Source organism: Python bivittatus, unplaced genomic scaffold, assembly GCF_059951505.1.
Source record: "Python bivittatus isolate LINGU-HERP-01145 unplaced genomic scaffold, Pbiv_v1 ctg000060_np1212, whole genome shotgun sequence".
Classification (NCBI taxonomy): Eukaryota; Metazoa; Chordata; class Lepidosauria; order Squamata; family Pythonidae; genus Python; species Python bivittatus.
The window spans coordinates 7,403,776-7,692,133 of NW_028277044.1; the positions used below are offsets into that span (position 1 = coordinate 7,403,776).

Consider the following 288,358-nt stretch of genomic DNA (forward strand, 5'->3'; position numbering starts at 1 on the left):
AAAATATCGTTTGTTAAGTGACCTTTTTTGGGTTTGTTTTATGGATTAATACAGAATAAATTAATCATCAATTTTATAGCTTATATTTTTTGGACTGCTGAGAAAAGTACCATTCTTAAAGAAATAATATTTAACTGCAATTAAAATCATTCACATACAATGCTAGTGTCAATGGTAATTATCCTATTAAAAACTAGCATTTTCTTAAACTGAATGGAGCATTGGGGCAAATTTGGTTTAAAATTTATTTAATGATTTTAAACAGACATAAAATAAGCCCAAGCTATACTTAATTATAGATATTTAAAAGATTTTCTCTAACAAAAAGACAGCTGATTTCAGTCACAGGAAAATGCAAACACAGAGAAGATCATTTGCATGAAGTATGGAATTGCACTTTCAATTATTACAAGAACTGAGTTGTAAATTTAAAAAAAAAGAATAAATAAAAAACCTATAAATTTGTAATGTATAGTTTTAATGTCCATATCCTTTAATGGCAAAGGATATGTTACTAGTAGCTCTAATCCTCACTTTCATCTGAATAGTTAAGATAACAGTTAGTGCATTTAAGGGATTATTCACAATAACCCAACTCAGCCAGGGAGTATGAATCCATGTTGAAACCTGCAGAAAAAAGATAGTGGCCTAAGTTAATGGATGATTACTGTGCTCACCTCAACTAAACCCCTGTCTGGGTAAAATTTACCGAGACAGAGGATTAAGCTGACACCACCCAGATCACTGATCTTTTGCATAACTAGATTACCAAGAAAAAGAATCACTAAATCCTTTATGAAGAAAATAGGTGGGGACTCTGTATTATCAAAATGGCAAATTTTGATCAAATTAATGGGATTGTGCACTACCGGGCACACTAGTAATAAGAAGTATGGCTATGTGACTAACAGGGCTAACCGTATTGTTGGAACCACATCAGACCATGGCAAAATGTGTTAAGAGGGTTACCTATTGCTTTATGTCTATAACTGCCACATAAGTCATCAGTTTGAATATAGATTCCCCTGAAATTGTGTAGCGTTACTGTTATGAATGTGTCCAAGACTGAAGTGGGACTCCTAGGATAGTGACCCATACAAACACACCTTTATTTGTTCAATAGTTTCATCCTTTACATTTACAACTGCCTGATAAATTGTAGTTACATAACAAAATTGAAGACTAAGTAATTATTAATCTTTAGGATTTTTAATTCTTTCCATTGATGACAATTTAAAAGTTAAAGTCTCCCCTGAGTCCAGGTTGATACCTGGTACCTTCATGAACATGGCCATGTTGTTTTCTTGACAACAGTATTGAAGTGGTTTGTCATTGCCTTTTTCCAGGACAGCTACACTGTAGGATGCTAAGCAGGTCTACCATACCTTCAATCAACCAAGGTTGGCTAGGTATAGACATATGTGTGGGTGCCTTCGAGTCAGTGTTGACTCCTGGTGACTTCCTAGACTAATCCCTGAAGTTTTCTTGCCAAAATTTTGGAAGTAGTTTGCCATTGCCTTCTTCCTAAGTGTAATGGTATGTGAGAAAGACCTTGAGAAACAGGGCAAAGAGATGCTGCCTAGGGAACATTTAGGTAAGAGAGGGTATAGCCTGCAGCTGCATAATGGGTAGAGAAAGAGGCTCAGAAGGGATCCTTCCTAATTTCTCAGGCTGTAAAGGAGACAAAGGGAGATTTGTACTTTCAGACTTGCAAGATTTTGTTAATGTAGCCTTGCAATAAAGTAGAATTAATTATCTGGTCATGTTTCCTGCCTGGTCTACCAGAGAAGGCTGACACTAGGACTGAGAGAGAGTGACTGGCCCAAGGTCACCCAGTTGTGCCAAAGGTGGGACTAGAATTCACAGTCTTCTGGTTTCTATCCTGATGGCTTAACCACCAAACTCACTCTGATAGACATATACTATGACAATAAAAATCAATTGCATCTAAATACATGAAAATATGAGTTTAAATATTGGTTTTTACTTCAAAATGGTATTTGTGCTGTATCTGTATGGCCATGCTTTAGTGCTAATATGCGTGTCTGTGAGACTGATAGAGTGAGAAAGAGAACTGTGAAACTAAAGAAAATGTATAAATACTGTAAATTAGCAGAAGCATAAAAAGAAGTTAGAATCTGAATAGCCTTTTTCTTTTTCTCCCTTTTTCTTTTCCTTTTTTTTATTATTGTTAATTTGCTGTATCTTGTGTCTTATCATACTTTTTGCTTTTGCTTTTAAAACAGTTGTAAAAACTCAGATCTCAATGGTTAAGTAAAACGGTATTCAGCACATAGAAAAATGCCTTCTGTGCCAAGGCATACATCTAAAAACTAAGTAGGTTTTCAGCAATCTTTGCAAAGTAACATGAAGGAGAAAAAAATCAAGGTGAAATAACATTGCCACACTAATAGATTGTAGCAACTCAAGAAAATCATACACTCAAGTACATCAATCTTCAGTATGTCAAGAATGTCAAACCTGTAGCAGCAATATGACATGTTGGCCCAGCAACAGCAAATGATATTGTGAGGTGAGTGACACATTCACATTTGACAGAATACTAGGTAATGAAAGCTGTGTTCACCCTGCCCAAATGAAAAGTAAAGTTTTGAGAAAGATTTTTTTCCCCTTTTGTTACTGATGCACCTCCATGGACATGAACACTGGAAATTGGTTACAGATTCTCAAAAATCAGTAGCAGAAAATGAGTCATTGAAAGAAGAAGCTGCAAGCAATTGAACCATATGAATGAATGAATGAATGAATGAATGAATGAATGAATGAATGAATGAATGTCACAGTATTTCTCAGTGTTCCCTGTCTGATCCTCTAGCCATCCACTTTGCTACCTTTCCAGCATTCACATGAATGAAAATGAAATATATTATAGAGAACCAGTTTGGTGTAGTGGTTTAGACACCAGGCTAGAAACCAGGAGAACATGAGTTCTAATCCTACCTTAGGCACAAAGCCAACTGGGTGACCTTTGGCCAGTCACTCTCCCTCAGCCCTAAGAAGAAGGCAATGACAACCCACTTCTGAAATCTTGTCAGGCAGTAATCACTAGGGATCAACACTGACTGGAAGGTACTCTGTGTGTGTGTGTGTGTGAGTGTGTGTGTACCAACATTGTAACAATGGCAGTGGGTGTGACACATTCTCTCCCTGCCCTGCATGTACATAGAGTATCATATGGGTAGTCTGCCTTTAGAAAACCTGAATCAAATATGAGAAGTTGCCTAGCCTAGCCTTGCTTATTTATTTAATTTGGTTTATTTAATTCTATCACATTTCTTCCTTCCTAGTTTTCAATCTCACTCCACTCCCATGGTTGATGTATGCATTCTTCCTCAATGAAATTCAATAACCCAAACTGTTTGATGAAGTCTGTCTGTGGGAGAGAAAGTAGGATGAATTAGCTGGAACATCTAGTTTTTTAAGCCACTCTTCATCCTTAAGATTGTCACTTGACTTTTCTGCCTCTTCCACCTCAGTGCAGGAAGACTCCACAGATACATGAAATAGACTATAACCATCATGGGTAGAAACTTTGATTCCATGGTCTATAGATTTAAAACTGAGATAAGCTCTGTGAATATTGACTGGAAAAACTAAAATCAACATAATATACAGAGGAATATTAGAAAAAATATGTGCTTCATTTACACTTGGTGTGTAATTTAAAGGACCCCCCCCCCCCCAAATCACAATCCATGAAAATTCAGCTAAAGGTCACCTGGGATGTGCTGTTGTCAGTAAGATTCAGTAAAAGCTCAGCGCATCTCTGCTATGGGGCTTCTATTGTTAGGTCCTGTCAGCTAAAGATTCCAAGAGATTAGCAATGGGTTTATCTCCCAGATATGTATCCAGGTAGGTCTAGATACATCGTTGATTTATCCTTGGTTTTAACCTTCATCTCAAACATGTTCATAAGAGCATATACTTCATTTTTTGATAGGATTTTTTTTTTGGGGGGGGGGACTCTGGGTAATGGACTAGTGTGCCTTTATAAACTTTTGAGGATGTTTTTAGTCCCCTTAATGATTTTTATCCAGTAAACATAAGCATTTCTTACCCAGCCTCCTGGGACACTCTCTCTCTAAAAATCTTTCAGACAGAAGTTTTTATTAATACCATTTGTTTGCTTCAAATAAATATCTTCCTAATGGACAGGTTGAAGGAAAGGACCTTCATCTCTAGGGAAGACCACTATTCAGATTTCCCAGCACACTAAGGAGAATCAGGCTAGAAAATGTCAAATTGGAACAGATCTGATGTTTCAGGCTCAGTGATATAGAAAGAAGCAAAAGAGGCGATACCTAAAATGGAAAAAAAAAAAAAAGCTTCATTTTCTAAATGTTTTCTAAATTGTAAAAAGAATGATAAAACAATCTGGATTAGGACTACTACCTGAAGATTACAATAAACATAATAACTCCACTTAGTTCCCTTGTATACCACACCCCTTGGTGCCCACTCTTTCCCTCTCCCCACAAAAAAACTCCAGTCTTTCTGAGTTTTTAAAAACCATTTACATAATCTTATGAATTGATTATCTAAAATAACAAAGGTAATTACTAGGTTTCTCCCATCCTCTGTGATGATCTTAGTCCAGATCAGGCCATTGTTCTGTTACAATTGTTCTCTTACAATGTAAAAAATAAATGCAGGAAGCAGATCAGCGCAATATACTTTTTACATATCAGCTACTTGCATGTGGGCCACGAGAAGAGCTGGATCATCAGAATGCTATTCCAGGTAGAGCAGAATTATATGATCAGTAAAAAAACACCCACTTATTTTACCCCAATCCGTACTAGCAAATGGCCTTTCAGATACATATACATTAAACAACAACAAAATTCCCACTCCTTAACAACTGTTGCAGTGCAAAATTCTATTCCTGGCTTTGCTAGTGAAAAGTTGTTAAAGGGCAGAGCTATCCTCCTTTCCTTGAGAATTGACATTCTGCACTGGAACATTATCTTCTTCATCCAAAGGCTTGGGGATATGGGGAATTCAGCCCTATGTCAGCAATAAGAAAGTGCCGTTGACATATTCAGATGTAAATTATGAAGCAGTGAATAATACATTGACACATCTTGGACCTTTAAGTCAAATTTATTAAAAAATAATGTTTGTATGAAAAAGTAACCAAATTGCACAACAACTACCCTGAGTCTTGATGTACAAAAGGAAAAAAAAAAAAAGGGGGGGGAGATGTCAAAGAAGGTGAACCTTCCTAACAGAGTTGTAATATAAACATTGAAAGAAACATTATAAAACCTTTTAATGATTCTCAGCCTAAGCTCAGGTATATTGCTCTGTCAGGCTCACACTGTGCTTTCATCCATCTACAGTACTTGTTGAAGTATTACAACAAGCATTTGCTCCCTGAGTAGATGCCCAATCTGTGGTTAGTTTTGAGTCCATATCTCTTTCCAAAATTTCTAATTTTCCTACCCAAACCATCCACTTACATGAAATCTAAAATTATATAAACTAAAGAAAATGTGTTTCAAAATAATGAGAATAATGTAACCATGTATAACATTTATTAGTCATTTGTCCATCAAACCTATGAGAAATCAAATAGAAGATAAACAAAAGGACTTGCTAAAGCCCTTTTATCTCACAAGGTCCTCAACTGGCATGTACCACGTTTTGATTTATTATTGTAATGTACAAATAATAACAGATGAAGAAAACAGAAAGTATCACTCATTGAAATTTGATACAACTTCCTGAAAAATTCACACATTTCCTTTAAGCTCACATTGTTATTTATGATTTTGAATGCAGTTATTTTCTTTATCTACAGATTGAGGGGACATATTTTATTGAACTAAGGGCTACCCATAGCATGCTGAGGGCTGAACCCCAAAAAGTAGGTGTTGCCTAGAAAAATAAGGCCCCAGGGAAAATTATGATTTAATTTACAATGTAATGCAATTAAATTCAATTAATTAAACATAGTGAGAACCAGTTTGGTAGAGTGGCTAAGGCACCAGACTAGAAATTGAGAGACTCTGAGTTCTAGTTGTGCCTTAGGGACAAAGCCAGCTGGGTGACTTTGGGCCAGTCACTCTCTCTCAGCTCTAGGAAGAAAGCAATAGCAAGCCACTTCTGAAAATTTTGCCAATAAAACTGCAGGGACTAGTTCATGTAGTCCCCAGGAGTCAACACTGATCTGAAAATACCATAAACTATATTATAACCTTCCATGTATTTAATAGTTGTCCATATCTGATATATTAATAACTATAATTTGGTAATACCTTTTGAAATCATTCTGGGACTGACTGCTGAGATTATGAGGATGAGATTATGTTTTCTTTCTACAGATTCTGCTCTGAGTTTTGTTTTCTTAGAGAGATTCTGGATGGTTTAATTTATCTTCTTAGGGAAGCTCAAAAGGCAGATTATGTATACTTCTTCCCTTCTAGAGCTAAATAGGCTAGACTGGGAAGTCAAGCAAACCATTTTCTCATTCTTGTCAAGAAAACTATATGGATGTCACCATGTAGTCACCAGGAGTTAAGCTCAATGCAAGGAAGATGTTGCTTTACATTGCTTAATCAATTTCATAAGAAATACTTTTCTTTTTTTCAGACTCTAATCCAAGGAATTCTGACATGTATCTGATGAATAATCCTGCCTTAAATTGGAGGACTAAGTCCTGATTTTTGCCTACTGAGAATATCCTCTTTTGTTACCATACATGGCAGGAAGTAGCTAGGAACAATTTAATTTCAAACTGTTACTCTTATATTGGATAAAAAGTTGGCAATAACTCCCATGGTTTATCTCTAAGGACTTGGGTTTTAATCTAACAGAACACTAGGTTTTTATAGATGGCCTCTCACAAGCAGCAAAGTGGCCTTTTTGCTGAAAGCAAGGACTGAATCAAAAAAGAAATGGGGCAATTTTAGTAACAATTGATATTTTTCGGTATGCAATAATGTTAAGTGATAAAGTTCAACTGGTAAACATTGGTATCCATTATTTAAAACATTTCAATTTGCTTCACTCTGTCTTTTAAACTCTTTTTTTTCAGCAGTAGGAAATCTGTTTGTTTGTAATTGATGCCACCTGCCTCCAAACTGGGCCACTCAAAATATACCAGACAATATAAAAACAATATATAAGAATCAACAAACAACAAAATCAAACTAGAACAGAAGAAAAAGAAAGAACAGAGATCTGAAACATTCTAACATCTAGTGGACAGGGCTTCAGACACCCTAGCTCATAGGGTGGGACTGGCAAGTCTTTATAGCTTGGGTGCTGGGGAAGACAGCTGAATAGCACAGGTGAGGTGATGAGGTCTTCTAGTAGGCTGTTTGTTCTGGTCTGCTTTTATATTCTTTGGCATGCATCTTCTTAGTTTCATGCATCTATGCATGAGCTTAGCCTGCACCCAGCTGCTGACCGTAGTCTTCCATTCCTACATAATGATAAAGTCATTTTACTTTCACATTCCACTTGCTTAGTCTCCCACAGCCATCCTGTAATTTATCTGTCATTGGATCAGGATGTTCACACGAACCCTAGGTTCAAGTACAGGTTATCTGCTCATAATCTTTGGGTTATTTATTTATTTATTAAATTTATATGCCCTTTTGTAAGCTTAAAAAACTCAGAATCCCCCCAAAATTGTTTTTCATTTCATGTCAACTTATTCGAGTCGGTATCATCAAGAAAAGGTGAAGAGTAAGAAAACACATTTTTTCCACTCCTCCCTCCCTCCCTCCCTCCCTCCCTCCCTCTCTCTCTCTCTCTCTCTATATATATATATATATACACATACACACATACATACATACATAGAGTATATATATATTAATTTTAACAATCCTATGGCAGAACAGATGCAAGATGGAAATCTCTCTGGTGGGATTACTATACATAAAAAGAAAGCAATAAAAATATGTAACAAGTATTTGTCTTTTTTTTTTTTTTTTTAGTTGTTGCTACAGTAAATAGCAGAGACAGAGAATTATATTTCCTAAAGATTTTTCCCATCTTTCCAGTGCCATTTTGGTTGATATTATAACACTCCACTCAAAAAGAAGATTCAAGTTTCTTAAATATTCAGATAATCAGATTCAGAATGGAGCAGGCAAAGCTGACATATTCTAAACTCAGAATGCTAAAGTTTATTTCTTGATAACAAGGGAGACTATAAAGAAGGGTATAACCATTATCAGAGTGGTGAGAATCGTGGATTGGAAACTTTGATTTGAAGGTGATTCAACTGAATCATCCCTTCATAACAAAACTTTAAACCAAATAATCTAATTGATTTGATGTATCATATCAAGTTAGGTGCATCCAAAATCATTTGATCATTTTCTGGACTGATTATTCAAATTGGCTTTTGAACAATTTCAATGCCCCAAAGTATTAATAATCATAATATTTATATATTTATGAAAATGTGTACCCATGTATTTTTGGTAGGGGTACTTTTCTAAAGTAGTCTTTGGAAAAAATAGATTTTTTCCAATAGCCCCCTAGAGCAAAAAATAAATAGAGTTGTTCAATTATTGGATCTGAAGGGTAAAAATATGGTTCAGAGTGCATGTAAGCACACTAGTAACACCTACTGGGAATACCTGAAACAACGTTTGTCTTTGTCCAAGGTTACTTGGCAATTGCAGAAGGCATTCATGGAAAAAGGGAAAACTATCTGAAGATGTTCCTTGCAGGTTCTACTTGCACATCTATCCATGCGTTCCCCTTTGACTCAGGTACAGCCGTAATAAACAAACCATTCTTGTTTCCTCCCTCAGCATCTCGAATTAAGTAGTCCAACTGCATACTTGCTTTGAAGCATTATGATGTGTTGCTTATTTTCTGATAGGGTAATGGCTGATGACCATCATCTAGCCCAAGTAAGATTGAATTTTAGATAAGAAATTCCACAGTGTGTCTTATCATAAGTGTTGCTGATGCAACCATTTTTATCAAGGTGTTACGAATATCTGGCAGATTGTAAAATGCATGACAGGAGATAAATCATTTTTTTCCCCCTTGATTCATAAATATCCTACTTTTATGTTGCAGTCAGCTGTATGAAACATCTTCATTCTAGGTGCCGAGCTTCTGACATTTTTTGTATATCAATATAAAACTTAAGGGAACTATCAACGCTTAGAAGTTGTTATAGAGAAATTCATGGAATTTTAACTTTTGAGGCCAACAACAAGTGAGTTGAAAACTGCAGGTCTGGGCAATATTCCATGTTGCTGTTAGTAGAAAAATGATCTCTTTCATTTTTGTCTATGACAGATCTATGCATTGTGCTGCCCTATGAAATAATTATACCATAGGAGCAATCAATAGGTTGGCATCCATCTTTTTTGATTAATGCATAATAGTTAAAAGTACTTTCAGGATGCATATTATTTCTGGCTTTGTATCACACCATTATCTTTTAGAGAAGAAACAAACCAGTGATAGGAAATAGCAGTGTGGGGTTTTTGATTTTGCTTTCTGCAAGTGTTGTTTGATCTGTTTTTACATCCAGGCCACTAGTGACCAGCCTGTGTCTAAAAGATGGAGGACAGGATCACAACAGATAGATAATGATTGGGCTTGGGAGGATGAGAGGGGCAATGGTGTCTGAAGTGACATATTTTTGTGCCAGAAGAAAAATGCTATTGGGCCTCTTAATTCCCCATATAACTACATTGCTCTTCCAATTAGATATTCCAATCTGTGAATTGCTATGTAGAGACCTATAGGTTAGTGTGAGAAATGTGGATGATATATCCTAATCTATATGATTAACTTCATGTTTATTTTCCCTATTGTTGAGTGATCTGATTTAAATGATAATAATGTAATTGGTTGACATGACATGAATATGCAGGGTGCACCATAAATCAAGCCCCAAAATGTAATGGAAAATCTAAAAGAGGCCACGCCATTAGAATTCGCAAACATCATAGAAAATGTTACTCTACTTAGGAATGTTCAAAGGTCATGTGTCCAATGAGGAAGAGAGTGTCTAGTAGAAAATGTCAACCAATTTGAGCATTTAATGTAATTTATATAATAAATTATCTATGGGGCCTGACTTTTGGAATACCCTATATATGCAGGAGTTCAACACACAAAGACATGGAAACAGCCTTTGGAAGCTAGAAATAACCTATTGCAGGCAACAAAGCTCACTGTGAGGTGAGGATTATTAAATCCACACATACGTTTGTCACTGTCCACTATCTAGGTTTCCTCTTGAAAATGAAAGTCATTTCCAGAAGCATCATACCTCGGGGCAAACTGTAGCAGGTTCGCAATCTCAGACTCAGCACACATGCAGGTACTGGCTATGAATACTTTGAAACTGATTCAGAAGTGCTTTGGACTTCAAATAGTCTACGTGCAGCCCCTTTCTGTTATTCCTTAATTCACCCTATCTTTTTCAGGCATTTGCAACAGCTTGGAAAAGAAAAAAAAGTCCCTCATTAACTTTAATGAGTGGGTTGTAGACTCATGAGGAAGCTCTCCCCACCCTCCACCAAAAAATGGACTAACAGAAAGATGCTGTGCTCATCCAAAGCGCTTCTCTCAAATCATTGTCAAAACATGGACACCTAGCTTATATTATGCACATTGTTGTAAACACGCAAGCCACGTGTGCATTTTTGCAGCAGCCTTTCAACTCTGGGATATTAAAAGGGAAAAAAGAAAAAACAGCCACTGCTGCTGAAGAAATTACCTGCTCTGGCTTTGTGGAAAAGTCAAGGTTTATGGTCTCTCTTTTTATTTCCCTTCAGCTTCTGTAGCAATGCACGCACGACTGAGATAGTAAATGCTAAGCCTATCTGTCATATCAGTAAAGTACTGCATGCTTTTTGCCCTTCCTCCTTTCATCCACTCATTTTGGAACTGTCTTCCACTGTAATCTCTTCTCTTCTCTTCTCTTCTCTTCTCTTCTCTTCTCTTCTCTTCTCTTCTCTTCTCTTCTCTTCTCTTCTCTTCTCTCTTCCCTTCCCTTCCCTTCCATTCCCCTCCCTCCTGCTTCCCTGCCTCTTTCTTTCTTTCTTTCTTTCTTTCTTTCTTTCTTTCTTTCTTTCTTTCTTTCTTTCTTTCTTTCTCTTTCTCTTTCTCTTTCTTTTCCTTTTCCTTTTCCTTTTCCTTTTCCTAAGGTTTTTTTGTTTAGAAAAATAACATTTGCCCCATCTTCAGTCTACAGACAGGATGCTGTTTCAACCATCTCCAACACTCTCTTTTCAGCTGTTGTCTGCCCAGTGTCTATGGCAGACATTTTATTACAAGCTTGATGGTTTTCTAATTAAACTCTGCAGGGTGACTATTCAGCAGAATGTGCAGGGCACCAGCCATGCAGTCTTCCACTAATGTTAATAGAATCTATATGGTTAATTGAATCACTGAACTTTCCTGAATACTACCACTATAGGTCCTTGCAGCAAACACTGTATAATCAAAACCATCCATCTTATACTTTATGGAAAATATTTCAGTGTTTTATTTAAATAATTTAAGATCATAAACACCTGCTGTGTAACTACAATTTATGAACCTGACCTCTGATGACTTGGAGCTCTGAGGAATCATTTTAATTCAACTGGTTAATTTTCTATAATGAGTCAACCCCTTCATCTGCTGTTTTCTAATAAGCAATGCTGTATCTGAAATGATTGCTTCAACTGACGGGCATGGGCAGAATCCTAACCAATTGAAATCATCATTACATTACCATATATTTCCATCTATAAACTCTGGGATAGAAGTTCTCCATTTTTTAAGAACAGGAAATATATATATATATTTAGTTAGGTCTCTCTGTTTATTAAAAAGGAATGTAAGAACTATGTGTATACATATACCTGTACCTGTATCCATATCTATATATACAGATACAGATAGATACAGACACAGATACATCAATACAAACAGACTGGAGAACAAGACGATATAATGAACTTAGTTCATTTGTAAATGAACGATAAGTGCAGTTAGAACAAGTCAATTGTTCATTTATTTTTCTTTCCAAACTTTTCTTGACCAATCAGTACCACATTATTAAATTTATTAAATCACCTAGCCATCCCAATCAGCTGAATCAACCCTGGCAATCAATGGATTGGGATGACAGATGTCGCAGCTAGATTGCCCTCATATCCATCATCAGTGATGGCTGTAAATCATTAGTTTCATTGTTGCTGCTGGATGTGCATCCTACTTGTTTAGAGTGTCAGAGAGCTAATGAATGCATTATGAAATGGGATATCTGCATTTTTTTTTTTGAAAAAAAATTAGTACAGCAACAACCTCCTCCTCCTGCTCCTCCTCCTGCTCCTCCTCCTGTATGACTTAGGAAAAAAAGAGAATAATTAATTAAAAAGAGAGAATTAACTTCCAATCTATTTTGAAAAGGTAGGCAACAGCATATATACACTTGCCAGTTGAAACAAACCATTATCATTCTATGTCAGCATATGTGTATACGTGTGTGTGTGTGTGTGTGTGTGACTTGCAATAGTTCTTTAGTTTCCAAATAGGAACCATCTCAACACTATCTAAAAATCTTCATATTTGAACCTATGACTTTTTCTTATGTGGATTGTTTGTTCTTCCACTGAGCTACAATCCTTTAATCTACACTATCTGACAAATTCTTACTCTGATCACTATTCAAACCTGAAAATCCTAGACAATTCCTGTACTTTTCTCATTGTCCTGGTTCACTCAAAAAACTTAGAAACTGGTTATGAAATTGGTGACATCAAGAAATACTTCAAAATATTCAGTACTGGAAATCCATAAATGATGTATATTTAAAATATACACATAAAGAAGATTAATTTAATGTAAGTAATAATGGTTAGAATTGTCCCTTCTATAATGACCAGTTGCAAGCAGCAGAATTGAAATATGTTCCTTGGGTATCTTTTATTGTAAATAGAATGATTAAAGTGAGTGACCTGGGCATTTTATTGAACATCTAAGTTGAAAAACTCATTGTAAGGTATTTTTTACAGAAAAAAAAAAAATCATACCACAAGCTTAATATATCAAGCTTGGTTACACACGAATTGTACTTGAAGTACCTCAGTCAGCTGTTAGAAGTTCAAGACCATTGTTTAATAAAGTGATTTATAACCTAGTCAACCCCCTCCTTTATTCAGCAAATAGTAATAATAAAGTCTCAAATAATCTGTAAAACTATTTATCTGAAAACTCAGGCTGAGTTCTCCATCTTAAAATCTATTTCTGTCTTAGATATTCAATCTACTAGCTTGGTTTTACTCCAAAATTAAAATTAGCTGACTTTCCTATTTCTTTGAATTTCTTATATAAGAAAATCCATGAAGAAGCCTCTTAAATTGAAAACACATATGACAAAATAATATTTCTGCAATTTTACACATATGTGAATTAACCTTGAGTGAAGAAACACAAAATCTAGTAGAAGCCACAACCGTTTCCAATATACGTACTAAATTTCCTAAAACCATATAGTGGACACATTTTGCACAATTTGTCATAACCACAAAGAAAGCCCCATGTTGTCCCAACCATGCAAATTCTATTTTATGCAAGGTTTAATCTCTAACCTAGAGACTTCTTTGAAAGACAACATATGGTTGTCTGCATCCTACCAAATCAGAAGTACATGCAGTGTGCAAACACACACACAGAGCTGTTGTTTGATAGATACGTTTTAAAAACTTAGAGCTTTTCTTTTGAATAATTCACTTAATATATTATAATCAGAACTCATTTAGCATATCAGACAAATTCAAAGGCGACAAATACAGGTGGACTTTAAAATTAACCTTCAATTTAAATATTCATTAATGGCTACTTTCCTCTGAAATATTCATATTCATATCATTATCATTATCATTATCATTATCATTATCATTATCATTATCATTATCATTATCATTATCATTATCATTATCATTATCATTATTTAAGAAGCCTATGCACTTTGTCACAAAATTACAGTCCTCCTTGGCTCCTAGTAACTTCATGATCACATCTACATAGTTTTCATGGCAAAAGTACAAATCTCATTTTTCCCCCCCTTGTCCTAGCCTCACCCTGTTGCTAAATGCTTAGCACTACCTGAACTCAAACATGTGTTTTCTTGGGAGAACACAGCTACTGTGTGAGGCTAACAAAAGTTTCTTTCAGGTACTACTGATAGGTACAGCAAGTGACCATATGAAACTCAGAGCTCTTCTCTTGCCTTATATCTCAAGCCCTTCATATTGTTGATCTGAACTATTGTTAATTTCTTTGATCCCATCTTTCAGCTGGACCTTCCCATCAATAACCAAGTCATAAATGTATATACTCCATGTATAGCCCCCACCCTTTTACACAAAGCAAACGTTATCTGTTTCCCTGGCCAGATTGTTCCTCTTAACTAAATCCTCAGAAACTTTTCTGTTAATAATAGGAAACAGAATTTTAAAAAAACTAAAGTTCCAATAAAGCAAATTATAAACTTACTATCACTTAATATATACTAACTGTCAGCCATAGGAAAGCTGACAGTTAATGCCAGCTTCCAAATTTGTAACTAGATAGTTTAAAATCAAATCACATTTCTCTTAGCTCTTCCTCTTTTTAAAAGTAAACCTTTTCCTCTGTAACAGAGTATTATATGACAACAGACCGATATGCTAGAAGGAAAAAAAAAAAACATTGCAGCAATTAAAAACAAAATGTTATTAACCAAAGATAGTTTAAATTCTTCTTTGGCATGATTTCTAATTCTTAGTTTTATTCTTAATATAGCCTGTGTTCCTCAGTGGTCAGATGGGGTGCTGGAAATTTCATATTTTTAATTGGGCAAAACTGCAGTTATAAAATCCAAGTGTTTCATGTCTTCACTCTCATGACTTGTGCTGCTTCAGAGTTCAAAGCAGAATCTCACTGTCTAGAACAGTTCTGTTGTTTATTGTCTATCAAAGCTCTTCAGGAAATAATGTTTCAGCCTTTTTTTTTTTTTTTACCCAACTTGGTACTTTTCAGCTGGATAGAAACATGGATTATTAGCTTCTTGCAGCCATAATACAGTCTTGATTAAGGCTTCATTTACTTCAGACTCTAATAAGCCTTGGTAGCTAATATATGTTGTTCCTTGCTGACAGTGTCTGGGATCAAAGTCCATTTTTTTCCAGATGTCAATAGGTTTTCTGGCTATGCTTCTTATTCACGACATCAAAAAAGAAGCAAACAGGTAGGTAGGTAGGTAGGTAGGTAGGTAGGTAGGTAGGTAGGTAGGTAGGTAGGTAGGTAAGCTGCATGGGCATATTTAAAGCCCATCCCTGTGCAAAACAAGACAAAACAAGCAAAACAAAAACTACTGTCATGAGATTTATCCCCTAAAACTATGTGTGAGGTTTCAGAAGCCTACTCTGTATCATTCCTATTTTTAATAGGGTTGTAAGAAAGAAAGAAAGAAAGAAAGAGAGAAAGAAAGAAAGAAAGAAAGAAAGAAAGAAAGAAAGAAAGAAAGAAAGAAAGAAAGAAAGAAAGAAAGTTATCCCTAATAAAATTAACTGTTGTTTGTTAGATTAAGGGAACATTTCACAGTATTATTATTGTTGTTGTTGTTACAATGTCCTCACAGGTTGGAGCAACAAAATTCTCTCTCTCTCCCTCTCTCCCTTTCTCCCTCTCTCCCTCTCTCTCTCTCTCTGGTATGCTTTTGCTTTGTTTTTGCTTTGCTTCTCCTGCATCAGCCAAACGAAGTACTATTTAAACTCCCTTAAGTAAAATTAAGTAAGGGAAACATTAACTTTAAAACTGTGCTTCCACATTCTGATTAATAATGTCATTGATTTCCAATGTCACATGACTTAGGTACTTTCAGAGCCAGGCACATTGGCTTGTTTGTGTTATTTGAGGTCCCTGGCACAAACATATTGATTTGTTCTATCTCCCTAGAAGCTTATGATAAGCATGTTAACGAAGGGAATGCAAGAGTGGCCAGCTCTGTTTGAAAGATGAACTGCATACCTTATAATCAGAGGAAACAGATGGATGTCTATTTTTTCCAGAGTATATAGTCACAGAATAAAGGTAGGGCTGCCAAGGAATTAGAAGCCAGCCAGACTGCAACACCAGATTTGGAATCTGTCAGGAATCACATTCTAATATACCAACATCTGTATACTAAATCATCCTTCTCAACTAGATTTATCCAAATGTGTTGGTATAACGTTTCATAGAACTCCCAGCTAGTACAGCCATTAACTGCCGGCTGAGAATTATTGTGTTTGTTGGCCTAACACATTTGAAAGGTGTAAGGCTGGGAATTCTGTCCCAAATGTTCCCATATCTCAGGGGAGCCCATCCTGAAATTCCACAGCTGCATGAAGACTCTGAAAATCTTGGAGACCTCCCAAAAGTTTCCAATGAATTGTACATTTTAATGTGATGAGAGTGAAAGTGGAGCAATTATATGGAGAGTGTTAATTAAATCAATTTTAGTTGCTGTCCCAGCCACAGCACTTTCCTTATCCTATCTCTCCCTAGCTTTTGGAGAGTAGACCACAGCATATCACTCTAAGGATAAATGTGCCACCACTATTAAGATACAGAATAAGGTATCAAGTTTTACTCTCTCTAACTTGATCACTGATGACATATTGATATTTGGCACTTATGAATCGCTCATCAATGATATAACAAATGGGTGTTTCTAGCTTTCCACACCAGACCTCCCTAATCACATATTTCAGGTGAACCAGAACATAAGTGATTAATAATATTTAATAAATCACAACCTAAATACATAAGAACCAAACTCTGTGGGTAGAATCTGTGGAGGAAAATAGGCCAGTTTTTCATAAATTTATTTTAATTTCCTTGTGGCTTAGGCACATGTTTGGCCTTCAGTCTGGCAGATGAATAAATCTAAGTACCAAGCTTAGCCAAAGAACTAAGTCAACTTTTTTTCCAGCTTTGCTCATCTAGTAAGGCATGAAGCCAAAATGGTCAGTTATTTTCCAGTTTTATTTTTGATAACAGGCTTAGTTAACTAACTCTGTCATCAACCAGCATATTTAAATGCTTTGCTAAGTCCTTGAGAAGTGATTCCATAGAATAATCAGAAATTTAGTATTCACAATTTTCAGTGCTAGATGGCACTGAGTTATGTACTGTGTTTATAAAGTTTGTTCTGATTAGAAGCAATCCAAATTTTTAAACCCTGTAACCTGGGTTCCTTATTCTACCCTTAATTCTCTTATCTGGCTGGAATTACACTGCATCTCCTTAGGGGGCCCATCTGAGGTTCTATTGCCTCAGTTACTGGTTGAAGCAAATTCTTTGGGGAACATCTTTGGTCCACTTCACCTTGTTTAAAGGTTTGAATCATCCCTAAGAAATCAATCTTGATCTGGCTTAATGTTGCTTTTCTTTTCCAGCATTAGCTGGTTTCACCCGATAAAGCCACAATTACCCTTCAGTGGAGAATCTAGGACCTAGATTTCCAAACAGATAGAACTAGGATTTCCCTCCTTCTTTGCAGCTCAGTTACCACACTCCCCGGCTCCATTTTCAGATAATTTTACAACGTTTCATATATTTCACAGAGAAGACTCTTCACCTTTGTTCACATTGGTGAATTACCTATAAAGGTGTCAACTGGTAGATACATCAGTATCCTCTATGAAATAGAGATATATCAATATCCTCTATGATCCAATATAAAAGTTGAGGTCATCATTTTTCTCCTATGCAATCAAACTTCAGCTGTTTCCAGTGAGGTTGCTAAATTTTTAAGAATAGATATTGCTTGCCATAATTATCTGGTGTCTCCTTTATACTGTTACTTGCTTCAGGCTTTTTTTGTATAAGATAAGAAAAGCCTGTTAATAGTATAAAGGAGACACATACATACATATATACATACATACATACATACATACATAATTTATTTATTTACAAGACCAACATTTAAAAGAAGAAAATATTACAACACATCAAATATTATGTGTTTTAATATTGTCTTCATTTAAATATTGGTCTTGGACCATAAATAAATAAATTACGATAATCGTATTCCCAAGCTGTTTGAAGACAAAAGCAAGATTGACTAAATATAGGTGTTTCTAGAGTGTTAATGGAGTCTCCCAAGGCTGGAAATTCTGGCCGGCCATTTGGTATCTCAGAAAGCATCATTAGTACTTCCACAGGTAAAGTCATTAGCCTCCCTTTATTGTATACCTGATTCACAGAACAAATAAACCCAGCATGTGTATCAATGTTGATTTCGTCTGGTAAAGTTCTTAGTTCAAAGATATATTCAAAGACATGGTTTAGCAAGTTTGGGAGAAATGTTGGATTTATGACAGCAAAAGTTTCATTTGTATCACTTCCCATAATGCAATGTTTCAAACATAATGTTACAAAGCGAGTGGTTGTGGAATATATTAAACTGGTCTAACAGGGGAAAAATCACAATGGAGATAATGAGAGGAGCAGTAAATTACAGATGAAATATTTATATCTATACTAGTCCATTCACACAAAGGTTCAGACATTTCTATGAAGTAGGCTTTGGAATGGACAAGTTTGTCCCTCTTGTGGTTGGGGTGGGCTTTTTTTGCATATTTTCTGCCATCCTTAGCTATCATCATTTTCCAAAAAGCCACATGTGTTTTGATTAGAATGCCATTTTCTTTGTGGATTGTGTAACCTCCATAAAAAGGAAAAGAGTAGCCACATTTTCAATATGCTTTAATTTTCTTTTGTGAAGACATTATGATACTTAAGAATTCATGGGAATTCTTGGATGAAAATGACTAAAATTGTTTCAGATGTCTCTTTCTGGATGGATTCTAAATAAGGAAGAGAATAAATTATAATCTAGTTGCATTCTGAATAGGAATACAATCTATATTTATTTCATTTTCAGTGATTGTCAGAAAAGATAGAGTGGAGCTTTTCCTGGATATGATGTACAACCTTAATGTTTATTGTTCAACTATATCAGCCCACTGGAATTTTTTTTTTTTAACCCTGTGTAAAAGGGTAGAGTTACGGAAACATATTTATTAATTCTTAAATAATAATATTAGTGCTGAGACTGTTACAGTTTAAAATGTAAACAGAGTTCAATTAATGTAGGTCTGGTCTATGCTGAAAGCAGGGTAAACATTGGATAATTATTTAAATCTCTAGAATATTTTATTTTCTAAGGAAATGTAGAAAATTAGATTTTGTTTATGGGATAACAACGATCCAATTAAAGTTGTAGTGTCTTGAAAATGATCAGAATCATTTAATCCTGATTTAGAGATTCATATACAAAATATTATTTAAATGAAAATAATCCTTTTTACTTTTCAGATATCATTATAGCAAGCCATATCCGTCTCCCCTGTTCACCTATCTTTCTCCTTCTTACCTTATCCATCTCGAACTTTCACTCCTTACCACATCCAGTTCTGGAGAGTTCTGTCTCTTCAACCTGCCCATCGCTGCAACTGCCCACTCTTAAATTTCTCTTATACAGCATCCGTTTTAAAGGAGACCTGAGTCACATATGATTCCACTGTGTAGATGTTTTTCTTTGATTAGTCCATTTTCAAATCCTGATGTTAATGATAACTGCATATTATATTGGATGCAATGGAACATGGGAGATGGGCTATATGGAGCCAGCGAGTTCCTGCTCTGAAGCTCTATGACCCAACAAACTCAACAAATTCAGCAATAGACTTTTGATAGTTGTTCAACCAAGAGATCCCAATTCTGGGTGGTATTTTTATTTCAATTGTTAAATCACAAAATGGTTTATTTCTAGGTTAGTATACACAGCTGGAAAACAATTTAAAACATCTTTTCTGTAGGAAGATTAATTTCCTTATGCATGTTACTTACACTGATTTACATCCCATCCAGTTGCTATGATTATTTCAAATTCATTCTATGGAAGATTATTTTCTTTAACAAATTCTTGGGGGTTCCGTTAAATTGAATTTATGTGTATTATCTTAACTCATGTTTACTATAGGAACTGTATTTACATATAATTCTTATCTAGGAAATATGCACATTTATAATGTATATTTGAATTAACAGTGTTTCATAAATAAAAAGTCTTCTAAGAATCATTGACTTTCCTATTTTAATTATATTCCTGGTATATTATCTGTTGGTTATTCTAAAATGATGTTAGTGGTGCATGAAAATACTTTTAAAAATTAAGTAATAATCTTTAACTATTTCAGATAAAGCTTAAGGAAAGTCGAGAATTCATTTTCTTGGTATTTAGGAGAATCCACCTGCAAGTTGGAAGGTAAATATTTAGGTGTGTAGTTTCAGTCTCTCTCTCTCTCTCTCTCTCTCTCTCTCTCTCTCTCTCTCACTCTCTCTCTTTCTCTCTTACTCTGTCTCATTCATTCTCTCTCTCTCCCCCCTCTTCTTCTGAAAATTATTTTGTTTGGTTTTTGTTTGCCTATTTATTTATTTATTACATATGTTACCTATGCAATTAAATTACCCTTGGTAACATACAATGCACACAATATATTAAAATGTCCACAGTGATATTAGTCACATAAAAATAATGCCTAAAAATAATAATACAAAAATCAAAACCACAAACCTGAAGAAAGGAGCCACTCTTTTCATAATATCACTTAGCTAATGAGTGGTGTGCTTAAAGCAGCAATATCTCTCTGCCCGCCCTCCCCCCCCCCACCACCACCACCAGGCCAAATTACTTCTTCTTCAGCATTCTCTGTTTTCTCTATAACTGGAAGGTCCTCATGTTCATTAAAAACTATTCCATCCCACACTGCTTGCTTGGAAAATGGGTTCTTATAGTAAAGCTTTGAGACTGCACCAATTCCCAGCATAAAACTCCATTGACCAGTTCCTGTAAGTTTTCTCTCAAAACCAAGAACTAAAGGAATGGTGCAAGACACATATATGATACCAATAAAGGTGAATATATGTAGCTCAGGGTTGAACTGTGGAGTCCTTGGGGTTCTCTGAGCTTGGTTCTTTTCTTGCAAATGTTTCATTACCCGGCTAGGTAACATCTTCAGTGCTAAAATGGGATGGGGTTTGCACTCTATTTATGTGTAAATATGACAGCAAACCTTATCCCATTTTAGCCCTGAAGATGTTACCTAGCTGGGTAATGAAACATTTGCAAGAAAAGAACCAAGCTCAAAGAACCCCAAGGACTCCACACATATGTGAATCTGCCGTTAGGGCCAGTCATTATGGTTAAAATGGAAGAGCCCATATTTAAGATGCCTGTTATTGCATTTGCAGCTGAGAAATATGTACATGTATAGTTATCCATGGTCTATATGCTAATTGTCCCCAAATAACAACAGGCAGAATGATAGAACATACAAAATAGTGATAAATAAATAAATAGTACCCTAGAATTAATTAGGCTTATATACCTTTGGCTCACTACATTGCAAGGGCAAGCCCAAAAAAAAGCAGACACAGTGGAAATTACAACATAACGTCAGAATATTTTAGATAATCCCATCCGTGTGACCTTATTATCATTATTTACCCCTTCCTACTCAGTAAGCATGCTAACCATACTGTCTTTGAGATGTGGTCAGGGAATAGAAACAATTTGGTTGACTGGGCCACAGCTCCTGACTGAGTCTTCTCCCTGTCGCCATTCAAGGAGCCCATTCAGCTTGCCGTGCATGTTTTCTTACAAGGGCACTTTAAGTAATTCATATATTTGAGGGGGGGATACAGTTTACATGTGTATGGGGGGTACTTTTATCACCACACTAGTTTGTCAATTAGTTAATTTGTTTGATTTCTGCCAGAAAGTGTTTTAGCTACACTGAGCTGGTACAGTTCAAAGTCTTATGATGGGAATAGCCATTCTTTTGAAAGCTGACAAGAAATGTATTGTTAGACCACTGTGGAATGGAAGTAGGCAAAATCATGTGCAGGTTGAAGGAGGTTGCAAATGGCAAACCATTTTACTTGTCATGGGCCAAAGAATTTATAATGACATAAGATAAAGATCCAAAGACCCAACAGGGAACCCATCTGGTTATGATATGACCCCTACAGCCCTATGTTGGGATAAAGTTGAAGGTATCTTAGAGGGTTTTAGGACTCACCAAAATGTAGGCTTAGGTTGTAGAGCCTCCATCAGCTTAAGAATTGCATTGGATTTTGCATGACATGTTAATGGACACACTGAAGAATGGACTTAGCAAAACCTAAGGGCCTGACATTTTGTGAACAGGGGTTGAAGAGTTCAGATAATATATTAATGCTTTCCTTAAAGCATCTATTCTTCTTAACTCCATTTCCAGCTGGTGGGGAGAGGAAATCCTGCAATGCTATGGACAAGATCTCCCAGGAGCCCATCCTTGGGAAAATGTTCTCACTGGATATGTCCTCAGGCCTTGTTTGTGGAAACCACCTAGCTGTGTTGATTGGCTTGTGCTCAGGGTAACCAGGTTAAGAAATTGGCAGTAGACTCCTAGGTCATTCATTGGAAAGTTGAGTTCCTTTTTCCTGTCCCATTCCCAAGTAAGGATATGGGCTTGAACTACTGAACTTTTGCTCAGGGTTGTAAATAGCGCATTACCTGCAGAATTATTAATTCATAAAATAACTTTTATGCAGCCCAGTCTTCTGCACAGCTACACATACCTAAGGTCATTCATGTTAATGAGCAAAAGCATGGCTGATTTGTTTGGGGCTGGACTGTGAGCATGTTTCCCCCTGTAAAGTGTCCTGCTGGTTAAAATTAATCAGACACAAATAAATGGAACCCTGGAGAGTCTCATTAAATCTAATTAGCCCTTAGTTAATAGTGTGACCTGAACAATTCAATCATGTTATAAGCTAGTGCACTTTAACTATAGAAATAAATTAATTTAATAAATGAAGATGCATTAATTAGCTCATCTAAATATAATCTTTAAACAAATTACTGTGCATGTAGATAAGCATACACTGCTGATCAAGTTAAATCCCTTCTGTACTGCAAGGAATTTACTAGGCCTTTAGGTCAAATCCTATCGAGTTCATTCTCCTCCTTAAAAGAAAAAAAAAGAAAAAAGATTAAATAAATAAAATATCCATAGGTTTCTTCAGAGAAGAAAGTTAAAAGGAAATTAAGTTTAAAGGAAACTTAAAAGCCAGTATATACTACTGCTATTTATTTAAAGAAAGAATTGATTAAACCAAATAACCTCCCTATCACCCCCATAAAACCCCCAAAGATATCCAAGTATGTTGTTGTTCTTGCTTTCATCATCATCATCATCATCATCATCTTACTGGTGTTATTCAGAAAGGCATATAAAACTATACATCCTTATAATATTTTCCTGTATTTATGAAATGGGGAAAAAAAGAAAGATTAGTTATGGAATATAATGATTTATTTCTAATGTTTGTACTTGTGCATTTTCTACATATTTTGGGGAATATACATATATATATATATATATGAAAAAACAGAATTATATTTTTATTGTTTGGCTCAAAATGCAGAGTTAACTAAATTTCCCTAGATCTCTATACAATTAACAATCTGTGTTATGTACTGAATGTTAGTGTCCATGTGGTTGGTATGTGAATTATACGATATAAATTAGTGAATGTACAAATAAAAAGTCAGAATGATATCCAAGGGAAATTCATCACACAAAAAGTGATATGCCAAAAAGAAAAGAGCAATAACAAGAAGATATAACAGGGATTGTCAATGGTAGAAAATATTCTTTACAAACCAATGACATTTCAAAAACAAAAGAATTTTAACAGACTACCAACATTCTGCAGGATGAGATGATGGTCCAAAATCCATCCTTTTCCATTAGGCTGTAAGAGCGCAGTCTGAATTTTTTGTCTGTAGGTTGTACACATTACTTTTTCTGAATGCCAAAGCTTTTGCATGCTGCCTTAATTCTCCTCTTGACTGTAAAGCCTGGCTCTGATACAGCTTAGATGAAGCAAAATGAATGACCTTTTAAATAAGGAGAGACATTTACTTTTGATAGGCAACTTCAGCCCACCACAACAGAGACAATAGGCTGAACTGGAAGACATTAAATAAACAAAGTTACTGGTCTATAGATCTCTGAAATCTATTCCTCCATTCAGTCCAAAAAAGACCAACTTGCACAATTCTGTGTGTAAATTTGTATTCCTGTACATTTTTGCCATTTGGTTATTTGTACTTTGCTTTAATTCATGTCTGTGACTGTTATTTGGGTTGCTTGCTAGCAAAATGCAATCGTTACATCTGAATGGTCACTTACAGGAGTGGAAATAACAGATTTAGACTGTTGTTCTAAAGCATGTAAATTAAGAATTTAATAATATTCAATTAGTAAATCTCTATTAAAACTTTCAGAAGTTTTGAAATGACAGTTTCAGTTCAGCTTTGCTTGAGTGTATGAATGATATGTGGATTTGAGAGAGAGAGAGAGAGAGAGAGAGAGAGAGAGAGAGAGAGAGAGAGAGAGAGAGGATCATCAGGACATGGAGAAAGATGCACATGACAGATGGCTTAGCATAATAGCTAAATGAACTGTGAAGCTTTCCAGATGACTAATTCATCTGTTCTCCCAACCTTTACAAGAAAAGGTTAAATATAATCAGATTACTTTGGGGATGTCTCTTCTTTCAGTGCTTCTACACTTACTTTCACAATATTAGACTCACAAACCAATGTGTTTGTCCTTATGGGCTCTAAGCTGGCCAATTGATTACTATACACACGTATATCCTCCTTTGCATCTATATGCCCCTCCCTGTTGTATCTGGGCATATTCATGTCTCGAATTGGCAAAAATCTACTGCCTTCCCAAGAGAGAGAAAGAAAGTGAGAGAGTTTGCTAGCAGTTTATTTCCCCTTCCCTGGATTCATATATTTGTCTGCTAGGTGCCCAATGCTACTGTGTGGCCAAATCTGTGAAAGACCACCTAAGTGTCTGAACACTGCCTCCATGAAAACAGAACCAAACACTATTTGGGATTTTACTATTTAGCAGTCAATAAAAATCCCTTCACACCCTAATCCACACATAAAAAATGATTTGAACACAAGATTTGGAAGCTAGCTATCTGTATGGATAAAATACCACCTACAGTAGCTGGGTGAACTGTGGTGGAAACTGTGGAAATAATGTGGTAAGGATTCATACAGAAACTTGGGGCATGGAATTATAAGCACCTCTATCTTAAAACATATCACAAAAAAGCCACCCCCACTCCAAAAAAGAAGAGCAGCTACTGTAAGAAATATCTTGATGTTTAGATGATAGTAGGGATGTAACAACCTCCCAATGAAGAAAACAGACCTTCTCGGAGAGAGGGAGAGAGAGAACTGAGACGCAAATATGAATGATTTATATCCTGATTATGCCTTTTTTTATAACAATGGGAACATGGATTACACAACCGTAGGAAAATAAAAGGTTCATATTAAAATCCTTTCTGGCTCAAGAAAGCTGGACTGATATCTCAGCTATTAGTTTAAAAGGACTAATAGGACAGTCATTCCCAGCCTCAATCTGGTAACTATTTTCCCATGCCATTGTGGATCTAACTTCAGCTTAATCTTCTGTGTAAGTTGTATTTATTGGACATTTATATTGCCTAATAATAGGAACTCCTAATCTTACTCCAACTACTGATTCTATGAAGTGAATCCTTAACTCCAAAGCTTCTTTCCATTGTGCATCTATTTATTGTATAATTGATAAATAGAACATTTTTTTTTCTGTCTGCATTTCCTTGATCATGGGTCCAGCACTGAGAAGATAATATTTCCCTCTTTGCTTTGCTTTAAGGAAAGTCAGCCAGCTGAGCTGGCACCAGAGGGGTTGACAGTTTTGACTGATCTAGCCAAGATTCAAAAGAAAATAAAGAAAATCAAAGAGAGTTTCTCACCATTTTAAAAGCTATTTCTCGTGATATACCAACTTCCAGAATAACTCAATATAGGCATAAAACAGAGTTAGTGAATAAGCTGAATCAGAAATTTGAGGATAGGAATCAGTATTGACACTTTGGATCAAAACATGGAGGAGCTAAAAAGTTTCATGACTGGTACACATGAAGCAAATTTCCTCACCTTGAAAACTCTGATGTAACTTGCCAATTATGTGGCAAACACTTTGAAAGTCAACTGAGATCTTTAGGATGAAGTGACCCATATATATGATGTCTATTGTAGAAATTATTTGGTTTTCTAAACGTTCCTGACATTGCTAAGCAATGTATGACAGTTTTCGGAGGGTGGGGGAAATGACTGGATTTGATCAGTATTACAAGCAGTGTTTAAACTTGACATTGAAGCTGATTATCATGGCTTTCCATTTCCATTTGGAAACCTAGTCCTGTTGTTGTGGGATTCCTGAGATAGTGCAGTCAAGGAACCCTTGAATGGAAAGCAAAGAAGATCTTTCTCACAGAGCCAGTTAATCACATCTAGCAGCTAAGTAGAAAAGAGTTCAAACCTTTCTTCTTTTTCTAGTGATATTTTGTTCATCCTTGCATAAAAAAAAAGTTTTAAAACATTTAAAAAGCTTTATAGTCCAGCTGCTAGATTTTTTTAAATTTTATTTTTAATCTATACTTTTTAATCTATCCTTTTTTTTCCTTGGGTTTTTGTGTGTGTTTATGTGATCAGAACAGGGTCTTTGTTGCAGTCAATGATCAGTACATAAAACACTTTGATACATTAAATTAATGTTGATTAGTTAGTTAGGTGGACAGATTTGTCAATCATTGTGAGTTTATATGTACAGTATGTACATTTTAAAAAAACTTTTCTTATTTCTTTTTCCTTGACTTATGGAAATATTGGCTTTGCACGTATCCAGTTTTGTGGAAAGCATCTTGTCAAAGAAAGACAAGTACATTCCAAATTAAGAAAATTCAAACCTAAAGTTGTTGTTCTTGTTGTTTTAAAGAAACATCTTTTTGTCCAGAAGGCAAGGATGCCTTAACTAGAGAATGGTTGCTCAAATATACATAAGTCGAAACTGAAAATATGCTAGTGATATATTAATTTTGATTAACCATTGCACAGAATTTGTAGGGGAGTGAGAAATAAATGAGTCAGGATTTTTTTAAATGATATCTAAGTGCATTAATAAATGTACTGCATTTATTATTTTTTATGGTCCTACCAAGAAATGTCTATATATTTTATGCAGATGTTTTAAACATGTTTTTATTTTTGCTGTGGGTCAATTAGTTATGTCTAGACATATTAATCAAGATTTAGATCCTGTATATGACCAGAATATTGTCACACTCATCCCCTAAATCTAATTCTTATATTGGAAAGTTTTGCAATGTCAGAATTTAAGTTTGTGGACTTTTAAAAATCTGTCACATCAAGAATATGGTTGGTTCCCCCCCTCCCCTCCAATTCTACATTAGAATTATTTTTCACTAGATTATTTTAGGGCATCTTGAGCCTTATTTGAATTAGCAAATGTAATATAACACTATCAGTTATAGCAAAAAAAAAAAAATCACATTTTTCCCTAGATGGCATACAAATATATCATTATTAAAGGGTCCACTTCTTATAAATCAGAGGGCATTTTTAATGTTATAAACAGACATTTTGAAAACATATTGATTGTTTGGCATATATACATGACTGCGGTATTACTTATGTTTCTTGAGGAAAGAAATATGAAGAAGTAAAACAAGAAAAGATAGTGGGCTCAGTTAGGGACTTTTAAATACACATGCTAGACAGCTCACATCAGAATTATGCAATCTTTTTTCTGACTGCTAAGCAGACACCTAATTCACTTTTTTCTCCCTCCTTTATATGTTTGAAAGAAAATATTTATTGGCTGGCATTTCAAAATGGGGGGCAAAATTAATGGACTGGAAAATCATATTTAGTAAATGTTAATTATTAATAAATAAAACTCCATTTTAATTTGAATTCTAAATGTAAGTGATTAATATTAATATTAATAAAAACAATATGTTCTTTTATTAAATTATATAATCAGGAAACGATTATAAGTTAATAAATCAACTTAAAAATACTCTTGGTTGCATAACTAAGGAAGAAATTAATTTTCACTACTATAGTAAATGACTGATATGTAATAAAACAGGCCGCTGTGAAATCCAGCCTATATCAAAATTGCTCCAGGAATCAGGGGAAGATCCAGGGAAATAAAGCAGAGGACTTTTGCTCTGGGATTCAAGTTTTTTTCCCATACACACACCCCCACACCCCCACACACACACACAATTATTAATTGTTCATTTATTCATTCACTCATTTTGCTGTGTGTGTGTATGTGCGTGTATTGTGTGTTAGAACCAGTATTATTTCTTATTTTTATTTATATGCCTTAATGGGACATTCTATATAATGTTAGTCTGAGTTCAAAATTAACTTTTCTTTCCTTATTAATTTCTTGGGGGTGCCTCTTTCAAGGTCACTAATTAAGTTCGTGTGGTTTTCTAAGAATATTATACACATTTTGATTAAACCAGTCTCCCGATCACATATTTTAAAACAACAACAACAACAACGATGATGATGATGATGATGGTGATGATGATGATGATGATTGATTGATTGATTGATTGATTGATTGATTGATTGATTTTATTTCTTGTGAGATTTGATTTACAACCCAATCCCCAATGCAAGGAAAAAGTGCTGGAACCTCTGGTCATATGTCTTTATAATATAAGGCCAGGAGATTGTATTATATCCTTCCTTCCTTCCTTCCTTCCTTCCTTCCTTCCTTCCTTCCTTCCTTCCTTCCTTCCTTCCTTCCTTCCTTCCTTCCTTCCTTCCTTCCTGTCAACTTTTATATTAGATGCTCCAGAAGGCCAAGGCAGGTAGTAGTAAACTCTCTTATAGATCAGTTTATGGGAAGGACACCATTCCAGGGAGGATAAATGGTGACAGCTATAACTATCAAGTAGCTATATCAAATCATTCAGGCAGGGTTGATACATGTAGATCCAGAGGGGAGAGAGGAGATTTGATACCTTTAGGCTTTCATCCTTTAGTTTGCTTGTTTTTGGTGCCTTTGAGTCAGTGTTGACTGCCTGGACAAGTTTTCTTGGCAAGATTTCAGAAGTGTTTGCCATTGCCTCCTTCCTAAGATTGGGAGAGAAAGACTGGCCCAAGGTCACCCAGCTGGCTTTGTGCTGAAGGTAGAACTCATGGTCTCTTGATTTCTAGTCTGGTACCTTAACCAAACTGGCATTCATCCTATACACCCAATCATATCACAACATGTCTTTTGAACTCTGAGTCATTAGAGTGAAAGGACTTACCACTATTAGCATGACATATGTAACCTATTTATGGGAATAACATAAATACCACAACTGATAGGGACTTACAGTCATTTTACCCAATTCTTATCCTGCCACATATTAGTTCCAAGTCAGCTGTCACCAACAGAGTGGAACATCTGGTCTATATGGAAACAGTTCACCCATTATTTTATTTCTAGAGGATTTGAGGAGGCGGTTTAATAGTTTAGTGGACAGAAACATAGTTCTGTAACTTAAATAGAGGTACATTGGGATAAAGTTTATTCTTTTCAGAGATCAGAGCAGTACCACTCATTTTGTTCAACTTCTATTGTTGACTGTGCTACTTTTTTTCCCTTCCACAGTTCTGCGAGGATAATGCTATGAATATGAATAACATGCAGAGCAAAAAAAAAAAAAAATCCTTCAACAAAGACTGGGGGAAGGTTTCCAAGATGGTAAACAAGCCGTTCGAAACAATGTCTTTATTAAAGATGCTTACTTAAAGTATTACAGGATATCTTCATATCATAAAAAAGGCACAGTTCATGTTGGCTGCCAAGATGGATAAATCCAGAATGATTTGATTATACTTAATTAAGTTATAGTTCATCTTTGCTTTCAGTTATTTACATAATCAGGTCTTAATCTTCAGTGCTGAATGAAACGGCAAGCCCCTGCCAACTTTAGAAGATTCCTCTCCTTCTGCTCTTTTGTTTCCTTGGTCTTTCTCTGTCTACATTTAAATCTGCTTCTTTTCTGCTTCTGTAACTACATTTTATTTATTTATTTATTTATTTATTTATTTATTTATTTATTTATTTATGCTACCCAATAACCAAAATTCTCCAAACAGTTTACAATGAAACACATTAAAAATGCAATCTGAATAAAAACACATAGGATTAAATCAAAATAATAGTGCCATATAAACTAGGCAGCAACACTGCTTATACAAAAACTAAGAATTTTAAGCCAATTAAAAGACAATTTAAAAGTGTGGGAAAATATGAAGGTCTTCCCTTGGCCTTGAGGTTATGCTACTGCAGGTGCCAGTCAAGCCTCTCTAGGGAGGGAATTCCATAAATGGGACACCAGCACAGAAAAAGCTCTCCCCCTTGTAAAGGCCCATTAGGAGGACCTTATTAAATGATCTTAAGGTCTGGGTAGGTACATACAGTAGAAAGTGCTCTTTAAGTAAATGCTGTGCATAGCAATGGCTTTCCTGTATAATACATGGATGAATCCAGAGCTGATACTATGAAGATCTGTGTTTTAGCTGACTGAATGAACAAGATGTAATTTGAAATAAGGTGTAATTGGTTGCCAATTTCATTTCCTTGGCCTCTAATAGCACTCTCTACAGTGTTTTGAGCTCTTAAAATGTATAAGAGCAGCAGTGGGAAACAGACTGAGAAAGAAAATTTAGCAGATGAAGAAATACATAGTAGGGAGAACAAAGATAGTTTGCTTATTAGGTTCGCTAACCATCTCCTTTGAAAGATCAGGACAAATGGCCTGGCATTCTTCAAGAGTGCTTCCAAATGGTAGAATGAATATTCAAACTACAAGAGACCTGGGGAAGGCAGTGCATACATTAATTTCTGATTTATGGGTTTTCACCACTTCCATCTAACCATGACACAAACATGTGCTCACAACATGTTTTTTTCAGCTGTATCCCTATGAGACTGCCTTCATCTCATCCACAACTCCTGAGAGCTGGGTTTAAGTGAGATATACTATTTTCCTCTTTTACATCACTATTCAAGATGCCCTCAAGATGATAGAGAATCAGAAGTCTGGTGGCACATTTTCTAACTAACAAATTTTAGTTGGAAATGGTGCTACCAGACTCCTGATTTTTGGTAAACTAATATGGCTCTCCTCCTACAATGTCCTCAAGATGATAAAATCCAACTGACTTTCAATTTCAGTTATTTTATTTATTTGTGGTCCCAGACCAATAAAACACAAATACAGAATTTAAAATACAGAAACACCAGCAAAACAAATATAACATTTAAAATACAGGTAAAACAAAAGCAAAACTAAAACAATTAATAGCTCCTATAAGCCATAGCTATTGTAAGAAACTTGGCAATCTTTGTAGTGGTTGTCCAAGTTAGGAAGAAAGATTGATTTTTTTTTTTTAAATCAGAAACATAACAAAACTTTCTGATAATCAGGTTGAGTGCCAAATGCCACTGGGTGGTACAATGGCCATTGTAGCAATACATGGATTACCGGCTCTACCTCAGTACCTGAGCAGAAATAACATACGATTGTTGTGTGGGAGAATAGTATATTTGCCTATAGTCTCCATAACAGATATTGCACCAATGTGAGCCAAGTTAAAAGTGTCCTAGGTGAGATATTCGGAATGTTATAGAAGTAGCTAGGAACTGACTATGGAGAACCTGCAATTTCACCATAGTGGGGGTGGATGATTTTGGTTTTGTCATTTTGTAAATGTAAATTCTCTGTTTCATGACTTCCTATTGGGGATGCCATGGTGAGTGCACATCTCCTCTCCTGATTAAAAGACTTTCAAACTTCTGTATTATCAGACTGTGTGGATAAGGACATTCATCATTCAGTAAATAAAACTCTTCATTACACATTATTTTGCTTTTAACAAACTATTGGAATGGTAACTAGACCCAAGAATTCAACAGCTGGATCAATTTCAACTATGTCACTATCTGCTAAGCCAGGCAAGATGGTGGAGGAGGGTTCTTCTGCTATTTTACTCAAGGAGATCCTGGTTCAGGTTCAACTCTTGAAGATGATCCAGGATCTCTTAAATGTGATTTAAAATTGATGCAAAAAAAAAAAAAAAAAAGGCTCACTATGAGGATCTTTTAAATTTGGATAAATCAATTACTTATCTGGAGTCATAATTGTGTAGGAAAAACCTATGTGTGATTTGTGTTGAAACCCTCTAAGTCAATCAAACCTGGCCGAATTTATGTATATATATTTTGCCAGGAATCAGTAAAGTCTCCTTTGAAGTGGGGCTCTAGATAAAGCAAGGTATCAATTTATCCTGATTTTATTAATGAGGTTTCAGAAACGAGAAATATGTTTACAAAAGCTCAAAATCTTCACAAATCAATATAACTTCAATATTTCATGTGTTTTCCAGCTATTGTTCATAATTAAGAATTATCAAACAGAGTTTATAAAAACTAGGCAAGCAGACAACATTAGGCTAGTTGTAGATTTAATAGATTTGAATAAAAACAAGGATCAATTTGTAATTTTATCATTAGATGCTGAAAAAGCCTTTGACAAAATACATAAACAGTATATGTTTGTGACACTACACAGACTTGGATTTCCTCTGGAATTTATAAAATGGATTAAGATATTATATGAGTCACCCACATCTAAAGTAAAAGTTAATGTTATGTTTTCTCCTACTTTTGCACTATTTAGAGGAACTAGAGAAGGATATCCATTTTCACCCTTGCTTTTTAACATTTGCATGGAACCCTTGGCTTGTGCTATTAGACAACACAGGGAGATCCACAGAATAGTATTCAGTTGAACACAAATTGATTTAATTTGCAGACAACATTCTTTTGTTTATTTCTAAACCTCACACTACTATTCCAGTGTTGATGCCAATGATCGATGCCTTTAGTAAAATAGCAGGATACTCTATTAATTGGTCCAAACTGGAACTGATGCCAATAGGTGAAGATTTGATTACCCATTCATTTAAGGAATATAAATTCTGTATTTGTACCAAATTTATTAAATATTTAGGTATGTGTATATCAAAAGATATAACTCATTTAGCAACATGTAATATAAATAAAATAAAGAGAGAGATTTCTTCAGGTATCAATAGATAGGAGTCATCAAACTTCACCCTTTGAGGAAAGATGAATCCTCTCAAAATGAACATTATTCCCAGATTGATTGATTGATTGATTGATGTTGATATATATATATCAATATGAGAGGAATTACAGTTTTTATATCTGGAGAACATTTTCAGAAAATAACTTTTTGTTTAGAAAATTTGTATCGGGTTCTTCAATTATAGAAAATGTAATTATCAATTAATGAGGGGGGATTCAGTCTTCTGAATCTGGAGCTATATCATCATGTTTACTTAATGTCAAGTATTAAACACTGGAAGCCAACAAGTGGTCTTAATTTTCCAATTTGGGCAACTTTGGAGTATACATATATAGCACCTTTGGTCAGATGGACAGTATTAGGTTCTAAATATACTAAAACTCTAATATCTCTGGAAACAATTTTGTCAGTTAGAAAGCTATGGAATGGAATGTCTAATAAAAAAAGATTTGACCCTTTTTCCCATGCCAAATTGACTTTATGGGGAAACACAACTTTAAACATTGTCAGTTTGAATTATCAGTTTGAAAAGGCAAAGATCAATGGATGTGGTGGCTAATTTCTTCCATAGTCTTCAAAGGAATTGAACTGAAGGATGCCCTTAAATCAATGAAAGTACCATACAGAGTGCCTTTGATAAGGCTATGGCATTTAAATTTCCTTTAATGAGAAGCAAGACTGGAACTAGTTCCAATATTATTATTGTGCAATTCCTCTGGGTTACCACAAGAGATGAGACTGTATATGTATTTATACTTTGGAACAGGTGCAATGAAGGCAGAATAAAGACTCAAATTTCATACTAATATTCAGTTTTCTGCCAATTCAAGGTTATTGCATAATGTTTCAGGCCAACAATGGGGAATGCCTAGGAAATATTTATCTATAATGAAATAATCTTCCCTATGGAGTTGATCAACTATTGAGATAGAATATAAGATATACAAATAGAATATTTAAACCAAAAGAAGTAATATGATTGTTCAGATTGTGTATTGAACTTGGATAATTGTTTCAAGAAATAAAAAAAGGAATGTGTATTTAATGATGGTTTGGGGATTCACTGTTTCAGCATGCTGTTGAAAATACATTCATATTTGTTTGAACAAACTAGTGTGGTTTTTTTAAAAAAATAAAGACATTGCAATATGTGAAAATGTTAGAAACAGGGATTAGAAAATGAAACATAATATCTCAACTTCGCCCATTATCACAATTCTTCTTAGGAAAAACAGAGGCTTTAAATCCCAGTGCAGATAATGTCCTACCATATATTATTGTGAGGCATACAATCAGCTATACAATTTTTGTATACAATTTTTTACCTCCAGTCCCTGGTAAGGAACAGTTGCTTAAAAAGCAGAGTTTGGTAGAGCTTACTTAAAAGTGTTACAAATGTGTTGGGAAAAACTTTCCAATCTTCTCATATGTTATAATTTTCCCAGTAGACTTTCTCCTAAAGATAAAGCTAGGAAGTTTACACATTAGATAAAGAAAGTGAATGAGCTAAAAATTGCTAAGACATAAATTGTGTATATCCTACATGATGTCTAAGAATTTCAGAAATATTCAGCCAAACTGTAAATGTAGAAATTAAAACCTAAAGCCATTTTTAATTAGACCATGCTCCAGTATTAATCCTGAATATTTGTAAGGGACTGAACAGGAAAAAAAAAAAAGTTGTGTCATAAATGAACAAGGGAATTTCCTAGAAAGAAGTAAGAGAGGAAATTACAGCAAACAGATTTGTTATACCTAAAGCCATTTCAATCCTCATTCAATCAAATTTTCAGTTTGGACATAGATCAGTACAATTACAACTACAGTCAGGTAAAATTAAACCCATTTCAGTAATAACACTGACAATTTTGATTTTGTCAATGTTTTAACTGCATTTTTTTTCCTGATTTATATTATATATCCCAACCTCATACTTGATACCCATCAATGTGTTTTTCAATTATAAAAAGAATTTATTGTTTAATAATGCTCACTTTTCTATTTTCTGTGAGTACAGTTCCATTTTCCTTTTGTTTTTAAACAAAGTATGGACCAGGAGTAAGCGACTTGGTGTTGTTTATATATGATCCCTCTCTCTTGTCCTTGCCCAGAGTGGCTACATTTGATAAGAGCTGAAGGAGAAGTATCTCAAGAACACTGAATTTCCTACCCTTGCTACACAGGATGCTAAGATAAGTATACAAACACTTTTCTAAAAGGGACCTGCTACTAGTTAAAATTTAAGAATCAAGATGGCTCATCTGAAAAAGGTGATCTTATGTATTTACAGGCCTACAAGACTATAAAATGTTGCGCAATCAATAGTCTATTGTAATTCCTCTATTATACATGGATCAAAGCTGACAACATATCCCCTTCCAGCTGCCTTTTCTGAGCCAACGGAAGGTTTCAAAGGCATTGTGTATCTATTGCCAAATACAGATTTGTTTCCACAACTCTCTTCCAGTAATCCCATAAGGCATGGATGACAACATGACTTAGATAGCCAAAGGGAGAGAACAGGCTGTCCAAAATAGAGTCACTAAAATATATTATTTTCTTCCTCTACTAAACCTTTGCAAAACCTTCCCACTAATACTATTAAGTGAGGAGGAAATGTGATTAGGGAAATACTGTAGAGTCAACCTTCAATGTAGCGTGGAGAAAAATAATTATGAAATGTTTTATTTTCAGGTATTTCACTGCTGTGAATTAGGTCTTTCCAACATCTTGGTTGGGGGTGGGGGTGGGGGGGTAATGGTAACAGCTAATTTCTTCCTGAGTATTTGGCATGAAATATTTACTAGAGGAAGCATTCACCACACAAAGTCTCTTTTGACCTCCCAGTTCTGCTTGGAAAATTTCCCCAGTCAAGATAAAGTTGAATATAACATATATTTAAAAGGCAAAATTGATAAGAAACAAAGGGAAGGATTATTAAACCTTACTCTTTGATTCTTATTAAGTGTGCATTATACTGAAAAATCTTGGAATTCTTTGAAAATTGATGAAATTCTAGGGATTAGCTCCCTCGCCTAAACCCTCTGATTGAGATAGCAAATAAAAAGCTAGTATACAGAAAGCCTAGCCTCTTTTCAGACCCTCTAGTGAACAAGAGCTTATCAATCTCTCTAGGTAATATTGTCAAACTGCACTTACAGGAAATTTCCCCCTTCTGTAATACATGCCTTGAATCCATGCATGGGCTGTCTGAGGCTACAGACTATAACTCTGAAATGTTCTCATCCATAAATAGACTACTACTCAGAATTGTTCAACCTTTTCTCATAATACTTGTTTTCCATCTGATTGACTATCACCATTGCTCTCCTCTTAACATGCTCCAGGTTGTCTATATTGTTCTTAAAGTGTGGTGCTTAAAAATCAAAAACAAAAGTGTGGGTGGAGAATTTCTGTGTTGGATATAACTGGGGAAAAGATGCAGTGACAGCCAAAGAAAATTTGACAAAGCCAACATGTCAAGATAATACAGTATAGTGGCTTTTCAGCAAGTGATTATTCCCATTCTTTTCTTTCAAATGGAAGATACAGGAAAAAGAAACTTTATGTGAGCAGATGGAAGTAGAAATTCCCATTTAAACATTAACAAATCAATAAAGCTTTTAGATCCTTTTTTAATAATAATTTTTAATTAAAATGTATAGATACAAAGATAAAAACTAATACAAACTAAGAAAAATATAAAAAGAAAAAAGTGCAGAAAAAGAAAAGAAGAAGAAAAAATAGTAAAGAAAAAAGAAAAGTGATATATAAAGGGGCTTACCCCTTCATCAAGGCAAGTATAAACAATTTCAGAAACTTATCACCTTCTCTGATACTACAATATAAAATCTCTTATTCTCATATTTCATCTCTTATCTGTAAACAATTTTTAAAGCCTTGTCATTCAGTCCTAAGCAGCAAAAGTCCATTAAAAGTTACCAGAAATAACTATATATATATATATATATATATATATATATATATATATGTGTGTGTGTGTGTGTGTGTGTGTGGTGCTGGAGAAGACTCTTGAGAGTCCCCTGGACTGCTAGGAGGTCAAACCAGTCAATCTTAAAGGAAATCAACCCTGATTCCTCATTGGAAGGATCGATAATGAAGCTCAAGCTCAGATACTTTGGTCACCTAATGCGAAGAGAGATCTCTTTGGAGAAGACCCTGATGCTGGGAAAGATTGAAGGCAAAAGGAGAAGAGGACGGCAGAGGATGAGATGGTTAGATAGCATCACTGAAGCAATGAGCATGAAATTGAGCAAACTCAGGGAGGCAGTGAAGGACAGGAAGGCCTGGCGCAATATGGTTCATGGGGTCACAAAGAGTCGGACACGACTTAACGACTAAACAAATCAAATAAACCAACTTTATATTCCTTTCCAAAATACCTTTTAAACTATATTGTTTATTTCTTTTTCAATAATCCCTTACCCAACTCAGTACTCTTCAAACACACCCACATGTCAGGTTCGGCCAGCACGGGGCTTCAGGGAAGCTCGCAGCCAGACCACGCGGAATCCACCGGCGGTAGCTAGCGGGGAAAAGAGGAACTGAAAGCGCCGCTAATTAACGGGCCACCTGCGCCCAGCCAAACAGGAAAACCGCAGCGGAAGCTTTTAACTATAAACTGATAACGGCGCGAGCCAGCAATGAACGGGGCCGCAGGCAGCGAAACAAGATCGCAACGCAGCACAGAACCCGCGGGCTTGCACGTAACGGGGAGGAACCAACCCAGCCGGAGGGGGACTGGCAATCAAGGACAATGGACCCTGACCGATCCTGCCATCATGAACAATCAAGGGGGATTATTGGGGGCCAATAATCTGCAGCTGCAACGTGATCGCGGGGCGGGAAAAAAGCGCGGGAAGGGGGGAATATAACAAGTGATGCAATTGTACCAAGCCAGTCCTGGCTTTGCTTGTGACTACTACGTTACGCATGAGTAAACCTTCTTTGTGAACCACACATGTCACGAGAGTTTCTCTGTCGAACGGGGCAAACCTTACATAAAGCCAGGACTCACCGTTAGCGCTACCCGGTACCACCGAGGAGCGTTTCCTTTTCCAATACAGGCATGACCAGCGACGAGGAATCCGTGGGTCAGCTGCAGCACGAGGAACCCAGGCTCGAGGAGGGACGGTCAGAGCCACCCGGGAGTGACGGGACAGCGGCCAGGACCGGGCGCCCTCCAGCCGAGCGGTGGTCGATGGGCGTGAACCAAGGACCAGACGGTTCAGGTGTCACGATGACCCGAGGTTCAGGGTCCCGGAACCGCGAGTGGGACGAGAAGTTTGCCCGACTAGAGGAGAGAGTCGAGCGGCGCCTAGACGCCATGGAGGCGATGCTCCAGACCCTGCTACAGAGAGTGGGACCACCGGCGGTGAGCGAGGGGGCGAGCAACAGGGGTGGCGATCCGGCACCTCAGCCGGCACCGCCCACGACGCCCCGGTCGGTGGACCGACGGGCGGCAGACGCCCTGAGACTTCGAGGTATCACTGGGAAGTTCTCAGGGGACCCTGAACAGCTGCCGCACTTTTTGACGCACGTTAGGGGGTTCATGCAGAGGGGTGGTCACCTATTCGCTAGGGACGAGGATAGAGTATCCTACGTGGCCGAGCTGCTAGATGGTCAAGCAGCTAGCTGGGTGATCGGACTATACGATGCCAACGCAGCGGAACTACGGAGTTTCCCGGACTTCATGCAGGCGCTCTGGGACAGATTCGAGGACACATTGAGCGCCAAGCGGGCGGAGGACGACATCCTGCAGTTCAGACAGCGGGGCAAGTCGGTATCAGAGTACGCCCTGGAGTTCCGGAGGTTGGCAGAGAAGCTCACGGACTGGCCGGAGTCCCTGAGGGTGAAGTATTTTAAGAGGGGGCTCAATCCAGAGATCCTGGAGCGGGCACTGGGGCGGGACGACCCGTCCACAGTGAAAGATTGGATCTGGCTGGCCGGAACGGCGGAATCGGCATGGCGGCAGATCCAACAGAGCGCAAGGCGACGGGACCAGACGAGGGACCAGCCGAGGGAGAGAACCCCCGAGGAAAGGCGGAGCAGTCAGCGGCAGTCCACCGGGGTGCGAGAGGCGACCAGAGCCCCGAACCTGTGCTTCCGGTGTGGAGGCAGAGGCCACCAAGCGGCGCAGTGCCCGATGGAGCGGGAAGGAGCCTCACCACGGCCTGAAGTCAAGCCCCTGCGTGCGACCGGGAAAAGGGCCGGCGACCGACCGCGGAAGGGGGCAGTGGCGGCAGTGACCGAGAAAGGACGCAGGGGATGGTCGACCCCGGAGACGGCGTCCTCCGGAGAGGACTCGGAGCCGGCGGGAAACGAGGCGCGCTCGCACTGAACGGCGTCCCAGTGCGAGCAGGGGAGTCGAGGCGCGCGGACCCAATAGGAGATGAGGACTGCCCTCCGTTCCGGGTGAGAATACACATCTGGGGGGTGAGATCCGGAGGGGAGGCACAGCTGCGGGCGCTACTGGATTCAGGCTGCACCCACTGCTTGATGCACCCAGCTGTGGTCTCGGGGCTCGGACTACAGCTGAGGCACCTCCGGGAGCCCATTGAATTCAGCCAGCTAGACGGCACGCTGGCAGGGGGGGGGCAGCTCAGTATTACACCGAGCCGGTCCAGATGACGATCGGGAGTCACCGGGAAGAACTGAGATTTGTGGTGGTCCCGGTGGCCGACTATGCGGTGGTACTCGGCTTGGCGTGGCTGCGGCGACGGAACCCACGGGTCGACTGGACGGCGGAGGCAGTGCGGTTCGGGGTCGACAGACCGGCGAAGTGCGAGAGCAGAGGGGACCGAGCCGTGAAGACGGGTGCGGCCGCAACCACAGACGGGCAAGTGGAGGGTCCGGGACACCGGGAGACGGGGCGAGAGCAGACGGAGCCTGAGACCCGGCTGGCAACAGCAGCAGCAGCAGCGCCGGGACCCCGGAGACCCGCAACGATCCCGAGGCGTGGGGAGGCAGCGGCGACTGGCGAGACAACCGCAAAGAGAGAGGCTGGGCCCGGGGAACCCACGACGGGCGGCGGAATCCCGAGGCAGTATCGAAACCTGGCGGCAGCGTTCGGGGAGAAGGAGTCCGACCAGCTCCCACCACACCGGCCCAGTGATTGCGCCATCGAGTTAGAGCCAGGGGCGACCCTGCCTAAGCCGAAAATGTACTCCCTGTCAAGGAGAGAAATGGGGGCTCTGCGGGAGTTCATAGACAAGAACCTAGCGCGGGGATTCATCCAACCCGCGAAGTCACCATTAGCGGCCCCGGTACTATTCCGGGAGAAGAAGGATGGCTCGCTCCGAATGTGCGTGGACTACCGGGGGCTGAACGCAATCAGCACGGAGTACAAATACCCCCTCCCCCTGATGAAGGACTTGATGTCACATCTGTCTAAGGGGAGGGTGTTCACAAAACTGGACTTGCGCGAAGCTTACTTCAGAGTCAGGATCCGCGCAAAAGATGAGTGGAAGACGGCGTTCAACACGCCGCTTGGAAACTACCAGTTTTCCGTGATGCCGTTCGGATTAAAAGGGGCCCCGGGGGTATTTATGCAGCTAATAAATGAGGTGCTGCACGACCTACTCTACCGGGGCGTCCTGGTCTACCTGGACGACATCCTCATCTACACCGAAACCCTGGCGGAGCACATGAGCCTGGTGCGCACGGTGCTCCAGAGACTGCTGAAGGCACAGCTGTACGCGAAGCTATCGAAATGCAAGTTCCATCGAGAGCAACTAGACTACCTCGGCTATCGAATATCCAGCCGGGGAATTGAGATGGACCGGGCGAAAGTAAAGGATGTCCTGGGCTGGGAAGCGCCGCGAACCCGGAGGCAACTCCAAAGCTTCCTAGGGTTTGCGAACTTCTATAGACAGTTTATCCCGAACTTCGCCCAAATCGCCCTTCCCCTAACCGACCTGCTAAAGACCAAGGGCACTGGGAAACCCCCCAAGCCCAGCATGGCACTTGCGTGGACTGCAGAATGCCAGGGGGCGTTTGAGGAGCTAAAACGGCGGTTCACAGCGGAGCCGATCCTGCGCCATCCCGACCCAGATCGGCGGTTTATAATCCAAGTAGATGCGTCAGACGTGGCAACGGGGGCAGTCCTGCTCCAGCCCAGCCCAGAGGGGGCCATCCACCCATGCGCCTACGCCTCCCGCAAATTCACCGAGACAGAGAGGAGGTGGATGGTGTGGGAGAAAGAGGCGTACGCAGTCAAGTGGGCACTGGCCACGTGGAGGCATCTACTGGAGGGGGCAGCTGAACCGTTCGAGGTGTGGACGGACCATAAGAACCTCGAGGCCCTGAAGACCCCGCGTAAGCTATCCCCCAAACAGGCGCGGTGGTCCCAATACTTCGGGAGGTTCAGGTTCATACTAAAACACATCCCCGGGAAGCGCAACTTCCTAGCAGATGGACTGTCTCGCATGCCCCAGCACGCCAGCCTACGGGAGGAGATCGTGGACTCCATCATCCCTGCCAGCAGACTGGCTGCAAAGGCGGTGACCCGAAGCCAGACCAAGGGGGAGCGACGGGACGCGGCGCCTGAAGTAAGGCAAGGGTTCACGGAGGCGGCGGAGTGGGACGCTTGGCTCAAGCAGAACCGAGAGGCGCTAACCAGCCAAGAGGGGTTGTGGTGGCACGAAGGAAAGCTGTACATGCCCGAGGGTTGCCGACGGGAGGTCATGGAAAGAGCCCACGACAGCCGGAGCGCGGGGCATTACGGCTTCGTAAAGACGTTCCACTTAATCCGGCGGCAGTTTTGGTGGCCCACGCTCCGTAAGGACGTGGAGGCGTACTCGGGGGGTTGCCCGGTGTGCGCGACGGCGAAAGGGGCCAAAGGCAAACCTAGAGGGCTACTCCAGTCGGTAGCGGAACCCGACGGCCCATGGCAAGAGGTCGCCATGGACTTCATAGTAGAGCTCCCGGAGAGTAAGGGGAAGACCGCCATTTGGGTGGTTACGGACTTATTCTCTAAACAAGCGCACTTTGTAGCGTGCCGGCGAGTCCCCACGGCAGAGGGGTTGGCGAGACTGTTCGTGCAACATGTTTACCGGCTCCACGGTGCGCCCCGACGGGTCGTCAGCGATCGGGGCGGCAACTTCATCGCGCGGTTCTGGAGGGAGCTCCTGAAGCGGGTGGGGACGAAACAAGCCCTTTCTTCCGCGGTGCATCCGCAGACGGACGGAGCCACGGAACGCCTGAACGGGGGGCTCGAACAGTACCTGCGCTGCTACGTGGGGCACCAACAGGACGATTGGGCGGAGCTACTACCATTCGTGGAAGTGGCATACAACAACGCCGTCCACAAGAGTACTGGGTTCTCTCCGTTCAAAGTAGCCACTGGGAGAGACTTCGTCCCCATGCCGGAGTTGCCTCAGCCGGAATCCCAGATCAACTCCCTGGACGCCTGGTTCGCCCAAATCGACGCGACCCGGCGAGCGGCGCACGCGGCATTGCAAAGAGCCAAAGCCGACTACAAGAAACACGCGGACCGCAAGAGGCTCCCCGAGGAGCAGTGGAAAGTGGGGGACCAGGTGTATCTGTCAACCAAAAACCTAAAGACGCACCAGGCATCGAAAAAACTCAGCCCGAGGTTTGTGGGGCCGTTCCCCATTGCAGAGGTCATCAATCCAGTAACCGTCAGGCTGACGCTTCCGAAAAGCCTCGGGAAGATCCACCCGGTGTTCCATTGCAGCCTGCTAAAGCTGCACCAGCCGGGGAACGCCTGGCACAAGACAGAGGGAGTGCCACCACCCATCATGGTCGGGGGGGAGCAGCATTTCGAGATCAACCAGATACTGGACGCCCGGAGGCACAAGGGGCAGACCCAGCTCCTAGTGCAATGGAAACATTTTCCCAAGTCCCACAGCGAATGGGTGAGTAAAACCCACATAAGGGCACCGGACCTAGTGCGGGACTTTTACAAAAAATACCCCGGGAAGCCGAAATAGAGCCGGGGGGGGGAATTATCTTCAGGGGGGCGGTATGTCAGGTTCGGTCAGCACGGGGCTTCAGGGAAGCTCGCAGCCAGACCACGCGGAATCCACCGGCAGTAGCTAGCAGGGAAAAGAGGAACTGAAAGCGCCGCTAATTAACAGGCCACCTGCGCCCAGCCAAACAGGAAAACTGCAGCGGAAGCTTTTAACTATAAACTGATAACGGCACGAGCCAGCAATGAACGGGGCCGCAGGCAGCGAAACAAGATCGCAACGCAGCACAGAACCCGCGGGCTTGCACGTAATGGGGAGGAACCAACCCAGCCGGAGGGGGACTGGCAATCAAGGACAATGGACCCTGACCGATCCTGCCATCATGAACAATCAAGGGGGATTATTGGGGGCCCATAATCCGCAGCTGCAACGTGATCGCGGGGCGGGAAAAAAGCGCGGGAAGGGGGGAATATAACAAGTGATGCAATTGTACCAAGCCAGTCCTGGCTTTGCTTGTGACTACTACGTTACACATGAGTAAACCTTCTTTGTGAACCACACGTGTCACGAGAGTTTCTCTGTCGAACGGGGCAAACCTTACACCACATACACACACACACACACACACACACACCCCAAAACAGAATTTCTCAATTTAGTTTTAGTCTTATTCCCCTCTTTATCCATAAAGAGAAACAGGGGTACCACTGACTTCAGAACCATTATTCTTAATTGTACATAACATAAATCATGATGGATTTAATCCCTATGCAGCTCAAAAAGGGAAAAAAAAGTTGTGACCCTATTCTACATGTTCTAGGAAAAGTCATAAAATAATGATAGAACTGCACTAATTACAGATACCTCTTGTTTGTCAATTCAAAGCAATAGACAGAAATGTTATGACTTCAAATGGCTACCAAAAAATGCAGGGAATAAAAATAAAATATTTCATCTTTTTTAATTGATGTTTATAGGCACTGCTTTTTCTTTCTGCTGATAAAAAGATTTGCTAAGAATAAATGGCTGCCATCCAGTGTTATTAAAATCAAATGGAACGGTACCAATAGCTTAAGCTGGAAAAAGATAGCAGTTAGTGTCACTGCGATAATTACTTCAACCAGAAAAAGCTATTGCTGAGTTTTCCATATGCTGCTATGAGTACATTTGCTTCCAACATCACCAAAATTGAAAAACAGTTACTATTGGTGATGGCCGCAGGCAATGTGAGTTGGTTCCCTGAAATGGATACAAAATGAGATAAACTGAATCAAACATGAATTCATCAAACTCCAGAATTGTTGAGAAGTCTAGGAATTCAGGCAGTCACAGTACCTATACCACTTGATCTTAGAAACAACATTTAAAAAGAAACCTGCCCTTTGTGTGTGTGTTTAACTTCTTCATTTGTCAGCCACAGAATTGTATTTTTTTTTTCCACCATGAAAGGCCCTGATTATCCCAGAATATCTAAAGAAGAAGAAGTCAACCTTTTAGCAGTCAGAAACTTAGCTTAATAAGCTGGGTGGAAAGGGGAATATTTTGACATGCAATGATGTAATTAGCATATGACCTGCTTGGGAGTAGAGAAAAGTTCCTTTTTTCCCCCAGATTGTGGGAAGGATGCTTTTCAAGGTATTTTTAAAGCATTTTAAGATTTGCTCTAACTTTCTCTGTTTATCCATGAAAAATGTCAAGAAACTGCCTTGGATACATCAGAGCACACTTGGGTACAAAAAGACGTTAGATGCTGTGTATAGCCCAACAATGAGTTATACATTTATTTTTATGGAACCAAGTTCTACATCTGCATTGTGGTTCTTATTGCTTATGCCCAGCAGCCTTGGCACTAGCTAGTCAACATACACAATATGGTGTCCTTTATCAGATATACTAATTGACAACAAGCTCCAAAATTTTATTATTAGAAATTCCAGTCACATAATACTACATGAGAAAAATATGAAAATATAGGGGCGGGTGAGTGGAAAGACACCAACTGTAGCTGAACAGAAACTGAGCCATGAGTATTCACAATTGTCACTGCATGATGTTTTCCATTCCCTCCATAAGTTTTTTTTAGCTAGCACTGACAAAAACTTTGTGCCTGAATATTGTGTATAGTGAAACTCTTTGGAATTATTTTATCTGTTGAGCTGGCAATGGCTAAGAGCAGGAAAGTTGAAGAAAGAGATAGAGGGGCTACTTCTGCCTGCACAAGACCAAGCCTTAAGAGCAAATATATACAAAGCTAGAATTGAGAAGACAGCAACAGACAACAAATGGTGCCTCTGCAAAGAAGCTGAAGAAACAGTGGACCACCTAGTTAGCTGCTGCAAGAGGATCGCACAGACTAACTACAAACAATGACATGACAAATTAGCAACGGTGGTGCATTGGAACATATTCAAGAAATACCATTTGCCTGCAAGCAAGAACTGGTGGGACCACAAAACAGACAAAGTAATAGAAAATGAAGAAGCTAAAGTGCTCTGGGACTTTAGAATTCAAAAAGGCAAGCATTTGCCACATAACACTCCAGATTTAACCATTGTTGATAAGAAAAACAAAATAATCTGGATAGTGGACATTGCAAAACCTGGAGACAGCAGAATAGATGGGAAAGAACTGGAGAAAATCACAAAATACAAAGACCTGCAAATAGAAATAGAATGACTATAGCAAAAGAAAGCAAAGATAGTACCAATAGAAATAAGCGCCTTGGATGCAATCCCAAAACATCTGGAGTATCACTTGAAGACCATCAGCATTGACAAAATCAATGGAACTTGACTTGGAACAGCTTATATCTTACGACAATATCTTTAACACCATCAAACAATATCTGCCTATCCAGGTCCTTGGAAAGGGCTTGACAGGTGGATGGAAATGCGAAATCCAATCTAACCATCTGGCTGACTGTGCAACCAACAATAATAATAATAATTTCCAAGAGGGAGGGATGAAGAATCAGCCTTTTGCGTATGTGACAGAGATCACCTGTTTTAGGAGACTGTATTCACACCGAGTCTCTGGTTGACATATAAGCTGATGTAAACTAGCTGGCTGTGAGTGTAGGGGATTTGTAGCCTGTACTTTCAACAGTAACATAATAATTCTGATTTCAGAAAAGGTGACTTACAGTTCACGGATTTTAATAAGGAAACATTATGGAAGATAACTTCTCTTTTGGGATAGTTTTACCAATTCCTGTTACAGTTATAGTTTCCAGAATCCAAAATCATCAGTGGCAAGCAGTTAATCCATGAAGGGGGAGGGTTCTCCAGAGAATTGGCACTATAATGGAATATCTAATAGGATCAGTTAGTTTGGCAGTAGTTTTAAAAAATAGAATTACCAAGTACCCGGAGGAAGGAGCCCTGATAAAGGAAAATTAGAATGCATTCTGTAAAGATAAAAGCATTTACCTTTTTCTGGAGTTTTGTTTTTTTTTTGAACCTGTTAAGATGCACAAGAAAGGAAGTGACCCTATTAATACTGTACACCTGGATTTTCAGGTTCATTCTGGCCACTGTTTCTGCACTGTTCCATTTACAAGAACTTACATGCTGATACACCTATGCCTCCTCCTTACAGAGATCAAGCTTGTAATGAGGGAGAGGTGGTTGACTTCCTGCTTTCAGGCCAGAACCCCATTATCATGAACAGAGCTGCCAAGTTCTTATTCGCAGCTATTCTCATAAGAAGGCTCAAGATTCCCCATTCTTGGAACAATATAGTGAGGAAGTTCTTTTATTCTTTCAGTTTAAATTTAATGTTATTTTATCTTCTTTGTCTTGGTCTGATTTATTTTGCTTACTTTCTATACATGTAATTTTTAACTGGCAGGTCCTTAGGGTTTTATTGCTGTTTTTAGGTGTTGTTTAATTTAGTGGTGTAACTACTTTCTGGTCATTGACCATAAATAGACTTAAAAATGAAGATAATTGGATTTTCAAAAACCTTGTGAGAAAGTTCCTCATCAAGGAATAAATTTAGCAGTAAGAGATTAAAGGATTTTTATGAACTGCAGCCCACTTAAAAAAGAAGGAAAGCAAAGAGTAGAAATAAATGGGGAGTTTCCTCAATGAAATAAAGTGAGTGATGAATTCCCTCATTTGCGTTGGGGCTAGCGCTGTTCAACTTGTTCAAAAATGATATTAACTAAGAGGTAAGCAGTGAATTGATCCAATTGCCAGCTGATATCAAACTATCAAGGATGATAATAACCAAAAGTGATATGAAGAGTTTCAGAATGACCTCTTTAAACTGAGTGGTTAGATGCAGTTCAGTTTAAATAACTGTAAAGTGAGACACATTAGAGCAATTTCGCCAGCTTCGCATATACACTGTCTGTATATGCACTGTACTAAAGGGGGGGAAATCTTGGAGTCATAATGGACATCTTAGTAAAGATGTTGACTTGATTCATGACAGCTGTGAAAATGGCAAAGTCCATTGCTAGGGATCACTAGGAAGGTGAATGGAAAATAAAACTATCCTCTTAGTCCAGCAACTGGTTGATGAACAAAAGTGGTCTTTGGCCTGCTCCATCATGTTCTTCTTGTGTTCATATAAATAGACTGAAAAACCAAAAACTAAACCCTGTATTTCATTTAAGGAATGCATTTTGTTGTATTTTCTACTACTATTGCAACAGTGATAATCATAACAGTCTTGTTACTGTGAGTCATACTATTTTAAATGTCCACAACTTTGTAGAACATCTAGTTTAATGTCCAGAAAAGAAACAAATTATTGGAATAGAATTTTCTATGGAAACTATGGTTTGTTTGTATGTGTGTGTGTGTGTTTATTTATTTATTTATTGAGGTCTTTGAGTCAAAATTGACTCCTGGTGACAGCCTGAGCAAGTCCCTGCAGTTTTCTTGGCAAGATTTTAGAAGTGGTTTGCCATTAACTTCTTCCTAGGGCTGAGAGAGAGGGACTAGTCTAAAGCCACCCATCCAAAGGCAGGACTAGAACACATAGTCTCCCAGTTTTAGCCTGATGCCTTAAGCACTATGGTTAAAACTTAAAATTATAGATAGAGATGTAGTAATTTTGGATTCTGGGATTAAAGCTTCACACATACAGTAGTCCTCAATATATTTGTATGTCTTTGGGACCAAAACCTGTCTGCAGCCTGTGCCATAGCAGTAATCATTTATTAAGTTGGAAACATTTGATTTTCTCTCACTGAAAATCAAATTATGCTAAATCAGGCAAAAAACTCAGGGTGGGGGTGGGAAATAATGCTAGGAGCAAGTAGAGTTATACTACAAAAGCTTAAAGGAGAGTTTCATTTCAGTAAGATCAAACCACCCTATAGAATATATTTCTTGGATTATAATTTATTATCTTTATCCTTCTGTTTATGTAATTACTAATGGGATTATTTCACTAGTAATTAAAATGCAATGTGAAACCCTTAAAGCGTGTTATCTATCTCTTCTAATTTTTAATTTGGTGTTGGAACACTTTCCCTGCTTAATAAGGCAATCTCCTGAAGTTAAAGGAATCTGCTTAGCTGATTTTGAAAATAATGTTGCCATATGCAGGATTTTTTTTTTTCTTAATGATTATCAACAAGCACTACCTAAACAATGGGGAAGAAATGGCAGATTGAAGATGGCTCCTGGAAAAGCGGAGCTGACGATTTCAGTGGAATGAAAAGCCAGCAAGTAGACCAGCTCTCTGATAATACCTCTCTAGACAGGGAGAGGACTCACAAGTGCTCCAGAAACCTGTTCCTCATGAGGAGACTGCAAGACAGCAGTCTCTAGTGGGCTAAAGCTCTGGGAGATGAGGGAATAGCCATCTTGCTCAAGCTGCAATTGGTGCATTTGAAAGGACACTAATTGTGCATACTTCCTTTTTAATCACTTTCAGAAATTGCTTGTTAACTGCTTTTCAGCTATTAGGAACCTTTGGATTGACATGTTTACAGCACCAGGTAAATTTCCTTCAGTCCTTAGTGAAAAAAGTTTTAACTACAAGTTTAAGAACTTAAAAAACAAAAACAAAAACAAAAGTTTGTAAAAATGTAGTTAATCTACTATAACTCCCCTTAATTTATTACAGTTCCTCTTAAAGAATTTAAATGATGAGGATAACTATCACATATCAGGAGATAATTTATATTCATTCTCTATACAATTGTAATTAATATCTGTTCTTCATACATATAATTTTTGTATCTAGGAGTTTTACAGCCTTTTAGTGTGGGTCAATGAAATAATTCAATGTATGCTGAATTTTAAGAAAAAGCCCCATTATGGTATGCTGAACAGAACGGAACATATTTATTATAGTGATTGACTAGAATCATATACCATTTTTGTTATAGGATTTACAGAGCAGAAATTAAAAAAAAAAATACATAATCATTTCCGATTAAATGAAGGAGGAAAAAAAAGAAAATATAGCAATAAAATACTAAAGTGCTAAGAGGTTAAATACTTATGACTAACTCATTAAATTATAAAACTACTTGCAATAGTATAAAAACAAAACAAACTTGGTTGTAAAATAGAGTAATATAAAATAACCCTCATATAAAATAACATTATAAAATAGATAGATTGCCAAATTAAATTAGTTGTTTGAAATCAAACCATGTGCTGAAACTTTCTGTTACATTAATATATAATGTAAAGACTTTAGACTCCAAAAAGGGACTTTTTTCTTTATAATTCTGCTTCAGTGATTCAAGAAAAGCTTGCCAGATTTCTTGCTCTGTTCAAAAAGACTGGAACTTGACATTTTTAATGTTGTTCGTTTTTGTTTTACAGATTTCAGGAATCCTCAGTTATGGGCAGAAAAAGGATTTACTTGAAGGAAATTTTTAGAATTTCTGTGATCTAAGGGAAACAAAAATGAATTTCTCATATTGTTTGACAGGTACTTGCTATCCAAATGGCAGATAGACTGAGTTTCCTACTGGTAACAAAATCGCAAGTTCCTCTGCCAGTGGAGTGGGGAGGACTACTGTTCCTCATTTTGCACATGGATAATTATTTTCCAAATAGAGAAATCCTACACAAAGAGCTTCCTTCCACCCTTCACAGGTAGATATTTCTGAAATGATCATAGATGATTTAATTCAATGGTCCATTCTGGTTTGGACACGTCAAAGCAATATTAATGTTTTTAACTTTTATGCTGCTTCAGCAATAGTTTCTTTCACTTACACAATCTGTCTGCTTAATTTGAAATCCATAACTAAACAACCTAAATTCATATATATATACAATGTGTGTGTGTGTACAGTGTACAGTGTACAGTGTGTATGTATGTATGTATGTATAGCCTTAAAATTGCATCACATTAAAAAAAAAAAATAGAGAGAGAAGCTCCAAGCCAGAAACAGATGGAACAAAGGATTTTGTTTCGTTTACAACAATGGTTTGAATGAAAGTACAAAGGGCCGTATGTGTAAATGAGCAAAACTGGAGAAAATTGGGTACCTTTTTTATATCTATATCTATCTATATCCATATATTAGTTGCATATTATCTATATCTATTTCTTTGGAATATGGATGCTGTACAATTTTTATTCTGTTTTTCTTTAAAAAAGGCACATTCCTCCTTAATTAAATTAAGATGCTATATTGAAAGATCTGTTTCCATCAGGAGAACAGGGAGGGCTAATTGCTTAGTGAAGTCCCCTTTAAATACCAAACATCCTCTAGAAATGAATAGATTTTGGAGAGATGGAGGGATTGCAGAAGGAAAGACATTTTATCTAGAGATTGAAAGTCTCAGGAAAGATTAATTCCAAGTTGCTTATATAATTCTTTCATGACCTTATTGGGCTCTTCTCTTCTTCACTGTAAATTGTTTTTGATTCATCATAGTCAAGATATGTGATTCATTCAGGAATAGAAGAATAGAAATAGAAAAGGTCAAATGATAAAATTCATATAAATTCCATATAAAGCTGTGCATAGAAGCTCCTTCTACCAGTGTTTAGTATATCTCTTATGTCCAAAGCCCATAAATGAATGAATGAATGAATGAATGAATGAATGAATGAATGAATGAATAAATAAATAAATAAATAAATAAATGAGGCTTTTTTATATATTGCACAATGTAAATTATTTATCATGACCAGAGACTGGAATCTTGAGAATGATGTCATCAGGAGACAAAGCAATTTTTTTCAAATGTTACCAAAGAAGGATAGGAGTAAACACTATACAGAGTTGATGCAGTATCTTTTATAACAGATTATTTCCTAAACATTTTTGCCACATCACACTTTTATGCAAACACACATATGTAAATATTTGAGCAATATAGCAATCTTGGAATATTTTACAGAACTGCAGCGTGCACATCATAGACTGAAAGGTGGATTCAGAATAACACACACATACACACACACACACACAGAGTATACTGATATTGAGATGGAACTGATACAGACTGATTCATACTTCTCTAATTCTTAGCACATAGATAGGAGGTAGGAGACAAGCTTACATAAATTTGAACATCATACTTATGAAAGCCTCATGACAATTGACAAATCTTTATTAAGGTCAAAGGCTAGCATAAAGAGGGTGGGGTACAGTCAATTAAAAAGCACAGAAAAGACATCAGTCTAAATAATAAAAAGGTAAAAGATATAAAATAGAAGGTATATATCTAAAAGGAGGGAGCATTAGATAGGTGTAGGGGAGCATAAAGGTTAGTATATGGCAGACTGTATCTATCAAATTATAGAGCACTCTAGTATAACAAACTAGATGCTCATTAAGTCTAGTTTATGGCACGGGTCATTATCTGTCAAATTTTAAGTGCTGTTGTGAAGAACCTGACAACATTATATGTTGTAACAGGGTTGATATCTGAAAGCAGCAGGGAGGTGTAGAATTGTCCTGTGTTCCCTGGGTATTTATGCAGTAATGGTGAGATGGGGCTAGTATAAATATCTCTGTAATACAGACACTATCTCTCCAGGTAAGGAATCTTCCTGTATCACCCTCCAAGGACAGCTGAAGGGAGGGCATGACATTAGGCCTCAGGTGTTTAGGTACTTTGAGTTTAGTTAAGTATATCATAAGGGAGGCAGAGTACCTGTTGGATTCATTGGCAATAAAGGTTGGAGACCTGGCTAGATCCAGTTGGGACTCTGTGTCTGCTACACACTGTTTGATGAGTGCTTTGGTCTGGTCATATCCCATGCTGAGTAGAAGACTGAAGAGAAGCCCAAGGATGAGATTTTAGTTGCTACTCCCTGTTTCCATGTGGACTGAAAATCTTCGTTCATAATTAATGAGGCAAGGCCAGGGGGAAAAAAGGAGAGTCTGAGCCAATAGGTGAGTATGGTCACCCATACTGTAGCCTCCACTTTCATGAGGCCTGTCTCTAGTCTCAGGGTGGCATTAGAGACACATTTTAGGACTTGAAGGGCCAATCTTAGAAATTTGGATTGTACAAGTTCTAATGGTGCAAAATTGGAGAAGGGGCCCAGCTGGGTACCATAAAAAAAATTGTGCTATTGGCTTGGCATCGAATAATTTGAGTGCTGCAGGAATATAGTGGCAGCCTCTTGTCTTGAGGAATTTAAGGATGGCAGATGAGCTCCTCCGTGCATTTTCAGCAACATAGTCCCCATGGGCTTTTGTACTGCTGACAGAATAGAGGACTACTCCCAGGTATTTGAAACAGGAGACCTGCTCAGTCTTGTGGCCATCTATGCTCTAGGAGTGGCTCTTGGCCTTTTGGCAAATGCCATGATTTAGTTTTCTGATAATTGAGTTCTAACTGGTCTTCTCTGCAGTACTGTGTTAGCGCTCTCATGCTCTTTTAAAGCTAATAGATGTTCTTGAAAGAATTGCTGCATTGTATGCATAGAGTAGAACAAAGGTATGTCTTCAGCAAGTTTTAGGGAGTGGAAGTTCATGTTGAGGAGATGGCTCACCATGGAGTTGATATAAAAACTGAATAAGACTGGGTTTATGAAAGCTTTTTCTGTGTAAGCATTCTCCACATACCTGGGAACATTAAAAAAAAAAAAATTACAAAGCCTACATTGACACTTGACACAAGAGATGCATCAACAAAATTATTTATTTACTGTTTATAAATTTATTTTTATGTGTGTTATTTTTACTCATTCCAATTACATTGTATAATGGGGCAAAATATAGCAAGACTTCTAAAAAACACATTTTAGTTCTTATTACTGCAAGTTTGAGAATTCATAATAGATGGATCCATTTAGAAAGATAATTCACTTTGCTATGAAAGAAGCAATGAACTGTGTTTTTAATGCTTAATTTATAAAAATACATCCATTATGAAAGATGTGATGAATTTTATAATGCTTTCTTCTTTCTTTGCTTTTCAAAAGCTTGCAGAAAAACTAGAGAGCTACATATTTGCCTCCAAGGCATTGCCAGAGCACAGCTATAAATAAAGAGTCAGTCTGATTGCTTTTAGCAAGGGCCTGCAATCCACTTCATGCCTGGCGTCCAAAGTTCAAGTACACATAGCAAAATGGAATTAAATCACTGAGTTACCCATATTTTACCAAAACCTCATCTTTGTTATAGGAAACTATAGAGGAAAACTTTGTTCACAATAAATGTAGAAATGGGTGAGCTCACAAGTGGCTTTGGCTTATAGCTTTTGGAAGGGGAGCCAAAAACGTTAAGTAGGCAAGTGTAGCTGAGTTTGTTGGTTCCTATGTGTTAAAAATATACAACATGCTTATAGTAGAAGAGAAATCCACATCTATCCTTTTTTTACTGTTTATTTTGTGTGTGGGGGTGGGTGGGGGGGGCAGTTTACTAACCTATAGGGTACTCTTTGGTTGAATTGCAACCCAAGATATCCTTTTCCTCCCCACTTTTTTTCTATTTTAACAACTAATGGGAATATATTGGAGAAATGTATTTCTAACCTTGTTAAAGGAAAGGTGATTCTGGGATTGTGGACTGGGATCCCTAAGATTCCTACTGGATGTGGCTTCTCCCCAGCCCTTTTGTGTTTTACTCTAAACAAAGTGATACCACACAATGCCTATACCCAGCAGGAAGGTAGTAAAAGGTTTATTTCCTCTCTCCCCATGGGATATTCAATAAAAAAATATAGGCCTGAGTTGTAATCGATTTAGCACCAACAAAACTGAAACAACAAGTATACAAATGATTAAATCAATATCACAGAGACATAAAAACAATTTCAAGTATTGTTAAATTCACTGAGATAAGCCTACTTTTGAACTACAAGAAGATTGTGATGAGAATTAGCAATTTATTTATTTATTTGTTTGCTTGTTTTCTATTTCAGATTTGGACAATTTGTTGTCTCTCTGTCCCTCTTTCTTTCTCACACACACAGACGCACAAAGGTGTCCATTCTTTACCATGATGATGCACCAATGACAAAATATGCATTGTGACATCATGATGTAAGCACCACCCTTCTGTACTTGCATCATTACACTGCATGCAAGTATAGAAGAGATGAGTGTAAATCATGACATTGTGACACATATTTTATGAATAACCCTAAATCTTTTCCTTTCCAATTATTATTATTATTATTTTTATAATGTACAAATTGAGAAAACAAAAAGAAAAAAAAAACCCTAAATCCGAGATATGTGTAACTTCTTTTTGGATGTGAAATCCCATATATAGAGAAAGAGAATATATTCATTCCTTAGAGAATGAATGAATGAGTGAATGAATGAATGAATGAATGAATGAATGAATGAATGAATGAATGACTATATAGATATAGATACATATTCATTCATTCATTCATTCATTCTCTAAGGAAGCTATTTATTTATTTATTTATTTGCTGGATTTATAAGTTACATAACTCAAACAATGTGACTTTGGGTGGAATACAATAACAACAACAATAAACAATAGCATCAAAACATATACAATATATAAATGTGAATTACAGAATATAAAATGGTAGCCAAGCACCATAATACAAACAATCAAAAGAAGACTTCATTCAACTGGTCCCAAATGCTACTCAGTCACGGTTGAGCTGCAACCTGTTCTTCCCCATCTAGACTCTCACAGCTTCCAGATAGTGGGACAGAATCTTGACAGCTTCAAATGCACAGCCAGGGACAGAGATGTATAATTCAGTACTATCTGCATGTGAATGATACCTCACCCTTTACTGACAGATGACCTCATCTAGCAGCTTCAAGTATATATTAAAAAGGAGGGTTGAGAAGGTAGAACCTTGCAGCACCCCACAAAGCAAGGCCTACCAGTCTCTTCCCACCAATACCAACTGAAACAGGCCTCAGAGGAAGGAGGAGACCTGAGATGGTCCTGAAGGATACCATGGTTAATGATATTAAAGGCTGCTGAGTAATCAAGGAGAACCAGGATGGATTCATCATCCCCATCCTGGGTTCACCTCATGTCATCAGTAAGCATGAGGAAAGCCATTGCCATGCTGAATCCAAATAATGTGTTTCCTCTAGGGCCCTTTGAAGCTTGAACCAATCTTATCAAGAAACAGAATATTGGATATTGGATGAAAATTGTCCAGATTGGCTGGATCCAAAGGTGGCTTCTTAAAGAGGAGACACACCATTGCCTCTTTCAGATTTGAAAGAACCAACTGTTCTCTCAAAGAGATATTTACCATCCCATGGATCTACCCACATGCTCCCTCCCTGGAGTCCAACTTTGACCAACCAGGAAGGGCATGAATATAGTACACAGGTAGCTGCATGGACAGCTCTGAGGACCCTGTTCACTTCCTCATGACTGACAGGCTCAAACTCCTTCCAGATAACAAAACTGTGTCTCAGTCACCTCCATAGATCCTACCTAGCTGAAGTCCAACTCAGAGCTAATCTGTGTAATTTTATCCATCAGCTGTCAAGAATAGACCTCACAGCAATCTTGCAGTTGCTTTAGTGATCCCTCCTGACCTAAAAGGGACCAAGTCACTCTGAACAGGGTCACTGGACAACAATCAGAAGATGCAATAAGGGCAGAGAAATAAGCTTTTTAAACTGCCCTTACCACCATAAGGTAGATTCTAACAAAGGCTCTTACTTGTGACACTCCTAATTTTCCACTGTTCTAGGAATCATTCCTAATTTTCTACTGTTCTAGGGACCTCTTCTGTTGTTTCATCCTCCTAAGGCCCTCTGAAAACCAGGAAACATTCCAGGTCTGTGCACAGAGAGAGTCAGCATAGGGACAATCCAAATTAAAACTACCTCATTCAACCAGGCCTCAGTCAAAGTGTGTACCACAAACTTCAGGAAAATCCCTAAACTCCCTCTGAAACCCAGTAGGCTCCATTAGGCACCTGGGGTGAGCCACTTGAATAGGCCCTATCTTTCTGTGGAGGGACAGGGAGGTGCTATGGTAAACTTCAGCATCACCAGGTAGTGACCTGTCTAGGTAATGATCTGACAAAGAACAGATGGTAACATCCCACAATTCCACATAGCCATCACCCTGAAACAAAAGCCAATTTGTGTGCCTGCCCCCCCCCCCCCCCCAGTGGGTCAGACCTGCAAAATGATGGTTTAGGTCCATGGTTGTCATGGTGGCCATGAAGTCCTATACTGCCTCCTAGTCCATCCCCCAGGATGGCAGATTGAAGTCCCCCAGGGCCATAAGTCTAGGGAACCCCACCAGCAGCCTGGATAGAGCCTCAAGCAGAACAAGCAGGTGTGCTGCTATGTAGCAGGGAGGCTAGTACAATGGCAGAAATCCCAACCAATCCTTCAGTCCCAACCTCCCAAGTAGGGTCTCAAACCCAGCTATTTGCAGGGCATGCCCTGATGACCCTTAGAGTCTCCTGATAGACAATAGTAACCCTCTGGACCAGCCATGGAGTTACAGTTGCTGTCACACTTGAAAGCCTTCTGGGTACATTTCAGAGAGGGACAACCACCTAATTCACCCAGCCAGATCTTGGTAATGCACACAAGCTTGGTCCTCTCATCCAGGATTAAATCCTGGATGAGGTAAACTTTATTTATGAGGTTGACCTGGCATTCAGTAGCATCAGCCAGAGTCCAGAGCCACTTAAGGTTGGATAATCACCAGAGGAGTAGGCAGAGTGCTGGAGCATGGGATAGACAGAAGACATCATTCTTGCACTCCACATATGAGGCCCAACCCTTACCTCCAGCCACATATCCCATTGCCCATCACCACTGTGATTTTCTCCCAATCCCTAACCCTCCTGATTGCTCATCCCCGGATGTCTTCATAGCATTAGATAAAGACTTAATATCTATCTATCTATCTATCTATCTATCTATCTATCTATCTATCTATCTATCTATCTATCTATCTATCCTTACCATTGGTATTATTAAAAACTTAAAAAACTTACCATTGGTATTATTAATGTCTATCTTTATGAATAACCACTGTTAATAATAGAATTATCACTGTAATTCTGAATTTCATTCCCTCTGACCTTTACTATTTACAAGCTCTGCATTTTTCTACATTCTATCTGTACAGGTTATAGTTTTTATTTTCTAGAAGTGTATTTGATCATTGAAACATTTTTTTTTCCTTGCTAGCCCTTGTTACAAATGGTTCTGTTAATTGATTTGATTGGCTGAAATTATTATCATAATTACCAGGTGGTCTGGACATGCAGTGAGGTTAGTTAAAATACCCTCCTGCATATCCTGAGGGAGACTAACATTTATGATGGCATCTGGCTTGAGGTTATAGATTCATGAGTTAAATCATGTAGGATTGCTCAGAGGCACTTGCTTTGATTATATCCAGAAAATAACGTTGTGTATTCACACTTACAGTAGCTTTGTATTTTTAACTTCTCTACAGATTTTAATTTACTTAAGGTTAATATAACATGTGACCCTTCAAGCTATATTTTTGGTTTCACATCTACATTTATAGAATAGATGATATTATTTTAATGTGGTCCTCTTTTAGCTGCTTTAGTGAACCAGAGGAATCACATACACTCAGTATACAGATCCAATCAAGTCACCAGCAATATTTTAAAGCAGGTCAACATGGGAGACATTTTTCAAATCAGCCCAGATACTATGCATTTCAACAGTCCTCCAAGACAAGGTCTATAGTTTCTAGAAGGTCACAAATGTCACAGCACCCTGATTCCAGCATACAAATGATATGATGGTAAAGACTAACAACTGGGCAACTAAATTTAAGGCTAAGTTCAGAATACAAACGTTAAAAGAGATCCTTAAAAGGTAGGTTTCAAAGACAAAGATGATCAATCAGAACTTTTTTACCTTAAAACTTCCTAAAATTTTCCATGCCAAACACTTCCCTCTTTTTAATAGATCTATCTGCCACCCCACATTTCTATTCTGTCTTGAAATAAACAACCTTAAACAAGGAGGAACATAAATATAGATATAGATATAGATATAGATATAGATATAGATATAGATATAGATATAGATATAGATATAGATATAGATATAGATATAGATATAGATATAGATATAGATATAGATATAGATATATTGGACAGGGGTATTTATTGTTCTAGCAAGTCTTGTTGGTTGCTCAGAAAGCTTTCCCAGCAAGCTTCTGTTGAACTTTGTATCAGCCCCAAACTACATCTATTACGTATTACTTCTTAGTTTTTTTTAGTGGCAGTGCTATATATAACTTGGTAGCAATCAACTGCTGTCTGTTAGATGTGTACTTTAGCTTTTTTAAAAACAATAACAGCAATATTCCTGCTGCTATATGTTAGGGCATTTTGTAAAGTTGTAAAGTTCAGTGACACATAGCTGCTCACTTGTCTGGCTAATATGCAACTGGCAATTGCTTGCAACAAAGGATAAACACCAACTTTGTTCCCAGGGCTCTGTCTCCAGTTACAGAATGTCTAGCAAAAGGTCTTTATGGCATATAACTTACTAGCATGCTGTTTTTGAAAATAGCAAAGTGAGAACAATTTAATCCCTGTATACTATATAGGCTGCTTGTCCTTTGAGTACAGCATCCCTGTTCAAACTGTTTTATATTCTGTACATTACATAATTGTCTGAGAAGGAAATATACACTGATTTATAACTGTCATGTGTCTGGTTATGACACTAGAGTACTGAAAGGTGACAGGTTTGAAACAACATTTCAAAGTTCTCTTTATTTGCTGTCTAATCTGAACAGAATGATTTTTTTCTGCGTCAAACTGGATCCCAGTTATTCCAGTACTGTACAGCTGTTCCTAGAGACTAAGTCATAAATATGTAGAAGCTGGCTGACATATGAGGTGGGTGGGTAGTGGGGGAATGGTGTGTATCAAAGCATAGACAAGATCAAGAATGAATCTGAATCTCACTGATTCATTCAGTTGCCAGCCAAAACAATCTACATACATTCTGGACTATTGGAATCTTTTCCTATACCCACACCCATATATGTGTGTATGGATATGGGCTTGTATCACACAGTCTTTTCTTTTCTTTTCTTTTCTTTTCTTTTCTTTTCTTTTCTTTTCTTTTCTTTCCTTTCCTTTCCTTTCCTTTCCTTTCCTTTCCTTTTCTTTTCTTTTCCTAATGGCTTCCCACAATGTTCAGCTTGCTGTTGTTCCTCTTCAAGGACACAGCATTTCTTCCTAGGCATTGTTTCAGTCAGGTTCCATACTTCCTGACTCATTTGCTAACTTCTCTGCTTTATCACTACACTTTCATAATCATTTTTACTAAAATTATTTTCGTGAAGAGCATTTATATTAATCATACATTCAAAGCAAATTTCTCTTTGCTTCTCATGCTGAGCAGTTTCCCCAAAAGTTTAAATCTCCAATAATTGTGAAACTGACTACAGTTTTCCTGCAGAGTGTAAATCTCATCACAAAGGCACACACTGGCAATTATACTGCAGTAGAAATTTCTGGTTGGATTCCTGCTGTAGCCTAGAAAACACTAACAATGGTGACTAATCCAATCTTTCATTCATCCTAGACCTATAATGATAACTTACTAGTGTTCTGCCATTTTAATAACAACTTTGTAAAAAAAAAAAAAGAAAGAAAGAAAAAGAAATACTTCTGCATTCTAAATTACAATAATATACTTATAAAAAGAGTTTAATGTGCAATTCCAGTTCCTTTCAAGTAAAATTAAATATATTTCTTTTTCTAAGGGTTGTAATCATATGAAATGGAAAAGTGTGTCTTTTAAGTGACCGCAAGAAAAAGAAAGAAAGAAGAAAAAAAAAGGAAAATCTTCCACTTATTTTCTTAGGATGCAAACCATACAGGGGTAGGTATCACTCTTGGCAGAGGCATATGAAAATAACAGTGCAATTCTATTCATGCTCACCTGATATTCAGTAAGACTTATTAGCTGGTACTGTAATTCTATGTATATGATTGCTATCTAGTCTCATTGGATACATATATCTAGGTTGACATGCATATCTAGTTGGTTGGTTGGTTGCTGATTGATTGATTAATTGATTTATATACTGCTGTAATCACCAATGCCTTTCATCATTTTGTACCTTTGAGTCATTCTTGACTCCTGGTCACTGCATGGACTAGTCCCTGCAGTTTTCTTGGCAAGACTTTTGGAAGTGGGTTGCCCTTGCCTGCTTCCTTGGGCTGAGAGAGAGTGACTGGCCCAAGGTCACCAGTTGGCTTTGTGCTTCAGGTGGGACTAGAACTCACAGTCTCCTGGTTTCTAGCCTGGTGCCTTAACCACTACACCAATCTGGTTGCTATAAATAGTACAGCAATATATAAAACAACTATAACCACACCTGGGATATTCAACAAAACAGTATAAGGCAGGAACAATCCAGTTATTCCCAAAATGTTGTTCAGAAAAGTGCTCTCTCCCTCTCTCTCTCTCTCTGTCCAGTTCCTGGAATGGTAACAGAGTAGGTGCCAACCTAATTTCTGGAGTGAGGCAGTGCCACACAATATCACTGAGAAATACTGATTCCCAACCTGCCCTACCTAAGAAAAAAAGAGGAAGCAGTAGCAGCTTTTCCCAAGATGTGTATACTTTGGATTTTTGGATTGTCTAGCCAAGATTTGGTAACTAAAACTCTGGCCATATCTGATAAATAAGTGTGTGATAGCAATAGTTCCAGTGCCAAGAATAGGCTCCAACTGCAGTCATTTCACTAAATTTAGGCACTAGGCTGACCCATTGACCAAGCTGGAGATAATCTGTTAACAAAATGAATCGTAGTTCAACTTGCCATACATTCATACATATCTGTGATAGTCATTAATAACTGACAGACTGAAATCTCTCTCTCTCTCTCTCTCTCTCTCTCTCTCATCTATTCTTTTCTTAACAAGATCAGAAACCCCCTTCTTTGCTTGTCTTCCCTGATTCTTACTTGATAATTGCAGCCAGTCATCATTCCATTATAAACCTGATTTATGATGCAGTTAAAAGTGCCACACATTGGCATGATTGTAATTTATGCATTTGTAAACAGGGAGATTGCTTTTTACTAAATATTTCATTTAGAGATTAAAACAAAAAAATAATTTTCTTTGCAGCTGCGACTGCAATCCATATATGCTCTCTCCTGTTCCATAGACTCATGTTAGGTGTATTTCTTCAAGCAACTGGGCTGCTAAAATATAATTCTGAGTGCCAAGCTAGTGGTGAATAAATTGCAGGGAGTGTTGGAAATGCCCTTCCATTCCCTTGAAAAATGCCAGCTGTAATTACCATATGTTTCATATAGTTAGGCACAGATTGTGCATTCCTCAATGATTTTCATGAACACTTCTCTTTAAGAGTCATTCAACTGACTTCCTCAGTAGAATTATTCCACCAGCAATATGGTACAGCTAGACTTCAGCTGCCCTTACTAATGGATAAGGACAGTAAAGTCAAGAAGATACAACATGAAACTTATTAGAGTTGGGGGTGAGGGGACCCTTGATGTTTTAAGGAGGTCCTTATCCCCCTCAAAATATCACCAAGTAAAAGAATAGCCTCTTCTTCTCACAGACAACACTTTTCATAGTTTTATTTCCTGCATTTTGTAACTATGTAGGTATGAATATGGTTGTTATACAACTGATAAGAATTTGCTTCATTTTCTTAGATTTAGAAATGTTAATGAATATTCCTACTGGCTCCCTTCTTCCAGGTAGGCATTAGGTGAAACAGTCCTGACTTGATTTGAAATTGTCTTTTAGCAGTTGCAGAGGTCATCATTCAATCTGAATTTGCAATCTGAGATTTGGGGGTAACATGATTTCATCTGAACCAGTGCAGGATTTGAGATTCAATTTGAAAATTCATCTATAGGCTTTAAGGATGGGAGAAAAAATAAAGGATTGTAACTTTGCAACTTTTTAGCTATAGGGTTCTACTGTAGTAAGTCAGAGATAGTAGAGTTTAAGAAAGAAAAGCATAGCAGCCTCCAAATTGCCCCATAATAAGCCAAAGCTCTACTGGGTTGTAATCTTAAGAAGAATAAACGTTTGGGCCAATGCAGTCATTCATTCACTGGCCAGTGATTTAAACCTTCCCTAATTACACCTACTTTAAAAATAAAGCTTGACAGAAGATGCCTATAAGGCTGATCAGCCTTGAGCCCATATTCAGAGTACTAAGAGGTCTCTATGTTGGCAGAACCAGCAAAGAAGTGTAATAATCCATTAGCACAAGAGAGAACAAACTTAAGACTTGTGGCTGGCTGCATGAAAAAGCTGAGAGCAGAGAATGTGAATGAAGCCGAAATCAATATTATTCTTGCCACTGCAAGAGTGCTCTGATTGGCAAACAGTTTAATGAAGTGATAAAATTCATCGACCAGTTACTCATGTCTATGTCAGAGACATAACTTCATTTCCTGGCTCCCCTAGCATTCTCCATATATGGAATAGAAGCTGAAACATCGTGTATTGTCTGCAACAACCTCAGAAACAGCAAAACAGCCACTGAGACCGCAAAGTGCTTTGAAGCCACCAGTTCTGATTTGCTGTTTTGAAGCAGGTCCCCACTTCCATTTGTGAATTTGCTTCAGAGGGTGATTCAGTATGAAGCTTTGCTGTAGGAATCATGTATTGTCTATGTTCTATAAGAGCACATTTTAAAAAGTAAAACTAAAGGTGGGATAAAAAAAAATCTTTAAAAAAAGTAGAGACACATCAAAAATATTAAAAAAGGGGAGGTACAATGTGAATTTAGTCAAATTCATTAAGGATTTACATTATTGTTTTCAATTAATTGATCAAGTTTTAATGCAAAAACCCATAGTTGTAGTGATTCGCATCATAGCTCATTTCTGGTTTCAAAAGCAGTATGTGAGCAAAAGTAAAAAAAAAAAAAAAATCACACAAACACCTTTTCTCACATATACTGTAGAAACACTCCCAGTTACATGTACACAGTTATAGTGATCCTTTACCTGACATAATTACAAGAAGTGGTAGCATGTGGGTGACTTTGTATTTATATTTATTTATTTATATTTCGAATTTAGATACCACCCATCTCACAAAGAAGTGACTTTGACAGACCCCCTGAAGATTAATAGGATCAGTTCTAACTACTGTATTATTACTATAAACCAGGGCTATAGAGTAGAGTAGGAAGTTATCAAATCAAATCTCAGAAGAAGATAGTCAGTGGCCAACTATTTCTGTATTATTGCTAAAAAAACAAAACCATTCCCATCTCCCCCCACCTTCTATATGTTTGAGTGCATATAGTCACCAGGAATAATGCTCAATCTGAAGCAGTTTACTTTTATGCCAATTTCACATTTTTAATAAAAAGTATTATCATCATCATCATCATCATCATCATCATCATCATCATCATCATCACCACAATATGAAGCTATTGCCAGTGTCTAGGTAAAAATATTTCAGAAGCTCCAAGCACAAAAAGTAGGCAGAACCAGTGGAAAAAAACTAATTTTCATTTAATTTTAATTTTCATTTATTTTTCAATTAAGTAGAGTTATTTTAATTATTGACTTGTATATTTATTTTCCCCCCACTCTCTGCATTAATATTTTAATTTTTTGGCAACTTTAGTGAACATCTGGATGGTTAGAAACTCTTCTAAACAGAGCGACTCAATGTAGCAGGGTGTTCATAGCATCCAAGGAACACTTTAATTTGACAAAGTTTTGATTGATATATTTTTTTGAAATAAAGTGCTGTCAAAGTGGTGCCCATAGCTGAAACCTCAGTATGTAATGTCCAATTCAAATAAATTGATCTGCTTCCATTTCCACCCTCAATTCTCCCAATATGGTCAGGGGGGAGATAAGCTCTGCTATTAATGGTTAAATGGGGCACTGGGGGGCTTATGTTTGGAGACTTTATTTGCAAGCCATCCAGAGTCACTTGTGTAAGATGGAAGGCTATATAAATAATATAAATAAATAAATTTCAGATGACATAACTGGCTGTATTAATCCACACACGCACACCCAAAACACTGGGATTCCCACTCACCCTTCAACAAACTGGATTATGTAGGTCACATAAGTCATGTTCAAATCTAGAAAGTCTAGGATGTTAGAATAACTAGATAATTGTCAGCCCCACTAGGTAGAGCAGACCAGGAAATCAATTCCACAGGAAGGCTAAAACTACTTTTATTGAGGTTGGTTGTATTAACAGAGTCTGATCATGCTGTACTTCCTTCCCTTTCTTGTAGCCCTGTGAATTATGGAGGTGTCTGCCTGAGTCTCTTCTAAATATTTTGTGGCTGTTGTGGACTTAAGATATATTTCACCCCTTGTTGCTTTGGGTAACTGAGCTTGCATATCTCTATCAAAATCATCTTCTTACTGTCTACAGTAATGGGACAATAACCTATTCTCAATCTTGAATACTAAGAATAAGAAAAAATAAATAAATACAGTGGAACCTCGGGTTACGAACGCCTCTGTTAACGAACTTTTCGGGTTATGACCAGCTCCGGCCGCAAAAATTTACCTCGATTTGCGAATTCTGCCTCTGGGTACGAGCAGGATACGCGGCCATTTTCCCTCCCGTGACATGGTCCGCGGCCATTTTTCCACCCCTGACACGTCGTCCGTGGCCTTTTTCCGCCCCTGACACGTGGTCCGCAGCCATTTTTCTGCCCGACACGTGGTCCGTGGCCATTTTTCCGCCCCGACATGTGGTCCGTGGCCATTTTTCCGCCCCTGACAGGTGGTCCGCGGCCATTTTCTGCCCCTGACACGTGGTCGTAGGGAGGGGGACTCTCCCTCCAAGTAATAGCCGCCTCCCTGTCCTCCACGCCAGAACAGATTAACGGTAATTACATTGAACCTTATGGGGAAATTTCCTTCGGGTTGCGACCAATTCAGGTTGCGGCCAGAGTCACGGAACGAATTAAGTTCGTAAACCGAGGTTCCACTGTATAGTCACTCCTTTTTTGGCACTCATGATATATTGTGGATCTCAGTTCTCCACAAACATCCTTAGAAGGCAGGTGTATGTTTAGAATGGTAGTTACATAGGAAAAAATTCCTTCCATTACATTCCTTAATTTAAGAATTAAAGTCTAAGGGTATTTTTTAAAGTTGTTTTGATTTGCTTTATGTTATTTTTTGGGGAAGACTGTTTTGTAATACCCACCCTGAATCCCAGGGAAAGGAACCCAAAAACTATTTTAAACGATCCAATAAATTAAGTTTGTGATGCTATATATGTTTACTTGGGAATAAGACCTGTGGAATTCAATCAAATGTTATTCTGAGTAGAGGTATGTCAGTTTCCACTGTGAAACTATGTAACTTCTTTCTTGCCACTTTCTTTCTTGCCATTTTTGTTGCTGAAGACATTCTGTTACAGCTCTGGATATCATCTGGGCAGGGTATCTGGCTTCTCAATGCAGTTAACACTGGGAAATTGCTTGTTTTTGCATTGAGAGTAAAGTCCAGAATTATTGTTAAATCTTTGTACATAATCTGTGTTTCCCAACATTTTCTGTGAATAGGAAAGAGGCAATTGTCCACATAAGCAGAGCGAACACTGCAGGAAGCTTTTTACCTAAATGGTCACAAAATTGTCTATTACCACATGTAGACTTTAAATGCTTAAATTGTGATCCTGAGGCTTTGCATATTGATTCTTCATTGCTGTTAAATCCTTACTTGCTGTGCCAAAGAAATCATTTGAGCCTCTCAAAATTGTTGTTTTTTGCATTATACCAATACTTTCTGAGTCGGGAACTTAATCTACTAACATTTTACTGCTTTTTCATTTGAGAGCTCAAGCTTCTGCAAAAATCTGCTTGAGGGGAGAAAATGATTCCAATATTGTGCTGCATACAAAGAATATATAAGGTAAAGGTAAAGGGCCCTTAGAGCCATGCTCTGCTTTGGTTACTTCATGTACTTGTTCTTGCAGCAATACAAAAATGGGTTGGTCGTTTCTTATTCCTCTCCTTTTTATAAAACAAAACAAAAACTTCCCAGTCATAGTACTTTAAGATTTAGAGTTGGCCTCCCCACAAGTGCTAACCAGTGCTGACCCTGCTTAGCTTTTCTAGCCAAGGTGCACAACTAAATTCTGGGACTATTTAAAGGTTCAAAGAACACACACACACATGCACATTTAGGATACCCACATATATACATACACAGACTAAAAATCAAAGTTAAAATAAGCTGTTTCAATTCATATACCTGTATCTGTGGCTGAGGATGGACTTGAATTTGGGTGTCCCAGTCATAGTACAACACTTGACTATAATTGTTGAAAATTGCAGATTTTCTGTGTGGGGAGGAAAGGTTTCTAAAGCATGTTAGATAGATGGTATGTGTGTATGTGTATGAATGGATGGATGGATGGATGGATGGATGGATGGACGGACAGACAGACAGACAGACAGACAGACCCATTTCAAAAACTGCCAACAAAGCTTATCAAAATCTTTTTAAGGGACTGTTGGATTGTTGCATCTTATCTATTCTAAGTTAAATGAACAACATCATTTAAAAATCTGATATTGTCATACTCCTAAGGGTCTTACATAAATGTAGCATCAGCTTGGTGCAGTATAGTTGGATGAATAATCTGTGTATAAACTTTCACATCCACTTTTATCAAGTGGTTCGAACTGATATACTGTCTAACTTTTATCTTTAGTTACAATTGATAGTGAAACTCTTGCCTGGCTAAAGAATAATTCTAATGATTGCTTCATTTTAAAACTAAAGACAGTAATTTATTTGAAAAGTTTCACTACAGAATTTTACAAAACTGGAAACAAACAAAAAATAATATAGACTTTCTAACAACAATCATCTGAAAAACTGTCAGACTTTTTGAAGAGGTGAAGTAAGATTAGTAATCTGTAAAAAGGAAATTCTATAAAAAGGAATCTATTGATCGTGAATTATTATTGTATAATGTAGAATGTGTGTATGTGTGTGTGTGTAAGAGAGAGGGGGGGGAGGGAAAGGGGAGGGAGGGAGGGAGATATTAATTATGATTAGCAAGTTTGAAATCTATATACATCTTCCCATTTATATCCTGAACAAATGGGACAATATTACATTGTTGTTGATGTTGTTTAAGTCTAGAAAGCAATAACTTAATAGATTTATCTCAGTTTTTCCAAAACTCTATTATATTATTCAATTAAAAGTTAAAAGTCAGAAGCTATTTACAAATTACATATGAGTAAAAGAAAAGAATATATATTCTGTACAGTGTATATATCTCTATGTGTGTGTGTGAGTATACACTCCCATGAAAACATCTGGAGAAAGAGAGAGATCCAGAAGAAAGTTAGAATGGACTACATTAAGTGATACAATTTCCTAGGATGTGCGTGGATGTACAGTGTGTGTGTGTGTGTGTGTGTACATGTATATTGTGGAGTCCTTGGGGTTCTCTGAGCTTGGTTGTTTTCTTGCAAATGTTTTGTTACCTGGCTAGGTAACATCTTCAGTGCTAGTATGGAATGGGGTTTGCTCTCTGTTTATATACAGTGGAATGCCCTGCCAGTGTGGGGGGTGGGTGGGTTTTGTTTCGTTTTTTTCCTCTGGTAGTTCCTTGATTAGTGTATTGTTTACTGCTTGATTGTATATCTGGTGATAATCTTGGTGTTAATCTGTTTATCTGGGTGATGATTGCTGGTCTTTTGTTTTCCTTTTTATTGTCTCTTTTGAATAGTTTATGTTGTTTATCTCTATCTGCCTGTTGATAGCTGTCTTGTCTGAATACCAAGCTTCCAGGAATTCCCTCACATTTTTGGATTTAGCTTGGTCTAAGATGCCAACAGTTTCCCAGCTGAAACTATGGTTAAGTCTATCCATGTGTTGTGAGATTAAGGAGGTTTCATTGTGTCTTCTGACTGCTAGTTCGTGTTCATGGATGTGTTCTGCTAGCCATCTGCCTATGTCTGTCCTACATAGTGGTTGATGCAGTCCTTACACTGTATGTTGTAGATGACTCCTGTTTTTTCTTCTTGTGCTACTAAAGCCCTCCAAAACATCTTAAGCAAACCAAAAGACCCAGTAGCCCAAGAAGAAAAAAACAGGAGTCATCTACAACATAGATGAGCTCAGAGGACCCCAAGGATTCCACCCTTCAAACCTGAGCTACACATATTCATTTTTGTGTGTGTGCATGTGTGTGTGTGTGTATGTGTATCTGAGATTGCAAATCAAGAAACTCCAAACAGCAGTGGTGATGGAAAAGAATTTGGCCAAAGTTATGCTAATAGGTTGAATACATTCTCTTCAACTGATCTGTAGTGGTGGTTAGATAACAAGAATGCTATTAAAGCAATGTCCCAGTTCAGATAAAATGAGTAACAAAGTGAAACGTATGCAGCCACAGATGTTCCTGCACAGGGGAATCCACAAATATGGTGCTTAATTGTAGACTGGGATTATAATGCCAGTTTGGCCAGTTTGGTGAGTGTTTAAGGCATCAGGCTAGAAACCAGGAGGCTGTGGCCTTGGGCACAAACCCAGCTGGGTGATCTTGGACCACTTTCTCTTAGTCCTAGGAAGGAGGAAATGGAAAACCACTTCTGAAATCTTGTCAAGAAAACAGCAGGAACTTTTTCAGGCAGTCATCAGGAATCAACACTGACTTGAAGACACACACACACACACACACACACACCCCACGCAGAGGGACATTATAATAACACAGAATTGTATTCTAATCTTTCTCAAGATCAGAATCAAACACTCCATGTTGGCTCTGTCTCACCTCCAAGTGGGATCAGACTTTGAGCAGAGAGGCCATGGTGTCTAATTATTCAATTCTTTGCTTTTTTCCCAAGATCATAAATAAATAAAACTGTTTACAAGGATCAGTTCTAGGCTACAGTTCCTTCATTAAAACCAGTTTTAGCCAATTTTTAACTGGCATTTTCTTCCATGATTCTAGGGAGACTATCTCAGGTCTCAGGACACAAAGAAGATTAACCTATATGGCTTCTCCATTTTGGCTTTCTTTTTGTAAAATAAATGATGACATGGTGTAATATGTCATGTGTTGTTTTTCATCTGAGGTTGTATTTACCTACTTTTGAGAACTGCTAAGGAGCAGATGATTTTTGTTATGTCCTGATTCGTAAAACTATAGAACTCAAAGAGAGTGTACATTCTTTTTCACACAACTGTACATGTTAAATAAACTTAAAAAGGGTCAGTGGGGATCAAGAAAAACTGCTTTTGTGTCTTTGAGTCAACTCCTGTACTATCAATATCATCTGACTGATGTATTAAAGGTAGAGGATCTGTCAGTGAATGTGGTTGTGTTTGACTGATGTTTAAGTATCCTACAATTCCTAGTATAGTCTTTAAAATGAAACAATTTGGGGGCAGGTTTTAATAGCCACAATAAACCTGATTGTTAACTATCTTCCCTGTATACAGATCCTGAATACAGGTCTTATGACATAACCTTGTGGAGCTGCAACCTTTGATATATCAATGAGTGGCCTTTGATTCTTGAACAATCAGTTTATTACAGCCCTAAGACCAGATACAATAAAAATCTAACAGTAGAAATATTACACATGTATATGTACAGTATGTATACATAGGCAGATAGTATACAGATCAGAAAAAAACAATAGGTATAATAGGATCTAAAAAATAATAATTAAGAACAGGTATAATAAAACAGAATAAAAATAGTACTATAAGAAGTTCCAAACTGAATTAATGGTGTGGCATATTGTACAGACGGTGGCACAAAATTGGGATATTTGGTAAGATATTTTTGAGTCCTTGTCTGAAAAAAAGTAACATTAAGTAGAAATCGCACTCCCTACCCAGGAAGTTCTTCAGGATCAGATAAATCAAGATCTGTCTAGGTCCTTATATAGGGAGCAGCATAGTAGCATGTGGCTTAGAGTTTCTATTGAGCCATCACCACAGGGACATAACCAAAGATACATAGAGGTATGTACCCTTAAAACATCCAAAAAGGACTGTTGAGAGCAATGCATCCAGCTTTGCTAAAGTGAAGGCCTCAAACATTTTCAGAATTGTAATGAATGATAAATAGGAGGCTGGAGTGAACCCTTTTAGAAGAATATGATAAATATTGAGGTATGACACCTTTCTTAAATTTGTTTGGAGGTCTATATATCAAAGTCATTGTTTGAAGGCAATTCTAGCATTATCAAAACCTAATGAGCACAAATGTTCCATAGAGAAACCACAGTAAATGAATTTCATCTAGATCAGGGTTTCTCAATCTTGGCAACTTTAAGACAGGTAGACTTCAACTTCCAGAATTCCCCAACCAGCAAGGGAATTCTGGGAGTTGAAGTCCACCTGTCTTAAACTTGCCAAGGTTGAGAAACCCTGATCTAGAGCTTTTTAAAACCATGATGATTTAAAATGGTCTCTAAGGACAAATGGGGCCATACGCTGGTTTCTCTCCAGATTGTGTAAATCTTTTGCCTTTTGATTCTTGAAGGGCATGGCCCCATAGCCTGAAACATTCTCAAGAAAGCTGCTAATGAGTTTGTTTACTATTCACTCCATTCAAATTGGGTTGCAGTCAAACTGTTAGAATAACAATTAGTACACTGGCATTCACACTTTTCAAAGGCTAAAGAATCTGCATTACAAGTTTTTCTCTTTGTGAATGCAAAGGATCGCAGATGCCTGTGTACCTCTATTTGTACCCTTTATCAAATGTAAAACAATTATTTGCCTAGTATCAAATGCATCTGTATGCTCATCTTTGATCTCTTTGACCCTATATAAGAACTTTGTTGTTGAATCCCTGATGCTGTTCATGTAAGCAAGAGACCACTGACTTCTTATAACCTGCCAGCTTTAATAAAGTGATCATTGGATCCTCTCCAATTGCTGGTGTGTTCTTAGGTGAGTTTTTCTACCACACCACCAATGTATAATAAATGCTGTTATTATAAACTCAAAAGAAATGCCACAGCTGTAAAAAAAACAATCCTGAAAATGTTGTTTTAGCACAGTCTTAAGAATGAGCTCTTTGGATAAATAGTGATAAACAGATAATGACTAGTAGAAAGATTACTTCAGAGCCTTTGGAAGCAGATTTAATTGACTACTTTGGAACTTTGCCAGGGTGGAAACAGGAGGATATATTGAAAAGATTAGATAAACTCAAACACTGGTAGTTATATGTGCAACAGATGCTCCATTAATTGATATAGCTTCTCCCACACCTCTTCTGAATGCAATAATCATAATATATTAAACCCTTCTTCAATACATTTTGATTCAGCAGAAAATATAAAGTAGAATGAGGAACAAGACTTTATTAGATCCAGAATTCAGAGAGGGGTAATCCACAGTAACTGGTACTGATCATATTGAATAAAATCCTAATGTTATTTCAGGAACTGCATAAAAGTTTGTGAATGATGTGTTTTAGCACAGATTGGTCCTTGCTCAACTTACTATTGCCATAGGTCAAAAGCAAGCTTTATTGCCCCAATAGCCTAATAATCAAAAGAAGGACCAGTATATACATATACATATACATATACATATACATATACATACATATACATATATGCACGCACACCCACACACCCACACACATATACATATACATATACATCATATACATGTATATGTATATGTATATATATATATTGAATGTACTCCAGTCTGTTTTAACTGACATGATTTATAGAAACTTCATCTGCACTCAGAGATTCAGATAAATCCTACTTTGAGAGCAATTGAATGATCTCAGGAAGATTCTAAAGAGTAAAAGCCCTCTTTTATAACCTGGCTGACTTTTGGACCCCATACAATCAGTTGGCATAGCATTATGGAAAGTTGGCATAGCATTATGGAAAGTTGCTGGATAGATCTTTAGTTTGGATGACAGTGGCTTGAGATTATATTGCTGAACATGACACCATACTTTTACAGGAGAGATTGCAGAAGACCCTTTCCTAGAGGGATAAAATTCATTGTCACTACATGCACTCCCAGGAACTGGGGGTGGTAGGTTGAGTTGGGAGATGTAGATATAGACATTTGCTGGCAATGTTATAAAGCTCAACAATTCTGGAAAATGTTTATGACAGAACAAAACAAATCTTAAAGGTTGAATTCTCTTTCCTGCCAGCTGTTTTTCTGCTAAATATCAGCAAACCTTACAGTATATTGCTACAGGGTATATGGAGTTGGCTTTGCATGTGATAACAGCTGCCAAGATACATTATGACTTCTACTGGATATCATACATTTTCTTCTCTATAATAATGGTAGACTGAGGTGAGGGAGCATGCATCAATGTTGAAAATAACTTCTATTTGAAAACACACAGACAAGCCTGACACAGAATTTAATTTAATTGGAAAACCATTTATGGATTATATTTCTGCACATGGCTTTATATTGTATCTGAAGTTTGTGTTTCTCTTGGCATAAAGGTTTTAAAATATTATATACCGCCTAACTTGTTCCAATATATTTTCTTAGTTTAGAGACAAACTCTTATTAATTGTTTATTCTAACTGATGACTCTTATCATACTGGCTGCCTTTGTTAATTATTAATATTGATTTGCTTTTAATAATTATTTTAAAATACTAGATTGATATATGCTGTCTCTTCAAGTTGTTTCTGTCCATCTGGTTTGGTCCAGCAGATGGGTGTGTTTCAGGTCCCATTAATTAAAGAATGTCATCTTGTGGGAATCTAGACAATGTACCTACTCTGTTGTGATTCCTGCCCTCTGGAATGAGTTTCTCCCAGAAATTCATGTGGCATCCATCATTATGTCATTCAGGGAATTATTGAAGAACTGGTTATTTTCCCAGGCATTGCAGACAGGGTGACTGTGAAGCTCCTTTTTGTTTCGTTTCGTTTCGTTTCGTTTCGTTTCGTTTCGTTTCGTTTCGTTTCGTTTCGTTTCGCTTCATTTTATTTTATTTTATTTTATTTTATTTTATTTTATTTTATTTTATTTTATTTTATTTTATTCTATTCTGATTTGTTTTGATTTTGTTTTGGCATTTTTGCTGTTATGCCTGGTTGCATTATGTTGATTTTTTAGTTGCAACCTGCCCAGAGCAATTTATGAATTGGGCAGCCTATAAATTAAATAAATAAATAAAAATATTATCACCTTTATATTCAGTATTACTTGAATGATACTTCAAACATTCCTATTCAGTTTCATATAGCTTGCACAACTCTTTCATTTCTTTTCCTGCTTTATTTTTATTGGTTGTACTTTCAAATATCTTTTAAAATAAATAGATACTCTTACACACAGAGACACACAGACACACACACGCACACACACACACACAGAGCACCTGAGAATATTATATACTTGAATATTAGGTCTATTCCTGATGTGGACTATGAAGTAGGTCTAACTTCATAATCCAAGCAAGACCATTGGAATCCTATTAGTTTAGGAATAAAATAGGCAACTCCAGTCAAGGCTTGCTACAGAATGCCGATTGATCAAAAGAGTTTTGATAAGATATTTTGCTCTATCTAGGCAAAGTCCAGATTAAATCAATACCCAAGAACTACTACAGCCAAAAAAACCAAAAGAACAAAAAACAAAGATCCAGAGTATAGGTATTGCAATAGAAACAGAGATACCTGGTGATATCTTAACAGCAACAGCTTGCTCTAATAATTTAACTCTGCTCTGGAGAATTATCATTTTCCTTTCAAATAAATCTCCTTCTTGGGTAACTACCGTGTCTCAGCTGTGGAATGGGACCAGAGGTTTTGTGCACTATATACCCAAAATAAGTTGACCCCAAACCTAATTGTACCAGGAATTAATGCAGGACATATTCCCAGTTGTGCTCCAGTATCCTAAACAAATTAAAATGGAAAAAGGACCAGACAATGTTTTCATTATTATGCATATTACTATGTAGCAATTTAGATTGGTGGATCCCTGAATTTGCTTGGGTATGGGAGAATGGGAGTTGGCAATACATGCAAAGTAAAAATAATATCCCCATCTAATTATTGACCTATTAGTTTACTGAACATTATTAGCAAAATGTAGTCTATTCAATTCTAATCCAAATTGGATTAGGTTGTGGCACAAAACGTATTGGTAAATGAGAAGGCTGACTTCAGAGATTGCTCCCGTATAGACCAAACCCTAATTCTAGAATATTTGGTTGAAAAATATACAGTTAACCCCATATTAGCTGCCTTATAGATTTTATGGATTTAATGTTCATAATTTTATATTCCATTTCATTCATTTTATCAATCACCAGCAATCATCTCCAGCAATCATCACCCAGATAAGTAAAGGTCACCACCAGGCACAAAATCAAGCAGCAAACATACGCTAATCAAGGAACTACCAGAGGAGCAAAACAGAACCCCCACCCCCACCAGCACTGGCAAGGCAGGCCACAGCAGATAAATAGAGAGCAAACCCCATCCCATTTCAGCACTGAAGATGTTACCTAGCCGGTTAATGAAATGTTTGCAAGCAAAGAACCAAGCTCAGAGAACCCCAAGGACTCCACTATTCATTTTATTCATATTTGTAAGGATGCATTATTCCATTTTCCTATAATTTATCTTGCTATATCCTGGTCACTGATGCAAACAAAGTATCTCTCTCTCTCAAGTTTGGATCTTAACTACAAATAACATATTTATGTCCCTTCCATTTTGCCTCCTAAAATAATGACTCAAAAAAAAAAAAGTTGATGTTTACCTAGCTTTTCAGTGATAGAGGATAGTTTTGGAAATTTAGGATCATTATTTCAGCAGTTAGAAGGTATTGGTTTCCCATACATTCCACAAAAGATACTTAAGAAAATGATATCTTGGTCGTCGCCTGAGGAATTGGTGGGTTTCCTTCTGTTGCACCTCCATTAGTGACAGCTCATTCCCTAATGAGAAATGAGGGGAGAAATATCCTTAAGCCCGTATTCTTCAGACTGTCCTAATAACTCATATTTATTACTTAAAGGGAATGAATCATCAACCCTTTCAGGCACCATCATTTTAGCTTATATAAATGCCTCAATCATTAACTGCTTTAAAGGCACTGCTGTCAAAAGCTGGATTGTAACCTTTTCTTCTACTCCTTCTTCCCAGTTTTCAGTTATCCCCGATATCATTGCCTCATGCAATGTAATAAAACCTCTGATATATAAGTGTACATTTATTAATGTTCATATTTAGCAATGACCAAAGAGCTGCATTGCACTGGCAATAGATGGGATAGATAAAGGGATGATAATCCTTTAATTTTCTCTTCTAAAAATAAATAGCCAATTTTTGCTTCTTTTTGTACAAAGCATATGGAGTAATGTGACCTTGAATAAATGCATTAACAATGTGTCATATTAAAGACAGTGAGGTAACTGAGTCCTTATTAGTATGAAAAAAACAACAACAACCTATCGTTTTCTGTTCCATTTGCTTAATAAAAGCTTCATTGTTCAGCAAAGCATATATTAAAAGGACATGTTTAAGAGCATATATACATTTTCATCAACTACAGCTTCACAGGGTTTTGTCTTATGCAAAATATGAATTTTTGACCAAATTAAAAAAAAAAGTATTTTCTTTAAATTAGCTAATAACTAGCATATATATCAATAACTTGACACTTATGGATGATCTCTGGTGGGAGCAGGATGGTGGAAGTGCGACCATCCTTGCCCTCCTTGATCTCTCAGCGGCTTTCAATACCGTACATTCATTTATCTTTCCAACACTGAAGGACCAATCTCTTAGCAATAAGAAATGTGCAAATAATCAGTTTCCATTATCCAGCTGTCAATTTCCATTTAATAGATATGTAATTCAAAAGAACATGGAGGTCTGAAAATATTAAAGTCTGTCTCAATGTTAAATTAATATGTATAATCACATCTTCCAAGAACAGAACTTTAGGACATCACAACATTTTAATGAAAAATTATTCCAGTGTATCTCCTACAATACAATGATTTATTTATTCCTTTTCTAGAAAAACAAACAAAGAGGTCCACTAAGTCCAAAATGCTACTTGTGTTGAATAGGCTAGGATTGGCTAAAAAATTAGGTACAGACATTCAGGCAGGTTTCCATCGTTAAGACAAAATGAGAATCTCCAATTCCTTATTCCATTCAGTCTTTGAAATTTGCTTGTCCAATCAATGTATTTCTAACAAGTATTTCAGAAGAATAATTGTGGGTTATTTTGTCTTACATGATTTAGTGATCATGTCTAATAATGTTGGTGTGTCTGAAGCAAAAATGTTACTGGTCCAAGTCAAGATGTCAGTAAATGTTGTACTTGGTAAATACTGCCACAGTGGATGATATTTGTTCTTTAACACAGGAAATGTTAAATGCTGGCTGGGGAATTCTGGGAATTGGAGTCCACACATCTTAAAGTTGCTAAGGTTGAGAAACACTGGTCTAGCTTGATAGAAACATAAAAAAACAGTTTGCAGAAATAGTATGCTACTTAGTAACCATTTTTAGTAAACAGTTATATATGTATCCTCTGACTTGCCATGACTTTCCTACAACGATATTATCTCCTCAGCCATAACCATTTTGAAATGTATATTGTTATACATTGTATATAGTAGTTGTTATATTGTATATAGCAGTTTTTACATTTTCTCTAATCTCAAGGTCAGCCATTTTTTTGTAGCAGCTGTTGAGACTATCATTTTAGTGAGAGAAGAAAGTGACAGAACTTTCTTAGCCTCCACCCAGTCAGATAACTAAGAAACTCTTCCCAGTCACCAAAACACGCTGTAATTCTTGCTCTGATAATAGCAATTAGCCTATGAAATAAAGAACTATCAGGACATAAATTGTAGGGAGGTGCCAGCCAGAAACTGCCAATAGCTATTTGGGGACAAAGTCACCTTGCCCAGAAGTCCTAATACTCTCTCCACTTATTAAGTAAGTTAGGAATAAGTCCACTTCCTTACTTGATCCTTTGCCCTCAAATTTTGGTAGATTAAATCCTGGCAGATTAAATCTTTAAGGACAGGTCTGTACCATATGTAAGGGAAGTAATCAATAATTATTTGTGGGAGTGATATATTCTGCCTTTTCCTGAAGGAAGTTATAATAATGAAGAACTCTTCCCTTAGTCCAGGAAAACTGTACAAATATAGAGTAGTCTCAAATACTCCAGAAAGAAGTTTTAGAATCTGATAGCCTCATGCCTCTACATACCTAAAGGATACTGATAATCTGGAGCTATTTCAAGGACTTTTGTAAGCCAGGATGTGGTGTTGAAACTATTTTGGTTACCTTAGGTGATTACCTTTGCTGAAAACTGGATAAGAGAAGAGTACCCTGCTCATTCTGGATCTCTTGGTAGTTCCTGATAGTATAATTCATGAATTCCCTGGCCAGACTGGACCTTGAAGGTACTGTTATACTGACATTCCAGTCTGCTCTGTTGAGTCATATTCAGAAAGTGATTCATTGGGACAACAATTCAACATTTAAGCCAATGATCAATAGTGTCCCATATGTTTTCATTTTGTTTCCATGCTGTTCAGCATCTAATATGAAAAATCTGGAAAGACATCAGAAGTTTTGGAATGGGCTGACATCAGTATGCTCTTGACATCTAGCTATACTGTTCCTTGTCATCCAGCTTCAAGGAAAGCATCCAGAATCTTTGGACATTGTCTAAGCTGATAATCACTGAATCTGCAAGAATAATTGCTAATTCTTTAAAATTAAATCCAAAACAAATGAAGATAAAAAGGTAAGTGGACTCAGGGTTTGAAGATCAAACCTGTTTTAGATTGAGCTGCACTTCTGCTGAAAGAACGGGTTAAGCAGGCTTCTTGATCCTCAGGTGGATTAACAGGTGGCAACTCCAGCAAAAAGTAAATTTGTTATTTATGTCTGGTGCGCTTATTGCAAACTTTCCTGAATCAGTCCGACTTGGTGTCAGTTAGGGCCTGGCAATCTAAGGGATTGCTTCTTCCTGAAAATTGCCACAGAAGAGATCCTTGGGAAGATGGGCTGCTCTGCAAGGCCTACCTTTCTGGCACATGGGAGAGCACCATCTTCTGCACTGCTCCCTGACATTCTTTCAGCATGGTGTTTTGTTCCACTCCCTCAGTATTTAGAAAATTTGTAGAGATGCTTCTATTTCAGCAGTCTAAGAATTGTTACTTGATTTCACTGTTCATTTTCATGAGAATTTCAATTTCATTTTATATCTGTAAATGTACTTTAAATATATGTCTTTAATTGAAGAAAAAGTGAGTATCTCCAACCTTGATGCACTCTTCTCTAGAACAGAAAGGGAATATATATATAGCATATACATCCATTAAACAAATAAATGCTCACTTGCACTTTGGTTTATCTTGAAACCCATGTTTTAAAGAAGTTTGCAAAGGTTTCTCAATGTTTTTAAAATTCAAAATGCAGCACCTTCCTCTGCACACTTCCTCACTTTTCAAAGGTGAAAGTGTAACCAGCTGTTCAGAAGTGATTTTTTTAATACCACTCTTTGTATTGTTTCTGCAGAGTAACATGGGGCTTGTAGTCTGCTCTGTCTCCCAAAGTGGTCAGGGGTCAAATAATTACAACCCCATACTTTTCTGAAGAAATTGATGGCAAAGGAACTAGGGATTTGTCATTTTCTCCAGTTTTGATCAGGTGCAGGGAATATGATAAGAAATGTGTATTATTTCTCTCTAGATTTCTTTGTTTCCATTCTATATCTAGGACTGAGACTCTGACATCACCGTTAGATTTAAACATTTATCTTCTCTTGACAGCTATGAATTTCATTTTTCTTTGTCAAAGAGTATTTCCAGGAGACTGGTAAAACCATCAAACAATGGAATGTGACTTAACACTTTTAATGTCATGACTGACTGTTGTGAGATTAGATGCATTATGAATGTAAGGTCAAGGACTCAAAGAATATGCTACTTTATAGATAGTTCCTGGGGAATCCTACTGAGATATACTACCCAGTGGAAAATTTTGGAAATAACTTCTTGTCACTGTGAGTGGAATAAAAACACTGAAATAAGACCTGGGATGTAACGTTCAAAGACTTTCAATTGCAGTTCATGTAATTGTGTTTTATCATATATTTTAAACATGTTTGACTTGGTTGTTTTTATATGTTTATACTCTACCAGTTTACCCAAGCTCGGAATAACTGGAATCCCCAGATCCTTCTGAATGTGTCAAAAGGGAAAATTATTAAATAGATTGTTAGGGATAAGGAACAATCATATTCATTACTTTCTGTTTATTACATTAACATTAAAAGTAGTTTTCAATAAAACTGTTCTAGTCTCATTAACTATTTTGTCCTTGCCCATCCTTTTTTAAAATGCTCCCCCAATATGCTCCTCAAAGTTTACGTGCCCAGGTGAGGTTGGGTTTGCTTTCATTACAGCAATAAAATCAAGTCATTTTAGTCAGTCATTTCAGGGTATTGTTTGGTTATTGGTCCTATTTCCCACATTCCCCATCTGGTGAATATACAGTAGCTGTTTGCTTACAGGTTGCCATTAAGAAGGGTTATCAGTTATCAAATTCCTCAAGGTGAAAAAGATTTGGCAGATGAGCAGATCATGTTCCAAACATGTAGGACCAATTTATTTTTCAGAAATGTAGCACTTCAGTAAAACAACAGTCACATGTGGAATGAAATGCTAGGGGGGGAAATAAACCTACTCTGTGTGCTTTAGTTGCCTCTGATGTAGAACTACCTAATCTTTGTGCACTTTAGCAAATTCACTCTTTTTTTTAATGGGAATTTTAATGGTGTTGCTCACTTTAAAATATTGAGTTCCATTTTTTCCACCCAACTTCTGAAGACACTGGTGGTGCTATGTCATCTACTTCAAGAGCTTAATTTTGTTGTGAGTAATGCCTCCACTCCTATTCAATACCATGCACTGTTGTGGGTATACCTCTCCCCTCCAGTCTTTGCTAGCTGTCCTCCACAGCCATTTCATCTTGAGTTGCTTGTTTGCTTGCCCACCCACATTTCCATGTAAAGCCTGACTGTGTTTTGATTTAGGAGGCACATCTGAAGCCTTATGTGAGTTCCTTATAAACCTGAAAATGCACTGATACACTTGTTCTTGTACCCAGGTGTACCACTGAATTGTTCATGAATTTCAACTGATACAGTAGGTGATTCCACCACTTGTCCCTTCCATTTATGCTACAGGATATCCCATATTATATCCCAGAATATTCTTCTTTTGTACTATCATTCACTCTTGAATTCAGTCCATGTACTTTCGGCACCATGTACTTTCACATTGCTGACTGTCTCTTCTTGTTGATCACAAATACTTCTTCAGTATGTTCTAACTTCCTACATGATTTATTGCAGTTATATCAGTAAAGAAGAAGGATGTGTGGGAGGCAGAGAAAGAGAACATCCAAGTAAATTCTGTAAGGCAGTGTCATTTTGCACACTTTATGGGATGTGTCCAAGTTCTGTAGTGATTTGCTGCTAGCATTCCCTTGCAACACTTATTTGGGTTATTTGGGAACTAGATGAAATTAACAAGAGTTCTGCCAGTTTACTTTTTTAGTCCAAGTGATAGGAAACAATGGTCAAACTACTGGTAAACCTTTGTCCAAAAATATCCCAGATGACTGGTCATTGTGCTGGAGGATGGCTGGAAGATTGATGCCACACACATCCTCCACCAATCTGACAGCTGGGCCATTTTTGGACAGGGATTTACAAAAATTGATAGAAAGGTTTACCATTCTTTCTGTCACTTGGGCTTTCAGAATACAGGTGAAGCTGTGATCAGAAATAACCCAAGTGACAGTTTACTAGAGTGGAACACCTGGGAAAATGGGAATGGGGCAAAAATGTCCATTCCAGACACCCATCTCCAAATCCTCATCAAAGCCCAGTTCAACAAGCTTGTCTTCTGCTGTGAGTAACAAGTGTCAAAGGAGCCGTTCCCTGCCTGCTTCTATACCTCCACCTCAAATCTTATGCAGACAGAACTTCTATTCTGCCTCATTAGAAGTATAGTCAGCACTTCTTTAAACCAGCATAATTTAAACTGTCATACTTTAAGCCAACTCCTGTACTAGATAAAAGCACTTTAATGAGGCTGTGCAGGAAGGCCCTTTAAGACCAGAATTTTTCTTTTGTACTATCACTCACTCTTGAATTCAATCCATGTACTTTCAGCACCCATTCATTGCTGACTGTCTCTTCTTGTTGATCACAAACACTTCTTCACTATGTTCTAACTTCCTACATGATTTCTTGTAGTTATATCAGTAAAGAAGAAGGATGTGTGGGAGGCAGAGAAAGAATAAATGAATATGGAAACACTTATAACAAAAAATGAGAGTCAGAAAGAGACATTAGAAATGGATCAAATCTTATTGCATTATTCATCATAATAGGCATACATGCCCATACAAGTGATTTTTTACAAAATATTTGTGCCTTCTATTATACATCAACTCTTGAAACAATGTGCTGAGCTTGGGATTTTTTTTTCCTGGGTTGCTATAGGATAACTTTGTAACTCATTTTCTATTCCTAAAACATGAACTAGTCTAGTCCTGAGGGCTGTATCTAATCACCAACATTTTGTAGGCCTCTAGCAAAATGCAAGAAAATGCTGAAATAAACAGAATTCAGATATTTTGTTGATGGTTCATTATGAATAGCAAAATTCTTGGCTCAAAACGAAACCCATGACTTCCAGATAGGTTGCTTTCTTATGCACAAAATAGCATGTAATGTATCGCAGACTATAAAGAAACAAAAATGGGAATGTAGGTCAGGTCTACTAGCAGGAAGATATGAATGTAACATATAGCTAGGATGAAAAGAATAGTCTCCTGCCACCACTGCCCTCTTCCCATAATTCTACCAGGTTTGCAAAGCAAAAGCATCCAAATGTGCAATAAAAGCAACAACAGAGTCCTTATTTTGGTAATGACTATTTTGTTAGTCCATATTTTGTTGCACCTAATTATTCACTAGGACAAAACCGCACACTTTCATGCAGTGAAGGTGAAAAGCAAAAATGATGTTGCTTTTCCATGATACCCTGGCTGCTGAAAGACCTTCATCTCTGTATTGCTGACTGAAAAATTACATTCCTTATTAGAAGGCTGGAAGGTTCTTATCTTTTACCTGGAGAAAGGAACAACTTTGGAATTTTGTTTACAATGTTATGATAGATCTCTGTCTGTCTGTCTGTCTGTCTGTCTCTCTCTCTCATATAGAATATATATATATATATATATATATATATATATATATATATATATAATCAATTTGATGCCATCCAACTCCAAATTACTCTGGGTAGCACACAGGACACCAAAACAATATAGAGACAGTATAACAGAGACAAACATAGAACTAGACTCAGACCAAAAAAAGGAAGAGTAACAAAATGGTGAACCCAGCTACCTCCAAAACATTCCATCAACAACTCACAGTCAACAAAGGGGGCAAAGGGGGGTCCAACCATACTAACCCAAAGCCTAGGAGGACAGTCAGGTCTTTGTAGCTCATTGGAATGTTAATAGGGTAGGAGCCGTCCAGATCTCAGGGGGAGCCATATTCCAGAGGGCAGGCACTGCAACAGAGAAGGCATGAGGACAGATATATGAAGGAGGTAACCTGAGTTCTGTAATGATTATTGGAAAGTCAATAACTAAAGAGAGAAACAATTAAAACACCATGCAAAGTATTTTAATTGTTTCTCTCACTATATTTGGTGCAGATCAACAACATTGGATATTATAAAAAGTACTGAATTTAGGAAGGAGGTTGCTCAAATTTATAGGTGTACTATGCATGACATAGTTCAGTTGTGGATAAACAGAGATAATTAACATGGCTTAGTCACAGAATCCATTATAAGTTTGAAAAGTAAAGCAAGAATATTGAAAGTTCAGTATAATGAGCACTCCCAATAAAACCAAATTGTCCAAAATGTTTTGAAAACAATGGTCAAAGTTGTTGATTAATCAGCCAGTATAGAACTACATGTACATCAGAATAATAATAGCACTCTGTTCTTCTAACTTTAGCAAGTTTTGATAAACATTTGTTGCATTGTCATACATAACATGGGCATCTATAGCAAACTGAAACTATGTCAAAATGATGACATGTGCACGGTGAAAAGATGCAAATTCCACACTTATATATTTGTAGGCCAATCGCTGGCAGAAATACAGGAGTCATCTATTAGTATCATGATGTTCTGACACATATTATTTTTTCTCTTGCCTCTTCTCTACACACTTGTGATACCAATAAGCTACAAATAGAATTCTCAAATTCTTTCTTTCTCTCTCTCTCTCATACTCACCCCAGCAAAATTATATTCATTGCTCAATATACTCAGTAGAAAACAAGAAATAACCTTGCTTTTATTCCAAACTGCACATTTACCTGCTGTATTTCTCTTCTCACACAGTAGCTTCTTCTAAATAAACACTGCCCTTTGGAGTACATAACTTATATTTGTTGCCTCTCTTTAAACATATATCCACAGTAAAATTGTCTACAGCAGAACTAGTTCCAACAATCTTGCCAGAAGGAGGGAAATTCAGACAGCCAGAGTAAAAATTGATGCAATCTTTAACAAATAGCATAGGAAGCAGATTATAGTATCTATCTAAAAAAGTGTTCCAATTTTCTGTGCCCAAAAGATATTTCTGAATCTTCCTGTCAGATTATTCCCATGCAACTTTTCATTGCAAATGAGTTCTGGTTGAAGTGAATTTTTCCCCCCCACAATTAACTAATCAGGTAATTCCAAGTGTTTTTTCAATTTATCCATTTATTTATTTGCTTGCTTGCTTGCTTCAGTTTTTAAGCTGCTTCTGATTGTGTCTTACACTCCATCATACAGTTACACATCTTTCCTTAAAAGTCCTCCAGAACAGCCTAGTGTTGATGGTGTTCTGGAATCCTATCTGGGTTTGGGTGGTTCTAATATATTGGAATTTCAGAAAAAGGAAATAACTCCATGGAGACAAATGATGATGACAATCTCTAGGGGTTAAGATCCAGAGTGAGCCTTCACTTTCAGTACTTGCAGGATGGACAGTTTATATAAGCCTGGTTCTTTTCTTGCAAGCATTTCATTACCTGGCTAGGTAACATCTTCAGTGCTAAGATGGGATGGGGTTTGCTCTCTGTTTATATACTGTGGCCTGTATATAAATAGAGAGCAAACCCTGTTCTGTTTCAGCACTGAAGATGTTACCTAGCCAGGTAATGAAACGTTTGCAAGAAAAGAACCAAGCTCAGAGAACCCCAAGGACTCCACAGTTCAACCCTGAGCTACACATATTCACCTTTATTGGGATAGTTTATACTTGGAGTAAGTGGCTTTCAGATACCCCCGGCCATATAGATTGTTAAGAGTGACAGCCAATAACTTGTCTTGTGCTCAGATCCAATAGGCAGCTATGTAGCTCTCAATGTGGACATATCACATGGATAAAATATGTTGCATTCAAGCTGTCCTGGACTCTAGACCAGCTATAATTTCTGAGTAATGTTCAAGAGCAGCCCCATATAGAGTAAGTTGTGGTAATCAAACTGAGACGTGATTAAAGTTTGAATGGCTGTTAGCAGAGCTTCCCAATCCAGAAACAGCTTTAACTGGCACACAAGATGGAATTTTGCAAAGTTTTTTTTCCCCCCCTAGCCATAGCTTCTATGAAACTCTTAAAGCAACATCCATGAGTCTAAGAGGATCCCATATATAATCCAGAAAAATGTGGGTCCATACTGCATGGGACAGTTCTGCATGGACCAGCACCACATGAAGATTTGGTCCAGAAATATCATGCACAAATCTATGCTGAACCAAACTAAAAAGCATAGGTAATGCAAAACTGCTACTATGCCTAAACTGTAAAACTGGGTAACTACTAGTTGGCAGCTATAAAAGCAGAAAACTCATAACCCTGCCATCCACTGGACCAGAGTTTGGTCACCTGGTTTTTGTAGCTCAGATATGGGTTGCCTGCTAAAGAAGCAGTACATGAGTGCAACAGAAGTCTCACATTCATACTTCTAAGGTCTGTGATAGTTTAGTGCTATATCACTATCACAATGAATACTCTGTAAATTAATTTTCAGTTTGTCTAACTTCCTTTAAAGTCATCCAATTTGGTGAAGTCGTGAGCTACTTAGATAATATAATCTTCTGAACGTTAGGGCAGTGTCATATTTTGTAGGAAGAAAGAAACTTATAACTAAATGATTCATTAATCTATAATTTTCAAGTGATTTTATTAAGTACAATCAATTCAATGTTGACCATTAATGAGCACATAGACTTTCTCCAATCTGGCTGTTCAGGTCTTCCTGTGGTGTACCCATAGCTGCTGTAATCAAGTCCATCCATCCACTTTGCAGCTGGTCATCCTCTTCTTCTCTTTCCATCCACCTTTACCAGCATTATATAATTTTCAAAAGAGTTACATTTCCTCATAATGCATCCAAAATATGATGATTTGAGCCTGGTCAATTGTGCCTTAAGTGACAACCCTGGATTTATTTGTTCTAGGATCCATTTGTTTGTCTTCTTGACTATACATGGTATTCTCAGGAGTCTTCTCCAATACCAATGTTCAAAACTGCCAATAATCTTTCTATCCTGCTCCATCAAAGTCTGACTTTCATTTCCACAGAATGTCAGAGGGAAAGCCACTACCTGCATGATTCATGACTTTGTAATTTTAGATATTTCATAACATCTGTATATCTTTTCCAAGGTCTTTATCGCTTGTCTATAAAGTCCTAATCTGTGGTGTACTTCTTGACTGCTGGTTCCTTTACTGATGTTAGTTGACCCTAACAGGCAGAAACTAAATACCAATATCTTCACTGCAAATTCTAAGGCTTGTAGCTGGACCTTTGTCATTAGTTTGATCTTCTGTATATGTAGTCTTAGTCCCATTTTTTCACTGTGCTAACTGATTGTCATTACTAGAGGTTGCAAACCGTTTGCATTTACAGCTATCAGAGTGATGTCATCAGCATAGTACAGGTCATTAATGTTTCTTCCTCCAGTTTTAAAACCATGTTCATTTTCCATTCCTGTTTCCCTCAAATATATTCAGCATATAGATTGAATAAATAAGAAGAGACTATATAGTTTTGTCTCATTCCTTGGCCAACCTGGAGACAGTTTATTTTGCCATGTTCTGTCAGACCGCAGTTTCCTATCCTGGGCTAAGAATTTTGGTTGTAATATACAACCAAATGGGAAAATATGTGGTTAAAAGGGTTGAAATTTACATTGTGTTATGATCTCAAAAAGAATTTTTATAAAAATGATGTATTGTTGGTACACTATGCCAGAGAAATTATCTTGAATGTATAAAGGTGTTTCAAATGTATGTTGGAAATGTGAACAACATAAATGGACATTTTGTCATGTTTGGTGGACATGTAAAAAAGCTGGAAAATTTTGGATTCAAATACATACTTTGATACAGAGGATTTTAAAGATTAATATTCAATTGAATCTATAACTTTTCCTTTTAGGATTAATGGATAATCAGGGAAAAAAAACATGGAAGATTATTTCAATACATGATTACTGCAGCGAGATTACTATCCGCACAGAGATTGAAAGATTCAACACCACCCATATGGAGGAATGGTTGGTGAAGTTGACAGATTTTGCTGAAATTGATAAATTGTCTTTTTTGATTAGAGAGAAGACATTATCCAAGTTATTAGTGACTGAAAGCCTTTAATGGATTTTTGCTTAAAAACAAACAAAAACAAAAAGGACTTGTGATTTATGGTTTTGATTATTAGATAGGATAGATTATAAAAAGAAGAGTAATATGATGTAACTTTAGAGAGAGAGATTAAAATATATTTATACTCATAACTGCTGCGAAGAATATCGGAAGCCATTTCTTTATATCTTTTTTCTTTCTTTTCTATTTTTCTTCAACTTTTTTTTTCTTTTCTTGCACTTTTTGCTTTTTCCTTGATTTCTTCCTTTTTCTTTTTTCTTCCTTATTTGTTTTAGCTTGTATTAGTTCTTATCTTATTGTTTAAAAATTTTAATAAAAATTATAAACCAGATTGTAGCTTTCTATCCTGTGTATAGATTTCACAAACAGACACTGAGATGTCCTGGAATTCTAATTTTCCTAAGAACATTCCACATCTTCACATAGTTGACACAATAAGAGGCCTTTCTATAATCAACGAAGCACATATTGACTTTTTGGTATTCTTTGGCTTTCTCAGTTATCCTATATGCCTCAAAAATAATGGCTCTTTTTCTTTGGCCTTTTCTAAAACCAGCTTGAACATCTAGCATCTCCCTATCCATGTAAGGCTCTAATATGTGTTGGATGATGCTAAGTTTATTTGCTAGGATGTGAAATTAAAGTATTGTGTAATCACTTCTACATTCTGTTAAGTTTTCTTTCTTTGGTGCTGATATGTAGACCAACCTCTTCCAATCTGTTAGCGTTTGTGTCATTCTCCAGACATTAGAACCTTTACTGATTCTTCTTTTGTTGTTTGCCATATTTCTGTAGCTATTCCATATATTCCTGTAGCCTTCTGACTTGGCAATGACCATAGTGCTGATCTGACTTTATCGTCCAATACTAGAGGTTCTTGTAAGCAGGGAATATCTTCTAAGGTATCAGGATACTAACATATTTCTGTAACAAATTTCAAAACACTTCTTCCATTTTTTTTTTTAAATCTTTGAATGTGTTTCTATCTGTCTGTTGGAGTCTGTTAATATAGCAATTTGAAGCTGGAAACTCCTTTAAGCCTGGAGAGGTTTTTTGAAGGACTTTCTTTGTTTTTTCAGGTCATGGAAGTTTTCATCTTCCAATGTGGGGCAATACTGCTGCTTGTTTCTTCTAATAGCACTTTGAAATTTTTCATTAAGTTCCTTCCTGAGATCTTTGTTGTTCTTGGCTTTAGCTTTTACTGTTCTTGGCAATTTCCACTGTTGGTTGTGATATCCAGTTTGCTGTCTTTGGCAATGTCTTTTCACATTTATCCTTAACAAATTTTGGTTTGATTCCACTCCTTCCTATCAAGAAGTTCGGGATTTCATAGCAATTGATGATGTTTCAATTGAAAATGGTGGGTATATACTCAGAATCATATTGTGGAAACTGCTTGGCTTTGTTCTTCTGCTTTAGCTTGAATTAAACATACACATGAGAAGTTTGTGATCTGTACCACAGTCAGCCCATGGCTGTGTCTTTGCTATTATAACTGAGCTCTTCCATCTCTTTTTACCAGTAACACTGGATTTCTATGTATACCATTGGTGATGCCCATGTATATACGTGTCACTTGGTTGTTCTAAGACAGTGAATGGAGTGAAGAAATAATTAGATTTGCAGAAATTGATTTGTTGCCGTATTTCTTTTCTCCTGTGCCATACAGTCCAAAAACATTTCTTGCTTGCATGTTCTGTCAATTTTAAATTGAACTTGAGCATAAAACTCATCAATCTCCACTTCTGCATCAGTGGTTGCAACATAAATTTGAATGGCCTTCATACTAAAGGGTTGTCCATAAAGTATAATTGGTATTATTTGCTCATTGACTATGGCAAGGTGTCTTTCCTATATCCTTCCTGACTCTGAAAGTGCTGCTGTTCCTTCTCCTTTTTCATGTTCTGAGTATGAAACAGTATGATCTGCTGACTGAGAGTAACCATTTCCAGTCCATTTCAATTAGATGATGCTATTGATGTCAAGATGCAGTCTATTAATTGCATCTTTCACTGTATTGAGCTTTCCTGTGTTTATGCTTCTTACAGACCATGGTTCCACTTTGAGCCTATCTTTATAGCTTCAGATTTTCTTATCCTGCACAGCAACATCAGCAACTAGACTTCCTGAAGGCTTCCATCTAGCCCTGTAATAAACATTCCTTATTACTCATGGACATTAGTACTCCAAAAGTTCCTCAGCCCCTTCTTAGTACTCCTTCCTCAGTAGCATATTGAGTGTCATCCAAACTGCAAGGCCCATTATCTGGCACTATCTGCATCAATTGTTTTACATTGTCTAGCCATGTGGTTTTCTTAGTAAAACACAGGAATGGGTTACCTTGCTGCTGGTTGTCACTTAAAGACCACTCTTTAAGCGTGGTGCTCACTTAAAGACCATTTGTTCAGTGACTGTTAGGACTTATGACAGCACTGAGCAAGTGATACTTATGACCACTCCTCAGTTGCAGCGTCCCTGTGGTCACGTGATCCTGATCTGGGTGCTCAGCCACTGGCTTGCAATCACAACAGCACAGAGTCCCATGGTCATGATTCCCATTTGCAACCTTCACTGCTGGCTTCCAACAAGTAAAGTCAATGGAGAAGCTGACAGGAGGTCACAAATGGTGACCACATGACATTGTGCTCAGTGGCAGTGTGAGATTTGCTTAATGACGGCAACTGGAAGTGCTGTAACTACCGTCGCTAAGGACAGTAGTCATATTATATTGCACTTTACAGCCGCATTGCTTAATTATGGAAATTCTGGTCCCAGTTACCATTGTTAAATGAAGACTACTTGTATACTCTTGGTGTCCACTCTTGCAGTTCTTTGCTTATCCTTCCTAGGAATAATCCTCTGCTATGATGAGCCACTATAGCAGAATGTGAGAGGAGAGACTCTGCATACACTTTTCCATATATATTACAAAGATAAAACACAATATTATATTATTTAATTTATTTAAATCTGAAAGTAAACAACTTACAAAACTCTTTCTAGTACTGTTGCCTAGTGCATAACTACAGAAATCAGAGTTCTACATCACTGACAAAATAGGTGAGATGCATAAAAAGTTAACAGTTCTTTAATTTTATCCTCTGCAATGTTATATTTGCTTAACTAATTTTTGCTTCTTTTTATAAGAAGTATATAGAATACTACTTTTAAGAAATGTGTTATGTGTTGAGTGTGTGCATGTGTGTGTGAGAAGAGAGAGAGAAGGAGAGAGAAGGGTAATAATCTAAAACAACTGTTGAAAACAATTTTGTGTTAACTATAAAGACTCTGTAGACTTCAATTTAATAATGAGTGCACTGAAGATGTTACCTAGCTGGGTAATGAAACATTTGCATGAAAAGAATCAAGCTCAGAGAACCCCAAGGACTCCACAGAATTAACATTTGCACATATCTCTCCCATCTAAGCTTTCTGGAGGGGCCATTTAGACTTTGGAACAATGTGAGACACCTGAAGAAAAGCAATTTTAAGTGAAGATGATGACGATGATGACGACAATGATGATGTTGTTGATGATAATGATGAACCAGATAATACCTGTTTATACTTAGAAGGAAACTCATTAAAATTAATTAATATAGGACAAGAATAATAAAAAGGGCAATTACCAGATTTATCTTCTGAACAGTGACACCCCAATATAAACATTTCCAACTAAATAAGTAAGTAAAAATCCTTTTTTTTTTGGTTTTAAGTCTAAAGTGTAAAATATAATGAAATATAAATAAAATGTGTATCTTCAAATCTGTGGCAGGCAAAGTTATTGCAAAGCATCTCTAGCACCCTTACATATTTTTGTAAGTTAATTTTCATAAATAATAGTTGTAATATTTTAATTGACAAACAGTGGCAGAAAAAGGAGGAAGAAAGTCCCCTGGTAATTGGCTTACTGAAATATGAAATATCTTAAATGAATCCAGATGAGAAAAGGGGGAATAAAGTAAGACTGGGAGAAAAGAAAAGAAAAGAAAAGAAAAGAAAAGAAAAGAAAAGAAAAGAAAAGAAAAGAAAAGAAAAGAAAAGAAAAAACTAATCACAGTTGTAACAACAACTGCAGTTTTTCATCTTCTCTTTCTAGCTAAGGTTGACTACATAAAAGAAATACCTAATTAGGATGTATAGACAAACAATTTGTAGTGAAAGGTAAGCAAAAAAGCAAGACTTCATAAGGAATTTAAGTTAGTAAAACATTTTTCCAGCTTTTCTGGGACTAGGCAGATGTCTTGATTTCATCCAAAGACTTGAGAACAAAAATGACTTGGCAAATGTTCTTTTTCCAAGCTAATTTTAAAATATACTTTTAATTTAAAACAACAACAACCTATGTTGTTTGAGCTCATTAATGTGGTACTATATAAGAATAACATAAGATTTATTATTTCCCCCAAACATACCAACACATCTTTGCTTTAAGATTTCATCTATCATGGCAAGTCTGAAATAAATACGTACATGAAATCACACACATTGGATAAGATTTATCAGTTGTACAAAAAAGAGAAGTTGGAATATATCTAGCTGATAATCCTCTGGGACAACTAATCCCTCACATTTTAGTGCTTCCATAAAGAGAGCAAAATGACACTTTTCTACTTCTTCTGGAATCCCAACCATGAATAAATTGACCAACAATTCTAGGTGCATGATTTAGTCCAGAAGTGGTTTGCTTTTGTTTTTGTTCCTAAAAAAACAGAATTAAATCAGTTATTATAAACTACTTATAATCTTCCAACTGAGTTTTTTTATTTTCAGCCACCTCAGTTTGGTACTTATAGGTTTAGTCATAGATGTATTTGATAACTTCTCTCATCTCTTCAAAAAAAAAAATGTTATATTTGTCTGCATTTATGGAGAGAAATGTTGGCTTAACTTTCTTAGGTGCCATTTAAGCCATAACTAAATAAACCCTCTCTAAGGATTATGACGGCAGTGAAACAAACTATCAAAATAATAAAAGCTTCAGGGAGTACCAAAATATACTGATGCCCTACAATGCCATCTTGAGTGGAAATCAAGTGGTTGAACTTACAGAGAAAATATTGTCTCTTGCATCACTCCCAGAGCTGTCACACTATATAGTAAGAAAACTAGCCTAGATTGCACAAACTTGGCAGAATTTCGTTAACCAGTTATACAACCCAACTGGTCATATAGGCTCAAAAGAATATAAATTAACCTAAGATCAATTGTGAAAATATTAAAATGTTTTCAAGTCCGAATCCAATAGACATTCAATGCTACTGCATTTAACTTCAGACCAAGATTTAACATCCGTGGCATTAGTTTAGACAGGCAGAATTTGTAATGTTGAAAATCATAGCTAGTTCAGTCACACAGCTGGGTGAAATGATCTACAATAGATGATAGCATAGTTAAGGATGGAGGCTGGAGTGGTGAGAAGAAGAAAGCAGGAAAGGGTGACTTTTTAAAGCTAGGAGATGTGGAGAAGAAATGTAAACTTTATATTAAGCAGCAAGTACCTTGGGCTTGGACAATTCAGGTTCAGGTATTCCCTGTTTTTCATAATTAGCACTGTATTGTGCTTTGGTAATGGTCTCATTAAAACTGTTCTCTTCAGATAAGAAAGAAGACCAGGAAGAGCTATCCTAAGAACCAGAGCCTGAGCTGCCAGGCTTCAGCAATAATGTCAAGGCAACAACCTATTCTTCCATTTCTGTTCTGGAGCCATCAGACTCTGTTCCAGACCAGGACCATCTTTCATCCAGCTCTTAAGAATATTTGCCCCTGAAGAGGAATCAGCAGAAGACAGAGAAGCATAGGAGTGATCAGCTATCAAGAGGGAATGTCATCTGACATTACTCAGGAGTCACTGGCTGAAGAAAGAGAGTCCTGAACAAGGCCAGCTGTGCTCAGATATGATCAAAGGCTACTGGAATTTAGTCATCTTTAGTAGATTCTAGCAACTCAAGAAAGCTGCTAAACATTAATGATCAGTGAAGGCTCCATAGAGTCTCAACCTAAAACTCAAAGCTGTCAAGTGCTTTCTTTTGAATTTTCATTCAATTTATCTTCAGAGTCTTCTCATTTCTTTCTCTTGTTGCTATTTCGGAAAAAAAAAAAGTTTGCCAAGTAAGCCTACTTCTTAGTGCTTGAAACTTGGACTGAATGTGCGGCTTTGAAATAAGCCTGATAGATTTATTGTGACCTTAAATCAGTTCAGCACTGCCATTTGAAAGGGCAGGACATTTTTTTCCCCCATTATAAACAGTTCAACTACAATTCCTCCTCCTCCTCCTCCTCCTCCTCCTCCTTTGTTAGATTTATATCTTGTTCCCTTCCCCTCCAAGAGCTTAGGACAGCTTATATACGGGCCTCTCTTTACTTTATCCCCACAATAAGCCAGGTGGGTCTGAGAGAAAAATGACTGGTTCAAAGTCACTTAGTGATTTTCCATGGCTGCTAGTGGACTTGAACCACTACAGAACACAATCTTGAATCTCATTATCTTTCCAATTTGCTGTTTGTCGGTATCATTTAAAGTCCACAAAATGTCTGGTTCAATACAGTCATACACGGAGGGATATGCATACAGGCACAGATACACACAGCAATTTTAACTGCATACTTCTTAAATTATTAAATTATATTAGTTTTAATATTATTAAAATATTAGTTAGATTAGTCTAATTAATTTCTACTGAAATGCAGTCTTTTTTTTTCAGTAGAGATCATTCATTAATTTAACCAGAATTACTGAGTGATAATTCATCAAGATTTGTGATTTCGAGTAATGAAAACTAAATTTCAGATTAATTAGCTACAGAATATAATTCTGAATAGTGGAATCTGACTGTATTGTTTGGGAAATGAATGTATTAACTTACTGTATAATTGTATAGATTATATTGATCAGCAGCTTCTTTAAGATATTTGGAATTTTCAGGTCCAGACTAATATTTTAGAGTAGCATTAAATAGCCATATATATGTTTATTCAGAACTAAGAATCATTTAAGATTTACTCATAGTTAAGTGTGCATAAGAGGTTAAGATATACAGTTTAATTAGGATTTTTACAATGCATCTTATATTTGTTTTTCCCACCACCATTGTCCAACCAGTTCTATTGTTACTATAGAAGCTATTCATTTAAATGGAAAAGCAGATGTCAGCTGATATATATGTAAGAAATAGTCAATCAAAAATAAACTTGTAAGAAAAATGATCCAAGAATTCCAAGTTAAATCAACTATACCCACCGTCCCTATTATCATAGGCCTCTATTCTGCAATATAATTGGCATAATGGTTAATCTGGGTATAAAATTTGTTCTCTCTTAGCATTATGTACTTTCATCTTGGAATTTTGGGGAATCTGTCCGTTTTTAAATGTCCATAGAAATCCTATTTCTTTTTATCTCCTCCATTATTCATATTATAGATATTTTTATTATTTCGCTTCATCTGCTATGTGGATAAAAACCTGCCTCCCAAAACAGAAGCACAATGAACAAGTTTTTTAAATTTGTTTTTGTTTTTAAGACAAATGCATTCACTTTATGCAGGTAAAAGTAAGATTATTTTGGGTTACCTAAAGCATTCCTAGCTACAAGAAACAAAAGAAACCAAGTAGTATGTTTGATCTTACAAAATACAGTATTTTTCCGTCAATAAGACACCCCCATGTACAAGACGACCCCCACTTTTCCAACCCAAAATTAAGAAATCAATATTTTAAAGACAGTGCAGAACACATTTTTATTTAGTAATTAGTTAACATTGACCTGATACACTCAGTGGGAGGAGGTCCAAACCATCTCTCTGCAGCTCTATTTCCATGCTCTTTTGCATAACTGATTACATTCAATCACGAGTGAAACTGCCGATAGCTTGTCTCTGCAAACAGACTTCCTCCAATTGGTTTGTTCAGCATCAGCTGACGTCAGTTACATAAGGCTCGTGATTGGGGGAAGTCTGTTTGCAGAGTCAAGTTATTTCACTCGTGATTGGAGGCTAGAAATAGGAGGAAGCCCGTTTGCAGAGACAAAGTATGGGCAGTTTTGCAACCGCGCGGTTCTCTCCTCGGCTGACTTCCTTGAATAAGACGCCCTTCAATTTTTAACGTAAGGATTTTAGAAAAAAGTATCGTCTTATAGTCAGAAAAATATGGTATAAATGTCATATAAATCCAAGATTATATAATAGCAGAAACAATTAATATTTTCAACTAGATTTGTCCATGCTAAGCATTTATCCTACCTGACAACTTCTTTCAGATGATCATATTTGGCCTTTTTTTTCTTTGTTGGTCATTTTTTTTTAACCATTTAACTTCTAATTTAAAAGTTATTAGCTAGCCCATGGATCATTTCAGGCTTAAGAAAATGCTGAATTCAGCAGAGAATTATTGATATGTTCTATTGGGGAAAGTAAAATGGCAACCAGAATGTCTTTGGAAACAAATCAAAGTATTAAACAACTGATCATGTGCACAAGCAATTTCTCCTGATTTCCATTCCATGTATTCCTATTTTATTTATAAGTCTTAACAGGGAAATTGAGGCTACTGCAATCTGTAATGATTTGGGTTTTTCTGTGTGTGTGTGTGTGATAGATAGATAGATAGATAGATAGATAGATAGATAGATAGATAGATAGATAGATGTATGCACATACATATGTTTTGTACTTATTTAAAGCTACCTTAAACAAACAAATCCCTCTTGAAACAATTTCCTCCAGAAACAACTGTTGGTAAATGTAAAATATCTGATCTATAATCTATGTTATTCTATAAGTATCTCATAATGGCTATCCATTATATTCTTGAAGTAAAAAAAAAAAAAACAAATTAAAGTCCTTGGTGCTCTCTGAGCTTGGTTGTTTATTTGCAGACATTTCATTACCCAACTAGGTAACATCATCCATGGTAGTGGGTGTGGGGTTTGCTTTATGTTTATATACAGTAGCTCACCTTGCCAGCGTTGTTCATGGTGGGGGATGTTTCTCTTTGGTAGTTCCTTGATTAGGGTATTGTTTTCTGCTTGGTTGTTTGTCTAGTGTTAATCCCTACTTATCTGGGTGCTGGCTGCTGGAAAGGATGTGTTCTGGTCCTTTTGTTTCTTTCTTAGCTTTTTTATTGTCACTTTTGAAAGGTGTGTAAATGGACAATTAGAAATAATTGTGTGTAATTAAAATAATTTTAATTACACAAACAAAAAAAGTTAAAAAGTGTGTAATTAAAAATAATCTAAATGGATATTCTACAATATGGATGTGGCAGTTCTTCAAATTGTGAATACATGTACTTTAGGACTATGCTTGGGTAATAGAGTATTAATAATCTCAAACTAGTTTAAAGTTCAATCTGTACCTTGAATTAAAATCAGCACATGACTTTTAATTTTTGTATTCTTTCTAATCATTCTAAACTGGGAAACATTTCAAAAAGAATTTCTGATTGAGACAGAATTTTCTTTTTAAAGTTGTATTCTAGGGACCAAAAAGTATGGTTAAAAAAAAAAACACAGTGTGGTGGCTGTGGTGGTGCAGTCACACATGTGATTACCATAAAGAACAGGTAGACCTTGGATTGCACCCTTGTGGCCACCATTTTATTTTATTTTATTTTATTTTATTTTATTTTATTTTATTTTATTTTATTTTATTTTATTTTATTTTATTTTATTTTATTTTATTTTATTTAGCTCTACTTGCTCTATTCCCAAAGTGACAGCCCTGTCACCACTTACATGCCGCTGAACTCAGTTGAAGTTACTTGTTACATGCATTACATAAAGTTGCCTCAGATTTTTCATTTCATTCTTTCTCTTCTCTTCACCTCATGTATACAGCAATCCCAAAATTTCCTTGTGGGGTGTGTTTCTATGTGTGTATGTATGCAATATTAAGCTTTGTGATGCATGTCTACATATTAAGCATTGTTCAACAAGCAGTTGGGACACTCAGAGCTTTTGTCCCCCTCTCTCCTTTTGATTTTTAACCTATGACTCCACTGTACTTCATTCTAAATTGCTGTTGAAGAAACTGTAAGTACTGTGCTGATTGCTGGGCAATCAAAGAAAAAGTAAATGCCCAATTTCCCTGAAAGTAGGTGTGATAAGAGTACCATCAAAACTCTCCATCTCTTTTGCAGTGGCAGGGCACCTTGACACACCTCTCTGCTTGAGCACAATTTGAAAGAGTTGTCTATTAGCAGAAGTCATACTTTGAACAACTCAACCTATCTCTCAGAGAGCAAGTGCTAACAAACCTCCTATTATAAGCACTCATACCCACAAGTGAACAAACAAAAACCAATTCTGAAAAGGCAGTGCATTCTCAGGTTTATTTTATTTTATTTTTTTAATGTCCCAATACAGAGAAACCTTGTTTTAACAAACTAATTGGGAAAAGGGGCAGCTCTATTATTCATAAATATCCATTAAATCAGAGTTTAGGAGATCTCAGGAGAGTAATGCCATTTATGTGGTTAAGTCATCATGCACATGATGCACATTAAGTCATTTCTGGCATTTGGCATTATTCCTATAATTCTATGCAAATAATGAAAATAACAAAAATTATGTCACTCGTGCTAAGGACACTATTACAAAAAGGCAATAAATCATTGTGGAAATTTGATCCATTCTCTGTTGAAGTCTGGCAAATTGAAGTTTCAAATTGGACTAAGATATTTAAGAACAGCAATGAGCAATCAGTAGGCCTTTCTTCACTCACATTTAATCATGCTACATGGTTATTCTGCTTTATCCCTACAACATTGCTTTCATCTCAGGCTCAGCCTTATAAGCCTTATAAGCCTTAACTTGTCCTTAGCTGTGCCAACTTTAAAGTAATGTTTTCCTCCTTAAGCCTGCATCAGGCTGTGGCAATTTCATATATACAGACTTCCTATGCCCTGGAGACTTGATGGGAAACATCTTGCTTTTCATAGTTATGATTTGCACTGCAATATCAAAGGAAGTGAAATTCCCATGCTCCCAGTTTTTGCTTGAATGACCAGAGAAGCTTAGCAGCACTTTTCTTTTCTTTTCTTTTCTTTTCTTTTCTTTTCTTTTCTTTTCTTTTCTTTTCTTTTCTTTTCTTTTCTTTTCTTTTCTTCCCTTTAGAGATGCACAGTTTATCCCAGCTGCTCTATGACTATTTGAGGCCACATCTTTGGCCAAGCTCCAGTATGTGGCTCATTAAACCCAGATACATATTATACCAAACTATAAAGAGTGGAAACTAATTTCTTATGAAGCTGTTCTAGGGAGCAAGATACTTCCCTAGCACCACCTGATACCTGAAGACAGGGCTGTTGAGAGTTTAGACAAGGGTACGGAGGACAGGTTTTGCAATGTTCCTAAAAAGCAGAGTGTCTGCTCATGTGGCAAGGGGGAAATGGAAAATATGCATCGTGCTTCTTTTATAGACACATTCAGGCTCTATATATCTCCCCTTTTATAACACAATACCTAAGTTGGACCAAGGATGACTATCTCAACCTCCTGATCAGGAGATGGGGATCGCAAGTAGCGTTGCCAGATTTTGTACATTGCTCTGATAGAATGCAAATAACTACTTCTTAGTGAGGTGAGCCTGATTGACTTATTTTCTTCATGATAAAATAATTGTATATGTGTTCTGGTATACCATTTTTGCTAGATCATGCTTTGTTTTTGATGTGTCTATTTTATTATCTCACCCTTAAGCTTAAATCTCAAGCGTTTGTTAATCTCACAATCTCACATGGTCATATTGGTAACACTCTCAATGACCATCTCATATTACTGATTTTTTTATTTAATTGACAGAAGGTTCCACTGGATTGAATGTAATGTTATTGTAGAAACCTCCTAGCAAATTATTATTATTATTATTATTATTATTATTATTATTATTATTATTATTTTGTAATTATTGCCTTTTGTATTGTTCTAACTGGTTGAACAATGCAACGTTCAAATGATACATTGACCATCAACTAATGTTATCACATGAATGAATAAATAATTTTATTGCAGGTCACAGACCCACACACACAAACACATGTACAGTACATATACACAAACAGTAAAATACAATAAAATAATATTAGAAAATGAATAGAGAAGGAAAAAATATATAAGTTATAGTAAAATACAATAAAAGAGATAAGGATTATTGCACTCTAATGCGCTAAACAATATTCAACTTAGTGCAACCACTAATCAGTCCAAGGTTAATTTGCCATTAGTAAAGCAGAAGTTCTGCAGTCTACAAATGCAAATTCAGCAACAGCCTATGTTGTTGTATCTATCAGAAGGAATTTCACATAAAAATCATCCGGTTGTCCATGGAATGGTCGCACTTATGGATGATTTCTGGCGGGAGTGGGATGGTGGAAGTGCGACCATTCTTGCTCTCCTTGATCTCTCGGCGGCTTCATATAATGCTATCCTAGATGCTGACAGTTCTTTGACCTGCACAATATACTTTCCATGACAAATGATCCTTTTCTTCCTCCTCCTTTGGTTAAGGAGACAATATTTAATCGCTGCTGCAGACTAAGATTGCCACCATTTTACAGCTTTTCTCCTTAATGGTCTCTATATGAAACACATTTTCTGGGCAGACTGAAATTCCCTCTTTGTGTAATATAGGTATCATTCAGTATTCTCAAAAATTTTAAGTCAAATTTCTGTGTCTCTCTCTCATTCTGAATTTAATGGAGTTGTTATGAAATGGATTGATTGATTGATTGATTGATTGATTATGGTTCATATGCAAATATTCATATAAAAAGAAAGAGTCCTGGTGGGTTACAGCATAAAAATATAAAAACAGAATAAAAAGATGAGAGCAGATTTTATATAAATGTTTCATTTATTTTTTATGAATCATATGGGACTATAAACCTCTGATAATCAATTCCATCTCTTGTTTTTTTATGGAAAACAAATGCCCAGAATACATATGAAATGTATTATTTATAAAAATGTTTATAAAAGACAGCTTTGCTATGGAAAAAAGAACTACATGGCTGGGAAATTTCAGCAAGTGCTAGTTTTTGAGAACACCAAAGCATAATTTGGTGCACCTGCAAAACACACCTAATGCATATTTTAGAAAATCAATCCTTAGTATATTGTCTTGTGTTCCTCCCTTTAATTTATACAGCAGATTAATCTTTTGTTTTGTTTTTAATATACATCCAGAAGTATTTTGTAAGTTCTAGATTGATTGTGACAATGTCCTTGCGGCCTAAAAGCCAGGTGTTAGCAATTAGTCACTGATCACAAACATCAGATAACAGATAAGAGCTGATTATCATAATCATTTGAAACAAATGTAAATTTCCTGCATTATCCCTAATCAGGCAATGTCCTTCTAGGGAATGCAATCATCGCCAGATGCATAATGAACTTAGGCTAAAAGAGAAATCCGCTTTTGAACAATTTAGTGTTGTTCCATAAATTAGTAGAGCTGGAGATATTCAGATACTGTGAACTGAGACACAAAGGGAGAGGTGGAGCTGTCTATATTAGTTTTTATTGAACAACAGCAGAAGGCTGGCAAACAGATGATCATTAATGAACTTGTAGACATAATGCAAAAACACACCAATAATTAGGTGCATGGTAGGTACACATTCAGTGCAAGACTTAACAGCTGGATTCCTAGGGGAGAAACAATGATCTTGATGTTTTGCATATTTTACTATGGCATAGATACAACATTATTCTCTAACTATGAAGTAGAGCAGCCTTCCCAACCTGGAACTTTCCAATATTATTTAGACTGAAACTCTTAATTTCTTCAACTGCCTGGAAATGAAGACAGTTATATTTAACAGTTTTGAAGGGCAACTGGTTGGAGAAGGCTGAACTGAGAATATTAGCTGGCTGCCCCAGTGCCATTGTTCAAGGTGGCACCATAGTTGGTTGGATAACAACATTCCCTGTGCCATTTATAGTATTTTCAATGTAAGAATAATTTAATATCCGGACCAAAAACAGGTGACTGTGTTGTGCTTAGAATATCAGAAAGCCCAAGTAAGTTTCATGACCATCTTTTTCCACTATGGTGACAGTTTGAACAGCTATTGAGAGAGATGTGAAGGCCATTCTTCAGAAAGGTGAGAGCTATAAAACTTATTAAAGACACTGTCCACTCTATACGTTTCACACATTAATGGCCATCAGGGAAGTGTTTGTACAGAATGACATTTATGGCCTGGAGAACCTTTGGACAGGGATCAAAGGGTTCAGGCTTGACATGCTGATATACATAATTTGCAAAATTGACCCTCTGATTACATAATTTTAAATTAGACTTTTAAAAGTACTGATAGTACTCCAAAGTATAGTAATGAATTGCTATTCTATACACTTTTCTTATATCTAATACCTAGTTCTGAGAATTATTTAGAATTTTAAGTACTACAGATACTAACTGGAGTGCCTGAGATGCCTTATCTCAGTAATATAGATTGGATTACATCTTCCCCTGCAATGAATGCCACCTTTATGGCATGACAGGAAATTTCATTTTGTTTTCTTCTAACACACAAGAATATTCCACTTCCTATGTCATATTAAACAGTCTGGAATTCCATCATCACTTTTCCTGTAATATAAAAACAGCTGTATGGAAATAGATGTTATGAAGAGAAATGGATGAATTCCACTAGTACAGATTCTCATCTGGTGACTTTTAGGAACAAAATAACTATTGAATGAATTAAATATATATTCCAGGTAGGCAAACCAATCAAATTCCAATCTGAATGAAAATTTGTGATTTGAAGGTGGCAAAATTTCATTCTAGTTCAAAATGTAAGAACTGAAGGGAATCAGATTTTGTTTGAATCAGTTCAAGATGTGAAATGCAATTAATTAAAAGATCAACCATAAATTGTAATGAGGAAGTATTAAAATGCTTGTGTTCTAGAAAGAAGATGGGAAGAAAAGGCAAAATAAAAATTCTCATGTGATGTCAGGTTTTCCAAAATGAAGAAGTTAAATATTTAAGAATCTGCCCTTTCACCATGTGACCATTTGCTTTCTTGGCTAACAGGCTTGAGATCTTCTTAAGGTCTTCTTGAGGTCGTTCAAGCATAGCTCTTGGTAGAAATGACTTAAAATGTGGCCAAGCAACAGGTCTCAGGATGATGATGATAATTCATCATCCTCTGGGAGTTTAAGACCTGCTGACGATGTCCTGTATGAGCGATTCAAATTATTTCTCTATTTCAAAGGTTTGGTCCTCCCAATGGTAACCATGTTGCTGCAATAATGAAACTGTTGCAAAAAATGATTGCTAGGTAGGGGAGGCATTCTGGCAGATGAAATTTGGAAGTGGTGCAGATGTAGGGAGAAGATTTTGTCCCTGGAGATTTATTAAAAATATTAAAAGCTAATATCATTTGGTGGAAGCCTATTTTGGTTAAACTCTTGAATAAAATTAACTCATCAGGCCAACTCTCCCAGGGCTGGAATGCAAACATACTGATCCCAATATACAAAAAAGTGAGATGCCCAGAGAATTAAAGTCCAATTAGCCTGATTAATATCATTTATGCAAAATATCTAGCTAATAAATTAGAGTACTGGGTCTTTGATAATTACATGCTTGCGAGGAACATGCAGGGTTTAGAGCAGGATACTCAACAACTGATTATGGTTTTGTATTGGATTGTTTGATAAACAAGTATGTAAAACACAACAACAGAAAACTGTTGCTTTTGTGGATTTCTGTGCAGCTTTTGATTTAATCGATAGAAACAAGCTATACATTAAGTTAGATGAATTGAATTTGGATATGTGGTTATTGATTTTAATCATGGCATTATATATAAATACTCAAATTCAGGTTGGGTTCACCCCAGCAGGACACCTGACTAATAACATCAAGCATTTAAAGGAGTGAAACAAGGATGTGTGCTTGCCTCATTCCTATTTAATTTATTTATTAATGATATTGTTCTAGCCTTGAGTGGTGAAAATCTTTCTCTGGCAAAGGGGGGAAATAGGAACTTGCTTATAATATATTCTCAGTCAGGCTTGTGCAGACAGTTAAGAGCACTGGATACTCCTCAAATTGTCTAAACTTTGCTGAACAAACAAAGGTGCTGGTATTTGTGGGGGGGGGGGAAGGAAAAGGCACAAATGGAAAATTGGAGAACATAATATAGAGCAAGTTCTCTCTTACAGATATGTGGGCTTCCTTTTTACAACTTCAGGTAGTTGGTGCTATCATGATCAGGCCCAAAAAATTAAAAATGAGAACATTTTGACAGGAATAATAAAGGTCTGCCATATGAGTGATGGCTGACAAATTCACCCAACCCCTAACTCTCCTGAACAGCAAATTAATCTGTTACTTTTTGTATGCAGCAAGGTTATGGGAAATTTCTATCTTCTATGATATGGAATTCTTTCAAAATAAGCTCCTCAGAACTATTTTAGGTGTATCCAATGGTTCGTCTATTCTCTTTCTCTATGTAGAAACCAGTATATACCCAATTAAGGCTGAATTAATTGTTAGGGTGTTTAATTACTGGATTAGGCTCCTCTTGCCACCTGATCCCCAGCTTGTCAAGCAATGACTTCTGGAACAAATGAATTTCTCTACTTCTTGCACCAGTTGGTTTACATTCTTATCCAATCATATGCATACCTTTGGAAGGCAAATGCTCAACCATGCAACCATAGATGCTTCAGATCTCTTCTAATAAATCATATTAGTTCTATTCAGAACATTCCTTTCTTTGAAAATTCCATAATGGTTTCATCATAGAAGACCTACCAAATTTACCTCAAATTGAACCTTAAGCAAAAATAGTATGACTCAACAGGTACTGTATACAGTACCCTTCTAAGAAATGTTACTATTTCATTAAAACTCTTGCTTTTAAAAAAAAATCAAATATACTATATTTCTAGACCTTCCTTTAACAAATACTATAAACATTAACTGCAGCTGTACTTTCTATTCACTAATCTTAAAGAATATCAAGCATAGCTCTTGGTAGAAATGACTTGGTAATGCTGTGCAGCTTTTGATTTAATCAATGCTCCTCCCAGATAATTTATAGGATTCTGAAATTTGGAGTTTTATTCCAATCATGATACATCTATGGTTATGTGAGTATACATACATATGCACACTGATTATTTCACTGATTTAGGTATTTCAGCAAAAAGTTGTGTAACATTGATGAGTCAAATTTTACTATTTATTGCCTATTAATTTCACTTTGGAGATTTGAAAGAACCAACTCTAAATGAAAATAATAATATATTAAGAATCATAGGCATAATTTACTAAAAAATTAAGCATATCAAAGTCCATGCTTTAACTCTATGATTGAAACAATTAGCATTTCATAACAATATCCCATAGTTTTGATTGAGTTTCATTACTGTTTTACTTAATATTTACAGGTTTGCTAATATTTATTTTTTGCTAATTATTCTTTCAGATCAGATTTCATGATGCCAGAAAAGGTGTGTGCTGAATTGTTTCATGTATACCACTGGTGGAATTTTAATTATAGTTAATATAACTGATGTTCTAATACAATGTAACTTTCTAATAAATGAAATAAAAAATAAATGTAAAGTGATTAGCAAACACTGAAGACGAATGTTGAAGACAAACATTTCTACATAATGGCAATATTAGCTAAGGATGCTCAGTTTAACACACACATACACAGAGAAAGAGAGAGAGAAAGAGAGAGAGAAAGAGAGAGGGAAAGAGAGAGAGAGAGAAATTATACCTAAATTATAGACTGTTAAATACATTTTGGACTACATTAAAAATACTTGGGCTATAACAGCTTTACAAGATGGAGTTGCCAAACTGTAATGTTCAGTTTAATCTAAGCAGCCTGATAGTCCAGAATCAGTTCAGAGATTCCTTTACATTCCTTGATTATAATGTTTAGTGACTAAACGAACATGAAGAAAAGAGTTCTAGTGTGTTAATTGATTTGGGATGAATTAGTCACATCAGCATATCACATGAGACTGTCGTCATCCAAGAACAAACATGCACATATGGAATAACAAACACATGCTACGTTTAAGTGTCCAGTGCACAGGCTGACTTTGAAAAAATGAGCAAATGGAAAGTGAAATGGACTAATTTTTTATACTTCAGCACTGATTGTATTTCCCTGCATATAAATTCAAAGGGATTTCACAATCACATTTGGCTGGTAATGAAATACATTTTTCAGGTATAATTTCTCAGGGGGGCATCTCTTTCCGTATGATTCTCTTTGGACATAGTGAATCTTTCCTGTAGCATATTAGTAAAAACACCAAAACACAAACAAACAAACAAAAACAACCATATAGAAAAGCTAAATCAGATTATTCTTGGAAGAGACACTCTAGGAAATATCACGACTGTCTTTCTTCCCCACCCCCCAAAAAATGGAAAAAAAGGAAGCCACTTTCATATTGTTGCCAATATTATTTAATATGCATGAAATAGTTTTCTCTGTATGCATATATGTGTATACTGTACTGCTCTAAAGTTCATTTGTTCTGTTGGGAAAATATTTCTCTATATAAAGGATTAAGCCTGATTTATTTGTTTCTCATTACCTAAATTTGTATACTATCCAGTCACAAGAACTCTAGATTGTATTACTTCAGAATCATATAAAATTTGCCAGGTTCATGACTTAACTGAATTCAGTTTATTATTGGGGTTCATTGCCAAGTGGGTTTATAAGCCCACGTCATACATTAATTGCTTGGAAGAGGTCAATGTGGTGAAAAAGGAAATATGCAGGTGGCTTACTTCCCCATTGCCAGTATTTACACATTCAGTATGAATATCTGAGGTGGGGGAAAACCATACACACACCTCAGTGCAAGCATGTTTCCATGGGAACTGGAACTCTAGTTATGCAAAGATTTAGTTCCCATGGAAACCTAATCATATAGAGGTCAATGGCTATGCTGTCTGAGAATTATGGGAGTTGTAACCAATATATCTCAAGGGCACCATTTTGCAGGAGAGTGCAATGTTGTTTTCACTGTCTTAGTGATGATAGATAGATACAGTAGATAGATAGATAGATAGATAGATAGATAGATAGATAGATAGATAGATAGATAGATAGATAGATAGATCTAGATATGATATGGTATGATATGATATGATATGATATGATATACAGTAATATAATATAATAGTAAAGTAAAATATGAATAAGGAAGCTTTCATAGCAATCAGTCCTAGTGCAGACTGATTTTTATTGTATCATTTAATTTTGACTCAGGTTCAGCTCTATGCTCCTTGAGACAACAAAGGCTTAGTCAGTGAAATCCTTTATCAATGAGTTAGCTTAATTATAAATATCACGGTTGCTTGCTTTGAACGATCATATTGAAAGCATATAGAATCTGCTTATCTGGAGCTTTTAATTAAGACTGCCACACTAATATAAGGGGTTGGGGAGAAGGACACTGAAAGTTTAAATACAACCATTGATAAATACATATATTTCTAATTTAAGTCTAGTGTCCTGTTAATCACAAATAGTGTAAAACAAACAGACTTTGTATCTGAATGAACTAAAGCAATTCCAGTTGCACTCATGGTGCTCGTGCACTTCAGCTAAGCTAAATAGCACGTGAGCCCATTCGGCTCTGAAATCAACACAGACCTTGTTAGCTAAAAATAATTAATATTCTATAAATATTATCTAGTCTACTCTAGATGGACTCAGTAAACCAGCTGTGTCCTAAGCCAGGCCAACTTTGCCATAGTCCAGCATTACAAAAATTCTGAGCCTCCATAGAAGTACAAAGTATTAATGCAGCTAGGTAAGATTTCATATTCTTAATGAGAGAGAAGAGTCTGCAAGTATTCTTTTGTCTGTTTGGAAGGAAATTCCCATTTTTGTGAGCTGTTACTGAACAAAAAGGATTGGTGTTTCAGGTAAAGGTTTGGATCAATTGACAGGCCGAGCTTGGAGTGGGGGGAAAAACACGTGCAAGACTTGCCAGTACAGCGTGAACTTTTTTCACTCACATGGAGTTGATAAAGCACTTCATGAAAAGCAGAGCGCATAGGGACAGGCATTATGATGGTTGAAATGTGGTTTTCTGTTGGCTTTATCATCTTCTGTAGTTTTACTCCTGCATTGTTAAATATTTATTGCTTTATTTTTTTTTTTGTTTATTCTCACAATCTGCCATAAGTCTGTTGATTCTTGTGGTATATACTGTAAATGTGAGAAAGAAAACAGATAAATAAACGGGCAGAGAATTTATCCTGAGTGATGGTTGCATTAGCTTGTAGGCATAGACAATGATGTCTGGGATTCAGCTGCATGAATCTTCCAGAATAGATTTAATATCCCCAGAATATCCCTGGAATGAATGGCCCATTTTAGGAAATCTTTGGAGTTTCAGTGTGAAGCTGGTGCTCCTTAATCTTCAATGTTCATAAATGAGCAAAACAAAAGAGAACTTTTATTCTAGACCATTTTTAAAAAGGACAATGCTGCTATGCACAGAGATGGAAAGATTCGACACTACCCACTATGGAGGAACGGTTGGTGAAACTGACAGATCTTGCTGAGATGGATAAATTACGCTCTTCAATTACAGAAAGTACCGTATTTACATTTATTGTGACTGGAAAACTCTTATGGACTTTTTGCATAAAAATAAAAAAAAAATAAACTTGTAATTTATGGCTTTGATGATTAGACATGACAGGTTATAGAAAGAAGAGTAATATGATGTAACTTTAGAGAGAAAGTTTAAAATATCATTGCACTTATAACTGCTATGAAGAATATCAGAAGCTACTTCTTTGTATATTTTTTCCTTTCTTTTCTATTTTTCTTCAACTTTTTTCTTTCTTTTCTTATACTTTTTGCTTTCCCTTTGCTTTCTTTCTTTTTCTTTTTCTTCCTTACTTTATATTAGTTTGGATTAGTTTTTATCTTCTTCTTTAAAAAAAAAAAATCAATAAATTTTTCAATATTTATTTCAATATTGCAATAAAAATCTTACTTTAAAAAAAAAAGGACAATGCTCCTGACCATTGTATACTTTTGGCATAGCATCAAGATCTTGAATTATTGGTCATTGGTATTTGTTTCAGTCCTCCTTTCAAACATGCAGTAGTTACCTTACCTTTGCTACACTGAAGTAAAAAAGAGTGCTTGTGAATTTACAATATCCTTCTCTTCCAGGAATATGTGTTCAACATCCATATTAGCAACCTCTTTTTTTTTTTTTTTTGCTTTTCTCTTGCAACACTTTGCTTGGTCATTCAGATTTCTTCTTTCTCCATAGAAAGAGAATGTATCTAACAAATATATATTTAAATTTATCCCACATACTTATTATACACTGAATCAATACGTTTGTTTCTACCCAATAGCTTATGAATGCAGTAAAAAAAAGGATTAAAAGGGAAATTATTCTTTACTTTGTTTGCTTGGAAAGTAGTGTTTGTATGCAACTCTAATTAACTGAGGCAGGGGGTTGGTTGAGAACCTGTGTGATTCAGTTTTCTTTGTTTACATGTTCATCTTTGGGCTGTTTATTATTTCTTTTCTGTGTTTTGCATTGTTCTTACCTTTTGCAGTTGTAAAATGCCCAGAATCATTAGGAGTCAGACAACCTCTAAATCATTGTTTTTCAAACTCAGCAACTTTAAGATGTGTGGACTTCACCTCCCAGAATTTCCCAACCAGCATGCTGGCTGGGGAATTCTGGGAACTGAAGTCTATACCTCTTAAAGTTACCGAGTTTGAAAAACACTGTGGTAAATTGTATATATGCATACATAAATTAACTAATGCACTTACAGCAATAGTGCAACTAAAAAAATTCCTGAATGTAAACTAGTTTCCACTGAGGTACTTTGAAGTGACAAGTCAAAAATCTGCTCATGGCAGAGAGGTGGAGAGAGGATGGTGGCAGTGGTGAATTAGAGGCAAAATAGTATCATAAATAAGATAGAGATCTTGGACCAGAAGACAGATTCAAGCTGAAATTGACCAGGGAGGTAAGTAGGTGAATTTGAGGCAATCTGTCTCAACCAAATCTATCTCATAGATGGTTATCATGAGGATACAATTAGAGAAGACACCCAATATAACAAGATGGTGCTGTGATCTAGATTTATAGGGGAAAAGATTATTCAGAGATGGGAGAATGCACAGCTAGCTTTCATCACTACTCCTTTAATGAACAGGGTTTCACACAATCCCATCAAAATATTCAGCTTCTTTAAGGAATTCTTAGTGGGGGCTATCAAAGACTCCCACGCTCCAAATGACCTTTTCCCTTTTGAATCCCTACATAGCAATACCCTGTAAGCTACCTGGAATTCTTAGAAAAAGGCAGGTTATAAATCAGTGTTTTTGTCCCCCCCCCCAAATAAAACCAAAACAAAACAAAAAAAACTTCACAACTTTAAAATGAGGGGACACATCTTAAAGTTGCCAAGTTTGGGGGAAAAAAACCTCTAATATAAATGAAATGAATACATAAATACTCAAAGTTATAAATACTAGAACCTTGGTAAGTATGTCAGCAGATTTGAGGAGAACTTTTCATATTTTGTACATCTTCAAAAATTTTATTCCTATTCTTGGACAAACATTGTGTGTGTGTGTGTGTGTGTGTGTATGTGTGCATGTACATATGTGGGTGTGCTCATGCACATTCTCAAACCTGAGATCAATATTCACAGCAGGTGATCTGTGATATTCTGGGATGGAAGGCACAGAAGCAGTGAAATATGTGAGGCAGCCAGTTAAAGAAGTATATATGAACCAGCTCCAGGAAGGGAACCTTAATTACAACCTGCTGCCTTATTGTCCAAAGATACGATACTGTATATTCCAAAATTATTCCCTTAGAGTAGAAATAGATGATTCAGGTTTGAAATGTATACTATTAGTGTCTAGAATAAGTAGTTGTTACGATTCTTCCCCTAGAGGTATCACACTGAGAAGTGGGGTCTTGTGATAAATAATTAACAAAATCAGTGTTCATTTTGTCAAAGCTTTTTAAATTAAACTTGGTAGGGCTAAGTTGTTCTGACAAATGGTCCATGTATTTTTAAGGCTATACTTTTCATTTACCTGGCCTGTTTTATTTGTCCACATAGACTTAATTGTGGGCAGAATGCATTAATTTACATAATCCATTTCTGGACATCTTACTACATCCATTCTTACTATGGCCCTGCTGCCAATGAGAAAGTAATAAGCAGATATTTGTCATTTGATCTGGTATGCATTTCTGAATACAAAAATTGGATTGTTGACATTTTGATGTCACTCTATCCCAATGCTGTTCTGACAAAAAAAAAAGTTATTTATTTATTTATTTATTTATTTATTTATTTATTTATTTATTTCCAAAATTCTCAGCCACATTTTCCAGTATGGATATTTAAGTCTGTAAGCTAAGATTATTACTTTTACTTATTTAAATCCTTTCATCTTTTATTTTTCATTGGTCTCTTACTTTTCTTCTTAAAAATCTGATTTCAAATTCCAAAATTTGCCCTGCTATGTAATGTACCTTGGTTACCATTCTTGCTTAAATTAAATTAGACTTCTATTATAGAAATATATACTTAGTTTTGCCATTGTTGGATATTCTCCAAATTTGGTACCCCAATCTGATATCATTAGCAAATTTCCTGTTCTCTAATGTTGTGCCAAATTTGTTCTTGCAGCTATATGTAGATGTCTTAGTAATTTGTGATATTTTCATTTATGTTTTCTGGAATTGTACCAAATGAGGATATTTGTGGTTTCAATTAAATTTTTGTTTTTAGGATTTTCTGAATATTTTGATGGATTTCTTTCTAGTACTTCTGAGGTTTTTACATAACCATCAAATATTTATTTATTTTATTTATTAATATTTCAAATTTAGTCACCACCCATCTTACTCAGTAAGTGACTCTGGGTGGTTTACAATAAAATAAGAATAAAAGCAATTAAAATACAATAAAAAACAGTAATCAGAAATAGATAGCACAAATACATTATCAACCTCTGAGAGCATCTTCAGGGTGCTAACCACCCCCAGGATTGGTTATCCCTCCTTGAGCCCCATGTGAGCTGGCTGTAAGGTTTACCCCGTTCGACTCAGAGAAACTCTCGTGACACGTGTGTTCAGCAAAGAAGTTTACTCAAGTGTAACGTACATAATTACAGACAAAGCCAGGACTGGCTTGGCACATCTTACAACACAATTTATAGTCCCCCTGTTCCTGCGCTTAGCTCCGTTGCTTGGTTACAAATTACCCACAGTATTCCCCCCCTTCACCGAAATGGCAGATTCAGTCCAGTTCTTTTGTTTCTTGATTGCTTTATCCTGCTGGCATGGTCATTGTCTTCATTGGGTCTTTCTGTTGTGCGCAAAGCTGGGGGTTCTCAATAATGCACTGATTGCTTTGCCCGGAGCCGCTGCTCACTCCTTTGTCTGCAGCACTCAAGGCAAATTGGTGTTGACACAAAGTATCCACTTGTGGTTTAGTAAAGCGGTCCCAGCTGGCCCATTAATCAGTTCGTGGTTTCTCACTTCCCCTTTTCCTTTGCTGGCACTCGGGCGGTGAAACTGACTAAGCGTGGCTGGGCAAGTCCCTAGCCATGCCGCGCCAGCTGAATCTGACACTGGCAAAGTCAGGTCTTCACCCTTTTCTGGAAGGCTAGGACAGTGGGGGCCTGACTCACCTCTGGGGGGAGAGTGTTCCATAGGGCAGGAGCAACAGCAGAGAAGGCTCTCTTCCTGGGACCTGCTAAGTGACATTCTTTACATGACGGGGTCCCTTCCCTGCCTGCCCAGGTAGGACAGGTTGATGTAATGGGGATGAGATAGACCCTCAGGTAACCTGGTCCCATGCCACGTAGGACTTTAAAGGTGATGATCAAAACCTTGAATTGGACCCAGAAGCAGACTAGGACCCAGTGCAGCTCCCACAGCAAAGGTGTTACATGTTTCATCCTTGGGGCACCCAAAATTGCCTGCACAGCCACATTCTGAATGAGCTGTAGTTTCTGGATACTTTTCAAGGGTAGCCCCATGTAGAACACATTGCAATAGTCTATACGGGAGATGACTGGAGCATGAGTGACTGATTGGAGGGCTTCCCGATCCAGGAAAGGGCATAACTGACACATAACACAAAGTTGAGCAAAGGCTCTCCTGGTCACAACTGCCACCTGCTCCTCTAGCAGGAGTCATGAGTGCAGGAGAATCCCCAAATTCTGCACTGGATATGTCTGGAGTGATGCCACCCATCCAGAACCAAAGTACAGGTACAGAGTAGCCCCCAACCCATAGCCACTCTGTCTTACCAGGGTTCAGCTGAAGCCTGTTGTTCCCCATCCAAGCCCCTACAGCCTCCAGACACCATGAAAGGGTGGCCACAGCATCACTTAAATCACCCAGGATGAAGATATATAATTGGGTATCATCTGCATATTGATGATACCTCATCCCATGGTGGCAGATGATCTTATCCAGTGGTTTCATATAGATGTTAAATAGGAGTGGCAAGAGCACCAAACCCTGAAGTACCCCACAAGGTAGGGGCTGCAGGTTGGACTTCTCACTCCCTATCAACACTGATTGGGACTGGCTGTGGAGGAAGGAGGTAAACCAGCACAGAACTGTGCCACCCACCCCCAACTTCCTAAGCTGACCCAAAAGGATACCATGGTCGATGGTATCGAAATATGATAAAATGTCCTTCTTTATTATGACATTTCCAATATTTATTTTGATATGGTTTTTCTTGTAAATTATTTCTGTCTTGGTAAATATCGAGTCCAGCCTTCGCGTTAAACAGGGTGAGCTCCTGTTTCCTCCCCAGTTCCTGTCAACCCAACAGTTCGAAAACTTACGTGAGTAGATAAATGGGGACTCTCACTCCGGTGGGAGGAAAAATGCTGGCGGCGCCTTGCAAAAAAGGAGTTGGGAGCAGTTGCTGGTAAGCGCGAAAAACCGCACGCGCCCGAAAAAGGGCGCGAAGCAACGGAAACCCTGCCTCCTGCGCTCGCCAGCTGGGCTCTGCCCTAGGAAGGAGGCTCTGGCAAACCACTTCCAAAAAACAGTTGCCTTGAAAACTGCAAGGACTCGTCCAAGCAGTCACTGCAGGGTCAGCAATGACTGAGCGCAGACAAAAAAAAAAAATAATAATATTGATGGATTATTACTATCTTTAAAACATTTTATACCAATTTTCTCTTAAATTATAACTTGGAGTAAATTTTATTGATGTTTTCCATAACTCTTCCCATTGTTGTACTGTGATTATTTATTTGAAGTTTTGCATCCACTTTATCATACAATTTTTTATTTGTTTTATCTCTGTGTCATATTTCAACAGCAATCAAAATATGTCCTATCAGGTGATTTTGGTTATTGTTCAGTGTTTCAAGTTATGTCATCTTTCTCAAATTTCTTGAGATCATTTTATTCTTTCAGCAATTTATAAATACATCGGCCATAGTAAATTCCTACCTTCATTAAGCAGTTCTTGCCATGTCTTTATCCTGTTTCCTAAATGCACTATATTGGCATGTGTGAATAAATATTTCTTACTATAGTTGTTCCCAAAATAAAAGGCATTTGAAGATGAAGTTAATGATGAAGTGACCAGACCTATTCTTGTTTTTAAAAGAGTCCATATTTTTATCAAACTTTGTCTTGTGAAATGTTCTTTCAAACTCTTTTCTTCTTTTGTTTCTTTATACCATATACGCCTATGAAGCCCATTGGTTAAGTCAGCTCCTTCTACAAATGATATTCTACTATTTGGGGATTTTATCCATTCTGTTATCCATGCTAGACAGCCAGCACAATACTATTATTTAAGGTTACAAAATGTAAGGCCACCCCTTTCTTTGGAATTTTGCAAAATTTTAAAATTTACTATCATTTTTTTTTCCACACTCCATATAAATTTGTTGACTGCCAGTCCTGCAAGGTCTTATCTTGTTTGAAATTAGAACTGGTACAATATGAAATAAAAAGTTTATCTTGGGTAATATATTCATTTTTATTCTCACAATAAATCCTAGGCAAGAAAGCCTTAGGTTTTCCACCTTTCAAAATCTTTAAAAAAAATTATATATTTTAATAATTTGCTATAATTGTTCTGAAATAAGTCTTTATTGCATTCTGTCTGGTAAAGTCCCAAATATTTCATATCCAGACTCTTTTTTTTTCCACAAAGTCTTCTTCTTCTGGGCTTAAATATCTTATATATGGACATAATGGCTTTGACAGATGCCCAAAGACTATAAAATCCAAAAACAAGACACTCAGAAAGACAAACATATTCCAGAATTGATATGTGGTGGGTTTCCAAGGCCTTTACACCATCTATTAAGGAAGTAGAGTTTCTCCAAATTACATATGCAAATCATAACCCAATTTAAATAACAGGAGAAAAACCATTATTTAAATGGAGAACAAATAAAATGTTATTCCAAGAAGGTTTATTACAGAAATGAAAATAAGAATTAACTTACAAATAAATAAATAAAATTCCAGGAATATCAGAGACAACCATATGGGAGGCAAGTAAAACTTAAATGAAAGGAATTCTTATAAGGTTTGCAATAATTCAGAAGAAAAACAATAATAGATGATAATCACAGTTGGAAGAAAAAAATAAAACAAAAGAAATTCGAAGTGACAGGTACTGAGAGAGTGGATAAAGCTAAGCAACAATTAGATTGATTAGAAATGGAAGAACTCCAAAAGATCATAAAATATCTCAAACAAAATCATTTTGAGAATACAAATAAATAAATAAATACAAATAAGATGGGCTGACAGTTCAATACTGTAAATGTTAGAGGAAGAACTGTTGGAACTATTGGTAAGGATAATGAATGAAATTAAGAAGGCAAAAATAATACCAAAGACATAGGAAGAAGCAGATATAACTTTGAATTATGAAAAAGGGAGAATCTCTACAATCTGGAGAAACCTTGGTCATATAGATTAATTTGTTTACTGAACATCATTAAAGTAAGCTATTTACTAGAATATTAGTGGAACATTTGAGGAAATGTATTTCTGAAGTAATACATATAGACCAAACAGGTTACATTCCCAAGAGAAAAATGAAGGACAATGGTACGCTTATATTAAATGTACTAGAATATATCAACAATAAAAAAAAAAGAAGATAGCAGGAATAGTTTTAGGAGCAGAAAAAGCCTTTGACAACTTTTTAGCCGTTTTAAACAAAGTGAATCCTGAAGAATTTAAAACTTGGCTGGAGAACATACCGTATATCAATGACATGCAGCAAAAAATACAGTAAATGGTCTACCTAGTTCACAACAGTGACAAGATTTTCAAGTTAAGCTCTCCACAGGTTTCCCAATAAAAAAGGCTCCTGGGAAGGGAACCCTCTTTTTCCTTTAATACTTACAATTGCTTAGAGGTTTTGGCTGATAAGATTTGGAGGGACAAACAAATGTTATAAGCAGAGACAATAAACATTGGAACTCCTACTTTCTTCATTCTTTTTTTTTTTCTTTCTTTTAAATTTTCCTCCAATTTTATTGTTTTTTATAACAAGATTACAAAAAAGACTTTGGCACAACGATACAAAAAGAAACAATGATGGAAACAATGAAATACTAAAGACAATAAGTGACTGGGAAAAAAAAAAAAACCTAAACAGAATCAAGAAATAGACAAGAAAGGAAAAAAACAAGCAAAACAGCAACAAATAATAATAAAAGTCCAATAAACCACATCAGGAAACCATATCTAATTATCACTTGTTTTAAGAATTTAATCTGAACCAAATCAAAGACTTCTTCTGCATCACCAGATAGAAGTACTCCAGTGGCCAATATATTAATTAAATAAATAGGTCTATAACTAGCACAAAATTTGGGATCTTTATCTGCTTTTAATATCAATCTTATATAAGCTTCATAAAGGGAATTTACTAACATTAAAAGATACATTATCCGCATCTAAAAATATAGGGACCAACAAGTCTGAGAAAAAAAATATACCATTTCACTAAGAAGCCATTTGGACCAGGAACATTTTTTGTTGTTGCAACAACTGAACTGAATCCAATATTTCCTGAAGTGACAAAGGAATATTTTACAGTGATAGGGCCAGCACTTATAGAAATGTTCACACTGATTTTAATTTGAGAAGTCTTGTTAGTATCCAAATCATAATCAGAAGATAGTAAGAGTAGCTCCTGTAAACAGTTTTACATATTTTAAACAAAATCAGGTAGGGATCTGAGACACTAATATCTGCAGGTAAATGTGAATATTTTTAAATGCTTAGGAGTCAGGTCTCCTTGTATTTTAATCCAGGTTTTGTTATGCAAATCTTGGTTCTTTACTTGCTTTTAAAATTTAGTACCCTTCAGCCTGAGACTGAATTCATGAATTTTCACATTCTCCAGCTCTTTGTTGTGCCTGCATTGTTTTCATATCATTTTATGATAATTTCACATTGCAATCCAAAGTAGTAATATGCTTGTTCAAAGTACCAGTATCTTTACAAATATTATCCATCTCAGAACATACTTTACTGTGATTGGATTTCATGAGATTACACTTTGATTGAAATGTTACCATCAACTGGAAAGTCAGTTCTTCCTCAAAAAGAGTTCCACTCACTGCTTGGATTGTGTCCGCTTTTTTATTTGAAAATTGAGCATCTTAAAACTGTAGAAATTGTTTCATCTTAAGGTTTTTACCATCAAGACTAACTCTTCTAAAGAGGATGGGCAGGGAACATCCTCCTCAACTGGAAAGGAAGAAATCTTTTAGTCTGCATTTTATGAGACATAAATAAATATGCACTTCTTCTCTGAGGAGTACAAAGTGCACTTTATAAATTTAAAGCAAAACTATAAATTGGCTTTCAAAATATCAATCCTACTGAAGTATTAGGTAAAAAGAAGAGGAGAGGGAACAAATGGGTAGCTATTTATGCCTCTATGCCACTGAATTTCCTTCATTCCTATCCACTGCATTAATTCTACCACTGAACACAGTTTCCCTTCTCTGGCTTAGTCATTTTATCTGAATGAAAATAATATTTTATCTGTTGTTTGTCAAAAGCCTGGAGTTAAGCTATACAGTTAAGAAATAAAGGACAATCAATAGGGAGAAAGACAATCTCGATAAATATGCTGGCTTGATTATGACTCCAACTCAAGCAATGAAGTATGGATGGACAATGTGTTGGCTATCTGTTTATTGCTGAATTCAACTTCTACCAGGACAACCAACATGACCAAAGTTAATGAATGATAGGAGGAATGACATATTGAATTATCTCCAACATGTAGGAGCCATTTGGCTATTGGAAATATATTTTTCACCAAATGCTGACCTAGGGTTTTCAGCCAAACATTATCATGCCAATTAGTGAAACCATTTTAAGTTAAGTTCCCGATATTGGGATCTGAAAAGCCAATGGACTCCTGATTCCAACAGACACTAATCATATTCCCCAGATTCTGCCAGGCTCTTTCTTACAATATATCTGAAGTTTTTATTCTACATGAAAAGGGAAGGGAGAAGCTCTCATGATATACAGTATATTATTTCATAGTACCAAATCACTTCATAGGAACCAGAATAAGATTTTCCACCACAGAAGATCTGGGAAGTATATCTCTACTCAAAACATGACAAATAGTGAAAAACATTAGCAGGGTTATGGCAGTTTCATGTAAACTTTTATAATTCTTTCTCTCTCATACCAATACAAACATACAAAGCCACACATTTTTTTAATCCCAAAAACTTTCACAAAGCATGGCTAAAATTGTAGGAATACTTGACACTCAAACAAATGATCCTTGACCTAATTCAGCAAGATAATACTTCTATGCAAAAGACCAAAGAAAAGTTGACAAATCAAGTGGTTATTCTAATAATGGGAGAACAGGACTCAATTTTTTTTTTTTTTTTACATAGAATTATATTTGAGAACCAAATTAAAAAAAAAAAAAATCATCTACTTCATACTATTCCCTGTGGTTTGGGAGAAGCTCTTCTGTTTTCATTTATGATTTCAACAGAACATGGCCAATACTGGTATCTAAGAAGTGAGATTTCCAACTTGTGTGGCCTATGTGATCTTTCAGTCAGATCTCTCTATTTAAACAATTGTCACATTATGTTGAAAACCTGCAGGAGAAGGCAACCAGCCATGAAATATTACATAACGATAAATAGTAAGCAACCTGATTGACAGAAACATGTGCAATAAATAAGCTTGTTATGCCAGAGCATTAGATTCACTATTGCTGTATTGTTTCCTCTAAGGCTGCAGTTTATTCTTATTCCTTTGGAGAACTATGGGAATCCTTTCTAAACAACGGCATTAGGATTACAGGAGTGGACAACTTATGACCATCAGACTAATTTTAAACAAACTTTTGTCCTAAGTTTGAAAACATAAAAATTGCAAATATGCACTTCATATCTCTGGAAAGAACTATCTGTTCCAATTTTCTTCATAGGAAGAAAGGGGGGGTGGGGGGAGTGAAGCCCAAAGAAAACAGGCAAATGAAAGAAAATGGATGTCCTTACCTACTTTTGACTTTGGCCCAATTCAGTCCCTGCTTAAGCTCTATTGATAGGCAGACCTCAACAGATTAATCCCAACAGACTATGGACACAGCAGTTGACCAAAACACATTATTGACAAAATAAGTTGACCAAAACATATCTGAACAGATGTGGAAATCTTCGATAATAAATAGATTTCATCAGTGATTTCTCGGGGCACTACTTTTTTTTCTTTCAGCTTAAATGCATGTATGTATGTATGGATGCATGTATTTGACTTACCCTAACCCTTTATCTAGTGAATCTACTGGGTATTTGGCATGATGTACAAGCCTTAAATATCTGATCTTCTAATGAGAAGATGTTGGAATTAATGCTTAAATTCCCCAAGACAATCAGTTGGCTCAGGCAAGGAGATTACTGAAAAACAAAGTTAATTCACAGTTGTTAGCCCTCCAAGTTAGTCCAAACTTGGAAACTAAAGACATGCCAGCTACTACTTTTATTTTAAGGTTGTAGCAACAGAATCTTGCAGATCTAAATGTGCTCTGCTCCCCATCTTTATCTTTATGAGAATTAAGGAGGGTCATGTCTCAGATGCTTTCTCAAATTACCTTTCTACCCCAGATGCACATTTCTTTTATCTGACTATTGTCCTGGTTGCCGCACTTCCTCCTGTTTCTCAAGGTTATTCCTTCTGCCTATTACAGCAATAGAATCTCTATCCCACCTATGATCTTTAGGACAGCTAAACTGGGATCCTTAGTCAGAGAATGGATTCATTATATATTTGCCTTCTACTAAATTTAAAATCCTAGTGGGCTTAGTCGAAGCCATGTGGCCTTCCTTTTTTTTTTTTTTTAACTGAGCCAGGTTTCATTCACATGTGTCAGGTCAACTTAATCATCCAGGGTTAAATATTCACCCACAAAGCAATTTCCTCTTATTCCTCTGATATCACATGAGGATTTTCTTTTTTTAATAATTAATCAGAAATATGTTGGTTGGGTGATGAATCACAAGGAATAAGTCACACATGTCTCCTTTGTTTCTCTGCCATTTTCTACTACCATCCTTTAAAACTGAAATAGCAGCACTACTTCCTGCCAGTAAAATTATACTCGATCCAAAATTAAGCACTGCACAAGATCTTACATTTGCATTATATTAACTGGTTCCACACCTGAGTCCACTAATTACAGTTTTCCAGTTAACAAAGTGGCCAAGGAATAACAAGCCAAGGACCACCCAATAAAAATCAACATTCAAACATTTCCATATAGCTAGTCTATATAGCAGTTGATCATTAACAGTGAAGAAGATGATTTAGAAAGGTTCTGTATGTACCTTCCCTGCCTATCTCTTTATATAATATGGAGGCAGCTGCAGGTATCTAATGTAAGGTTGGACCATCAACATTTCCCTAACTTCTCCCATTTTTCTTTGTTCAACCCAAATCATCCTTTGAAGATTTTATTAGTGAATGAATGAATGAATGAATGAATGAATGAATGAATGAATGAATGACTGCAAGAGATCAATTGAACTGACATATTCCTTCCCTTGAAAAACTTTAGTATCTACTGAAGGTCCAATTTCTCAAAAATATTGTCATGCAGACATTTCCTTCTTACATTTATGCCTTATATTTTTAGATGGGTGTAGAAACACTCATGCGTATATATAGTACCTGCAAATATAATATTTGAATTGGTGAAAACATATAATTATCTTAAGTACATTATTGTTTCCTTCTGCTTAATTTCATATTGTGAAAAACAACAAAAATTGCATGGTAAATAAGTAAACTAAATATTTAACAGGAGATGAAAGGAACTCACACTCTACATTTTTCCAGAAAATCACTTTTGCTATTTTTGTATTCAGTGTGCAACTTCAAAGAGTTGCCCTTTTTGTCTGTCACAGAAAAATGTGTAAGAATTGAATTTTATCTGTTCTTTGAGAGAACCTATTTTGAACTATGAATTCTAAAAAGTTTCAAGTCAAGTTTTTTTTTTAGAAGTCAAAAGTAATGGGAAGTTACTTTATATAAGCTGTCTTTAAAGTGCAAAGTTGACACAGTCTTCACATCTAAAGAGTGAAGAATTAATAGATTTTCTTCTTCTAATCATCTTTTTATTATAGACAATCTTGGTTTGTGAAGAATATGTTTTAGGTAAAACCTTGTCATCACTCTGGCAGGGTGATCAATCTTATTCTAATTTCTGACATCAGAACAAGTAGGGAAGCAAGAAAGAAGTTGAACCTAATCAATACTTTACTGTGTTTCCTGTACAAAACTGGTTTCCATTTCTAATTTGAGTGAGAAACTAATTATGCCACTTTTTTTTAAATGATACTTCATAGCAATAGACCAAAGTGTGCCTGCATCACATAGCTAATCAAGAGTACATGGAGTAATCTTCCAGTAGAATTCAGATGATCAGTATAAGTTCAGACCATCTTACTGCATGTGTGCATATATAACATACTAAGGTGGCCTAGAATTACCCATAGATAAAGATTCCACTCAATGCCTGCCACTCCTGCCACAAAACACTGCTTCTAGAGACCAGAAGCTGAAGTTACCATGTGATTGATGTGCCAGATAATGATTAATGTGGGTTAAGTTAAAACAAACCAGAATAAACCACTTATGCATTGTTGCCAAGAAAACTACTTTGCTATTCCACACACTCACCAAGAAATCAGTTTAACTCAAGAGATCCTGCCAACTACCATCCAATTAGTCTTCTTTCTGTAATTAGTAAACTTTATGCTAGATTTCTCTGCCACAAATTACATGACTGGACGTATTCCAAGAACCTTATTGTGCCAGAACAGGCAGGATTTAAGGACGGACATTCAACAATAAATCAGTGCCTAATATTACATCATTTGGCAAAGAAATACTATAAACTTCCAGATGGAGCTCTTTTTGCTGCCTTTATTGACTTAAAGGTGGCCTTTGACTCCACTTCCCAAGAAAAAATTTGGAGGAAACTAGCTAATTCATTGATTGACCATCTTCTTAATTTGATAAGTCAGTTACACTGTAATACCACTACAGAGGCTAAAGTCACTATTTTTGGTGATATAACAGAGCCTACTCTATCCCTACTCATAAAGGGGTTAAACATGGATGTATACTAGCCTGTTGTTTAGCATATACATTAATGATATTGTTGAAGCTTTTGCCAATCCAAACTTCCATCCTCCATCCCTCACTCGTCCAATCCCCATTCTTCTGTATGCAGATAATGCAGCTATTCTTTCCATTCTGAAATTGGGCTATGGAGAGGTCTCAATGACCTTTTGAGGCATTGTGATAAAGAATGCCTTAAATAAACTACCAAAAAAACAAACATTCTGGGGTTTGCTAGAATATGCTCTGATAATCCATCAAACTGGACAGTTAATGGCAGACCCATTGACAGGTGAAATCATTTAAGTACTGAAGTATTCACTTTCAATCTTCCACATGCTGGGGTCATCAAATAAGAGAGTTAACTATGAAAGGTCAAAAAGAATCTTTAAGCATCAACAAATTTGCTAGTTAGAGAGGGATCACTTTTTGTCCCTGAACCAATTAAAGTATTCAGAGCCAAAGTTCTTGGGATGCTACTATATGGACTCAGATGTATATTTATAAAAACTTCTCAATTCTAGAAACAATTTTTTAAAGTCAATACCACATATCCCATACCTGACTTCTAGTGCCGGATACAGATTAGAACTAGGCTGTATCTCACGAACAAGGTTATGTCATCTAAGATTCTGGGTGAAACAAATCATTTGGAAACCATGGTGCGTTCTTTTCTAAACGATATACATCAATCAACTCTGAAAAAAACAAATCGACCAAGCTCTGAGATAGTGTGGACTGTTAATACCAGCCCTACCTACTTTAAGCCTAGAAAAATTCCTGGTAGGACTCAGTAAGAGGTTATGGGACTTAGACATTCAGGTTGGCAGAGCTATCCGTCATGCAGACAAATTGTTCTCTCCCCCTGGACTCTCCCTAATTGTTTCTGTAAGATTCTGTACACCTCACTTAGAAGGCTGTTCTCCTGAGCCAATATAGATGCTAACCTACTAAGGTGACAGCTGGTTGATATGCCAACCCTCCATATGAAGACTGAGTATGCATTTGCACAAATATACAGCTTGAGTCTGTTTCACACATCCTTCCAAAGTGCCCACTGTATATGCACTGTCGATCAGAGCAAATATGCCCGCTTTTTAGTCTGACAAACTCTACTCGTGATGAGGTTGACGTATTCTTATTAAATAATCAATATCTAGGGGTTTTGAAGGCAATAGCAAAATTTTTATCTATATCCTATAGGTTACCTTATAGAAACCATTTAGTCCTTTCAATGAAATTTTTAACTTTATAGAGTCTCTCTCTCTCTATATACACACACACACACACACACACACACACACATATATATACATATGCATGTATACACACTATGGCTACTTATGAATGTACTAATCATATGATGTATTTTTAAATTCTATGACTTTGTCTTAGATTATAAATAAACAAACTTGAGTGAGCCTTTACCTTTACTTGAAGAACACTTCTCCCATCCTCAACTCAACCACAGAAGCATCTGTCATTATGCCATGCCATGCCATGCCATGCCATGCCATGCCATGCCATGCCATGCCATACCATACTATATTATTCACCAGGGTTCAGCATCAAAGGCTGTGTATATAACAGTCTTCCCAATCTGCTATCCTGTTATCCATGTTGATTGGGAAATCTGGGAGCAGTAGAATTTAAACATCTGGAGAGTAGCTGATCTCTAGATTACACCCAAAGTGGAAAAGGATCTTGGTTTAGAGCTATACAGCCTTCAGGTAGGGCAGTCTTTTGCATAAAAGAGCTGGCTTTTGAGATGAAATCTATGTTTCATGCACATTAAGTATTATTGTGCAGAAAAATGCAGATAAATTCAGGATTCAAATGCAGCCTTATATACTCAATGATCAAGAATCTGTTCTTATTACGTTCCATATTTTGAATGCAGAGTTTGTCTTTGGCTTGTCTCATCCTGCATTTGATTGAAATGATGTGGGCTTTACAATGAATGTTTTGGATGCTACATTGAGGTCAATGAGGATATCATTACAATACTGGACCTCTTCTGGAGAAAGTGGTCTGCCAATATTCAGTGAGGAAGCTTTCCAAAGAACCTCTAGTTACTGAAAGGGTTTCAAAGCTTTCCAGTCACCCAGAAAATCTAAGTCTAAAATGCATTCAGTGAACATTCTGGCTGTGCAAACATATGCATTCTCTTGTACTACACAGTGGTATCCAGCAGCAGGTTTTCATCTAGACACAGTAAGATAATATTTAGTAAGCTGACAGCTAAACTTCACTGTATAGATATCAATGAATCTATATTTTTTTCACATATGATAATATACTATGTAGTAATCCTGCTTTTTTAAAGAAAATTATTGCTGTAGGACAGCATCATTTGATACAGAATCTTTTATCCACTTTAGGAATTTGAATTAAAAGCATACAAACCATGTCTGAGATCTTTGGTTGAGGGCTAGCTAGTGACAGTACCTACAGTATATGTCTGCATGCTGTTGTTCTTCATTATCAGAATGAATCCATAATGTTACACAAAATAATCCAGTTTGAGTAGTTATTCCTCCTGCAGGGACCAGATAATAAGGTAAAGGAAAAGACTCCCACTGATGTTGAATTTTTTGTGGGAAAAATGCAACAATCTCATTCTGGAATATTTTATTGATTTCCAATCTAGAAAAAAGCCAGCAGGTTTCCTGATGGACTTGCATCCAAGTAGTAACCAGATCTGACCCTAATTCTAGTGCATTAAAGCTAGAGGCCCTCAAACTGATCTGAATCATTTATTTTTCAACCCATTATTGTTGGGGGGAGAAACAGGAAGAATCCCCCTTTTTTAAAAATACTCTTAAAGATTCTCCATTTCATGTCTCAGCCTGAGGTTGAGTTTGCAAACTCTTCTTTTTTCTTTTTATTAAAATAGTGAAATACAAACAGCTACAAGAGCAATAACAATGAAATATGGTAGATGTATATAATGAAAAAAAATCTACATACATTATAATGACTAAAATAATCTAAATGATACAAAAAGAAAAAAAGTAATAAAAATCAATATATTATCCACTGGGTATCAATATGGGATTAATTAAATCGTTAAACTTTTAATTAAATGTAGATCATATAGAAGGCTTTTCAAAAGTTGTTCATATCCTACATCTCTTTGATATCAGAAGTTACTTCCATTTACATAAAATTATCCCCTTTGGTGAGTTCCAGGCTCAGTAAAACCAAAGCTCTTTATAAAATGACAAATTCCATATTTTAGGAATATAACTTAGCATCAGATTTCCATCCTTAACTATTACAATTCTCTCCAAAACATATGAACTATGGCCAGACAAGAACAAATCTTACAAAATAAAGAGCCCTCAAATTTATTCCAATGCCAGCACAAGGTATCTGATGTCCAACTTTTCTTAAGCATTCTTTGAAAAAGTCCAATAGACACAAAATAATATTTCTGGATAAATAAACTTCATTTCTCAATGATAAGAAATATGTTTTATATTTCTTAAAACTTAAAGCCATTGATTATCCACTATTGGATATTCCAATATGAAAACTCATATAAAACCAAAATGTTTTTGACAGTGTCCCTCAAGCACTGACATGTGCTTCTTGCATATTAAGAGGCTACAAAAATCAAGGTGGTTTGACTGGACCTGGAAGCATTGATACTAGTCACCATAAAATATTTCAAAGAATTTATATTCTGGAATAAAATTCCAGATCATAAAAAGAAGAAAAAGAAAATGGTTACACACTATTCTTCTACAACCTAGTTCCCTATAAATGTATTAATCTGCAGTTTCCAGAATTGTGATCTAGCATAAGTTGTGCTTTTTGGGAATTCTGCAAGTTTTAAGCCAGATGTCCAGTAACTCAGGGAAAATCAAGATAACACATATAAAGTTAAACAGTAATGTATAAAGTGTGGCTCAGTAACCCATGAAGTTACTGAATCTCAGTTCAGTACACATAATTATTGAACAATAATAGCTCAATACAAACTAACTCATTGCTTTTCAGCAGAGAGGCTTTCCCATTCCTTCACCTTCATTTGGAACTGAGACTTGAACTTTGTTTAGTTCAGGGCAAAGTTTTGATGATGCAATAAGCAGACTAGACTGGATTCTGTTGATCAGAAAGTCTGTTTTTAAAATCTAAATGTCTTCAACCCATTCAACTCTAGTTAATAGCCTAGATTCTTCTTGGTCAATCATTACCTTTCCCTTTGCCTTCTTTTCCCCTACTGTTTTCAGTGAAGATAGTGGTTAAAAATAAATTAATAAAAAAGAAATAAACAAAAAAAGAAACATCAGTTGTCTTGTGCTACCCCATAGTACTGAGGTTATCCAATATGGTTGAGTCAGGAAATCAATAAATTTAACTCAGCAGAACAATATATGAATCCTAATGAATCTTTCGCAATAGTTCAGCAACATTTCTTACAACTAATAAAATTATATCTGAATCTCAAGCAAAACTGACCTCTGCATTTTTAGTAATAAATTATTCTATATCTGTTTGTGTTTTTTCTTTATGTTTATGTCCATGATTCCCTCCTAATATCAGCAACATCTGTAATTTATACTTGGTTTAAGGTGTTACAGACAGGTGGTATGTTGTGGCCCCTGCAGAGCATTTATGTGTGACCTCTGCTCTTTAAATTTTATTTCTCTTGTTTATGCTATGATTTAATAACATGATCATTTTGCTGGGAAAGTGGGATACAGGGATACAGAAAGAATATATGGAAGGTAGTCTGTGTTTTGGATCAAAAGCCAATCAAGAAAGTTATGAGAACTGAAATAGTCTTCATTAAAATTAAAAGGTTTGATTAAATACAGCTTACAATTGACTCCAAAAAAAAAAAAAAAGATAAAATGTAGCATAGATGAATATAACCTCTAATGAAAGAATTATGATCCAAAACATTGACTCACCACAGAATTTCCATACAAGTTGTAAGAAATGCAGCAAGCTGAGCATGAGTCAAAAACAGAAGACAGTTACAGTTTCAAGATTCCTGAAGTACTTCTTATCTCTGTTTAACACTGGTAAGACCTAATGTGCAGAATGGTGTTGAATTCCAGAAAACAGACAAAGAAGCTGCAAACAAGAAAAGGTGGCAAAAATAAGAAAGATCTTTTCCATTTGAATAGAAATGCTACTGTGTTGTCCTGTTCCAGTTGTCCTATTTATTTTAAGTCTGCATGAGCAACAGCTGCTCCTTCTAAGAGGCTACATTTCATGTAATAAATAAAAATCTGATTGCATTGTCACTCTTTCCAGCAAGCATCACTGTCTGTCTGTCTCATGACATATTGATTTTGAAATTATGCAGGGTTTTTTTCCCCCCTTTTTTGCTGAAGTCATACCACAGGCCCTGATAATGGATCTAATTTCAAGTTATCAGCCAGCTTTCTCCTTCCAGTCAGTTTCTGAAAGCCAATTCACAGTTCCTAAGATTAAACTAGCTGATGCTGGTGGCAGCACTTTTTCATTTTATATATTATGGATCCATTTCCCTTGAAGGTTGACACTGCATTTCTAGCCGAAGACTTCATTTGGTCCCCATTTTTTTAAGGGCTTTCAAACATCTAGTCCCCGCGGAATGGCATTTTGCTAAGAGGTTGAAGCTTATAAAGAATATTTTACAATCTTTTGCTAAATATTGAGTGGATGGAAATGGTCCAAGGAGGAAAGAGGCTGAATGGCTATTATCCACAGAAATATTGTTAAACAGGCTAACAAATCACTGTTAATTGATTATTTTATCTAGTTTAAAGGAACAGATGCCAGATAATAGAAATGCCTTTCTCTTGAAGCTTTGATAGCTGTTACTTGGCAACTGGTGGAACTAATGACCTCACAGGTACAAAGGAAAATAATCTGGATTGGATGGGGAAAATGATGAAAATAAAAAGAAGTTTCCTGTATTGTGCTCTTAAAAAAAAAAAAAAAAGTCTTACAAGTTTTATGTTTAAAAAGATTGCCATGTTTCACCTAGAGATTTGTGTTTAGAAGATACTGAGTGAGACCTAGAGCCACTGTGTTTGGGAATAGCATTGCAAAATAACACTAGCTCCTGACAGGTTTTACATCTTTGAAAAGTCACATTTTGTTATTGAAATTACAAACTTAAAATTGAAAATTTGATTTCTGCTACTGAATTAGCTAAAAGAATGGAACATGTTTCCAAACAATATGGTATAAATAGCAATAGTTTGCTAGTTATCTGGAGGACTGTTGTCTGATATTCTACAAATATTTAAATCTACTGCATGTCAGTATGTCAGAAATGTCAAATACTGTCTTATTATCAAATGTTTGCTATGTTTTGGGCACCAACTGACTCATACTGCATTTCATCTATTAGTACTGGAAATGATTTATTGTTTCAGCTGAAATATATGCTACAATTGCATATTAGTTGTCAAATAATGTTCAGTACTTATCTCTATTGCATTAATCAGCTGTCAATGACTGCTACATGTCAAGAAGAGAAGAGAAGAGAAGAGAAGAGAAGAGAAGAGAAGAGAAGAGAAGAGAAGAGAAGAGAAGAGAAGAGAAGAGAAGAATAACTTTATTGTCATTCCACTATATACTATACACCAAGTGCATAATAAAATGAAATTCCATTGCAATTGGCTTACAATCATACACTAAAATACAATTGGGATGCCTAAGTTACTATAAATATACATTCTATGCATTTGATATTGAACATTCAGACATCTAATAGCTAAGGGGACAAAGCTATTTCCAAATCTGGCTGTTCTACATCGGATACAGTGGAACCTCTTCCCAGGAGGTAACAAAGAAAACAGGCCATGATGAGGATGGGAGGTGTCACTGATGATCTTTTGGGCTCTAGACAAACAGTGCACATATGCTAGGTCTTGTATGAGAGGCAGAGAGATCCCAATTATCTTCTCTGCTGCCCTGACTACCCTCTGCACAGACTTCCTGTCTGAGGCACTACAGCCTCCATACCAGATGGAAATACAGTTAGTGAGTACACTCTCTATAGTATCTCTATGGAAAGTAAGGAGAATGGAGGATGAGAGATGTACTTTCCTCATCCGGCGCAAAAAAATGCAAATGTTGCTGCACTCGTTTCACCAAAAATGCAGTGTTAAGGGACCAGGTCAGACTATTCGTTAACTGCACCCCTAGGAATCTAATACTACTGACTGACTCCACAGCTATGTTATTAATAAAAATATATACTATTGGTATATATTTGGTAACTACTGCATGCTCAAAAACAGACTTTGTAAAAAAAAATGTTGAAATATAATTAAATGTTAAATGATGACTATCAGAGTTTGACCACCATCAAAACTCAGAGATGAATTTGGCAGCGAATTTATCACTGCTCTGCTTTAATCAAGGCCAATAATACATCACGATAGTCTTTCAGAATTTTTGTAAGATGGGTCAACATCAAGAGTGGCTTATGATTTTATATGTGTGTGTGTGTAATAATTTTATATAAACAAACAAACAAAAAATCTCCTTTTGTCCCTATGGGTGGTCTGTGTCTTCCTCAATCTTGGGTGCTGTACCAGAGGCCAGCAAGTTTAAGGGTTCTGCACAGTATCTTAGCTGCAAATGTGTGTGTGTGTGTGTATGTGTGTGTGTAATAATGGTACAAGTAACATTTTAGCATAAGTAATATTTCTACCAGGAACTTCCTGTACTACCGTGTTTTTTTTTCCTTTTAATATATATGAAGTTGCTGTTTAAATGTCTCACATAACTATTTATCCTTGGACAATAGAACGAAAGGGGAAATATTTCAGTCTAGATTTATTTTCCCTTCTAAAACTTCATGTAGTCTTTGACTGGGAGTGGCTTAATATAGTAAAATCTTCATGATTTGGCTAAGGGAATCTTGAAGTCAGCAGAATCAAGTTTCAAAGCTTTTCATGGACCATACCATTGGGCTGGAGGACATCATGAACAGCTTCCCACACATGCACTTACTGTCTGAAATGGCACTGTATGTTTTATAATTTGAATCAGTTTATTAAAGTAATTATCTCAGTTCAACATGGAATGCAAAGTACAATTCATTAAAAACAAACAAGTAAAAAAAAAACTTCATTGCCTCCAAAATAGAAATGCAATCAGATGAAATTAATATTCAGTTCTTTTCATTGTTTCATGTTACACTGCCTCCTTTCTATCCATAATCTGTAAGTACTTGTAGATTATTATTTTGTTCATTCTTCATTATTCTTGATACTTCAGCCACATTACATAAAATTAAGTATTTTAATGACTCTTCACAAATGAATCTAGATACACTCGTCATATTTTGTTTGAAACTTTTGAACTCCTGCCAGTCTGTCAAGGGTCTTTTGGCAATTAATTGTCCAGTATTGATTTTGAATGTGCATCTTTCTGGAGGAGTGTATCAGAATTTGCATTCTTCCATGCTGAAACGCAATGCTCTGTTTGCAAAGGCCAAAGGTTCATGAGGCATATATTCTTAAAATAGATTCTCCTTTGTAATATCAAGCAACCTTCATGATATTAATTATTATTAAGGATTAATGAGATGGGCCTGAAAATCATTTACTAGTCAATCAACTTTTACAGTACCCCCCTACCACTACTGCTTCTAGAATGGAAAGACTTTGACTTTAAACCAATGATGTTTTATTCATAGAACTAATATGAATTTAAAGAAAAAAAAAAGATGTCTGAAGCCCAAGATTCTACTTTCAGAAGGACATGCTTGTAGGTGAGAAAGAAGAAAGAAATGGAGCAGCAGCAGCAATAAATTTTTGGTCATTCTGGTCTTGGTGATTTTTCTTGAAGCAGCTTTCAAATCCTGAAACTAACCAGTGCCTTTAATATTAACCTAGTATTTTCTTGCATCCACGGCTAGTAAGGAACTGAAGATATCTAATCCCTCTGTTCATTTTCAGATGGTTTTTATATCACTTTGAAACTGTTAGTGATTGCATTTTGCTGTCATTGTTGCTCTCCATTGTCAGTTCTGGTAGATGCCATAGCAGTTTCCAAAGAAACAGATATCAGTGAAACTGACAGATATTTTCCCCACTATGTCAGTTTTGCAGAAGCTCCTTTCACCACCCTCATCAGTTAGCCTGCTAAATAGTGTATGGTTTTTTGAGCTCACTAAGAGAGAGAACAGGGAGTATCATCAGACATTAACCAGGGAACGTGGCTGGGAGTTTAAGAGAGGTCCTTAATACATTTTGCTCTAAGTCAAGAGTTTGAACTGACTGAAAACGATCTGGTATATACTACAAAGGCAAGGCCATACTTGTAAAAATGGGGGCTTGGTGGAACAAATGGTTACACTTCAGCATTAACAAAATGGAGAGAGAGAGAGAGAGAGAGAGAGAGAGAGAGAGAGAGAGAGAGAGAGAAGTTACAAGAGCAACTTTCCAAAAGGAGAAGAAACAAAGAAACTAATTTAAATGAAAAAGTGGCAAAAACAAAAGACATACAGTATAAAATATTCTGCAGTGTTGCAACTCCCAGACTCTCACAGAAGAAGTAGGTGTTGACTCAATTCTTTCTCATACTCTCAATAATAGAAGGAGAGACAAAATGGTGGTTCCTTTCTAGGGCAGAGGAAATGCAGCTGCCCACTGAAAAAAGACAAAATAGATTCCTAGTAGTCTCAAGATTCCAAGGCACCAAAAACAACTGGATGCAAATCAAAACCACTGGCTTGTGGAGTGTGCTGTTAGAAGCATGCATAAAAGTTGTGATAGGTCTATAAAAGAAATTTAAGACCCTGAGTCTTAAATTGTGCTTACATCTATTCAGGACTGGAAAGGGAAAGAAGAATATTGCAGGCAAATGACAGATTGAGTTTCCAGATGATGGATAGTTCAAATGGCATGAGTAACATCACATAAACACTATCAAAAATGTGTTGGGCTAAAACATGACAAATTGATAATAAGGGTTTCACACTGACAGTTGGAGATGAAAACACTGAATAAAAAGTGGGATATAAACCAAATAAACAAATAAAGAAAGCTGTGGAAGGCAATGGTACTGAAATTGAAATGATGTTAGGTTATGGGGCCTATTAACTTAATAAAATGTCAGAAAGAACACTGACTCATAAAGTTTGTAAGCTTCACTGACTACATAATAGTGTTCAGAGCATGTGAAATAAACTAGTTGAGATTCAGTATAGGAAGGTAAATTGACTTAACAGTTAAAAGGAAGATCTTGTATTGGCTCTCATGACTGGAATATGAGGCTATAGGAAAGACATAATTTGTTCAAAAGGAGCAAGAAAACATAGAAAGGAAGGAGGAATTACACTGAATGATAAGTGCAACCAAATCAAGGAACTTGGTGATACTCTAAACATCATCGGAGTTGTCATAAGTAGAAGAAAAAATAAAAGCAATTCTGTTACTGTGGTTTGTTCTGTCCCCAGCCCAGTAGGGCTGGATCACAGGTTCTTTGGGATTCAGAAGCAATGACTAGACCTTAAGGCTTTATCCCAAGGCAGTATAAGAAAATAACATAATATGAAACAGCAATCAAAGCATATTGAAGCATATTGAAGAATATAACATCACCCAAGACAGCAATCAAAGAGCATTCAAGAATATAATAAGACAAAGAAAAAAAGACCTTATGTCCCTTCTGCTATTCAGGGATCCCCAAAGAGATGACAGGAGGAAGACCTCTTTAAATATACAGCACTCTCCTAGTTAAGTCTACTTTGAAGTTCCATACCTTGAGAATTTTGACTAGTTTAACGAGACCTGTTCTCATTTCACTGGAGTTTGCCAAAGACAAGTCTATTTTACTTGGAATGCTTTGTCTATTCCTACCAAGAACGAGACCAAGATTAAGAGTACTTGTTGTTGGTGGTGATGGGACCACCTCACAGTTAAAGAATATCTGTCAAGGTTTTTGTGTTGAAAATGATAAAAATCATCCTGCACTACACAGGTGTCCAGCAAGAATAAGGCAGAGCAAAGTATAAACTAAGTATAACCCTTTAGTTACTAAACTAAATGCTTGTTTAATTCTGTATCATCACAGCTATAATAATAGGGTTTTACTAAATGAGAAGCTAATGGTGAAAGGACCTTGATATGGATAGGAGGAACTAAAAGTATAACTTCAGAATTATGAAACTAAAAGCATAACTTCAGAAATTTAGAATGAAAAAGCTTAGTGAAGATCCGGGGGGGGGGGGGCATGGCATACAGTATATAGAGGGTAGAAAGAGGGACCAAAGGTAATGGCATACAGGTTGTCAAGAATTATAGAGATGTTTTCAGGGAAGCTAAAGCTTGGGATGAGTTGAGTTTAGTGAAGAATGCTTAGCACAAAATAGGGTTTCTTCCCAAATAAAAGAAAAAGAAAGAATCAGGAAATCAGTCATTGAAAATAAGGGAAAGGGAAGATTACTCATGCCCTATTTTTGCTTCAGACTTCTTCAGTAAGAGTGTATATATTCATCCAGGCAGCTGTGAAAAGAGGAAGAAGGGACAAAACTAAAGATTTCAAAAGCTAACAGAACTAAAGAGAGACATGGTTAGGGAATACCTGTTTACCTCATGTTTAAACCAAGTTTGATGAATTGTATACTAAGGTACCAAAGGAACTTGTGGATGGCTTATGTGTCATGTTTGAAAAAATTGAGGGAACAGCAAAGTACCAGGAGACTGATGGAGGGCAAATGTCCCTATCTTTAACAATACAAAAGAAAAAAAAGAAGGAAGGAAGGAAGGAAGGAAGGAAGGAAGGAAGGAAGGAAGGAAGGAAGGAAGGAAGGAAGGAAGGAAGGAAGGAAGGAGAAAAGAAAGAAGAAAATGCTCCAGATCAACAGATTTATCAGTCAGTCCTCAATCCTAGAAAGATTCTAGAATAGATGATAAATGTAAGCATATTGTAACAGTATCGTCATTACTAGAAATCCACATAGATTTGTCAAAAACAAATCTTATCAGACAACTCCTCATCCCCTCCTGTTTGAGCTTGACCTCACCATGCTCATTAAGTATGGACTAAATGGCATGAAATTAAGTAAATACATGGCTGGATCAAAATTCATACTCAAGGATTTCTCACTAATTGTACCTCATTAAACTGGAGTGTAATATCTTGTGAATGCCACAAGGCTCAGTCCTCTGTCCTATGCCCTTTAAGACTTTTCTTAATGACATAATGAGCAGGTGGGGAGAATGGTTATCAAATCTGAAGATGATACAAAAGTCAGTGGAGGAGCTAATACCTTAACAGATAAAATTCAGCTTGATCTAAATAGCTTAATTGGGCTGAAATAGAGTGACGCTTGTTAGAGAAATGCAAAGTTCTTCATTTATGAAACAAAAATCCGGTGTGGATTGATAAGATGGAGGATACCTGCCTTGATAACAGTATTTATAGCTTTTGAAATAGTGCCTGATTATTTGACTATAACACTGAAATGTGGGGTGGCTACAAAAACGTGAAATACACTTTTAAATTGGATAACAGAAGTATATTTTCCAAATCATTGAAGTAATGATTCTACTTTATTCTTCCCAACCTTGAGTATAATCAACTTTGTTGCCTTTCTCAGAACATATTCCAGTTTCTCTGAATCCTTCTTAAGGATGATGGCAAGCATTTTGAGTTTTATATCTACAATCAGAGTAGTTGAACAGTGGGGCCAATTAGTTAGAGAAGTGAAGGGCTTTCTTTTACTAACCATGTTTAAGTGGACTCAAAACCTTTGGCCGGGGGGAAGGGCAGTGGGATCAGTGATTTTTTTTTATTTATTTATTTATTTAGATTAATGCACTAAGCAGGAGATTGGACATGAAGGCTGAAAGAGACACTTCCTAGTCTATAATTCTATGATTCTTGAAGGCGGAAAAACAATCATGCCAAAGGACATCAGTAAAGATTCACATTGTAATGTTTTATCCATTTATTTTAAAATTACTACTTAGTCCTTGAATTTTTCATGCAAAACATTAACTCATGGATGATATAATTTTCATAAAAAGATCCAATTATTCATGCATGCTCCTATCATTGATTTGACAACTTTCAGACCCACACCCTAGAAGCATCAAATATACTCATATATGTTGACATCACTCCACAAATAAGACAAAATAAGTGTGAAATTTAAGGACAAGACTCTTTATCTAACCATTGTGGAGATGAGATCATAATCTTTTCCACACGTCAATGTAGTGATTCTTGACACTCTTCTGCTTTTGTTCTACAAACAGCATGAGGATTTGGTTACATGGATTTGGAGAAGTCAGGCAATGTGACTAAGATGGCTCTGGTTCTTTCTCTGCTATGTAACCTCCAGAAACATTCCAATAGACAAGACAAATGAAATGGTCTCCAAAAGCTTTTAAAACGTATCAGAGAAGACCACCATTTCTTAAATATACCTGATCATCTTTCATTATTTCTCCTTTATATTTTAGATCAAGACTTCATCCCTTCTCAATCTCCAATAGAGTATAAAAGTGAATCTGGAGAACTATGCTAAGTTTTCATGTATTTAACATTGTGAAGTCCTCTTCCAAACCAAGTAAGTGTTAGTGTAGGTTTGCCTCTTTCTGGCTCAACTGATGTTCAAATACTGACAATTTGCATCTTAATACAATTGTTTTAAGACTACTGCTTCCAAAATAATTAAGCTGTTAGATCACTTTTTTTTTTTTTTTTTTGGAATTTAGAAGCCCATATTGGGTTTCATATAATGTTTTACCAGTATGGTCTCTGGATTGCTAGATGCCTGTAGTCATCTCTCTTTGGTGTATTTCATGTTCAGAGACATCAATCATTTTTGTCCTGAGGCTGTGTATGTACCATGCAAATTTACTGCCTCCTCTAATTTATTTCTGAAAACTATTCATACCCAAAATAATAATTGTCTTCAGGTTAATAACATTATTTTCAATGAAGAATGAATGTTGCAACATGTTGAAGTGAATGCTGAAGATTAAGGGGGATAACCATAGCTAATTATTGCTTGCCTACTTTCAATCTCAAAGCAGCATACAGAAAGATCCAAGATGTCCCATCCTGGCATGATCCAGACTTTCTGAGTTTTGATATATTAGTTATTTTTCTACTCTTCTTCTCCAACTTCTACAGTGCACCAAATATGGTGCATATATTGTTATCTGAGTTGGCTTTTAGATCTTCACATTCTTGTTAAAACATATTTGGAACAAATAATGAATTGTCAAGAATAACTCAGCAACTTTGACTATTGTAAACAGATGTTGATCTCTTTTTATTATCAGAAAGAGTTCACTAAGGTCATTTCCATCTTTGGCAATAAGTAGAGATTTCGTATATAGTTGGTAACAGCCACATTGCAACTACACTAAGCTTCCCTGTTTTAATGGAAAAATGAACACTGAGAATTAATTTGATTTACTGATGTAGCTGGAGGTCAGAATTCAAATCTTTGCTCAATCTTGTACAACTAAGTGGAAAGATTTAAAATTTTTTTTTTTTTAAATGCAAGTTTTTGAAAATTGGAATTTATACACTGAAAAAGAACATTTTCTGCATCAGTTCTGTCAACTTCTCTGTAGATTGTTTGTTGGACAGTTGAGAGGCCATTGTGTTATTCTTCACTCATTCATGCTATTTCTGCCCTAAAAGAGATAAGAGGGACTATCTCAAATATGTATATGGTAAAACTCTTGAATATGTCTAACTGAAGTTTGGTTGGGTTCATATCCCTTAAATGATTTACTAGTTTTGCCATTCATTTCTACCTAAAAATACAGCAGCTTCAAGCATTTTAAAATTTCCCATTATGGCTTATGGACAAAACATTTTTCAAAGTTTATCTTGAATCTTGAAATGGCTTGAATCAAAGATAGGTTTCCTCAAATCACAGATTTAAATCAATTCATGCCTTCTTTGCATCTCAGTTCTCTAATTCAAACTGAATCAGGGTTGATTTGACAGATATAAAAAGTCCCTTAGTTAGTCAACCTCAGATAAGTCTATTCACCAACAGCACTACCATGTGATTTAATGGTTGACCGGTTCTATTCCTAGAATGTACCATTAGTCTAAATGTAAGGCAAAACTGCTTTATAATGAAGCAAATATTCTACATGGCTGTTTGCACTGCATTTCCAATGAACAAACACTTCAATAAACCTAGTGAATTATTTAAAAGACACCATCCTTCTGTTTTACTAAGGGCTAAATCACTCATACACAAATAAACACATCCACACACATACCTTACCATTTTTTCAACCTGCCTTGGATAAAACCAATTCTTAACAAGCTTCTAGCTGAAGGTAATGTTACATATATATCATTTAATGTTTGCTATCTTTCTTTTGCTAAACAAGACCGATGCATTGCCTGTTTTAATTTGAAAACCAGATAAATGATTTGCCTGCATTCTTTTCCTCTCCCTGTATTGGCAGAGTCATCTGTTTCTTGATTCTATCTATTCACTGAGAAAATGACATTTGAGACCAAACTGAGTCATTCTACTATTGACAATGAAGTTAAGCCAGCAATCATTTTTGTCCTTTCTCAATGTGGCCTTCTAAGCTTAGCATGAATAATGAAGAAACATGAGTTTGCAGTGATGAATACACAGACAAACAGCAATTGAGTCCTGGAGGATGTGCATATATTCCATAAGTACTGTATTTATCTTCTCTTTTTACTTCCTAGAGTTAAGAGCCTAAATTTAACACATGATATCAAACTATGAACTCTCTATTCATTAAATAATTGAAATGCCATTTTTTCTTCTCTTTTAGGAGTAGAAGCATCTCTGCCTTACTATCAAGAATAAATGGATATCTATATCTTCATACTTTGCAAGGGGATGCCTTTCACATTATGAACCTATCTGGCTGCTAAGATCTGTAAGAGAGGTGCTTTTGAAAATGCTCCTGCATCCAGAGGGTCATGTTTCTAGCATATGCTTGGTGATGTCATATGCAGTTCCACTCTTACATCCTTGAGTTCTGAATCTTGAATCCCAAAGTAAGGTTGTACTGAAACCAACCCTGTTATTTTCCTGGTTTTTGTTTGTTTTTTGTCATTTGCCAGGGGAAGAGGGGCCTATCTTTTTGTCTGAGTTTTAGAACAATTAAATTTCTTTTGAATTTATTTTGGGAGAACATATTTTAGCTTACTTTACACTGGGAGGTATATTTGCCTTTCTATGATGCATCACTCCATTGGGCTATGGTCTTTCTAGTTGCCTAAATTTTTAACTTGTCTTTCCTTGAGCCTTAATGGAAATGCCAGGGAAAACTTTAATCTAGTCCTTGAAAAAGAAAAGTTTTTTTTTTTTGTATTCATATAGCTAACAAAATTATGGAAGCTGTTTTGGTACAATATTAAGTTCTAAAACAATCTCATATTCACAAAATAAAACCCTATCATTCCCACGGTTACAAGGAATAGTGTCACACAATTTCACCCCATAGTAGATCAAATATCGTATTTGTTTTGTTTTCCCCAAAGTTCCTGAATAATTCTACAATGAAAGCATATCAAGAAAAGCATGACAACAAAAAGGCAAACATTATAATTTATCTTGACATACTTTGCACAGCAAAAATCTCTCCCCCCCCCCTTAGATTTACTTGATCTCTGCTAGTATATTTGTAAGGCACTAAATTTAAATTAACCTTTAATGCAGTCTCCTACTATCACATGCCAAGGAAATGTCCAATCCAACCCAAACACTCACAGAAAATGTTGGATGAGCACAATGGAATTTTGCAGGAACATTTGTGCAATCCTGCTTTTTGTATCACATTTTAAGATGATATTCCACCTAAGTTTATGAACTAGATCAATTTTCTGCTTCATAAGATATGTAGCTTAATAAGCAAAACTGGTTTCCATAAAGCCACTGATTTGTAGCACATATTTTCTGGCCATTGTGTTATAACAGGTATTCTTAAAATTAAATCTGAAGCTAAACAAAATTTGACTGACACTTCTAAGGTGGCTTTGCATATTTATGCATTTATTTATTTATTTTATTCAGTTTGCATGATGCCTACTCTAGCCAACTCTGGGTGGCTCACAAGAATTGGCTAATTAAAAAAAAGTACAGAATATTAATTTTAAAAAAAAGTACCAACCCCCCCTCCCCTTACAAAATAATCACATGATGGCAATCCAACAACAAAGCAAATATAAAACATCACAAACAGGGAAGTCCTATACACCCTACCCCAAGATCTGGGTAAAGAGCCAGGGCTTTAAGGCTTTCCAGAACATCACTGGGGAGTAACCACCCAGATCTCAGGGGGGACCTCATTCCTGGGTAAAAAAAAAAAAAAAAAAGTCAGTGTTTAATTGAGGGGACCTAGAGGGCATCTACTCATCTGGATTGTACTGGATGGGCAGAAACCATTTATTTTACTTATTTTTATCTCAGGATTAATTTATACTTTCAGGATCAAACTATATCAGGGTACTTCAATGTCTACTCTCTTTATATGAACAAAGTATATTAAGGTGGTCCAACTTCCATGAAAGATTAAAAACCAAACTGAACCTGTTGTTTTAAGGAGTTGATTTATTAATGTTAAAGAAATAGTGGCATTTTATTCATTCATTCATTCATTCATTCATTCATTCATTCATTCATTCATTCATTTCATATTTAAACCTGAAAAGATAGGTTGCTCTAACAAATAATAAGGAGATTTTTGTGCTCATGAACAATTCACAGCACTTATTGAAGCATGCAGTGGGTGGGACATGTCATCAGAAGGATGACCACCATAGGCCTTGCCAGTTGCTTTATAGTGTACTGGAGTCTGGGAAGAAAACTCGAGGTCAACCACGCAAGTTTTTGCAAATCTGTCTCTTCTCTTGGGACTTAATTCGTTAAGATCTTTCAACACTTCTAAAGACTATCTTGATATTACCTTAATGAATGTAAGTGAACCAAATAGGTTTGGCGTCTGTGCAGATTCTTCAAAATAGTGATCTGGGAACATTTAGGAAAAATCTTTTTAAAAATAATTAAGGGAACCAGACCTTTTTCCAAGGTGGCGTGAAAGCTGATCTCTGGCTTCCCTTCATAAGCATGTACATGCATGGCCATGTTATTTCACTTTTATTCCCATGATCATTTCAGCTTCAGTTTTGTGGCATGCAGTTTCTAGAAATGGCTTTATTCAGGAGTGTCTACAGGATATGGTCAAAAGAGTCAAGAAGGCAGACATGACAGTAAGATTGAAGCTCCCTCTTCCCTTATAAGCTCTCCCTCATAAGCATCGCATATAAATGGGTAGAGCTTTGATTGTACTATCATGGTTGTCATTTTAACTTTTTTGATCTATAGAAGACAAATAATATTTTTTCTTATATAAATGGTTACTGGAAAGGATTTTGAATTGCACAACAGAATTTAAACTGCCTAATGACCTTGGAGGAGAAGGAGATGCACAATGGAAACCAAGTTGTGGTCTTTTCCTTGGTGCAAAAGTTATAATATAGGACATTGTTTATGTTGAAAGGTGGCAAGATCAGTAGAAAGAATGGGCTTAGAACCTCCTTAGAAAGGTAGAATTTAAAGCCACTGGGTTAGCTTATAGTAAAGTCACCCCATGTTCTTGTCAGACGCTACATTCTGGCTTAAGAATCTTGCTATAATTTACACTGCTTGTGTAAGTCTTATGTATCATTTCAGAGGATATATAACCTGTGACCTTGTGGGCTTTGGGGCTCTTCTGCATTCCTTTCAAAAGGAGCCCAGTAATTAAGCATGCCAATACTTTGTTGCACCTATCTTCAAATACGTTGGTTGCTTATTTATGTGACGTTTTTCCCACAACAAGTAGTCTCCGGACACTACTGACTTTATCTGTGTGTCATTGATTCTCCTGACAGAGGAATCAAAAGGGTGTCCAAACAAAGCAACACTGTACATATATACTTAACATTTTCAGAATAGGTAACAGAAATGAAAAAGCAGTAACAAAAACCTTGTGAGTACGTGTTTTCTTTCTTTAGCTTTTGCAGGTCTCTATTGATTCCCTGGTTGGCCTTGCTGACCTAGAGAGAAGCTCCAGACAAGGCAGCCAAAAAAATAAATACTTGCTACCGACAAGACTTATAACTGTGAAAAATGTTATAAATTTAAAACTTGTTTCTTTTATGGAAAGCCTTGTTGATATAGCTGCTGGCCTTGTTCACAACCTCTGTCCCTATTGATCCCCAAAATTGTCCCTGTTGAAACACTAACAACCTTTATTTCAAAGGAGGTTAAAACAAAAACAGAACAAGCCTCTACACTTGATTTTAAAGTGTTAGTGTCTCTCTCTTTCTCTCTCTTTGCATATATAATATTCCTGAGATGTAAAATATCAATCTCCATTTTCAGCCTTTAGAGAGGGCAATCTATTTTACTGCTATTACATTATATTAGACATTATATTAATTTTTATTATGTTAATATTCTGAATGTTTGAAGAATTTGATTTTAGTGAATCCCCATCTGTATGAACTGATCTCCTCTGTATTTTCCAATCTAGTGTGCAGATGGAAACATAATATATTTCTAAATTTTGCAATGCACTCCTTAGCATAACATATCCCATCAAATGTAATATAATATATCCACTTAGTATCACTAGGTGTGGAGGGATAGAGAATCACTTGTTCCAGAAGCCTATTTCACTTATCTGTTTCACAAATAGAAACCTGGGTTTGTTTTATTACTAGAAGAAGTGGAAGAAGTTCTGTTGTCTTTGCTTTAAAGAAGAGAAGAAAGGATTGATAATGAATACAGGTGCACGCTAAAGTTTGGGCATCCCTGATCAAATTGTATGTTTCCATAAATCCCTAAGTGAACTTTTGAAACTGAACAGAACTCTCCTAGCTCAGAAATATCCTTAGGTTTCCCTGTATGCATTGAGCATTTGAGGTCTCCACAGAGTTTTTTTTTTCTTCCTCAAAATATTCAAGTCTAGGTATTGTGATAGCAAATCCCCACCCCTTATCTTTCTCTGCTATAAGTAATTCATGGTTGTTATATGGAGATAAGTTTCATATCATTGTCTTGCTGAAATATTCAACCTCTTTTCAGCTTTAATTTCTTCACTGACTGGGGGATATTAGCTTCTAGGATATTTTGGTATTTATCACAATCCATTCTTTGTTCCACTTGGACAATGTTTTCTGTGCCCCTGGCTGCCACACAAGGCGTAATAGAACTAATACATGCTTAATTATTGGCAAGCTGTTCTTTTCTTAAATGTTTCATTTTTTTCTCTCCAAATGTATTTCACGTGGTTGCTCAGTTCAAACGTTGTTTCATCATTCCAAAACACTTTGTTCCAAAACATTTCATGTTTATTGTTATTTTCTTTTGCGTATTTCAGATGATGACTTTTGACATGAGGTCAAAGAAGAGGTTTCCTTCTGATAATTCTCCCATATAGATCATTGCTGTATAAAAAACACTGTTCTGTGGATCTTTGGACAACTACTCCAGGGCCAGCTAATTTTTTTCAGCAGTAATCTGCAGTGATCTGTTGGAACTGCTTTGAAATTTTTACTAACTTTGACAGAGTTCTATCAGAGATTTTTTGTGGTCTTCCAAATCTTGCCTTGACTTCAACATTTCCATGGGACTTTCATTTCTTAACCAAGTTTCTCGCAGATAAAATTGCTAGCTGGAAGCATTTTTATTTTTTTTATACGAGTGACTTATCCGCATTTTTAAAGACTCAGATTGCTGCTTGAAGGAATATATGATTGTTGAAAGCAGACAAGCAACCATCACAACTTGAGGGATTAGAAAGGTCACAATACTTGTTAACTTGTAGAACTGCTTTCACCCAGCTAATTACAAGCTAAGGTTGTAGTTTTTGAACATTATGAACAACTGTACATTAAAATAAATGAATTACAAAATAAAAAGGTAGCCCTATGCAATAGGATACATTTCACTCTGTTCCAACCAGCCTCCACATTATTTTTCTTCATGTCCAATTAGAATTCATATTGTTGGGAGATTGATCTGTTTTCTAATACATCTTCATAAAGGACTTTTAATTCCTCTTCTTGCAATTTACTTTCACTATTGTTTCTTTTACTTCTTAACTTTTCTTTCATTCCATGTCCATTTTTTCCCCCAGGATCCATTCCTGATACTACCAAAAATGTTTTTTTCCACATTCAGAATCTTTCATTAAGTTTGTGTTCTTTGGTATTTTTCTCAATCTTATATCATAAGCAATCAAATAAATCATGCTTTTAGAGTTATATTAATTCCTTTGTCTTGTGTACATATGAATAGGCTTTGTCTTAAACCACATATTTTAAATAGACATTTCTAAGCAGTTACTCAGTGAACATTCTTTAACTTCATTCTTGCATATTCAAATGCCCCAATCCCTTTTCCTGTAATCTCTGCTTTTGTTCCCACCATTTTTATCACTCAGCAAAATACTGCCTTACTGTGTCTCCCTTCTCCTAGATCATAATCCTTCTGAATATTGCACATTTCCCCCCAAAATTTGTTTTTTTTCACTATCGCCATTTTCTATGGCATAACAAACAACTAGCCTCATTTACTATCACTGCAGTCAAATACAATGCCAAAGACATTGAAGATGCATATGTAGGTGTTCAATTGCTGCACCAAATAGGGTAGGAACACTAGCAGGGTGAGTGGGGCAGAGGAAGATATCAGAATAAGCATTGGACAGCTGTTTTAAAAGAACCAGAACTAGCCAATTTCTTCTTCTAGTCCAAATGCCCAGACTGTGTGGTGACATCGCTTCAGGCTGCTATTTGGGAATTCCAGGTCCATATGTATGAAGTCTCCCAGTTGTTTAGGACATGGTGGTAGATGAGTGCATAGACCTGGCAGGCATAATCCAAACCTGGTTGGGCAAGGACAAGAATGTTGTCTTGCTTGAGATTTCTTGGATTTCATATGCCTCAGTAGCTAAAATTCCAAAGACAGAAAGTGGGCTGCAATGATCTTGTGAGACCCCTTTACTAAAACCAGGGTTCCCATTGCACAGGTGACTAGATGTGAGCGGCTGGCTTTCCAGTGGGTTTCATACAGATTAGAGACGCAACTAGTGTATCATCTGTCCTTCTGCCCATTGATATGCCTTCATGAGCTCACTATGGGGCTCGCTTGTGAGTCACCCATGCTTCTGGTATTCCCTAGTTTTGGAATTTCAATCTCCATCCATCAAGATGGGATTCTGGAGAAACTAATTCAGGGGCTCCATGGCAATCATAGGTTAGTCCCAGGGCTTCAGTTGTGCATCTTTTGATTTGGTAATTATAAATCCAATAAATAAATAAATAAATTCCTGATCAATATGCAGTTCAGTATCTCCTATGATCTTTGCAAGGGTAATGGACTAATTAAGACTGTCAACTTCTTAGTCCTTCTGGAACTGATAAGTTCCCTGCAGGAGCTTGGGCTTCTCCGAGAGCAATTCCAAGCAATTCCACCATACAGATACTCAGTCTCTAGAATTCAGGTACAAGCAGGCTGTTGGATGTGATTCCTCCCAAGCATGATCTGTGTTCACTTACCCTGGGATATTCTTTAGCTTAATGAGAAACTCAAGGAGTTAACACTGAAGAAGAGAAACTAGAACATGACTGGAGGAAGATAAGGAGTGAATATGAACAACCACATACATAGGGCTACACTGTGTTGGTAAGTGATGCAAAACAGCAGTATTGCTCTCTTCTTATTGCTTTGGAAGAATGTCTCCAGCAGCATTCTTTAAAGTGGCTTGATCCCTGTTATAGAAGGATGATCTCTAGCAGACTACTATGGTATGTTTGCAAAACAATTAACTGATAACATTGATTACATTCACTTTGATTTAAACTATACCTGGCAGATTCTGATGAGATGAATGGTGTAATGTCTTGCAAAGTCATTTGTGATTTGTTTTCAGCTCTGAGAAAATGGATGGAATCCTCTGAAATATCAGTCTGCCATCTTTAGGCTAGATCCGTATGCCACCAGACTCCTTTGGGTAGCCAATGGGAATGTGTAGCTGGATTAGGGAGGTGGTTCAGCTCCAGGCAGATCCAGCTTGGAAATAAGGAGGAATTTCCTGACAGTGATAACTATTTAGCAGCAGAATAGCTTGCCTCCTGGAGTTGTGGGTGTTCCATTGCTGGAGGTTTTCAAGAAATGATTGGACAACTGTTTGTCTGAGATGGTATGAGGACTCCTGCCTTGGGCAGGGCTAGAAGACCTCCAAGCTCCCTTCCAACCCTATGATTCTATGATTCTTTGGGAGAGAAACCAATATAGAGATAGAGTCACCTTCTCCTGTAGAAGCTATATCTTGATCCAGATAAGGAGGTGGGCGATCACATTCCCTATAGGAAACAAATTGTTTGGATCACTTTGTGTTAGTCTGCTGCAAGTGCCACCAAAGCCCAGTTTTATCCACATATTCATTCTCTTCTGTGCAAAATAGGATCTCTAATATAGAGACTTTTAAGCCAAGCTAACTTTTTCCCATACTTCCTCTCAATTCATACTTCAGCAGAGAAGAGTTTGACCTCAGAACATAAGGTGGCCTCCATCAATCAATTGATCTACCCATTAAACTGATTAAATCCTGCAGTCCTGGTGAAAATGAAGATCCTTTATTTGCAAACACAGTTGATTATTCAGGCAAGACGTTAAGCCAGTAATTAATGTGCAGATGCCAAAAGCCTTGCATGGAAAAATAAGCAACTGAAACAGATGTTTGGGACACCTGCACTGCTGTAACTACAGGCATCACTCATCTAAAAACAATACACTGAAGTCAGCAGACTCCAAAGACTCCATCATGTAAATGAGGCAAACAGCTGGAACAGGGATCTGGATAAGAAACTAATGTCCAGGTGGAAAAATCAGGAACAGGGGAAGTGAGATAAGTATCCAGGAGAAATCTCCCCCCACAAGTGGGAGAGAAATCTCAGAATAAATTATATATGTACAAAAAAATTAGAAACAATGGGAGATAGATTGTGATATAGCAAGACTTATAAAAAGCAGGACACAGCCAGAATATCTGTAAAACAAAACAAAACTCCTGCCAATCTATTAAAAAACAAAAAAGTGATATATAAAAATGGCCATAAAATAGCTTAAGCAGACCTGCAGATGAAAGAGGAAGACAAGGGGAAAAAGCTTTTTTTTTTCTTTTCCTTTCCTTTCCTTTCCTTTTTCCTTTTTCCTTTTTCCTTTTTCCTTTTTCCTTTTTCCTTTTTCCTTTTTCCTTTTTCCTTTTCCTTTTTCTTGTTTCCTGCACTTTTTCTTCTTTCTTTCCATTATCTTCTCTTTGTTTAAGTTTAGTTTGCATTCGTTTTTTACTATTGTAATTAAAATTCTTAATAAAAATTACATTTAAGATAAATACGGGGCAGATATACCATATGTTTTTGCAAACAATTAATTTAGGTGACAAACAAGGAATTCAAGGGAAAAAAAACTTGGCTGAACCGGTTTGGTTTCATGTTGGAGATATGTGACATTAAGGTAGACCTAGGTAATACAGAAGTGATTAATGGCTACTCTAATCTACCAACTATCATAATATATACCCAGTATTAAATATTGGAGTTCAGAATGTAAATGATTCCTTTGGAGAAGAAACAAAGTTTCTCTTGGGCAGTTGGGAAATACAGAAGTGTTAAAGTTCAAATCAGCTCTTCTCTTCTCTTCTCTTCTCTTCTCTTCTCTTCTCTTCTCTTCTCTTCTCTTCTCTTCTCTTCTCTTCACACAATTCTTGACAATTTTTTTTGTTTTTTGTTTTACAGATACAAAAAAAGCTGTAATACGAAGAAACTGCAAACTATAAAACTCAAGACTCAGAGCTAAGTTACAAATCTTTTGTCTGTTTGTTTTTTTCCTATTTGTGCATCACAACAAGCTGAATGTTATTCATTCCTAGGCAGAAATAACATATGATAACTATGCATAATTATTGCAATAGTCATCATATCAACTAGGAAAATAGTTTCATATTTAGCAAGAAGTTGAACATTAACATATGTTTTAGAAGAATATATTCTCTCTTTCTCCCTTCCTCCCTCTCATTTTTCAAAAAAAATTATTATGGTCCAAGATCAACATATCAAATATAAAACAATTATATATTAAATAAATAAATAAATAAATAAATAAATAAATAAATAAATCCTATACAGAAAACTTTCACACAATTAATATTGTAAGGGAGGCACCAGATGATTTCTGCAAGGCAGGAATACTGTTAAAAGTTTAGCAACTTTATTGGAAATAGCTGAAGTTTGATCACCTAGGAGAATAATGATAACCTCCTCCTCAGAGGAGCAATTAAAATTTCTAACAATTAGTGTATAACTGCAGCCAGACTTTTATAGGCTCAAAGGTTGAAAGACTTGATATTACCTACAATGGAAGAATGGAAGGTAAAGCTGAAGCAGCTAGCCGAGATGGCAAAATTGACAGTTTTAATTAAAGAAAAGATATTGACTAATTTTAATGCTAATGGGAAGCCACTTTTGGACTTTTTGCATGAATCAGGGGAAAAATGAAATTATATGGATTTGATGATTAGTAAAATTAATAGATTATAGAAAAAAATGGATGTTAAGTTATAATCCTAGAGTAAGAGTTCAATGTATGTTTTACTTATATCTGCTGTAAAAGAAGTTGGAAGCCATTCTTTTTTTGTGTATGTGTATTTCTGTTTCTTTTTCTTTCTTTTTCTGCTCTTCTGCTCTCCTTTTTTCTCTTTATTCTTTCCTTTCTTCTATTATTTTTCTTGATAAATATATATCAAGAAATATATAAATATTTTGAACAATTAGTGCTGTGAGTTCTGCCCTCCAGTTATTCCATAGAGAGCAGTCTAGCAATACACGTGAAACAGATTCAGTGTCTATATCGAAACATATACAAAAATGATTTTTTTCATACAGCATCCTGATGTATCTATCAGCAGTCACCCTTATAAGCAATTCAGCAATTCAGGCCAAGGTGAAAAGTCTTCTGTGTGAAATATGTGAAATGTTGTAAAAATATCTGGGAATGGAGCAGGGGAGGGTGGTTATTTAGCCACAACAGAGGTGGGAAATTCTGGTTCTGTCTGTTTGGAGATCTAGTTTTCAGATCCTTCACTGAAAGTAACTGTGGCGTTATCAAGGGTGAGACCAGTTAATGCTGAGAAATAAAAGCCACAGGAAGACAGATCAAGGCTGATCTGCATTCTTCAGGAAGGATCAAACCTATCTAATAAGTTGAGATAGATTAAAAATATTCCCAAAAGAATTTGCTTCAACCAGTACCTGAGATAGATGGGCTCCTAAGGAGATGCAGCCTAATGCCAGCCAAATAAGGGAATTAAAGGTAGAATAAGGAACCTAGCCTTTAATTATCTGGATCAGATAGCTTCATAACTGATAAAAATACTTAACTGGGTGCTACATACCATTGAGTCCAGTACTTTAGCTTTGAATAATTTAATGGCTGATAGTACATAGTTGTTACTGTGTTGACATGCATATTTAATAATTGCAAAGGATGCTTTCTGGTCCCTTATTTAAAAAAAGTCTTTTGTGGGATTAATCTAGTGAGTAAATGTTTGAAAGTGGATCCCTATGTACCTAAATACTGTGACTTGTTCAATAGGTCTACTATTAATTTCACAGCTAACTGGGGACTTGAAAAGCTTTCTGGAGAATATTAAGATCTTTGTTTTAGAGTAATTGATCTCAAGACATTCCCATGGCAATAGGAAGGTAATGCTTCAAGGCATCTATTCAGGCTCACCTGAGTTATCAAAAGAATAGCCACATCATTGGGATAGAGAAGAAGGGGAACAGAGCTATGGGCCAGAGATGGAGAGTGAAATTCTGGTTTAGCAAAGACTTCAACCAAATCATTAATCTACATATTAACCAGTAAAGTAGCTAGAATTCAGGCTTGTTTTACACTTGTTCTGATACGGATAGGTTCAGTTGGATCTCCTTTACAATTTACCTAATATGCATGGTGATATTATTGATTTGTGACTTTAAGAAGGCAATGATCAATGCTATGGCTAGTTTTCTCCAGAGACTTTCACACAATATAGAGTCAAAGGCTGCCTTTAGGTCTATAGTTGTAGACCATTCTCTCTCTCTCTCTCTCTCTCCCCTTCTCCCTATCCTTCTCTTTCTCTCTTGTATCTGTGTGACAAAATAAACCAAGATAATGAAAGGACAAATGTAAGGAATGTTCTTGCTTCCATTTCTTTCAGAGGTGGGGCTCTAGAATGTTTTTATCAATTGCTAAGCATAGGCATTAAACCTGATTAGCACACATGGAACAGTTAATGCAAGACTATATCCAGGGTGTAGATGGCAGGAAAGGCTGCTTAACCCTTTTCCCTGTCTGCGATATTTAGCCTGAAATTCTTTTTTCCCAGCTGTTTGTCATTCAAGGGGTTTAATCTTTCAAAGTTGGCATGTACTTTTATTTCACTAAGCTTAAATTCAGGGTTCCAAGGAAAGCTTTATAAACTGCCATCAATGCTTACTAATTATATATAATTGTATAAGTAATATAATTCAGAACTATCTCATTTGAAATTTCAAAGAGTTATGAATGAATAATTAACAGAATTAATGGGGAAAGCTGTTTGCCATAGGACTGAAAGCAACTTGAAGAGGAGTTTCAGTGAAAAATGGTACAGAAAGCTGCATTCTTGGTACACTGCACTGGAAGATGCTTGGCTAGAGTGAAGTAATTTGACAGCTAATATTATATATGCATGTATGTATGTATGCATATATTTTTAAAACTGCTAATCACTGAAATGTACATGTATATATAAATTATATGCATATCTAAACTCTAGCAAGCAGGTTTCTTCTTCCATTAAATATTCATCACAACAAATGAACAAAATTGGTTGATTTGGTCTTATAATTATCTTTAGCTCTACAAATTGTCAGGTGGTCACTGTATTTCACATAAAGTGAAAATTCAGACTGGGCATTTTTGGAATTTCTTTAAATACTTTTTATGCTATTCCTTGAATTTCGAAACCAGGTTCTTCTGAAGAAAAATACCGGATGTGATAACACTGCTCATCACTGAGGGAAACCGTTGCTTTTTAGAGAAGCAGAAAGAGAAAGAGAAAATGAGAGGAAATGCATGAGTTTTTTGTGTAATTTGTGAGTGTTTTGTGTAATTAAAACATAATTTTAGAACTGAAAAGTGGTTACTTCCTATTGCAGATAGCTAGTCTTCTGGAGTGGTTAACATCGTAGATTAGTTTCAAGTGTTCCTTCAGCCAAAGATCTCTGAGTGGCCTTGGGCCCTTACTTTCTCTCTCAAACCAGCCTATCTTGCAGTGTAGGAAAATTGGAGGAAGAAGTACTATGCAGTCTGTCTTGAGGTCCCAAAGAAAAGTAGCAAAAGACCTGACTTACGATCATTCAACTTTACAGAATGTTTCCATAAGTGCAGCATCTCCCATACAACATTCATTTTCCTCCATCTTCACATGTTGCCATAGTTATAATACAGATACCCAGTTTCCAGTGATTTTTTCATTCTTAATTGCATTACAGTTGGTTCACTTCCAACTGTTACAATAATTGAGCTTCCTAAGGCTTTCCAGAACAGAATGCATTCATAAATCTGAGACTGCATGTAGGTAGGTCTGAAGAAAACCAAGCATCACACACATTGAACATGGCTCTCAAAAACGTTATGATTGTGTAAACATGTATTTGGAAATGGCCCATTGATTTTCATGTAGCTTATTTTCATTAATGATGCTTCAAAAATCTGGGCAAGCTTTTATTTTCAAACAGAAAATTTAGGCTGCAAATTGAAGTGATTTTAATCAATTCTATTTCCAGAAAGTATACATTGATACCAAACTAAAACTTTACTGAGGTTCAGAGTAAAAATGTTAAGTAACATACAAATACTGGAAGAAAATTGGTAGGCATGTGAACAAGAGAGAGGCAATGTCAAATGCTGTCATGGAAATCTGCAAAACATTTGAAGGTCACCTGGGAAAATAAATAAATGAAGACCCCATACAGGCATTTAAACATCCAACTATGATAAATATGTTTCAGATTTATGATAACAATACCATCTCCTTGTTTTGCAACTCCCAGAGGCATCTCAAAAAATTCTTTTGGAATATTTCATGAAAATGGTTTTATGGACATGAAAAACCAGATTGATATTTTTAAACAATGTTCTACAAGCTTATATATATAAAAAAATGGAATAAGCTACTTAGAAGATAATTACCATGCAAATACTGTATAATTAGCATTCACTGCATTTATAGAAGCTATATCTGGCCAAAGATAAAACACTTTATTTGACCTGAAGTCCTGAGTACTGAAAATTGGCTGAGGGTTGCTCCCTTTGAATTAAGAAATATGTAGGGTTATTTCTGAGCCAGTCTGATTCAACTGCTAAAATTCTTCCTTCCTTCCAATCAGCTTACAAATACCATTTACTCCGTCCTGAACCATCCCCTTCCATTCATCTTTCTCCCACCATGATCCTTCAGATCTCTGTCCCTTGTATCTAATTTACCAAGTCTCTGTTGCCCTTGTACAAGCAGCTGCAGACAGTGGAAAGATTTTGCTTCCCCACTGCAGTGAATGGCGAGAGGAAGGCCACACATGAGGAGTCAATGGGTGTGGCTCAGCTTTTCTGATCATGCCTTTAGGCTTATCTCCTTACTGTCTTGATACAACTCAATTAAGGAGTACATAATGCTTATTGGCCAGGGAGCTTTTTGGTCAGGTGGTGTGCTGATGCTGGAGACAATCTGTTGGGCAAGCTTGAACACTTTTTTTTTCCTCCTCTAAGCCTTTGAGACTTGGATATTTTTGTTAACATGAACTCTCCTGCCTGTCTTTTAAGGCATCCGAGATATTTGCATTGAGTGGGTTTTGCCTATGTGCAGTTCAGGAAGGATTTGCTATAACCTGCATGAATGAATGGGATTTGCCTATTCATTTCATCTACATTTTACCCTGCAGAACTTCTACTGTGCATGCTAGGCTTAGTTATGAATATTCTGGCGTATCCATAACATATTTATTTTAACATACTTCTATTAGCCTACATGTTGGCAATCCATACCTCTCTGTGCATACCTTTTTTTAGGAGGAGGAATCATCAAAATTGGGCATATGGTCCATTATCTAAAACATCCAGATTGTCTATTATAGCAGCGATGAGGAAGCTTTGAATGATAAGGAGGTGAACTTAATATTTAGAGGGGGCAAGAATTCCAATTAGTGAAGCAATTATGCAAAGTGGGGATGAATCATGGAAATAATTTCCTTCTCCAGGTTTGGGGTTGGGAAGGGCTGCCACATTAAGCCTATTTTAGGGTCTCTACTACAGTTTTTGGGTCAGGTTTAGGTTTCCTACCATATAAGTATGGCCACTTCAATATCCACTCCAATTGTGAACAATAGCAAAGTTCTTACCAATTTCTATAAGTGATCAACTGAACTACTACTACTACTACTACTACTACTACTACTACTACTACAAGGAAACTAAACTCACATACCTATTATCTGATCTCTCATTAAATTCAGTGCAAATTTCTTCTGAGTGGACATGCATACATTTATTTTGCAAGATTTAAATCAGCTTAAATTTGGTAACTGAAGTGCTAACACTGTTCAGTCCACCTATGTAAAGTGCAGTTCATATTCAAAATTATCCATACATACAGGAATCAATTAATTTTAAATTCAAATTTTATATTTCTACTGAGGCTAGAATGCAATTCAAGTACAGACACACATACTTTTCTTTTGTCTGAATGTTGACTAAAGATGAATACAAGATTTTCCCTGACCATAATGCATATAAGTGTCATTCTGTAAAAAGGTTGCATATATGAATAATATATTTATTTTTAAATGTCATTATGATCACTGCAGAATAATGATATACCTTCATTATTGTGAAGTGGTAGGAGATGGTTTGAGGAGGCATATCCAAGGTGAAATTAATTTATCTGTGCAACAATATTGCAGCTGGAGTGACAATTGAAAACATCTGTGTTAACACATTCAGTTGAGCACTCACAAATATGCTAACTGCTGGCAATATTGTGACAACTAAAATTGAGACATGCTACCAACGAATATTAACCGTGACAAGGAGAGGAGGAGTGAATAAATTAGCAACTGCTATAAGGAGGCCAGAAATAATTCAAATGTGTTCTTATTAATGTCTTTAAATTAGAATTGTAGATAATAAAATGCAGGATTGAGCAACTGGTTTTCCCCAAAGTCCACTTATGTTGTTTTCCCATGACTCTACAGCAGCTGCAGAGGACTGCTAAATAAACCCAGAAAAATATAGATCTGTTTTAAGATTTCAGGGTGCTGTGTTTACACCAACCAACACATGCTCTATTTTTTTCTTCACTCTTTGAGTACAGATTGCTGCACAGTCCTAGTAAAAATGAATAGTAAAGGTCCAATTAGATTTATAGATTTATTATGTAAGATACAACATGGGTATTAACCAGTGGAAGGAAGGAAGGAAGGAAGGAAGGAAGGAAGGAAGGAAGGAAGGAAGTAAGGAAGGAAGGAAGGAAGGAATATATATATATATATATATATATATATATATATATATATATATCCAGTATAAATATAAAGTCAGTATATATAATCAGTAAAGTTGTATATAACAAGGAGAGTTGTGAACAAAAATAATTCACAATTCTGTTATGAATGAAGGCACCAACAAGGAAAAGATTTACTGATTTGCATAGTAAGTCTGTGAGTAATGTAAAAAGTTACAGTAAAATTGGACAAATTGTTTATAAGGATTTCATGCTTCCCTGGTTAATACATTGATACTAAATACAGGAAGAAATTCATTTGGTTTAAAATTTGCAGTTTCCAAACTTATATGCAAAGCAGAACATATAAGGCTTTAGAGACTTCTCCAAATGTTGTGGGTGCAGATTGGAATTCAGTAAATACATATGGAAATGTGTCCTTTATATTCAAAATGATGTATATTCTCTGGTGGAAAGGGATGCTGAGATAAGAGTGAACACCTTAAAATGGTAAGTTGTTCATAGCTTATCAAAGCAATCTTCTATTAGGGGCCTTAGTGACATTCTCATCCAGGATTATATATATAAGTATGTATGTATGTATGCATGCATGCATGTATGTATGTATGTATGTATGTATGTATGTATGTATAAAGCCTGCACTCTTTTAGAGCTGAGAATGGTATTGCAATAGTCAGAGAGGTATGAAAGAAGAGCTGCATTCCAAAAATGTGTAAATAATCTTGCTTTAATATAAAAAGGTGGACAAAATGAATTTCCGATGAAAATAAATTTTCTTTGCTGAGGTTTCAGATTCTAAAAGAAAGGATTTTTTTTGATAAACTTTGAATTATACTCTGTAGAAAATAGTTTTGCAGCATTCAACTTCACTGATTTCAAATATTCCAAAATGTTGAAATCTATTGAAATTGGAAGGGGAAACTTCTGTTTCAGACTGGAAGAACTCCCAACTGAAATGCTGGAGAGCCACTCCAGTGTAGATACTGGGTGAGTTCACATATTGCAGTAAGCTACAATGTCTGAGTGTGATTGGACATGTTGTGTGAATCTGCCACAATGGTTTGTAAATTATGTTTGATGGCTTTGCATGACATCCAAGAAGCATGATAAAATATGGTTCAGAACACCATGACAGCACAGAAGTGAATTAAGCTACCCTATTAAATAAATAGTCAAAATTCCATTGATCTGGCAGTATAAAGACAAGCCTCTAGAACTGCTATTAGCCATTCTTGGGAATCAATCTGCCAAAGGAATTTTTTGTCTATCTCTTTTCAAAATGCTTATTTTTTCACATAGCTTTGACATTATCCTCTTTAGGTACTCTCACCACCCATTAAGTACACCTGAGTACTTTTGCCCAGTTTTTCTCCCTCTATACTCATTAGTTTCAGTTCTTGGTACATTGTTTTGCACAGTATTCTTGTAGGACCATGTTAAGGAGCAGGAGGCAGAACAATAAACCACTGTCCTCTTAATTTGCAAAATCTTTTCACACTTGCCCCATGACATTAGCAGAAAGCAAAAGCTGGAAAACAGCCTTGCATAAGTTCCTAGGTCAGAACCAATTTTATTCATTCATTCATTCATTCATTCATTCATTCATTCATTCATTCATTCATATGTCACATTTGTCATCAGCTATCACCCTGGAAGCTACTCTGGGCAATTTACAGTAAAAGGATAAATATTAATTAAAATACAATATAACAATAGTCCTGCAAATAAGAAATATCTTCCAAGATTGATGGTGAACTAAAAATTATTACACTCAGGGAGCATCTTCAAGGTACCAGCCACCCCCAGGGTTGGTTATGTCTCTTCTTGCCCCATGCGAGTCGGCAGAGTCAGGTCTTCAGATCTTTCTGGAAAGCTGGAAGGGGGGGGGCGCCTCACCTCTGTGGGGACAATATTCCACAGGGTGGGGGCAATAGCAGAGAAGGCTCTTCTCCTGGGCCCTGCCAGTCAACGTTCTCTCGCCGATGGGGTCCGCAACATGCCCTCTCTGCCTGACTGGGTGGGACGGGTCGATGTGATGGGGGTGATACGGTCCCTTGGGTCACATCCCTATATATCCCACTGAACTTCATGTGTACAGATGTGTTGGATTAGACTCCTAGGCCAAGGATGTTGAACAGTTTCTGCACCAAGGGTCATACCTCAAAAAGTTATCTCTGTCTTATTCATTAAAGATGGAATTTCATGTCATTATATTTAACTTAATTAAAATGAAATATAATTAATAAGATTATTATCCAGTCATGGTTTTAGTCATTTTTTCCCCTTCCATTCCATCAAAAGTTGCAATTTGCTAAGAACTTTCAAAGGACTCTGGAGTTATAGCCTAGGGGCCAAATGCAGCCTTTTGACACTAAATTGTGTACTTCTCCATTAGGCTGTCCTATCTTCCTTTCTTGGTCGTAAGTCCCATTGAACTCAGTACTGAACATTGTCAAGCAACTGCTTTATTATTATTTTTTTTTTAATAATTGCTTTTCCATTCCAACTCTTATCATTTTTGATGATCGCATTTTCTGACATGTCCCACCCATCTTTCTATCTTAGAATGCAGATATCTTTTGCTAGCAATATGTTGATTTTTGTTCTTTGTATCTGAGGCAAAAAGCTGTGTAGTTGAAGAAAAGAGGATAATAACATTTCTAGTTGATGTTGACAAAAAAGAAATTATGGCTGTGTATTCTATTGTATTTTAGAAGCAAAACATACCATTCAGATGTCAGTACAGTGGGGGGAAAAATACAGTGGGTAGAGACTGAATAGAACTGCAGATTTGTTGATATTCCAAGGCAAAAGAGAACAACTGACTATTTTAATTGAAGAAATATCCATGTTTGTTACACTTCAAGACCTTCAGCTCTGCTGAACATGGAATTGTTTATCAGTTCAAAGTGAAGGTCATTTAAATCATCCACTCTTGCATTGAGCCATTGTTTAATTATGTGATGAAAAGCTGAAAAGCAAACACTACTTTATTTTTTTCATGTTAGCTAGAATTTTGTTCAGTTAATTAAAAAAAATGTTCTAAGTTTGCAACTGTTAAGGCTGTTGTGTTTCTTGTAGGCAGCCAAGACAAAGGATATAAGGGTTAAGAATTTTCAGCTGTGAAAATTTCAGCTCTTAGAATTAATTTCTAGAAGATTAGAAAAAGCAAAATATTGATGTCCTTTACAAAATATTACCAATATTTCCTATTTGTTTTTTTTAATGACACCATAGCACTATTTTATTGAACAATAAGTTTAAAGTGGTGTCTGCACAATTTTTTTTTAAAAAGTCAGTTCTTCAGGACTCTATCAGGTTTCTTTAGAAGATGACTGATGACAGTGATGATTAATCTAAACTTACCATAATTCATGATTCAGCTGTTGTGATGTGAATGTGAAATTATAAATTCATATGAAAATTGTCTGTTATCATGAGTTTTCATTCAAATTTTCTTCACTTTTTTCCCCTTCATAAACATGTATTAATCAAGGAAATGTGGTATGTGTAATATGGTGATCCTTTCTATCCATGGGAGAATCACAGAATCTCTTCACATTTTTCAGTCTTATGTTCTTTGTCTATAGCTATAAACAAGTAGATCAACAGGATAGTCATAAGAGATAGAGGGCTACAGAATTCCCACCTTTACAGTAAAAAGAAGCAATATATTGCTTATTTTCCTAATGAGGGGAAGAATAGATTAATTTTACGCAAGTGCACATTATAAATGGGATTTTATCATTCCTTTTAGAAAGCAAAAAGAAGCAGGATAAGAAGGATAAGAAGAATATTGATGCTTTTGGACTTTGGTGTTGGAGAAGACTCCTGAAACTACTATGGACAGCCAAAACAAAAACAATAATCCCAAATCAATGGATCATTGAACAAATCAACCCAGAGTTCTCACTCAAGGCATAAATGACCAGGCTCAAATTATCCTACTTCGGATACATTATGCAAAGACCAAGTTCTCTGGAAAAGACTCTAATGCTGGGAAGGGGGAAGAAAGAAAAGAAGAAGATGACCAGCAACGAAGTGGATGGAATCAGTTACATTGGCAATGGGTGCGCTGTTGGGAGACTTGAAAGAACAGGTTAGGGATAGATCATCATGGACAAAATCTATCCAAGTGGTTGCTAGGAGTTGAAAATGACTCGATGGCACAAAATCAATCAATTTAGAAAGTAATCGATTGTAAGAATCACCTTCTAAACATTTGCAAAGCTGAGAGAATCTGCCTTTGTGGTGATATACAATATATCTGATGATCAAATTGGAATTGACTGTTGCATAGCATGTACTGTGATGCAGGTGACCCTATCATTTTATTATTTACTTCTAAATACATTAAATGTCAGCAGACATGAAAGTTCTGATGGAACCAAATTCTCCAAAAGTAAAAACAATAGTGTAAAAATATTATTATTGCTATTATTATTATGACTGGCTATATTTTTCTCTTACTCTTTGTTCTAGTTTAGAAAATTGATACCGTGTTAGTATTGATCTATGAATTAAAGTTAAATAGGGAATAACTGTTATTCTTGCAAATCACTTACTTGCCCAGAGGAATCCTAATAACGTTGGGTTTTGCAGCTTGTAAAATATAGCTTTCCTGAAAACCATTCTCAAGGGTTACATGATTTCAGTAAAACTGTTTCTCCTACATGCCCAATAAACAAGCAAATTGTGCTTAATGGATGGGGAACCTAACCAGGATTTTCAAGTGATTCCAAGATAACGGATTTCTCTGGAATTAGTTTTACCTATTTTCTTGTAAACTGTCTTTTCGCCTTGTCATTCCATGCTATTTGTTCAGACATAAAAGACAGAAAGGAAGAATGTCAACACTTCCTGAAATCTGCCACCTCACCCCAAGATTAGCTGCAGAGAATACAAGCCAGATTTTTTTTTTTTTTTAACCACCCTGAGAATGCCTATCCTCCATTTCAGTACTGAGTGATTCCTCTTATCTCTGATATTCGGAGTCAGAATGGCTGAACTGTCGCCCACTGTTTTATGAAAAGCAGATTATAACAAAAATATGATGTGAGTACCGTGTCAAATCTGTGGGCTGATACACAAGGTAAGTGGAGGTCACATCATACGCGTTGGCAGGATTAATCTTAGGAGATTTGTAGAAGTTTTCTTTCTTTTTAAACAATCATATGCCTTTTTTAGTATGTGTCATTAGTTTTCAGCAAACATGATCAGAATGTTCTGAGAGCTATAGAAAGGAGACTTCACAATTCAGATTATCATCCTGCATTCACGGATGGCCCCTCTTTGTTCATGCTATAGTGCAGAGAGGTTATTAAAAGGGAGGGAGGACACGGCTCCTCTGGAATCTCTGCTCTTTTTCCTTCTTTTTTCTCTTTTTTTGGCATTACTTGACAGGGCTTAGGTGTATAATATATTTTCTGCCATCAATCTGCAATTGACAAACCAAGCTTCAGCAGACAGAGATATTTAATTCAGGCTACACAATGCTTACAGCTTAATCCCATCAAAACGGAATCGTAGCATTTCACATTTATCTGCAGTGCACACACATGAAAACAGCCACATAGTTCTTTTAATAGAAATTCAGTGAACATAACGTGAAATCCCCCAGTTCATGACAACTGAGCATTTCAGTTTTTCACATTTATCTTAGGAGTGCTTATGATAAATATTTCTCCAGTTGTCAGTCCTATTATTATTTTTAAAAGCTTTTCCTTGATGTTGGGGAGAAAAAGAGTAATGGTTGTTTACAATATTTCTGATGTTGAATTCATTTCTTTCCTTCCTTTATAATTATTTTGCTCTTTGTATGCAAGGGAAATATTTGCAGGGAAAAAAAAATAGTTGTTTTTGTTTTTGAAGCTTTACAGATAATTGTTTTAGAAAGAGAATTATTTTTGGTTCATCTCCTGGTTTCAGGTAAGGGAAGGGACAAAAGAAATCCCTTTGTAAATAGTATAATCTAGTTGTTTTTTTTTTAAATATCTAATGATAAGCCTTACATATTTCCTGCTTGAGGTAATTGGGTGACTATATTGTCAGCTGAATGTTACTTCAGCATTGGGTATGGAACAGAATATTCCATTGCACTTGAGGGAAGAAGAGTAATTTAGGGTATAAGAAACATGACATATAATGTACAAAGATTTATTCTGAAATACAAAGGAACATGAGGAACCTTCTCTGCTATTATAACATGAGGGAGGACATGATGCAACTTCTGAAATCAGCTGACATATTTTTAGGTCACTTCATTTGTTCTAAGATACTTCTATGATTATTCTATCCATATTAATAATTTTTGCTTATATTCATGTAGTATTTATCATTGTCATTGTTCTTGACAATTGATTGATTGCGAGGATCCTGACAAAGACTGTAAAAGCAATAGAAAGAACCATTTCACAATGCACAGGAGTGGTTAAACAATTCTCAGGATGTAGCCAAACCAGTTTGATTATGTGATAGAATTGCTGATGCTAAGCAAAACTTACATCAGACAATGAACAGCTAAAATATTACTTTTGTTGAAAGGATTTTTTAAAAAAAATATTTTTATTTTTTATTTTATTTATTTATTTATTAAATTTGTCCCTGCCCAATGGGGGACTCTGGGCAGCTCACAACTAATTAAAAACAATAAATAAGTATTCAATAAAAAGCCTACATACACAATTACAAAAGATGAAGGAAAAAATCCAGGAGGCCGGTGGTTCAAGGCAGCAACACCAAGCCTCTAAGGGGCTAGCCAACCCCACACTTGATGACTTCCCTCCCTGTCCCAGGCCAGATGGCAGAGCCAGGTCTTCAGATCCCTCTGAAAGGCCGGGAGTGAGGGGGCCTGTCTCACCTCCGGGGGCAAGATGTTCCAAAGGGCGGGGGCTACAGCAGAGAAGGTCCACCTTCTGGACCCTGCTAGTCGGAGTTCTTTTGCCAAGGGGGTCCAGAGCATGCCTCTCTGTGTGATCGGGTGGGATGAGTTGAAGTCGTGGGGAAGAGGCGGTCCCTCAGGTAACCTGGTCCCATGTCATGTAGGGCTTTAAAGGTGATAACCAACACCTTGAATCGGACCTGGAAGCAAACCGGTACCCAATGCAGCTTGCAGAGCAACGGTGTTATGTGGGTCCTTCTTTGGGCCCCAAAAATAGCTCACGTGGCTGCATTCTGGACCAGCTGAAGCTTCTGGATACTCTTCAAGGGTAGCCCCATGTAGAGCCCATTGCAGTAGTCTATCTGGGAGATAACAAGGGCATGAGTGACCATTCGAAGGGCGTCCAGATCCAGGAAAGGGAGTAACTGGTGCACAACCAAAAGTTGTGCAAAGGCCCTCCTGGCCACAGCTGCCACCTGCTGTGCTGGCTTGGCCAGGGATCAGATTACAGCAGCTGCAAGGCCAGAAGCTGCTGAGATTCAGCGTCCAAAGAGCGTAGTCAAAACACAAGCTGTGGGTCAGGAATGCAGAGGTCAGAAAGTCGGAGCCCAGTCTAAGGGTCAAGAAGCCAAGGTGTCAGATTCAAAGTGTCAGCAGTTCAGCTCAAGAATGCACGAGTTTGCATCCACAATTGGCTCTCTGTCTTCCTTGTGTTTATCTTCAGCTGGCAGACTGTCAGATGCATCCTGGAAAGACTCAGTCCTGTGTCAGATGTCTGCATGCCATAAGCCTAGCACTACATCACCTTTCCTTTAACTCAGCCCTCAGCTGATGCCTGCATCTTCCCACACCTGACTTTGGAGAGCTGAGGGCTTGAGTAGGTTCAGCTGGATGCAGGCTGAGCTGGGGATGAGCCGCGAGGCTGAAGTGCTTCTGTTGCCACTTCTTCCTCAGCCTCCTGAGAGTCCAACAGGGATAGCTCATCTGCTGACTTCTCACTGGAGTCCTGAGGAAGAGACTGACCCTGGACACCTGCTCTTTGAGCAGGAGCCATGAGTCCAGGAGGACCCCCAGATTACGCACTGGTCTGTCTGGGGCAGTGCTACCCCAGCCAGCACCAAAGATGACAAAGTCCCAGATACAGAGAAGCCATTAACCCACAGCCACTCTGTCTTAACAGGGTTCAGCTGAAGCTTGTTTTTCCCCATCCAGACCCTCACAGCCTCCAGGCACCACAAGAGGGCGGTCATGGCATCACTTACCACGCCTGGGATGGAGATGTATGATTGAGTATCATCAGCATACTCATGATACCTCATCCCATGATGGCAGATGATCTCATCCAGTGGTTTCGTGTAGATGTTGAAAAGGAGCAGAGAGAGAACCGAACCCTGCAGCACCCCACAAAGTAGGAGCCGAGGATGGGACCTCTTGCTCCTTATCACCACCAATTGGGATCGGCCCTGAAGAAAGGAGGTGAACCAGCACAAGACCATGCCACCCCCCCCCAATTCCCTGAGTCGTCCCAACAGGATACTGTGGTCGATGGTATCGAAAGCCACTGAGAGATCAAGGAGAGCAAGGATGGTTGCACTTCCACCATCCAGCTCCTCCCAGAGATCATCCATAAGTGTGACCAATGCCACACTCATCAAACAAATATCAAAGGTGGTTGGAATATGATGGCTATGTGAATAAATTCTGGATTTCTATTTTATTGCATTTGGTTTCTCAAGACCCTAAGATCATGTCATCAAATTTTGGTGGAAAACATCTTGTGATTATCTGTTAGGTTTTAATGGAAACTTAAATAAACTGGGGAAATTAAGCCTTAGATGGGCTTCACACAACCACCACCAATAAATGGCCAAACTCCCACCCTTGCTATCTTTTGATGTTACGATTAAATCATTATTGAATCAATTTTTGCCTTTGGGTGGCAAAAAGTAAGAACTATATCTTCTGACTACCAAATTTATCCTTCTCTGTTATAACTAGATGCAACTATTTCTTGACTGGTTTGCTTTGATTTTTTTTCCTTTGTTGTTGACAAGATTTTCACCTGCTCTATTATTGTATTATTATTAAAATACATAAATATATGTTTCATTGGTCTCATGTTATTGTTTGCTGTAAGCAAGATTAATGCAGAAAGGAAGGCTATATTCCTAATAATCCATGTGAAAAAATGTTCTTCTGCATGCAAGAAGAGCAAACAGTTATATGAGATTAATATCACATGAGCAGAGGTGAATCAGATGGTTCATAATGGAGTCCTATGATATAAACAGTATGCCATTGTAAGACCCTCTATACTGAGTAAACCTCATTTCCAGGTAAGTACAAATGCAATACAACCTAAGGAAAATGGCTTGTTTTAGTCCTTTTTATTATTAAATTAATACACCAATCATTTCTAATGAGATCAGCATGTAAATATAGGTAAATTATTTTGCTGGCGATCTTTGCTTCAGGGAAACTACAGTCAGCAAATTTGCCTTATTACATTATAATGTAATAAGGTAGATTTGCTGACTGTAGTTTCCCTGAAGAAAAGATCGCCAGCAAAGTTATTTTGGTCCTAATTTGAATCAATGCAGAACAATGTTTTAATCCAATGAACATGTCTAATCAATACTTAGTTGGCCAATTCTGGACTTTTGCCTCTTTAATGGTACATTATAATCATAAGTAAATAGTATTTGTAATAACTATTAAAATGAAGAATGTGTGTTCATGCACACATGTGTTTTTTCCCCTTTTGTCTCTCTCTCTCTCTCTCTCTCTTTCAAAGTGTGTGTGTGTGTGTGTGTGTTGGGAGGGAAGGAACAAACACAGATATAATAAAGATTGTTTTCTTTTTTATATATAATTTTTAGTGAAAGTTTTTACATAATTAAAAGGTAAACAAGAAAATAATATAAAAAAGTAGAAAAAGATTAAAGATTAAAAAAATAATGATAGAAGAAAAAGTGCTAGAAGCAGTACAGATAAAGAAAAAGAAAAAAAGTTAAAGTTGAAGAAGCAGCTTCTGATCTTCTGTATAGCAGTTACAAACTTTTATTTCTCTCCCTTTAGAATTACATTATATAGTTCCCTTCTTCCCATATTCAACCCTTTTTAATCAGTAAATCCAGACATCACTAGTCCATAAAAGGTTTCCAATCTTTCCTAAAAGGACATTGTTTTGTCCCTAATCAAACAAGTTAATTTTGCCATTCCTGCAAGTTCTGCCATTTTCACAGTCCGCTCCTCCATTGTGGGTAGACATTAGAAAGATAATTTTCAGGTAGACAGGTATTATTTTGTATTTATCACCCCAAATCTTCCAAAAATAGAGATAACATTAATTAAAGTTAAAGTGGCCTGTGAAATCTATGGAAACAAAATATGAACAGCACTTTTCTGTGCAATATAATGTATTTCATAAATAAGGCATTTGTGATTGTATTCATATACTAACTTTGTTCTGTAACTATTTCATTCGGCTGTTTACTCAAATGAAGATAAAATCATGATATACTAAGAGACTTCTATTCTCAATCTCCTCACTCACAAAACTGTTCCCCACCTCAGGTTAAATGCTGCTTAAGAGACAGTGCAGACGGGATGAAGATTTGTGGAAGTTCACATTCTTTAGTCCCTGGGGTCTCTAGACAAATCTGAAAATATTCCTGCTTGAAATCCTAGGCAACTGCTCCCAGTCAGCGCTGCCATCATTAAATTAGATGGACTAATGGTCTGATCATGTTAAGAAAGATTTGTATGTTCCTGGAGTAGAGGAGCTATTAACAGAAATGGCCTAGTCTGCTGTAAGGTACATATACATACATTCATATGTTTCAAGGAGATCAGTGTGGGTCAGTGTAAGACAGATGCTGTTGTCATTCAGTCATCACTCAGATTTTTTGTGACTTAATGAACATTATTTCCCCAGGACCATCTGTCAGTAGCTGCTACTTCAAGTCCTTTTAAACTTGTGTCTTCAGTGATATGGAGAGAGAGAAATGAACACCGTTCTACTTTTTGCACTCCGTTCTTTCACCTTCAATAAGAGGCTCCTTAAGTGTCCTTTGCTTCCAGCCATCAAAGTAGTATCATCAGCATATCTAAGGTGTTGATTTTTTTCTCAGCAATTTTATTTCCAGCTTCTATTTCATCTAGCTCAGCATTTCCCATGCTATAGTCTTCATGTAATTTAAATAAAGTAACTGTTTATAATTTGGGTACACTCCTTTACCTAATCTAAACCATTCAATTGCTGTATATTTGGTTCTAACGCTTCCCTCTTGGTCATCACAAATTATTCAATAGCAGAAAAGGTAATCTAGTACAATCATTTTTTAAGGACAATCCTCACTGTGTTGTGGTCAACATAGTCAAAAGTTTGTAAAATCAATAAACCAAAAAAAAAAAAAAGTTCTTGATTTGAAACTTCCATTATCCATCAGAAGTTATCAATGTGATCTTGGATCTCTTGTCTTTTCTGACTCTAATTTGGTTTTGATTGCAAAATTGTGAGCATTATTTTTCTACATGTCTGGTAAGTGCAATTGTTGAGCATTCTTTATCATTGCTCTCTTTGTTACTGGAATATAAATTGACCTTTTACAGTCCCTTGGCGACAATTTATTTTTCAAGTATCACTTTAACTACATCATCTTGTTAGATTTTAAATAGTTCCGGGCTGGCTATTCAGCAATTCCTGTAGATGTGTTCTTAGTATTATTTTCTGGGACCTATTTAATTTTACTTCCAGAATGTCTACTTCTATCTCAGTGGTCACACTTTTATTTATATAATTGATTGGGGGAGAGTGGTTTTTTCCCCCCTTAGAGTTCTTTCCTGTATTGATAACATATTTTCTTTTCCCACCACATCTTTATCCTTTTTGTCATCATGTCCATCACTGCATTAAAAGATTCCCTTGATTTCTGTAATATTCTTAAATAAAAGTCTTCCCATTTGGTTACACAACTCGGGGGGGGGGCATTTTTATTTCATGTAACTCTTCTTGTTTTTCCCTAAAATTTAGTGTTTAGCTAGACAACTTTCTCCCCATCTCTGTCATCTTTGGTTTTCAACTCTTTTCAGTGTATCAGCAGATTGCAACTTTGCTCTCTTTTGCTTTTTGCATTTTAGGTTTTTAAATCTCTCTCTCTCTCAGTGGGGGGCTTCATTTTTAGACATGTTAAAAATGTCAGTCCAGACTTTTTCAAGTGTACTGCTTATCAAATCTAACATACTACCAACAATACATAATTGTATGGAACATTGTGTTTGCACTATAGCTTGTTGATCTTTTTATTATTATTGTTTAAAGTGGTAGTTTTTCAAATAATAATTTATGATCTGAGCCACATTCTGTACAAAAAGTTGTTTGTCCTGACTGGATAGAGTTTCTCCATCAACTCCTGAAGAATGAATAAACAAATTGATTCTGTGTTTTTCATTCATTCATATATCTATATATGTAGACTTCTGTTTGGGATTGCTGAAGAAGGTTGGTTACTATAAACAATAAATTTTCTTGGCAAAACATTATTAATCAGTGTCCTGCTTCATTTCATTCACTAAGCCAAGTTTTGCCATTATTCCAGATATTATTTTGCTTACAGTTTTACTGTTCCACTCTACTTTAACCAGCATGAGATTTTTTTTTTTCTGGTGTTCTGTAGACCAGTGTTGCAAATGCCAATGAAGTGCTATGTTTCTATTGCATCTGTGGTTGGATCATAGGGTTGAATCACCATAAAACTGATTGGCTTGCCTCAGACATTGTCCTGATTATGAATGTTTGCTTGGTTTTCGTGGCAGAATAATAGAGCAGGCTGCCATTTTCTTCTCTAGGGGATTTATGACTTGGCTAACATTAATAACTGTAAGAGATCTCTCTAAGTCTGACTCTGGAGCTAGGAAAGAAAAGGGAGTATTTCAAAGCAATATTAATGACAAGTAGATTTATCTATAGTCTTACCTGGAGAAAAGATGCTTAGCTCTTTGGTCTTGCATTCAAGGAAAAAAGAGATTCAAATAGCTCTCAGAGACCCCCACCTTAATTAAATCTCTAGTAAATGAGTGCTAGATTTTTGGTTTAACCATTTTACAATATTACTTTGATTAAGTATATTAACACCTTGTCTTCTTAACAGTATATATAAATGAGATTCACTGTGAAGCTTTCTTTTCTGGATTCTACTGTGCTGTTTGTGGCTAGACAGTTGCTCTTCTGAGAGTCTAGATTCCTCATTGTACAGCTCACCAAATCATTAAGATATGCAAGCCCCTTGAACACTACCAGGTAGCAATCCATACGGGGGATACTTACAATTATATTCATTTTATTTTCTTTTATTCAATATTTTAAAGCAAAATTTATTTTGAAAAAAGTTTGTGTGGGGAGGAGGAATCATATTTTTCCCGTAAAACAATTGATTAATCTGACACATTTCCGAAGTTTTAAGTAACCTAGAATATGCTTAGTAAGCAACAACAGCAAAGTACTCTACTAAACATCTTCTGAAATTACACTTGATCTAAAAAGCAGTAGCAAGAATTCTGATGAGTATTCATAGGTAAAACCACATTACCAATTCTTGGAAAGGCTGCTAGTAATCAGCTTGTGTCTAGACACAACTTAAAAAGTTGACCTTTAAAGTTCTAAAGGTCTAGATCTTATACCAGTGTAATTCTTCCCTGGGATTTCACACCATATCTATTCCCAACTATGACAGAATATCTATATATCTATATCTATATCTGTATCAATATATAGATATAGATACATACATCCACATACATACATACATACATCCACACACACACACATTCTGTCATAGTTGGGGGACATACAGTTGGGGAACAGAAAGAGAAGAAGAAATGGAGATCCTTCTTCATAGGAAGCACTTTTAAATTACCCTTCTCTTGCCAATATTTTAACTGCTGCAACTCCACCATTTTGTGTTTAATTTGAAAAGTATTGTCCATTCAGGTAATGCTCTCTATTTCTTTTTTCCAAGCTGGGAAAGAAAGAAAGAAAGAAAGAAAGAAAGAAAGAAAGAAAGAAAGAAAGAAAGAAAGAAAGAAAGAAAGAAAGAAAGAAAGAAAGAAAGAAAGAAAGAAAGAAAGAAAGAAGCTAAGCAGGATCAGGCATAGTTAGTACTTTATGGGAGACCACCAGGAATCATGGGACTATAGTATGGAATAGGAAATTGAGGGGAAAAAGTCTCAGAGGAGAATGGCAAACTACTTTTGTCTTGTTGCCAAGGAAACAATATAAATGCATCCATAAAGTCAGCAGGAGTCAAGCTTGACTTGAGGGAGACTTTACTAATGGGACAAAACAGCACAGTTTCCTAAAAAAAAAAAAAAAAAGCTTTTATAGAAAATGTCAAATGCTTTAATTAATATTAAATGCCTTAATAGCCATCCCTAGTGATTTATAGTACATACTTTATTTTTTATAAAACTAAAGTATTTTAAACATCATAACTTCTGTGAAAGAACAGATTTTCATTAAATTTATTTCTGTTTTAAACTGGAGAAATATATCGCACAGATGGAATGGACAACTAGACTTGCATTGAAACAAACAAAGAAAGACCCATTGTGTATCATTTAATCTATCAGTCAAGCAAATACGCAGGGATAGCTTCTGAAAGAACAAATGTGAACATTTCCAGAAACATACATAATTCAAGGTTAAGATGAAAATCCTGACTTAAAAGGGAAGGGGTTCATACTCACATTAACAGACACATATTAAAAGCTTTAAAAAGAAAAGAAAAAGAAATATTATAACAAGTGTGATGAAAGGAACATTAATATGAGTATCAGCCAATTGTATTATATTTGTTAAATTACCAGGCTTGAGCAGATCTCTTGGAGGTAACTAGAGATTCAAAAAGGACAGCATTTGATTTGAGTTTGTACTTCAAGGGGTAGGGTAGGGGAGGAATTGAATTTCAGTGGGAATTTCAGTGGAATTTATCAAGAATAAATTAATGTTTGGAATACTTTCCCTGTGCTGCTTTTGTGACCGAGGTAGCAGAGATAAGAGAGTAAAAGAAGAATATTCTTTTTAACTCTTCACACACTCTGTTTTTTTAAACAAAAAACATGTTTGGGCCAGCACCTATATATTCAACCTGTCACCTGTTCAGTCCTAGTTGAGATACTTTAATCGACCCTAATCATGTAGAAATTATAAGGAAGATTTGATCAGTCTTAAACCATATTCTAAGTACTGAGAGATTAGTTCAACTATCAGTTGGGAGAACCTTCATGGAAGTATAACATTCCATTACTACAAGAAGGAGCAAAATAATGGCTTTTGGCTGGCTAACTATATTAAAGATGGTTAGAGGCAATCAAGTGCCCAAAGCAATGTTTGCCTTGCAGCTAGATTTCTTTTTTAGCCATGCTGTTTAATCAGGAGATGTGTTGGCTTCTCATTTCAGTAGTTGGACAGCCCAGCACACCACTCAACCTTCCATCAAATCTGCACAGTGCTTTACAAGTCTATAATGCTTTTTTGCAAGCCACCCGATTCAATTTGCTGCATTAAAGATGGTCCCTGTATTGATTTCTAAATCTTCTTCATTGTCCCTATTTTTCCTGTATTGATGGAGAAAGTCTTTAGAAACAGTGTAACTTTGTTCAAGAGAACAGAAGGGGGGCGGGAAGAGAAAGAGAATATTCCTCAAGACTTCCAATGGAAAATTGGGATAGAAGAAGATAGTCCTACCTTTATGTACAAGTATCATTTTTCATCATATAAGTTTTTCATATAAAAAAGTGTTTCACCATAAGACTCATAAAAACTATCTCAGAGTGAGATGATATCTAATTCCAGCACTTGTTCATTCTTTCATGAAAATTGGTGACTAAGTAATGTCAGCAAAAGTGCTACTCATAACCTTGAAGAAGTGTCTTTTCGTTTAGTTGTGTCTAGTGATACATGCTAAAGTAACTGTAGACAAAGTCTTTTTCTGTACATTGTAAAGTACAATCGTAGTTTTTATGACTAGAGCAGGACAGTATATACATTTTTTTTTTCAATTAATGAACAATGAACAGAAATTATCCTATAAAACTCCATATTATGAACACTGGCTGTTCAAAACTGACTATTGGATGCTGGAAAAATGTATAGATAAATATCTATCTATATCTATATCTATATCTATATCTATATCTATATCTATATCTAGAGAGAGAGAGAGAGATTCCATGATAAGATTATCCAAGTGACAGATAAGGTTTGTCAATGGCTGTATGAAGAAAAGCAACCTTATTTTTTTTTAAACTGTCATTTGCTCTTAAGAACCATTTGCATAATAATTTTGTGTTATTAATATTTTTCAAAGTTAATACAGTGGATAAATGTATTTTTTGTTCCTTAAGATAAAAAAGAAAAAAAAATCTTATAATTCTTAAAAATGTATAACAAAACACTATTTTTAAATACTAGCAAGGCTTTTTAAGAAAGTAAGATTGTTTTCATGAAGAAGGTCTCTTCATTCTGCTTCTTTGATTTCTATTTTTAATACTCACATGATAATACCACATTAGATATGTATTTTTGAAAGTGTATTCCTTGCATTCTGATTCTGTCCTTACTCTTGGGATCAAGTCAGCTTCCACCTAAATTCAAGTAACTTTCTCAAGCATCTCCTCACGACTCATTTGTAGACTGAGGCTTCTGCTTTTTAATCCTCCAGTCCAGTACATAATGGGTATCAACACACTGGGATTAAATCATCTGCCACCCTATGAGGAAAGAGAACTTTCTTTTATGATTAGTTAGGATGAGAAAATAGCATGAAATGTAAAAGTTATACCACCTAGTTAGAATCTGCTCTCTGCAACATCTACATGCATGCACAGAATGCTTCAATTTCTAACGCTTCTGTCAAGAGAAGCATCTTTTATCCAGGATGCTATGAGTAAAATAAAAATTGCTACCTTTGGTTTTTGGCAATAGAAATCATTAGAAGTTCTATTTTTCTGAGAGTAAAAACAGTAGGATAGAAGAAAATAGAAGAATAGAAGAAAAAGGCAATTTGGGCATCAAAAGCTCACTTCTGAATGTACATATCTTGCCAATATGTATTTCAGTTTAGAGTGATTTTAGTGCAGTAGAAGGTGGTATTTTTTAAAACAGTACTTCATGTTTTTCTTTTTTCTTTTCTTTTTTATATCCTGGGTAGAGTAGCAGAATCTGACAAATATCTGCTTTGAGTCATTTCTCCTACGGATCAGTATTATGATCGAAGGAGAATAAAACCATTATTACCAGCTTTGCTAGGGACCCACATCTGTATGTCTGGGGGATGCGGTGGCGCAGCAGCTTAATGATGCTGAAAGTTGCCGGCCAGAAATGGTCGACGCTTCAGCGGTTCGAGTCCAGCCTTCACGTTAGCAGGTGAGCTCCTGTTTCCTCCCCAGTTCCTGTCATCCCAACAGGTCAAAAACTCACGTGAGTAGATAAATGGGGACTCTCACTCCGGTGGGAGGAAAAATGCTGGCGGCGCCTTGCAAAAAGGAGTTGGGAGCAGTTGCCGGTAAGTGCGAAAAACCGCGTGTGCCCGAAAAGGGCGCGAAGCAACGGAAACCCCGCCTCCTGCGCTCACCAGCTGGGCTCTGCCCTAGGAGGGAGGCTCTGGCAAACCACTTCCGAAAAACAATTGCCTTGAAAACTGCAAGGACTCGTCCAAGCAGTCACTGCAGGGTCAGCAATGACTGAGCGCAGACAAAAAAAAAAAAAATGTATGTATGTACAGTGTGTGTGTGTGTGTGTGTGTGTGTATACATACATACATACATACATACATACATACATACTTATTTATTTATTTATTTATTTCGCATTTGTCACCGCCCATCTCACTGTGATATATCCTTGTAGGTCAGGTTTTGAAATCTCATCCTCTGTCTTAGGGAGAGTGATGGGTGGTTGTTTTTCCAGCTGGCAAGTGAAACTAGAGACATCCACCTACCACTTTGCTTATATTGCCCCCTGTTAAGTTTATAAGGATGGCATGAGATGTTAGCCTCAGTCATGAAGCAATGTTGGGTTTGGCAATGAGGACAATGCAAGCATGCTGACAAACTTTGGCATCTTCTTGTGGACTAGAAGAAAACACATTAATATGGCTGTCAGGAAGAGCCCTTGGAGTGAGGTGCAAGAGAACTAATCTTTTTCAACTTCAATAACTGAGCAGTGGAGAAGATTTTGGTAGCTATTGCTCATCACATAAGGTGAAGGAACCCTTCTTATCCACTGCACATTTAGCCATTCTAGAGAAAACCTCAGGGAGGCAGGTGTGGAAGTGGGAGGGATACTTATCACCATTAATGGATGGGTTTTTCAGATGGTTGTTATGTTTTTCCTCCAAAATGATAGACCTCACTGACAACATTTCATATGAATTGGCCCTGATGTGCAAGAACAATATCTTGTATGCATGAAATGAAAAAATAAATCTTGGTATATGAAACTAAGATTTTTATGACTGGGAATTCACACACCTAGCAAGCCTGTATCTGGGAAACTTTATTCCTCTATATGATGTTCTGTGCATATTAGCAAACAACTCACAGCGACTTGACTTCATACACTCCAGTTGGACCTGATTTATAATTTGTGTGCTTGAATTGGGACCAGCAAATAAATAAACTGCATTAGTGACAGCACATGCAAACATTGAAAGAAAGAGCAAATGGCATAAATTCATAGGCAAAATACAAAGAAAGACATTTCCGTTGAAGATGAGACAGGGAAAAAACCCCACAAACACTTGATTCCAAGATGAACTTCACCTTCCCAACAGACACCATAGCCTGATTGTTCAGCTGGCCTACAGATTGATTTTAAAGAGTATAAAAAATTACTGTGGATAACAGTGATGGTTTCTATGGAAACAACATCTTTGAGAAGTAGCTCTTCATATGAAAACTAGCCTGCTTTGTTCCGAATGTTTTCCTAATTTCACAAAGAAGCATTTTGAAATAATTATCTTATGGTACTTGATCTGTTGGACATAAGAGACTAAATAAGAGCAAGTAATCATTCAACATTGTGCTACTGCCTGTTGGACACAATGGAGATGTGGATTTTAGAATAAGTATGCTGGTAATTCTCTGAGAAAATGTAACAAATGAACATAATTTGTGGTAAACTTTTGGAAGGCTCTGGGGCCACACTGAAACTATTGGAAGAGGGGGACATTTCCACAAAGGTCTCAGACTGTGTAGCTCTTTTTAATACTTTGAACTCCAAGACTGAGATAAAAGAATCTCAGTTTAATCTCCTATAGAGTCTGGAAGCCAGGCCTGACCCTCCCCCCTGCAAAAAAAAGTTTTGCCATGCTATTTCAAGATATATTTCATTCAGAATCTAAAAATAACTTTTCTGAGTTTTGGTTTGATATAAAGAAGAGAAGGGAGGAGGAGGGGGAGGAGGAGGGGGAGAAAGATTTTCCAGAGAACCATTTTCCACAGTCATGGTCATCATGTAAGGCCAGCATTATTATGTGACAGTGATATTTATTCATTTGGTTGCTTACTTGTTAAATTTATGACCAAAAATTTAATAATAATTTGCATAAATCAGATTTAGTGATGTTTCTTGCATCACACTACTTTGAATTGGAAAGGTGGTGGTTGTTGTTACTGCTTGCTTGTCTGGAGGTGCCCTTTTGTGTAATCCAGTGGTTTGAAGTAAAGCTGGCACAAGGTTCAAAAGGATGTAGGGAACAGAATCTTTGGACATGGTAGATAAATAGGGGAACAGATTTGAGAAAAGATGGAGGAAGTTGGTTTAGCTTAGTATGTGCTTGGCTTTAGAAACTGTAAGGAGACTGTTCATAGTGTTGTATACAGTGTGAGAGGTCTAAAAAGTCAACCCCCCTTTGTACATGTGTGTGATGTTGACATGAGTACAAAGAAGTGGAACTTCAATTATGACTTTTCATTTTGGCTTTTGAAACTCAATTCCTGGGACACTTCGGGATATATTAAGTTATTATTGCATCTCTGTATTACTGTTCATATGTTTATAAGCTGTTCCCTAATGATATAAGGTTAAAATGGTATTTTTTTTCTATTACTGGGAAAAGTCAAGGTGGCAAAAAAATATTCACAAGCTGAAGCAGTGCCAGTATATAAATATCTAGGAATGATATTTTAAGCCAGTGTATTTAGACATCCATCCCTGCTTAGATGATGCAAGCTTTACTTACATAGATTTCAATTTCATTTTAGGAAATGAGGTTGTCGTATTCCATCTGTGGTCAAAATAATTAAGGCAATATCTCTGGCACAGCCTGGATGAATCAGTCCAAACAAAGATTTTAAGATCATATTTTTCATTTCCTGAAAATATCCCCAAGGCTTTCTATCGCTTGATGAGGATATAGAACAAAATTGGAAGAATTCTAGGAGTGGATCAGGCTGAACACAGAGCCAGACCATCTTTAAGACACATTTCATATTCTACTCCATGGAGTGGATGCAGTGAAGAGAGCTGACTTCTCTGCTTTCACAGCATCTGCACAGAATATGTTGGGGATCTTTTTCTATATTGTCTGGTGTTTCCTTTATCAAGACTTTGGCGAAGCCGTCTGAGGCTTGCTATGAGCAATTTTCACTTTTCTTTGAAGGCAAAGCCAGTGGGATTTGCCTTCATTAAATCAGCCAGGACAGGATTGGACCTATGTTAAGGGTGGGGGTCATTGCTCTCTTGAGTATGGAATGTGATTCCCACATATGATGAAAACAGGAATGGGGGCATGCAATTCTGCTAGTTCATCTAGCCTCTTGGTGGCTTTTCAGCCATCAATTATGGCATTCTTCAGAGCTGTTGGGGGGTTGGGGAGGAGAGAGGGTGTGAAGGAGCAGATTAGCAGTGGTACTGCTCCTTCCATTTCTTTTCTATTTTAGTCCTTTACTGGAAGGTGATGCTGGGAATTACTGCTTGATACCTAGGTCATCAACCTGTGGTGCCCCATTAGGTTCTATCTCACACTGTGCTGTTTTATATGAAACCTCTGGAGGAAATAATTCAGAGCATTAGAGGAAGAGGCTATCAGTATGCCAATACTCAGTCTTGCCTAATACTAATAATGGGCTGGATGAGAGAGAACAAGTTGAAATTAAATTGCGATAAGGATTCAGGGATTGAGAAGAAACTTGTTTCAGATGGGTTTTGTCAGCCCCACTAGGTAGAACAGACCAGGAAGTCAACTCCACACAAAGGCTAAAACTACTTTTCTTGAAATTGGATATAACAACCCAATCCTGCCAGTCTGGTTGTATTGTACCTTCTCCTCCTTATATCCCAGTGAATTAAGGAGGCATCTTCCAAATATTATCTCATTGTTCTGGACTTAAAAAAAAAAAAGTTTCATCCTTTTTTCTTTTGGCTAGGTAATGGTTATTGCATATTTCCATCATATTTCCATCAAGGTAATATTCCTTGAGTGTGTTCCTTGACCCCTACAGCTGTCATTCATTTAACAGGTGGTAGCTGGATCGAGGAGTATATTTGCACAACTGTGCTAGTATTCAAACTGTAATCCTGAGTGGGGATAACTTCTCCATAGTTATCTACAACCATTATTACAACTTGTTTTGACTACTGTAATACACTTTCCACGGGAATATCCTTTGAAAGGATTTGCAATAGCTGCTGCTGGTTCAGAAATTGCAATGAATGCAAAATGCTACAGCTAAAGTTGCTAACTGGTGCAAAGTACAGAAATGATACGATAGTTGTACCGAAAGATCTTCACTGCTGCCAATTGAATACAGGCAACATAGTGTTGGCCTATAAATCTCTAAATAGTTTGGCAGGCAAAAAACAAACAAACAAACAAAAACTTTTGAAGATGTACCCATGCTAAAAGCTTGACTACCTAGTACATGAGAAAGAGAGCATTTTCTGGTGTTGCTCAAGGCCATGGAATGTTGTACCTTGACTGATGTACTTGGCCCTGGCTCTCTCAGTGTTTAGAAAAATAACAACAACATCACTCTTGCCAAGCTTTTAACTCTATTTCAATTCCAATTATACTGCTGTTAATGCATATAATGTATATAACTGCCTTAACTGCTTATAAAATTGGGAGACTGTGTTATAATGATAATGATGGTCAAAACTCAGTTGTGAATTTTTATTTATTTATTTCATTTGCTGCAATGCTGATGTTCTGATCTCTTGTTTTAATAGTCTCATTAACAACAAATATTGATTGAAATATTTATTCTTTGGACTCTTCTCACTAATTAGTTTATACTGATATGGGAAAATTTAAAGACGTACCAAGTATTGTTTATTGGAAGTTGACTAACTGTAAAATCTAGCTAACAGTAAAGTCTGGCTAAATGATTTGTATTTAGAGAGGCCAAGCATTTGTGTGTGTGTGTGTGTAACGCACACACACACACACACACACACTTTAACCAAATGTACTTAACACTTTGCAGGTAAAGAACTGAGTAATGAGAAAGCAGACGGGATGCGGTGGCGCAGCGGCTTAATGACGCTGAAAGTTGCTGGCCAGAAATGGTCAAAGCTTCAGCGGTTCGAGTCCAGCCTTCGCGTTAGCAGGGTGAGCTCCTGTTTCCTCCCCAGTTCCTGTCAACCCAACAGTTTGAAAACTCACGTGAGTAGATAAATGGGGACTCTCACTCCAGTGGGAGGAAAAATGCTGGCGGCGCCTTGCAAAAAGGAGTTGGGAGCAGTTGCTGGTAAGTGCGAAAAACCGCACACGCCCGAAAAGGGCGCGAAGCAATGGAAACCCCGCCTCCTGCACACGCCAGCTGGGCTCTGCTCTAGGAAGGAGGCTCTGGCAAACCACTTCTGAAACAATTGCCTTGAAAACTGCAAGGACTCGTCCAAGCAGTCACTGCAGAGTCGGTAACGACTGAGCGCAGATTAAAAAAAAAAATGAGAAAGCAGATTATTGCCTTTGTGAGACAAATGGAAGTAAATGAATGACATACATTAGTTAAGGACATACATACCAGGAAACCTGAAATAAAGTCAGAGTATTCATGCTAAATAAAGGTCAGGAGATTTCAGTTTCTCTAGAATTTTCCTGAAAGGTTTACATCTTGTTTTTAGATAGACTATATGAAGGAACATACACAAAACAGTATTTTCTGTGTGGAAGTCTGGCTCCAACTTCTAGTTTTCCTACTCTTACACCAACTTTGTACCCCTCCTCAACTGAAATTCCTAGATTCAGAGAAACTCCCTTCCAGGTCCATCATAGTTTCAGATTTCTTATTTCATATGCTGGCCATCTTATTGGGCACACCATTTCTTAATGCTATAATTTAGAATAAAACCTTTGAATATTGTCTTGTCAACTTACTGGCATGAGCATATGATAAATTGCCCTCAGATGGACAAAGAGGTCCCTGAAAATGAAAAATTAGGAAATTGCCTGTATTAGGCAAAAATTATGGATATGGTTGCTCTGTATATCTGGAAATTTACCTCATATGGTCACATGTTTTGTACTGACCTTTGAATAATTCTGTCAGAGATTCAGATCACTAATGGTTGATTAATAATAAGCAATGTTTTACTTTGCTTATTATTCTGATTTCCATAATTATAATGCTACACATGTAAATAAAATAAGCTTCAGATTTAAGGATCACTATCAAATGAGTTCACAATGCTTAATAAATATTCATTTCCAAAATCCCATTTAACAAGTTCAAAAGAAAACAATCTTAGCTCTTCTTTGGAATATGCAGATTGGCTCTACTATTGTGTAATTTAATGATGCAGATAGCGCAATGAAAGTAGTTGGGTTAAAAGAATCAGATTTATGGCAAACCTAACAGAGGAATAGTGTTATCTGTAGAAAACATACAGCTTAAGTGTTTTAATGGCTTGAATCAAGAACAGAAGCCTTCCAAACATACTATAGATGAATTGGGAAATATATATTCAAAGTGGGTGAAACTGCTGCTACTTTCTTTTCCCTACTTAATAACTATTGATTATGAACTTCATTAAGATTTGCAACTGATGGTTTGCTTTGCTTTTCACTACAGAACCTATTAGAGCCACAGCAGATGAATAGCAAACCCTACAATAAATGCTCAATAAAATGAATAAAATAAAATAAAATAAAATAAAATAAAATAAAATAAAATAAAATAAAATAAAATAAAATAAAATAAAATAAAATAAAATAAAATAATAATGCAAAGGATAGTACTAACACCAGAGTAATTGAGTGAAGTTAAAAAATAGAAAGGTTCAGGAGAGGAACAAATGTTTTTTTTTTTTTTTTTTTTCATACAACGTATCTGTGAGTTTCACTCACCTATAACTGAAAAAAAGGATTTTTTTGTTTTTGTTTTTTTAAGGATATGTGTATATCCTCAAAAAAGAAATATTTCCTTGGAATAACTGTTCTCATAGTTAAAATAATTCAAGCGACTATTGATCCCAATTAATACATTTTTTATAAAACATTAAAGCTTTTTGGATATTGAGATTACATCAATTAATCAATTGATGATAAATTACTGTGGCAGAATATCAGTACATTTTGGATGGATGGATGGATGGATGGATGGATGGATGGATGGATGGAGATAGATATAGTTATAGATATATAGATATAGATATACACACACATACACACACATACACATACAGTGTTTGTGTGTGTGTATATGTGTGTGTGTGTATAGAGAGAGAGATTTTGGCAGATAATTACAGTTGATATTCAATTCCAGCACAATTATGCCTGAAATATCCTTCTTTTTCTAATAAAAGAGGTCAGTTAATCCAATATCAAGAAGAAGAAGAAGAAGAAGAAGAAGAAGAAGAAGAAGAAGAAGAAGAAGAAGAAGAAGAAGAAGAAGAAGAAGAAGAAGAAGAAGAAGAAGAAGAAGAAGAAGAGGGAGGAGGAGGAGGAGGAATGAATTCTATGAGTCATCTGGATAAAGAGATGTTTTCATTCATAATAATCCTAGGAAATGGAACACAGTATTCATTTTGATTCAACTGATAATAAGGAGACCACCCATAACCTGGCAAGACTTGTTAAAGAAATTTCCACTGTACTATGTCAAATGCCTTTTCTGCATCGATAAAACCACCATAACTGTGATCATTTTTCAATAAATAATTTAATATTATCATGCCCTCAGCAAAACCAGACTGTCCTGATGTAATGGACTTTGAGAATAACCTTGGGAGACAGGAACAAAGGCCATAGCCTGGGCAATAGTCAGACAAGGGTTATCTCAGCCCACAGAAGGAAGGGCATGGAGAAAGCACCTCAGAAGGGATCTTTCCTAGTTCTTTGGAAAGTAAAGGAGGGGGGAGAGAAGTGTTTTCAGACTTTCAAGATTCTGTTACTGTAATCTTGCAATAAAGGTACTGTTAGTACTCATGGTTTTGGTTTCTTGTCTGGACTACCTTGTAGGGCTGACAGTTGAATAGATAATCAAAAGTAATATCAATTATAATCAATGTAAATCATGTATAATCTTAGCACAAACTATATTATGTAAAATTTAACCATTCTTTCTTTGTTATATTTAACTCAGAATTATACAATTAAGAGGATTAAGTTGATTTATTGACTGAAAATTACTATTTATTTTATTGTAGATGTTTTTAATGATAGAGATATTATGTTGTTGCAACTGTATCAGCCAGGAGGCTAGTAATTTACCAAGTCTATTACCTCATTCCCAATATTTTTGTTTTATGCAGTTCAATGGATATTCTGTTACAAATGCATAAATACGATTATGCCCCTATTGATTATGTGTCATCAAGTCATTATTGACACTTAGCAACCACATACATTTTCTTCATGATGATCTATCCTGAACCTGATCTTCCAATGGTGCACTCATCACCACTGTAGCTGAGTCATCCTCTTTCCTTCCACCTTTCCCAGCATTAGAGCCTTCACCAGAGATCTAGGTCTTTGCATAATGTGTCCAAAGTAGGATAATTTGAGCCTGGTCATTTGTGCCTCAAGTGAGAACTCTGGGTTGATTTGTTTGATGACTCATTGGTTTGTTTTCTGGACTATGTACAGTGTACTCAGGAATCTTCTCTATCACCAAAATTTAAAAGTGTCTATCGTGCTTCTTCTCTTTCATTTCCGTAGAGTTTTACAGGGAATACCATTGCTTGCACTATTCTAATCTTTGTAGGTACATCATTGGAATAACTTTTCCAAGGGTTTCATGGATGCCTTATCAAGTGCTAGTCTGTGGCAAATTTCTTGACTGCTTGTTCCTTTACATTTGATGGTTGATCCTAAGAGACAGAAGTTATCCACTGATTCAATATCTTTATTGTCAACTCTAATTACATCCCTATTTGCACTCATAAAGGCTTAGTGTTGATTATCTTGCATATGTGTTCAAAGTAACTCAACAGTTTTCCCTATATTTTCTAATTCAACTTTTTAAGTTTTCTTTTCCCATGAAACATAAACAAAACACATAGATCTTCAAATTCTTTTTTATGAAAAGTGGATCCATTGATAAAATTACATTTAAATATCATCTGGAAAATAATGTTTCTTGTAATAATTCATGGCATTACTAAGGCATGCTCTGATATAACTATTGTAATGTATATTCTTAGTTATGGTTTAAAAGTCATCATCAAATTAAAAATTATTAAAATATCTTAATTTCTGTTCTGTTCAGCAATGTGTTTGAGTGTACTACTTTCAGATCAGTCTTTCCAAATCTACTTCTGCTTCTGTTTATGTAGTCATCCCTTAACACAAATCAAGCATATCTGAGATGCTCAAAAGCAAAGTGAATGAATTTAGACTACTCAGTATATTTGAGCAACACATTAATATCTTCCTTCAGAATAGTTAATTGGATACATTGTATATATGTATGTATGTATGTGTGTGTATGTATGTATGTATGTTTGTATATGTGTGTGTGTGTGTGTGTATACATACACACACATAGACATACACACACACACACACACAGAGTGAATACCTAAAACAGATTCGTAACAGAGCAATAAAGCTTTGTATTCTAACTTCTCGGTAGCATTTATATACCTTGTTGCAGAGCTTCAAAAGAGTTACCATAGCAACAAAGGCATCATACATGAATGTGAAAAAGATGCTGCTGTTTATGATCCAGAGACCTGAAAAATGCATAAGAGAGAAATTAAAAAAAAAACAACCTAGAAATGATGGGTGACACAGGATAGTCCAACCCTTTGTTAGGCCCAGCCCAAGAACAACGGTGAAACAGTTCAGTTGAGTTAAATTCCTTTATTTGCTTGCACCTTATAGACAGAATCTTGCCAAACTAAATCTATACTGCAGCAGCTAGTGGATATACCCTGGGAGATTCTAGGGAATGGCTATCCTGAACCTCTTACTCTTCCCATACCCCTCTTGCAGGCTGTATTGTCTTTTGTTTCCTTTCCCCTCCCAGAATGCACCCCCTCCCTCCTGATAGCTTTGATCTCCCACATCACTCTCCTCCTTGTAGATACATTCCATCACACCCTTGATCTCTGTATCACCACCCCTCAGTAATTCCTACCAGTTCCACTTTGTGGATCTAGTAGGACCAGACTGACTTGACTGGAAATACATGGGTGTGGAAGTAGTTTGACAGGAATTTCAAGCCAAAACAGTAGATCAGGAAGCTTGAAAATATTTCATGGGTTCTTTCTTTAAAAAAAAAACAACAACTCTGAAAAAAGGTGGGAGGGAAGGCATGATGCTTTCCAAAGAAAATTCTCCTAGGCCTTGCAAAGTTGGTGGTGCCCATAGGTCTTGATATCACAGAAGATGGGTTGTATCCCTCCTAACTCACTTCAAAATGTACTTTTTCAGGGCTGTTCACTTTGAAGTACAGAAATAGCCCCCAACTTTTTGTTTTATACTTTTGTACTATGCTATTATAATTTGTTGTGTTTGTTATGCTTTCTTACTTCTTCCATTTCAGAGGGCTATTAGATGTTATTCTGCTACTGAAATTATGACCACTTTGGAAGCTCTTTGGATGATTTATAGAGAGGAAACAATAATCTTTTAGGTGAATCTGTCCTAAACTGTTTGGTATTTTCTAGATCACAACCAGTATCTTGAATTGTGCTTGGAACTCATCAGTAGCCAATGAGGTCAGCCTCATTACTGAAGAATCACATACTCCATTTAGGACTGTAATTGGAGAACACATAGGGCCATTCCAGATAAGGACCACTACACCTAAGGAGAAAGGAGATAATCTGTACCAGTCAGGTCCTCAGGACTTTCTTTTAAAACAATTCACTTTTATGGACATACATACATATTTTCTGGACAGATTGAGTTTTCTATATATATATATATATATATATATATTTGCCTGATGGCTATAAGACATATCAGACTTCAATCAACTTACAGTTAGGGTTAGGGTTAGGGAAACCTGAACAGGCACTGCACACTGTATATATCATATATTAGATTGATTAAGTGAATCAGGTGAAGTGTATTTTTCCACTGTACAATCAGATAATCTCTACAAACAGTATTGTAGAGAATGTTTTTGATCACCACTGAATGCTGGATACCCACATGCAAACTTGGAGTCAGAAATGCCAAATTCCAAGGTAATGTTCTTCAAGATGAATGTGATGTTATTTTATTTATAACCTTGCTTAAACATTAAAAGTGAATGGGAATATCCTGTTTTCTGTCCTTCTGAACTTCAGGCATTTAATGAATCCATGGCAATCAGGAGGTGGACTCCCCTCTCAGGACTTTAATGAACATATGTGAGGCAGGAGGTCAGGAAGTGAATCCTCTCAATTCCAAACATGATCATAAAGTATACACTTTAAACCATTGCACATGATTTATATTCCTCTGCAATAAATAGCAATCCTTTGGAAAATTTCTTCTGGAAGAGAATGTTAATTTGAAATATTTTAATTCAAACACAGTCTTCCTAAAACACGAGGTTTCTTAATTCTTAACAATTATGCAGCAATTCATAATGCTTGTTTCCTAATCTCCTGAAATTTTAAGAGAACAAGTTCAAAGCAATCTTAAAGATGGACTGTCTAATACATTTGAAGGAGAGATTAAAACTCTGAATGCTTGTACCCATTTCTTTAAAATTAAATTGTCATTGCTTTTCATTGCTCCATTAAATTCATTCAAGATTCAAGAAACTCAGACTGCTGTTACACAGAGGTCTCCCAGATTATATTTCACACCGCCATTAAAGTTTGGAGAGGTTATTTTCTCCTCCAGTTTTCCTTCAGCAAACTTCACACCATCACAGAATGATGTATGATTAAAAACTCATGAAAAGCTTTGGGCAAGAGAGAGGAGAAAGGAGGGAGAGAGACAGCTGCTGAAGCAGAACTTGTTGCAAAAGGGCACAATAAAAGTAGCAACAGAATGGAATAATTTTTACTACCTCAGCATCAGCAGTTCTACAACACAGAGATGTCTCTTGCAGTCCCTAAGACAAACAAGCAAACAAACATACCAAAAAGTCCAGTTAGGCAGAGCAAAGTATTCTTCCACTCTTAATGTCTATTTGTTTTCAGAAAGTATTGGATTTCCTCTGTTCCTCTGGTTTGGCTTGCCCTATCCTCAGTCTCCTGAATTTTATTTCCTTTGTGAGAATTGCTAAACTAATCCTATACTGTATCAATTAACCCCACAAAGAATCCTTCAATTAATTTGCCAATATAAACTTCACACAAAGCTGTCAACACAATTCCAAAAACATTGATGTACTTATGAGTCTTTTTGTTCAATCTTTAATTGACATATACATATATTCCTGTGCACTGTAAAACACTAATATTTAATGTTTATTTAATCATACGCTTTATAGGCCACCATCAAACAATTTCTTGGGATCACTCAGAACTACAAATCCCAATCTTTAAAAACCAATAGTGATAAAATAATTATTGTTGGTTGCACAGTCAGCCAGTTGTTTAGACTGGATTTGGCACTTTTATTCATCTATCGAGTCCTTCCCATGGACCTGGGATAGGCAGATGTTGTTGTTTGATGGTGTTAAAGGTATCATCGAAGGATGTAAGCTGTTTCAAGTAGAGCTGCCTTTTACAATTGACGGATGGTGATTTTGTCAATGCTGATGGTGTTTGAGTGATGCTCCAGATGTGTTGGGATGGCACCCAAGGGACCTATTATTATTGGTACAATCTTTGCTTTCTTTTACAACAGTTGTTCTACTTCTATTTGCAGGTCTTTATATGGTGATATTCTCCAGTTTTTTCTCTTCTATTCTACTGTCTCCAGGAATTGCAATGTCTACTACCCTGACATTTTTGTCTTTCTTATCAACAATTGTTAAGTCTGGGGAGTTATGTGACAGGTGCTTGTCTGTTTGAATTCTAAAGTCCCAGAGCACTTTAGCTTCTTCATTTTCTATTATTTTGTCTGTTTTGTGGTCCCACCAGTTCTCGCTTGCACACAAATGGTATTTCTGGAAGATATTCCAATGCACCATTGTTATTACTTTGTCATGCCATTGTTTGTAGTCTATTATTATTATCATTATTATTACTACTACTACTACTACTACTACTACTACTACTACTACTATTTTGGTGCCTTCAAGTCAGTCTTGGCTCCTGATGACTGCCAGGATGAGTTTTCTTGGCAAAGTTTTTCAGAAGTGGTTTGCCATTGCCTCCTTCCTATGGCAGGACTAGAACTCAAGTTCAATCAACCACATGGCATCTCTGTAGCACACAAACCAACAAAGTCAGTCCAAAATATCTTAAGTAAACCAAAAGACCCAGTAGCACAAGGAGAAAAAACAGGAGTCAGCTACAACATACAGTGAAAGGACTGTAACAAATACTATGCAGGACAGACAGGCAGAAGACTAGCAGAGCGCATCCACGAGCACCAACTAGCAGTAAGAAGACATGATGAAAATTCCTTAATCTCACAACACATGGACAGTCTCAACCATAGTTTTACCTGGGAAACTGTCAGCATCTTAGAGCAAGCTAAATCCAAAAATGTAAGAGAATTCTTGGAAGTTTGGTATTCAGACAAGGCAGGATTAACAGACACATAGAGATAAACAGCATCTTCATACTATTCAAAAGAGACAAAAGACCAGAAGATCACCTCACCAGCAATCATCACCAGCAATCATCACCCAGATAAGCAAAGGTTACCACCAGGCACACAATCAAGCAGTCAACATATGCTAATCAAGGAACTACCAGAGGAGCAAAATAAAAACCCCACCTCCACCAGCACTGGCAAAGCATGCCACAGTATATAAATGGAGAGCAAACCCAATCCCATTTTAGCACTGAAGATGTTACCTAGCCGGGCAATGAAATGTTTGCAAGAAAAGAACCAAGTTCAGAGGACCCCAAGGACTCCACAGGAAGCAATTCATCTGTATAACAGAAGGGAAAGTTTGGCTCTGTCAGCCTGAATGGTTAAGCTCCATACCTTCTTCTTAAATTCTATCAGGGATTTTTCTAGGCCAATAGCAAGCAGAGCTGGTATTGACCGTCCACACTGTCTCCTTCAGTGGGTGGTTTGTTGACTTGTTTTTCAGAGTAGATTGGTGTATATCATATAGAAAGAGATGTGACAAGGATATTCCTCAAATTATTTGTTTCATTCAGAGATGATATAAACTTGCCCAGGCCTAAAATGAGATGCAGCCTACTTCTAATCTGGTAATGGTGTTAGAAATCAACTATGGGTTGTGTGTTACTGATTTTAAGAATTTTGTTTGTTTTGTTCAAGAACTGAGAAATTTTTTGCAAATACTGTACATATCCAAGGTCCATATAAAAGCATACCAAGAACTTTGGTTTTGAATAGTTTAATTACTGCAGGGACAAAGTTGTTCCCCTTCCAATAGCAAATTTGTTGATGCTTAAAGATTCTTTTTGACCTTTCATAGTTAACTCTCTTATTTGATGACTCCAGCATGTGGAGGATTGAAAGTGAATACTTAGGTACTTAAATGATTTCACCTGCTCAATGGATCTACTATAAACTGTCCAGCATGATGGGTTATCAGAGTGTCTTCTGAAAAAGATCAGAACTTTTGTTATTTGGTACTTTTATTTCTAGGTATCTTCTATCACAGTACATTGAAAACCCCTTGAGACCTTTACGTAGTCCAATTTTTGAAACTGAAGGAATTGCTGCATCGTGCACATACATAGAATGATCATATTGGGAATCAAGCATGCAATCCTATTTTCATTTGCTCATTTAAGGTGGCCCATTGAAGGTGGATTCTAGAGAAGGCCACTAGTGGATTGGATCACAGAAGCAGTGTGTGAAGCAATCTTATTAAACAAAGCAATCTGATTAAACCTACAGACTAACATTAAGTAAGGCAGAAACTATATAACATGAATAAAATAAGTTTTGCTTTAATTGTTATGATGTCTGGCAATAGCTAGTGAATATTGCAGATATTTTAAAGGAATGCAGTATTCAGAATTCTGTGAAGTGCCTTAATAAATATGGTAGGGCATATGTTAAAATTAAGTTAGAATATCATTTCACAAAAGATGTAACCCATAAACACATTTGTCAGAAAAAAGCAAGTTATAATATAAAAAAGGAGGGAGGAATCTTTATGTATATACACACATACATACACATACACATAGTATGTTTATATATATAAACATACAAAAAAAGTGGTTAAATTTCTAGAATGTTTACTTTTAAAACAGTATACAGTTGAACCAGTCTCTCTGATATTTAGTTTATAGTCCTCAGTCAACTTCAGAAGCATTAAAAACATGATTCTATATGGCTCATAGATCTTGGTATTTCAGTTCACAACTGTTAGGTTTTGATTTGCTTCCTCAGGGGAGCATCTTCAAAAAAAAAAAAGCCTTCTAAAATCCTTTTCTTGTAACTAGAGGCAAGTGAATACATATTTACCCTTTCTTTCTTTCTTTCTTTCTTTCTTTCTTTCTTTCTTTCTTTCTTTCTTTCTTTCTTTCTCTCTCTCTCTCTCTCTCTCTCTCTCTCTCTCTCTCTGAACTCTACAATTAGTTCTGGTTGATTTGTTTGTTCAGTGGAATATACATGGTAACTATAGGGAAGATATGGAAAAGAGGTTCAGTAGTGAGCATGAAAAATTATTGACTTGGGACTCTCAGTATACTATTAAAAGATTTAAAAGAATATCAAAATTCAGAAGCAACAGTTGCATCAAACCTAATTCCAAGTAACCCCTCCCTCCCAATTTAGATAGCACTGAGTAAATCAATCTTATTTTTTTAGTTCTATAAAGGTTTTTAACCTATACAAACAGACCCAAGGAAATAATGTTATGAACTGCCTTATTCAATCCCCCACCATTTTTAAATCAGGTTATCCCATAATGTAATATTTTCATTAATAAAAGGAACAAAAGACCAATCTATATATCTATATTTACATTTATATCACTGTATCTATATTCATACCTAGATAGGATAAGGATGAGACATAAGCCTGGAGATATAGAAAATCAAATCCAACTTCCCCAGCAATCAATTATTATTTATGCAAGTAAATTTACAAGGATGATTGTTAAAGGAAGTTAATAAATCCACTTAACATGAAGAAATAAAAATAAAAATATCAATGAAAGTAAATTCATCTTAATTCATTTATCTTGTTCCAAATATACAAGCATTATGGACTATCTGCCTAGATCTTATTTCATTTTTTCCTGTAGTTGAAGTTAAGCTTACCGGTTGAGAAATCTTTCTATAAATCATTATTCCAAGACACAGTCTAAAGCCCAAAAAAAACTTATTAAGATTCAGTGGGATTATAGAATTACTACAAATAATGCAAGATATCTGGAAGATCTGGCTTGTATGTAATTTATATATATACACATACATACACATACATACACATAAATCATATATAGTCTTAGTAGGTTTTGGAATATTTACATGATTCTCTTTTCCATTCTGAATATCCAGTGATTTAAACTGGAGACAGAGAAGAGTTTGAAGATGCTACAGCCACACTAGACCCAATTTTACTGTGACCCCTACAGCAAGTTAAATCTTAAAGATCATTATCTTCAGGATATCCTATATGACTGAATTCAACCCAGCAAGTCTCATTATGAAGCTGTTAAATATTCTGCAGCTTGTTTCAAAGCTATACTAGTAACAAATGGTTCTCTGGAGTTCCCGCAAAAGAGTTTAAACCTAATTAATGGCTGTGGAGCTAGAAGCTGCTATAAATTAAAACATCATTCCAATAATTAGTGGACAATGGAAACAAGCAGAGATTTTTTTTTTGAAGGTTTATATGTATGAAGAATTAAATTCCTTTCTGTATAGCCATCTCATGTCCCTGTAACTATAATGCTTTAGGCTGTGAAGATGGAATGCTTCAATTTCATGGATTTACAGAGACTCAGGGAGACTGTATTTCTTTATGAAGCACTTGGGACTTCATTCAGAAAAGAAATATACCCGTGCTTGTGTTGAATTTGCAAGAAATCATCCAATTTATCTTATTGAATCACACGCTTTACTCTGCCACTTTATTCTGGTTGGTGCTGTAGAAAGAAAAACAAAAACAAAAGTTTAAAACAATTTGGAAACAAAAATGTAACTATGTTAGTTAAGTATTCTCATTTCTGTAGTCAGGCACTGTTATATCTTTTGTTTGGTGTCAGTTGCCCATCTTCGTACTTCAAAACTCCCGAGATGGACAATTGCTTTAGGAAGGTCCTTGCTTTATTCCAAATGCTTTCTCAGCTTTAAACTCTTTGCTTAACCATTGCAATGCTACCTCCTTAAAACTACACAGAAACCATGAAAAGGTATTTGTTCAGTCATTACTTTTTCTCAGCTCACAAAGGTTTTATGTGTTTATATATTTTATGTTCTAATGTTTGTTGTGAATCGCCCAGAGTTCCCCCATTGGGGGGAGATGGGTGGTTGAAAAATTTAATACATTAATTAATCACAATGTGAAATAAATTCTTATACCTGATCATTCTATTCAAATTTCTTAGCAGTAGGTTCTGACATGGCACTGTCTTCTGCTAAAGTGGAGCAGGAAAATATCAAGAAAAAATATCCCTCCCTACCCTTGTTATACAATTGTTGGAGAATTCAGCAAAGGGATTTTAATGATAAATATTGGAGGAGAGAAGGGGGAGAATCATGTCAATGAAGTTGTAGTTTCACACCCATCTTTTTGCTGGAATTTCTTGAAGCCTTGTCATGATTGCTAGAGTAAAATACAAGTTATTTCCTAACTAAACAATTGCTCACACAGAAAATGAAGGAACTAAAAAGAAAAAAAGAAAAAAAAGGAAAGAAGATCAATAAAAATTCTGCTGTTTTTTCTTTAAAAATGGATGCAGTACAACTGCCATCAATCTGACAGTTCTCAAGAGGTAAGGCAGAAATTTCAATTAAGTCTGCATTAAATATTTTGTATGTCTGGGCAATTCTTTTAATTGAGTTGCCCTAATACTGTAACAAGATGGATTTTGTTTTTATGTGAGGTTTTTTTTGGGGGGGGCTCTCTTACCTATTTGCTTATGTACCTCATTTAGTTTTGCTCCTACTATAGTCAATATATTAATCACAATGAAGTAAGGATGAGAAAGCAATATGTAGACCCTTAACAGAGCTCTAGGCCTTACTGGATCAACTGTTTTCATTCTTTCCCACATTTTAAAGCACTCCAGACATATAGCAATGGGAGACTGAGAGGGAAGGAGGGAAGGAGGGAATGAAGGAAGAGGAATATCAATGCTTCATTAAGATGAGTCCTGTGACATTTCAAAACATTCAAAGTCTATAGAACTTGCAAATCAAGGGTAGTAATATGATAGAGAGAGGAGTGAGAGAAGATAGAGAAGATAGAGAGATAGAAGGAGAGACATCACAATTTAGTCAAAAGCTCAAGAGAGATATAGTAAATGATTGGCAGCTAGCACTGAGGATTGCAGGGGAATATAATCTTCATCAAGAAATAGAAGACGGAGAAGGCTGTATTTATTTCAAAGAGAACAAGAAATAGCCGTAGGAGTTAGCTGGGGAATGAGGTATTTAGTTCACAATTATATATGTTACTGTTTTATGTAAATCAAGTCATTGTTATTTAACGAATAATATAATTCTTCAACAGAAGAATTAACAGCAGTTCATGCAAAAATGGTAGATTCCGCATAACGCCAGTCTTAGCAAGAAGTAGATAAATTGTCTTGTACAATCAACAAATGATTTGCAGAAGTGGTTGCATCAGCAGGAGGATGGTAGGAAACATCTTTCACAGTGTACATGAATTGGAGGACGAGAACAGTATGATAGAATTTATAATACACTGGCTGATTGATATAACTCCAGAATGCAATCTCAAGGAAGCAGATAATGAGCAGTTGTACAGAATTTTCCAGCCTAATTAACTGAAAAAAAAAGGTATTTGAGAGATATACTGCTAAGATGTATTCACAGTGAGGTATCATCAACATACTAATGATACCCAGCTCTAAGTATCTCTATCCTGAGCTGAACTGAAGGTGGTGGTGGTAGAGGTTCTAACTAAATGATTATAAGGTTGCCAGGAACCACATGGCAAGAAACAGGCTCAGATTCATTCCAAGGAACATGGGGTAGCTGTTAATTCAGAAGCCTTCCAGCTCCAGGGTTCTTCCATTGTTGACTGTTGACAGTTGTACTATCTCCAAAAGAGCAGGTACACAATCTGCAGATTTTCCTGGAAAACAGGAATCTTGCCCAGCTTTGGCCGGTATACTATTTGCAGCCTTTCTGGAACAAGGGACATTGACCACTGTGACTCATGCCCTTGTCACCTCTCAATTAGACCATTTATTTAATTATTCAAATTTATTACAGCTGCCCAACTCCAATGGACTCTGGCTGTGAATAAAACTGAAAAATCCATAAAAGCAGATAAAACATAAAACCACACAGACAGCACAGACTAAAACTATCTTATAAACAATACAAATCAAACAAAACAAAACAGGACCCCAGAAATACAACAATACACTAACCCATCAACTTCAGGTATATACTAAAGATAAGTTTAAGAGTTTTCCAGAACCCTAGGAGAGAGGGCACCATCTTTATCTCTGGGGGAATGCTGTTCCAGAGGGTGGTGGCCATGACAGAGAAGGCATGCTTCCTTCGTCCCACAAGATGACAATATGAAACAGAGGGGACTTGGAGTGCACCCACTCTGCCAAAAAATACCTGGTGGGCAGAAATGATTGGAGACAAGCAGTGTCTCAGATATCCAGACCCTATGCCACTGTAATTGGTTTTACATGAATCTGCCTGTAAACTTCAGCTGAAGCAGAATGCAGATGTCCACCTTATAATGGATCAAACTCAGTATTGTCATATGCAGTAGCATTAATAATGCAGGAAATGTCTTGTCTGCCAGTAAGTTTATAGGTGAAATTAAGAGTGCTGGTTATTACCAAGCTTGGATATCTCCAAGACTATCTGTTCTGAATAAAATTTGCCTGTCCATTATGTGAAAGCAGAGAGTGCTTTTGACAGTCCCCTCCTATCAACTTGCTTGATAGGATGGAGAATGTAAGTGGGCATTCTTTGTAAGTGCTCCCCCATTAAGGGACAGATACCTTCTAGAATGATTTTCCAAAAGATTATACACATACATATATACATATATACATATATACATATATACATATATATATATATATATATATATATATATATATATATATATGAACATCTTTGTCAAAGAGAAAAGAATGCAGATTAATGAACTGCAGCACCATTTGTTGAATTTGATTTGTATTGCATTTTATATTATTATTTAGAATATTAATATTATTTATTATTTCCATTATGCATATGTATACTTAGAGACTAGTATGATTGAAGAGGTTATACACTTAATAAATAAATAGATAAATAAATAGTGCTGATAAGATTGAAAGAAAAGCCTATTTCATATGGTGAGAATTAATAGCTTCTCATATAAAATCATCAGTTCTTCTTTTTTTTTAATTGGTGTCAAGTGCTATTATTCAGAACGTAGGCATGGAATCTAGTACAGATGGAGTTACATATTTAAGCTTCAAATAATACTAAAAGAAATATCCTGGATGCAGCAAATTTCAAATTTTCCTTCATATGGAGCAGGAAGTATAGAGAGAAAAACACTTTCTATAAAGTGGTTAACTGTGGTTTATTGTTTAAGACAAAGAAACAAAGCTTCCCTTGGAACAAGAAAAATCACTGAATGAGCACTGAACCATTATCACCTAGCAGAAAAACAATAGGCCTATAACTGTCAAAGGAACAGTCAGTCTTGATTATTTTTATCAACTCTGTTTCAGCAAGTTCCTTTTACTGGTTAAGAAGTACATGTGCGTGCTAACAGGAGAGCAGGATGGGTGGGCAGAGGGGCAGAGAGGACGCTACAGTTCTGTACTCTTTGTTTTTATTTAAAGCTTAGTTGGAGACGCACTTATTAAATAATGTCTCATTGAATAGATCGGCACTAGGAATTCTGACCTCAGTAGGTTTTCTAACCTCCTTATTTCTGACCAGAGTGATTAAAAACTTTCAGTCATTCAATGATGACCTCATTTGATAAGCACAATGCCTGTTTTTTTCCCCCTTACATATATAATTTTGTGTATACATATACAGTTCTGTGTGCATATTCTTATGCTTCTAGATAGAAAGTTCTTAGATTAAGATGAAACTATATCATTTTCTTTAGATCTTGGATCAGTTGAGGGTCCCAATAATTTGGTTGCCACCTGGAAAAGCCATGAGTTCTAGCAACTCTGAAAATCTATTCATATGATATTATGTTGCAAGTAACACAACAAAACTCAAAGTATTGTAATATTCATGGGAAAACATAGATTGGAAATGAGTTTACTGCTTCAAAATCAAGAGATTTTTCTGTACTAGTTGAATAACAAAGTCCTTTTTCTTAAAACACAGTTTCATAGAGTTTCTTTTACTTTTTGGAGTTAGTATGTTGGGTGATCATTTATTCTGGCAAATATTTATAGTCCTAAAACTCAGCTAATGATTGATTGATTGACTTTGATAGCATATAACAGCATCATTTTGAGCAAGAAGAGCTAATAATTGGAGGATATTTTAAGAATTCAGCTGACTTAAAATGTCAAAAACACAAAACCAAAGCATTTTGTAAATACCCCCCCCCTTTTATTTTTATTTTATTTTAATGTCTTTTATATGATGTTTGGAAGAAAAATCTATAACTAATGTTACTATTATTTTTCAAGTTCTTATCAGATTTACTGTTTTATAAATTATATATTAGTATCAAAGTGTTAATATCTCCATCTCCTTTGTGGAGATGAATGAGCTTGTGCATCATAACCAAGGCAAATTTAAGGTTGTCAGAGCATAAATTGAATGCTGTCATTCTGGGAATCAGTGAACTAAAATGGAGTGGAATGGGTTGCTTCTCTTAGACCTACTGCAAACAAGAAATTATTAGTTAAATTGAAGTAACTATTATTAGTAATAAAAGAATATCCAAGTCAGTGATTGAGTATAAGATATCACACACACACACACACACACACACACACACATCCATTGATATAATGATAGAATTCAGTACAAGTCCAAGATAAGCCAACTGTAACCCACGTCTATCCTTGAACAACAGATGGAGAGGAAGCAGAAACTGAACAGCTCTAGGGTGACTTGGATGGAAGAGGAGGAGGGGGAGGAGGAGAAGGAAAAATATTATAGGAGACTGGAATGTTAAAATTGGAAGTAGCATCTGGTTAATTTGGCCTCAGTGTACAAAGGGGACTAACAGAATGCTGGCAAAAAAAGAAAAAGAAAGTCAATATTTATAGAAAATAACTTTCTTCATCAGTCTTACAAATGACTGTACAAATGGTCATCATCAGATGGACAACACTAAAATTAAATTGACTACTTGGCAAGCAAAGATGAAGACACACTATTCCATCAAAAAGAGGGTAAGAGAGAGAGAGAGGAAAAAAAGACAGAGAGAAAGAGAGAGATCTGATGCTGACTACATCACAATTAATGAACTCCTTCTTGAATACTACAATCTTAACTACAGAAAACACAGTAATCAAACCAAAAGAATATACAGTGACTTGATGAATTTTCCATATGATTATGTACTGAAAGTGAATAATCAATTTAATGAAATAGATTTGGTAAACAGAACGCTAGAAGACGTCTCGACTAAAAGTTGTCCATAAGTAGAAAACAAAAATATTATGTTAGTTATAATGGCTGCTTGAGGGCAGCATGGAATGCAGATAATTTGCCCAGCTGAACTGAGTTCCATAGAAGACTCCAAAGAGATGAGTTATGTCTAAATAAGCAATGCAAAGGAGCTGAGGATAACAGAATATGAGAATGTTAATGGAAAGATGGCAAAGACAATGTAGAAGGCAAAGAAGACAAAGAACCAATGGCAGAAATAAATGGAACATTGTACAAAAAAAATGGTTCCAAGATTGATAATATGTTACAATCAGTGAACTACAGCCCAAAATTCTAGATCTAATTAAATTGGCCCTAGGAAACTTGCTAACAATACAGCTACAGGAACTGATGAAGAACCAGCAGAACTGAGTAAACTGTTCCAGGATGATGAAGACAAAACACTACATGTAGTTTCTAAATAGGTAAAGAAAACAGAGCGGGGGCCAGGAGACTTGCTCTGACTTATTTACATTACAGTACCAAAAAGGTAGTGCTAAAGAATAATTGAACTAATAACTGCATTTATCTGACGTGTAGTAAGATAGTCTCACTATTTTTCAATCTTGATTTCAACAAAAAATGGAACAAGAACTGTCAGTGGTACAGACTAAATTCAGAAGAGACAGGGATACCCAAAATTATGTTGGTACAATGTGAGACTTGGAACAAAGAGGACTTAGATTTAGGCAAGTGTACTGTATTTTCATTTACCACAATAACCAGTCAGAAAAGTGAACATACCTTTGGTAATATTAGTACTATCATTTCTTCCAAACTGTACTCAAATCATCTCTCCTATTTTTGTTACTCTCTAGTGCTAGCCAATTGCATTGACCACAAGTAGGTGCTACATGACCTGTTTCATCCTATTTGGGACATATCAGACATGGGTAGCCAGAAGCTATTCTATGAGGTTCAAACCCTCTACTGAGAAATGAATTCACAAACCTTTGCATTTTTGTTTACTATATATATTGCATTAACTTTAAGAGTTAATCAGGTCCTATCACTCAGTGGTTACAGGAAGGGATGTATAGGATCAATCTGAATAGTATGTATAATCCACTTTACCTTAAGCAATCAGAGCAGAGTGATACAGTTGTTACATTATATCAATCACCCTGTTCGTGAATTGGGGTGTTACATGACTCTTGCTGATTTAGAAACTGCACCTAGCAGTCTGGTGCTAATTAACTTGTATTTTTCTCCTATGGGCTGAGCTCTCAAAGCATTTATTTCTTAGGACTGGCTAGCTGAAGTGTCCAAAGTAATCTTATTAGCTGGTGATTTCAATTCTATGTTGTGCCTCAATGATGAATCCCACTTTCAATACTTATTACCTGATTTTCTCTTCCACCTAGGCTGTTCAGACGTGTCCCACATTGTTCTAAATACAAAGGTTGGGGTTAAAGACCAGTTCAAATGGCTTTGAAATCTAAGTCAAATATTAAATTATTTGACCCCAGGAGGAATGAAGGGAAGAATGGGGTGGCAGAGGGACAATAACAGTTATTTGTTGGCATCACCCAACCATGCTATCTCTGGCAAGATTTCACTGTAGCTCCCTAAATTGCTAGTGACCATCTTTCCTTAATAGGTAGGAAAGCCACAGTGGTTACAGACTATGGAACCATCAGGTACTATAATGACCTGCAATTATAAGCAAACTTTTGCTTTCTCAAAATAAGAGTATAAGACATTTCCAAAAAGGGAAAAGTAGATCAAGTTCTAAGAAACTAAGGAACTGGAATAGTTCCTACAAAAATCCATGTTTGAAATTATAGCCTGTTTTGCTAACAGTTAGACCCAGCATTAACACTAATAATTTGATTTTGTCTGAAACTTAGGTTACATATTTCCATGAGACATTTTGCACAACTTGTAGAGTCCTGATTTGCTGGGATAATAGAATTTAAACTATCAACTATGTCATTGGCCCAACTCTGAGGAAATATTTTGTAAACCACCAGATAAATTTATAAACAAATAGCTTCTGTGGGGTTGGAAGTGCTAGAAATGATTCTATTTCAATTCATTTCATGTGTTCTGGATTCATGGAAAGTAGACAGAGGGCTTTCAGCAGGTTGGTTGAGAACCAGCAAGTGGTAAGTTAGAAGCACAGTGTCAACATTGATTGGCTGCTCTATTGAAAGACCCACTCACTGATCTTTTGGAGGAATCTCAACAAACACTGATTCACAGTGCAAAACTCTATGAGTGATACAGGAGATGAATAGAATGCCAATATTGTGAGAATAAATCACAGCAACATAACTTGTTTGAAGGTGGCATGGCATTTATACTGAGAGTTCTATCTCCAAATCTTTCCCCCTTCTCCACAGAAATCTTCAGATTATCTATGCCATATGTGGCATAGATAAGTAGAAGTAATATTTTCTCACTTCTCTACCTTGCCATAACTATCATTAAACGGTATGAGAAAATGAGGAAAAATGATTTAATAAGAAAATATCATTTTTAGCAGCAGCCTTGTTTTGGGGTAACTATGATACCAAAAACTATGTCTTATTGTACCAATAATTATAACTTGGATTTGCCCAAAGTGCTAGCTTAAATATTAACAGTAAGCCCAAATAACAACAATTGTTGTTTAATTTATTATCTGGGATGGGAGGAAATACCTTGCTGTAAAACATCTGTCAATAAATTAATCACAGAGAGCTGTACATTAACCGATGTCATGGTCTAATAATTTTTTAAAAATCTTGTTTTATATTTGTCCTGAATAGTACATTTTGATTTTTAAAAAGTATTTTCTATCAGATAGTTCTATTTCTTATGCTCCAATCACAGCCTTACTATTTTTAAAGAGAATTGTGAGAATGTATATGTGAGAATTGACACATATAAGTATATGGCATTAATTGTTTTAACTTGAAGCAATTAATTGCTTACCTGAACGTGTGAGTTTAAGTATGTGGTCTCTTTCTGTTTTAATGGATTCAAGCTGTCTAAGCAAATGAATAGATAACTACATTTATTCTGCATTTAACATGAACCCATTACTTACTGCTTTTGTTGTGTGTGTGTGTGTGTTTTTGCTGTTCTGCAAAAACAAAGCAAAAGCAAATGAGCAAAAAAGCATGCTTGATTAAAACCTGTTTATATAAACCTTTATTTTAATGCAGAATATTGTGTTTCTTTTCCATTTCCAGGGCTATTAATATGCCAAGCATAATGAGAAAAGGATGAGAAAAAAATTACTTAATTACTAGAATAAAAAGTTAGAAGACTTTTGGTCTACCTATTTTAAACCCAGTAAAGCAAATCTAGAGCTGAAACATCCTCAGTAAACAATTATGCTGGCTCTGTTTGAAAATCTCCAATGAGGATATCACTACCCCCCCAATAACCGTTTTTTTTTTAATTGCTAAACTGCTCTTATTGTAATGTTTATGTTATATTCTTGTAACTTAAGCTCCTTGGACCTATTCCTGCCTGAGAGTCTTTATGTAATTTTCCATTAAGTATAGTATTTGAAGAAATGTCAAATCTCTCCCTCAATCTCCCCACCCTGGGGTAAACATACAAATTTTCTTGAAAAAAAAGTTTACCTTAGACATTGTGGGTTGTATGTTAAAAGCACTAGAAATGGAGGAAGAAGAAGGAGAAGGAGAAAAAGGAAAAAGAAAGAAAATTTGCCAAATGTTATTTCAGAAAGTGAATTGAACCTTCTGCTCATCAGTCAACAGTGCTGCTGGCTTCATTCTGTTGTGCCAAATCCTGGTTTCATTCTCTCCTTCTTCCGACTGCATTAGTGAAATTCCCCATGTGCTTTAAGCTTCTGTCTCTTCGGAGTTGTCTTACAGCTGTAAGGCAGATGTTTTAATTTATGGTTTCCTTTGTCTCCTTTATGGTTCTTCCTCACTCATTTCTGAAGCTGACTCCTCATTTAAGCTGCAAATATTTGTTTTCTTGGGGGTGTTCTCCTTGGACAAAAAGCTTCAATCTGCTCCAATAGTTCTTTCTCCACTGGTTATGGGCTCTCTGCTTATACCAACTCCATTTCTGTTGTGCATTAAACATGGTTTTCTATTTACACTTGGGGAACTTTTCCCTTCCTTGCTCAGTCTCACTTTTTGGAATTTAGGATTACTCCCTCCTAACTCTGTTTCTTTCTCTTTGTAAACAACGCCTACTCCGCTTGCTTCTCTACTAGTTCCCTTCAATTCTTTGGTAATTAACTGATGACCTACTGGGAAATTTATATCCACCAGCATATCACAAGAGAGATTAGATGCAATCCCTACAGTAACATCTTTTGTGATCCCTTTCATTGCTAACTGGGCCTTCACCAAAGGTATCATTTGGGTCTTCTCCAAAAGATATGTGAGAACTTGCCTCCCTATTCTGGAAAAATCTAACAAAGTCACAGTGCACTAGTGTTATGGCACTATCTGTACCTATTAGACCAAGGACATTTCTATCATTTACTCTTGTTGATACTTTTCTTTCACTTTAGCTGTATTTTCGAGGGTAGCAGCCAATAATGTTTTCTAGGATTGGCTTATGCAGGTTCAGGCTATATGAACAGTTTTGCCACATATATAACATTTCTTCCTCCTTGCATTCCCATTTTGGCATTTGTAAGCTACTGGCTTGCTCTAACTTAGGTTTTGTTTTGTTTTTTCCCTAGATTGCTCTGTCATATTTCTTATGATCTTCTCTTTTCCTTGATTCTTTTCCAGTAAATAACTTCTGTGAGTGGCTCATTAATCCTCAGCCAGCATTACTGCACAATTGTCCTTCTCTAGATAGTAGTCTTCCAGCCTGGTGTGGGCCAGGGAAAACCACAGGGAAAATTAGGATTCACAGAGTTTAAAGAAGCAAATAACTATCCAAACTTCTCACCAACTTGTTTTTAAAAAAAAGAAGAAAAAAGGAAAAGGAAAAGGAAAAGGAAAAGGAAAGGAAAAGGAGAAGAGAAGAGAAGAGAAGAGAAGAGAAGAGAAGAGAAGAGAAGAGAAGAGAAGAGAAGAGAAGAGAAGAGAAGAGAAGAGAAGGGAAGGGAAGAGAAGAGAAGAGAAGAGAAGAGAAGAGAAGAGAAGAGAAGAGAAGAGAAGAGAAGAGAAGAGAAGAGAAGAGAAGAGAAGAGAAGAGAAGCAGAAAATACAAGTCTGACCTCTGTACCCATCCTTTTTTCTACCAACTACTATTCTTGGCTAAGTGCTAAGTAGAAGCCATCTATTCAAAGACTCCCCTTTCCAAATTTGATTAACAAACTAATCAAACACAGGATTCACATTCCAAAATTCCCAACTGAATCCCCAGCGCCTTCAAAATATGCCAGAAAAGCTCTTGCCTGAAATCCTCAGAGCCAGTGCTAGTCACTGTGTACAGTATCAAGTTAGTTAAATTAAGAATCTGATTTCATCTAAGATAACTTCTTATATTCCTAATGTAAGTACTGTATAGAATGATGAGAAACAGACAATCACTGCCATGTATTATATAACAGTTATATTATTACCTCAATATCAATACAACCATTGAAAGATCTTGAAGCTGTATATATGAAAGGCCACTGTCCTCTGGTAGAGTTTAACACTGTGGGCTAGAAAGTTCCAGAGTGGTATGTCATCTTAGCCACAAAAGCATTCAATAGCTTTAGCCAAGCAACTGCTGTTTTAGATTATCTCTCCATAATAATATAGGGGTAATAATACTAAGCTTCACAAGGTTACATACACACACACATACACAGAGTACACAAAATGTACCAGTATAAATGGAAAGTACTTTGAAGAAGACTCTGAAAATGTTATATAAATACTAATTTAAAACTGATATATAATTTATACTACATCATACTGTGTGTTTGTGTGTTATAAATCAAAAGTACTGTAGAAACTTAACCACAAACATTTTTCATCATTAATTTTAGGTATTGGACATCTTAAATTATTTAACTAATTAGTGTCCTCTGAAAGTGAGTTTATGAAAAGAAAACATAATTATCAAGAAATCCCATTACTAAACGTCATGGAACTTTGTTTTCGTACATGATAACTGCAGCAAGGTTATTTTATGCAGAAGGATGGAAAGGTTCAGCATTACCCACAGTGGAGGAATGGTTGGTGAAGATGATGGAACTTGTTGAGACGGCCAAGTTAACTTCTTTGATCAGAGAAAGGACAATATCTACGTTTATTGCTGACTGGAAACCCCTTGTTGGACTTTTTGCCTAAAAGCAAGGGGGAAAAATGAACATATGATTTGTGGTTTTGATGATTAGACAGGATAGATTATAGAAAGAAGAGAGTTATGTGGTAATCATAGAGGTAAATTTATAATTTTACTTATAACTGCTGTAAAGAAGATCAGAAGCCACTTCTTTGTATCTTTTTTTCTCTTTTCTCTTTTTCTTCTACCTTTTTTCCCCTTTCTTGCACTTTTAGCTTTTGCTTTATTTTTTTTCTTTTTCTTCCTTTATATTAATTTGTATTAGTTTTTAACTTCTTTTTTTTAAAAAATAATAAAATTATATTTAAAAAAGAGAAATCCCATTCCATAAAGATTACTAAACAACTTTAAAAATTGGAAGTTGTCAAAATAAATATATGTAAAATAGGAGATGACTGGAATGCAAATGTGCTTGGTATCTTTTCAACAAGAAAATAGCATCAAAATACAAAAACAATTATCAAAATACAAAAGTTTGTCAGCATATGAACTTGCAACCATCTCTATCCTCTCCCAAGTAATTTTCATGAAGTTTAATAACATTTCATAATAAAGATTTCAATATTCCATGGGAGGGGTGGTGGGGGAGGTTAGCCAAGCAATCACCTAATTAGTTGATTTTTTTTTTTTAAAGCCACACTCAATCGTTACCAATTCTGCGGCGACTGCCTGGACGAGTCCCTGCAGTTTTCAAGGCAAGGTGTTTCAGAAGTGGTTTGCCAGTGCCTCCTTCCTAGAGCAGAGCCCAGCTGGTGAGCGCAGGAGGTGGGCTTTCCGTTGCTTCATGCCTTTTTCGGGCGTGCGCAGCTTCCACGTTACCGGCAACTGCTCCCGTCTCCTTTGCAAGGCGCCACCAGCATTTTTCCTCCCACCGGGGTGAGAGTCCCCATTTATCTACTCACGTAAGTTTTTGAGCTGCTGGGTTGGCAGGAGCTGGGGAGGAAGCAGGAGCTCACTCTGCTGTCCAGAGCTGGGCTCGAACCGCTGAAGCGTCGACCATTTCTGCTGGCAACTTTCAACATCATTAAGCCGCTGCGCCACAGCGTCCCCTTAGTTGATGTTTACTAAGAATAATAATGCTGCAAGCATCTGGAAAAATGTTTGCCACTCATATATTTGTTCTTGTTCAATCATTCAGTGGATTCTGATTCTTTGGGACTTGATATACATAATTTCAGTAGGATTGTCTGTCAGTAACTGCTTCTTTGAGTTCTTGAAAGCCCAGGTTGTACCTTTAGTGATGGTATCTAACCATCTCACCTTCTGTCAGCTTCTTTTCTGACTACCTCAATTTTTTCCCTCCCAAGGAAGAGGGTTTCTCCAGTGACTCTTGCCTTCACATTACATGTCCAAAACATTTAAGCTTTACCTTCATTATTAGGTCTTCCAGTGAGCAGTTTGGTTTTACTTCATTTAGTACTAAATGACTTGCTCTACTTATGGTACAAGAAATTCTTCACAATTTCTGCAGCATCACAAAAAGAGACCCATTGCTCTTCATTCACCCTTTCGGACGGTTCAGCTTTCCCAGCTAAACAATACAATTGGGAAAACTATGACCTTGACAATATAAACCTTTGCTGGAGATGAGATATCTCTGTACTTTAATATTTTGCCAACATCTGCCATAGTAATTCTTCCAAGGAGCAAGCATCTCTTTATTGGATGGCTACAGTTCATGAAATGTACTGTATTATCTAGATACATTTTGAAACTTACAAAGGTAAAGACTGTAACAGCTTCAACTTCATTCCTGCTTATTATCAGGTTGGACTTGCCTGTCCATATACTATATACACATATATACATACATACATATACATACGTACGTACATACACACAAGCACACATGCGGAAATATCTGTGTTTGCTCTCCCTTTTTTCCACTTCAACACAAGATTCCTTAACTTCTCCTTTTCTCAGCTATCAAAGTGGCATCATCAGCACAAATGAGGTTGCTCTTAGCAATTTTAGTCCATGTTTCTATTTCTTCTACTCTAGCATTTTCATGTTACATTCTGCCTTTAAATTAAATAAACAAGGTGATGGGATTCAACTTTAGTACACTCAGTTCCCTATTCTGAATCATTTCATTACTCCATATTCTGTACTAGCTATTGCTTTCTGGTCATCATAAAAATTCAGTAGGTAGATGAGGTGACTTTGTCTTTGCTGCGTATGATTGTATGGAATATTGCTGTTGGTTTGATTGTTTAATTTAGTTTAAGCTGTAACTGTGCAATGAGCCATAGTCAGCACCAGTCTTTTTTGCTGACTGAGTAGAGCTTTTCCACACTATTTGCAGAGTGTGTAGTCAATTTGATTTTGATGTTGGTAACGTTCATGACCAGAGCTGTCATTTGGATTGTTGAAGAAGGTTTTGACTGATGGCTGGACTACCAGGTTTAGCCATTTTTCAAACCATATTTGGATTCTATGCACATGTTTTGTCTGTGACACTTTGAACATAAATGTATTTCTATTCTGTAATAATAGTATTATAGAAAAGCACTATTCTAAAACTGCACAGTGCCCAGATATAAAAGTATCCTAAGGGGCAAAAAGGTATGGGGGGAGCAGTGGTTGTAGAGTGAAGAGGAGGGCATGCTCCCACTTCACCTTGTAACCACCTCCTACCTGTGTTGGGCTTGCTGTTCATCTGCACATTAGTCGGGGCTACTTTTAAATACAGTGGAACCTCGGTTTACGAACTTACTTCATTCCGTGACTCTGGTCACGACCCGAACTGGTCGCGACCCGAAGCAAATTTTCCCATAAGATTCAATGTAATTACCATTAATCCGTTCTGGCGTGGAGGACAGGGAGGCGGCTATTGCTTGGAGGGAGAGTCCCCCTCCCTACGACCACGTGTCAGGGGTGGAAAAATGGCTGTGGACCACGTGTCAGGGGCGGAAAATGGCCACAGACCACGTGTCACGGGTGGGAAAATGGTCGCAGACCGGGTCATGGGAAGGAAAATGGCCATGGATCCTGTTCGTAACCCAAGGTGGAGTTTGAGAACCAAAGCAAAATTTTGCAGCCGGAGCTGGTCGTCACCCGAAAAGTTCGTGAACAGAAGTGTTCGTAACCCGAGGTTCCACTGTATAGGTTTAGTATTATTCCAAATATTTCTAAAACTGTGTCTAGAAGTACTAAAAGAATTCCCTTTGAAATGTGGAAATTAAAACATGTCCTATACACTATACCAGTGTTGTCCAAACTTGGCCACTTTAAGATGAGTGGACTTCAACTTCCAGCATTCCCCAGCCAGCATGGCTGGCTGGGGAATTCTGGGAGTTGAAGTCCATTCATCTTAAAGTGGCCAAGTTTGGACAACACTGCACTATACATAAGGATAAAACCATTATGCCTTTGGCAAAATAGGGATCACCAATGAAGATAGCAAATGTTTTCTGATAGGATGGCAACAGTTTTCTGCCAACTCAAGGACTAGTGAATAACACTTTAACACAGTGTAAGGAAGAGGTCCATAATCCTGTTCAGAATTATTCTACTTGTCCCTATAGCAGTGTGTTAATTTTCCTAAGCGTTTCCTTCTTAAGAAAGTGGATTTATGATAAGATTACTTTTGTACTTCTTGCCACTTTTTGATTATGACCATAGAGGAGCAGAGTAATTAAATAAGACTAGGCAGTGCCTTCATTTAAATAAAGGCCACATGGTCGCAATCTATCTTGCAGCCATTACAAAGCTAATTTTCTCTGTAAGAGTTTTAAGTAAAGATCCCAAGCTCAAAACTAATTAAATGTTTTCTATCTACGTTAATGCAGATGACTTGCAAGCATTATCTGCTCAATATTTAGAAGGAACTTAGTGACATACTTAAGAAGGGAAAAAGAGTAAAGGAAAAAAAACTTAAGTCAGCTAGGAGTCCACTGTGGTTTCAGTGAATCTAAATAGAAACTTCTACCAAGTAGAATGTTTGAGTCAATGGGAAACTCCTTAAGCCTGCAACAATCTGAGTATTAGAAAAGTCTCCATGCTGGTGTCCCTGCTGTTCCTTCCCATTCTGTCCAAAATCATTCACCCTGTTTTAACAACAACAACAACAACAACAATAATATGTCAGAGTATTGCCCCTAATATTGATTTATCTCACATCACAACATTTCATCTTTTACTTACAATATTTAAAGTGTCAAAGTAGTTCTTCGTATAAATCATTGATCAACTCATAACAATAATAATAAGATTAATATAGTCTAGTAATGCTTCTATAATTAATAATCCTACCAGCTCATCTAGGAGTCAGTTCCTTAATGTTGGAAAATATTATGTAAATATTATGTAAAAGGCTCAGGACTTTGCCATCAGCAGGATGACTCTCTGAAAACTTAACAGAACTGTATTGAATTTGCTGTGCAGGTATAATATTGCAAAACAAAGATTTGCTTTCCAAAATTGGTTGGATCCAGTCTGGAACTGGAGAGGGGAAAAAAAAATGCAGAAAATGGATTTCTATGGGAGAATAGACATACTCTCATAACGAAGAGTGGAGCTGCTATTAAGGGGTTGGAAATAATTCAATTGTCAAGTTCTTGATCATACCGCCATCACAGAAAGCAATATTTTTCCAGAGTTTCTTTACCAAATTGAAAAGGGATAAGATGTTAGCAAAAACCCAGTAACATGACTGTTCATTCTTTTAGAATTCAATATATCTTCTCAGTTCATAGTATTTCACTGTGGGGACATGGCACAAAATTTACATGATCTGAAGAGAAATCAGAAATCTCAGAAAAAAATAGCAAAATGCTGTTCAGTCATGATTGACTGCTGTAAGGAAACCCTGAGCATAATTTAGCTCTGATAGATTGTCTCATGTCAGAAGGAAATTAGCTATGTTTTTTTTTCTCTTTAATTTATTACATATTTGTTTGATAATTTACACAGAATTTTTATCTATGACATAAATAGTATCAGATGGATGGATGGATGGACTGCAAGGAGTTGTCCTAAAATAGATACTCTGATATTGATATGTATAGACAGCCAATGCTTCTAAATCATGAATTTCTCTGCCTATCAGAGGTTTTTTTTTTTTTTTCTGGTTTGTTTGTTTGTTTCTTTAAGTAGCAAGGTTAACATTACTATTGGCTTAATTCACTTTGGAGCTTTCAGATTATTTAGTGTGGTAACCGAGAGCTTTTAACTTGACTGTCTCCTGAGTTAATGAAATGTTATGCTTCTGTGCTGGTTTGCCAGCATACTTTGGAACTGACCTCACCTTGTAGCACTCTGAAAAGTCCAGGACTCGCTCTTAGACTGAACCTTACTTTTACTTCCTGCATGATTGGGGCAAGTTTAAATCTCTTGACAGTAAGTGAATAGGTGTTGAACTTATATTGATGCTGTTAGTGGATGCTGATCCAAAGGGGCAGAAGGCTATGAATTCTATTCATTCTGTTCTGACCTCTCTTTCTGTGGCATATCTATCTCTGTGACATAGTGTTTCACTCTCCCAGCTTGCCTCTAACTCTTCTAATAAGTAGAGGTGCAATATTGCCAGCAAACCAAAACTTTGGCCAATAATCAGGAATTATTCCCAGGAGGGACATGAGTTGTGAGGAGATGCAACAAAAACAGATATCTCCCAAACCCAGGGATCAGTGGCATCAGTCCATAAGAGCAGGTCAATGGCCATTCTTCTGAATCTTGCTCAGACTTTGTCAATGTTGCCTGACATTCCACCGAAGTCAGTGAAATACATCCTATGGTGATATGCCAAACCTGGAACTCCAGAAAAGCTGGTATAAAACTAAGAATGTATTTTTTAAAAATATTTTTGACAGTTTGTAGTTTTAAAGTAGAGTTGAACACCTTGTACATTTGTTTCAGCCAATTTCTACCCCTTGCCTCCATGGAGGATGCAGTTACATTCTCCTTGCTAGACAGTTTGGAGGCTGCTGTGTTGTTATTACTTCATCTCTCCTAAAGAGACAGAATTTACACTTTTATTGAAAATATCCAATCAAAACAAATTAAAGTAAAAATAAAAAAAGGTTTGACTCTCCCTATTCTTCATTTGATTTTGTGAAAAAGTAGAACAGCTTCATGCATCTGGAAATGATCTCATTATACCTTGTGGATTAATCTCTTCTTTCTAAATTGAACTTAAATCTCAAAGCCACTCAAATCAAATCCATTTTCCACTGAATCTCAAACCACAAACTCAAACTGAATCATACCTTCTTTCAGTCTCCAGTTCCCATACAATCAGAGCTGAATCACATTGACATAAAATTACAAATCCTATTTCATCAGAGCCCTGCCTTCTTCATTTTGTCCTTGCCCTTTTGAGGTAAAGAAACAAAGAGATAATGTTCAGCTGACATTCATCTGGATGCAAACAGGACATTGTACAGGATTTGCATCTTGATAAAAACTAGACTCTCCATTACTAAATATAAGAGTGTTCTCCCATTTTCAATACCCTGTACTCAGAAATAAACTACATTTCCAGGGTTACATTTAAGAAACACATTCCCCAAAATAGCATATCTTTGTAAAAAGTGCCTAAGCATTCACTGAAATAGAAATAATGGGAAAATGTATTTACCACATATTTGAAAACAATATATTTAATTAAACAATGATAACCATATTAGAAGCACTTTAGATTTTGCCTCAAGAGCTTAGATGAAAACATTGTGGTTAAGGACAGTTTGAATAATGTGACCTAAATTGTGATTTGGATCAGAGTTTTAATAATAAATTTCCCTTTCTGGACCAAACTGCCCTCTAGGAACTCTCAACAATCTGACGAGCTTTGAAATATGATCCTGAGTAAAATGTATGAATACACAAATGTTCTCATGCTCCCTTGCTTAGCTTACAATTATTGAAATACATTTTAATTTGAAAGTGAATCTTCAATTTTTCATCATTTGCTCTGTGTCTGCTGTGACCCATCTTGGCCTAATTCTACATTCTGAACAACTTCTTTATTTCCTTAATGTTAACTGTATTTTAGGAGGCAGCTACACACAAAATTCTAGCTAGTTGTGTTTGTGTTTGTGTGTTTCTGAATGACACAAGCTGGAAGGGGCACACCCATCATTTGGGGCTCAATATGTTCTATTGCCATATATTTCTGAACTATGAACCTATTCTTTCTAGCCAATTTTTACTCTAATTCTAAATGAGTTTTCCATACCCTGGTGTCATTCAGAAGGGCTGAATTATATTACTCACTAATCATTCAAAGGGCCCCAGGGTAGGGAAGACTACTCTATAGCCTTACCTTCATAGGTTATACAAATAATATATATTATTTGTATAACCTATGAAGGTAAGAACATCATTTGATTAAGTCCCACTATAGGTATAGTCATCCTTTCCTACCATTCAAATAATTCTTCAGTATTGAAAAATGTGACTCAGAATTCCTTGCCTTGTGTTTTCTTCTCACTACTCCATTCTGTCAAGAATGACATTTTTGTTTGTAAGATAATGTTGTTTGTTTTATTATTTGTTTTATTATAAACAACATCTACATACTATTCAAAAGAGACAAAAGACCAGAAGATCACCTCACTAACATTCAATCACCAGCAATCATCTCCAGCAATCATCACCCAGGTAAGCAAAGGTCACCACCAGGCACACAATCAAGCAGCAAACATATGCTAATCAATGAACTACCAGAGGAGCAAAACAGAACCCCCACCCCCACCAACACTGGCAAGGCAGGCCACAGCAGATAAATAGAGAGCAAACCCCATCCCATTCTAGCACTGAAGATGTTACCTAGCCGGGTAATGAAACATTTGGAAGAAAAGAACCAAGCTCAGAGAACCCCAAGGACTCCACAGTGTTATTATTTATTTATACAATTTAAAGGGTGCCAAACTTTTAATGACTCTGGGTAGCTTATAATCAAAAGTAGGAAAAAACAAAACACACAAAACAAAACAAAACAAACACCAAAACAGAGATAACACAGCCCAAAGATAAATATAAACCAAAAACGTCATCCATCAGACGCTCAGCCATCACTCAACCATCACAGGGGGATATCATTGCAGACAGCAGGAACTACAACAAGGAAGACATGCTTTCTGGATCCACCTAGATCAACAAATTAAGACATTTATTCCTAGAAATACATAAGAAGCTACAAAAAAATAAAGATATTTAGGGTACAGGGGAAAAATGTAACATAAATATCTGCTTGGAATCAGATTCACATCATGCTTATCCCAATTCTGCCTATGACATCATGGTTTTTTTTTTTAAAAAAAACAAAACCTGTAGGGAAGAAGTCAAGCAAGCAGATTTCCTCAAAGCAGATGAATAAAAACAACAACAAACTCTAAAGTCATAAAGGACGTGCCTTGCTGAAGAACACGAGGCTCACGAAATATGGTTCTGCTGGCTGAAACTGATGGGAGTTGCTGTCCAACATGGATTTCACCACATGAGAAAGAATGAAACTTGTAGTTAGTTCTGCTGCTGAATCAATGAAGCTTAAAAGTGCTCAACTTTGGACCGTGTCTTTATATTTATCATGCTCCAACAATAGGGGGAAAAAATCTAGGAGCTGTACAATAAAACTTTATATTGCAAGCAATTTTGAAAATATATCACTTGATGCTGCCTACAGCTCACACAAGAGAGCTACTCTGAATTGTTCAGTACTAAATCATAATAATTTTCTTCCTCGGTGACTTGCTTTAGAGATTAAAGTGTACTTTAAAATCATTCTTTTATACATTTATCTCCAAAAATGCAATCTATGCGCAATCATTTGGGCTTACATAGTAACGTATCTAAACTTCTACATTTTGTGGTAAAAATGAAGTACCATGTTATTACACTGCTTTTGATTATCATCATCGTTTTATTAGCAGCACTTTGTAAATCAATGTATAATTATTCCAGCCCCAGAGTATTTATCAAACTCATTCTTAGATGAATCTGTATTTGAGCTGACAGAAATAGACTTGGTCAAATTACAATGTTTGACTCTCAAGCAAGAAATGCAGGTTTGAAATTGGCACTCAGCACGGCAGGACTTTGCAAAATTACAGTGGGACACAAAACTTAGGTCATTCTCTTATTTGGCTGGTGCAATCACTGTGCTGCCAAACAAACACTGCAAAAATGTCTCTGGAGTTTCCAACATTCCTCCTGCCTGATAATAAGATGAATTTCACAACTGTGAGGCTCAGCAAAAGGAAAATTGAAGAGAGGGTAAATATACTGCAGAATGTTGCACTGTGCTATGTCAGCTAGATGCAACTGTAGGAGAGTCAGTCTGGCACACTGAGAAGGCTACCTATGCTTAGCCTTCTACATACTCAGCCTTACAGTATATACAAGTAGGGCTATGCTAAAAGTGGGCTATAGAGACTGTAGGCCTTGGAAAACGTCTGAATGGCTTGTGCTCTGGACCCTAGTGGATACTTTGGTTTGCTCAATTAAATAAAAATATTAGGCACTTTAGGCACAACGCCCGCTGGATGAACTTGGCCCAGTCACTCTCAGTGCCATGAAGAAGGCAATGCAAGCCAGGAGTCAACACTGACTTGAGGAATGAATAAATAAACAAATAAATGAATAAACAAACAAACAAACAAACCTTTGGAATTACAGCCCAACCACTTCTACAGCTTTCTACTTCCAAAGGAAATGCTTCTTCTAGTTTACTCATGCAGAGGTTGTTTTATTGTAGGGCTCCTAAGCTTGCCACTGAAGAGATGAGTGTCCCTCTGAAGACATGGACTAGTGTTCCAGAGTCATGAGTGGTGGAAAGGTGAACTATGGTAAATACTAGTTAGCATTCGCCTTCAATCAAATGAAACAATTTATCTCTCTTGAACACATTTTCTATGAAAAGCAGATAGCTCCAATCAATCAGTCAATCAACATAGAAATAATGTTTTAAGCTCTCAATTTTAATATTGGTTCCATCTTAACTCCCCTGCATGCCTTTTCTTTGTTATTTTTTCCTTTCTCTTTTTCTTATTATTACTAATTTTCTTTGTCTTTTTAATTCTATGTAATGTTATGACTTGTGATCACAACAATAAATTGATTGATTTATTGTTCCTATCACTGAACTAAGAACTTCAGTATACATCTCCTTTCCATTATGTCTTTATACAAAAGTAAGGCACGTTCACTAAATGTAATTTAATTTGGGATTATTAGACCATTTTGATCAAGTGAGGAAATTCTGAACTGCATACCTTGTTTGTTTTTGCATTAAATTATTTCATGAAATTTTGTTCATTCAATTTGCTTCTATAAATGACACTATGGCTGCCATTCTCCAAATCAAGGAAATTCCCTAAGTAATAGTTAGTGGATCTTATCATGTCAGATGCTTGAAGAGTTGGGAGAATGACTAGCATGTAAAATACACCTTTGAAATTAAAATAAATGAACTGTCACCTGGCAGAACAGAACAATATGCAAATTAAAAATGATTATAAATTATGCAAGTAACATCTTGGAAGCATGGAGAAAAGGCCCTTAGGCTATTCAAAGAAATAACTGTAGCTTAATGATAATGATGAGGTTGCCAAGCACTGATATAACATCTTTTAAAAAATCTGAGACAGACAATAAACAGGATTTCATTTTAATTGACACATAATTGAGGAAGGTGATGTGATATGTGGGTGCATGTTAATATGTACAGGTATTTATGTATTTAAACACACATAGCCTGTGTTTTATTTATTGTTGTGCTGCCTTTTAAAGCTTGTAAGCTACATGGAGTCTTGTGGAGTAGGGTAGCATCTAACTCTAATAAACAAATACATAAGTTTTGCTGTAATAATGTCATGGTTTATGGTTAAGTCCTGTAACATGATCTACCTCATTGGATATGAACCAGCAATAACTGGACAAAAGGCAAGGCAAGGCAAGGCTTTGTGGAAAACTTGCAACCTCTGCTACAAATAAGCTTGAAATGTTACTAAGGACAATTCTGAAGTAGATATTCTTTGTTCCCGAGATTATTCTAATTATTCTAATAAAATCTATTTTTATCTATTTTTTGGCCATGCACTGACCAAAAGTGGAAATTCATGCAGCTATTCGGTTTTTGAAAAATGTGTTAGTATACAGACACAAAAAACAAAAAGAAAAAAGAAAGAAAAGTTACCAAAAAAAAAGAAAGAAGAAAAACAAGTAAAAAAAAAGGTGACAAGATGCATATATGAATCCAAAAATTGCAATGCTTCTGCTAAGCATTAAATTTGGAATAATATTGATCAGTCTTGTGTCAGTAAAGAACCAGTTCACAAACAGAGAATAAACACATTTCAACAATCAAAGAACATAAATCCAGGGTGGCGCTATATTCCCATTGTAAAAAGAGTATTTTCTTTTCTATACCTCATAGTCAGGTATTCTTCCTCATTAGTTTTTTTTTTTTTCCCCTTTTTTCCCTCAAATTTTTGCTATGCAAGTCAAAGTCACATTCATAAGTTAAAACATGTTCCTTTTTTCCCCAAAAGCACATTAGCAAGCTTGTAAATGTCAAAATGGAATAATACAGAGACCAACCGATATCACAAGGGTCACCCCGTTTTTACACTTCCAGCACAATAAAATTGAAATCTGTTTGAATTGTTTCTGAAATGTCCGACAAGCATGAACCACACATTCAATTAGTCTCACCTTTATATAACATCCCCTAAGACTTTATTCTTGCAAATAACTAATGTCTGCTTTAACAATACCATTTTGTGATCTTGTAGAATGCGATAGATTTAGAATAATTTCAAACACATTTCAGGGTGGATAGTAATTCAGGAGTTATAGGTATTGTTGACGCATGTAGACTAAAATTTGAAATGAAAAATATTTTAACTGAACATACTGACATTCTATCATTTTAGATAATCCAAATTCCTCTTCTATTAATTGTTCCATACATAGACTCCACATCATTTTCTCCTGGTAAAATACACACATGCACGCACCCACATGTCATAGTAACTGTGGGTCTTACCTCTGGAAGAGAGAAAATAATTCTTGACCCATTTTTCTGCCCACAGATTGGAGAATGTTGAGATACCATTTGCACAAAGCTCTAATTTCAATCCATGTTTGTGTGCATTAGCAGCCCATAAGAGAGTGAAAGATATAAACGAAAAGGTACTACACAGAAAGAAGAATATTTAGAGATCCAGAAATCAGGACAGGAAGAATAGCAGAAAGCATTGAGTGCATTTTGATAGGTTCAGAATTCCATAAAATATGTCTGTGTATATCTTTGCAATGCTTTTGAGGCAACGTCTATGCCTTTTGGTTTGGATTTTGTTTTTTTTCCAGTTTAGCGCCCCCCCCCCCCCCCATTATCACCACCACAGAATGGTCCTAAGTCTCAAATCATTTCAGTCTCAAATCATTTCAGCAGCTCTTGTAGCACAATATAAACTATGTTGCCCTTCAATAATATAGTAAGTTGGCATTTTTGTTTGTTTTTATTATACCTTTCCCCTGAAGACAACTGTACAAAGCCTCTAAACCTGATGCACTTGCAGTAAATCTGCCAGAAGTGTGCATGAGTAAATGTGTACAGAAGTGTGCTATTTAAAACACCATAAAGAAATCCTGATGTGCATTAAGTCTGGTAGTACAGTGCATGATGTACAGTATCTAACAGTCTGTTGCTTCTTTAATGTCCATTAATACAGCAGAGTAGATATAGTAGGTGATCCAGAACCATTGCATATGTTGGGTTTTTACAGTTACAGGAGAGAATTGCTATCAATGCCACAAATGGGTGTTTTTAACAATGAAAAAGATTCCTGGTAGTGGCATTATGTGATGTGTGGAAGAAAACCTGGTCATTTGAAAATATATAAGCTGAAGGGTCATGGAAACGTAACTTTGCTGAGGTTTACAAATCAGTCCAAATAATTTTTTTTTGCTGGATGATAAGTAATTAGTACTTAATAAGTAATATTATAGGGTTAGGTTAAGTTCTAAAAATGATTTGCTTTATTAGGAAAAATGCATATAGTCACAGACCATAGTGCTTCCTCCATTACAACTGATCACCTCTCATGCTGGGGATTTGGTTTTGCTTCTTCAGCTACCCGTACTTCTACAATTAGTAGCAGGGGACATTAATAACTAGTATGCATTTTGCAAAAGGGAACATTCATGTATAGAGCTAAGCATGGTCAAACCTGGCTAGTATTTAGATGGGATCCCACCTGCAAATACCAGGGGTATAAGCCAAACCTGGAAATTAAAGGGCAAATCATGTATGAGTTACTGGTTGTGTTCGTGCAGTCATAAGTCAATCTAGGGTTGGACTTTACCTTTACATTAGAAGGAATTAGCCAAAAATGCTGGAGGGAAAGTGGAAGGCTAAATCTGATATCAATTCTACTTGAGACTGGAGTTTCTTGAGATACTTCCATCCAGTCTTATGAAAATCATAACATTGCATCCTAACATGAAATTCTAACAGATAACATATACATAAATTTATTACATTGAAAAAAAACAGTATTTATATCAGTTTTACAAATGGTTTTATTAATGCTGTAAAAATATTATAAAACTGTGTGTAAAATCTATATTTTAGTTTTTATAAATACAAAATATAAGTATAGTTTAGTTTATAGTGAAATGTGTATTTTATTTTACATTTTATATGAAATATGTTGACTATCTTTGAAAAATACAAATGAATGTTTATTGATTATGTGACATCTTGTCCATGGAGACTCTTACTGGCCACATAGGTAGACCTTTCTCAGGATGATCAGGCCCAGCCTGGTTCTTTAGGTCTTCCAATGGTGCACCCATTGCCACTGTAATTGAATTTATCACTTTGCTGGTGGTCACCTTCTTCATATTTAATCATAGTCCCATATTTTCATTTTGCTCCTTAACTTTTATTACTAAAGCTTGCAGACCATTTGCATTTTCATTTATCAGAGCAGTGTCATCAGCACAAAACAGATTATTGATGTTTCTTCCTCCAGTTTTAAAATCACTCTCATCTGCTTCCAGTCCAGCTTTCCTCAGCATATAATAATGCTTCTTCTCTCTTTTCTCACAAAATTCTTTGTTAAGTTCCTTCCTAAGATCTTTGTCTTTCCTGGTTTTGGTTTCTGTTTTTGGCAATTTCTAACATTAGTCTGCTGACATCTAGTTTACTTTCTTCTGTTTTTTGGTCTGTGGCAGTCATTTTTCACATTCAACCTTAACAACTTCTTTGATTTCATTCCACAGATCTTCTGATTCCCTATTAATGAAGTTCAGGACTTCAAAGCAATTCCTGAAGTTTCCCTTGAAAATAGTGGGTATACATTGAAGATTATATTAGGGAAACTGGTCAGCTTTGTTCCTTCTCCTTAGCTTTGCTTGGAACTTGTACATGGAGCAATTTGTGATATTTCCAGAGTCAGCCCATGACTTTGGTATTATAACTGAGCTCTTCTACCTCTTTGTAACAATAATATACAGATAGTCCCCGGGTTAAGAACGCCTGGTTTATGGACAACCCTTAGTTAAGAACGGAGCTTATTGTAGCAAAATTAAAATTAAATACACAATGATTTGAGTTAAATGCATGGTTAGAGTTAATTGCACAATGCTACTTATACAGTATTATGCAATAATACTCTTCCGGCTTACATACAAATTCAACTTAAGAACCAACCTTGGGAATGGAACTCGTCCTTAAACTGGGGACTATCTGTACTTAATTTGATTTCTGTATAGTCCATCTGGTGATATCTATGTATGTAGGTGTCATTTTGGTTTTGTAAGCAATGAAGAAATTGTTGGATTGGCAGAAACTCCTAAGTTGCTCTCCTGCTTCATTTCTGTTTCCAAAGGCAAACTGTCCAACTATGTTTTCTTAGCATTTCCAGATTTGGTATTCTATTCTCAACCACAAGCAGCACATCTTGCTTGAAATTTCTGTTGATTTCAGATTAAACTGCACATGAATATATTACAATATTATTACAGTGAAATAAATATGCTGATTCTACTTATGTTATTTTATTATGTGTTCTTCCTACAGAGTGTAAAAATAAGATTGAACCATTTAGATTACATTAATTTCTACAAAATTCAAAAACAGGAAGAGCTGACTTCACAATATCAAAGTATCAATTTCTATGAATTCTGATACAAATTTATCTAATTTATAACTCCCTGCTAAATATGTGAATTGGAACTTAATTCTACTGCAGGTTAGGCTTCACAGTGTCTGAATATTCGCATGTAACTTTTGGCTTTAAAAAAGGATCAGAAATATTATTTTTAATTTATACTTTGAGAAGAAGAGTCATTTAAAAGTATAAATGTGGAGAAGTTCTTCACAGAACAGAGACCAGGGGATTTGTATAATTCTGTGCATGGGCCAGGTTGTTCCTTTTTTATTATGGCAACTGAGATTAGAACTCCATGCCTGGTTTCTATTATGCCAATAATTTTGGCCAGGAACAGGTTCTCTCTCTTTTCATGAATGGATGGGATTATAAACAGTTTTGAGATTGGTATAAATTGTTATGGAAATCTAGGAGGCTTGCACAAGCAAGCAGAGCTAATAGACACAAATGGAAAGGAACATGTTGGAAATAGTATTCAGTGCCTGAAAGCACAACTTGGTGAATTCATTTTGAATCCACAGGCCTAAACACATAAGACCTAATAGATATTATGTGCATCAGTAACCACATCTTGAAACCACAAAAGACAATTGTGACAGAAGTCACTTTGGGGAGACAACTTTGGACTAGAATGTATGTCTGTAGGTAGTTAGAAAAAATACATATAATCTATCCCTCCCTCTCTCCCTCCCTCCCTTCCACAATTTCAAATAAAAACAAGAGGTCAGCCTGAAATGAAGCATAGCAAGATACTGTTTCTGCTTCTCATACAATCGTCACACTCAGATTCTCCTAGTATCACTGGAGAATAAACGTTTTGAAAGATGATTTGTAGAGAAGTTAATAACCAAAAGCTCTTTGTTACCTTGCAGTATTTTGGTGAAAATCGTATTGTTTCACAGATGATGAATCAGAAGTAAATATGTCCCCTGGCAGCCCAATGACATTCATAGGTATGATTCGCTATAGAAAGCCAAACACCTGTACTTCCAGATGTTGCTTTTTGAAGTCACAAATTCTGACTCTGTAAACACAGAGAGAGAGAGAGAGAAAGGAGTTGTTACTGATTATTATGGCTGCCTGATTTCTGTATATTAACCTCCATGTTTATTGGATAGTTTCTAACCAGTTGCGTGTGAAACAAATAAATCTACCTTAACCTCATACTCTCTTTGCTGAACATTTGTGTTTTAAGAGACTGTTTCTTCCTTCAGTAGCATGGGTGGCTGATTATTTTGGGGGGTGGGCAGGGAGGACTTTTAAAACAGTCTTCAACTTATGTTGAAATTTCAGACACCTATCAAAATATTTAGTCCTAGAATCACAGAATTATAGACCTGGATGAGACCATTTAGTCAGTCAAATCAAACCATTCCCTGCTCAGTGAAGGAATCCAAACTGAAGGTACTCTGACAGATTGCTATCAAGCTGCTGCCTGAACAGCCAGCACCAATTAAGGGCGTCCTCCCATCTTTCTCCATAATATTTCCATTCTGAAGTTCATTTCTGAAGATGATCTTATTTACAGAGAAACATAATACATTGCAATATAGTGGTAAAATTATTTACCTGCTCTGACTCAGAATCCTGTGACAAACTGGGTTATTTTGTCATTGTTTTTTAAGTGACCAGAGCAAGAACCCTGGTTTCTGAATTATGTCACCCAAATGATGTGACAGTTCACTGACTTTCTTTGTTAATTGAGATAACAGGGTTTTCCATTTGCTGTTAACTGAAAGCCCTCCAAAGAATTGCATGCCTCAGCTGTGTGAAATATGTGCACATACACAGGCAAAGACACACATATCATTTCTGTGTGTCATATATTTTTTAGTCAAAAATTCCAACTAAAAAGTTAAGCATTTACCAAAGTGTTTCTCCTGGAGCTAAATTGCTGCTTGGTAAGGAGCAATAGAATACCAACTGTGATATTGATTTGCATTTTGAGGTCTTGCTACAAAATTACACTTTTTAAATTGCACCACCTCCAAACAGATTTAAACTGCTTAACTATATACATGCTTTTCAGTTGAAATCTCTTAGGGGTTTATGAAAGCAGCTTTTTCTCAGGCTATATTCTGAAAATTATTAGGGCCATTTGCATTTCCTTCAGTTAGCATCACTAGTTTCTTACTTGTTTTTATTTAATTGAGAATAGGAATCCTCCAATATAGTCTCTTCCTCACAATATTCTTGCAGTATCAATACATCAGTTTTTTGCCCCCCCCCCTTCTCTCTCTAACAAGCTTTCCACGGAAACAAAGACCAGGGAAAATACTTATGACTACTCTCAAAGCTCATCTACATGTCCTACTAGTCAGTATCACCTCCTGCCAGCCCATTGCTGAGGCAGTCTGAAGTCAGTTTTAGGTCTTCTTATGTGTAAACAGTCTCTTTGCCCCCCCCCCAGTAGAATATTTGAGACAAATAAGGATGAGAACTGTGATGACATAATCCTGGTCAGTGACTGTTCATCTCCAATTGTCTCAGTAAGTCTGCACAGCCACCCATGACCTAGTCACCTCCGGGTTGGACTACTGTAACGCGCTCTACATGGGCTACCCTTGAAGAGTATCTGGAAGCTACAGCTGGTGCAGAATGCGGCGGCGCAGACGGTTCTCAATGCCCCAGGAGGGCACATATAACACTGCTGTTGTGTGAGCTGCATTGGTTACCAGTTTGTTTCCAGGTCCAATTCAAGGTGTTGGTCATCACCTTTAAAGCCCTTCATGGCACAGGACCAAGTTATCTGAGGAACCGCCTCGCCCCGGTTATATCAGCCCGCCCCACTCGGTCCAGCAGAAGGGGCAGGTTGCAGACCCCACCAGTCAAGGAATTTCGATTGGTGGGGTCTAGGCAGAGGTCCTTTTCTGCTGTGGCTCCCGCCCTATGAAACATCTTGCCTCCCGAGGTCCGGTGAGCCCCCTCCCTCTTGGCCTTCAGAAAAGGGGTTAAATCCTGGCTTTGCCAGAAGGCCTGGGGGCCAGATGGGGGCTCACATCTGTGGAGATGGCTGGTGGGGTGATGGGTTCTGGCTCCCCCCCCGCCAGCTTCTTGAAGGTGTTAGCGCTAAAATATACAGGGTTTTTTAAGGACATTTTTAATGTATGTTCGTATTTTAATTATTTATGGATTTTAGCCATTGTTGGAGGGATTGGTGTGTTTTTTCTTTTTTGTTATTGTGAGCCACCCAGAGTCACCCATTGGGGGAGATGAGCGGCATACAAGTTTAATATTAAACAAATAAATAAATAAATAAATAAATAAATAAATAAATTTTCACATCCATCTTTTAATTGAGCAATGGACCTGCTTGGCAAAATTGTTTTGCTTGCAAAAGAGACTGTAAGCCTAACGATGGCTGCTTTAATTGCTGTATTTTAAAGGGAATATTGACCTCTAGATCTGCAGAGTGGTTCTTGGCTCACAATATGAGCTGAAATACACGAGAGTACCTCACAACTGAGTATCTTCTGCACGCATCCCAAAACTCCAATAACACTTCCAACTTCAAACATACTTCTTTAGCAGCTGATCCCTTTGACCAGATGACAACAAAGAGACACTTTTACTGTTTGCTGCCATCTAGTGTTTAACAGGCTGATAGGTCAATATATGTTTGTGTGGAATGCCTAGAGCATATAAATACTGACCTGAAACACATTCTGTATGAAGATTGATGGCAGCTTTTCCTGCAAATGGTAATGCTAGACAGAAATTGAATTTTAGCTGTGTAAATAAACAACCACTGTCCCTACAATGTTGCACAGTAGAACTGTATAGACAGCAGCAGAAGATAACCATTTCTGGATAGCCATTAAGGGCACATTGTGATGACCTATGTTGACATGATCTCCCAGCTCTGGGACAGGAGGAAAGCACCACAAAGTAGCTGTTTGGATAAGCTGATACTAAGCTTCCAATATGACAACTCACTAGAAGCCAAAATCTAGTCAATTGTATGCATTGGTGTTGACTGCCCATTAGGTAGACATTCTCATCATTGGGTGTTTGACAAATGAACAAAGACAATATATGCCTTTAAAGATTGCTAAAATTGCTGTCTAGCCTTTTTCCTCTTCAATAAGAGAAAGCCTGTGTCTCAAGCTTCCACTTCTACCTCTTATGCCTTCCAGTGCTTGTCCATCTCAGGTATCATTGCACTCTTGCCATGGGACACTAACAGTGATGGATTTCAACAGCAATTGTTTCCACAGCAATTATATATCATGTTTCTCTCAAATAAAGAAGATGCAGTCTTGGTAAGATATGTGGGAGGAAGAGACACAGAGACCATGGGAATGCCAACCCCTCTTCCATCTCCAGGTAGGGAACCAGAGAGCAGGAAGAAGAAGTACACCAAAAGCACCTGGTATGTGCAGATCTATTTAAGAGTAGCCTGGCACTGGAAATCCAAGGTAATGCACCTGAAATTTCTACCTTTACTTGGTCTTGATGGTAATGTCTGCTTGCCCCTTGGCCCTTGGCTACTGGTAGAACTTGGGATTGAGTTCAGACTGTATGTTATTATTATGAGTTTGACTAATGGATTTGCACATGATTCACTACCTAACTCTAGGCAGAAGGAGTCAGGCACAAAATTATTAAAAGGTGTGCTACCCTTTACATTTAACATTTGAGCCATTGATTGGCCTCAGAAACCAAGAAGAAAAAAGAGTGGAGAATTGGAAGCCCTGCTTTCAACCAACCTTCATTTCCTTTCCTTCCTGTTTTATAGGGGAGGGGAAAGAAGGGCGGGTGAGGTAAAACCTATTTTTGGTTACCTATATATAAAATATAATTGACAGAGTCTATTTGAGCTTCAGCATGTATATTCTTTATTAAAATCTAACATAAACTTTCTTTTCTCTATAGAGAATACAAGTGGTGTTATCTGAGCTGGTCATGATTTATATTGTGGGAGTTGTAACCTGCTGTGAAGCCTGTAATAAGGTCATGTAGATTTGCCTGAAATCTGGTGAATGGTATGAATGTTTTAATAGTTCCACTAGTCACCTTAAGATGAGTCATCTACTTAAATATTTTAGTAACCACTTTTATAGACGTGTATGGTAGAAATCAAGTTTTTTTCATAGTCTTTTCAAAATCGAAAAAGATATTTATTTACACAGCAAATGATAAGCTTCAATCTGGTTGCTTGTTCCACTGCAGTATAAATATTTCAAGGTCATATTTTTTCTATCCCTAAGGCTATTGCAACCTTCATTAAAATATGATGCATTTAACTCTTGTCTTCTTGGATACACAACTGAATTTCTTATCAACCTCTTCCAGTGAAATGCTTGATTTCTTCCCCCCTTTTGTTAACATCCATCCACCCTATTCTTTTCACATTAAGACAAGTATTTTTTTCCTTCCAGCTGACAATTCCCATCTTCTCCCTTTCTGAATCTCCTGGTATAGGTATTCTGCAGGGGAGAAAAGGAGAGTAAATGGCATCATGTGCTTCACAACATTGACCTGCAAATGTCAGGAATTATGAAATTTGGGTCAGTTCCACTTGATTGTATCTTCCAGGGACTGTACCTGAAGTCAGACTAACTGTACCAACTGCTCAAATTTCAGTTACACTTTATTGCTGGTCACTGGCCTAGACTTCATTAAAAACTTCTCTGTGAAGAAAAGGAAGGAAGGAAGGAAGGAAGGAAGGAAGGAAGGAAGGAAGGAAGGAAGGAAGGAAGGAAGGAAGGAAGGAAGGAAGGAAGGAAGGAAGGGAAGGGAAGGAAAAAGAGCAGGTGCTTTTTCGGAGAAGGGGGGTATTTTGTCTTTCATAATAGTGACCAGGCAATGAAGAAAATGAATTTAATTTCCCTTTTTTCTTTTAAGAGCTCTTCCACAATATAGCACATATGATCTGAATAGATGTTAGAATACACATACCATCTACTTTGTAGAGAACATGCTACATTGTTTCTTGGCTCCATTGATTGCTAGCAAATGTGGAAGCAGAACATCTAATGAGACTTGCATCCCCTCTCTCTCCTCTTTTGGCAGAAGAGTGTAGATATAAAATTGAAAATAAATAAGTTGCATGCTTCTAAGACTGTAAGTAGTCTTATATGTGATGCCTGCTATTGCAATTCCAACAATATTAAGTAACCTACTTCATGTCTTTCTTCCTCTGGAAGCTGCTTATATTAGCGATCAGATAATATCAAATATTGACTGTCAATGCATTTTCATATAGCTGAATATAGGAGACAGAGCTTTGTGAAAAAACATTGTGCTGGCTAAAGAAACACAACCTGCCTGAAATAAATTAAGAAATCTCATAAATCAGCCTACTCTGCTCTGGGTTTCGGTTAATAATAAGGTATTGAATAGTCACACTTTCATGTCAGATCCTTTTAATGTAATGTATCCTATTCGATTGCACAAGAAATCCTCAAACTGACATCTCACTGAAAAATGAAAGGAAGAGTTTTAATATCAAGAGATCCTAAGTTCTGATCTGCATAGAACACTGCATCACATTTGAAGTAAGTAAAATGACATTTAATGCTCTCATGAAAATATGAGAGAATTGTAACACTATGACTCTGAATACCGAGTGAAAACATCTTGTTTTCTTCTCCCAGGAAACCAACCCTGCAACATTATTCATTTTAATCTTTACACATTTCTTTAGCTTTGAACCTAATAGGTGACCTTTGAGAAAAGTTACTTTACTGCAAAAGAAACAAACTCTGAACATGAAAAAATAAGTTGGAAGAAAGTAATTTTAAAAGCATATAACAACTGTCACCAATTACTGGGATATATGATCAAATATACTGAAGTTTTAGAATGGAACTACTGTACATGTTACTCTAAATAACAGAAGTCTGGTGGTTTTTGTCTTGAGAAAAACAAGTTTAGGATGGTGGTGTGGAATGGGAACGAGACAAGAGGGAAACTCATCTCATACACCACTTCCACCTTCAAATCAACAGCTGTAAGTATTCTTGAAGATTCCAATGTTTCTATCCTAAACACAGTCAAAAAGGCACAGAAGGTATTTCATGGTGGGCATATTCCCCATCATCTGTTGTAGTGCTATAGAATTTAAAGCATTATTGTGATCCCTCTGGGACTAAAAACCTTAGACCCGCTATACCATGCTCATCCCCTGAGCAGATTAATGCATTCCACTATACTGAAGAATTTGTCAGAAAATTACGTTCATTGGGGGGGGGGGGAGAGTTGCTGGTTACTAAAAAGGGCTGGATACCTGTAACAGATCTTGTTAGTATTTAAATGGCCATGATAGCATGCAACTTATTTTGGGGCACAATTCAAAGTATAAACTGGACTGCATCTGAAGCTCTATGTGGCTTGAAATCTGGGTACTTTAATTGCATGAAAGTCTTGAAAACCTTTCCCATACGAAATAGACACCATCTGAAGTGACGCATAGGGAATTGTGTCAGTTCAGTTATCCAGATGTAAAATCATGTTATATTAACCACTTTTATCTCCTCTGTTGACTGTAAAAAATCTTTCTTATTCTTGTGTTCATTGTTGTTCATGGTGGTTTTGCCCTAATATTGAAAGGGGTTTTTTAATTGTTTGCAATGCAAAATAACAACAACAACAACAACAACAACAACAACAATAATAATAATAATAATAATAGCAGCAATCATAATAATAATAATGTTGAAGAAAGAGAGAGAGGGGCTAATTCTGGCTGCACAAGACCAAGCTTTAAGCACAAATAATACAAACCCAGAATTGAGAAGACAGCAATGGACAGCAAATGCCACTTCTGCAAAAAAGCTGAAGAAACAGTGGACCACCTGGTCAGCTGCTACAAGAAGATCACACAGACTGACTATAAATAACGACATGACAAAGTAGCAACAATGGTGCATTGGAATATCTGCAAGAAATGAAGAAGCCAAAGTGCTCTGGGACTTTAGAATTCAAACAGACAAGCACCTGCCACACAATGCCCCAGACTTAACAACTGTTGATAAGAAAGACAAAAAAGTCTGGATAGTGTGCATTGCAATACCTGGAGACAGCCGAATAGAAGATAAAGAACTGGAGAAAATCACAAAATATAAAGACCTGCAAATAGAAGTAGAATTACTATGGCAAAAGAAAGCAAAGTTAGTACCAATAGTTATAGGCCCCTTGGGTGCAATCCCAAAACATTGGGAGCACCACTGGAACACCATCGACATTGACAAAATCACCACCAGTCAATTGCAAAAGGCAGCTGTACTTGGAACAGCTTACATCCTACGATGATACCTTTAACACCATCGAACAACAACATCTGCCTATCCCAGATCCTTGGGAAATGCCAAATCCAGTCTAAGCATCTTGCTGACTATATGACCAACAATAATGAAAATCTCATATGATCATTCTGTACTTTGAAATAACTAAATGAATGATAAACCTAATCTACTTGAACATAGATCCAGTAATAAATGTAATGTATGTAAGTGAATTTCTGGGGAAATATTTTGGCTTAAACTCTATGCTATTGGTACAGCTCTTCCCTTGTTCCTAGCTTGCACTGATCTGCTTAGTACAAGGATATATAAAGACATCCAGGTCAGGCACAGTCTATTTGTTTGAGTCTGCAGTAATTCACGTTAGTTTTCTAAACTCCATACCTAAGGACATCAGCAATAGACATTGGGACTGTGAATTAGGAGTGAACAAATTAGTCTAATTCCATTTTGCCTCTCTCTTTTTCCCTCCCTCCCTCCCTCCCTCCCTTTTTTTCTTTCTTCCAATAATCTGTGATTTTTGTGTAAAGCAACACAAATAAGCAAGCAAATTCACATGCTGATATGCACATAGCTGGTTCCTTGCCTCCTGAAATATGAGATGCCCTGAATGTCATTTAAAATCTGACTTTTCTGTGTGATTATAGACTAATGACCTATAAGCTTGCATGGGGTGACAATAATCTTACCCAATCCTGGGGCTGACTGGTGCCTTGATGATGCTCCCTGAGCTACTGCCAATTTAACATCTATTCTTGGATTATATTTATTTTCTATTTATTCAGGAACATTTTATATTGCATTTTTAATTGATTTTAACTGCTTTATAAACTGCCCAGAGTAATTTTTAATGAGATGGATGGTGACAAATTGGATAAATAAATAAATAAATAAGCTGCTTTTTATATAGTTAGTTGTTGTTTGCTCTTCTTTTTATTGTTCCCCTTGAAACCTATGGAAATGAGTAGCATGTAAATTTGTGGAATAATTAATAAAATAAATATATATGTATACTTGAATCTTGAAATGCATGCATGGGCTTCCACAGAGGAGAAGGTGTGACAATTGATGACTATGCCTGGGTGCTATAGTTGCACAAAGGCTACAATTTATATAATTGTGGTAAATTTTCCTGACACACACATAATCATGGTGTTTGTGTGATTACATTGTTGTGTGCGTGCCATCATTTTGGTATTATTACAATTGGGGGCTGATGCCCCTGAATATGTAGCTTTAAATGATAATTAAAAAAAATAATAAAGCAAAAAAAATCATGCTGCTGAGAATCTGAGAACTGTATCAGAACGTTCAGTAAATATGGAAGCAAATGGATAACAAAATTCTGTTCCTGCTTTATTCTGAGAGATACATGTCACATCAGTTTCTATTGGAATTCTGAAAAAAATGAATTCCTGATACATACTTACTATTACTTGTAAAGTGTAAGTTCTGGCACTCCATCAAGAACAGTTTTTAATCATACATTTATTAAACAATTGTTGTCTTTCCCCTAATAGCAATATCATGCTCCTCATTGTACTCCTACAATTAGTCTCACTTTGAACTTTATTCCTGTTATTTTTGGAATTGCAGCTATATAGCATAATACTATTCACACATAAACCTGGACATTCCCATTATATTCAATGAAGGTTTTTTTTTTTTTTTTAATTTTATTTAAGTGTGTGCAATATAACTAAAGAATCTATATTTAGGTAATCTAACTAAAAGGATTGCAGTGTTTTTAAAGATCAAAAAATGTGGGAAGAGGGTAGGGGCAGGGAGTCAATTTATGTTATATATGAGGAACTCAAGATATTTTAGAGGTAACGTGGTTTCTGAATTGGACGATTACACTGGGTTTTTCTTTTTTTCAGGATGAGGACATCTCTGGGACCCTAACTGACATGTCAGGGACTCCATTCCAAAAAACGGGACGGTTTAGGGCATACGGGTGAGCCAGGGAAAATACTAATTTAGTCAATTGAAATGTAATTCATTTAAATAATTAATATGTCTAAAGATCAGAGAAGCACCATCTAGCCGATCCTTGCTGATCTTTAAGCTTTGCTGAACAGGTCTGAGCCCACTTAGTTCTTGGATGAGAAAGCGCTAGCCAATTCCAGGGTTATAGACAAGATTGACCTATGATTGACCCGCATTTTTAATTAACAGTATGAAGAAATGCTGTTTAGACAAGCTAGCTGTTCCTGTTTAGTTTTCTGAATAGCATGCCTTTCTAAGCATGAGCTGAAAGAGAACACGTTGCCCTGGTACCAGTTATATAATTCTTTCCCACCTTTATCTTAACTAGGCACCAAATACTTACTAGACACTTAACAATGCAACTAATACTCACTGATACGTAACCTTCCCTTCCTGATGCCTAAACTAAGCAACTGGGGGGTGAGAGGTGGGGGGGGGGTGAAGAGAGAGATCAGAAGGCTGTAACTCTGCCCAATGAAAGCAACCCTTTTGTGAGCCAAGCCATTTCCTCCTGTCTGCTACTTTGGCTCACTGCAGCCAATTAGGGTGCAATCTCTCCAACCCTGCAAGTATCTCAACTTTATTAATAAACTTTTATTTTGGAACTGTGCTGACATCTTCCCTGGTGTACTCCCTTGGGTCTGATTTGAAAACAGGGGAGGAAAAAAAATGGAAGAAGGCAGTGGCAAACACGATTCATGGATAGGTCCAGGTAATCACCAGTCATTGATGGAGATGTTATCTTCATCTTAATATGATACTTAATATGCTGGTATATGACCCTAATAAAGATTTGATTTGGTACTCAGAAAGTATTTAACATGGCTAAACAGTTTTGGAGGGAGGTATTGAGGCCTTTACATACTGAGGCACAGGTGGTACAACCTGTATACACTAGCTTTTCAGTTACTTCTGATGTTAGATATATTGTATTAAGTTCTCCGGATCTCTGCAGTGTTATTCTTAAATGGCCAACTCAAGTAATTTTTTTGATAGTAATGGCTGTGACAAAAAAACAAAGAAATAATAGAACTATGTAAAGAGCCCAATTAATCCTTTGGTGATAATAGATGATTCTGGGTCAAATAGGAAGCTGTAAATAGTTGGAAGGTGACTTTGTGCTGATATCACAAAAACACTTGTAAATCATTTTTGAAATGATAAATGTACAATTCTGAGAGACAAGAGGTTAGCGTTGGAACCAACCTATGTAATATATTGATCAGAGTTTCTAAAACACATATGACAAGGGGAATTGTGTGCAAAAAGTACATGTTGCCAAAGTTGCAGATAAGAAGCTTATCTGTAAGTACAGCCATTTAAGCAGCATAGAAGCTTAGATCTGAGGAAAAACAAAATTATGAATACAGATTTGGGGGGAGGGGTTACCTTTTTAAAAGTATAATTCCTTTTATATCTAGTGGGAAGGAATTCTATGGAAATGAATACAACATTTACAATGGCGTATATCCTACTCCTCCAAAGAGAATATATATCTTCAAATCTCCTTATGTAAACAAAAGAAAACATGTCATATTTAATGATTGGGAATATCCTTCTGATTTGTAGGATACACATGCTCAACCTTGTAATACAAGTACAAGGGAACTCAGCACAAGTTCTCTGGATAATCTGATCAACTAAGGTACCTGTCAAATCCACAAAGTCCAAACCCCAATTCAGAAGAATTCTCATGAAACCAGGCCTGGTTCAGATAAATATTCCTTTATTGGGTGGTACATGCAGCTTGAAACAAAACATTGCTAAAATTAAAGCCTGTGTAAACTTCTCTCTATTTATCCCCCCTCCTGTTGCTGCCTTGGTGCCACAATTCTTTATCATCTGTTGGTGACCTCGTTCCTTCCTCCCACTGATCACACAGCTCCTTCCTGGCCATCAGGCCACCACCTGCCTTGCCTGCAATCAGGTCCAGCCTAAATTGCCCATATAAGGTTAAGTACCTCTCCTTTCCAAAATACTATCCCAATTACAACCATTAACTACCATCCCCCCTCCCCCAGTCACAATTGGCAGAATCAAATCAAGCAAACACCCATTGACTGCTATAGCTTTTTAAATTGACATTTGGATGATGCAGGTTCTGACATGCTGCCCTCTTCACCTCGATGATCTGGAAGCCTGGAGAATAATTGTTTAAGATTATTTAAATATATTACATTTTTCCAATCCTTTTACTAAGGTTTGTCTGGGTATTTTTTATAAAATTCTAAGAGCAAGTCAGGTGCCTTAACATGTTTCTTTGAGACCCATTCAGCCAAAGATTTAGGTAAATGTTTCCAATGCACCAAATACTGAATGTCCCCTCTATGTCTTCTAGAGTTCAATATCTTCTTGACCTCAAAGTGCTGTTCTCCTTCACCCATACTTGGTTCTGGGTTAGGCACTGCTGGTCTCCACTTATCAGGTTCCTTGTATGGTTTCAACAGTTCACTCACCCCTCGTGGCTTCCGTCTCTGCCTTTTTGCCATAGCGCAGACAGGACAGGTATTTACATAGTCCGCAATATCTTTTCTTATGAAGGGCCACCGAAACTGCCTGCGTAGTAGATGTAATGTCTTGACAAAGCCAAAATGCCCTGTTGCTTTGTCGTCATGGCCTCTTTGCAGTACCTGCTTACGAGCCTCCTGGGGTATGTAGACTCTATCATGCTCCCTCCTCCTGGGTTAGTAATTCTTTATTTTTCTGGAACCATTCATCCTTTTCCAGGAAGCTATTTAAGTCTTTAAGTAACTCTGACTCAATGAGCGGCTTTGTGGCATTACTCTGTGATCTGGTGCCCGTGGCTGCTATTTCTGAGTCGTTGACTGCATTTTTGGGGTTGGGCACCCTTCTTCAGGTTCCAGCTTAATCTCACAGTCAGTGAGGCAGTGTGGTGGTAAGTCATCAGATTCAGCCTCACTAAAAACCTTCGCCAAGTCTCTATCCTGGTTAGGAATTTCAGCTGCCTCTCCCACATGGGATTTCCTCCCTCGGCGTTGTTCATTTACGGCTGCTAGCCCTAGCTCCACATGTTGGTGGGATTCCCTCTTTTCACCCTCGCTCACACCATCTGGAAAGGTCAGAGTCTTTGCCCACCAGTCGATGCTTGGGTTCCACAACTCTAGCCAGGACATTCCCAAAATGAGGGGGTAATTAGCCAGCGGCACCACCAGGCACTTTAAAGTCTCCCAGTGCGTCCCTACTTTTAGCTCAAAACCCTCTGTATAGTAGCATATTGCACTGCCCCCCACCGCGGTTCCATCCACTTGCCTGAAAATTATGGGTTTTTTCAGCCGGTGCACCTTTAACTTTAATCCGGTGACAAGTACCGGGCTGATCAAGCACCTGGAACATCCGGAGTGAATCAAAGCTATAAGCTTGGCTCGACGAGTCGATCATGGCACCTGGATCATCACCTCCGAAGCCATTGGACTCACCCAAATGTCTTCGATACAAACTGATCCTTCCTTCTTCTAATTCAAAAGGCTACATATAACGTATCATTTCCTTTAGCCATCCTGCTTCTGGTCTATTACATTCTAGTTCTTTTTACTCAATGTCCAAGACATTGGGTTAGTTAACATACTGTTTTCTTATCCTTCTTTGCTTCTCTTAACATTCGATCAAACACTTATGCTAATTAATTACACATTTTCTAACTAACAAGAAAAGATATAAATATCATATATTTGCTTCTGAAAGGCTGTATTATGGGATTAGTTCATCAATTTGGGTAAAGTCAATAATCATTTTAATTTTATCTTTAAAAAAATATATGTGAGACTTATCTACAGACTTTGCAATAAAAACTTTAACTTTCCCCACTGACATTTCAATCAAATAAGTGACTTTATTTATTTATTTATTTATTTATTTATTTATTTATTAAATCAATTTATATAACCACCCATCTCACCACTTTCTCTTCTATTTTGCTGTCTCCAGGTATTGCAATGTCCACTATCCAGACTTTTTTGTCTTTCTTATCAACAATTGTTAAGCCTGGGGTGTTATGCCTGTCTGTTTGAATTCTAAAGTCCCGGAGCACTTTAGCTTCTTCATTCTCTATTTCTTTGTCTCTTTCGAAATCCCACCAGTTCTTGTTTGCAGGCAAATGGTATTTCTTGCACATATACTATTGTTGCTACTTTGTCATGTCGTTGTTTGTAGTTACTCTGTTCAGTCTTCCTGCAGCAGCCAACTAGGTGGTCCACTGTTTCTTCAGCTTCTTTGCAGAGGCAGCATTTGCTGCCTGTTGCTGTCTTCTCAAATCTGGCTTTATATGAATTTGTTCATAAGGCTTGGTCTTGTGCAGCCAGAATAAGCCCTTCTGTCTCTTTCTTCAACTTTCCTGCTCTTAGCCATTGCCAGGTCTTGTTGTTATCTGCTTTGCCTGCTAGTTTGTGTGTGCGTGTGCGTATGTGTGTACTGGCCATGTAATACTTTGCCTTGCCATGTCTCTTTTCTGTTGTTGATTTGGTCTTTCTTGTAGGCCAGTTTGGTCCTTTGGTCTTTAATAAGCCTTCATGGTGTACTAGCTTCAGTGCATCTTCTTCACTGTCCTTCAGATATTCTTCCAATGCCCTTTTTTCTTCTTCAATTGTCTGGTGTACTTGCAACATTCCATGCCCACCTGTGCTCTTGGTAAGTAGAGTCTGTCAACATCACTGCATGGATAAAGGGCATGATTCATTGTCATTATTTTTCTGATCTTCCTATCCAGGGCTTTTAGTTCAGCTTGAGTCCAGTCCACTATTGCAGCTGTATATCTAATGACTGGAATTGCCCAGGTGCCAATTTCCTTGATGGTATTTCCTCCACTGAATTTGGACTATAAGATCTTCTTCACTCTTCTGATGTATTTACTGCTAACCTTCTTCTTGACTTTAGTGTGCTTGATGTTGTCAGCCTGAAGGATGCCCAGGTATTTGTAGTCATCTTCTTCATCCAGACTCTTGAAGTTATGTTCATTGGGCATCTTGATTCCTTCAGTTTTCACTATTTTTCCCAAGTTGATGGTAAAGGTGGCACATTTGTCCAGTCCAAACTCCATTGCAATATCTTGGCTGTATATTCAGACAGAGTTGAGAGTGATTCCATTTCAGATGGTGTTTTTCCATATAGCTTCAGATTGTCCATGTAAAGAATTAGTATTGCTGTTGTTATTAGTCAACTTAGCAGTTTTGGATTAGGGACTGATATGCATTGTATGCAAGTAAAGACCTTGTGAAACATGATGATAATTGAAATCAATTTCATTGGGTTTAGTTCAGAATGTTTCTTATCCTCTGAGATGTTAGTTCCACCACTTCCTTCAAAATTTTGTATTTCATCTTATAACCTCCTCATTCCACCAACTTGCAATATTGCTGTTGTGGTTGTAGATGGTGGCAATTATCATATCAATGTAGGATAGGAGAAGAAGGAAGACTTTCATTCATACTTGACTATTAGAACATAAAATAGGACCATCCCAGGATTCTTCCTGGGAAATGTCATGATCTGGAGTGCCCAATGACTTCTAGGTATGCAGGAGTCTGGAGAATATTTTTATTACTTGGGTTTTTGGTACTTAGAATGCTAAATTGGATGTTCTCAATATTTGATAGGAATAGAGAACTTTCCATTAAGAAAGACACAACCAGAAGTCTTGAAGGGACTGGAGATGGAAAAGGATAGAGGGCGTTGATAGTGCTACAGCTAACATGATCAGCACTCTTGTACTTTGATAAGATATGGATTTGGCTTAAAATAAACTTTCAGTGACAAGAGGTTGTTATACATTCAGATTTTGACCTTGTCCCCATTGCTTTGGATAAAGTATGGAATGTATATTTCCAGTATACCCTCACTACTGTCCAAATCTGAATTGGCAACCACTTAAGTAGAGCTGTCTCTTTTTCTCTTCTTCCCTTGACTAAGTATCTGTTGTGTTGTGCTATGGTTACTGTTTTCCAGGATAGTACTACAATTGTGGTGGATGTCCTTGTCATTCTTCTCATTTGGCTGGGCTAATGAGGTTGAGCCACCTTACTTCAGTATTTATTTTAAAGGCTTGATTAAACTTGCCTGTGCTTGATTCCATTGGGAGCTGTTGATGCTCATTATCTCTTCATGTTAATCAACTGAAAGTTTCTGAATACATCTAATTATGGAAAGGCTGAACAAGAGAACAGTTTCAAATAATTTCTACTGGTGAAGTACAAAAGCTACATGCATGTTTCAGTTATGTCAAAATAATCATCAATGCTTCCATGCTGAAGAAGATGGCATGAAAATACTGTTTATTAAGTCATTAATTACCAAGAATATAGTAAATCTCTCCATTTTTTAACAGAGTGATATGTAATTGACTTTTCCAATATTAACTTTGTAGATTCAAAAGTAATGATTACAATGACATGAAAATCATTTTGCAAAGTAGTTATTGAAAATGAGATTTGCATGCAACTCTATAGCATGTCATTAAAGATAAATGCAGATGGTATCTTTACTTTAAAATCTCCTTTCCATCTGGGCTTGGTATGTATGCAAATCAATGAACTAATTTCAGATAAGAGGATTCCATTCAAGTGCAAAATTTCAACTAGCCTAGCTTAAGAGAAAATGGAACTTTTTACGAGTGCATTTTCCTAGACAATTGCTCTTTCATTAAAACAGTTTGAATCCAAAGCCTACGAATTCCATTTACCAGATGGAAGTACTACTGCTTGAAAATTATTGCATTAAGAGAGCATTTTGTCCTAGACAAAATTTCAACAGAACAGATTTAATACCTATTCTTTTTTTGGGGGGGAGAAAATCAGCCTGTCTGAAAATGCAAGATGACTTATATGTATCATATTTCTCTGTTGTTCATAATTTACACACATATACACACGCTTATCAATATACAGTGTGTGTGTGTGTGTGTGTGTTGGTGTGTATATGTGTGTGGTATGTATATGTATTTGCATATAAACAAAGAACAGAATGTAGGTCTATATTTATATATTATATTTATATTCTGCCAGATGGAACTGTTTCATTGTGGTTTGCAGTACAAATAAAAGAAAAAATACCAGAAAAGTCCAATTCAAACATAAAAATGGATAAAACAGCAAGCAATAATGGGATAATAAAACAATGGTAATTATAACTCTGGTCTACATGGCAGCCATTTTAACTTGAAGGCCCTCTGTTCTGTTTTTAGAAGGATGCTGGTGGACATGTATTTGACTTCTCTTTTGCTTCAGTGCACTTGATGTCTGATCTGAAAATGGAGAACACTTTTAGCTTGCATCAGTCCCCACCCTGGTAGCTAGATCTGTGAAGTTGTCCACCCTCTTGGATAAGGAGCCATACTAGATGTTTTAAGGAGATGATGGAACAACCTTTTCTGAAAAGGCCTTTTCTACATCCAGCTGCACTGGGCAACTACAGCCCTTCACTTTTTAAAGAAGGCTGTTCAGAGCTGGTGCAGAGTTTGGCTGCCTTTAAGGACTAATCAGAAACTTAAATTGGTGTAAAATGAAGCAGTCTAGGTGTTGGCAAGTGTGAGTTGGTATGGCCGCATAATATCATTGTTGTGGGGGCTGCACTGGCTCCTGACTGGTTTCCAGGTAGTATTCCAAATGCTGGCTTTAAAGTTTGAAACTCTACATAGCTTGGCTCCCAGGTATCTTCAGGGACACCATCCCATTCTATATGCTTATCCCACGGAGCAATCCGTGGGGTTCCCCACATATTTGAGATGAAAGAAATGGTAGATACTGTAACTGATGATGCTTCTATTCCACCTTGTGTAACAATTCCCCCAAGAAATTTGGTTGCCATTCTTGCATTTCAGAAGGGATTCAGACTGTATTTTTTCGTAAGATATTTGGATGTTAACTATTGCTGTACCTGATATTAGGGTTTGTATCCTGGGTTGTTGTTGTTGTTATACATTTCATGGTTTTGTCTTATTGGGAATTGTTTCAGATTATAGTGGTATATAAAGAAAAACAAAACAAAAATATTATCCTACACTGTGCAATCAGAACAGAATACTGGAAATATTAAAAGGTCCTCAGGTAAGGGCCACTTGTAAAACCAGCATTCTATGCATCATTATTTGTCTTTCTCAGAATCCCCTGCATGTTGCACAGTTTCTCAGTAAGAACAAGACTTCTTCAAAAGACACATTAGCATGACTAAGATCCATAACAAAAGCTTGGTGGAAAATACTTTGGTGTTCTGTGCCTATCTGTTCATACCTACAAGATTGGCAAATGTCCAGGAATGAGGAGAAGGTTTTAATCCAGCATTCATAATGTTTGCTTACTCAGAATTTTTTTGTTTGTAAACCAATACACTGTTACTGCACTAGCATGCTAAAATTTTCTTTCACAATTTTTAATTTTTTTTTTTGTAAATATTAAAATGCCCATGTAACTTAGAGACACACTGCAATTTGAAATAAAATGTGAATCGTTGTCAGCATTTCTCCTGAGTTAAAACAACTGAGGGATACCGAAATAAATCAAAAGGGGTTCCCATTTAAAACTCAGTAAAACCATCTCAGTTATTCGGATGTGGTTCAAACAGACATTCTATCTGATAATCATTCATTTTCTCATCATTCATTACAAATACTGAGGTATTTGTATATTGTGTTGTATGTTCACCTCAGGTGTTTTAAAGGGAATTTTTATCTTCTGAACATTAGTCATTGTTTCCAGTTACTGCAGCAGATAGATATCTTTTAGAAAGCTTAAAGGTGGCACCTTAAAATCATCTAACCTGCAACAGAATGTATAGCCTTTGTTAAAGAATCCAGAAGTAACATCACACAACTATCAAGTTAATAAACCTTCCAGACAGCTCCACTATTCTCATGATAGTTTTATGTTATGGACAGTAACAGTCCTATAAATTCCACCTATCATTAGGTTAAAAATAGAATACTCCCTGATACAAAACGACAGGTTTTCAGACGTCTCCATCACAATAAAATATGGCTAATGGCAATCATCCATACAAAAGAAAACTACCGACAGATGTAGCTATGTTCATAAATCAGAACTTTCATCTTACACATTAATATGTTCCTTTTTAAAACATGGCCTGAAACCATTAGAGTTGATTTAATTAAATATCTCATATTTATTGCACTTCAGCTCAAATTAATTTCTCTTTCTCTTTCTCTTTCTCTTTCTCTCTGTATCACACACACACACACAAATGTACATATTAGACTATAGATTTGAATGGCACAAATAAAACTTTTATTAATACAATAAATAGATTCTTCAGTGAATTTCTACATTTTAGCATTCCCAATTTTTAATATGGGGACAGACATAGCTTCCTAAAATTATTTTAAAAATACAAATACTTTTTATTTTTACCTAAGAAACCATGGTTTACTGCCAAAACATATATTTGTCTACTTCAGAACAACTCCTTTTTGTCTACAACTGATTAGACCAAATGTGTGTAATATATTCATTAGATACTACATTTTTAAAAAATATCCTTCTCTGTTTTTTTCTTCTGCTTTTGCAGTTTTATTCTAATTGGTTTAGAAAGATCATTTGACTAATTCACATATTATTTTGAATCATTTTGTCAGAATTCCAACATCCTTTTTCATCAAAGAAGATCAGGCTTTTGTTCAGCCCTCATTAATTGATTTTATAATCATAGTAAAAGGAAATAGAAATTTGTTCTCTTAAGTTTCTGCTCTTTGTTATAAGTTTGAAAAATTAGGAAATCACTTAATTATTCAGTACTAATTTGCTCCTTTTCATGTCTCTTCTTCTAGTACAATTAAATTATGGAAAAGGTTTAGATTTCCAAAATTGCAGCTGTGCCATCAGAACCATCAGTGATTATCGCCTCATGAAGAAGGTGATACCCTTGGTACCTTGCAATTTCAAAAGCAGCTGGTACTTACTAACTCTATCAAAGAAGTGTTTGGAAACATTGTATGAAAGCTTGAGAACTCGTGGGTCTACCTAGCACTGATGCAGAGTGAATAGGTTGTTGGGAAATATATTCAGGATTTCTGAGATAAGTAGCATTTTCTGGTGGGAGACACTGTGACACACTGATTCATGCTTATCCGTGTTATGGATTGGATTAGAGCTTGGCCCATTCATTTGTGTGTATAGGTTTATCCTTTCGAGTCAGTGTTGACTCCTGGTGACTGCCTGGACTAGTCCCTGCAGTTTTCTTGGACACATTTCAGAAGTGGTTTGTCATTGCCTCATTCCTAGTTGGGAGAGTGTGACTGGCCCAAGGTCACCCAGCCGGCTTCATGCCTGTCATGGTCTCCCAGTTTCTAGCCTGATGCTTTTAAACACTACACTAAAGTGGCCCTCTTGATCTGTTCCTGAGCCTAATTTAATTTTAAGAATCAGAAGATGAAGAACCAGCTACATTCCTTTATATCTGAGCATGGAACTATGTGAACCGTCCTATTTTTATGATTCCTGGAATGAATGAAATGCTTCACAGAGTAGCAGAAGAAACGCCTTCCATGTTAATGCTATTTATTTAATGCTAGTAGAAATTGGCTACAGGGTGCAGACCTAATCTGGAATTGCAGCATGTTCACAATACTGTGGATGTGTTAGAAATATAGAATATTTACAGAAATGTGGCAAGCAACAGATCAAGAATCAGTAAAGGTTGTAATGAAATTAAGCCCCAATCTAAAGAACAACACAGTGGTGAACATATTGGAAGAGATTGGTCTACCAACCAATACCAAAGAAAGGACAGTTAACAGAGTATGCAAACTATTGTATAATATCTTCGATTTCACATTTTAGCAAAGTAATACTTACAATAATACAAAACATATTAGATTCCTGTGTGGAAATGGAATTGCACATGTTCAAGCTGGTTTTAGAAAAGGCCAAGGAACAAGAGACAGCAATCAAGTAAGTAACATAGCTATATGACTCAGTAAAAGGGCAACAGGAAGAAAGTTCAAACACTAAAGCATCAAGGAATTGTGCTTGTGTTTTTTATTGATTGATTGTGTGTTGTCAAGTCAGTATCAATTCTTAGCACCCATATAGATCGATTTTCTCCAGGATGATTTGTCCCCAACCTTTCCCTCAAATCTTCCAATGGGGCATCTATCATCAGTGTAATTGAGGCCATCCACCTTGTTGCTTTTCATCCTCTTCTCTTTCCTTCCACCTTTCCTAGCATTATTGATTTCTCAAGAGAGCTATGTCTTCACATAATGTGTCCAAAGTAATCTGACCCTGGTTATTTGTACCTTGGAATAAGAACTCTGAATTGATTTGTTCAGTGATCCATTTGTTTGTTTTCTTGGCTATCCATGGTATTCCCAGGAGTCTTCAAAGTTCAAAAGCATCAGTTCTCTGTATTTCCTATTTCTTCAATGTTTTTGTACCATCTTTTTAAAAGAATACGTATTTGTTTGTGTGTGCTCTGTGTGCGCATCCCAAATCCCTTTAATTTGGGTTACATTAGGAAATACATAAAACTGAATTGACAGCTGACCTAAAACTTTAAGTAGAGGATATTCTGTATATTTTATAGGAATTGAAGGAGCTTAATTGTACATACTTTAGTTTTTATTATGTCAAATGGTAAAAATGTGATCATACATTAGAACTGCCAATTATTGTAAAATTAAAAAAGAAAAGAAATCTACTAACAACATTCCCAAGCTGGGATCGACATATCCTCTAGTTGCATTAGGTTTTGCCTAAAGTGAATTTCAAAGAATAAGCATCTGAAGACATTTGCAAGTTGAGATTAGTACATTTATCACGCATCTCTATTTTCCTCCAGTCAGCATCTTGTTACCAAGGCTGAACTGAGCATTCACAGGAAAATTAATTAACAGTTCTATATGGTTTATTTATAAATACATCTTACTGACGTGAAGGATTTTTCCCTTTCTGCTCTATTCTTTCCATATTTTTTTCATCTTGCATACTGCTAAACTAAGCTTAATATTTATAACTCTTAAATCACCAATGGGCCATAGATATGCCAGAATTATGCAAATAGAGATTAATGAATCCCTAAAAGTCCCATAACAGCCAATTAGCTTACTTTTACTTGCTTTTATTCAATATTAAAGTTTTAAATGGGCATGTTGCTAAAACAAAACCATTCTGCTTTTACAAGACCAATATAGAAATAGTTCTTTTGAAATATCACCCTGTACTATAGAAAAAGCAAATAAATACAATACAAATTCAAATACAATGAAATCTTATTTTAAAATTGTATATCAAACAAAATATATGGACTCAGAGGTAGCAATTATTTCATATAATACCCAATAATTTTTCCCCCACCAGATAAAAAGCAACATGTTGTAGAAGAAAACTGGATATCACAGAAGCCTTAATATAGACCAAGGATGTTTAGTTTAGTGAAATATATTAAATCATTTGGCATCCCTTCCTTCTCTTTATGTATACCCTTCCAGATGATTTGTAGATTGTTTTGCCAATTGTCAAGGCAGTGATCAGGTGCCCAGGCAAGTGGTTCTTTTAGTTCTTTTAGATCCAGAGACAATGAACACACCATAGGTAAGGAGATTTTAGCTTTATTGTTAACTCTAGCAAACAGATTTAAACAGGAATACAAGAGCATAGGATAGAATTTCACAGAAATACCTAAGCATAGCATAAAAACATAACATACCAAGCAAGATGATAAAACTCTTTCCCTACTACTGCCATAAGGTGACAGCAGAGAGACCCCAAGATGGTTTCGATAATACAGTACCTAGCCCCAAGGCCTGTGTTCGCACTCCAGTTCCCAAGGGCAATGCCAGGGCTTTTTATCAAAGTCTGGCACTGCAATCCATTGACTCTGTTTTGGAGCCAGGGGCCCTGAAAGTGGCCTTGACTAGATGTGATACCTATTCCAGAGCCTGAGAACTGTGTAGATAAGCTAGTGCTGTGTAGATAAGCTAGTGCTTAACCTAAACAATCCTGAAGGCTCCCCCCCCACACACACACACTTCTAAGTAAAAGAGAAAAACGAGCTAGCTAAGCATTATTATCATTCAAAATGAACTTTCTTAACATGTGCAGGAGAAATCAAGTTATGTTACCCAAACTCCTCAAAATAACGATGATCTTTCGCTTTGCCACTACATAGACGAACCTTTAAACACTTCCATTCTGGGAAGGAATATACCACACTGATAGAATTCATGCTGCATCAGAGGTTTAGGTCTATATTGTTTAGAAGTAGCTATCCAGTATGGACCCCCTTCTTTCCATAATGCCTTCCATAAAAGGTCAGTGATGTCAATTCCAAAATAAATCCATGATCTGGAGATTATGTACATGTTGGTGCAGGCACTACTGAATCAGTTGAACTAATTTCATGTTGTACAAGATATTTCCCTGTTCTGTAGTCTGGTGCAGCTGAACAGAATCCATGAGGTAAATTGTTACTTTTACCATCACTATGAACATTTAAATAACATCATCATCAACAACATGAAGGCTTACTGAATACTGAAGAGATCAAACTGGCCTACAAGAAAGACCAAATGCAGAAGAGAAAAGAGACATGGCAAGGCAAAGTATCACATGTCCAATACACAAACACACACACACAAACTAGCAGGCAAAGCAGATAACAAGAAGACCTTGCAATGGCTAAGAGCAGGAAAGGTGAAGAAAGAAACAGAGGGGCTAATTCTGGCTGCACAAGACCAAGCCTTAAGAACAAATGCATATAAAGCCAGAATTGAGAAGACAGCAACAGACCGCAAATGCTGCCTCTGCAAAGAAGCTGAAGAAACAGTGGACCACTTAGTCAGCTGCTGCAAAAATATTGAACAGAGTAACTACAAACAGCAGCAGACAAAGTAGCAACAATGGAATATCTGCAAGAAATACCATATGCCTGCAAACAAGAACTGGTGGGACCTCAAAACAGACAAAGAAGTAGAGAATGAAGAAGCTAAAGTGCTCTGGGACTTTAGAATTCAAACAGACTAGCACCTCCCACACAACATCCCAGGCTTAACCATTGTTGATAAGAAAGACAAAAAAAAGTCTGGATAGTGGATATTGCAATACCCGGAGACAGCAGAAGAGAAGAGAAAGAACTGGAGAAAATCACAAAATATAAAGACCTGCAAACAGAAATAGAATGACGGTGGCAAAAGAAAGCAAAGATAGTACCAATAGTAATAGATGCCTTGGGTGCAATCCCACCACATCTGGAGCACCACCTGAAGATGATTGACATTGGCAAAATCACCATCAGTCAACTGCAACAGGCAGCTGTCCTTGGAACACCTTACATCCTGCGACAACACCTTTAACACCATCAAACTGTAAGGTTTACCCCGTTCATCTCAGAGCAACTCTTGTGACACGTGTGTTCAGCAAAGAAGTTTACTCAAGGTTAACGTAAGTAAGTACAGACAAAGCCAGGGTTGGCTTGGCATAGCTTACATGGGATTTTATAGCTTCCCCCTTCCCACACTTTTACCCGTTGCTTGGTTACAGATTACCCGCAGTAATCCCCCCTCGCCCAAATGGCAGATTCAGTCCGGTGCTTTTGTCTTTCTGATTGCAGTCTATGGGTTGTGCTGTTGTTGCCTTTGTTGGGTTTGCCTGTTTGTGCCCAAAGCCGGGAGTTCTCGATCGCTCGCTCGTTGATTGCTTCGCTTCCGAGCCTCTGCGCTTTCCTTTGTTTGCAGCGCCCGAGAGAAGCCGCGCTGATACAAAATATCCATTTGCGGTTTTGAGTTACCTGTCAGCAATCAGTTCGCAGTTTCACTTCCCCTTTTTCTCCGGTAGCACCTGGGCGGTGAAATTGACTAGGCGAAGCTGAGCAGCACATTCACTCTGCCCTTCCATGCCAGCTGAATCTGACCCAAACAACAACATCTGCCTATCCCAGGTCCTTGGGAAAAACTTGATAGGTGGATAAAAGTGCCAAATCCAGTCTAAACATCTGGCTGACTGTGACCAATAATAATATCATCATTAACATCTTAGGATGGTACTAGATTTCTGGCTTTGAATATTGTTCTATCATATCTAAAGCAGGGAGTAATTCAGTAAAAGAACAACATCTCTATATGTTTTTCTAATTTTCATAATCTATCGTCTTTTTCACCAAGAACTGAAGTCATGCCAGATTTTGAACCTAAAGCAAAGTCAGCCAAAGGAGAGCATATAATCAGAGGATGAAATAGATACTAAATAATAGATCGATAATGTAATATTCCAAGTAAAGTTCTTTCGGTTGGTCTTAAAATCTTCATCCATGAAGGAAGGCTGTGATTGGCTTAACGTAAAAGGCTAAAATAGTTGCAGGAATCTGGTGAGTGCATGTTTAATGATATATAAATGGAACAATTTTTACTGGAAAACAATTATTGAAAGAGAGGGAAAAAAAGTTGTTGCACAAGAAACCTGTGCAAATAATACTAGAATGACAAAGTCATACTAATTTAAACTTGGGGTGTTTTATTTTATTTTTTAAGAATTGTATGACAAAGAAATTATTTAATAGCTGGGCAGTGCCTGCTGACTGGTTCAGGAAGAAGTAATTTTACCTTGGAAAGCCTCTTGCTTCCTTTACTTTAATGAACTGCCAAATGAGGGAGAGGTGTGAAGAATGCTGGGAGCTACAAATATAGTCTTCATCCACTAGCAGGGAACACATTTTTCATCTTGCAAACAGAGGAAGTCCTGACATTTTATGAAATTGTGGGAGGGCCATTAGAGCTTAACTAACATGGTGACTGCACTGCAGGATAGAAACCTGTCTGTAAGAAAGAGCTAGAAGCAAAACATTGGCTGTTGCTCTTCTTGCTGTGCTCAAATTCGACCCAATCCCTTGATTCCTGATCTGAAACATGCAACATACCCAGTCTTTTGTTCCCTTCCTGCAGTAGCAACTAACTTTGTAGTAGTACTAATAGCTTCCTAAGGGAAAGAAAAGTAGTGATAACCCTCTATAACATTCCTAAAGCAACATAGGCAGGTAGAGCTTTCCACTTCTCACCCTTCACTTCCTGTATGTCTGTTTAATCAAAGTGAATGTAAGAAGATATTTATTTTTCTACTTGCTCCAACAGACTTGGAACATAGCTAGAAAACTCTTTGTATAAATCCATCAGTCTATTTGACAGATAAATAAAAATTATTGCGTATATATATATATATATATATATATATATATATATTCATTCCTTTCACTTCTACTGCCAAAAGGAAGAAAATGCTGATGATTTCTCCTGCACCACACCCTGAGGTCATTTTCTTTCCAGAGATCTAAGAAACCCACAGGGAAGGTTTCATTTTATGATTGGGATTCACCTTTGAAAAACAGGTATTCTTTTATAAGACAGATAAAGTAGGACAGGAGATGGGTATGATGATATGTTCTATGCCTACCTAGAACTGTAACAGTTTTTCAGTATTTTGACAAAATTGAGTGAAATCTATAATGAACAAGAGAAATGCATCTAATTACAGCGCATAACTCTGATACCTGAGCAATACTGGCAACATGAAAACAAGCAACCCAACCCGGATGGACTTACATCCAGTTTTGTTTCCAGACTTGGGCAATATCCCAAGGAAGTTGTTTAAGGACAATTGATCTGGAACTAGATGTTGCTATTTCTCTTTTATTGTTATCACCATGTTATGTTATAGAACTGCTCTTGGTTGGAATCAATAAAAAACGTTTCTTTCTTGCATAGTCAGTACTTTTACACTCTCTTACTGGAAATAGAAACAATAACTATGAGAGTTATGAAACAAAAACGAAGCTCAAATTGAAAACCACTTAGAATGTAATTGGAATTATAGAAGAACTGCTACTATTTTGTAATGTTTCTTTGCCTCACTTCTTCATGTTTAATATCACACAGTAATAGAATGTGCAGATCCTGAAAAGTCCTTTTATTCTACTGCCTGCTTTGACAGGAAAGTGTTTTTTTTTTTTTTTTTTTTAAATGGGCACTTTCTTCCAAAACATTTTTTAAAAAAAGCAAAGAAATTTTTGTGAGGCTGTAGAGGTGTGGGTACTGATTCCACTTTTCTTTTTTAATGTACAAACTAATGCATGGTCACATGGCCAATCCAGGAAGTGTGAGAGCAAACTGAATCCAGTGGTAGGCAGGTTGCATTTATAGTTGGAATTCATCATTTAATCCCATCCTACTCCCTAGAGGGATTTGTAAAATAATTGTTCTACCTTCCAACAGTACATGACATTGTCAAACTATTTATTTCCCCATCTCTATCAGTCAATGATGCATATACACATATAGTACAGTGATGTTAAATAATAATAATAATAGTAATAGTAATAGTAATAGTAATAGTAATAGTAATAGTAATAGTAATAGTAATAGTAATTGTTGTTGTTGTTGTTGTTGTTATTATTATTATTATTATTATTATTGTTATGTCCATAACTCCAAACTCACTGAAGGCCTCTGAAAGCCTGCAATGCAGTCCCCATTGAACAGTTACAAAACAAACGTTAGATTTTATAAATGGGTGAAATAGTATACATGCATTACTGGACAAAAACAATATCAGGTAACAATATATGAATGCTTTTATATATTTATTGGTTTTTTAAGTAAGTGTTGTATGCTGCCCAGAGTCACTTTTTTGTGAGATGGGTGGCCATATAAATTTGATAGATGGATGCATGGATGCATGGATGGATGGATGGATGGATGTTAGTGAAGTTAAATACAAATAAAATACAATCAGAGTTAGTTTTTGTCTTAGCCTCACACAATCTTTTTTTGGAGCATAACCCTGGCAGACAGTAAGTATAGCCTTGGCACTGAATAAGTTGTACACCCTTGTCCATCACTGCAACATTGACTTATATTCAATGAGATATATTTCTGAGATTTGAGAATTGGGCAGTATACAAATGATGATGATGATGATGATGATGATGATGATGATGATGATGGTTGGTCGCACAGTCAGCCAGATGTTTAGATTGGATTTGGCATTTTTATCCACCCATCGAGTCCTTCCCAAGGACCTGGGATAGGCAGATGTTGTTTGATGGTGTTAAAGGTATCATCGCAGGATGACAGGTGTTCCAAGTAAAGCTGCCTTTTGCAATTGACTGATGGTGATTTTGTCAATGCCGATGGTCTTCAAGTGATGCTCCAGATGTTTTGGGATTGCACCTAAGGTGCCTATAACTATTGGTACTAACTTTGCTTTCTTTTGCCATAGTCATTCTACTTCTATCTGCAGGTCTTTATATTTTGTGATTTTTTCCAGTTCTTTCTCTTCTGTCCTGGTCTCCAGGCATGGCAATGTCCACTATCCAGACTTTTTTGTCTTTCTTATCAACAATTGTTAAGTCTGGGGTGTGGTGTGGCAGGCACTGGTCCGTTTGAATTCTAAAGTCCCAGAGCACTTTAGCTTATTTAGTATTACTATGTATTATTATTATTATTATTATTATTATTATTATTATTATTATTATATAATAAAAAGAACATGTGTTCCTTTCCTGGCATGCGTGAAATTAATTTGGCCAGTTGTGAGGCTTGCATGTCAATGGAACTTTTGTAACACTTTATTTTGAATAAATTGGCATAGGATTGTATCACCGGTAGTTGGTGATTCCTTTCCAGGTCACATGAAAAACAAATCCCAAGGCTGGATTTCTTTTACAAGTCTCTTACAACAATGATTTGCATATGATTCAGTGAATTAATCTCAAGGGCCATACATTATTTTATTAATTGATTAACTTCAGTGCATAACTACTACTTAATTAGTTTAAGCAATGCGTTATTGAATGTGACTTCTAATTTATGTGACATTGTAATAGGGGAAAGTTTACAGTTGATATGCATCAGTTCTGCTGGACAACTTTGTTGGTGTGTTGATAAGTTCTGTATAATTCTGTGAAAGAATGTAGAACTGGCCTTGAAAAGGAGGAAGGGAACAATGAACTGTTAAGGGAAGCCATAAGATTCCTCAGTTCTAAGAAAGTGGAAAATATGACAAATGAATTCAGAATAATTTCACCTTGATTGGTTTGGTATAGATGGGATAGAAAGAAAGTTTTCCAAAATCACCTACCTAAAAGGGCTGATAAATTCTCATGTCCTATGTAAATCTCCTTGGGTGATATGAATTCCATAATGTAATTCTTTCAGCTACACCATATGTTTCAACAGTTTTTTCCTAATTGCATTCCTTTAATTATAATACATATGCAGATCTTGATTCAGGTCTCCATTTGAGAATGCTATGGATTGATTACAGGTGTATCCATCTCAGATTGTATACTGGACTGAAAGGATAGGATGCAAATGTATTTATAACTGTGTGCAGTGAAAGGTGTGGAACATTCCATTGCATTTCTCCTAACCTTAATCTGTTTTCAGTTTCTTATTTCTAAGAGAGGAGGAGGAGGAGGAGGAGGAGGAGGAGGAGGAGGAGGAGGAGGAGGAGGAGGAGGAGGAGGAGCCATTAGACTGTAGGAAACACAAAGATACATAATTACGAAGCCAAGAAATTTAATGGGACCAAGAAGAAAAAGACACAAAACAATTCCAATACACTCTTGTACTTCTCACTGGTTTGTGATTCTGAAAGCTATGCTGCACCAATTCTAAATATGGCCAGATTTTTTTTTCCCTGGGTTGCCTCACAAATCCCCCAACATGTGTTGCTGCCTCTCAGGTGCCCTGCAACAAGATGTTGTTATTGTTTTTGTTGTTGTTTACACTTTATCCTGTCATTTGGGGGGGGGGGTTGTCCACCAGCATGTCATCTTTCTAAGTTTCAGGATCATTTGCTCCATCTTATATCTTGATGACAAACAAAATATAACAAATATTATATGTTACTAAGCAAGGAGAATGCAGATTCATGTCTGATCACTTTTTTCCTTGAACCAGTATACTATAAAAATGCATTAAAGTAAATGATGACTCACACTTCTGGTTCAGCAGGAATTGGGAATTCTGACTTTTTTAAAACAAGAAATCTATATAATATTTGCTAAATCTGCTCTTGTCTCTTGAGTCTTCTGTTGACATCTTGTCTTGACATATGATAATATTTACCAAAACTATACTGTACAGACATTGCATACTCATTAGCTAACTTGTCTGTTTAAGGAAAAACAAAGGTACAGAGACTGAAGAACTGTACTCTTTATGAAATGAGTTTCCTTTCTTTTTTCAAAAAAGATAAATTGAAAATACAATTTGATTGAAAAAACTGTTTGCATCATTACATTTCAAGCATTCTTTATACAGACTCCTTAGCTACCTATAAAGAATTTGGAATTAGGTTAAGATTTTAGTTGGATCTTGGGCAAAAAAAGATTACCAATGGTTTTTCTTATTTTTATTTCACACCATATTAATCCAAAACAAACAAACAAACAGGAAAAGAAAATGAAAATGAAAATAACTATATAAAACATAAAAATACATGAGGAGATCATGGAAGTGGATAAAGCTTAATCCAGTCCACAATAATATGTGGATTATTCTATAACATCAACAGTTTTTGTAACTAAAAATAGAAAAGCCCAACAGGACAACATAGGAATATTAGTACTACTTTCTTTGCTTCAAATATGAGAGTAGCAGGCATATGTTGTGGGGTTATTTTTCTGTTATGTTCCATATGCATTATAAACTTCTGACATGTAGAAAGGTAGTTAATAAATAAGTATAATCATGGTCTTTGTATGTGTGTGTGTGTGTGTGTGTAAAACTAAGAATAGCATTCCCGTCTGTTTTTGGGGCAGAATAGGAGGCGTGAGGCTTCTTCCAGAGGTGTGAAAACTCCCAAGTATTTGAAGTATGTCACTGATGGATTGGGTCTCCATATATTCACCAGTCATGACCTTAAGTATCCTGGCAAAAGTAATGATTTTAATATTTTGATAGTTTAATTTCTCCTTCTTGAAGAATTGTATAAGGGCCCTTAGAGCTGTTCTGAGTCTATTTATTTTATTTATATTTCAAATTTAGTCACTGCCTATCTCACTTTTGAGCGACCCTAGATAATATAACATCATTCAATAGAAGAGAGTATATTCTTCTTCTTCTATCTTCTATCTTCTTCATAGCCTGTTCTGAGTCCTATAGAGATCCTGGATAATATAATCACAGCATCCAATAGACAGAATATATGTAGCTCAGGGTTGAACTGTGGAGTCCTTGGTATCCCAATCAAGGAACCACCAAGGAGAAAACCAAACTCCCACCAACACTGGAAAGGTAAGCTGCTGTATATAAACAGGGAGCAAACTTCACACTAGCACTAATGATGTTACCTAGTCAGGTAATAAAACATTTGTAAGCAAACAACCAATCTCAGGGAGCACCAAGGACTCCACAACCACCTCTTCATGTGCAGTACTAGAATGAAAACAAATTTCTCTCTCAATTTTGAAAGATGCAAGTCCAGATTATTTAGTTTACCAAGATGCTTAAATAACAGTGAAGCTAGAATGCAGCTTTGTTTAATTCCCTTTTGAGTTGGTATAACATGCACATGTTAAAAGCCCTCGGGAGTTACTTCTGATTTTCAATGACATGACTTCATAAAGAGTTCAAATAATAAATAACAGGTTTTGATCAGCAATAGAAGGCTTCTATCTTTTCCCACAATTTAGAATCTAATGCTGATGTTTAAGTCAATATAGACTTTGTACAAAGAAATCTTGGAACCAATACAGTATTTCTGTATTGAGTCTTGAAATACTAGATATTGGTCAATAATAGAACTACCCTCCTGAAAGGTAACTTCTTCCTTCTATTCACCAATCCCTCAGTGTCCAATATGAATAGGTCTTCCTTAAGTTGCTGATTATATTAAGCAAACTGATGGGTCTGTAATTTGGGGGGTCATTTTTCCTCCCCTTTTTAAAAGTGGCCACTATAATTGAAAGTTCCCTATTTCTAGAAATACAAATACACACACACACTTAAGAAATATAATATATATATTTCTAGAAATAGGGAACTTTCAATTATAGTGGCCACTTTTAAAAAGGGGAGGAAAAATATATAAAGTGTGTGTGTATATATATATATATATATATATATATATATATATATAGTGTGTGTGTGTGTGTATTTAAAACAGTGAAGCCAAGATGAGCAAGCTGAATTACTTTTAATTAACTCAGGAGGAATGAAATCATTGTCTGGGGTCTTCCCTAGACTTAGCTGGACAGCCTTTAACCTCTACAATTGTTACAGGCAGCCAGCTAGTAGGTCCTCTTTGGTATATCAGTGTATATTTTTGACCCACCATGTCGTTTTGTATACAATTCTCTAAAATGCCTTTCCCAACCTCAAGTGACATACTCATACCCATACGAAACAGGAGATTTTTACAGTGTTGTGATTTAATATGCCAAAACCAACCAACCAACCAGGATTATTGTTTCTTATTTGACCAGACTAGCTCCAGCATCTTTCACAGGGCACATTTCTATTTTTATAGGATAACAACCCTTATATTCATAACCACATGTTCTTCTTCCTTCCTATCGGCCTTGTCCCTATTTAAATCCTACATTAGTTTAACCACTCGATGCATCTGATGAAGTGAGCTATAGATCGTAAAAGGTTATGCCTTTTAGTAGAATTGATTAGTTTGAAAAAGTGCTACCAAATTCCTTCTGATTTCTGGTTGTTGTAGATTAACATGGTTGTCGTCCTACAAGGTCTACAGGGACAATGAAGTAATTGGCAACACTCCTTTTAGTCCTAGCTTAGTAAGTTAGTTCTGGGTGATCAGTTTCAATGAAGCCATTTAGAATTTATAGATTAAAGGAGCTAACCATCTGAGCCAAGCAAAATCCTGCATAGTTTGCTTTCTTGTCCTTTGATTACTAGATCAAGGAAATAACATCTGCTTCAGCAATGAACAGGCAGACCTGATGTCTAGCATATGAACTCCTGTCATTTGGCCTACCCTGGCATGAAAATTGCCTGCAACAATTATATATGCATTAATTTGTTGTTAATTATTACCAGGATACTTTGTCTAAAATGGATTGTCATGGCCAAGGCATGTTGTTAATTAAAAATATCTTACTGAGATCACACTTAATGAACATCTCCAACCCTCCATAGTTCTTACCCTTCCCATGCTAGCTACTGCTTAAATGAATATGAGCTCATACTATTAATGTAGCTCATTAGATGGCCACGTTTCCTGAACCATTATTATGTTACTTTATAAATGAAGCACGCCTCTACATTTTTTAAAGAATAGCATTCCAGTTGCATTATGAATGTTGACTTGCACCTTAAGATGGCAGTAGTGAAATGGGAGACTAGAAGATATTCAAGAATTGATCAAGATTTCCCTTTGGCTACTCTCTCTAACCTTGTAGAATGCAATCTGGCTGGAAGATATACCTTTAGTTACTCTCTTTGAGATAAGAAAGACTAGTCCTGCCCCCTTAATCATGGAATTTTGGATATATAGCATCAGGCTGATTTTAAAGGGTACCAAATATCCTTTTTGTTGAGAATCATATAGTACCATCTATAGCATACCATATGTCTCAAAACGCAGAAACATTATTTTAGCATTTTGTAACGATCTTCCTGTAGTTCTTTTGGGCAGAACCCAGACTTGGAATGTTTATTCCACTGTGAGTTTAACTTGGAATGAAGGCAGGTAAGGAGAAATGTCATAGAGTTATGTATAATATGAAAAATATGGATAGAGATAAGTTTTTCTTCTTCCCTCTCATGTTCAAAGCTGAGCACACCCATTAAAATTATGTGCTGATCTGGTATTAGCTACTTTTAAAAGAAATTCAAAATTCAATTTAAATTTAAATTAAACATTCAAGGACAGTCTGTCTGTGAATAGCTACTAGTCTTCTAGTGCAGGATTCCTCAGCCTCAGCAACTTTAAGATGGGTGGACTTCAACTCCCAGAATTCCTCAGCCAGCATGGCTGGCTGGGGAATTCTGGGAGTTGAAGTCCACCCATCCTAAAGTTGCTGAGGCTGAGGAACTCTGTTGTAGTGGACAGGCAGTATAACTTAAGTCCCAGCTGCTAAGGAGGGTCAGTGTAAAAGGTATATTATTTCAGTCTGAGCTCCTGAATGCATCTTGTTGGCCACTATGGAATATAGCATTTTGGAATGAATGGGCCACTGGCCTGATTCAGCAAGGTTGATCTATTATGTAATCAGTTCAGTTGGATTTATTTCCAAGAAAATTTGTAAAGGGTGAATAATAGTTGATATTGTGGTCAAATCATTGTGTTATAGGGATACCCAAGCAAACATATTTTAGGGAGCTGATCATGTTGTAACAGCTCTGTTAATTGGGAAGAAGTCATATTTTCTACTCAACACCTTATAAAATCTTATACTGTGAGAAGAATGTATCTAAAATCCATTCAGACCTTTTTGAAATATGATATGATTGCAATTCAAGGATAGCAATGATCTGGAGCAAGTTCAGAGGAGAGCTACAAAGATAGGGAAGGGTCTGGAAACCAAACCGTGTGAAAAATATTTAAGGGTTAGTTTAGCCTACTGAAAAGGTGACTGAGGGGACATACCATAGTGGCTTTCAAATATCTGAAGGATTGTCACCCAGAAGAGGAAGTAGACTTATTGTCTATTGTCTCTATTTCCAATAGGTGCAATGGAATGTATCTATGGGGAGGACAGTGATATGAGAGATCAAGTCTATCAGGAAGAAGGGGTTGCATTCCAGGAGAGAGAAAAGCAAGAGGCAGAATAGTCCACAGGGGGAGAGTTTCATCGTTGTTTTTAGGCTGGCCTGACAATAGGTTAAAACTACAAAGAAGTAGATTCAGGCTAGACATCAGGAGAACCCTTTAACTATATGAACTGTCAGCCAGTGGAAAATATGCCACATGAAATGATAAGTTCTGCTTTGCTAGAGATCTTCAAAGAGAGACAAAATGGCCATTTGTCAGATCCCTTGACCTTGTAGTGAGCAATGGGTTGGATTAAGTGGCCTCTATATTTCCTTCCACCTTCCTGATTCTATGAATGACTTGTTCCATAAGACATGGCCAAAACCTGTGTGTGTGTGTGTGTGTGTGAACCTTCCATTTCTAGTAGAATCTGAGTAAATTTTACTCTTGCTAACAAATATTGACAGCTTTCATTAAATGCCAAGTCATGAATCACAACCACTTTCCAACTGGAACAGCCTGTATTTATCACCATTATTGCAGTGCTGATGTTCATTTCACAAGATCCTGCATCCAACCAAGATGATGCATTCTTTACAGGTAAAGCTTTCAAAGCTCCCTCCTCCATTAAAAATATTGATACTGTTGTAACAGCCTATTAATCAGGACATGCTTATCCACTGAATTAAGATAGTTTATGTCTAAAGCCCATCTTTAGAGCAAGACTAATGTGTCCAATATATAATTTAAATACAGTTAAGCAAAACACAGCTTGAAGATATTAATCACTGTTCCTTGCATCAGGAAATTATTAGTTATAATGATTTTTCAATAGGAAGTTGTAAACATATGTCTGCATTTCAAGTGCAACTTCTACTACAAATAAAGGCAATACAATTAAACTAGGATCAGGTGAATGGTACTAACAGAGCTGAGTAGTGCTCAGAGCAGTATATAACTATTTGTGTTTCTCCTGTCCATCCTGAAGTATTAAAATTGAATATGAATGTTGAAATGTTTACACATCTTTCCCCCTCATTTCCAAGAATTCCAGCTAGATAATATCAGTTGTCCTTCTGAGTTAAATTTAGGAAACTTGCAATATCAGAAGCAGAAGTCATTTTAGATGTGAAATAGGTGTGCAGGAAATGTTTGGTTATGATTTGCAAAAAGTTTCCGATGATGCCTTCGAGTCAGCACTGACTCCTGGTGACTGACTGGACTAGCCCCTGCAGTTTTTGAAAGTAGTTTACCATTGTCTCCCTCCTAAAGCTGAGAGAGAGTGGCTGGCCCAAGGTCACCCAGCTGGCTTCCTATCTAAAGTGGGACTAGAACTCATAGTGTCCAGGTTTCTAGCTTGGTGCTTTAACCACTACACCAAACTGGCTCTCATTTCTACTTCCCTCAAAATCTTGATATATAATTTTAGAAACTTTCCACAGTTAATTAAAAAAAAAAAGAGGATTTCATGGAGTTAAACTTCAAGTGTAGGTAGAGAAAAATATACTGAAGCTGTTATTGCTATTTATTGTTATTACTATTAATTCTACTATGGCTGTATTGATCTACATAGCAAAAATAATGGCAATAGCACAAATTGCAGAGATGCTATGTTTAATTTCCATTATTGGACAGAATGACCAAAAAAGAGAAGGAAGACTATACTAGGCCCCTAACTATTGTAGTACTGTAATTAACCAACCACCTGGTTTGGTATAAGACAGATTTATATTTTCACAAGAGAAAATTTATCATGCTTTAAAAAGGTTACAATCTATACATTGACCATGATAATAAAAAGAGGGATTAGGCTGGAGGAAGTAAGAGAACTAGGCAGCCACGCTAAGAGTTAGATTTTATTCCTTGTAATATCTTCATATCTTTGTAGATATGAAGTTTGGGAGTAAAGTCATAACTGAGGGAAGATTAAGGGATCAAAGAATGTCAAGCACAAGGGTTAGAAAGAAAGATGCACTGAGTCATGCGAGATACTAAAGCTCTGTAAAAAACTTCTCAGAATATCATTTGAGAGCTTGCCTTTCATATCCTTGAAATATATGAAGTTTTTTCCCCTGTATTTTTAAAAAGTTTCATTCCCAAGAAGTAATTTATGTATTTAATTGCAGTTTTATACTTCTGCAATTGTTATGACTCTCAACAGTGAATGGAGTGACTTACCCATCAGCTTGGCTATAAACCCTTTATGCATTATATATCTTTGTCTCTAGGTTCAAAGTTTAGATCTCCTTCCATGAACCAATAAACCTGTTCCTGAAGCAGTTACATATTTTTTATTCTATTAGCAAGTATCCGTCTGTCCTTGACACTCATAAAGCCTTAATTCAGTGAATGCTAATTCTAGTTTGGTATTCAGCTTGTCTATTAAATTTCCTTTCTTGGTTGCTTCATGCCCTTTTAATTGCATATGTGAATAAGTAATGAAGAGTTTCATTTCAGCACTTGCGTGATTTATGCCACATATATTACTGTTACTAAATGAAAACAGATCAAAATGAAAACAGTGCATTACTCTGTTAACCCTGTGGTAGTTATTAGTTGATCTGTTTAATGCCATAACATAAAACAAACACTGGTAGGCACTGCATAATTAACGTGAATGCCAATGCTCCTGATAGACATGGAAGAGAACATTTTAGAAGATGATCCAAATATTTCTTTGGCACATGAACCCAGAATAAGACCAATACTATCAACAAGAGGAAATGTAGCATTAGATTTGGCTCAAAAAACAAACAACAACAACAAAAAAACCCAAGTAGGGATATGATATATGGAAGTTGCTAAGAAAAATGGTCGAGGAAGTTATTATAAATGAGAAAAGTTTCAACTAATTGGAAAGGCAGAACAGCAACTATGAGTTTCATTATTAATGCATAAAACTGGGAGAGTTAAAGGGATTAGGAAAACTGTCCTGTCATATGGAAAAATATAGAAAGTCATGCTGGTTCACTACTATACACTACCCTACAATAATAATAACTAATATTTCATTAGAAAGAACTCAAACATTACAAAATACTGAACAAACCTTCACATCCTTCAGACATGTTCATCATGGATGTAAAGGAAATAAGGGTGAAGGGAAAATAATTTGTATGATATAATCCAGTATGAATGCAACAGCCATAATGGGGTTATATTCAGATCTGTCCACATAGTCATCAGGAATCAAATGTGACATTTATTATTTTAATCATCATCATCATCATCATCATCATCATCATCATCAATTTTTATTCATTGAGGATAACACAATGCAAAAGAAACAAACAAAAGAATCACATATTTGACTCGAACATGATAACAGTGAAGAAGAAGAAGAAGAAGAAGAAGAAGAAGAAGAAGAAGAAGAAGAAGAAGAAGAAGAAGAAGATCCTAACAAGTTTTATTTTGTGTATACATATACACGTGGACACATGTACATATATACATTCTAAGATTACTTGAATGTGCATTAGGTGACAGATCTTTACAGCAATTACATATAAACTGGTGACTTGCTTCCAAATAATTGTGGGAAGAATTCCATATATAACTAGAGGATTAAAAATAATTAATTCAAAATGTTTTATTTGAAGCATATCCCAATGAACTAATGTATCAGTGATTCCATTTATGCTACAACCCCATACTTTCAATCCTAAAATGTTCCATTTAAATCAATGGGCATACTTCCAAGACAACAACATAGAACTGGGGCACGAGTTAAAGCACCATCAGGCAGTGAAAAGCATATAAAGACCTCAGGATAGATATTAACGTAAATATTAGCACAACTCTATATCTATATCTATATCTATATCTATATCTATATCTATATCTATATCTATATCTATATCTATATCTATATCTATATCTATATCTATATCTAATCTATATCTATATCTCTCTATCTTCATTAAGTTAAAAATTGAGGGTAAGAGTTTGAAATATTATTGCCAAAATATCAAATAAAGTATTTTATTATAGGGTACTATTCTTAATATCCAAATTTGATCAGTAATCTGGAGATGGAGCAATATTAATGGAAAGATAAGCAAAAGCTGTTTTTAAAAAACATGCAAAAACAGCTGATTGAATTTCTAAAGCAAATCCCTATTTTATAGGTGTTGAAACAATGCTTTTATAGTCACAGAGGAGCTGATGAATGAATCTTGGCATGTGTGAAAATCTAACCCCCTGCACTGTTGAAACTCACAAAACCTTTTAAATGTCTCACCTGAAGAAAGACTAGTGAATTTGGTTTAAAAATTGTCTTAAGCAAATTTAAATGGTAATCTGGGGATATGTTGAATGTCCTCTAACAAGAAAGTAGGAAAACACTTGGCTCCCCTTCACGTTATTATTGATGCTTTGCTGATGAAAAATCCCTCTGTTTATTTCTAGTTTTGATTTAGAGAAAAAAAATCAGTTCCAACTCTAAAGGAAAAAAATTAAATGGTCTCTGAACTTCTTGGAAATTAATATTGATGTAACATTAAACAACCATTTGTATTTCAGTTAATGTGAAATATAACACTCAAAATCTCAACCTCTGGCAGTCATTGGCTGTGCTGTTGTGATGTCAGAGATAACCCAAATATCACATTCCTTGGCTGTTTTTGATTGTGTTGTTTTAATCGAATATCATGTACTGCCTTGGAAACCTTGGACCATATTTGTGACAATTTTAAGGCAAAATGTTTCACTTTAAGATTTCTACATAATCTCTGATAAACTATAGAACGATGTAAGTGACCAAGGTCACCATTCAGTATTGACCAACACAACTCATAACCACCAAAAATTAGAGCCTTCCAACAATTTAACAAACTTAATTACCTTTTTTTCATCTTGTCTGGAAATATGAAGATCCACAATATATAGGCAATGTGTGGTGTAGAAGTTGGGAAGACATGAACTATAGCTGATACAGTTCATGCGTGAGCTGGCATAATAAGCCATTGACAAATATATTTGCTTAAATAGGCATCAAGCAAATTATGCAACATGACTGGCAGGCAGAAAATCTTTCCGAAAATGAAAAAAACAAAAAAACAAAGTATTCAACTAAATCAAAGCAAGCATCTGTTTGCATAAGATACACAGTTAAACCGTCAGTGTTTTGCAGCTGAATAAACATAGTAGGAGGGGCAGAAAATCCCCAAGTGTTACAGTCAGAAACAAAAATGGTGAATTGGATAATGTCATTCAATAATTACGCATACAAAGAGGAAAAACATGAGTTATGCAAGTTCTTGCAGAAAATATGCTATTACCAGTTTCAGATATAATGCTCTTTACAGTGGCGGGCAAGAGCAGGAAGCTCTTAGAATACTATATGTATATCAATGGCAAAGCCATTTTGTGAAGGCAAAGCAGGTCTTTCTGCAGGGTGCAACATTTTTAATGCTAATGCACTGAGCTCTGCTGTAGTGAAAAAAAGTAGCATCTCTGCTCTTAGCTCCACCATGTAGGAAGTAAATAATAAACCATAGATTTCAAGGTGTTTTCTCCATCAACAGACAGATGAACATATTATTTGTGCCCTTCTCTTATCATCCTCTATGTGCAGAATATCAATGTTTGCAATGGAAGTCTCCCCTACCTATGGAGGCATTCCACATTAATAGGTTTTCAGGAAAATCAGGACGAAAATCAGTGGGGATCACCAAGGATGAGGTCTGCCGATACTCACTCTCACACATGAAGAGGAATTAGATTTAATGGAATTTTACTTATCTCAGATGTTAAGCAGACTGGCCCTAGTTAGTGCATGGGAGACTGACTGGTTTTTGTGGGGCTTTTGGTTAGCCTGGGAAGGCAGGAAGGCAGGAAGGAGAATTGTATTCAATCATCAGGAGTGAAACTCAGTCTGAGGAAGTCTTTTACAAGCATGTTTTCTAGACTTCACCTAGAACTAGATCCTGGCTGGGGAATTCTGGGAATTGAAGTCCACACATCTTAAAATTGCTAAGGTTGAGAAACACTAACCTAGACCAGTAGTTGAACTGGAAGGCTTGCACCCAGATGTTCAAGGACACATGTATGGTAAGGTGTCTTTTATTGCAATCACCACAAAAGCACTTAATATTGAAAGAAAGCAGATATTACAAGTAATGTTGTAGTTAATTTTAATTAAAAAAACAGTGAACCAGACACTTAATTTTAATTAAAGACAGCTAAGGCAATTAATAGTGAGTTGTTTTCTTGTTTATCCTGGCTCTGTTCGTTTGTTTCAGAACATGGCTCCTGCAAGTGTGTATCATTGTGGCAAAAGTGTCATATTTAAATAGCTGTTGGTAAGGAAAAAAATCATCAAGGCTGATTTCAGTGGAAGTTCAGAACCCTAGTTAATAAATATTGAAGTATACAAGATTGTTGGGTCTTTAAATCTTTTTTTTTTTTTTGTAACTATTGGGGGGCAGGGGCAGTGTTATCTTAAATTCAAGGTTTCATCCTTTCAAATAATTTGATATATTGATTCTTTTTTACCATCATACCAAAAAGTGAATTAAAATTCAAGCAACAAATATGGCATCTATTTATCTTGAAAAATGTACTTTAAAAACAAAGAGGGGGAGTTTTCTCCCATTTTATATTTGGAACTAAGGGCTGATTCATACATTTAGATTAGTTGATTCCTCACCAGTTGCTTACTCAACAATGACAAGTCAATCTGTAAATACAAGTATTGTTTGTGATGGAGCTGCAATCAAAATGATTTGTCTTCCCTTAAATTTCATTTACTTCAAACTTCAGTTAAGGCAATATTTCACCGACGAATAAGTATTATGGAACTTCTGTGATGTTAGGTGCTGCAGCTATTAAGTAATGAAGATAAATGCATAATGAGCTGAAAATATATGCCCAAATATATCTGATTGCCAATACAGCTGATTATATGTGATGGTAGAAAAATGTAACACAGATCTCAGCTGATGGCTACAATGCAGGTTTAGAAGACAATTTAAAAAACAAATCGAGAAGTAAAGCACTGGACCAAATGAAAAGAACATGGAAATCAGTGTTTCAGTCCCCAGCACTCTTAGGTTAAAAGGATCGGGTGATGGGAAAGATTTTGGCCTGAGATTCTGGAAAACAACTAACATGATTGATGTTCCTAATTCTCCCACCCTTGGCAATTCTTTAGACAACAATATAAATTCTGACAGCAGTGATTTCAGGTTATGAAGCTTCCCGGTACAAATTGGCTGTAAAATAAAGGTTTTAGAGTAGAAATCATGAATGAGAGAAAGTTAATCTTCCCTTATCTATCCATCATGTTCTGTGTCAAGTTTTCCCAAATGTATTTTGAAGAGAACTAACAACAAACTGATTTTGAAAGTTCTGGCATGTATATCTTTAACCTCAAATTTGACAGTCCAATATTGCCAGGATATAATCTAGAACTAATACTCACTAGGGTCTCAATCCCCAGGGTCCCATATGTAGAAGAGATTCTATTCAAAACATGCTTCACTGTCTCAAATGGTCAGATTTATTACTACTTTTCATTCAAGAGAGTAAAATTAATCAGTTAAAGATGTATGTTTCAAGAATTATGACAGTTTGTTGGTTTTTCCCATACTAGTCCATTGATTTTAGTGACAGAATAAGGGAAGCAATACATTAGCATAAGAGTGGTGAGAAGAAAATGGGGCAGGAGAGACTCAATGACTATTGTGCCTCCAGATTCTCAGAATATTAAACATATATAATAGCTACCCAACTAAGGCAGTATAGCAACTTCTTAGAAGCTAACAGACCCTGGAATCAACATTTCAGTATATGAATACAAAATAGATATTTCCATTTCTTATTTGTTTCTTGTTTAACAAAAACTTGAAGGACAAAGTAAATTTAGAAAGCATTAATTTCCTGTCAATGTGTACTGTTGCTTTGACCTGGTAGATATCAAACCTGCCATTGAAATAAATTCTAGAAAACTTCTGGAGAAGTTCATTGGCTATTACCACTGAGTCATAAATGCATCACAGCAAATGAATATGTAATATAACAAGACTGAGAGATAACCACCCATCTGACTCAACACCACCCACATTACAGCAACATTATTAAGTTGCATGAAACTTTGGCAACAAAATTAATAACAGCAGTAACATCCTCCATATAGTTTGTAAGTAATTCAATTCCATTTGCATTCCGAGGGCAAGCTGACTGCTTTCAAGATTAATGGAGTAATGATTAAAAATGGAAGATGCTTTAGCTATCAAACAAATAGTTGCAGTGACTTCTATAAGAGTACATTTAGAATAATGGCCTTCATCTCTCTGGACTGTTTCCAGGGTCACAAGGGAAGACGACTGCAGCATACATAGAAGTCCATGGATAAAAGCTCTTTCAGTTCATTAGAGTTGATGAGGGTAATCGGAGCAATATTTCTGACCTGTACTGAAGAAGACATTTTGCCTTTACTCTCCTTTTGCCCCTCTTTCTCTTTAAAAAGTTTGCCTGTTCACCTGTATAAATACTCAAAGCAAATGTTCTGTATTGTAGCACAACCAAGTGCCAAAGAAGACAAGTCCCCCCCCCCCCGGTTCTTCCTCCCAGAAGAAGAAATATTAGTTGGTGCTTTATTTCCCATTATTTCATGAGGAGGCACATTTCCTCATTTGTTCATTTTAGACAAAAGGGATTTTATTTTCCTTCTTTGTAACTGCTCACCTTTTGTCATGCATGGACAAAATGGGGCTGCAGGTTGTATGCAGCTTATTTCGTCTCTGCCCAGTGTTTTCTAGGATGGTGCCACTGAAAATCATCCATACAGGTTCCTAAAATGTTGGACAGCAACCAAAAGAAAATAGGCTGACTTCATCAATGATGCCATTATATTGTCCTTATTGTCCTCCTTATTGTCAGCTGCCAAAGAAGAGAAACATGGCCCCCAGCAGGATAGACTCTGTCTGTCTGTCTGTCTGTCTGTCTGTCTGTCTAATCATACCCTCTGTGAAACTGGTCCTAAGTTCAAACTTGGAAAAAGTGAATGAGTTTTTCAGAAGATGAAACAGCAAATTTATTATATGATCTACATAGCCTTTTGCAGCAGGGGGCTGAGGAAGGAAGGAAGGAAGGAAGGAAGGAAGGAAGGAAGGAAGGAAGGAAGGAAGGAAGGAAGGAAGGAAGGAAGGAAGGAAGGAAGGAAGGAAGGAATTTGGATCACACTGAAGTTTGCAAGGAGGTATAGAAAGTATGGGGTGACCTCTTTCTAATGGATTGTAGAGTAGGCCTTTCTCACCTTTTCTTTTCTTGGAATTAGAGATGGTTTCTTAGGTAGGGCATTAAGCCTATTTAATTCTAATTCATGTTTATTGTACCCTAATGAGTAGTGATCCAATTAAATCTCACTGCAATAATTTAGGCCTGTTGAAAATTGCAAAGCATTGAAAGCAGCTTACTATTAAGGTTCAGATCTATACAAATAGCAAAAGTAATCTAAATGCTAGTAGCTTCTTAAAATTTTGGTTTTCCTCCCAGGTATTAGCTTTTCTGTTCATTGCATTTTAGTTCAGTTAGGGAGGCTTACACTGACCTTAGCCTTGAGGGCAAAAAGGATAATGCACCCAAATGTAATTCTGTGCCCATGAGATCTGTATTTGTATAATTACCTGCAATATGTTTTATTCATATAAATATTTTCTGCAAAAGCTCTGAAAAAAGAGACATATCCTTAGTAACTATATTTGCACTTTTGTCCCCAAAGGACTGCAAATGCACAAAATATGTGCAGCTTGATTTTAGAAATAGAATCAGTAAGACAAATGTAACATTTATGCAACATGAATAACTCTGGATGGATACATGGCCTGACCTTCATGTATTAACCATGGCATACAAGTAAAATTCTCGTCTCTGGATAAATAGAAAGCAATTTGAATTTCAAAATTAAAAATAAAAACCCTGCTGCTCAGCTTCAGTGCAGTAGTTTTGCTATAATGATGTCAGTGACTATGTACTACTTTGGGTATAAAAAGCAACAGAAACATAAATGTGAACTTAATATAAAATACTGTGCAAAAATATTTTTTAAATGTTATTACAGGTGCTCATGCCCAGTTCTGTGAACAGACAGAAAGGATGTTAATTTTCTGAAATGAGGGTAGGGTGGGGTACCTGAGAGTCAAATTTTGATTAACATGGGACACCATGAAGAGTTTGTATTCATATAAAGTATGACAGAAGATGTTTGTGCATGTCCCCAAAAAAACACAAGACGCCAAAATGATATTTAACTTTACCATAACAAGATCTTTATGTGGACTTGTGACTGTACAAGATGGATCATGTACTAATAATGCAGGAATGGCCTTGATATTGCCTTTGCCTTAAGATACCATAACACTGATCGATCCTTAAGTTAGAGATACCATGATCTGTATCACTTTCCCATTTAGTCACAGATGTGAAGATGTTAAAAGAGAATTTCCTAAGTTACTTCCCCCCCAGATGAACCTCAAAGCGGTTCTTGAGTCTCAAAGATGCAATTCTCCATCATTCTAAAGGAGCATCACTATTGTCACATATATTATTTATCTTCATAATTCTGCCAATGTGACTAACTGTGGCTGGAATCCAATGCCTATTCACTTAACTTTAGGTAAATCCCAATGAACAAAATCAGAATTATCTCTGGGTTGACATGTAGGGGTCTGTGTTGTAGCTAATGGTTTTTTAAAAAAAAGAAGAACAAAACTATATCCTGGAGATTTCAGTAACACTGCAGCTAGGCCAGAATTAAATTAGATCAGTTCTTTAATGTTGCTGGCACCATGGCAACACAGAGATATGATGCTGTTTTCAAATGGACTAGAATACTCAAATGAAATACCTTCAGCATCTTTGATGACGGGAATGCTAGCTTGATTGTAGTGTAAGGTCAACCTATATGAGAACTCTGTGTGTGTGTGTGTGTGTGTGTGTAAGCTGAAGCAGATACTGTTAAATTTGGGCCTTCAAATGTACTATTTGGGATTATCAACAGGACATAAAATGGGGCAGAGTATGTAATCTCTTCCTGACTCTTTACCAAATGCCCGATTTACAGAAATCAGCACATTAGAAGCTTTTCATAATATGAAGAACATATGATAATGTTCTAGTTGCTACATATTAAGCTGCTGCAATGCTTGGCACTCTCCCATATAGTCCCACTATGCACTTCATCAAGGTACTTTAGCTCTACTGTTACTCAAAAGGCCTATCCAGATAACAAGTGCTTGGACTGGAGTAAAACAAATCTGAGCTTCAAAAAACCTGATGAATTTCTTGAAGTAGAAAAGTGAATGTTGATGATTTTTCCCCTTCATGAAAGCTAACCCTAAACATTGACTGATATGTAAACCACTAAGTTCCTTGGCAGAAAATAGCACACTGTCAGCAAAACTGTAAAGAACATAGATGCATTTGGGGAATATCAGAAATGTTGCTTATACAGCATCATCAGTTCAGCTGCCTCAAGGCTAGTTTAATTAGGCTACAACTCACATGCCAGCAAGTAGTTTTGTAATTACCTTCAAATGACCAGTTCTTATAAAACCCTACAGGGGATACAGTATTCCCCTGTAATGAACTATACTAAGATGAAAGTGGCTGGGATTTGTTATCCATGCTATTTGAAAGAATGAAAAATCATAGCAACATAAATCAGTTGGTAGCAACATTTGTATTTAGATACAAATAACAATGAATACAGCTTCCCAAGTGATATATCCATATGCATACAAATTTAATTAATTAGGTGCCAAGTTACACTATGTTGTATCTGGGATATATATATGAAATCTTTATAAAACATGGCACTAGGTTAAATCAAGGAACACTTTGCCAGGCATGATCCAGTTCCATCACTAAGAGACAGTCTGCTCCAAACCTATACCCATGAAAAATTAAGGAGACAGGCATTCTTGGTAGGCGCCCCCATTGTATGGAACACAGTCCCGCAGGAAGTGTGATTAGTCCCTACCATACATGCGTTATATAAAGTCCTCAACATGATTCAGCAGGTCGGTGAGCCATGGTGTATTTCTGGAGCATGTTTCCTTTTTTTTTTTTTATGGTTTGTGATTTATTTATTTATTTATTTTTTAATAGCTGTATTCAGTGTGGAACACTTTGATTAATTGTTTTGATTGCTCATGTATACCACTCAGGGTAATTCAGATTGGACAGTACTGGAAGAGGTAGGAGGGAAGGAAGGAAGGAAGGAAGGAAGGAAGGAAGGAAGGAAGGAAGGAAGGAAGGAAGGAAGGAAGGGAGGGAGGGAGGGAGGAAGGGAGGGAGGGAGGGAGGGGGGGAGGGAGGGAGGGAGGGAAGGTCTTTAGCAGGTGACAGCTGCTAGCTGAGCTTAACAAATATTTAAAGAAAGCTAAGCAGGTTTGTACACAGATGAAAGTTATAGTTAGATAGGAGGTTAACTGGAAATTCTAAGACCTTAGGCGAGATTAGCAAGTGGGGAAAAAACCATCCTGGAAAAAGGAAAAGGAAACTTCTGCTAAACTGTTGCAAAGCAAGCTACATGAAAATGTTTGTGTAGTCACCAGGAGCTGAGTTGAACTCGATAAAGTCTACCTTTATAATGTGTGTTTATGTGTATATAGGAATTGAAAACACACATATTTTCCTTTATATTTTTGCAAATGGTGGTGGAGGGGAGGAATTATATAGTGTCACTGAATTCTAAATGTTGATATTTCATTTTGGTGATAGGATTTGGACAAGGAGATAAAAAAGGAATGAGACATGATTAGTCCCTGGGTTAATGGTGTGCCTCCATTTTAGATTTCTCCCACTAGGAAACTGATTAGGAAGCCTTATAATAAAATTACAATAAGTCAGACTGCAACTTTAAGTTCTTAGATGGCACTATTCGAAGGCAGTAACAAAATAGCAACCTTGCTTTGGTGCATCTTAGCCTCATTGTCTTGAAATGCTGGTTCTTCAGTTCAATGGTGTGTAACAGGATCTAATCAGTGCTCATATTAGTTTTCCACAAGTGCAGCTATGTTATTGGAAGAAAGCTCCTAGGGCAGGCTCTATTAAATATAGAAGAATCTTGTTTTAATGATAATTTTTATTAAAGACTATATTATACAGACAAAACTAATACAATCTACATAATATAAAAATGTATAAGAAGAAAGGAAAAAAAATAAGTGCAGAAAAAGAAAAAAAGGAAAAAAGAAAAGAAAAGAAAAGAAAAGAAGAAAAAACACCTCCCCTTTCATCCCCAACGAGTATAATCAACATTAACAGCTTATCACCATCTCTTCATCCCATACCTCACCCCATTCTCTATAAACCAATCTTTAAAGCCTCATCACTCATCTTAATCAGCAAAAGTTCATTCAGGGGTATAAAAAATGACAATATAACTATTACAGACTATATCTAATAAACCCAGTTTGAATCATTCCTTTTACATTTATATCTCCTTTTCTATTTAAACAAATCCCCCCATCTCCTCTCTTCACATAAACAGAACCTTTAAAACATCATCATCCAATCATGATTAAAAAAAAGAAAAATCCATTAAACATTACCAAAGATAGCAACCCATTTGTTTTAACCTTGATCAAATAAAATGATGTTATATTCTTTCCTCTTTCTGCCAACAATCTTTTTTTTTCATCAAACAATGTCCTAACATCTTCTTTCTTTTTGTGCTGTCTTTGTCTCTTCTCCCAAAATCACTGGCATCTTCAACAAGCTCCTTTTGTAATTCCAATATAAAAAAGTTATTCACATCACTGTTCATATTCTTGATGCCTCTTCTCATGAAATTGTTGACCACTTCAACAAGTCCCTTTTGTAAATCCAATATAAAGAAAGCAGACTGGAGCAGCCTAGGGGACTAATGGATAAGTTTAATAATTGAATGTTTTCTCAGATTGGTCTTCTTCTTTTTTCAAATAATTAGTAAAAATACTTCTTACATGCCTGCTTTTTGTTTTCAGCCAAGTTTTTTTTTTTAGATTATTTAGTACTCATTTGAAATCATGTTTGCCAAGTTCTTAGTTAAGTGCTCAGGTAGCCCGGAAGATCAGAATCATAACAGCATCATTTATGTAGAAAACTATCATATGTACACAGAGAGAAGATTTGCCTGCTCTTTTCTATATGATCACAAGAGCTCCAACTCAAACTTCCAGACATCCAACTTGCTGATAGGCACTGTGGAAACAGAGCTCTTAATTGCATCTACACTGTGAGTGACCACTTAAAATATATTTTTTAAAAAACTGTAAAGAGAACTAGCTTTTAATTTCCTTTTTGGTGTGGCCATCAGAGTTTATAAGTAAATAAGTAAGTTTATGGTTGTAACTGCAGATCATAACATATAGCATACCATAAAATACAGTGAAAGAAAAATAAAATAACAGTAGAATAGTAAAATTATAAAATGAAATAATAAAAATGTGTGTGAGATGTAAGAAGGTTAATATAAGATAAAGTCAGAATTTATTGTTCTATGAATTTTATTTTATTTATTGTTCTCGCCTCTGCTCCGCGAGCTGCATTGGGTGCCAGTTTGCTTCTGGATCCAATTCAAGGTGTTGGTTATCACCTTTAAAGCCCTACATGGCATGGGACCAGGTTATCTAAGGGACCACCTCTCCCCTATGACTTCAACCCGTCCCACCCAATCACACAGAGAGGGCATGCTTCGGACCCCCTCAGTGAAAGAACTTCGACTGGTGGGGTCCAGAAGGTGGGCCTTCTCTGCGGTAGCCCCTGCTCTTTGGAACATTCTGCCCCCGGAGGTGCGATTGGCCCCCTCACTCCTGGCCTTCCATAAGGCTTTGAAGACCTGGTTCTGTCACCTGGCCTGGGGTGGGGTGGGAATTCCTCAAACATGGGGATGGCTAGCCCCATAGAGGCCTTCTGCCTCCAGCTTCAGATTTTTCATCCTCTTGGTCTTTCCTTTTTTTTTTTAGTAATGTTTTTAATTAAGGTTTTATGTATTTATATATTTTATGTTTTTAATGTTTGTTGTGAATCTCCCAGAGTTCCCCCATTGGGGGGAGATGGGCAGTTGAAAAATTTAATAAATAAATAAATAAATAAATGAGCCTGGATCTCCTCTTCAGAATTAATTACATTTTTTTGCTCTCTGGTGCTTTTTAATTTTATGCTTTGGGTCCATTTCTCTTGCTTTCCTAACCATTTTCACTGTCTTTCTCTCATTTGTCATTCTCCTACCAACAGTCTTTTAGTACTTCTTTGGTATAGTATTTCTTCTCCATAAATTTAATTTTTCTAGCCCCCTGTTAACTAATAGCAATAGCCACTAGTTATCCTATGTCAAGGGAATAATTATAACAATTATGTAATAATAGCTTCAATAAAGTTGATATTTATAACTAATATTCTTTGGGCATGTACTCCTAGAAAAACATGAGATGCTACATCTGTTAAATTATGGGGTCCCAACCCTGAAAATCTTCTGAAAATGTGCCTGCATAATTTTGTTAATTTCATGACATTTGAATGTGGCACGTTAAGAAGATTACATAAATATATAATACACACTCAGAAAGTCAGACTGAAAAACAGAAAAACCTTCAAGTTATCCCTTAAATAAATTAACACAAGATGAGAAAGAAACTAATTTATTTATTGCTAGGTGACCTTTTGAATCCCTTTCCCACTGTTTTGGATGGCATCTAAACTAAGTCGTGCATTTTCTCCTTTTTCCTTAATTCCACCATAGTGCTTTATTACTTGCAATTCTCCAGTTGTAATTTCTCTTTTCCTCTCTCTTTAATCAATTTTACACATATTTTACCTTTCTTTCTGTGCTTTCTTGTGACATTTCTTCTCATAAAAGTGATGATGATGAAGAACTATCAAATTTCATACATCTGTCGGTTCTGAGGTTCAGCTCTTATGTCTGCAGTGTTAGAACATTTAGGGAAGAACAATGGAGAGACTGGATAGTTCAAATGGTTTATCAGCATGGCTATTTGTGGATCCTGCGCAAGCTTTTTTGGCCAGCTGCTTTTGTCTTAAAACCAAGAGCAGTTCTAATCAGCTAGTAGAGCTGATAAACACTGTTTCAATACAGTTCCTTCTTCATACATTATAGAGCAAAAGAAGCAGGAAGGAGAGAAAGAAAAAAATCACTTAAGGACTATAAATTATGGAGGTTAAAAAAAAAGGTTAAGTGTCAGGCTCTTAATGTTTTCTGACAGTGTAAATGATGGTGCAATCAAGGTTTTTAGACTCTACACTGAACAGTCATTTGTCCTTACCACACCCACCTCTTACCTTTCAATATACACCAAAATCATAAATAGGAACATTATATATATAATATGTCTGTGTGTCTGTGTGTCTGTGTGTGTGTCTGTGTGTGTGTGTGTGTCTGTGTATGTGTCTGTGTGTCTGTGTGTCTGTGTGTGTCTGTGTCTGTATTCCTCCACTCTTTCCCCCACCCCCCACATTTATTCTGCCTCTCACCCTAGAGAGCATCAGAACCTCTCTCCCACAATGCAGCTTGTGGGTATACCCAGGTAAATTAACCAAGCAGGGATTTCTTCTTCCTCTAGCTCAGTGTTTCTCAACCTTAAGAAGCCAGCTGGAGAATTCTGGGAGTTCACGTCCACATATCTGAAAGTTGTTAACGTTGAGAAACACTGAGCTAGCTGATAGGCTTTTTGGCTAAGTCTGTTTCAGCCAGTCTTGGCTGTGTTTAAAATCTAAGCAGATTTTTTTTTTTTTTTGGCTTATCTATGGTTCATATGAAACCAGTTTTGTTTTTGTATTTTATTTCTGTTTTGTGGAGCTTCTTGGTAGTCCGTTGCCCCTCTGTAGGAACTACTGTCTTGCCACATATCCTAACTCCAGGATTTTCAAGGAAAAAGTGGTTTGATGATTGTTTAGTCCCTCCTCCTGGGAAATTATTAGAAACAATGAATACAATATCTTGCTTGCTTGCTTGCTGTCTAGTAGTAAGGGTAAGCAGTGGGGAGGGGACTACAAGGATTTCATCTTATTTCCCATTTACATGGAAGTGGGAAGGATTATTTCTTTATTGTAATTGCAGCAACTCAGGGTGGACAATGGTTTTTGTTCCTTGTTCTCAATATTTTGAGGCTGGCAAGTCTGAAGATGATCGCAATCTGCTTTGGAGGAATTGCGGAGTGGAAATGGTAGTGGTATCAATGGACCCTGTCAAGCTGGACTTCTGCTCCTTTAACCTTCTGTTCACAACTGTCCAATAGAACAGATATTCTTTCCTCAGATGAATTAAGCCAGAATTGGAATTGTATAGCTTTACCTTTTTTTTTTTTTTTTTTGGTCATTATCATTTTGCCATCTTTTCTGAGCATATATGGAATTGTGTGTGTAGGTTGTTTAATCGTTCTAAATTCATTTCAGTTATGAACTTTAGCATTCCTGACACCATCTCTACAAATACAGGCTAACTGTAAGCACTCTTATTTGTTTCCTTATTCCTCTTTCCACCACCTAGATGTGTCCTCCTCTCCCTTCCCCAGAACTACACTAAAGTTTTTGTGCATCCATATTTGCTTTTTCTCTCCTGTTTTCTCCTAATTGTAATAATTCACAATTGTGCCTTCAGAAATCTCCTGTTTTAGGAATATTCAACATTTTGTGGCTCCTTTTCCTATTAGATACTTCTATCATGGAATTTCATTTTTCATTGTGCTATGTGGAGCCCAGCTATAATACTGGAACCAGTCCTAGTTTTAAGAGCTGCTTCCCTATATAAAATTTCTAAGCAGAAACTATTTTGGTTCCTGTAGAATTTACTCTCATCAAGCCTACTACTAAACATTCTACATTTCAGGGGCTCTAAGAAGTGTCTTCCACCTGGACATCTAATAAGCCTGGACATCTAATAAGCAAAAGAATATTCTACAACTGTTCACTGTGTATTGTACAGCATTGGAAAACAAGATACAGCCATGTGTACAACAGTTTAAAGGTGCAGTAGGAACTGGGGCTAAGGTTAATTGAACTATAACCTGGAGCCAGTATGTCCAGGATGAAGAAGTTCCCTTTTGCTTCCTCAAATTTGAACTTCTGTTTACCTACAATCCTGCATTCTGCTATCCAGTATTTAGCTTACACCTTTAACTTTTTTTGCCTTGCACCCAATTTCCCTGCATCCTGTGGGTTTCATAAAATACTTAAAAAAAAAAAAATCCAAGAAACATAACCTAATTTGGGTTTTCCTTAAAATCAAAACCTTCTGTACTGCATGGTCATTTCCCCCAAATTATCTTACTAATTCCACTTTTCCTCCTAAGTCTTCCGTGTTGGTTTGGATCAAATCAAATATAGCTTGACCTCTTTGGACCCTCTGAAAGAGAATCTTGTCAGTCTGACAGGTCAGACATTTTTGAGTCACAATGCTTGGCAAAGTTTGTCTCCCAGTAGACATGGGAATAATTAAAGTCCTCTATCACTACTACTTCCTGCCTCTTTGAAGGAGCTGCATTTTGCTTTTAGAAAGCATCATCTGTATCTTCTTCTTGGTTGGACAGATGATAGTAGACACTAATAACATTACTGGCTTTTTTGTTCTTTCATTTATTATAACCCAGATACTTTCTAGAGTACTGCCAGGTTCCTTGACTTGGATTACCGAACAGATGTGGCAATTTACAGTGCAACTCTTTTTCATTTTCTGATGCTTCTTTTCCTTTTGCACAATGGTATCATTCAACTGTTATATTCCAATCACAGGAGTCATTCTAGCAGATTTTCATTATAATTATTAAATTATATTTGCCTTCCTGTATTAGGAACTTCAATTCATTTTGCTTATTTCTCATAATCTAATCATTAGTGTATAGACAACAACAGCCATATACCTTATGAGTCTGTTTATAGAGTGGTTTATTAGGCCCCAACAGTCCTTCATGTTTCTACAGTGTGTAAGTTAAACATTTCATCTCTAATTCTTTAAGGCATTCATGATCAGTCTCACTATGCTTTAGCCAAATACATTCAGCCCAAAGTTAGTTGGTCTATAATATTTTTATCAATGAATGCTTTGTGATTCTGTTTATTATGCCAGTATAAAAATGCATTTATGTCTATTAGAGGAAAATGATTGCAGCTAACTTTGTGCCATTGTTGAATTTAATGTTTGGTTGAATTTTGAAAACCAGTTTCCTTTCATCCATTGTGATATCATGGTGTCTAAGTGATTATACCAACCCAATATTTTGATCTGTGCATTTGGTAAATTTTAAGCAACATACATGGCTAGCATTCAATGGTAAAATACAGTCCCTGGAGAACTCATTCTGTATTAATTCTACCTTAGCTTTAGAAGTGAGGTTTCCCATAGTCAAATACAGCTTTGCTTCCATCAACAAGAATCATTGCTTTTAAAAGGGAGAACGTCCTTAATTCAGCATCAAGTGGTAATATGAAAAATATTGATTAGTAATCAGCTGCTGACACACTTATTTTGCTTAAGGTTTATTTGCTGAATTGCAAAGGCAGCATTGCCATCTAGGCTATATCTTCTGTAACACATACAAAAATTAATTTCAAACTTTTCATCTAAATGTCATTTACTATCTGCTGTGCTCCTTTGAGTTCTATATCAAGTGCTTTTAGTTCCATAGCTACTTATTTTTAAGAGAATTGCCATAAAGCAATTTTACCTCTACTAAACTTATTTTAATTTCCCTATAAGCAGGCTAAGAAGATTAATAAATCTGATTTTTTCTGAAGAGCAAGTCACTTTGTCTCAAAGCAATTCCTCATTCTTACTTTCTTTATAGGAGAATCCCAATTTGCAGAACAACTCCTTAAAAGCTTTCCAATAAGTGGGGTTAGAGGCAGCCGCCAAATCCTTTCTCATCAACCAGTTCTGCTCCGTTTCATTTCAAATACCACATTAAAAGCCCAATTCTGTGATGGTGTAAATGGACACCACTCCAGCTAATGCTAAAAGGAAAGCTGTGCATGAAAGAACTTGATTCCCTCAACAAAACAGGAGAAATCCCTATGGAATCTGGGTGGAATTAAATTGATAATATTGCACAGTGACTGCTAGAGAATGCAGCCAATTAATGAGTGCCCATATTTTCCTTTAAAAAAAAATAGTGAACCAAAGTCATATCAATTTGTGGTTGAATTCCTTCTTTTTTATTTCTTTCTCTTCTAGGAAATTTATGGTGTTATATATTTATCCCTCATGGCATTACCATGCAACTGAACACTGAAAGATAAGAAAAAATCATTGTTGTTGGTGGTCAAACTTGCAATTCAGAAAGCAGCATGAGAGCAAACTAGTCAACATTATCACAGGATCTATTTTTCTAAACAGCACCAATACTTCACTCCCTTGCCAATGTTCACTGATTCAATTCACCCAGGCATTTATGAACGAGAGGTCTCTGGATGACTGTAGCAGCCAAACCAATCACTACGGGCTTCCACAGAGAGATCTTTTTCACTTCACAATGCAATTCACTTGCTTGCTCACCCATTCTCCAGCAGTATCTAGTTTCATCAAACAGCAGAGAGGAATATGACATTCATAAACAAAGATGGAATGCTTTCATTAGAAGAAAGCAGTTTTATCTAGAGAACATATGATTACACAAGGGGTGCAGGTTAACAGCCTTGACAGACTGTGGAAGGGGATATGGCTCCAGAGTGCCCTTAGTTGTCAGTTCAGATGCCCAGTACCACAATCACCAAAGACTTCTGAACGAAGACCAGCTATAGTCCAGAGGTTGCAGCTATGTGAGCTGTACCACTGCATAGCTGTAGGAATTTACTATAATTTAGAAAAAATTATATGGTACAACAGTTCCTGGTCTGGACTACCTTAGGTCACAAATGGGGAATCATGATTAAATGTTCCTTTATAGAAAATATAGACAAGTAAGTGGCATGGGAAAATCTTGTAGTATAGCTTTCTTCTGTATATAGCAGTTTTCAACGTATAGAAGATTTTCTCATGGAGGAACATTCAAACACATAGTTCCCAGTTCCACCTTGAAGTATTACCACCCAGGAACAATTTTACTAGAATGAATCTTAAGATAAATAGGTTGTTGTTGTTGTTTAGTCGTTAAGTCGTGTCCGACTCTTCGTGACCCCATGAACCATACTGCGCCAGGCCTTCCTGTCCTTCACTGCCTCCCTGAGTTTGCTCAGTTTCATGCTCAAAGATAAATAGGAAGAGTGTTTATTTTGATTGAATTAGTCAAATTATAGCCTGCCCTGCCACGCAAAACAGCAACTGAAGAGAATAGGAGGAAGCAGTAGTACAGTCTTACTAACTTGCTATGGGCTTAGTTTCTCAAGTTAAAGAACAGATGTAATGCAAATGAATTATAATGATGATTCAGCCAAGGATGAACACTTAGGACACTAAGTTCAGCGTAGTGTCAGCCTCTGTTTTTTGCTATGTAAAGATGTAGATGGAACATGTATGACTGGAAGATGATGTGAATCGTCTTGTGATCTGATTTTACTTTTGCAACTGTGCATACATAGGTCAGTTCCAGCCAGTTTCTACAATAAACTGTAGGTTGTTGTTGCTGTTGTTTTAAAGAGCATTTGCATTCTTTGGAATGTGTTTTTCAACATGTTTTTATGTGCAGTATGCCAACTATACTCAGCTTTCTACATACAGTAACTTAAAATATGCATCTTGTTTTTTGACCCAATCTGAATAGCAAATATGAGACGCATGCAAAACTTTATTTTGGAAAGTATATCAGGTAAACAGACCTTAAAAATGGACTTAAAAAACACTTATGGCATTATATGTTCTAATACACTGAAAATTATTCCTAATATTGTCTCTTTGTATTAGAAAACAAACCACGGGAATTCTGATTCTTCAGTGAATTTATATCTTCAGCTAGGTCTTATGCACTCTTTAGAGTATTAGATAAATATGTGAAGCAATAAAAGCTTTAGATTTACTGTGGCTATAAACAAAACTAAACTTTGGAGATCTTTGTTAATAATCAATAAATCTCAGCTCATCTGAGTTCATTTAACTGACAGAACCCAAAAGGTTTCTCTAATTAGAGTTTGAAACCTAATGTAAAATGTGATAAGGCTCAGGTACTGTTATGCATAGACTCACAGTAAAATAACGAATTGAAAAACATATAATTATGACATATTTATGTGTGCTCACAAATTAATTGATTTTAAATCAAGATATGTATGCATGCTTAAATATCAATTTTTATAGTTTTACATTATTCATCAAATCATCCATTTTTCTCTACTTCATTCTATTAAAATGTTACAAGTCAGTAACACAGATCGCAGTAAATGAAAATAAAGACATTTAATCCATCAATCTTAGACAACCTGTACTTTGTTCCTGACCTTGAATTGCCATTTATTTTCTTCTTTATGAGATGACAGCATGATGGTTACTTTTTCCTGAAATTATTCAAAAGACAATTGGACTCCTATATTGTAAGTACCTGTCCCAGACCTCTGTAACATTTCATAGGGTACTGCAGTTTTTAGGGTGGGTGAGGATAATGCTTGAGAGCTTATCCTCCTAATTCAGAGTGAGAGCTAACATTTTCTAGAGTTTTTCCCTCCTGATTAGAACATGCCTGCAGAACCTATGGGCCATGGATAGCATCTAGTTCCCAGCATCCTTTTGTAGTCCATATAGTAGACACACACAACCTGATTAGCTGAGGATTTTTTTTTTTTTTTTACTTCTTTTAAAAATTTGGAAGGACTTAAGAGACAATTGGGAGACATTAACATCCTCACCAAATTGCCGGGGGGGGGGGGGGGTTACCCAAAGCTACCCATTCTGGCGACATCATGACATTGCCAGTGATATGTCCTGGAAGCTGTTAGATTAAAGAAGTGTGGATCTAGGCTGCAAGCAGATTACACCCCCTGCACTATAGGAGGGAGAGAGGAAGAGAGACAAATAAGCAGGAAGAAAAAATAAGTTGTTGCTCCTCATGCAGCAACAGCAGCTTCCCCAGTGTCACATTGTTCCAGAAAGAAGGTGTGGTTCTTTGAAGAAATAATATAATGGCTGAATACCTATCTTCATTTTGGACTTAGTTGACCTTTCCTTCCCCACTTCCCCTTCTCTTGGTCTTCTATAGCATCTCGCCCAATAAAGAATTAAAAACATATACACTCTTATGTGACCATTTAGCTTTTCTCAAAAGAGCATTGCCCAAATATTCATGAAAGACATACCTTTGTCTTGTCCCTTCATCTCATCTTCTGGTTTTAAGGCTAATATGCTCCCCCCCACACACTTTTTTTTTCCTTTTCTTTTCCCATCCAGCCATTGTAGCTTCATCAAAAAGACAGCAAGTCCATCTATTTGTACATATTTTACATGCTTTAAAAGAAGAAAAAAGTGTGGACCTAGGCTGTAAGCAGATTATGCACTCTTTGTTTGTAAACATGTATGGAACAAGTACAGTTGCACACAGGATTAGAGCTTAAAATTGGAGCATTGGCAACATTGGAAGGTGATGGAATTATACACACACCCCAAACTAAAAGCTTGCATATTCTTGGGCTCTTCTCTTTCTTCTGTACCTGTCTACACAGTCCAAAGCCCTATAAATGACCTTGAACTCTATCTCCCAATTTTCTCACCCAGGATGGCCTCCATCGCTGGGGAGAAGCAGAGTGGGGAAGGCTGATTCAGCATTCTGCTTCCCATAAAGGTAAATCTAATGCAGCCAGGTATCCACAGTGATATTGCACCTCTGGGTATGGAAACTGTGTTGCCCATCATATGAGATGGTTTTCCCATTGAGATTAAATAGGCTTCAAATGTGGGATGCTTCTGTGACATTTGAAAGCTTAGTATTTGCTTTGACAGTTTCTTGACTGTTAATATTACCAGCCATCCCTAACAATGGATAGTAGTATTTTATTCTTGTAAACTTTTATTGATGGATATAATTGTTTTTTTGTTATGTCTTTCTTAGCCCTCTCTGAGATGTCTTTGAACATTTCAGTAGCATATTTGTTCTTCTGTGAAATAATCAAATACAACAAAATGTCAGATCCCTCTTGCTGTGCTCTTTTCATATGTTCTGTGATGGGAATAAGAAGATTATGCCTGTTAGCCATAAGGGAGAGGGATACGTAGATATTCCCAATGAGAGAAATCACAATTTCTATTTGTGTGGAGCAAACTCACCTCATACCTTTGAATGCATTACATATATCTGCCAAGGGGCTTGCCAGTAGATACACCCAAGTGCATGTAGGTATGACCCTATTCTTGCTTATGCATTCACTGCATGCTTTTGGGTCAGAATCAGAATGGAGAATACATTTCTATTTCCTAATGAAGGAAATATAAGGTGTTTCTAAAAGGGGAAATCTAACGCTGTTGAAAACCTACAGCCGCAAATGGAGATGATCACATTAGTCAAAGGGAAACACCAAACCAAACCAAACCAAACCAAACCAAACCAAACCAAACCAAACCAAAAATCTATGTGTTATATAATTGTTCTCTGGACTTTTTCTATACATATTATCAAGCTGGTCATTCAAAGGAGTTGGTTGCCTTACAATCATGCAGTGTTGAAATCATCTTACCACCACATTATTGGTTTTTTCCCCACATCATTGTTGCTGGCCCAGACTTCCACATGTGGCCAGTAAAGTTGTGGGAATGCTCCTTAATGGTGCTTTACCCATGGTGGACAACAGGAAGGTCATTGGACCCCCTGAGAAAACCTGCTGTACTGCAATTTACCCCATTTTCCATTTTCCATCCTCTGTGAGCTAGATGGAGGCAGAATAGTAGGCAAATACATAGAAACGTCCTTCTAGCCAGAAATGTCCTTCTAGCCACATCTGGAAAGTTTCTGTGAAGTTGGTCTTTTGAGCCAAACAATGTGTAACTTCAGGGGCTGTTAGGGGCATGTCTTGTATCTGATATGATTAAGATCTGATAAGGCATATAAAATACATTATATATATATATATATATATATATATATATATATATATCAAAGATAAAAACTAAGAAGAAGTAATAATCAAGAAAGAGAATAGAAGAAAAGAAAGAAAGAGAAAGAGGGAAAGCAGAAGTGCAGAAAAAGAAATAAAAAGGAAGAAAGAAACAGAAATATACACAAAAAAAAGAATGACTTCTGACTTCTTTTACAGCAGATATAAGTAATACATACATTAAATTCTTACTCTAGGATTACAACGTAACATCCAGTTTTTTCTATAATCTATTAATTTTACTAATCATCAAATCCATATATCATAACTTCATTTTTTTCCTGTTTCCTGCAAAAAGTCCAAAAGGGGCTCCCAATTAGCATTAAAATTAATCAATGTCTTTTCTCTAGTCAAAGCTGTCAATTTTGCCATCTCAGCCAGCTCCATCAACTTTACCATCTATCCTTCCATCGTAGGTAAAACCAAGTCTTTCCGCATTTGAGCATATAAAAGCCTTGCTGCAGTTATCATACATAAAAACAAAGATCCATGAGATTTTTCCAATTGTTTATCCATCAGCCCCAAAAGAAATGTCTTTGGTTTTGACTGTATATTAATCTTCAGAATCTTCTGAATTAACATCTGTATTTGACTCCAAACTTTTTTTAGCATTATTACATGTCCACCAAATATAAAAAAAGACTGTTCTTGCTATTCACATTTCCAGCATATATTTGAAGCCCCTTTGTACATTTTTGAAAATCTTTCTGGTGACAGATACCATTGATACATCATTTTATGCATCTGATATGATTTTCCATGTGTAGTGGACCCCTATATCTGTCTTTCCCATGCAGTTAACATGCAGCAAAGGAGAAGAAGTAACTATCACCTGGAAGTACTACACAATTTGCCCAATCCATCTGGTTCTTAGTTTCTAAATGTATATCATTTAGTAATGCATATCAAGGTCCTGTGAGAAATAGCTTTTCTTCTTCTTCTTCTTCTTCTTCTTCTTCTTCTTCTTCTTCTTCTTCTTCTTCTTCTTCTTCTTCTTCTTCTTCTTCCTCTTCCTCTTCCTCTTCCTCTTCCTCTTCCTCTTCTTCTTCTTCTTCTTCTTCTTCTTCTTCTTCTTCTTCTTCTTCTTCTTCTTCTTCTTCTTCTTCTTCTTCTTCTTCTTCTCCTCTTCCTCCTCCTCCTCCTCCTCCTCCTCCTCCTCCCTTTTGCAACTTATTCAAGATAGGGACAGCAGTTAAACTGAGAAGCACATATATGTTTAAAGGTCATCATAAAAAATCTGATAAACATTGTTCCATAACTGCAAACTTCAAAAAGTCAGATAATTAAAACAGGGAAATGAACTGGTTAGAGAATGATGCAATAAGTTAGATAATGATGGGATTTCAGCAAACAGCAGGGCAATAACAATAGATCATTACAAAAATACAGTCTGAATTTTCTGAGAAAGGATACAAGCAAGATTCTAAAAGGGAACAGAATTAAATGACATAAAAAGCCAAATGAGACTTAAAACATCAAACAGCATCAATTCATCATGAAGAATGGGACTAAATTTCAAAGCATTTAATGATAAAAGAGAAAAATGACAAGCAACTTGCACTGACTAAAACTTAATGTTAGCCAAGATGAAATGTATTATTAGTGTGATAAGAATGAGAAATAGCATTATTCCAGCATAGAGCAATTATAAAAGGAAAGTGACGTCAACAGTACTTTATACACAAATCCAAAACCTCTCAGCAGATATTTTCTCAAATTATATAACCATAACTGTAGCGAAGATTCTGCACTAAATGTCAGCCTATGTTTGTGAAGCTGATGTTTCAAACACAACTGTTCCTAATTGTTATAGAACATATCTGAATTAAATTCCATCAAAGAGCCACTTTATTCAATAGCTACGGTAGTTTAATGCAGAAATCAGTAAACTACTCAACTGCAGTCCCCATACATGTGATTCCCAAAGTCTTAAACTTCAATTTCCTGCTTTAAAGCTGCATGAAAATGTACCTCCTTTCCTGGATAAACTGCACATATTGCAGTGCAGAATTAATCATTGCAAGCATGCACTTATCACACTCAACAAGCGTGAATAACAGTTGACGTGAATAATTTCTGTCTTCTGTAATGCTTCCCTACCTCGTGCATGAATACATATTCCATCTATGTGATGAAATGGAGTATAATCTAATTAACTTTTAAAGTGCCATGTTTAGGGCATTTATAGATCAAATGAGTCCATAGAAGGATAGGCAGTCAAAGTATGGAAGGCATTCCTTCATTGTCAAATCCTTCTCAAGGCCTCACTTTTTCCAATTGCCAAACTGAACATTCCGGAGATAGATATGATAAATAAATGAAGGACATAATAAGCATTTGGCCAGATTCATTCTGTGCACAATTCTAGAATATTTTAAAGAGAGCTTCTAATAAATGCAAGGGAAACAGCCATTAAAGGATGACTAATTTAAGCGATGTGCTTCCTCTGATTCCCCACCTTTGTATTTTTCATCATACCTTGTCCCTATTTATCCCCTTGTAACGTGATCATACTCAGAAGATGGATCAGGTTTTATTGATCAACTTTTCAGTAATTTCAGCAGATCAACAGCAACTACAGCACTAATAAATTACATCTCTGCACAAAGTTATACTGATGAAATGAAGAGTGGATTTTGGTATAGGAGATCAGTGAATGCTTGTGCTCAATCCCCCCCCCCCCCAAATTCTGCAGATATTCTTTGGCATCAGGCTGATTAATCTCAGGTTATGGTGTAAAATATAGTTGATCCTTCAGTTGTAAAAGCTGCTAGAAACTATATTTATTTGTCCATAAGATATGATTCTTGGTAAGATGATAAGCCTGGCCTTTGCTGATAGACAGTGTTGCTGGAGGCCTGGATGGTTTGGGCGGCTCCTTCATTCAGACTAGTTCCTTTCTAGTAGAAAGTATGAAGATAGGATCCATAAAGACTTTTTTTTTCCTTCTTAGTAAAAGAGAGCCATTAAAACTGACACTAATCCTTTGATCATCATGTTGCAAACTCAGTGGCATATGTATTTGAAACAGAACTCCATGGCATATATGTTTGAAATAGAAAGATTTATAGATTTATAGATTGCATTAGAAGATTTCATTAAAAGAATGCAATTGCATAGAATTCAAAAGTTTGTGACTTATTTTTCCCAGATTCTCACAGTAGATGTCAACAAGATTTGGAGCTGATATTTTTAATAAATCTGTTTATTTCCCTAAGGAGCAATTAATTACAGGAAGGAAGGAAGGAAGGAAGGAAGGAAGGAAGGAAGGAAGGAAGGAAGGAAGGAAGGAAGGAAGGAAGGAAGGAAGGAAGGAAGGAAGGAAGGAAGGAAGGAATCATGATGAAACTCTTGAGCCACAAACATTAGACACAGGGACTGATTGCTTCAAAAGTCTTCAGTCTGTAAAGTATTGCACCGTTCACCTTCATTAAAAAGGGCTTGAATTGAAATAAAGCTCATCAAGGTTATGAAAACATCAGTAGATTAATTTTGAAATGGACATTATGCTAAACTTTTGTGAAAAAAAGTTCAGTACAGTCAGCACTGTTGGACATTTACTCAGTTCTAATATAACTTACTGAAAGGGATGTAATGAAAATATACCACCCCTTCTTCCCCATTAAAGCCATATTTACTTGCTTGAATAACTTCTCTGGAACTTCTGGGATTCTTCTGAATAACATTATATGTGGTAAAGGAGATATCACCCCCAAATTAAGCTTTAAACTTAAAATAAGTTAAGAAAATTCATAGAAATAAAGCTTCCATTTCACTTTATCCTTCCATTGATCAGTAAGGTTTCCTTGACTTTATGGAAGGGATTTTTCTTGAGAAGTTGACTGCAGGTGAAAGAAGAATCAGGAATCCTTTCTTCCATAAATTTATTTTTTAGTGTATTTTAGTATATGATCCATGAACAACAGATTTTTCCCCCCTTATGGAGTATGATTTAAAAATTCTTAAAGAGGTTCTATGTGATCCTATTAGTAGCACATATTCATAATCATAGATTAACATAATCAGCACTGTTAACATAGAAAAAAGCTAAACAAGACTTTTTTTTCTGTGTTGAGACAGGATTAAGATGGTTCAAATAACTTGGAAATTAATTTATGAGACAGATATTCTTTACTTTATAACAACAGTGTTATAAAGAGATAGAGAAATCTCTTGGAGAATATCCACAAATTCCTAACACTATTTCTTCTTCTGTGCTCAGAATTACTTAGGGCATAACTAGTCCATGGATTCCAATCCATGCAGAACAGATTGAGACTCCTGGCAATCACTCAAAATCTTTGATGTGTACGTTCCGTTCCACTTGGTCTGATTTCCATTTTATTTCAAGGGGATTTTTTTGGGGCGGGGGCTTTGAGTCAGTCTTGACTCCTGGACAAGTCCCTGCAGTTTTCTTGGCAAGATTTCAGAAGTGGTTTGCACTTGCTTCCCTCCTAGGGCTGCAAGAAAGTGACTGGCCCAAGGTCACCCAGCTGGCTTCGTGCCTAAGATGGGACTAGAAATCACTCTCTCTTGGTTTCCAGCTGGTGCCTTAACCACTACATCAAACTGGCTCTCATATTGCAGTATTGCCGTATTTACCTTCAAATGGGGAACTTCCATTTGCAACAGCAAGTGGGCAGTAGAAAGGTCTGCATTTCACTTCAGTGGTACTTGGGGAAATCTGCATAGCATTGGATTGGACTGCTGGCTTGCCTTGGCTCTCAGTTATAACCTCCCAGCTAACACCAGCACTAATGACAGAATAGCAAATTTGGTAAAGGGATGAAAAGGCAGGGTGATTGTGTCTGAAGAGCAGGTAAGATCTAGTGGGGCAACAGTATGGGAGAGATGGGGCTTTTTTCAACACACCATACGGTAGCTGAGCAATGATTGGCTGAGGCATCTCTGCTTTCCTATTATTCTGGAAGGGCAGCTTCTGATTGGCTCTCAGTCTTGGTAATTGCTGGAGACTTGCAGTACAGAAGTGCTTGTAATGTCTCTATAAATAAAATGGAAAGAATTGCTTATTTGAGTCCTATTTCATTTTAGTAGTGAAATTAAAGGACTTGGGGACAGGAAGGCTGGTAGTCTGGAAGTGCTGCTAGCTAAATTAGAATACCACCTCTCATAAGCATGAGAGAAGATGACTTTCAAAAATAATGCTTGCAACTACAGCAGGACAAATAAAGCTCTTAAGCACAATGTAATCCTGAACAAATGTCCTTACAATATATGTTGCTTCTCACTGGCAGATTTCATTATTTTGCAAATATATGTAAATGTTCTTTTTCTTTTAAAGCAAATCACAATTATACATTGTAGACTGTAAAGTGTTAGAAAGTTATTTGGTATATACAATTGTCTGCCACTGAAAGATATTTCCAAATACTTTTTCTTTTCTTTTCTTTAATTTCAGCTGTTTATCTTCCCATTGCTCTGCACATGATTTGCAGAACATTATGTCCTCCATCTCAAACAGCATTAACAAACCCTGCAATTTCCTCTAATTTCCTTTAATTCACATGGCAGGCTTCATTCAACTTGGTTCTCACATTATTAATTTAAAAGGGTGACAGCAGAAAGTTGCAGAGAAGAATCCTTTTCTTGTATATATGCTTGTTGATTATATGATAGGAGATCTTGTTAGCACTGTTAGGGTGAATGTCCAACATTTAGGGAATATCAACACTGGTATGTTGTCAATAATCACATGCTTGAAAGAAGATGTATGTATGTATGTATGTGCAATCTATACTGAGGAAAAGTAAAGGCCAAAGCGGTCCCAGTGGTGGTAGGAACACTTGGGGCTGTGACTCCTAAACTGGGAGAGTGGCCCCAAATGATCTCAGGAGCAACATCAGAGCTCTCTGTCCAGCAGAGTGCAGTGTTAGGAACAGCTAAGATACTGCCTAGAACCTTCAAATTCCCAGGTCTGTGGTTGAGGAGCCAAGATTGAGGAAGACACAGACCACCCATAGGGGTGAGAGGAAATTATCATCCATCCATCCATCCATCCATCCATCCATCCATCCATCCATCCATCCATCCATCCATCCATCCATCCATCCATCCATCTATCTATCTATCTATCTATCTATCTATCTATCTATCTATCTATCTATCTATCTATCTATCTATCTATCTATCTTATTGTTTTGAATATATCTATGGAAATGCCAGCATCAGCAAACTATCTCCTAGTCTTTTTGCTTAGGAAGATAAACCTATTTAGCCTGAAATCCTTTATATATTTCCTGTGATTATACCCTAATAGTTCTAGTGGATCTTTCCTTTTAACCAAATATGTTACTGATTACCATGTTAGCAAAAGAGGAACTTATTTATACACTTGTCTGCACAGCAGTTTACTGTATGTATCAAGTTTTAGTCAAGTAATCAGTTAAAATTGGGAACCTGCGCAAACATATGTCAAGTCCACGATGTCCAACTCTCAGTTCTGAAGCATTCTCACGCAACCAGGCTTGGGTCAGATAAATACTTCTTTATTAAGAGGTACATGTAGCTTGTAAACAGAACATTGCTAAAACTAACGCCTTGGGTAAACCTCCCTCTATTTATCCCCCCTCCCCTTATTGCCTGGCATCATGACTCCTCTTCACCTGTTGTTGACCTCTCTCCTTCCTCCCCGAGGTTCTTCCTGGTTCTTTGGGCCCCAGCCCATCTAAATTGCCCATATATGGTTAAGCTGCTTCCCAACTCCCCTTACAACCATTAACAGCCACCCCCCCCCCCCCTTAGTTACAAGTGGCAGAAACAAATCAATCCAACTCCCAACAAATGCAATACAATGGAAAACAACAACAGTTGGGCGATGCAGGTTCTGACATCATCTTTAGACATGCATCAAACTGAGCAGATGCAGCAAACAATAGAAGGAGAGGGTGTGGAGTTTTTTTGGTCCTTCAGATGCTAATCTGCCCCCTCCCTCCCTCCCTCCCTTGATTTAAATAGCATCAAGAATACTCCTTGCTTCCTTTAATTTGCTTATCTAACTTTCAGTGTCTTACTTTTCCAGCCCTCATCTTCTTCTGTGTCTGTCATCTTCTCATCTTTTCTCCTGCAAAGGAGTATCAATGCGGTCCTCTATTCGGGGGTATCTGCAGGGGGAGGGTCCAAATTCAAGATGGTAGTTGTAACAACCTGATTGAAGGCTAGGCTTTTTAAAGTGGTCACACATGTGACACATAAAAAAGGGGTGGGGCTTCACTCATGTGGTTGTGGTCACTGATTTGTTTTACCCTTTCCCTTATAGATGCCCTCTCTTCCATTTTTTTTTCTACAGGGGTGTGTGTGTGTGTGGCTGAAAGACTGTCTCACCAGAAAGACTGAGACTAGGAATTTCAGGGATGGAGTTCATCCAAGATGACCTAGCCAAGGATTATCATGAATGTCAGGAATACTGCCACAATGACCACACAGCTATGTAATTTGAAAATCCCTCAAATACCTTTGTCATGATTAGGTGTCCTTCATCCTCTTTAATCTCCTAAATGGTTTATGTGATTTCCCCCCACAGACACACACACGCACTGCATGGACACCAAAATGGGTCCCTGTCTGCGTGCTTGTACCAATGTATGCATGCGTTTTCCATGGTGGATTATAGAAAGAAAGAGTTCTGCTTTCTCTGTTCATGTCTGAATCAGGAACCAGTTGGGACAAGTTGGTCCCCAAAATAAGGCAGGTTGAATTACTTCCAAAGGCAAGGATCTAGCCATGAAGTCAGTTTGGGAGTCCTTCAACAAACTTAAAAAATATGAGAGGACACTTGAAATGTTGACTCATATATAAGATAGATAGATAGATAGATAGATAGATAGATAGATAGATAGATAGATAGACAGACAGACAGACAGACAGACAGACAGACAGACAGACAGACAGACAGACAGACAGACAGACAGACAGACAGACAGACAGACAGATAGATAGATAGATAGATAGATAGATAGATAGATAGATAGATAGATAGATAGATAGATAGATAGATACGCACACATACACGTGCACATACCACTTTTCCAATAACAGCTAGATTCAGAACTGCATCGGGACAGTTGCATAATATGTATTGTTTGTTGTTGCTTGTTCATGTGTCAGAGTTTTAATCACAAAAACTAAAATGTAACATTGATTAATCATTCCATAGTCCCATTCCCCTGATAACACCATTCATTATTTCCCATAGGAACTTGACAAAATGAAGGTTGAGGGTTTTGTTTTCTTTTGTGTCTTTTGTTATGCTATGGAAGAGGTGTTTTTCCAATTTATTTCTATTTCATCTGGTCTTATATGGAACCCTACAGAGCCATTATTTGACAGATACGGCATAAATAAAATGCGTTGCTCCAAAGAAGAATGATGCATATCCATTAACAATCTTTTTTTAAAAAAAACAAAACTCTTGATATATAATTTATTTTTTGCACAAGAAGCCCTTTGAAATGTTGTCTGGAAAGAACCCTTGAACAAGCAAATATAAAGCTGAGACAAAAGAAATGATACCTGAATAGTGATGTATTGAGGCCATACTGTGTGGGACACCAACTGCACAATTTAAAATATGCAATGGTGTGTGTATGTGTGTTTGTTTTGCAGTATGCATTTTTAAATAGTTATTATAACAAGTGAATGCTAAAAGAGTATAAGAATTGCAAGCTAAACTTTATATGTACATGAATGTGCCAGTAAAATACTCAAATTAAATAAAGTACCAATAGAAGCGAATATGTGTAGCTCAAGGTTGAACTGTGGAGTCCTTGGTGCTGTTTGAGCTTGGTTGTTTCCTTGCAAACGTTTCATTACCCAGATAGGTAACATCTTCAGTGCTAGAATGGAAGGGGTTTGCTCTCTGTTTATATACTGTGGCATGCCCTGCCAGTGTTGCTGTGGGTGTGGGTTTTGTTTTTTCCTCTGGTAGTTCCTTGATTAGGGTATTGTTTACTGCTTGATTGTATGTCTGGTGATAATCTTGGTGTTAATCTCTGCTTATCTGGGTGATGATTGCTGGCGAGGACATGTTCTGGTCTTTTGTTTTCCTTTCTATTGTCTCTTTTGAATAGTGTGTAGATGCTGTTTATCTCTATTTGCCTGTTGATGGCTGCCTTGTCTGAATACCAAGCTTCCAAGAATTCTCTCACATTTTTGGATTTAGCTTGGTCTAAGGCACTGACAGTTTCCCAGCTGAAACTATGGTTAAATCTGTCCATGTGTTGTGAGATTAAGGAGTTTTCATCATGTCTTCTGACGGCTAGTTGGTGTTTGTGGATGTACTCTGCAAGCCTTCTGCCTGTCTGTCCTACATAGTATTTGTTACAGTCCTTACACTGTATGTTGTAAATGACTCCTGGTTTTTCTTCTTGGGCTGCTGGGTCTTTTGGTTTGCTTAAGATGTTTTGGAGGTCTTTAGTTGGTTTGTGTGTTATGGAGATGCCATGTGGTTGTAGTAGTCTGTTGGTAGTTTCTGAAATGTTTCTGATGTATGGCACTGTTTTTTCATAGCTTGTATTGGTTGTGTTGTAGTAGGTTGAGTGGTCAGGCACTTTTTGATAAAGTTGCATGGATAGCCATTTTGTTGGAAGATGTTCTATAGGTGGTCTATTTCCTTTTTCTGCTGTTCTGGGTTGCTGCAGTGCGTTTGTGTTCGTTTGAATAATATTCTTACACAGCTCCTCTTGTGGGAGGTTGGGTTGTTACTTTGCTAATAGAATACTTGATTAGTGTGGGTTGTCTTCCAATGAACTTGGATTTCTAATTTCCTGTTCTTTCCTCTGCTGATGAGGATATCCAGGAAGGGTAGCATGTTGTTGTTTTCTTCCTCTCTGGTGAATTTTATTCCTTTGAAGATGTTGTTAATGGTTTCATGTGTCTTCTCTAGTTGTTTCTTTTTTATAATAACAAATGTGCCATCTACATATCGGATCCATACTTTAGGTTGTATGTGCAGAGGTACTATAGTTTCTAGGCGTTGCATTACAATCTCTGCTATGAGTCCTGACAGTGGTGATCCCATGGGTGTGCCTCTGATTTGGTGGTATATTTGTCCATCAAACTGAAAATAGGTGGTGAGGCAGAGGTTGATGAGGTCCATGATTCTGGATATTTCGATCTGGGTGTATTTGGGTAGGTCGGATGTAGTGTGTAGTACTGCTGATATGGATTCTTTCGCTAGTTCTGGATTTATGGATGTAAAGAGTGTTGTGACATCAAATGAGACCATAATTTCATCTTCATCTATGTGTACATCTTTGAATTTCTGGAGGCACTGTAGTGAGGAGTGGATAGAATATTCACTCTTCTCTGTGAGATGTCCAAGCTTTTTTGTCAGTTCTTTCGCTATGTTGTATGTTGGAGTCCCTGGTAAAGATACAATTGGTCGGAGAGGTATGTCAGGCTTGTGTATTTTTGGTCATCCATAGAAATGTGGGAGGATGGGTCCACTGCTTTTCCTCTATTCTGGACTGGAATAATTTCATCATTCATTATTTATTTTCAAAAATAAAGTACTATGTTTACCAAATATGATTTCTGAACTGGGTAAAAGAAGAAGCATTCATCCACATAAGAATAATATTTTTTTAAAAATGTAAAGATGATTTTGTACCACAAATAGCTGGGAAAAAAAGATTTTGTAGCTAGTTTGTGAAATAATCATTAATCTTTTATTCACATGCTTTGGAATAAAGAGGAATCCACAGTAGGGATTTTTTTTTTTAAATTACTTTTAAAGTGTTTAATCCCTTTTTTTTCTGAGAAATTCTACAAAATTTATTGAGTTTAATTTATGTTTGTATATATTGTTCTGAAATTTTTGACACTGCTTTTAACTTGAAGACTGCTAGTGAAGGAAGGATACAATACACATTTTTTCAATACAAATAATAAAACATCAAAATAAAACTTTCTGCAACTTTATGTCCTCTTTGTTTTTTCAATTATTATTTTCTTCTTTTGATGATTTCAGAGTGAAGAATCTTTAATTTTTCTCCACATATAAATTGATGCATTTTGATTAAGGAAAAAAAAAATCAATAGCTGGATATTCTTTTATTCATGTTCTGTAAAAAACAAAACATTCACTGGCAAAATGTTGCCATACTTTTTTTTTTTTTTTGATTTGGTCACAGGGCATGCTAACAAATGGAAGATTCTCCTCTCCCAAATTGGAATCCCAAATGAAATAGGGCCACTGTAAAACCTAGTATGTACCAGTAGGCCAACTGTGTGCATATTCCATAAATCACACCAATGTAATTCACACCTCCAGTCACTTTTCCTGAATTATGGTACTTTCAATACCATCTAGGCCTGCACAAATTAGAGGGTAGCAATCAAGCTAACTCCTCTCTAGCAGTTCAAATGTGCTCTTTTGACCTTGCATAGTTTCCACTGAGTACTCAGTCAACAACTCTTGTCTCATTATCTCCTTATTTAGACAAGAGGTCTCATTCTATGATCACTTCTTTCTCCCTTATGAAACCTTTAATCTTGAAGAGATGGAGGTGGCTAACCTCCAGGTACTCAATCTTTATTTTTTGCTGAGCTGTCAAATTTGCCAGACCATACAAGATGAATTTAAGAAATGATTTTCTTGAAGGGATAGATAGGTACAGTGATTTTTCTTTTAAGTTACAGAACTAACAAGTGTTATGTTCTCATATTTGCTCAGAAACGAACTCATTTTGAGAGATAATGCTGTCTATTTATCTCATATTTATTTGGTGATTTGTTTCATTTCAACCAAATCACTGAAATACTATCCTTCACGTTATTTGGGTTTCAGGGCCGTATTATACTTCAGATTATTTCAAAAGAAGAAGAAATCAGTAATTAAACATTAAACACTTTAAGCAAAGCTAAAAATAAGAGCCAATTCAATTTTTGAAGGAAACAACATTTCACAAAAAAGACTGTTTCTGCTGCTTTTGTGCCATAAATTAGGACTGGTAATGAACCTTGACTGCTCTAAATATGTTATAGTTGTCTCCCTATCCAGTTCATTACCTCAGACACTTTAGGCAACCATAGGAGAGGACACTTTCAGTTTATCTGGTCAAATGTCCAGTTTATTTTAGTTTTCTATAATGAGACAAGGGTATTGATAAGGACTCTCAATTACTTTAACTTGAAACTCCACAAAAGCTTTAAGTAACCTATTGGATTCCACCAGTTCCTGAGGGTGAACCAGTCAAATAAATCATGATCTGTACAATGGAAAATGAGCATTGCCAAATTAATTATTATCACAAAATGCTCAAATCATCATGATAATGGGATAATAAGGGGAAAAAAATGTTTAGAGTCTAGACCACAATCCTGCTGCTCATGTGAAAATATGAGTTCCAGAACAGGCCTTCAATAATATTTATTTATTCATTTATTTATTTATTTATTTATTTATTTATTTATTTATTTAATCTGCGCTCAGTCATTACTGACTCTGCAGTGACTGCTTGGACGAGTCCTTGCAGTTTTCAAGGCAAGTGTTTCGGAAGTGGTTTGCCAGAGCCTCCTTCCTAGAGCAGAGCCCAGCTGGTGTGCGCAAGAGACGGGGTTTCCGTTGCTTCGTGCCCTTTTCGGGTGCACGCGGTTTTTCGCGCTTACCAGTAACTGCTCCTGACTCCTTTTTGCAAGGTGCCGCCAGCATTTTTCCTCCCACCGGAGTGACAGTACCCATTTATCTACTCACGTGAGTTTTCGAACTGTTGGGTTGACAGGTACTGGGGAGGAAACAGGAGCTCACCCTGCTAACGCGAAGGCTGGACTCGAACCACTGAAGAGTCGACCATTTCTGGCCAGCAACTTTCAGCGTCATTAAGCCTCTGCGCCACCGCATAATATTTATTACTGAATAATAATATTTAATGATATAACCATGAAGTCTAGAGATTGTTCCATTAACATATTTTGGTACGATGCTGAACCTTGCCTTCCTGGGATCTATTTCAACACAAGTGAAACCATAATTCTGGTGGAAAAAGTGCTGATATTATGCATCCCAGATAGTAACAAACACAAAATTTACTAAAAAGAAGTAACAAACTACACATGTTCAATTGTCTACCTGTGCTGAAAAATTAAAAGAAGAAAACCAGGCAATGGAACATCCTCACTATTCTCTTAAATCAAAGGAGAAATTTGGGTGGTAGATGTCCCAGTCCTAAAATAAGTATAGCCACATGTTCAGAAATGTGTGAATGCTATCCAAGATCCTTAGTTTTGATAAATAGCTTTGAGGCAGAGTTGAAGCTTTGCATTAAGAAGATCTCAGGTTTATTTTCTAGAAAAGACACAGCTTAGTAAGACCCTTGTTTGAAATCC

The 288,358-nt window shown here is 36.5% G+C and overlaps 2 long non-coding RNA genes across 3 annotated transcripts; one reads left to right on the forward strand and one right to left on the reverse strand.

Annotated features, from left to right (window-relative positions):
• Positions 1-7,272: 7,272 nt before the first annotated feature.
• LOC148216425 (uncharacterized) lies at positions 7,273-216,237 on the reverse strand. Its single transcript, XR_015795426.1, has 3 exons — positions 215,963-216,237; positions 83,028-83,129; positions 7,273-7,450 (listed from the first exon to the last, which is right to left on the reverse strand). It is a non-coding gene; the product is annotated as an uncharacterized LOC148216425 (long non-coding RNA).
• On the forward strand, positions 158,543-180,170 carry LOC148216426 (uncharacterized). Of its 2 annotated transcripts, none has more exons than XR_015795377.1 (3): positions 158,543-158,685; positions 175,963-176,141; positions 178,283-180,170. It is a non-coding gene; the product is annotated as an uncharacterized LOC148216426 (long non-coding RNA). The 2 variants fall into 2 exon arrangements; XR_015795378.1 differs by having other exon boundaries at positions 175,963-176,087.
• Positions 216,238-288,358: the final 72,121 nt, after the last annotated feature.